Source organism: Numenius arquata, chromosome 1 (assembly GCF_964106895.1).
Source record: "Numenius arquata chromosome 1, bNumArq3.hap1.1, whole genome shotgun sequence".
NCBI classification, from domain to species: Eukaryota; Metazoa; Chordata; class Aves; order Charadriiformes; family Scolopacidae; genus Numenius; species Numenius arquata.
The window spans coordinates 20,322,484-20,610,841 of NC_133576.1; the positions used below are offsets into that span (position 1 = coordinate 20,322,484).

The 288,358-nt window shown below is 43.0% G+C and overlaps 2 protein-coding genes across 2 annotated transcripts in view; one reads left to right on the forward strand and one right to left on the reverse strand.

Annotated features, from left to right (window-relative positions):
* Positions 1–93,423: 93,423 nt before the first annotated feature.
* BBX (BBX high mobility group box domain containing) lies at positions 93,424–235,421 on the forward strand. Its single transcript, XM_074159944.1, has 16 exons — positions 93,424–93,544; positions 96,962–97,034; positions 178,943–179,113; positions 180,658–180,900; positions 186,950–187,148; positions 191,735–191,802; positions 197,420–197,500; positions 199,722–199,802; positions 205,031–205,111; positions 208,358–208,438; positions 210,667–211,585; positions 212,383–212,521; positions 215,783–215,931; positions 231,095–231,292; positions 231,955–232,147; positions 234,948–235,421. Exons 3-16 carry the CDS (start codon positions 178,952–178,954, stop codon positions 235,033–235,035), a joined length of 2,682 nt encoding a protein of 893 aa, XP_074016045.1. The 5' UTR covers positions 93,424–93,544; positions 96,962–97,034; positions 178,943–178,951; the 3' UTR covers positions 235,036–235,421.
* A 50,018-nt stretch (positions 235,422–285,439) lies between these two features.
* CD47 (CD47 molecule) overlaps positions 285,440–288,358 on the reverse strand; it is a 21,756-nt gene continuing 18,837 nt past the window's right edge. The window contains exon 10 of the mRNA XM_074165624.1: positions 285,440–285,498. Within this exon, the coding sequence (XP_074021725.1) occupies positions 285,440–285,498 (59 nt within the window). The remainder of the gene's footprint in view (positions 285,499–288,358) is intronic.

Consider the following 288,358-nt stretch of genomic DNA (forward strand, 5'->3'; position numbering starts at 1 on the left):
ATTGATATTTGCTACTACCATTTCTATTCTGGTCCTTACGGGGGTCATTAATCCTCTTTCTTGGCGCGAGTGACAGAGGAGGCCAGGAACGCGTAGCTTGTCCCTGTAGTATAACATTGACCACCTGGTGGGTTGAGTTATGCGGGAATAGCTGCCGTGTCCTCAGGAGCACACTGCAGGGCCCGCTGCAGGTGATGTGTGCTGGGCTCGATGCACCACCAGGCTGTTCTACACAGGCAGCTGCAGTGTCTCTCTGAAAGGCAGCGCGCCCTGCACCCGTGCTCTGCCATTCGATGTCCCTTCCTTCTCGCCCCCAGGAACAGCTTCACAGCCTGTCACAAGGGTGACCAAGGGAAAACCAGATGAACCACTAGAAAGGCCTCCGACTTCTTGAAAAAGAAGTGGGTTTTAAAAATACAGAGCCGTTAAGCAGAAGCACCCTGGACATTCAAAGCAGAGTTCAACCATTAACGGTTCAAGATGCCCCTGGGAGGCAAACGCACAGCTATTTCCTCCAGGCTTCACAAGTGCGGAAACTGCAGCGTGAGTGACAAAGCTGAAGTTTCAAGCTAGGTGAATATCAGAGAAGGAATTAGCATTTATGCTCTTTAACTACCAAAACTGGTGTTTGCTCTTCAAGGCAACAACGCCTCCAAGGTCTTGAGTTGCAGATTGAACGAAACTAATGCAACTTTAATAATGTGTGTGCATATTTTATGCCTCCACCATAAGGACATGGATTCCTTAGGCTATATGATTTTGACATATAGTTAAGAGCAGTGCAGATGTAATGCAAGGAGATGGTCGTGTCATAAAAGCTGTAACAGAAGAGATTTTTCCTCACTGTGTGTCCGATTCCTTTCTTAGTATGAAGTCTCTGGTTGCAGTGGGCATGTCAGGTTTTCTAGTTTACCTGGATCCAAGTTCCTCAAGCTAAAAAAATACTGATTTTACTGCCGTGCTGGCGTGATCCCATTTTTACATCAGAGGTGCTCACTCCTGAGCAGATTACTTTTTTTGTCTGAAACATGCCAGTCCTTCCTGCTCTCTAGCTGTAAGTAAATGTGTTTACAATGGGCTGCTTTTTTCCCGCCCTGATTGGGGCACAAAGAGGAACTTAATATCTTATTTTTATCTTCACAGATTAATGTAACTGGAGATATTTTTTTGAGGGGGGAGGGGAGTAGTTGGGTTACGAGGTTTTACCACTAGGAATTAGATTGCTATTTTTCAAGGATGCTTTTTTTTTTTTATTTTATTTTTTTTATTTAAAAGTTCCTGGAAATAATAACTGGTTTTGTGTTGCTCAGACACTTCTATCGAGACAATTGTTTCTTGCAGATAAGGCATCAATTACTCGATGACTTCCGTCCCTTTTAAATCAGCAACTGATAAACACTATTAGATGCTGAATCAGGGGGAGCCTTAAAGATATATCTAGATCCTATGCACCTGTGCCTGACCCAAACCGGGAAAATCAAAAATAATCCCAAGAAAAGAATATACACTGTTAGAAATAAGATCAGGATTTTACTCTGTTTCATGTCTCTGTAATCTTGACTAGTACTCGGTTTGAAGGACTAGATCTACAGTGTTATCTCTTCTTGGGTTTTCTATACTTTTTTCCTGTGCTCCATCTGAGAAGGATGCAGTGGAAATGCAGGGCTGGGCCTGCATTTCATGTAAATTAGTATAGCTCTGCTGAAATCAAAAGAGCTGCAATGCTCTAAAACTGCTAAGGATCTTTTCCTACATCTTATTTATTTATTTGTAGAATGGACGTAGCGTCTTCGTTCAAATTAAAGTGCAGAGTTCATCACAGCAGTAATCTCTAAGACACAGGCCTGCCTATCTTTTATGATAAAGGAATTACATTTCTTCTAGTTGTGACGATAAATATCTACTATTCTGGGAAGATGACTTTCTGGAACCTGGATAAATTGAGCATACCCTACTATTTGCGAGGGGTTGAAGAGATGTGATTGCTGATCTAACCAGTGAAAGAGGTCTCTGATGTTAATGCAGTTAAGCTAGCAAGACTGTGTTGGTGTCACACAGGGGTGAACAATGCTGAGGTTTTTATGTGCTGATAAAAAAAAATACAAGTTTGTTACTGTTATTGTGGCCATGCAAAATGCATGGATCCAGTATGGGGTACCAATAAATTTCCACAGTACCTATTGTAAAAAATGTAATCATTTGCAGCAGGCAGAGTTCAGTCCTGTCACAAGATTTAATCCACTCCACTGCTTGCTCCTTGTTTTTCCTGAAGCCTGTGAAATGTGGAGAGGGAGCAAATAATGTTCACAGCTCAGAGGTTTGGTATCTCTCAGCTGGCCTCCCGCTGGCCTCTTTCTTAGGTACCTCACACTGTCTGACTGCAAAAAGAGAACGCATATATGTTAAGTGACCAAAACAGAGGTGTCCCCTTGTTCATGGAGTTGTCTGTGGAGGTGTGTCAAGTTGTTCGATGACACACTATATGACATGCCTCTCAAGTGTTGGGAAACCACGGGATCAGGAACACAAGACAGAAATTTCTGCTCATTTGGTGGAGGAGGCAGATGATATGGTGTGTTGTTGTCAAAAGGTTGGACAACGTTGGTGCAAAAGCAATGGTCGTTCTCAGGCACTGGCTTGCAGGCAGCATCGTACCCTAAAACCGAGGCTAAGAGCAAAGTATAAATTACCTGCAGCACATCACCTACTCAGCAGCTTTGGCTATAGCTCAGCCAAGTCACGGGTCTCTGGCTTAACTGGTAAATATTCAGCCTCTTTTGAAGAGACTGTGAACATAATTTATTCAATTATCAATTTTCAAATAAATATTTATTTTTAAACTCCTGAGTGCACTTTCTCTTTTTATTGATGTTACTTCACACTACTAAATGCCTGAAATATTTCCAGCTGTAATTACGCAGCGGAACATTTCTTTGTTGTTTCTGTTTGAGTTTTACGGCCTGGATAACGTTTAGTCACAGTGAACGCCTGCCATTCCTATTCATTATTTACTGTTTGTATTACAACAGGAGGGTACAAGAACCGGAGAGCTAATAATACGTCAGATGACTTTGCCAAAAGTGTGAGTAGAAAGCCTTGCGCCAGGTGGTTGTTGAGGACTTCTCCAGCTCGGTGCTGCCAGGGAAAAAGTCAGGATCCCTGTGTGCCGGGAGCATGCCCTGCCATGGATAGAGCTGCACCGTCGAGCAGGGAGGCGAAAGCCCCGGCATCAGGGTGGCCATGCGGCGTGATCCAGCGGGAACAAGCTCACCTGTACGATCACAAGGGAGAGGAAGAGCGGGTCCAAAACAATTTTGGACTTTTTTTGCTGAACTGTACTTTGAGAAACACAGGAGTCAGAAACGTTGCTTTGCCCTGCAGGGCAATGCTGAGGGACAGCCATGGAGAAGAGGCCTGGAGAAGGCAGCACAGGTAAAATGGTTTGCTTGGCATGAACCTTTCAGTGCCGTTAAAACGGGAAATAAAACGTAGCTCCCCATGTTCCCAGCTCAGCACTGTGACTGCTCACCAACGCTCTGTCCTATTGTCCCTTGCTGAGCAAGCTGTCCCTTGCTCAGCTTTCCAAAATGGCTGTGCTCACCCCACCATTCTCCACCCCCCAATGAAGTAGCAAGCCACCTACGATCTTTTTTTCTGCCCTAGTTTCTTTTTAAAAGAAAATCACAACACCGCCAACCACTTTTGCACGGCAGTCTCGGTCATCTTTCACTACGCTGGTCCACCCAGCTTGTTATTTAAGTTCTCCCTGAAAAAAATACCCACCATTTTCTTCGACAGTGCCCACACAAAGTGAGTCAATGTTCTTTTCCATTCATCTCAGAGAGACCAGGATTGCGTCCAACATGTTTTCTTAAAAAAAGAAAAAAAAGAGAAAAAAAGGAAGAAGCGTGGGTAAAACCACTAGGACATCCATACAAATCAGCCGGATAGTTGCACAACTGTGTTTCTACAACCCTTAATCTTGCTCATTCACACCCTCCCTACTACCAAACGTGCCATGTGGGCCTAGCTAGTTAACTTTTAACTTACTTTGTGCATAACAGAATATTAAAACAAAAAACACATAGTAGCAACTTTTTTTTTTTTCTTGACGTGATCATGCTTTTCTTCCTGAGATGGGTTACCCAGTTAGATACTTTCAGTAAGAAGGTTTCCTTCTCCACTCCTACAGAAATCTAAGCCCTGGGTGGTGTTTCCATCTCTGCGCAGTTGTCAGAGTATGGGCTTCGCGGACTTGGAAAGCAACAAAAATGCTCAATTTCTGTGACACCGATCTTGCTTGTTTCTGTGTTGTGCTTAGATTCAAAGAGCAGGTTGGAGACTCCTTCCCTTGCGACGCAGGCCTGTTACTAGAAGGCAGAGGACTACAAGAAGTAAGTCAAATTATCGGCACTGTAAGGCTAAGGAAATGTCCAGGGGAGTCAGAAATAAGGGAGAGATATTAATCTGCTTAAATAGGATTTGGTCAGAAAAAATCTACAGATTTCCAATGCGAAACTACAGATACCCAATGCAAAAGTTTCCTCTGTCTCAACACACGAGCGCGAGAGCCAGAAATCCACCAAAGGCAGAGACAGAGATCAAATACTTTCAAAAGCAAATTTCTCACAGCAAATACTATGTACTAGGTATGCTGAATTTGTAGCAGAGAGCTCCACAGGCTCTTAGGTCATCCAGAGAAAAAGGAGAAGGAAATATCTGGACAGTATGCTCCGAGTGAATCTGGAGCATGTCTGAAGGCAGCAGGATCTCCAAGTTAGCTGCAGAAGCCCTCCACCAAACAGCACATAAAGAAAATTGTGGCATTTAACCACTACAAGAACACACAGAGGGCAACGCAAGGCAGACAGGGGTGATGGATCCATGCTTGTGTCATGGAGGTGGAGGAAGGACACTGATTCAGCCTGAGAAAATTATAATCAGAGAGCAGAATGACATTCGTGGTAATTCCAAACTCCTGCAACATCTCCCTTTTGCCACCTCTATGGGTGTTCAAGCACAGCACAACAGAGATGCCAGGGCTGCTTGTAAAAAAAACTGTTACATAAGATGAAGACTGGAACATTTGGTGTTTTCCTCTTTTATTCTCTTCTTATCAAATTTTCTGTGCATTCACCTCAGTCTTGTTTGAAGTTCTGCTGTGAAGTCACTTCTCCGTGGGCTTTCCCCCCCTCACCACTCCTACTCTCAGGAGTACTGCCAATAATTAGCATTATTAGCACTGCCAATATCAATCATAGGTTAAAATCTCTAAGCAAATTTTAAATACTAAGCATAGGCTAAAACCTATGTCCAAGCACAGGTGTAATGTCATTCGCTACTACACTTGATCTATGGTAAAGGAGACAACCAGGGGCAGAACTATGAGGGAACAGAACTTCTTGTCCGTGAAAGCAGTCAGAATTTCAAGAAGTATTGATGACAAACAAGAATGAACTCAAAAGATCTTGAGAATTTCTGCAAAAACAGAATTTCCCAGGGAGGGAATATTACTGAGTGAAAGGGAGGGTGTCATTCAAAATTCCATAACAATTGCTCCATTCTTGGTATTTTTTTAAACAAAAGGTTTTTCACAACAAAACATTAAGAGACAGGATATTGTTTCAGTGAAAGTCTGTTTTTTTCCAAAAAAAAAAAAAAAAAAAAAATCATGTCTGTGCTAAAAGCGTTTTACGAGAAAAATATTCAAACAGGTCTAGCCCGGAGAATTTTTTATAACTGCGAAAAAAGCTTGAAAGAATTCAAATTTTGCCAACAGTCACTACATAGTTTATATCTTACTTAAGCCATCTAAATAGTATTTAGCTGGAGATAAGGGAAGTAGAAAGAAGTTTTTCTTTCACCCCGTGTTCATTAGATTAATGTATTACATAGCTTCTCTTACTCAGTATAACAAAATGTAGGCTTGCGGGGGGAGTATACACTCAGAGATACAGAAAACTTAGAAGCGTGTTTAACCCAAGGGACAATGCTGGCACAGAAACAGATGGTCCAAACCTAGCTATGAATAAGTTGATGCCAGACAGTTTCTGCCTCCTGCATCAGAGAGGCTCCGGAGCCACCTTCCAGGAGGAACGTGATGGAAGGAAATCTGTCCAGTAAAGTGATACATTCATAAAGGAGATGGGACGACCTGTTTGCCCGTGACGGAAGAGAGCTGGACGCAAGGATTTTTACACAGAGCAGGGTGTGCTGAACACATCAGTGAAACCCGAATGATGGCTTTTGTTTATTACAGCCTTCAGAGTACTTGCCCATTGTCTATCGCTGCTTCCAGCAAGTCTTTGTAAACAAAAATTAGCTCAGACATATTAAATGTGAGAGGAGAGGAAAAGATGGCATAGGCAGGAAACATGTGCTCGCCCTCTGACTGAATGCTGAACGCTTAGCTCCAAACCACCTGCAGAAAAAAAAAAAAAAAAAAGAAAAAAAAAAAAAGAAAAAAATCGACCTGTTAAAGTGGCAGTACAACCCATGGGACAGGGTGCTGGCCTGGCTCCAAGGAGAGCGGGGTGCAGCTCTGGTTGTGGCATGCCAGACGGCCTTCACCGAACCCCTTTAACTCCTGAGGTTCCCCATCAGCAGCGATCATCAATGTGAATGATCACAAGCCCTTTCCTCAAGGGCTTTGAGATCCACACGTTTAAATTACTGTATGAAATAGATACCGTTACTTTGCCACAGATTTAGTGACAGGAGATTTCATTGTGAAGTTTATCCAGGATGGTGCTGTATACTCTTACATCTACATGGACAATAGAAGGCTTGGGGTATGTTTTTAAAAAGCGTTTAAGAAGTAAACACTTAAAATGGCTTTTTAAATATCAGTCTTAGCAATTTAAAAAAAAAAAAAAAAGAATGAAAGAAAAGGAAATTGTAATCTAAATTAGAGCAAAATTGCTCAGGAATTCTGAAGTTTAGTTTCAACTTCTGGCCCTCGCTTTCAGAAAAGAGAAGGTGCATATGGTGGAAAATGTGCCAGAGGACTTCAGTTGACATGAAAGTGCTACCTCATTTTGAGCTGCGGACATGCGACTTCATTCGAAAAATGCATGAGTAATTATGTGGCATAACGACATGGTCCATCCAGGTAGTTGCATGTGAAATTGAGTGTGGTGGCATGTGCTAATGAGGTTTATAGCTACACTTAAATTTTCGTGTGTGTGATTGCATTGATAAAGATATTTCAAATCTGCTCATAATAATAAGGGTTATTCAATTGTCTGGTATAAACTACTCCCAGCAGGGTGAAAGCCTGCCATTGCAGAAGTTTAGCACAAGGCCTTTTCATCACTGATCTTTTCCAAGCAGAAATTAAATGCTCTTTCTCCTCCCACTGTTGGCCCAGTTGCACTGTAAAAAGCTGCCTAGCAATGATCCACTTCTCTTGTGCCAATGGAAATCAGGAATAAACAGGAGAAATCAGGAAAATCGCTGAGGTCTTGCTGCCACTGTCATGTGTCAATAGGCTGTGTACAGAATGGTAGGTAAAGCATGTCATGTTCAAGCTGGGCATTTGGTGCTGACATATCAGAGTGGTATACGGATGGTTATCCTATTGCCTCAGGGAGGGAGCAGGAGGAAGGCCTGGTAGACCTGCCTGGGTACGGTTTTGCTCCTCAAGGTGATGGAGGGTACGTCCAGTACCTCTCAGAAAGCTGCTGCCCGTGTTATTTCAGTACTTTGTGGAGCCCCCAAGGGTCGGTTTGAGGCTAGGTACTCTGCAAAAATCCCGCAGAAGCCACTGCCCCAAAGAACCTGCAGCATACCCTGCCTCCTGGGAGTAGGACCCACTTGCAATAAGCACCAGGTCTCAGGGGCCTTCCCCCCTACAGCGGACCCCAGCCGTGAGCTGCACCACCGCCCATTCCCAACAGCAGTCCTCCTCCTTCCCCCCTGTCTTCTGTACACTCTGCTACCAAGTACTGGGAAGCAGGGGCGGTTCCACAGCAATGGCGATGGCTGGCCAAGCGACCCTTCTGCCCCCGGTATTACCCCGTCGATCCCATCATCATCACCGTCTGTGGATATGGTAAGGCTGGATAGTCCAGGAAAGTAGACGGAGGGAGGTGTGCCTGACCAAGGAAATTAAAGGCCTATTAAATGCCGTCTTTTCCTCTCCTCTCCTCTCCTCTCCTCTCCTCTCCTCTCCTCTCCTCTCCTCTCCTCTCCTCTCCTCTCCTCTCCTCTCCTCTCCTCTCACATTTAACATGTCTGAGCTAATTTTTGTTTACAAGGACTTGCTGGAAGCAGCGATAGACAATGGGCAAGTACTCTGAAGGCTGTAATAAACAAAAGCCATCATTCGGGTTTCACTGATGTGTTCAGCACACCCTGCTCTGTGTAAAAATCCTTGCGTCCAGCTCTCTTCCGTCACGGGCAAACAGGTCGTCCCATCTCCTTTATGAATGTATCACTTTACTGGACAGATTTCCTTCCATCACGTTCCTCCTGGAAGGTTGCTCCGGAGCCTCTCTGATTGCAGGAGGCAGAAACTGTCTGGCACCAACTTATTCATAGCTAGGTTTGGACCATCTGTTTCTGTGCCAGCATTGTCCCTTGGGTTAAACACGCTTCTAAGTTTTCTGTATCTCTGAGTGTATACTCCCCCCGCAAGCCTACATTTTGTTATACTGAGTAAGAGAAGCTATGTAATACATTAATCTAATGAACATGGCGTAAAAAGAAAAAACTTCTTGCTATCTCAGGCTCTGCCTGGATTTCACACCATAACATGGCCACCTTTTCGCATGCTTTGCTTTACGCTGCCTCAAATGCTGCTTTGGTGGCTGCTTCACACGCGCTCCTGCAATGCCTTTATGCTTGCCCCAGAATTCGCTGATGAAAGGAAAGGCTCAGTGGCTGGGCATGTAGCATTTGTTGCTACAAATCTTCATTTAGAAAATGGTTTGGGGGCAAAGTCTTCAGTCTGTTCCCCACAGCTGTGGGTCCCCCAACTTAACATGCTGGTGTGCTGTCTCCAAAGAGCTTTCTCAGCTCTGCTCTAACATGGTGAAATGAGGGAGAGCAGGAGAGGGAGAAGAAAAGCTAAGCATCAGGTTTCCTTCCTTGTTTTGTTTCTGATTTTCCTGACCCCATATCTTTCATTTGAGTAAGGACTAGTTCTCATCAAAAAAGTCTGAATCCTTGAAAATACCCTGGAATTTAAAGCAGAATGAATGAATAAATAAATACATTAAAACTGCAAAGATGCAAAGGCAGTTTCAGAAATTTTGGGGAGAAAATGAAGGGGATTAAGGGGGTAAAGGACTAAGGAAGCACTTCCCCCAAAAGCACTTTCCCATCCTGCTTACTCCACTGGTTGCCGTTTGGGGGAATGAGAATCGCGCATGGCTTAAAATGGTCGTGATCCTTCCATAATGCCAGACTTTTTGGTTGAAAACTAAAGCTATAATTCAGTCTGGGGATTAATACCTCCACAACTGATAAACTAATAAATGACACATTCAAAAGAAAGCTGCTCTACCCAGCTTCAAAGCAATCCTGATCAGATTGGGGGCAGTTATGCAGTACCAAAAGCCAGGATAATTTCCTTGAAATTTTCTTTTAGCTCTGTGTACGACAGTGCGGGGCATTTGAATCAGCGAAAGCGCTCTCTTTCGGGCTCACTAGGCAGGAGCCGAGCCCATATGTAAGATAATGTTACCATCTACTGGACTCCGGGAGGAATGCAGCGGAGCCGGGCGAATCCCGCCGGCTTTGCCGCTACCGAGCAGCGAGGCTCCCGCCAGCACCCCGGGCTGTCGCGGCGCCGCGACGGGCGACTCGGTCCCCTGCCGTCACCCTGCAATGGCCACGCACTGGGGACACAGATCCCAGCCCCAGTGTCGGGTGCTCTTTCGGATGCTAGGATTGAGAGCTGGCCTTGAAGGCCAGGAAGCATTTGCTGGAGGCTTACTCCGGAGCACCGACCTGCTGGGCGCATCCCTGCTAGGGAAAAGAGCCAAGTCCACGTTCCCCACACTCCCGTTTGGTCCTTACCCCCACAGGGACTGTCTGTCACCATCTCCCCTGCCCAGCTACACCCTGTTTCATGAGCAAAGGAAATCCTGTACCACCACCTCAATTAAAATCAAACAGCAAAACTAATTTGGTCACTGCTTCATCCATCCCATAGACCTTGGCTCCGTCTCTGGCAATCTGTACAAGGGGTCATGGATGGCTGGGGACAGTAAGAGTGCACAGCCCACCTGCCCCAGCCATGCCTCACAAGCTGCCACCACACTCTGCAGAGATGTGCCTGAGAGGTGGCTGGTGGCACAGGGGGGGTTTCCAAACCACCTTGCAGCACACCAAGCCCACCCAGGGACAGGGTGCTGGCTTAGAGAAGCATGTGGTAAAAGGGAGGAGGACTTCAGCGCGTGCTTAAAGCTTAGCAAGTGCCCAAGTGCTCTGTCTGGCCAGCACAAATGGGCACACCAGCATCCTGGTGCTTAAAAACACGGTACTGCTCCCTGGACTGTCCAGAGCAGGAGCTGGGTTTTTGCTTGGGAATCTTCTACGCTTAGGAAAAATTGAGATGAACATTTAACACATTTTCTGCTTCCAGTCAAAATTAAAAACAATGACAGAGAGTAACTGCTACCTGGAACAAATGGCAATTTTGTAGTCTCTCCCAGTTGTCGCAGGAGGAACAGCAACACAACGGTGCTCAACACTTTTACTGCTGGAAGAAAAATTAAGAAGTTACTTTAAGCTGATAGGTAGAGTACCGTGCATGGCAAGTCGTTACATTTCCGTTACCTGGTTTATACCCCTGTGCACCAAAATTGCTCTGACAAACAATGCTTCTTGGCAACTGACTGCGGTATATCTCACCTCATCACAATCACTTGCACATCCATTCGTACTTCTCAGAAGAAGTATCAAAGCTCGAGGACTGTATATTATGTTAAGCAGCTTAATATTGTATATAAAACAGTGGCGCTGATGCTGAGGAAAAAACTGCAGCCTATTTAAAGAGTAATACCAGCTGAGGGAGGTCACGGGCAGTTGAGGAGTGGGGGAGAATTTAGTATTTAACTTTCTCTCCCGTCTGCAATAGTTAATCACTTGATATAATATAGAAGTCCTTGATCTTTGATATTTGGAGTACCACGGGAATTGTCTGATTTTCTGAAGCATCCTTTTCCATCCAAAGGAACACCAGGTAGAAAGGATCAGTCATTAATTCTCTGGCTGAGTGAATTGCTGGAGAAAAAAATCAAATTAAATAATGTAACTGCACTACACAGTATAGCTGCTGTTTAATTTTCAGACTCCAGGCACTTACATGTGCTTATACCCCTACTGATAGTGCATTCGTGGTGAATCTGTGGAGTAAAGCCATGATGTTCAAAATCAGCATCTTCTGTGCGTTTACTATGAATGGTAAAATCCATAGTGATCTTTGGTGCCGCTATCAAACTAAGCCCTGCAAGACTTGTGTTTTCATCAATTTGTTGAGTTAACAAGGAATGTGTTTTCATAGCAGATGCAGATTTGTTTAGAGGAAATGGCCATCTGAATTGCCAGGCTATTTATACACCGTGCTCTTTTCCAAGTGCTATTCAGGTTTGGTGTTTTGTTTTTTTTTTTGTTTTTTTTTTTCCCAGGGCATGCCTTGCATTAAGCAAGCCTCTCTAGTCCTCACTTCCACCTAGGGTTGGGATACAGATAGATCACAAACACTCATCCTCAGCAGTCAGATGCATCTGTGAACCAAAGAGACTTAAAAACACATGAGGGTGTTTGGAAGACTCGTGTCCTGTTCTCCAGCCTGTGCTAGGACATACCTGCAGAGAGGAACAAGTGACGCTAACGAAAAACTAGGCTGGATGACACGAGCCTGGTTCTCTCATTCTGCGATATAACCCAGCCAAGGCAAGGAGTGCAGGGCTGCCAGTGCTGTCCATCTCGAGACAGGGAGCTGTCTGCCCCTGGGGAGGAGGTTATGGGTACTCCCTGAGGTCTGGAAAAGGAGAGCTACTTCTCATTGGAGCAAAAGTCTAAGAGGATGAGATAAATGGTGAAAAGGAGACTTTTACATCCCAGTTCCCAGTCGGGATCAGCAGAGTTACAGCCAAGCAGCACACACGTTGCGGGGGAGAGTCGCTCTGGTTGGAGTTACAGAGAACAAATGATCACAGCGTCCCCAGTTTAAAAGCTCTCTGAGCGTAGTGCAGGCCAGAGAGCCAAAAATGCCATTAAGCATCAGCAGGAAAGGCGGAAGGACAAGTAGACCTCAGCTCAGGCCATCCTCCTGCCCAGAAATAAGTGTCTGATTAATCCTGTTCCAATTGTTTTAGGCATGAAAGAACTCCCAAATCCTTACCACTTTTCTGACATTTTCTTTCCTGTAGACTTTTAGGTTCTCTTTTGGTACTCTGTTGCGTCAGTAACTTCTTTAAACTCACTCTTTATAGATAGCTTTGCCACAGTCACTGATCAGACTCACTGCTTGAGGACTGGCATTAGCAGAGGACATACAAAAATTACCGCCTATCTTCTGGACCTTTCTGATAGAGGGTTGACCCTGCCCAAGGGTAGGAAAATGAACTGTGTGCTTTCTGGGTTTGTAGTACTCTTGTGTCGCACATGCCTTTGCGGCATGGTCACACAAACACTTTTCTTTCAGATGAAAAGCACTAAGCCGTTCCCTGCAGAAATGTGTAAGACAAACTTCAGCTTGAAGGGATGCTGGGTGCCTGGTCAAAGAGTTGCAGAACCAGAGCCCGTCGTGTTTCAGAGGAAGCAGAATTCCTTAAAACCAATCGGGGAATTGCAAGAAATCCTTCACCCAGCACCCCACACTTTCTCAGTCTTTTCACCAAAGGCTTGATTTGCTCCAGCTTAGTCATGCGTGGGGTATGTACATCTGAACACCTTTTCCAGGAAGAGAATGAAACGTGCAAACTCATAACTACCATAATAAGAATGCCTACCTCAGCCATTGTGTAGATGAGAAAACAGGCAACAGTGAAAGTGCATTTCATTCCGATAATTAGATCCTGCCGACATTTTTCTGTGGGAGTAAGTTGAGGAGAGCCAGTGATTCTAAGCTGTTGTTCAGATACCAAGGAAGAATATGAAGTAATTGCATCACACGATAAATAAAGCTGCCATGGAGCAATTCTTACTTGAGTCATGACTTTATTTTTGGACAGAGTGTGAAGATTAACTTTATCACTGGGAAAAATCACTCTTCCTTAAGTTAACCTAATGATTTTTTGGGGCCATGTTGTTGCACTAGCTAATCAAGCCACGTGATATACACCAGGGCCAGGTTGTAACAAAATTCAGTAAGCTAGAGGGGAACGGGGAGCCCTGGTGGGCCATCTCAGTGGTTATGAGGGGCAGGTTGGGCTGGCTGGAAGAGTGGCTCCCAGGGAAGTGCCGGGTCATGTTAGCCAGCTGGCCAAGTCTTCACGAGACATGGGTTCCCCCTGCAAACTTTGCAGACCTGTCCGCAACAGGAGTTTTGCTACAGCTTTCAATCGGTGCAGCCAACAGCGAGGTATCTCCAGGGGAAACATGCCGCTAGGAAAGTTGCTCTGAGAGTATTTGTTTTCCATACGATCAGCGTATTGTCCGGTGGTTACTGCATACAACTGATTGCCAGGGCTGCTGGACCCCAGGCTCATCCTTGGCTCACTAGCTTGCCACGCGGCCTTCTCAATTCTCTGCTTCCTTTCTATAAGGAGAAGTTCTACAAAAAGTTGTGAAGCTGATATTCGTAAGATACTCGAGATCCATTGCAAAGGCTTTCCACGTAGGCGGGGGTTTTGTTGTTCAAAACCTTAAACATATTGTGCAGGATTTATTTTTTTTTATGAAGCCATCAAAATATACATTGTATACACTAAACTGTTCCTCCTAACACCTTAATCAGATGGTGTAAAGACGGTTCACATTAAACGCGTTTGGAATAGGAGCTTTCAGCAGAAGGAATCTGCTGGAGTCTTTGCAAATCTGTATAAGTACAACGCACAGATTGTAACTGGTAAATTAGAACATACTTTTTTTAATGTACATGCTAACAAAAGTGTGCCCTGTCTCTCCCAGGGGCAACAACATTCGTCTCTGTAACTGTATTCCAGTTGCACAGTTGTGGCACAAATCTTTTTTCTGTCTACAGATCAGAGAGCTGGCAAGAAACACAGGTGTTGACACTGTGCTACAGCTTCACACAAAGAAGCAGGAAACTTGTGGCAGGAGAGAGGAAGATGCCACTGGCAAGGGTACTCTTGGACTTTTCCATGTCAGAGCAACAGAGGTGCTACTGGCCCATCTCAAGCCCAACCACTGCTGGGCTCAGTGGCCTCCTGAGCTAAGGAACAGACCCTGGTCTGGTGACCAGTTTCTCTGCTGAGAAAACTGAGGCAGAAATACAATTTTGTGCTTTATTGTTCTTATCTTTTCTATATTTCGTTCATTGCGCTGCTAAGTAAAGAGGAACGGTGATTTAAGAAACTCCATCCCTTCCCAATGAGAATAGACTACAAGTTATCCAGCATAATTTGAGAACAAGTGTAAAACGTGCCTAATCCCTTTTTATGTCTCAAGTCCCAGGTACTGAGTTCGACACACTTCCCAGCTGTCTTAAATGAAGCACATGCAAATGGAAGAATCTCTTGAAAACTTTAACGGAGTATTCTTGCTGTTTAATTCTTAGGAGAGATCACTTCATTATAGCGCTGGTTCTTTTATATGAAAACACTGTGCTCCTGCAAGAACTTTAACTGCTTTTATTTGTAATGTTACATCACTGAAGGGAAAGTTATATACAGAAAGAAAAATCTGTGTACACAGCATTCTAAGGCATGTCTGCAACAGACAACCTCCGCTTTTATATCAGGTCCAGCTGCCTGTAGTTTTTTTAAGGAGGAGTATGCCTCTTAGGCCTCTGAAAACCTGCACATTTCAATATTGTACTTTCACAGATGCAAAAAATTGTCTCTAGAAGATTCACCATCACCCACACATTAACTCGTCACCTTGAATAATAAAGTTCACAAACAGAATTTCATCTTTTCCATGCTAAGTCACCTGAATACATCACATACCTCTGATTTGTAGCTTCTATACTTTTTAAACAGCTTTGCCACAAACAGTCTGACAATATTAAGGTAACGGGACATTCTTTTCAAAGTCCCCATGCTTACAATCCTCATTATTATTTACCCATATCAGCTCTGAAATATTGCAATTAGTGGTATGTAGTCTGGAGGAATGCATCCAGAGGAACAATCAAGGCTGATTGTCTCGGAAGATGCAGAAGCTATTAGTGATCCCGTGTAGTATTAGGAATGTTGATCCTGCTTTGCTAAACAGCTTGACGTTTCCAGCTCTTGCTTTTTACTGACAAGGCTATCAGAAATGGCACATTCGTCACATACAATTGAAAAACGTCTATCTGTCGTCTCAGGACCTCCTTTCTTGTAGGTTTGCTGTGAGATACGCGAAGCATACTTATGCCTGGCACATTGGAATGTTAAATTCGATTTTCTAATGTCTGCCACTGGCTTGGGGGAAAATAACACACAGGTTCTTTCATGTACCCTGGGGACCATCAAGGAAAAACACCAGACCCGGAAAACACTTGTGCTGCTGTGTTTTCAGAGCTCTGAGGTTAAGAAGAATCTGTACCAAAGAAACCCAATTACAAATACACTTTGAGTCAGTCAGCTCCTGTAAATACTTTAAAAGACAGTTGCATGAATTTTCAAAGGTAGATGTGTGCAGACATTTTACATGCCCATCCTGTACTTACCTCAGGTGTGAGTCACGGCCAGCTGTTTGGATAAACTAGCTTCTGATGTGCTGCATCAGATCAGTACATGCAAATACAGGCATCCATAAGGGATGTTAAAATTGTGAGACTCTGAGTCCCTGTAATCAGCATGGCCCCAGACCCCCATCCCGAGTTGGCATAAGACACTTGCAGGAAGGACCAGTTTTATTTCCATCACTCACGACTTCACCCTACCACATCAGTGGGACTGGTTGCAAATTCAGGACAAAAAGAAAAGAGGACCGGAGACCCATGGAAATAACTGCATTTTTGATCCAAGTGCCAAGCTGATTCATCAGCTTGAACGGATGCTCCATTTGTGGGTTTTTTACAACATGCTCTTGAAGGTAACTTTGACTTGCTTGTGACAGAGCCCTGTGGCACCGAGCCACAGATCCCAGGCATTGCTCTTCATCTTCCCTTCAGAAGGGCTTTCACATCTTAGAGAGGAGCTTTCTGCCTCCAGGCGCAACATCTTCCCTAAACAATCCGGCAGAGGAGTCAGCATCCGTTGTTGTGCTTGAGAGATGGTGATTCAGCCCAGGGGGAAGCCAGGAGATGTTGCCAGTTCAGCATTGCAAGCTTGTCGCAGGACATGGGAAGGAAGGAGGGAAAAACTGGGATGAGAACGGGTTAAATAAAACAACTTTCCTGTGTATGCAGATGAAATCATCCCCTCTGCCCCTATCTACCGCCACCATATCTACCCAACCAAGACTCAGCGCCATCCTTTCCACCACAGTAATGTGAGGCAGGACATGAAGAGACCAAAGCAGTTTCAGCAGGGCAGCGGCGACCAGGGTTGGTGAGGAGGCAGCTGGATGTGTCCTTGTGCTCTGAGGGGCCTTGGGGAAATATGGATGCCCTTGCCTTTGATCCTCACCCCCTTGTCTCTCCCTTCCCAGCCCATGCCTTGGCGGTGGTTAGCAGCTAGGAAATAGCACTGGAGGGCGGCAGAAGCTGGTCGCTGTGACAGACCCCTTCAAATGAGCATATCGAGAGGAAAACATTCTGCTGCTTTTTGGAAACTTTTTTCCAGCTCCCAGGACAATTTGGCAACGCAGCCGGCAGTCTTTGAGGATGAGAAATTTCAGAAATCAGCTGCTTCTTACCGGTGTAAATGACAGCAAAACTCTAACGATGTAAAGAGCACACTGGTTAGCCTCACTAGTCAGGCAAAGTCATACTAGGCTTTTGAGAGACGTGGTTTTTTTGAGCCTTTCTGCTTTAATGAATTACAAGCCATGACACCATCTCAGATACATCTGTCTCCCTTTCTCCTACTTTTACCTCATTTCTTGCTGCACACATTCAAAATCATTCATGTACATAAATCCAAAGAAACCCACAGGAGCTACGCAACCGGCCCATTAGGCACTCAGGTGGTCTGAAACACTGACCCAGCTGTGGAACGGCCTCTACGGAGCCTTGAAGGATGTGTCTTCAAGGCCAAAACCATTATCTGCAAGTAGTACCACAAAGATAGCCATAACGCTGGCCCTTACAGAGGGAGCTAGACAGTACTGTGAACATACAGACAATATGATTGTGGGGCAGAAAGTTGTAAAGCCTCTCAAATGCAACATGCATCTAGCCCTCGGCTTTTCCACTGCAGCCTTTTTTTCCCATAATGCATGGTACATACTGCAGCAGAACCAATCAAGGTATGAAAAAACGTAGCTAAGTGGAGTACCGATCCGATGATCTGCATCATCAGATGCTGAGATACCTTTTTCAAAGAAAAAAAAAATCCCGCTTTTAAGGTTCTTTACAACTCACAGTAGTCTTTCTTGGGTTATTATGCTGATGTAAAAATGATGCGAAATAGCTTGTTGCTTCACTGTGATGTTGAATAGGATCCTGTCGGTACCCCAGAGCATCCTTAGTGAAGACAGAAAAAAGCAGCACAAAAGGAAACGTGACTTTCCAACCTAGCAGTTAGGGTATTCAAATCAGCAGGGAGAGGACTGGTTGCTTGGTTTTGCTCCCAAAACAGGCTCTGTAGTTTACACAAGCATTGAATAAACACAAAAGCCATTTCTGGAGCCTGGGTCACACAACTGTCAAGAGCATGGAACATCACAGTCCCTCCTGGGCTTCCTCCCATCAAGCTTGGACTATTCCTATACAGCTGGACCTGTGTATACTCTTCCACCACTGCCTTCATAACCACCACGCGAAAGGGAGCAAGTGGGTGTCCCGTGTCATCCCAGCTGCCTGTGACCTGGCAGCCCCGAACTCGTATGCTGACCTTTTAAACAGACTTGCTTATTTTTCTTTAGCAGCCTGATTTATCAAGAAAGAGTCTCAAGGGGAGGGCCTGGTCAATCAACTTGATTGGGAAATGAGCTAACCCTGCAGTCACGCCACCCAATCAAGGCAGAAGCCAAACGGGGTTGCCCCAGGTAACAGCAATAAAAGAGAAGTTAGTATAAAAGGAGTGACGAAAATCAGGGGTGCTTCCTAGGATGTGGTAAAATGTAGCTAAAGACATAGTAAATATAGCTGAAAAGAATTTAAGTTTCTGCTTGCTTTTGAGTACTTTCAGGTAGTTAGTGTGTTTGAGGGAACTAGAGATTGTGCAATAGGTTAGTGTTTAGGGAATATAACTTGAGAGCAGAAGTAACAGTGGGGGCAGGGATCCTTAAACAGAGAAGGGGTTTGAGATTGTAAGTAAACAACACAGCGACATGCAGGGCTAGCTGAGGGGTGGGAAGAAGCTGTCTGTAGTCACCGTCCTGCGCTTGAGGCCATCTCTGCTGCTTCAAAAATGGGCCACGTGGGAGCACTATCTCTGGGTTCCCAGGCCTAGGGATTTCCCCTCTTCCTTTAGTTTAAGTGGCCTCTACCTGTGAAACTGAAATCTCCAGCCCATCCAACTCAGAGCACACCACCATCTCCTTTCAGTGAAACATAAAACTGCTTACAGATGGTACTTTTGGTTTAAAAAGCGATTAAGACACTCTTTTTTTTTTTTTAGCTTACACGTCACTAACAACTGGGCTAGTCTAATTCTACTATAATGTTACCATCTGATGGTCTTCTACATCCTTAAAAATATATGCTTGGTCCCTTCTGAATACGCACAATGGCATCTTAAAGAAGAAGGAAAGATCTTGTGGTTTTTTTCCCCTGTGATCACAAGTCCTGTTTATAGGTTTATCTTCCGTACTCCTGCGAGCCCCTCTTCAAATTCAGCAATGAAGCAGAATCTGTGTGTGCTTCCCTTCCTTCAGCACCCACATCTGCTTGCCATGCCTAACACTAAACGAGAGATGGGAGATGTATCTTCCCTCACGAGATCCAGCCTCCCGTTTATTGAACCAGAGCTCTCCCTTTTGCAGGAAAGGAGGGCAAAAGTGTCATTTCAAATAACATGGGAGGATAACATAGCCTTAGCAGCCACAGCAACCTTCAGTAATTGTATCAGCCACCTGACACTGACTTCTCACACTAGTATGAGAAAGCTGTTGCAGGATATAAAGGAAATTACTTGCCTGTACCAATGGCTTTTGCTGTATCAAGATAACCCACTGGGCCTCTGCAAACCTTGATGCCATCACAAAAGTCTTGTCTGTGTGCAGAACTGACTTAATGGCTTCAGCTGGTTTAATGACCCCTCAGAAAAGGAGGGGCTTTAGCTAATAAAGGTAGGACAAAAGACTTCGAAGGTATTGAAGAGGAAGGAAGTAGCAGGGGTTGCTTGCTTTTTAGTGGTCCCATCTCCAGTGAGAGAAATACACCCTTTATCAAAAAGACTCGGTGACGGATCTCTTCCAGAAATTATGAGAACACACAAGTCTCTACTTGACATTTTACACCCGGAAACGTAAATATTTGCATGAAAGTACATGTAACATGTGAGCTAGCCCAATAAAAGCAAAAGTATTGTTCAGCTTAATGCAAAGAGTATAAAATAAAATATTAATAAAATAATAAATAAATGAATAAAACCAATAATAAAATAAGTAAATAATAAAACAAAATAAAATAATACTAATGAAATAAACAACTGCTCCCTCGCGGTTCCCTGCCCTGGAGAGGTCACGGCTGCAGACTGTTTCCCTGCTGTCTACTGCATATTTTAAAAGGGGTGATTTGCAACCTAGAAACAGATATTCTGAGTGAAGAGACAAGATACACTTAAAAGCTGAGGCTGGGCTTCCATTTCTTTGGCCGCAAGGCTTGTGAAATGGCTCTTTCTGCTTTGCGCCGTCAGGTGAGAAGTTGAAGAGCTTTGTGCCAAGCTATGGAAGAGGAAAAGGTTTCCTACTAAAAAGTAAGAAAGAATATAAGGTAACTTGTATGAATCATACAAATGAACTATGTTGTATGAATCAGTAGTACCGCTTTCAAACCAAGGCCACAAAGGTAGCAAGTGTTATGGCTATTTACCTGTGGCACAGCTGAGGTGGAAACTGCTTTCCAAATACAAGAGCGCTCCTCCGTCCCTCTCCTAAGTTTCTTCTTCCCCTCTCTCCTCTCAAAAGACATAGCACCATGAACTAGTGGGTGTGTCATCTGAGGCAAGAGTGTTTTCTGGAGAGGAACAGCAAGTTTACAAGATGTTGGTCTCATTTTTCCCTTTTCTTTGTGTTAATTTTTTATTTATTTCTTTTAAAACTACCTACCTACCTTGCCTACTGATAAACACGGGTCAATCTGTGGGGATAGAGAACTTCCGAACCTGCAGATGTACCCATAGAAAGGGCCCTTACACCCACCTCATGAACAAGCAGTGCGTCATGGCAATCTGGCGTCTCACCACCACGACACTGGACCTCCTAGGGAAGGACAAGCTCAAATCTCCACTGGACTTTTTGCCCAGTACGGGAAGTGCTCACACACTGGTGTGTGATCCACAGAGCCCACCCCTACTTACCAGGTCCTTCACACATTCATTTCATGGCCTGTTTAACCTAACGCTCGGGACCAGGCTCAAAGGTTTGAGTCCCTCCAGTGAGAGCTCCCGAGTTCATGCACCTTATGGATGCAGCTTTCAGGCCACACCTGAAACGCAGCGGCACTTGCGCTGATGTATACAAATTCTAGCTCTGTCGCAAGAAACATTTTCTTCTTTCTCCTCAAGGAAATAATGCCATTAGGAAATGAACAAGGCTTCCTTCAGGAGACATGTAGCAGCTCCTAGAAAGCACGGTGGCATCTCTCAGCAGTTATTCCATCTCCCAAATGGTCGCTCTTCGTAAGGTATCGGGCAGTGCAGACACAAGTCCTTCCTTTTAACCAGATATTCACTGACAGGCCTGAATGACTGGTATTCTGGTTAACTCATGTCTGCCAAGACCTCATTCAGTAATCACGAGAAGAATCTCCCAGTATTTGGGGGGAGGAGTATTTTTGTTTGTTTGTTTAGGGGACAAGGATGTTGGAAGAAAAACTAGTTCTTTATATGACAGATTATGCACACAAGACTATCAATCTTCTTAAAAAGCTTTTTAGTTTTGGGCTGAGGTTTTCCCATTCACTTATTTCGTTCTGTCTTAACTTACAGTGGTTTGATGTGGTCCGTCGCTGTCATCTTTCTGGACAGGCTGACACAGCTTCCTCAGCGGAAATCAGCAATTCCAGGAAGGAGGGAAGGAAGCCCATTTACTCTGTCTTCGTCTGTGAATCTGAAGATGCAGAACAGACTCTGCAATTATTTGCTGATGCCAGTTTCTGGTGCTGTGGCACATTTTTCAGATGGACTGTCCTGGTTTGAAGTAAAACCGAACCAATTTTCTGTTCTGTAACTTTACATCCTAGCTAGGCCTCCTCTAACTCTCTGAAATTAACAGCATATTGTGGAGAAAACTGCTGATTCTCAGAATGATAAGACCAATGCTTGTGCTCCGTGCCAAGGAATGGTATGCAGGGAGGCCCTTCCTTATCCTTACTGCTATAACAACCAAGGTCAGCCCATTTCGTTATTTGCCCCCTTAGAGGGTCGGAAATGGAAAAACATAGAGGGGTCACATCGGTGGGGAGGGGTGGACAGGACAGGTGACCCAAACCTGACCAACTGGGGTATTCCATCCCATCTGCCCCATGCTCAGTATAAAAGTTGAGCGATCAAAGGGTCAGCCCCCTTCCTGCGATGGCCAACGTCCAGAGAGGACTCTGTCTGCTCATCTGCCTTTGATCCCGATCTGTGTGTTCCTGACTCCAGAGCTGGAATCCAGTTCCCATTCGTCGTGGAGTCCGGTCTGGGACTTCCCCAGTGCCTGCCGGTGATGTGACTGTCATCCTGGGAGCTTGATACGGTTTTGTATATATTGTATCTATTTCATTATTTTCTTTTTTTTGTTTTATTTTAATATTAAGTCTTCATTAAAGTAGTTTAGTTAGTCCTAAACTTCTAAATCTCCTTATCTTTCCCTCCTCTCTCCTCTTTTGGGGGGGGGGGAAGAGGGAGGGGAGGGGCCATCTGTCACTCTGGTTTTGGTAAATTCAGCCGAAACCACGGCATGGGACTAACTATAAATTCTGGAGCCAGGTTCCATTTCTTAGCAGTAGAAGTAACATCCTCTCACCATTAATCTCTTAGGGTTTACTCTCACCTCTAGCTAGTGTTGACCACCACCAGGAACAGGATGCAAGATGAAAAGAATGGTCATTTAAATCCAGAAGAATATTTGTTCTGGAAGGAAGGAAAAGCAAATCAGGAACAACTAGTGACTACACCTCGACAACATTGTTTTCCCATGCAGAGCTTTCCTTTATCCAGGGATATTTGCAAATACCAAAGAGAGATTTGAATTTCACTTTTCAACCCATGCAACTATCGCTCCCCGCACCAGTGGTTTCCAGTGCACGTTTACTGCTGAGCCTGTGCGGAGACCTGCAGAGGTCAGCAGATTTTTCCTTTACTCTCCCTGATTTTCACGGTCGTTTTCTTACTCTTTTTTTTTTTTTTTTTTTTTTTTGACAGACGAGATGAGACGAGCCCAATTGTTCTGTTTAGAAGGTATTTACGAAGTGCAACGTCTTCCTCTCAGAAATACGTCACAATGCTGATGCCAAACACCTGTCCCTGGCAGGGCGTTCCACCGGGAAACCCGTTTTTGTAAAACCGGGTAGATTTCTGCCATCGAGACGTCACAGGGCGTTTTGTAAAAGGCTAGGCGCCTCACGCAGCAGCCAGCGGAGCCTGCCGCTCCCTGTCCGTCCGTGCTATTCGTAAAGGTCTAGGCCGGGACACACTCGGGGACTTGCAACAGCGGGCGCTTTCGCGGCTTTTGTCGGCGAGGCGTTCCGGGGATCGGCTCCGCGGGCTGGGCGCAGGGCTCGGCGCTCGACAGCGGGGGGCGAGAGCGCACCAAAAATCCTCCCGCGGCGCCGGGAGAATTGGCAGCGGCTGGCGCTGGGCGGGGATCGGGAAGGGGCTGAGGCGCTGTCCCGGCCGCCGAAACCTCTCGGCGAGGCGAGGCGAGGCTGAGCTGGAGCGTTCTGCTCTCTCTGCTTTCGTCCCAGGTTTCGTGACTATGCTTTCGATAGGAAAGTATCATCTGATGCATCTGAGCGGCTGCCTTCGCTCATCCGTTTCTCTCCGGTAGCTTCAGCATCATTCAGGTTCCTGGGTCCACATTTCCAATTCATCTGAGTTTCCAGATGTCCCGGCCGCTAAAACCTCTCGGCGAGGGCAAGGCCTCCCTAGCCCACCCCGACCCGGCCGCCAAAAAGATCTACCCAAGTGCGGCGAGAGGCCCCGCCCCCCCAGCCGCCGAAAGGTCTCGCGATACGAGACACCACGCCCCCCCGGCCGCTGAAACAGGTGCGCCTCTGCTGTTCGCTGCGGGCGAGTGGCGGGGAGGGGAAGGTCCGGTTCGGTGGCAGGGAGGATTTGGGGCAGGGGCGGGGTGGTCGCGGGGAGGGATCCCTCTCTTTTATTCGGTACCCGTTTCCTTTTGTGTACTTCGCCTCGCCGCCTTAGCCTCCTCTCCGTTACCGTTTCCTCGTTCGGGCTTTTGGGAGCTGCGCTCCGAAAGCGGCAGTCGCTGTCGGCGACACCTCTCCCGGCGGGCGCCGCCTCCGCGTGAGCCTCCGCAGCCCGCGGGGGAGCCCTGCCGCACGTGCGTCGCTTTAAGACGGTAGGTGGCCCCGTTGCCTTCCGCGAGCGGAGAAATCGGCCCCTCGCGGAAGTGCCCGCGCTCGGGTTGTTCGCTGCTGGAATCAGCTGGGCGGTAGGAATCGCGGTAATGCTGTTCCTTACGTTCATCCGTTCACCAGAAAGCTGATCTTTCTAAAATTACTGCACCGCTCCTGCCGTGGCAGCCCTGCTCGTCTCTCCGTTACCGGGACTTTATTTCTATTCTGTAAATTGCCGGAACGTTGCCTTCTCCTGTCGCGAGTTACCCGTTTGCGGTGTAGGTTGAAAAGGCTCTAACGTTAGTTTTTTCCCAGCGAGACTTCTTGACGACTGATTACCTTCCAGCGGTTTTTTCCTTTATAACTTCTCTTTCGTAGAGGAAAGTTGGCGTGAGAAACAGAACAAAAATCTTATTCGGCGAGGCATGGTCTCGCTTCGTTTGGGTTTGTCCACTGCCCTTGTCGCAGACGTCCCATTGTCTTACGTGTCTTCCTTTAGGAAATAAGCGTGCAGGGAATTTGGGAAAAGGTTTAGGGAAACGAGGGTGAGAAGGGAGGGCGCTGTCCTGTCCCTTTCTGGAACGGCATCGATGGAGAGAGAATAATTCCCCATTTTTTAAACACTTGCACGTCGTTTACTTCGAGGACGGGCAAATTCGTATTCATTTTATATGTTACACGTTAGCGTTCTTACTTCCTGACTGGATAACTGAAAAAGGAAATTTTTCAGCTGCGCGGCATGCCACGTGTTGTACGTGGCACAGAAAATGAACAAACTTCACAGAGGGGACCCTAAGCCGCTGTGGGCCTGCTTAAAGGGAAGCGTTCCCGGCAGACGTTTTGCTTTAGCTGTGATAGTAGAAGTCTGAGGGAAAAAAAAGGCAACGTCGGTAAGGAGAGGTAATACGCTTCATTAGATTTTCTCTTACAACTGCACAATTTTTTGGGCTCACGGGTACTTTGACTCCCTACAGAGTGTCTCTAAGCGTACGTTTCTTTTACTTTTTCCGTGGGAGGCGTCACGTGCGGACCGCATCTTTTGAAAAGGTGTTTGTTTTCTGCGCTGTTAGCGCTGCGACGTCGCAGCTGCCGTCGGTGTGACTCGCACGGAGTCCCCCTGCGGTGGAAAGCGGGAGCTCCCAGGTTACTCCGGCTTACCGGAGATGTTTCTGCAGCTGGGCTTAGCCAGCTGCACGCTTTCCCCGCCTCGGCCTGGACACATGCCCTTCCTGATGCTGTCAGCCAGACCCCAGACTCTTCCCCTTCAACCGGTATCGCTAATAGCAAGGTCTGAAGGCAACGCCCGCATCCAGCTTGGGTTCTCCCCCTGGATCAAGAGCTGCAGTTACGCCTTCCCGGTTTGGAGTTTTTATAAATATTCTCAGTTAGATTTTTACAGCTACGGCATTGCCATCAATTTGGATTTACGTTACCGGGAAGCTGGTTTTGCGTTGTGCGCGCCGGTGCGCAAACCTGTTTTTGGCAGATTGATTAAACTGACCGAGGAGAGAAAAGGGAGGGAAGGCACTTCAACGTCATCCGGTACTCAAAGAAGACAACCGGATGTTTTTAGTCCGGGAATTTGTATGGTTCTTCTTTTACGGTCCCTGTTGAGTAATATTCGAAGCCAGCAGCGTTCTTTGAATCGACTCTGTGGCCGTAGAGGCTTTTAAAAAGAAACTCCACGTGTTAGCGTAGTCCAGTTTAGGGACTCCTCTTTTCCAGGCTAACGTGCCGGATGTTATCTCCCCTTTACGTTGATGAAGGCGTACGGGAAGAGGGGAAAGCAAGCCTCCCTGTTTCGCGCTCGGAGTTGTGACATTCGGAGGGTGCACGTGCAAACGGCTGGCTCCTCTGGGAAGCCTGCCGCTAGCTTCTCCTAGCTGTGGGAAAAAATCGGAGGCCGTCAGTCGATTCTACTTTTGTCCAAACAGCCTGCGGAAAGCAAAATAGAGTTTCCCGTGAGAAGACGCTGCTTCCGAAGCCGCCGGAGCCTGCCGGTGACTACGGCGCGGTTCCGGTCTCCCTCAGTAGCGGCATGCGGGCGGTCATCAGGCAAGGGCGACAAAGGTGGGCGACGGCACTCACGGACGAGCCGGCATTTTTCTTGTGAGACTTTGCATGGGTGAATAGCGATGTCGTTCCTCCGGGACCTGTTTCTTGCACGAGCCGGTAAGGACAGCTCACGGGGGCAAGGCTGACGTTTATAGCTCGGTGTGTCAGCAGAAGGCAATGGGGGAGAAGGTTGTGGTTATGGCACCGATGCCTGTTGCTGCACGCTTGCCGCTCAGCAGTCGGCAAGCGTTCCCTGAGGAAAATTGTTCTGATTTGTCTCATTAAAATGCTTCCCCCTAAAATGGCCACAGGGTGTTGCCAGGGTGTTTTTGTAGCCTCGTTATAGTCCCGGAATCACCCACAGCGATCAGGCACTTTCAGACCGAGACACAACAGCTGAAACAACCCGTCGTTTTGAGTTACCGATTGCCCTCGCTCAGAACGTGCATAGGAGCAAGACCCAGGAACTGCAGTCTGACCGAGAGGCTGGACGTTTGTCCAGCTATCCCGTGAGAGGTGATGCGAACCGATGAGCTGGCCGTGCTTTGGGATGTCCTTGCTTGACATCATCTTTCACTTTCCTTGACCGTTTTCCCATTCCTCTCAATGCAGATTCCCAGGAATGCCAGATAATTGTCTTTCTTCTGTCCTGGCACCTTCGGGTAAGACCTCAGCAGCACGTGGACAAATGAGAATGGTCTCATAAGGGAAGTACACGCAGGGCTTCAAGCTAGCACTTCTCTCGCCGTGAGCTTGCCTCTCCGTGTTACGAGACTGACCGTACCTCAGAAAGTCAGTTTTTTTGTAGGGGCTCAGAAGTCTGCGTCATTTTTTCGATCCTCAGCTTTTTCAGTTGTAGGTGCTGTAACGTTTTGACAGACCACGGAGAATTGGTGGCAAAGGGCTCAAGATACGCAGCAGCCCCTTGCGGTTACAGGCGACAAATGCTGCAATGCCCTTCGCCGAGTATCACGTTATATCTTCGCGGTAGCTGGCAGAGAAGAGCAAAGAAAGTTAGGTATCTTCCAGCTTCTGGTCTAGGCGTAGCTATGGATCGCAGGTATCTTCTCGTCCTCGTGCCAGCGTTGCTCTTCAGCTTAAGCGTCTCTTCTCCTTTTTCCTTCCTCTGTGTTACGGACAGCGGTCGTGCTCTCCGCTTCCTCTTTGCCAAAGTAACCAAATCCTTGCGTCCCCCTTCACACCTGTAAAACAAATATCACGGCTCTTCCCCGAGGCAGCGGCCGCGAATGATATTTTGGGTCCGTCTTTCCTAAGGTTCTGGGGGCTAGAGCCAGAAGGTCTTATAAAAGGTACACCTGCAGCTGACTCGAGTCCTGACCGGAGACAGCTAATCGTCAGCAGTATCCAGATGGTCTGTGACTGGGCCTGGCGATGATGCACACACTTGGGGAATTTCCAGGTTTTGTCCGTGATTCGTTCAGCTTTGACTTCCCTGGCTGAAGAGGGACGATCTCACAAAACACGGTAATAGTTTGCGTTATAGAGCACTTCACGCACCGCTTGGCACCGATTGAACTGGAGATGTTGAGATGACTCCTTCATGGGGATGTTGTGGCATTGCGTCATGAGGTCGGAACCGTATCGGTTTTCCTCCCCTGTTGGTTACGAGTACAGGCGCACAGGAACCCTTCGTAAGATTTGTTTTATCTGTCTCCAAGGCCATTTACTGCTGCAACGGGAGAGGACTTAGCTTCCCTCCCAGCCTGCCGTTCTGCTTGTGTCCCTGCTTTAATAATGACAGTAATGCAAACTGTCGCTCTCCTTTTATTTCAAAGGCAGCTGACTTTTTATAAACTGACACCAGCCTTGCATCTTAGAATACAGCTGCAGTCATTCAAATGAGCGGTAAGAAAGGCAGCAGAGCACCGTTTTGGCACTGGGAACATACGCATCTACTCTAGGCACCTCAGTGATAGTGAGATGCACCTTACCGGTGCGTTACGTGAGCATCTGCAACATCCTTAAGACGTCGGTCCCACTTCAGTCAACCTGCCAGGCTACGCTGTAATCGGAGAACACGGTGGCTTTTCGAGGTCAAATCATGCATGTTGCTCGCAGTCACTGTGCTTGATGTATTCTGAAGAGGTTTGATGTAACAGATCGGGTTTTGTTCCCCTTACGGAGCAGAAGCCTGCAGAAACGTACAGGGTGTCGCTTATCGTGAACGTGCTCGCCTGTGTGAACGTTGCAGCGGCGCAAGCAGCCACGCATAGTTAGCACGGGCTGGTGCCCCCCTATGCTTTTTTCTCCTGGTGCCGTCACCACACTCCCGATTCCCTGCCTGGCACCGTGGGCTGACGGCTGCTTTAAACCCCCACAAGCTCCCGCCCCTCAGGGCACGCTCCGCTTCCACCTCTGGGCTGCCGGGGAAAGAGGACACAGTCACTGGTGAGCCCGGAGCGGTGAGTCCCTCCTGGCACACCTGCAAGCATCCCAGCTGCAGGCTGCAGCCTCCGCTCTCCAGACGCAACTGCAAGCGTGCTCGGCTCCCAGGACCCAGCTCCTCAGGGATGTCAGGGAGGCTCCCGGGGAGCTGTAGCACAGCCTGTGTTCTTCCCAACAGTAGTACGCCGTTGCACGGGCTTTCTGGGGATAGCCCCGTAACCGGTGAATGTTATTCCTCATCATTTAGTCTCTGCTGCGGCACTCGGCAGCGTCCTTGAGACACCTCAGCTGCCATCGCTTCCTCTGCCCCCCCGCATCCTTCACTCCTCCGACCCCCCCGCTCACCCCCATCTGGCAGTCTCTATGGCTTGCCCCGTGCTGTCACAGACAAAGGGGAGACCCGTTTCTCCACTGTGCTGTTCCCTTCCCTTTCCCAATGACTCATCCTTGCTGCGATTCGTTCGAGAAGCAAGTTAATACCATCAATTAAAAAAAAAAGAGCAAAAAAAAACAACACACACACCCCCCCCCAAAAAAAACGAAACAAAAAACCCCCCAAAAAACAGAACCAGAGAAGAAAACGAAACAGTCGGTCCTTCCAGCTTCTCGGCCGCTTCCTTTCTATTTTGGTCTGCAGGCTCTCCAAGGCATCTCATTTTGCATGCTGAACCGCATCGAGCGCTGATGCCGCTTTTCCAACGACAGAAGCTACTGGCCAGCACTGCCTGTGTGTACGGGAACATAAAATACTCTGCAGGACGCTTTATCTGCGTCCCTAGAGGCTCCAGGGAAGAAGACTCAGGGTGGCGGCGCTGAAATGTTACCGCTCGTCCCCGCGCCGTGGCCCAGGCAGAAGCCCACCTCTTGGCTCCTCAGTGCTCCCCGACTCAACAGCAGAGACGGGAAACAAGGAGGGCAGAGGAGCTGCCGCACCGCGGGGGACCGGTGCAGCCCATCGGTATTTTTAGTAGAGTGGGTTTCAGCTGTCGTTTGAGCTGTTTCTTCATTTATGCCTCTTCCTCTCTTCTCTGGGGAAAAAAATCAGAAGGCAAAAAAGTGGAGGGAGCCTAGGCCGGAAATGCTCTTGCTTTTCCAGAAGAATGGTAATTGTTCCACCGCGCGCTGTTCTTGTATCATAGCCTTCCCAAGGATACAACCGGAGCGGACAGTTTGCAGTTTGGAAGCGCCCCCTCTCCCAGCTCAGCGCACGCTCGGGCCTCAGAGGTGCAAGCTGGCAGACATCCTCCAGAACCAGCACTTGCCAAGGTCCGGGTCAGGCAGCGACAGGGCCTGTGGCTTGTGTGGCTTTGCTCCACGCACCGCCCAAGGTGCCTCAGCTACGCTTTTTGCGTGCTCTCAAGTAGTGGCCTGCCGAATGTCTAAGGCGGGCCATTTTCATCTTCAGCCCAATGATCTAATCCAGTACTTTTCGTCTTGAAAATGAAATGGGTTAGCGTTGATAATTTTTGGCCGCGTGCGGTTTGTAGAACACGGGAAATAATAGCAAACGTCTAACTACCGTGCCTGGTTTATTCTGTATCCTTCTGACTACAGCAGAGAAATGTATCTTCCCATTACCACATTCATTTGATTTTCACTAGACTTGTGTAAACTCTCACTTCTGGGATACACAATTCAATTTCTTTTGGGTTTCAGAGGCAGTGACGAAAGGAAGAAGGAAGAACATCCCTCGCTTTATTACTGTTCCTGGTATCCCATTCCCCCCTCCTCATTCGGGCTGTCAGATGAAACCGATAGCTCTCCTTTAGGCTTCCCTATTCAGAAAACAGAGGTTGTACGGCACCGAAAGGGCCTCCTGGAGGAGAAGCCTGATGATTTGAGTTCTATTCTGTGGGCCTGTGCAGACCAATGATGTTTCACTGGGTCAGCTTCTTATCGTTCCCAACTGCCTAAAGGCAGCATTGGCAGCAAAAGAAGCGAGCCCGTGTTTTCACAGTGTCCGGACATATGATGGGACACGATATTTAAACAAATCCAACATACCGAGTGACAGGCTCGCATAGTACAGATGGCCAGTTACGTTGCTGCCAGTTTCACCCTGGATTTTGCATGGTTTCTCAGTGGTGCATCTGTACTGGACCTCCACCCTCAGCAGTTCTCCTGGTCTGAAGAACAGCTGGCCTAGTGTTACCACCTAAATTCAGTGTTTCCATTGCCTCTCTTGTGATAGGCTCACACAAAAGCTGCAAAGCCACATCTGCAGTATTTGCATGGTGCCAAATTACCATCTCCCGTAAATCGTTCACATGCTACTCCTTCCCTCTCCTTCCTTGCCTCCCCTCCCCTCACTTTCCTGTTGTTGGCTTCTGTCCTGAAATAACTTTCTATCACAGAATGTCTTTAAATCTGTGGTGGTCACTATTTTTCACCTTTCCCTTTCTAGAGCTGGCCTGCCTTCATTGCCGCCCTTCATAACTTGGAATGGCAGAAAATTCATATTTAATATAAGTGATTATTAAATGCCAAATACTTAAAAGAAACCTTTGTTGTAAATTGAAAGATCCACTTTTAACTCTAGTATTAGAGCTAAAAGCACTGCTTCTCCTTGGAAGAGAAATAAAACTTGAGAACTGGTTCTGCTCTTGCTGCAGAGGATTTGATTCTCCCCAAGCCTATATGTGATAGAGTTACCTATCCCTGTGTAGCCCCAAAAGAAAACGGGTGGTATGCAATGCTTATGAATGGCATAGTATCACGATGGTACAATATAAAGGAAGACCAGCTTTATTTCTGTGTGGTATTAGTCTTTAACATAAACAATTGGGAATTATTGTATTGCCTTTTTCTTTACGCCAAGTTTATGCTTTTATATTAGAATTACATCTGAACAAACAGCTGTAAGATCAAACTTAGATGTTGGGTTTTCACTTAGAAAAGCAAAAGTGCTGACTCTGAAAAGAGCAGTTCCTCACCTAAACGTAGCCCTTAACGTTAAGTCAGCACAAATCCCACCAAGATCTCTTGGGACTGAACTCAGCTGGGGCAAGGAAATGTGTCAGGGAGGGTGCACACAGTAGTGTGTGCATGAGCATACGGATGCGGCAGGAGCAACCAGGCATGGTGCTGTGGAATTGCTGTGTGGCTGTGAGTATATCCGTGCAGGCCCTGATCCTCAGGGAAGCGGCGAGCACCAAAGCGCAGCCCCGCAAGATCCACCAGCGGCTGCTCCTAGCCCTGTTCCAGCATCCCTGCGTGTCCCAGCATGCCCCATCTCTGGCAACATTCAAGGTCAGGTTGGACGGGGCTCTGAGTAACCTGATCTAGTTGAAGATATCCCTGCTCATTGCAGGAGGGTTGGACTAGATGACCTTTAAAGGTCCCTTCCAACCCAAGCTTTTCTATGGTTCTGTGATCCCCACGGGGTGCAGGGCCAAGGGCAGTGCCTAGTCGTGCTCGTGGACCTGGCCAGGGCAGGCCCCACCACTGGGTATAGGAGGGTATGATTCCCATTGATCGATTCCTAAGGCAGTAAGGTACCGACATAAATACAGCGATAATCACCTCCATCCTCATGGAGGTGAGGCAAGGATTGGTGTTATGAAGGCTCTCAGACACTGGTAAAAGACGGTTGCTGCATGCAACCAGATAAGGACTGTATGTAGATTGTATCTTTGTATGTATCTATTTTTGTGTGTGTATACCTTTTTTTAGACTAACTAATGCAAATGGCTTAAAAGCTGGCAAGCAGTCAGGAATGCAAGCACGCCTTCCTTCTCCATAGGCCCGCAAACTTGCTCTTGCTTATGATTTTAGACCAACCCTGCTGCAATCCTACCACCGATCTATACAGAAATTAATTTGTATCAATGTGGTATTCTGCGGATGACTACAACTTAAATTTCAAAGAATGTATGGCAGTAAGGATAGAGTTGTGGTTTAAGCAATCTAGAGATGCGGGTTTATTTCTTTACAGCATCCTGAGTATGGCAGGGCGTGCTGCCAAGTAATGCAGCTTTCCGGCTCCTAAGATAAAGATGCTCTTTCACAGATATGATGTTGGGATATTGTGGTGATTTGACACTTTGTGAATTTTTAAAATGTGTCCCTTGGATTTAATTCTCTGTATTGATATAAAACCGCAGACCTAGGTAAGAAAGAGACTTGAAGTAAGAAAAACAAGGTAGAGTGTATCAGAAGTTGAGACAGTTCACGCAAGCCTTAGAGGGAGAAGGTAAAAATATCGATCCCAAATTTCCTGCAATTTTGTGACGAATCTGTGAAGGTTTTTAAGCCATAATGGACTCGCTGTCAAACTTCTGACACTTTGGAACTTTCTTTGCACTAAATGGCAAGCTTTTTGTACACTCTACTGACAGTGTAACGGTGAGGACACATTCACGTAGAGGGAAGTAGAACAGTTGGTACTTTGGCTCAGGAGTCTTTCTCAAGTTCCCAGGGATTCAAAGAAAGCAGACAATCAAGCAGTTCCCTCGTCTGTAGTAGCCTTGGCCACCTGGAATATATCCCATAACAATGTGACATTGCTCCGGCTTATTTCAGTAATCCAATAAATGTGAATTCAACCCTGGGGAAACAGAACTGTGCAAAAATGTAATTATAAGCTTATAAAAATTGTACTTCCCTAGCATTCCATTGCTTTCCCAAGAGAAATATATCACCCTGGAGACTGAAACGGGTGTGTATTTGCTACATCCATCGTTACAATACATGTAATCTACTGCCACTTCTACCTACAAGATGCTAGCCTCTGAGGTGCCCTCGCTGTAGCAACTCCAGTGAAATCAGAGTATGTATGTCAAACGAAACACTCATGGGTTTAGATGAGAATCAGAGCCACTAGAACAATTTTATTATTATTCCTGCTCTTTACCTCACACATAGGTCCACACTTGATCTTTTCATAGAGATGTGTGTGGATGCAGTGGACCTACACCAATTTACACTAGCCAAGGACTGGAATATGTGTATTTATAACTGCCAAAATCTCCAGAGGTCCCCTCCAACCCCATATCATTCTGTGATTCTGTAAATGTGAATCAAAATCATTCAATCACCCTGAAGAGCCTGAACAAAACAACTGCTGTCCTCCCTGTTGCTTCTAGACAGACCTTGAGATGGACAAAGCCCTCTTGTTTCATGATGGCTCTCACCTGCCCTACCCTTCATCAGCAGAGGTAGATCAGCAGCCTTCCCCTCTGGGAATTGCTATGAGCATTCCTCCAAAAACATACTTGCTTGGAAAATCAACTATGATTTTTCAACAAAGCTGTTTTTCCTTGGAAAATGTTGGTATTTTAGCATGAGTGACCCACAGTCAAAAAAAAGAAAACTGCTCCTGTCTCCACCACCTTTTTCCGCCCCAACGACCCAATCTTAGGGAGTTCACAGGTTAAGACTCTTGTTGAGAATTAAGACACTAAGGTGAACATCTCCGCTCTCTGACAGGAACCAACCTGCTCATGGCCTTTTGGGCATGAGTGAATCTCACTTTCTGATTTCTTGTGTACAAAAACATTACAGTCTATTTCTTCCTGACAGGAAGTGGAAAATGGTTGAAACCTCCTGTCTTGGGTGTGCATAGCAAGCTGTTGGCAGCAGGGAGCTGGAGGGGTGGCCTCTGGGAGGAGAGATCAGGGCTGCCCCTGGTACCAGCTGGCTCTGACTGACACACTGCAGGGCACAGCTGAGCCCCTCAGCCAAGACGGTGCCACCTCCGAACTGACCAGTCTGTGGCACTTCTGCGAAAACATATTGAATAAAGCTGAGAGAGGGGAAACAAGAAGGCCAGAGGAGTAGGAGGCACTACGTGGCAGAGCTGGTAACAACCCTCCAAAGGAACTGTGGCACATGGATAACCCATGCCAGAGCAGGTACTCTCCCAAAGAGACTGCAGCCCGTGGAGGACACGTCGGAGGACAGAAAAAGCATGGGAAGGAAGGAAGGAGCAGCGCAAGAAAAGAGCGAGAAACAAGAAGCGTCAGAAAAAAAAATGCTGCGCCCTGACCCCAAGCCCCTGTACTACCCATCGCCTCACCAAAGGGAGTGAGTGCAACCTGCCACCATAACAGGGGGAGTGGAGACCAGGAAGGGGGGAGGAGAGCTGAGTGAAGCTGAGCCCGGGAAAGGCAGAAGAGTGTTTTCCCTAAGTATTTACGTATTTGGCTTCTTTGTTTCCCAATACCTGAATCAGGAGTTAGACGTTTGTGCTAAACGGCAACACATTAATTCCCCAAGTCCAGTCTGGTTTGCCCGCAACAGTAATTGTGAGCAATGGCAGGTGATCTACCTGTCTTTACCTCAACCCATATGTTTTCTCGCTCTTGTTCTTCCTTTTCTCTCCCCTTCCTGCTGGGGAGGATGAGGGAGTGTGCATTTGTCTGCTGGCCGGGGCCAACCCACCACATCCCTGAAACATCCGTGGCACAAGAAAATAGTCTCCTGTCCTCTTTTTCTGGTGAAGTAGCTGTGGGGATCATGAAGCGTTTGAAGAGGTTGCCTGAAACAGCCATGAAGTCTCACCATCGGGGTTTTTAAGGATCCATGAGTGAATTATCTGCCAGTGCCAGGAATGGCACTGTAACCTGGGTGAGGTAGGAGAACAAATGAAGCAATCCTATTTCCTATGATCGTATGGCTTAGGCTCCTGTGTTTCTAGCGCTCCAGCTAGTACAGATCTGATCATTCAAAAATGACAAATGAAAGGGATCTACGTTCATGTTTATGAACACCCACAAAGGATAGTTTTGTTTTTATCGTGAACAAATGCCTTCAAAATTTGTTTTTCAAATAATGTCATTTATTTCACTATACCTTGTATAAGCTTGTATATATACTTCGTTGTATAAGAAGAATTCAAGGGTGCTTTTTCACAGTATTGGATATCACTGGAACAAAGCAATCAGGAATATTGGTGCGTATCTTATCCCACCGCTTTGTCAGCAGCAGCACAGAAACCATGTAGCTAAGTGCTTCCTGGAGTGCCAGCAGGAGTTAACCAGACCAGGATGATTCAGGCAGAAGTCCAAGGATGATACTGAGGAAAGGAAAGCTCCAACTTTGTTGGGTTTTTTTGGTTGCTTGCCTGCTTGCTTTGTTTTGCTTATTCCTAAAGGTGTACATTGGCCGTCCAAGAGAAAAAGAATGGTAGTTGTTGTTCTTCCCATGTTGGCCAGCCAGAATATTCTGGACTTTTCCTCCGAGCTGGTGGACAAGGCAGCTTAGCTTCTAAAAAGCTGTTACCATATGTGGCCTCCTGGTAGAGTCGGTTGCTCTTTGTAGCTTAGCCCACCCTGTTGGAGTTAGGTCACTGCAGACCTAATGTGCTGTGGTCCTGATGTGTAAGTGTAACTCTGTGATGCTAAAAATGGCTAATAATGATCTTGAAAGAAGAATAACCTGTTGCCTTTTCCCAGATAAGCAGAGAAAAAAAATCAATGCAAAATGAAAAAAAAAACCAAACAACCTTACATTTGAAATATTCCTGTCAGTAACAAGTCTTAAAAATAGCCACTGGAGGAGGTAGGAGGATAGTAATTCTTCAGTCATTTTTTTGGTCTACCATATTTTTATCACAATAATTCACATGAGTCTGTCAATGGTGCATCTGCCCTGAGAGCATCAACCAGTCATTGGTAATTGATGCCGCTCCTCAGAGTTCTAAACATGTGGTGACTTGCAGCTGAGGAACTGAGCACAACTGTCACAGACGAACCTGTCAACTTACTATCGAGAGCGTTTCTCCGTACTGTATAAGTTCTTAAGCCACTTAGGGTGCGGGGGAGAGGGGGGTTTGTTGGGTTTCTTTTCCCCACAAAAATCATTGTCTTAAAATGTTCCTGCCTCATTTAACAGCAATTACTGCTAATATATTTCCATGGCGTAATATTGTAATGTAAATTTAGCTTGTCTGCATGAAGATGCAGGGATTTGCAAGTATTGCTGAAATTGTTGCCGTGGGAGTCCACATTAAGCTGTGAAAGTAAGATCCTACGCTTTGTCTGTAATAAAGCAAAAGGGCTCCAGCCATGTCCAGCCTCATAAAAGCTGGGTAAACCACAGCATGTAACTGAATTGGTCAAAAATTCCTGCTGGCAAGCAGCGGCAGGACCACTGGAGACAGCACCTACATTTTTGACAAAAAGATCCCATGTATGAAGTAGAGAGAAAGTACTGAAGTCCAGCAAGTGCCGTGCTGATGTCCCATTGATTTAGGATATTTACAGACTAACAAAACCCAGTACAGCTCTGAAAAAAAAAAAAAATGTATCTTTGGTGCTATTTCAGCTCGCGACTCAACATTTTCTTTCTCCCACCCTTGGCCTCCCCACACCCTGTTCTGGGGCTGCAAGGGCCCTGAGGGATGCAGCATGCAAACAAGCACACTCCGGCCAGATCTGTCACACTGCAGTGTGGTATGTGACCGCTATCTACGCAGGCTGGTGACAGGCACAAGTACAAGGGATGGCCGAGCCCCACAGCCCGACAGAGGTGGCAGGCTGGCACCATGTGCCTCTGTCCTGTGCGGGGATAGGGCTGTCCAAGCTCAACGTGCTCCAAGCAGAGGGATACCCTGGCTTTGTCACTGGCTTCAGAGACACCAGCAGGGAGGAAAACACCCTATGTTTTCTTTTTCAAAGAAGAATTGCTGCAAAAAAGCATGACCCAAGAGATGAAGGCAGAGGGAGAGAGGGGAGTGTGTTGTATCCCTCTTGATTTCACCCATGAGATTAAGGAACTGCTCTTTTGCTTTTTTGCTCCATAAAGAACATTTTGCCGTTGCCCAGATGCACTCCAAGGAAAGGAGCCGAAGCAGCAGCAAGCCAAAGCAGACAGACTGCTAGACAGACTGCAAGCTGTGGTAAACCTGATTTAAGTGAAGGGAGGCTTCTTGCCCATATCGTTGAGATCTATAATGCCCAGACATTAGGTCACCCTGACCTCTCTTCCTTAAGGGAGCATGCCTTCAAGGAAAGCCCATTGTCTTGGCTGTCAGTTCCCGATTTAGCCACTATTCAGTATTTTCTATTTGAATTTGGCTGCACTAGCCAAACCCTGCTTGGATGATTGGCATTTTTATAAGAGACTAGCAAATAGCAGATGACAAATGATTTACGTCTCCTGCAGATTTATGAAGCTTGGGATTTATAAACATTTTCATTACTATGCCACAGCTATCTAAAAGTTTCCAAACAAAGAGAAACAGAAGCTCAAGAGGGGTCAAAACCTCAGTATTCGTTGGTTATTCCAGAAACTGGAGCTTTGTTATGGAGCCAGCTCCAACACTTCTACCCTTTGCTCCATTTCTTTCACTTCCATTGCCCACTTCTCATTGATTATCCTCTTGCTTGCCCACATACGTTCACCCTAATGAGTTTTAATTCAAGTGTGCAGAGATTTTTCATGTTACGTTGATTTCTAAGACATTAAGAGAGCTTAAGGATGCTGTTTTTGAAAAGCCTTGAATATGAAAGCAACCTATGCATTTACAGGCTGTGACTTTCAGTGAAATGCAAGTACTTCACTTTCCATGGAACAACCTGTTGTACCCATTCTCTCCTCTTGGTGCTTTACTGATAAACAGATGCTTATACGGCAACAAAAACGAAATACATCTATTTATTTAGGCACTGAGCTGCACCAGCATGACAGTATTGCTCAGTATTGACAGTGCAGAAAACACCTTCCCACAGCCACTGCTTGAACACTGTCAGGCTTCGCAAAGCCGCCACCCCCAGACAAGCCTCCCCACCACACGGCTCAGTATTCCTTTTGACAGCTCCGTTGCATGTCCACTATAAAACGTCCTTGCCAGTTAAGTTTTGAACAAACGTGTAGGCTCGTATGGTGGCACAAAAGGTGCCAGCTGAGGTTGACTCCCCTGAATGTAAAGCCTTAAACATGGTGCTGCAGCAGTAGTCTTGACCTATTTCCATTTAAACGCCAGCCTCCCATAACCGTCCTTTTGGAAGTTCCTCATTTAATTACTTAACTGTAAGCCTCTCTTTTCGTATTACCCTGTCCCTCTGCTAATCTAATTCACTGCAACCTCCTCAAAGCAAGGTGGTTGGCTTCATCTTTGAAATTCATGAGTGCACTTTTAATCTCATTTCGTGGTCAAAACGGGAGGGCAGAGGTGCCAGTGTGGAAAGTCTCAAGTCCCGGTATAATACTCTTGCAGCTCATTGCTCGGTTGTAAAAAGCATCAGGCTATTTTATGAGATGTCCCTAGGGCATACCAGCCTTTTCTGTCCCAGGATTATGCCCTCACTGATCTCCCAAAGTTCTGGTCTAGCCAAGGCCGTACTCCTAGTACAGGTGCTAGGACGGAGTCTTTTCACTGGCTTTACTGTGGGACCTTATGCTTATAGTCACCAAAACCTGAGTAAAAACTCAGATTATCTAACACCTGGTGGGAGCCTCCTGCACCATGCTGACTTCTTGGAAATACACTTCCAACCAAGGCAAACAAATACCCAGATAGCTGCAAGGGTCTGTGCGAATGCCCTGCTTGGAAGCGTGCTGTGGGATGAAGAAGAGGTTGAAATCATTGGCCATCATTTTGTTCTAGTTGCACGGTTCTGTAAAGCTGCCTCTCTTGCTGCCCTGGCTGCCACTGAGAACCACCTTCTCACTCAGACATGTGAGCCAAAGCCTGAAGAGGGCTGCTGCAAGAAAGGTAAAGTGTTCATCCCAGTCCATGTGAAAGAAATCACCAGGAACCTTGCTTCTGGAGCCTGATCTGCCCACTGCTGTCAGTTCCTCTGCAGCAACGCTGCTGGATCCTAATAACCTTAACTGACCTTAGGTGTCTCTGTGCTCCAGCTCTGTATCTCCTCTTAGCTCATTCTGCAAGAGCTACTTAACCTAATTACAGAGGAGAAGACACCTCGAGACTACGGTAGGCGAGGAAGCGGGGGAGGGTGGACAACGCATGCTTTCATCCTGTGTCCTCGTGCATGCTTTGTACAGGATGAAAACAATTCCCTCTTCCCTTATGAAAAAAAAAAAAAAAAACCCAAGGGTAAGCTCCACCTATGTGAGCCCGGGAGAGAGGAGCTGGGAAAACCACGTACCGCCATGCAGCTGGGCTGCGCTTCCCGGCAGGCTGTGCTCCCGCATCGCCCAGGGCTCTGGCACTGCCGCATCCTACGCTGGGGACAAATTACGTGGCACATGTAGCTCTGCCTCCGCAAGCACTGCACCATCCCCTGCTCTTCCTATGGGCGGGTGGAGTCCAAAGGCAAGCCGTGAAAACGAGTAGAGGACAGTTATGAATTTCCTGCGTGGAGATCTTGGTGGCGATGGGACGGTTGAGCTGGAGGCAACGTGACAGCTGTGGAAAACGGTAAATGACTACGAGGAGAGGCAGCAGTATTGTATTTAATTCTTGTAACAGAAAAACAAGAGGGTATCTGTGAAATGAGCCTGGCAAAGTTTTCTTTCCTGATTTTCCTTGAGTCACCCGTGGAACATCGTGAGAGCTGCAGATGGGATGACATAAAGTTTCAGTAGTGCTTTAGAGAAGAGTGCTTTTTCTTTTAGAAAAGGGCTTTTAAGAAAAGAAAAAAAAATACATAAAAAGAGATAAATCCCTCCTTAGGTTATACACATGCCTGTAACTTTCCGTACCTGAAAATAATCTTCTTCGAATGGCAACTTAAGCAAAAGGAAAAATTCTCCACAGTAGATTTTTTTTATACCTTTTTCTGAAGTGCTTATTTTAGTAATTTGGAGGAAAATATAAATAGAGGGTCAGTAAGAGTCAGTATGATAATAGCGCTGTTGCAGACATTTCTGAAAGCAGGTCGTGGATGAACAGTACGAAACACGATCACTGAGGTTTAAGCCAAGCTGCCGGGCTGTTTTCTGACAAGATGTGTACCTGTAATTTGCATTCCTGCCTTTTGCACGGGAAGTGTGGAGAGCTACTGCAGGCATTGCTGGCCGCAGTTTCAAGGGTTACGGGAAAGGAGAAGGATGTTTTTTCTCAAATTGGAAGATGAAGGGGATCCTCCCGCAGGCCTCTTCCCTGTTCTTGTGTAAGAAGAGCTGCAGATGATAGTTTTTCACGGCCACACGGCAGCAGCAGCAGCAATCGTGCCGCTTTGCTGGACAGAGAGGAGCCATGCTGTGCTCCATGGGGATAACAGTGCTGCTCTCCCACCCTTTTGTCGTGCCGCCTCAGGTCAGTAGCGTGGCAGGGAAGGCAGGCTCGCCCTCTCCCTGCACTGCACCTGGTGTAACAGGCTGCGGAGAGCGATGGGGACAGAATAAGGATGAGACAGCTCTCCAGATTTGCTCGCGTTTTCGCCTGGAGATGAACCAAGCCCCCCAAGTGTTTGTTTGTCAAGTGAACATTTTTCGGTACGGTTATTTTCACACCGAACACCTCTGCTTTGCAGCCGAACTGCTGGGTGCCACCTCACACCCCCTTCTCTTGTGCCAGGCGGTCCTGGCCACGGAGCCCTGCACGTGGTGCGCCCCTTCCCACGGAAACCTGGATGACACCGCTACGTTCTGCACTGACGAAAGACTTTGGCTTCAGTAAACCTGCAAACAGTGACGTGTTTGCATTTCATCAAAAAAGTCAGAGCAAGCTGTAACCCTGAAGTGAGGTGTGACCTTCAGGCGCAGTACAGCAGAAACAATAAGGACAGCATGTCTGATGACGATACAACTGAGGATGGGAAGGACAGGTAGAGCGTGTGAGTTAGTAACATGAGTCCTGACCACACCGGAGAATGCCTAACGAGATTTGACTGCATTCCTGAAAAATTGCAAAGCAATGCCTATAGAAAGCTTTGTAGTGAGTCCCCTGGGATAGCATCTCTTCCACAACATCTGCTTTTCCGATCTGGCTCCTTCCTGACCTCTGGACGAAGTGTGGAAATCACCAAATATGCAGACCAGGATTTTTGAAGCAAGCGGTAAGCAATGGATTTGGGCCGGGGCGAATTTAATTCCAGCCTAACTCTTCCGAGCTGATTTCATCTGCAAAAGCCTATGGCTGTGAAAGCCAGATCTGTGAAGGCCCCGAGGTCTTGGCACAGCACATTTGTCACCCATCCTGCCTGCCATCAGCAGCCCCAAGGATGCAGGGACATCTCTGTGGGGGCGAGAGGTCAGGAAGAGAAGTGGACTCTGAAACGTTGTATAAGCAGGAGAAAGAAATAAAGGGAAAGGTCTGTTTCCTCCTTAGTTTCTCCGTGTAAACGGTACAGAATCACTCCAACCAGAGGCACCATTGAGGGAAATAGCATCAATCACCTGAGATTTGCTACTGGTTCTACCATCCATAAGCCTTCAGACTTTCTCCGTCAGAGAGGCAGAAAACGTAGAGATCCGTTCATACAGCCCAGATTTCAAAACCTGACTTCTGTGGCTACAGAGGTGCCCCAGCAGGTAACCCACTCAGTCCCACACTGTGCTTTTTGTCCAAGAGTTTTACTAAAATTCCATTAAATATTGCCTGTCGTTTAGCCATGTCTGCTTCGGAGCGCCATTTGAGAAAGCCCGGATCGCATTTATGATTTGGAGCTTGACATAGTTCACAGAAGGAGTTTTCTGGCTGGGTGTGTGGAAAAGCATCACCCTGCCAAAACCGCCACCACCCCGTTCCGTGTCCTCCCCCCACCCCCCCCGCCTCCATAGTCACACACGTTGCAGATGCTCTGGCCTCTGGTGGCAGCAGTGGGGAATTACAGAGGTTTTTCTGCTGATCGGTGTGAAAAGAGCAGGAACAGAAAAACATCAATACCTGTATGAGCGTGCCCATGTGAGTGTAGGTATAAAAAAAACCTTCAAAGTAATCGAGTGAATGTAAATCTGCCTGATTTTTTTTTTTTTTTTTTTTTTCGATATCAAAGCAGAAAAAGAAGTGCTTTGGTACCCTTTTGGCTTCAAAACAGATTGAGATAATGTAAACTAAAAAACCAACAACAACACAGTTTTCCATTTTTTGGAACCCATTTTCAGTTATTTTTTATGGGTATTTATTTGAAAGGATAAATTTAGCTTTTTCTAGTTTGGTTGAGGAGCTACGCTCTGACCTTGACTAGAAACGTCCTAAATGATTCTGTTGCGTATACCTTCAAAAATTCACTTTTGTCCAAAATCTTTCTCCAGCTTTCAGAAACAGTCCAGAAAACACGCTTTAAATAACTAAGTGTCGGTTAGGCAGGCAGAGTCTCATAGGGCAGTTTATTAATGTTGTTCTATAGGAAAAAGCAGCATCCCCAGAGGAAGTAAGCTCTGCCTGGCCATCACGCTCCCTCTCGGATTGCACTCAATATTACATTTGGGGTGAAATTACCAAGCATGATAGACTGGAGAGTAACTAAATCAAGTAAAAAAAAAAAAAAAGCTTGAAATTTCCTGAGAAACGGCTCCTTCGGGAGCACGGCACCGGAAAGGGAAAGGACCTCTGTGGGGAGAAGCATACTTGTCCTCCCCAAAGGAAAAGAGCTTTTTCCATGACCCAGAGAAACACGTACCAAATGCTTTTGAAATATCCTGAGCTCTGGACTCAACAACACCCACGTGCCAGGCTGATCTACATGTTGCTGACGTTAATATATACGCAGATTCCTGAGTGAGCTGTCTCTTAATTTGATGGAGCAGACCCACCTCGTTGCACTGAAACAGATATGCAGAGCAGACTGATGAGAAATTTCAATATTGGGTCTATAGGTCCTAAATGTAGGTTTCCGTGAGACTTTCCAGAGAATTGCAAGCAACTAAATTATTAACCAACACTTTCTGCTTATCATCAAAACCGCAAGATAAAAATGTTTCGGACGCTGTCTCAATTTTAGAATCAATCTAACAGGATAAGGAATTTTGTGGCACTGTTATAAAATACTGAAAAAGTCAAATGCAATGACTTCTTTCTTTGTAAAAGTCCTGCAGTTGTAAAGTGGGGCCGTTTTTCACTGGAAAGCATCAATTGTCTCTGAATAAATAGAAGACACGCCCCCCCCACCCTTCTCCATATCATTTGGCAGCATACCCGCCTTTGTCGTATACTTTTTTGTTCAGCTAAACTAAAAATCTCTACAAGTTTCTAAGTATTGGGATGTTATTTATGTAAATGTAAGTAACAAAGACCTTTGCTGAAATGGTTGGGACAGCTGGGAGCAAAGGCCTCTCAGCTCCTGGCTGACTTGTGGAAGTGTCCTCCAGCTTCTCTGAACCGCCCGAAATTCTGGCAAGCCTGGCCCCGGCCAAATGACTGCAGAAATGGCTAATAAATAAACAAATTCCCCTGCATTTTGTCAGATTTGGGACTGCAGGAATACACCCTTGGCTTTTGAGGAGTCTGTCCGACCACGGTCGGCTCTGCAAAGGAAACTGAGCAAGTAGTCTATCTATTATAGGCAGTTGCCTTTAATTCTTCGTGAAGTACTATGTTTCTTCAGAAGGAGGAACAAAAACTGGGTAAGAGGCAAGTGGAGGTGATTCCTTGATAATCAAGCCCTCCTTTTGTCCTTTCCAGCAGAGTTTTATTTGCAAATGCCCATTCTGCAGAAGCTTTAAAAGGCCTCAGCTTCTGACAATGCCGTGTCCTCATTGAGGCTGACCTGGAGCGGACCTCTATTTACCAAATATAAAGATGCTAATTATTTCCTGTATAGGCCGTAACGTGATTACAGAGAGCATGTACACTGGTTGTTGTTGTAGCAATCTGAATTAAATTATGCTTGTGCCAGCATAAATGGGATCCCCTCGTGAGTTTATTGGGCTGGCATTTTCACGTGGCATCTCAGCAGCTTGGTAAAAATGACAACAATTTCACTGTTGTGCCAGCTAAAGCAGGCAGGGTGAGAGACTGAAAAACAAAAAAAAAAGAAATTTCTTGAGCAAACCCTGAGGAGAGAGATCTGGGCTTTATATGAAGCCCAGAGATGGCTTTCCTGCCCCTCTGAGCATTACAATAAATGCGCTTTTAAAAAAAAAAAAAGAAAAAGGAACTGGAGTTATGAAAACTAAACTTCGGCCAGGCTTTCCTGGTTAAAGGAATGCCTTTGCGCCATGGAAACAGTCGTAGCGTTCAAGCCCTGCAACACAAATGAGGTAACGAAGTGCATGCACGTCGGGGGGCAGGGGCTGCCCAGGGCCCAGGGTGGGGCAGCGAGGCAGGCAGTGGGTGGCAGGGAATTTCGGAGAGCCGGCTGGAAAGAGGGATGCGGCGGGGGCGGGGGGGGAAGGGGTGTCAGATTGGTGCCTTTGGCCAGCCTTGGTCCCTGCCATGGCCAGAGGGGCCTCAGGCCCTTGGCGGGAGGCAGGACATCCCTCAGCAAGGCTCCGAGTGGCCGTGCCGCTGTCCCTTAGCATCCCTCCTGGGAAGCCATGCTGCACCAGCTGCAGGTTTATTACGCAACTTTGGGAACAGCTGAAGGTGAAAGAGTGTCTTCTGCCTCCTTTCTGCCGTTTCGGGGGACACGGTCAAAAGCTCCCCGAGGGCCAGGGCAGTTGGTGTTTCCAAGGGCGAAGCTGCGCCTGCCTGCTGGCTCTGCTCCCAGTGAGTCGTCCCCACGGACGAGAGCAAGGAGGGCATCCCAGGGGTATCCCTGCCGCGGAGCGAGCCTGCACGAGCCCTGCACCCATCCGCTGCTCACCGGTGGGGAGACCCAGTCCTAGAGCCCCCACCCCCCTGCCCCAAGGAGTGGCGGCAAGGGAGGGACGGACAGAGCTATAATAAACAACATGTGCCTGTCCGAATTGCAAACAGCATCACTGTGGTCAGGAGGGAAACGGTGTTAGCTTCTCACAGGAACTCCAGCATGGGTAACTCTGACTAAAAAAGATGTTAGTCCGTCAGAGGTGTGTCTCCTGGTGGCAAGCAGCGATGCAAGTCACGCGTTGAAAGCCTGTGTGGTCAGTACTACAGGGATCTCACCGCAGCAGAAAATCACTGCATCAGATACTTGGTGGAACGTTTCACCTCCAGAAACCCGTTAAAAAATGAGCTGAAATCTAGGCAGGTGTATTGCAGCCGATGGGATGACACACACATTTTGAATTGTGCAGGTGCTTAAGGAATTTGTGAGATCAGGGATTGTAGTTTGCTTTCATTTCCAGCACTTTTTTGTGTATATTGTTACGTCAGAAACAAGCAATAACATCAAGTCTACCATACAGACAAGAATCGCACATCTACCACATACTTTCCAGGAACTCGCTCAGAAAGTTTCCGAATATATATGACCTTGTTAGCCAGGGCTTGTGTGCTCTGGGATCATGGTGAGCCATGAATGTGAAAGAGGCCGGGAAGGAACCGGTTCCCAGGGGAATTCCTACAGAGCAGAGCTCACCAATCTAAATGGTCCAAGACACTATCTTTGTGAAAGGTTGCGATAACAGCAGAGCAGCAAATGCAGCTTCACTGGTTCTTGCTGTAGTCCACCCCCCTCATAAATAGGAAAATGAACAAGGAAAAAATCCCCTAAAGACTGGTACTTTCAAGCATATATTTACATCATACAATTGCCATATAATCACAAGCGTTTATTGCCCTAAGAATCAAATACTGTGGAAGGAAAACTTTGCAATCAATAAGTAATATTTGCAGTTAGGCTCGTTGCGGGGGTGGGGGGGGGGTTAGGTAGGCTTGAGCAAGTCTTGTTGTAACTGATCTGTCCATCCTCCTGCCCAGGAGCAGGGGGGAAGAAGGGTGATGGAGGTGGAGGGATGCACATTGTGGGGCTGGTTTGACGCTGGCAGTAAAGCCACGGCTGCCCCTTTTTAAGGCAACAGCCTCAGCTTGTGGCCAAAGCCAGCCCTGAACTCCTGAACTCCAGCAGGACCCAGCCTTGAAAGCTGATGAAGCATCTTAATGATCACAGCAACTGGAGGGGAAAGAGTGACTATTCACGCAAATAAATTTTGGTAGATTTTTTTTTTTCCATGTGACGCCTGAAACAGGAGCATCTTCCTTCCCTGCCTCCCATTTCTCCTGTATGGCCACACTCAAGGCAATGCAGTTGGGTCGCAGATTCACCTGCAATGAGCGTCTCGGCACAGCAGCGCACAGGGGATCTTCTTGCTGTCAGCAGTCACGGTGGCTGCATTTTATCTAGATTCCATCCATGGATCTTAATATAGATCTTTGTTATGTGAGATTGAGTACTGTTCCTGTGAAAGCACTGCCTTTTGGAACAACAATGAGTTTATTATAAGACCACTCATCAAATTGCAAGGGGGGGGTGGGAGGGGAGGGCAGGGGGTGGCAAGCTATTTTAGGAATTGGAAATGAACTCATGGTATTTAGCATAGAGCAGTCTTTTAGGCACCTTCAGACTTAAAAAAAAAAAAAAAAAAAAAGAAGAAGAAGAAAAGAAAGAAAAGTAAGGAATCAGGCTTCAATAAAAACAAATACAAATCTTTATGTGATGTGTGTCAGTTCCCTGTGGCCCATAAAGATAACTCAGCATAAACTTGACAATATGAACTTATGAGACAGATATAGGAATAAGCTAAGCTGATGTTATAGGCTATGGACTAAGTGCAATTTAATAGTTTACCGCAGTAACGTGACACAGAAGGTATCAAGAGGATGCACATACTAGTCTGGCTTCATTTTCACATGGGCAGGGCACTTTGAAGCGAAGGAACAAAACCAGTTCATTATTTCTGCAGAGGTCTCCAGATAATAGTGCAGTCTGAATGCCATTAATGTTAGTACCGCTGGATGTTTTACACCAACTTGACTTTTGCTGTTCCTTCCTGAATTTGAGAAGAATTATTTACCTTTAAGTCTTGTGCTGCTGGCACACGCAGAGGGCTGCACTGGGAAGGCAGCAGGCCAGAGACGAGAAATGGGAGCTTTCCTCAGCTATTAATTTCTTTCCCCACTAGATGGCCCATATCTCTACCCATGAGCCGGGGAAAAGAAGATTTCTTCCTTGCACGTATTTCTGCTCCACAGAGCAATCCCACGCCGGCAGGCAGGCTCTGCAGGCTCACAGCCCGGTGTGGGGGAACCTATTCCCTGCTGCCCTAAACCTGGCATCGCCAAGGGCTCTGTTTTGGAAATCCCATCCTCTGTATCTAGGAAGAGAGACGCAGCTCCCAAACCCTACACTACGTGCCATTTCACATTCAACTATCCACTGGAGAACCAGTGCCAATTCTGATGGTGTTTTTCCAGAAAACTGTATTTGGAAACTCATATCCTGGATTTAAAGGTGACTTCCCTGCTTTTACAGCATGCGAATATTTCACCGGCACGTCGCTATTCGTTTTGCCGCTCCATGGAGACATTTACACAGCTTTAAGCAGGTCTGACATTGCCCAACAGAAAGCAAGGTACATCCTCTTTTATATCTATGTGCACACCAAGGTGCCTAACTCCCTCCCCACATTGAAGAGGAAAAAACTACTCCCCTCCCCCCTCAAAAAAAAATATCTCCAGTTACATTAACCTGTGAAGATAAAAATAAGATATTTAAGTTCCTCTTTGTGCCCCAATCAGGGCAGGAAAAAAGCAGCCCATTGTAAACACATTTACTTGCAGCTAGAGAGCAGGAAGGACTGGCTTGTTTCAGACAAAAAAAGTAATCTGCTCAGGAGTGAGCACCTCTGATGTAAAAATGGGATCACGCCAGCACGGCAGTAAAATCAGTATTTTTTTAGCTTGAGGAACTTGGATCCAGGTAAACTAGAAAACCTGACATGCCCACTGCAACCAGAGACTTCATGCTAAGAAAGGAATCGGACACACAGCGAGGAAAAATCTCTTCTGTTACAGCTTTTATGACACGACCATCTCCTTGCATTACATCTGCACTGCTCTTAACTATATGTCAAAATCACATAGCCTAAGGAATCCATGTCCTTATGGTAGAGGCATAAAATATGCACACACATTATTAAAGTTGCATTAGTTTCGTTCAATCTGCAACTCAAGACCTTGGAGGCATTGTTGCCTTGAAGAGCAAACACCAGTTTTGGTAGTTAAGGAGCATAAATGCTGATTCCTTCTCTGATACTCACCTAGCTTGAAACTTCAGCTTTGTCACTTACGCTGCAGTTTCCGCACTTGTGAAGCCTGGAGGAAATAGCTGTGCGTTTGCCTCCCAGGGGCATCTTGAACCGTTAATGGTTGAACTCTGCTTTGAATGTCCAGGGTGCTTCTGCTTAACGGCTCTGTATTTTTAAAACCCACTTCTTTTTCAAGAAGTCGGAGGCCTTTCTAGTGGTTCATCTGGTTTTCCCTTGGTCACCCTTGTGACAGGCTGTGAAGCTGTTCCTGGGGGCGAGAAGGAAGGGACATCGAATGGCAGAGCACGGGTGCAGGGCGCGCTGCCTTTCAGAGAGACACTGCAGCTGCCTGTGTAGAACAGCCTGGTGGTGCATCGAGCCCAGCACACATCACCTGCAGCGGGCCCTGCAGTGTGCTCCTGAGGACACGGCAGCTATTCCCACATAACTCAACCCACCAGGTGGTCAATGTTATACTACAGGGACAAGCTACGCGTTCCTGACCTCCTCTGTCACTCGCGCCAAGAAAGAGGATTAATGACCCCCGTAAGGACCAGAATAGAAATGGTACTAGCAAATATCAATCTTCTTCCTTTCTGTGCTATCCAGATCTATACCTTAGCACAGACCAAGCTTGCTTCTGAAAATTCCCAGAAGTCCTAGCCAAAAGCACCAAAATCCTCGTGCCAGGCTACACTGTCAGTGTAATGTGCTCCTCTCTCCCCTCAGTGCTCTGTTTACCCCGCTTCTTGGGGTGGTTAATACGCAAACGCCTTGCCTACCTCACATATCCTGACAGACAGACGCATGCGCTTCATGATCCCCAAGGAAGAAGTATGACCATCTCCGGCCACCACATGTCCATAGCGATTTACCCTGGCCATTGCCATACGATCTCTGTCTCTCAAGCTACTGAAGACATGAACATCTCAGGCCCATCCAAGACAGGTAACCAGAGGTTGATGTGACAAGTCGTGGCTGTTCTGTGGAAAGGTCTTGGGCCTTAGGAATTAAGGATTGTACTAATTTCATAGGCAACAAAACACAGCGTTTAACAGGTGAGCAGTCTGCCATTAACTAGAGCACAGGGAGCCTAAACCAAAGATAACTGATGTTTCGTATAACCTCAGTGGGGCTGGTGTAGGACTGCAGCCTTTCTCCCTCACCAACATACGTGGCAGAGTTCTCTTTTCTTCTTCAGTAATTAGAAGTGAGGCCTCAGAATAGAAAGCAACCAGTAAAATACAGCTGCAGCACTGATGTCAGATGTGCGTAACCCAGAGCATGGAGAAAGAAAGCAAGAGCACATTGCATATGAATAATTCTCTCCATGAAGTCATATGGCCAGTCAGTTGGTGGAATAACAATTTTAGTAGCGCTTTTTTTTTTCCCCTGGGAGAGAGACCCTCAGAAATGGAGTTCTTAGTATCAAATAATACTAAGTATGGTGTTCCTCAGGGGTCTGTATTGAGACTGGTGCTGTTCAACATCTTTGTGCGCAACATGGACGATGGGATTGAGTACACCCTCAGCAAGTTTGCTGACAACACTAAGTTGCGTGGAGCGGTTGACACACTAGAGAGAAGAGATGCCATCCAGAGGGACCTAGACAGGCTTGATAGGTGAGCCTGGGAGAACCTCATGAAGTTCAACAAGCCTGAGTACAAGGTCCTGCATGTGTATGAGGGCAATCCCAAGCACAGATGCAGGACTGAGAACAGCCCTGAGGAGAGGGACTTGGGGGTGTTGCTTGATGAGAAGCTCAACATGAGCCAGCAATGTGAGCTTGCAGCCCAGAAAGCCAACCGCATCCTGGGCTGCATCAAAAGAAGCGTGGCCAACAGGTCAAGGGAAGTGATTCTTCCCCTCTACTCTGCTCTCATGAGACCCCACCTGGAGTGCTGCGTCCAGCTCTGGGGCCTCCAACATAAGAAGGACAGGGACCAGTTGGAGAGAGTCCAGCAGAGGGCCATGAGGATGATCAGAGGGATGGAGCACCTCTCCTGTGAGGACAGACTGAGAGAGTTGTGGTGGTTCAGCCAGGAGAAGAGAAGGCTCCAGAGAGACCTTATAGTGACCTTCCAGTACCTAAAGAAGGTGTAGAGGAAAGATGGGGAGGGACTCTTTTATCAGGGAGTGTAACGATAGGATGAGAGGCAATGATTTTAAACTGAATCTACCAGATTTTTAAACTGGTAGATTTAGATTAGCTATTAGGAAGAAATTCTCTACTGTGAGGGTGGTGAGACACTGGAACAAGTTGCCCAGAGAAGTGCTGGATGGCCCATCCCAGGAACTGTTCAAGGCCAGATTGGATGGGGCTTTGAGCAACCTGCTCTAGTGGAAGGTGTCCCTGCCCATGGCAGGGAGGCTGGACCTAGATGATCTTTAAGGTCTCGATCATGATGTCTCCTACACAGCAATCAATCCTTTGAGCCACTGATCCTTTGGTCACTGGAGAAATGCAGCTTAAGATAATACAGTCTAAGATAATATGACTAATATCCAAGTTTGAGATAATGCAAATGTATGCATTAGGGTGAATGACTGACACAACTGATTTCCACATTCTCATGATACTAAACTGTTGAAATTTGGTATAATCATACAATAGGAATGGAGCTGCATACAAGCAGTTGGAGGAGAAGCAGATTTCATTTTTGATGTTTCGTTCTGAGATCACCAGGTGGTCAGCTTTTTGTTGAGTCTGGTCTCAAGCACTGATGCTCCCTTTAAACTGAGATTTTCAAATTCATTCTAGTCCTCTGATTATGGAAAAAACAACCTTAAAATTTAGTATTTCTGTCACAAAGAGTTCATCACTAATATTTTATCATTCTATTTCATTTTCCGTCTGTGGGACATGTAAGATATGAAACTTCTAATTTGCAGAAATTAAAGCTCCTTTGAGGTCACTAGTTCAGTTTTTTTGAGCTTTAGGCAAGACACATCTCAAAGGGAAGCAAGCACATTGTAGACATCGACGCTGATTGTCACTGTGAGCTAACAGGTCAGCTGCGGTCAGTTGATAAAGCGTTGAGGTCCGTACAAAGAGGATCCTCATTTTGGATGAATCTGAGCACACATATGCAGGAGATTCCACAGTAAATAACAGTTTGACAGTTATGTTACTGTTTCATATTATGTTCCTCCTTAATAACACTAACTGAGCAACATGTTGGGATCCAGAACCTGAAAACTCTTTAGCTGTCTAATGAAGAGTAAAATCATTGGAAGAAAAGTGTCTTAAAGCACTGTGGAAGGTGCTTTAGGTGTCACATTTTCATAGAAATTTCAACTTGCTGAGTATCACATTATTGACATCTCCTTCTCTCTGAAAAACACATCACGATCTTTTCCAGTCCTTCTTCTAAGAATCATAGAATCATAGAATGGTTAGAGTTGGAAGGGACCTTAAAGATCATTGAGTTCCAACCCCCTTGCCATGGGCAGGGACACCTCCACTAGACCAGGTTGCTCAAAGCCCCATCCAGCCTGGCCTTAAACACTTCCAGGGATGGGGCATCCACAACTTCCCTGGGCAACCTGTTCCAGTGCTTCACTACCCTTACAGTAAAGAATTTCCTCCTAATATCTAATCTAAATTTCCCCTCTTCCAATTTAAAACCATTACCCCTTGTCCTGTTGCTACATTTCCTGACAAAGAGTCCCTCTCCGGCTCTCCTGTAGGCTCCCTTCAGATATTGGAAGGCTGCTATGAAGTCTCCCTGGAGCCTTCTCTTCTCCAGGCTGATCAACCCCAGCTCTCCCAGCCTGTCTTCATAGGGGAGGTGCTCCATCCCTCTGATCATCTTCGTGGCCCTCCGCTGGACCCATTCCAATAGGTCCATGTCCTTCCTGTGTTGAGGACTCCAAAGCTATTCCAGTATTCCAGGTGGGGTCTCACGAGCACAGAGTAGAGGGGTAGAATCACCTCCCGAGACCTGCTGGCCACACTTCTCTTGATGCAGCCCAGGATGCGGTTGGCTTTCTGGGCTGCCAGTGCGCACTGCTGGCTCATGTTGAGCTTCTCATCCAACAACACCCCCAAGTCCTTCTCCTCAGGGCTGCTCTCCAGCCATTCTCCACCCAGCCTGTATTTGTGCCTGGGATTGCCACGTCCCAGATGCAGGACCCTGCACTTGGCCTGGTTGAACTTCATGCAATTTGCACGTCTCTCTCAAGCCTGTCTAGGTCCCTCTGAATGGCATCCCTTCCCTCCAGCATGTTGACTGCGCCACTGAGCTTGGTGTCATCGGCAAACTTGCTGAGGGTGCACTCTATCCCACTGTCCATGTCTCTGACAAAGATGTTGAACAGCACTGGTCCCAGTACCAACCCCTGAAGAACTCCACTTGTCACTGGCCACCAATTGGACATTGAACCATTGACCACAACCCTTTGAGTGCGGCCATTCAGCCAGTTCCTGATCCACCGAGTGGTCCATCCATCGAACCCATGTCTTTCCAATTTTGAGATGAGGATGTCATGCGGGACAGTGTCAAATGCTTTGCATAAGTCCAGGTAGATGATGTTTGTTGCTCTGCCCTTGTCCACCAAGCCTATGGCAGTATTGTAAAAGGCCACCAAATTTGTCAGGTACGATTTGCCCTTGGTGAAGCCAAGATTTCCCATGTTCAGAAGCAAGAATCCCATGGAGTTTGTGAGGAATTTTGCTATTGCTAATAACTTTCCACGGCAGGTGCTCTGAGCCTATGGCAGGCAGTTATGAATCTGCACTTAGGCACAAGTACTTAAGTCTCTACTGTAGTTAAAATCTCATCCTAAGTAAACCTGTTATATGTCAATCAGAAGACAAGTCAGAGCTGATGAAACGTCTCTGTAATGCTGAGGAACAGCACAGTGATTGTGAAGGCAGTTTAGGTCAATGATTAGGGAATTCTGCACCCAAAAGGACATACAGATAATCTATATAAATCTTTAAAGCCTCACAGGATTAAATTTAAAATGATCTAATATCAGGCTAATGCTTTCCTCTCAAAGAAGAGAACACACTGCTTCTGAGCAGGAGCTGTAGGCAAGCCTCAAATCATCTCTTTCCAGCCAGTTACAACGGAATGGGTCACTAATCAAAGCTTTTCTTCCCCTTGCTCAAGTGTCCACCTAACAAAAGGTTACTTCCTTGACACACAAACTGAAAGACCAGAGGAATGTAAGTGTGCAACAGCTGCCATGTTCTGCAAGTTCTTGGGCATAATAAAGAAGTTACAGATGTGTCTAAAGCCCTCTAAGAAACCAGTACATTATTCAAAAGCTTGACACAAAAGTTTGAAATGTAACTCAGGTGAAATATCCCCAGCACGTCTTGACAGAAAGTTGTCACTTCCCTTTTACCTACTACACTAATTCTGAGCAGGAGCTGTATTGACATAGGTTGGAAAAGCAACAGGTGTTGATGAAAAAGCTGGGAGGCCAAATCCTCTTCATCAGAAGCAATGAAATACTTTTCTAATCCTAGTGGATATTCTCTGTAGGCTTCCTAAAATATTTTCCCCCAAAAGATTAAAATACTATTCATTTGCTCTTGCAGCAACTACTCCACAAAGGACACCATATTGCCTGGCTTTCCTCTAAATTCTCTGTACATGCCTGCCCTTTGACTGGAAGCTTCTCTGATCAGAGAGCACTTGGCAGATATCTAGTGTGTACTTGTGATTAATTAATTGTAATCAAAGAGAGGCCTGTAGGTACAGACAGATTGCTAACCTCCCTGGAGAAAGCATTGCCTTTCTCCTGTCTAATATCTGCAAATGAAACAAGAACCCCAAACACCACCCTTTGTCATCAGCCTGTTGGAAAGTTTACATTCAGGGACTAAACAACGGGAAAGGCAGCAACATGTCCCACCCAAGAGCTCTAAGTAAACTCCCATCCCCTTCTCTGTTTCCAGCCATGAGTGAGGCCATTCAGATGTGGAGAAGACATCCATCTCTGAGCTACTGGAGATGAATCCTGGTGAGTTCCCTGCCATCTGTGGGCAGCACAAACCTTGTGCTCCCCAGGAATAACCTAGAGCCCTATGACAGCAATTTCTGCCTCGTGAGCAACTTTCTGCAATCAGAACACTCCCTTCTCTAAAAACCTCTCAACGTATAAAGCAAAAAAGCCTCAAACTCTAGAAGAAAGGAACAAAAGTAAGGAGGCTGAGGGGATGAATCTAGAGGTGACTTCTCCACACGCCTGTTTCCATACTTATGTTAGCACACCCTGCATCACAGGAGAAACTTCCTCTGGGAATGAAACTCACCAAATACTGCTTCTCCTGGAAGGTTTTTGGTGCAAAGGTCCAATCTGACCAAATGCTTCGGTTCCTCAGAAGCTGCCTGGTTCTGAGGCAAATCAACACACAAAAAAGAGCCATCCTCCAGCCTGTTGCTGCAAAGATTTTGGCATAACAGCAGGTATAAGTAGCTACTCCCAGGAAAATGGTAACAACTGATCTGTGACCAAAACCAGCCTGCATGACTTGCCCATACAGGACAGTGAAGCATGTTAATACGACACATTCAGATGTGTGCCTTTTCTGCCCTTTGTGATTGCTGAGTGTAACAGAGGATATTTTCAACAAAAAAATCCAGATTCTTCCAGAAGAAGCAGTATTAGCATGCAGAAAGGGTGATGACTAATGCTGGACAAATTAATTTCGTTGCAACATTTGTTTTATGAAAAGCCTCAAATGAACCTGTTTAGTTTATTTCCAGAAAGCAGTGCTCTTTACTGATGCCTGACTTTTACTGGTGGCATTCTTAGAAACCCCCAAATGATCAGTTTGGGAGTTGTCAATGTGGTTATTTGCAGGTGATGAAGAAAGGAAGTAAATAAAAATATGATTTGACATTTCATTAGTAATGCTAGAGATGGCTGTGCACAGAGCAGAGGCAATGAATATTGCACCTGCTGGAGTGCAAGCAATAAAGGCAAATGCATAGCCTGCTCTGACCTCTAGCCTTCATTACTCAGAACAATATGCTGTTCCCTGTATCTGAAATCATACTATGCTTGTGATAGCAGCAACCAGTGGCTGGATTTACATTCACCCAGCCAGACTTAAATTGCTATGATTCAGCTACCTCCTTCCTTTCTCTCTTGAACATAACCTGTCTTCTAGCTAGACTGCTGCCTTTCCAGTTGGGAATAAGCCACTGTTTTAAAGAAAAAGAACTGTGTGGGTGGAATGAAATGCTTGGAGGATATATGCTCTGCCATTTAGATATTTTTTTCCCTAATAAAGAAAGGGTGCAAAACAGATGTTGGAATCCAAAGCACAAACCCAAGTGTGCAACTGCACCTTTGAGCTTCTCTCTTGATCATTTAGATAACCAGATAAAAAAGGCAGAATACAAGGTTCCAATTTCCAGACTAACTCCAAGCAATTAGTGGTGAATAGTACAAATATTTTAATGGTAGCAAAGATTAATGTTAAAGTGATATTCCTCTATAAAGAATGTAGTGATTCACGTAGTATACAGTGGTATAAATAAGATCAGAGTTTGACCCTGTGTGAACATATAATCAATCAGTGAGCTACCCTGTGAAGAAAAAGCCATTTCCTTGTACTTGATACTTGAAGAGATTATGAGAAAATGATAGGCTTTGTATAAAACATAGTGCTCAGGCTTGTGCCACTGTAGCTTGAAGAAAAGGTTACATTCACAAACCATTATTAATAAGAACCTTATTTTTCTCCTGGCCATCTAGCTTCTTAACTTAAAAACAAGAGCATCTAGAAAACACTGTGTTGGTTTTCCATCTGGTGTGGGTGATAAAAGTGGTTTCCCAGCTCCAGTCTTGCACAAGATGCACACACTTGGCTCTAACAGTGGTTGGTCTCAGTGAGAAGTGCACTAGAGAAAGCTGACAATGTAAAACTCGGCAAAAAACCACAATTTCCCTGCCCCTCTCAAACTGTCGGTCCAGTCCACACACCACCACAGTTGGATGCATCATGATGGAAAGTCTAAAGGTGTTCACGATATGGCTGAGTCTGTGTAATGGATCTCAGCTTATCTTGACTAAGGAAATTAACTTTATTATGTGTAAATCTATATATAGACATACATAGTAAAAGATAGATATTTATCTAGGCATAAATACATAAGGATAGATATAGATATAAAGATATTAAATACATAGAAATAGAATATATCCTGCTTTACAGATGGGCTACAGAAAATTTCTTGTGTCCAGCAATTCCCGTCCTGGCCAGTCTCTGCCAGCCTCTGCCACCCTCTGCTGGGTTAATCCTCTCCCTCTTTTGGCCACCTTCCTCCAAAGAACAATTAACTTATACTGGTTTATGCCTGAATTAATTAATTAATTTTGTATTCCAATGTGGATGAAAATCAATTCTCTTGCTGACTAGGCTGCTCACATGCACACACACCTTTCCAGGATGCAACTCAACAGCACCCAGGAAACTCAGACTAAGACATGACCTGATGGTGACAGTGAGAAAACTAAACAATTCCTCATTGGAAGCTAGCGAGGGGTAACCGTGCTGGTGGAAAGACCACCTAGCTGCTGCACAAATGGCAGAGCCCTTCCTAGAGACTCTGGATATATACAAAGCATTGGACACTTTTCTATCTGGCCATGAATTCAGATCCAAAATTATTCTATCAGAGCTCTGCTTTCAGCTTAACCTTGCTCTCTAGTTCAGAGGAGTACTGCAGGCAGCGAGGAACAGAGCTAGCAATAGTTATTGACAAGGCTGCATCTTCAGGTGTCCGGTAGCATCACATTTATGGCATTCATCAAATGGGTGGAAGACACAAGGAAATTTGCTCAGGTACAAGACGAATTGAACCAAACAGAAACTGAGCTGTGGCCACAGAGCTCAAAGATGTAGCAGTAACTGTCCCACCTCTGCATGGCAAAGGGTCAGTGAGAGATGTTCAGTCATTATAAACAATGTTTTTGCCAGTAAATAAAACCTACCTGTGGAAAAAAATTGCTCAGCTGTACTCCCGCATCACTTAGCCATTTATGAAAATACTGACCTAACCCAGCAGAAGCCCTCACCAGGTTCCAATATGAAACAGAAAAAAAAAAAAGTAAATAAAGAAAATGAAACTTTTCCAATAGAATAAAGATTTATTGTTTACTTTTAGAGTGCAAAGGGCAGGTGGGGCATCTGGCTCTTGTTGATATTCAGTGGAAGTCAGCATTTCCGTGCCTTTTGAAAATTTCCCTCATAATCTAACAAAGGGCCTAGAAAGTGAGAAAGGAGGAAGTGTCCCAATCATCTGGATAAGTAGGTAAACTAAGCAGTCCATCTTAGTCTGGCATCTCCACAGAAATTAGTCTGAGAAAGCTGGTTTCTGATCCCCTGTGAATCACACCTTCTCTCTACAAGGCAGCAATTGAGACAGTACCTAGTCTTATATATCATTCACAATCCATAACATTCGAAGTATAAGACTAATCCTTTGAATGAACTACTGAAATATGGAGTTAGGGGTTCGCAATCTGTTCTCAGAAGAAGAAAAGGGAAGTAGTAGCTATGTTCTTGTTTTGTCCGGTTAAAATCAAGACTTTCTGTTACACTGAATAAGCAACGAACCATAGGTTCAGGCTGTGATGTTGATAAAAATACAGTCAAGATGGCAAGCACGGAGTCTGGGGACTGCACATAAGCACATGTTTAAAACCAAGAATGCACCCTTTGCTGCAACATTCACCAAAGGCGAATGTCCAGCACCTTTGAAGCGCTTCTTTGAACCATGGTCTCTGGATCTGGGCCAAGAGAGAAACAAATTCCCGGCTCCAGTGAGCTTTGCAACCTGCCCTCAGGTATATAAATCTCAAGGCACCTCATCTAATTACAGTTTCAAGAGTAAAATATTGGAGGAAGTAGTTTTAAAAAAACGTTGCCCTCACTTCTGCCACATAGATATTTATGATCTCATCTCTGTCTGCAGGGTCAATACTTCCACCTAGAGGTGGTTTTCCATAAGAATGTCAAATTTATGTTGACGCTTTTGTAGAGTCGTTCTCCAGAAATGAATGGGCTGGAGACTGGAAAGCTCATGTCTGCAGCCAATTATTCCTGTTTGGCAGGAATAATTCCTTCTGTTTTTAAGTTGTGGCCTATCATTTCCCTGTGATTCACTTACACTTCAGTGTTAAAACAATGTACAGACCCAGTGCAAAGCTTAGACACAGTCAGAAGGCTCCAGTGGGTTACACAGTGAAGCCAGTTGGCGATTCAGAGGAGCTAAAACTCTGACCTGTTTACTTTTAAAATCAACCTTGTCTTCCTGGCTTGCTGGAGAGCTAGAGACAATGTAAAGGGAGCTTTCTCACCTTTCCATTGGTGATCTCTCCTGAAGTTTGTTTGGAGGAGATGAAATCCTCCCTCCAGCTCAGTAGAAGACATCTGCAAAACTTCATCTTTAAAACACACTTTAGAAGTGTTGCATAGGGCCCCCTAGACAGAGGTGAATTTTAAAGCGCAGTGGCATATCGATTCCTTTAGCACACACATGCCGTCTCTGAAAATCCAGTGTCTGCTCTCCTTACTTCAGAAATGAAAAATTGGCATAACATTTTTGCATTCAGCGGCTGGGATTCTGTTTTCATGTGCGTATCTTGTACCCTGGTATGACTTTAAACATACTCAGATACAGCTGCTCTAATTGCTGACAGCAGAAGACCTAGAACGATTCACACTGATTTCGTAATTGTGACTTAATACAAAGGCAAGCGGTGAGTGTATTTGTTTTAACAATGTCAGATTTTTTTCAGCTTAAAACTTTCTGTTTGATTTTGGAATGCAATTGACATTATACTATTCTGAATTTTGAAAACCTCAACAATTACACTGTTCTTGGAATACCAGGAAAGTTAAGTCTGTCAAAACCAAGGATGCTGCCTTACAGACTATGAATGAAATCCTGATCGCACTGAAATCAGTTCTACAATTTAATTTGACTTCAGGGAAGCAAAAAATTTATTACCAACTGTAATTACTCATAAACTGGTTGTGCTACCTTCACAGGGGCTTTCTACAAAAAGTTACGTGTCTGGGTTTGCTGAATTTAGCTGAATGTAAGGTTTCTGAAAAAATCTCAGTGGGAAACATCCTGCTTCGATATTTCCATGTTTAAATGCTATTCTTTTTTATCTGAATGTATTTTATAAAACAAATTGGGCTCCTAAAATTCTGTTTGTGCTCTTAAATAGCTTGTTGGTTTTGAGGATTGGGGTTGTTGGGGTTTTTTTTCAGAAATGGTGATCAGCCAACAGCTTTGTGCTGCAGGGATAGGATTGCTGCGGCATGCAAAGCTGTGCCCTGCGAGCTACTCGGTTGTGCCCAGCGCAGCACAGCTGCCTTCCCCCGGTCCGGACCTGAAGGAGCCCAGTGCAAGATCTCTCCCGGTGCAGTGCTCCTTGCAGGTGGCCGTCTCTCTGGGCACCGCCAATGCCAAGCTGTGGGACCAGCCAGCATCCCTCTGCCGACCGAGGAGCATCTCCTCTGGGCCTCGCAGAAGCTCCTTCTCAGTCTTCCCGTGCCGGGCAAGTAGAGTGCAAGTCTTGCTTTTTCTTCTTGATTTTCTGAAGGAACAGGCACAAAGAACACAGCCGCTTAGCATCCTGATGCCTTAGCTGTGAAATGGGAATAACGCACTGCTTCTGCCTTACAGAAACCCCATAGGATGCACTGGGGCTGTTGAAGTCCAGCTGATGTCTGAAATTCACCAACATGCAGCATCCAGAAATGCCTTGTTTGTTCCCCTTCTGTGCATCTCCTGACAAGTGAAGAAGGCGGCATGCAGGACCATGGGTCTCTCACATTTTTTGATAGGCTTCACCTAGAAAAAAAAGTCCATTCCTTCTTATTACTATTATTTTATAGTTCAGGAAAAGAGACTTCAGGGGAGACGTGAAACCTTTTTCTGTATCATTTGCTCAGTTATGCTATCTCAATGACTGTTGTGATTAAAGTAAAGCAGCTCCATAAAGTATGGACCTTTAACTTGGCTTAATGGCATTTAAAGCTGGTTCCTTAGAGGAAAAGGAAAGAACTATATCAATGAAACCTTGTCTTTACTGTCACACCTTGTCAGTTACCAGTACAACCTCACCAAAATCTACATTTTAAGGCAGTACTTGGACCTCAGACATATATCAGTACAAAACCATGGTGAATCTGTGCATGGAGAATTCTTCTTCACATATAAAGATACTAATCAAACTTATCGTTTAAAATGCTGGACAAGTAATGTCCAACTTTTTACCTCAGCAAGCAATGGGGCTTTTCCAGCGGCAGCAGAAGTCCTTCTGCTCAACCCTTGTTACTGTACTGCTGCAAGATGCTGCCAGCAGTGAAGCTGTCCCCATACCCAAAGCCAACATGATGTACGCTCAAGCCTCTTCTATGAGGAGGCTGAAGGCCTGATGTGTTCGGGCAGCCTCTTGGCTGGTTGACAGGCCATTGACTGAGCATCCCAGCATCGGACAGAATCTAAAGCACTGTTCCTCGCACTGAACACTGAGGGGTACCATGGCCAACTGGTACCCCTCTTGGGTACCTTACAGATAATGAGGGTGAATCTAAACACAACACAGAAACAAGCAAGATCGATGACACAGAAATTGAGCATTTATGTTGCTTTCCAAGTCCATGAAGCCCATACTCTGACAATCGTGCAGAGATGGAAACACCACCCAGGGCTTAGATTTCTGTAGGAGTGGAGGAGGAAACCTTCTTACTGAAAGTATCTAACTGGGTAACCCATCTCAGGAAGAAAAGCATGATCACATCAAGAAAAAAAGTTGCTACTATGTGTTTTTTTAATATTCTGTTATGCACAAAGTAAGTTAAAAGTTAACTAGCTAGGCCCACATGGCACGTTTGGTAGTAGGGAGGGTGTGAATGAGCAAGATTAAGGGTTGTAGAAACACAGTCGTGCAACTATCCGGCTGATTTGTGTGAATGTCCTAGTGGTTTTACCCATGCTTCTTCCCTTTTTTCTCTTTTTTTCTTTTTTTAAGAAAACATGTTGGACGCAATCCTGGTCTCTCTGAGATGAATGGAAAAGAACATTGACTCACTTTGTGTGGGCACTGTAGAAGTGGTGGGTATTTTTTTCAGGGAGAACTTAAATAACAAGCTGGGTGGACCAGCGTAGTGAAAGACGACCGAGACTGCCGTGCAAAAGTGGTTGGCGGTGTTGTGATTTTCTTTTAAAAAGAAACTAGGGCAGAAAAAAAGATCGTAGGTGGCTTGCTACTTCATTGGGGGGTGGAGAATGGTGGGGTGAGCACAGCCATTTTGGAAAGCTGAGCAAGGGACAGCTTGCTCAGCAAGGGACAATAGGACAGAGCGTTGGTGAGCAGTCACAGTGCTGAGCTGGGAACATGGGGAGCTACGTTTTATTTCCCGTTTTAACGGCACTGAAAGGTTCATGCCAAGCAAACCATTTTACCTGTGCTGCCTTCTCCAGGCCTCTTCTCCATGGCTGTCCCTCAGCATTGCCCTGCAGGGCAAAGCAACATTTCTGACTCCTGTGTTTCTCAAAGTACGGTTCAGCAAAAAAAGTCCAAAATTGTTTCGGACCCGCTCTTCCTCTCCCTTGTGATCGTACAGGTGAGCTTGTTCCCGCTGGATCACGCCGCATGGCCACCCTGATGCCGGGGCTTTCGCCTCCCTGCTCGACGGTGCAGCTCTATCCATGGCAGGGCATACTCCCGGCACACAGGGATCCTGACTTTTTCCCTGGCAGCACCGAGCTGGAGAAGTCCTCAACAACCACCTGGCGCAAGGCTTTCTACTCACACTTTTGGCAAAGTCATCTGACGTATTATTAGCTCTCCGGTTCTTGTACCCTCCTGTTGTAATACAAACAGTAAATAATGAATAGGAATGGCAGGCGTTCACTGTGACTAAACGTTATCCAGGCCGTAAAACTCAAACAGAAACAACAAAGAAATGTTCCGCTGCGTAATTACAGCTGGAAATATTTCAGGCATTTAGTAGTGTGAAGTAACATCAATAAAAAGAGAAAGTGCACTCAGGAGTTTAAAAATAAATATTTATTTGAAAATTGATAATTGAATAAATTATGTTCACAGTCTCTTCAAAAGAGGCTGAATATTTACCAGTTAAGCCAGAGACCCGTGACTTGGCTGAGCTATAGCCAAAGCTGCTGAGTAGGTGATGTGCTGCAGGTAATTTATACTTTGCTCTTAGCCTCGGTTTTAGGGTACGATGCTGCCTGCAAGCCAGTGCCTGAGAACGACCATTGCTTTTGCACCAACGTTGTCCAACCTTTTGACAACAACACACCATATCATCTGCCTCCTCCACCAAATGAGCAGAAATTTCTGTCTTGTGTTCCTGATCCCGTGCTTTCCCAACACTTGAGAGGCATGTCATATAGTGTGTCATCGAACAACTTGACACACCTCCACAGTCAACTCCATGAACAAGGGGACACCTCTGTTTTGGTCACTTAACATATATGCGTCCTCTTTTTGCAGTCAGACAGTGTGAGGTACCTAAGAAAGAGGCCAGCAGGAGGCCAGCTGAGAGATACCAAACCTCTGAGCTGTGGACATTATTTGCTCCCTCTCCACATTTCACAGGCTTCAGGAAAAACAAGGAGCAAGCAGCGGAGTGGATTAAATCTTGTGACAGGACCGAACTCTGCCTGCTGCAAATGATTACATTTTTTACAATAGGTACTGTGGAAATTTATTGGTACCCCATACAGGATCCATGCATTTTGCATGGCCACAATAACAGTAACAAACTTGTATTTTTTTTTATCAGCACATAAAAACCTCAGCATTGTTCACCCCTGTGTGACAACAACACAGTCTTGCTAGCTTAACTGCATTAACATCAGAGACCTCTTTCACTGGTTAGATCAGCAATCACATCTCTTCAACCCCTCGCAAATAGTAGGGTATGCTCAATTTATCCAGGTTCCAGAAAGTCATCTTCCCAGAATAGTAGATATTTATCGTCACAACTAGAAGAAATGTAATTCCTTTATCATAAAAGATAGGCAGGCCTGTGTCTTAGAGATTACTGCTGTGATGAACTCTGCACTTTAATTTGAATGAAGACGCTACGTCCATTCTACAAATAAATAAATAAGATGTAGGAAAAGATCCTTAGCAGTTTTAGAGCATTGCAGCTCTTTTGATTTCAGCAGAGCTATACTAATTTACATGAAATGCAGGCCCAGCCCTGCATTTCCACTGCATCCTTCTCAGATGGAGCACAGGAAAAACGTATAGAAAACCCAAGAAGAGATAACACTGTAGATCTAGTCCTTCAAACCGAGTACTAGTCAAGATTACAGAGACATGAAACAGAGTAAAATCCTGATCTTATTTCTAACAGTGTATATTCTTTTCTTGGGATTATTTTTGATTTTCCCGGTTTGGGTCAGGCACAGGTGCATAGGATCTAGATATATCTTTAACGCTCCCTCTGATTCAGCATCTAATAGTGTTTATCAGTTGCTGATTTAAAGGGGACGGAAGTCATCGAGTAATTGATGCCTTATCTGCAAGAAACAATTGTCTCGATAGAAGTGTCTGAGCAACGCAAAACCAGTTATTATTTCCAGGGACTTTTAATTAAAAAAAAAAACATCCTTTGAAAAATAGCGATCTAATTCCTAGTGGTAAAACCTCATAACTCAACGGTTTCATTCACTTTTAATAATTTAAAGCCTTTCCCCTGGAGAAGGCTGTGTGAGGTGATCAGAGTGGTCATCAAATGAGATAAGGTGAACTTTCTGATACACTTAATTAATTGTCCTGTGCCTGTTGGTGTGTGCCTAATAAGAGCTTGCATTGGCTTCATAAACTAGGGCACTGAAAAATATAAAACACATCACTGGTACCTACAGCTAATAAACCTAGTCTGTTTTCTAAAGCTATTCTCCCTCCTTCCCTGAAGAGTCAGACCCTATTTTCTGGCTTCCAGCTGGAGATTTGAGGCTGAGAAACAGAAAACGGAGAACCACTGTGGACACCAAACCCCATTCTCTGCAATCACAGGCAGCCACCTGGTTATCGTCACTGCCTGCCTATCCCATGTCCTCCGTAAGCTCGGCTTTTCCATCTTACTCAATGGAAATCTTTGATTCATAAATGTTCTATAAGATGCCCAAAGTTTGACAGCATTCGACTCTAGTTCGGTGATGAATCAGAGAAAGGACCAGTAAGAAATAATTTTTGATTAAAGGATACAGCATCTTTTTTTGTAAGAAGCTTTGGGAAAAGGACATGGAGGGTGGCTGCCCTTGCCCATCTTCCCTGACTCCTCAATGGTTACAGCTGCAAATCAGATAAAGCAATGCAAATGAGGTGGTGCTACCATTTTTCCTCTTTCCTTGAGAGCAAGGAAGGCCAGGTCTGACTTGCTTTTCCTCTAGAGGTGAATGGGCTGATTTCATGTGTAAATGAGGAAACCTTGGCAGTTTAAATGAAAGTTATAGCAGTTAATGTTTGAGAAAATCAACCAAATGGACTAGTCTAACTGTCAATAAAAATAAATGATCTAAAACTAAATCATGAAGAAAAGAGTACTCTGAGCAAATGGGTCTCAACAAAAAAAGCTGTCCAGGAAATATGAAATTCCTCAAGTGGTTTTGTAGAAAAGAACGTATAATAAACACAGCCATCAGTCCGAACAGAAATACAAGTTAAGACCGAGTTAGTAATTTTCTGAAAGAAAATCTGTTATGAGTACATTTACTTCTTGGGGAAAAACACGTTAAGTCTCTTAAGATAAATTCAAGATCCCCTATATTTGTATGCTATATGACATCTGTGCAGATTGTCTGAAGGCATTTAAAAAGCAATTCAGTAGTTTACGTTAATATTTTCAAAATCCTGCTAAGGTTATTTTCTGTGAGACAGTAAATTGCAGGATGGTTCCCTAATAAACAGCTCATTTCGTTTTGCAGACTCTGAGTCAAATTCAGTGGTGAATTCTATGATCGTATAACACACACATCAACAGTTTCACTCTGGTCTCCCTTATGAAGGTAGCTCTCTGCTGTCACCACCCTCAGAGAAGCAGAACCACTTCTGGAGAATAAATGACAAGAGAACCAAAGACCAGGCAAAAACTGACTGTGGGGCATTTACATAGGGCAAAAACTGTACCTCCACTGACATCAGGACACTTTACATCCATCTAGATCTGGAGTGGTTTAACTGGCATTGGATCAGCTGAAAACACTGTGTGGATTCAGAGGAGCTGCAAAAATTTGATCCAAAAGATCAAGCTCGGACTTGAGTTAATTTTTGCCAAAACCACTAAAAGCAAGCTTAAAGTATGGCTTCAGGTATGAAGGAATGCACAGACATGGATTAAATCAGGGAGATGCCTGCTTTGTCATCTTTTGCTAAGACTGTTCTTCTGTCCCTTTAGTACATCCATTACATTCATTTTGTACTGTCAGATGGCACAAGCTCTAATGTCTGGCAATTTATGTATTTTTTTCCTGACTAATTTCTGATCAACCTGTGAACGTCTTCAGTTATCTGTCCTAATATCTCTCTTGCCTATACCTGATTGCTTTTCTTGCCCCTAGATTTTCTCTCTGAAACTCCTTGTATAAGAACAGAGTGTCAGTGTGAACTGACATCAATTTCGTGTATCTTCAGAAGGTATATCTACCTACATCTAGGCTAGTTTTTCTTTACAGTCAGTGGAGGAAATCAGGCACTTGTAGGACATGATTCATATGACCTATTTTAGACATACTTTAGATGGAATGAATCACAGCGTGCCTATTTTTCCTTCCGTGGAGTCAAAGGAAGCCTGGAATGACTTGCTCAGCTGTGGATATCTGCAGTTGCAATGCCTACAACATATATATCTATATAATGTCAGATGGATCCTACCTTTGATTGATAGCCTCATTGTAACAGCAGCTTGGCTTTCCAGAAACATAACACTTACTGTTTGGTGAAGACATTCATTCTGTTGAATTTGGCTTTCTTGATATTCATCCCCAAATATTCTTCATTGTTAAAAAGAAAGTGACTGTATCTTTTGATGTGTTGCTTTGGTTTTTTGTGAAATTACTTCTTACATGTGCTTTTCCTTTTTTCCTTCTTCATTCTTCCTCTTAGCAATGCTGCTGATGATAAACACTGAATTGAAAAGAAAGAGCAAAAGCAAATTTTCATCTTCTACCAAGCATCTGATGGGTTAGTCAGAGAGCTGCTGGCTTGGATTTGTATATTAGGTGTGAGGAATTTATGCTGGAGTGTTGGTTTTCTATTCTAAAACACAGTTGTTGTTTAATAATTTCTAGCCTTCTGAGAACACGAGGGAATGGCTATGCATGTTCTCTTGTGGTTCACCATTTTCTGAATCTTGAACTTCTCATCAGGATGAGGCACATCCTAATGTAGAAAAATTTTCTCTCTGTAGCCTCATAAAAGTTTGTTGGAGAAGAGTTTATATAGTCATATAGTCACAGATATTCACAGTCTATAGTTCAATACTTGTGTTTTACAGTAGTTAAACTGTACTGATGGTGGAGCCCAAAGAGTCTATAAAGAAGATGGGAGGAATCATCAGCAACATGATGAGGTGAAGAGCCAGTTGTTTCAAAGAGCAGGTTGGAGACTCCTTCCCTTGCAACTCAGGCCTGTCATTAGAAGGCAGAGGATTACAAGAAGTAAGTCAAATTATCGGCACTGTAAGGCCAAGGAAACGTCCAGGGAAGTCAGAAATAAGGGAGAGATATTAATCTGCTTAAATAGGATTTGGTCAGAAAAAATCTACAGATTTCCAATGCAAAACTACAGATACCCAATGCAAAAGTTTCCTCTGTCTCAACACACGAGCACGAGAGCCAGAAATCCACCAAAGGCAGAGACAGAGATCAAATACTTTCAAAAGCAAATTTCTCACAGCAAATACTATGTACTAGGTATGCTGAATTTGTAGCAGAGAGCTCCACAGGCTCTTAGGTCATCCAGAGAAAAAGGAGAAGGAAATATCTGGACAGTATGCTCCGAGTGAATCTGGAGCATGTCTGAAGGCAGCAGGATCTCCAAGTTAGCTGCAGAAGCCCTCCACCAAACAGCACATAAAGAGGATTGTGGCATTTAACCACTACAAGAACACACAGAGGGCAACGCAAGGCAGACAAGGGTGATGGATCCATGCTTGTGTCATGGAGGTGGAGGAAGGACACTGATTCAGCCTGAGAAAATTATAATCAGAGAGCAGAATGACATTCGTGGTAATTCCAAACTCCTGCAACATCTCCCTTTTGCCACCTCTATGGGTGTTCAAGCACAGCACAACAGAGATGCCAGGGCTGCTTGTAAAAAACTGTTACATAAGATGAAGACTGGAAGGTCCTACATTTGGTGTTTTCCTCTTTTATTCTCTTCTTATCAAATTTTCTGTGCATTCACCTCAGTCTTGTTTGAAGTTCTGCTGTGAAGTCGCTTCTCCATGGGCTTTTCCCCCCCTCACCACTCCTACTCTCAGGAGTACTGCCAATAATTAGCGTTGTTAACACTGCCAATATCAATCATAGGTTAAAATTTCAAATAGTAAGCATAGGCTAAAACCTATGTCCAAGCACATGTGTAATGTCATTCGCTACCATAGATCTACACTTGATCTATGGTAAAGGAGACAGCCAGGGGCAGAACTATGAGGGAACAGAATTTCTTGTCCGTGAAAGCAGTCAGAATTTCAAGAAGTATTGATGACAAACAAGAATGAACTCAAAAGATCTTGACAATTTCTGCAAAAACAGAATTTCCCAGGGAGGGAATATTACTGAGTGAAAGGGAGGGTGTCATTCAAAATTCCATAACAATTGCTCCATTCCTGGTATTTTTTAAACAAAAGGTTTTTCACAACAAAACATTAAAAGACAGGATATTGTTTCAATGAAAGTCTGTTTTAAAAAAAAAAAAAAAAAATCATGTCTGTGATAAAAGCGTTTTACAAGAAAAATATTCAAACAGGTCTAGCCCGGAGAATTTTTTATAACTGCGAAAAAAGCTTGAAAGAATTCAAATTTTGCCAACAGTCACTACATAGTTTATATCTTACTTAAGCCATCTAAATAGTATTTAGCTGGAGATAAGGGAAGTAGAAAGAAGTTCTTCTTTCACCCCGTGTTCATTAGATTAATGTATTACATAGCTTCTCTTACTCAGTATAACAAAATGTAGGCTTGCGGGGGGAGTATACACTCAGAGATACAGAAAACTTAGAGGCGTGTTTAACCTAAGGGACAATGCTGGCACAGAAACAGATGGTCCAAACCTAGCTATGAATAAGTTGATGCCAGACAGTTTCTGCCTCCTGCATCAGAGAGGCTCCGGAGCAACCTTCCAGGAGGAACGTGATGGAAGGAAATCTGTCCAGTAAAGTGATACATTCATAAAGGAGATGGGACGACCTGTTTGCCCGTGACGGAAGAGAGCTGGACGCAAGGATTTTTACACAGAGCAGGGTGTGCTGAACACATCAGTGAAACCCGAATGATGGCTTTTGTTTATTACAGCCTTCAGAGTACTTGCCCATTGTCTATCGCTGCTTCCAGCAAGTCCTTGTAAACAAAAATTAGCTCAGACATATTAAATGTGAGAGGAGAGGAAAAGATGGCATAGGCAGGAAACATGTGCTCGCCCTCTGACTGAATGCTGAACGCTTAGCTCCAAACCACCTGCAGAAAAAAAAAAAAAAAAAAGAAAAAAAAAAAAAAGAAAAAAAAAAAAAGAAAAAAATCGACCTGTTAAAGTGGCAGTACAACCCATGGGACAGGGTGCTGGCCTGGCTCCAAGGAGAGCGGGGTGCAGCTCTGGTTGTGGCATGCCAGACGGCCTTCACCGAACCCCTTTAACTCCTGAGGTTCCCCATCAGCAGCGATCATCAATGTGGATGATTACAAGCCCTTTCCTCAAGGGCTTTGAGATCCACACGTTTAAATTACTGTATGAAATAGATACCGTTACTTTGCCACAGATTTAGTGACAGGAGATTTCATTGTGAAGTTTATCCAGGATGGTGCTGTATACTCTTACATCTACATGGACAATAGAAGGCTTGGGGTATGTTTTTAAAAAGCGTTTAAGAAGTAAACACTTAAAATGGCTTTTTAAATATCAGTCTTAGCAATTAAAAAAAAAAAAAAAGAAGAAAGAAAGAAAGAAAGAAAGAAAGAAAGAGAAAGAAAGAAAGAAAGAAAGAAAGAACGAAAGAAAGAAAGAAAGAAAGAAAGAAAGAAAGAAAGAAAGAAAGAAAGAGAAAGAAAGAAAGAAAGAAAGAAAGAAAGAAAGAAAGAAAGAAAGAAAAGGAAATTGTAATCTAAATTAGAGCAAAATTGCTCAGGAATTCTGAAGTTTAGGTGCAAATAGATGTTCACAGAAAAAATGGCAAAATTTTTTGTCTCAGATTTTTAGGTCACTGCAAACTTGCTACAAATAGTTTTGACAATGTGCTGGCCAGCACTGGGGGTAAGACCCCCAAGTGCCCTGTGAGCAAAGGAAGCTCTATTTTCAGTTGACTCTGCTCTGATTTAGCACCCAAGAGAAAACTCATGACAGTAGTTCACCTTACTTCATTTTTCTTTAACGGGCTACCAAGAGCACATAGCTCAGAAAACATGAGGATTTCTAGACCGACATTAAGCGTCACGCTATATAGACAACATACTACAGTTTCTATCTCCGGGCATTCCCTTTGTACATTTTCTCTCTTAATCTTGTCCAAATAGACTGAGAGGAAGGAGTAGCTACCTGCCAGAGTTAGAAGAGACACAGAGAATGATGGGACTACTCGGGCTTCCCAGGGAAAGCGGACCCATTACGACTGCCTGATTTTGTAAAGGCCGTCTTGGTGATTGGGATTATTGCTCTTTATGTGGCTCACCTTACCATTTAGCGTACCTTTTTTCCATCCATTTAGGATTGAGATTGTACTCACTGCAACAGGCCTTGTTTTGTAGGAACACATGGGCTACGTTGCTTACTAAAAATAAAGATGACCTGGCACTACGGGTAAGCATATTAATCACCAAAATACGTTTTGGCACAAACCTTGCTTTTGGGACAAGGAAAACATGGCATGAGTTTGACTTTGTTTCAGTGCATTGCTGAATGACTGCATTTCTTTTTGGTAAGTTTTATTTCAACCAAATTCTTTTCTCCAAACTGCTTTTGTTTTAAAGCGGCTTTTCTTTTTGTTGAAGAAACAATAAAATTATTAAAAGAAACTCTCAAACCCAGGCTAAGATGTTTTGAGTGAGGCCATATGAAATATATTTTTAATATAGTTCCATTTGAATTGGTTTTTTTCATTTTTTGAATGACATATCCAGCAGCGGTCAGTCGTAAGACTCTCCTCCCACTCTCTGCATGGTACTGCAGACCAATGCAATCAGACCTGTGGCATTTTATACCCGCTTCTGTTTGAACAAACACAATTAAAGGGCAAAGTCAGATACAAGGCAATGGCATATCAGGCCTTTTTTCTTTAAGGGTGGTATCTGTGCGCTGCCTATACAATTTAGGCAGGAGTCCAGCAGCCAGAGTTGACACAGCTGGCCTCTAGAGGTAGTCTTGCTTTTCCGTAGTGTAAACTACGATAAGGTCTATATGGCTAAACCTATGCGGAAGCTGAAACAGATTATCACAGAGTTTTTGGAAATTATAACCGACATGAGTGTAATTCCTGCTATTTGCTGCACTGAGTAGATTTAGATACAGCCAAGAGCACGGCCTGGCATTATTTCCTGCCTGGGAATTTCCTATTTGTTTGTCTCTTTTGTGCCCTGAGAGATAGTCTAGAGCCTATTAAGAGGTTTAATAGATACCACCATTAACAGGTTACACTTAAAATAGTCTGCACGTTCTAAACAAGCTTCTGCCAATAAATTCCATCAATTGGTCCTAATGTCCTAAAGCAAAATTCACTGCCTAAAACACAACGTTTAATTTTTTCTTGTGCTCTGAGGGGACTCGTCTCAACTTCCGGCCCTTGCTTTTTTTGCCTAAAGCAAAATTCACTGCCTAAAACATAATGTTTAATTTTTCCTTGTGCTCTTAGTGGACTTGTTTCAACTTCTGGCCCTCGCTTTCAGAAAAGAGAAGGTGCATATGGTGGAAAATGTGCCAGAGGACTTCAGTTGACATGAAAGTGCTACATCATCTTGAGCTGCGGACATGCGACTTCATTTGAAAAATGCATGAGTAATTATGTGGCATAACGACATGGTCCATCCAGGTAGTTGCATGTGAAATTGAGTGTGGTGGCATGTGCTAATGAGGTTTATAGCTACACTTAAATTTTCGTGTGTGTGATTGCATTGATAAAGATATTTCAAATCTGCTCATAATAATAAGGGTTATTCAATTGTCTGGTATAAACTACTCCCAGCAGGGTGAAAGCCTGCCATTGCAGAAGTTTAGCACAAGGCCTTTTCATCACTGATCTTTTCCAAGCAGAAATTAAATGCTCTTTCTCCTCCCACTGTTGGCCCAGTTGCACTGTAAAAAGCTGCCTAGCAATGATCCGCTTCTCTTGTGCCAATGGAAATCAGGAATAAACAAGAGAAATCAGGAAAATCGCTGAGGTCTTGCTGCCACTGTCATGTGTCAATAGGCTGTGTACAGAATGGTAGGTAAAGCATGTCATGTTCAAGCTGGGCGTTTAGTGCTGACATATCAGAGTGGTATACGGATGGTTATCCTATTGCCTCAGGGAGGGAGCAGGAGGAAGGCCTGGTAGACCTGCCTGGGTACGGTTTTGCACCTCAAGGTGATGGAGGGTACGTCCAGTACCTCTCAGAAAGCTGCTGCCCGTGTTATTTCAGTACTTTGTGGAGCCCCCAAGGGTCGGTTTGAGGCTAGGTACTCTGCAAAAATCCCGCAGAAGCCACTGCCCCAAAGAACCTGCAGCATACCCTGCCTCCTGGGAGTAGGACCCACTTGCAATAAGCACCAGGTCTCAGGGGCCTTCCCCCCTACAGCGGACCCCAGCCGTGAGCTGCACCACCGCCCATTCCCAACAGCAGTCCTCCTCCTTCCCCCCTGTCTTCTGTACACTCTGCTACCAAGTACTGGGAAGCAGGGGCGGTTCCACAGCAATGGCGATGGCTGGCCAAGCGACCCTTCTGCCCCCGGTATTACCCCGTCGATCCCATCATCATCACCGTCTGTGGATATGGTAAGGCTGGATAGTCCAGGAAAGTAGACGGAGGGAGGTGTGCCTGAGCAAGGAAATTAAAGGCCTATTAAATGCTCATTTACAAAGGGAGGTGAGATCATACCGGAACACAGCACCTGTCCTTTCTTGCAAGTTTATAATACCGACACCTGCTAGCATTAAAAAAATACCCCATTAGGAAAAAGATTTCACCCACACTGTCTCGCAGTTGTCTTTCCTTTCACTGAAAAGGCTATATTAGCACCAAAATCTTCTGCTGCTGTTTTCCCACTGGCTACAGTAATACTGGAATCAAGCCTAAATGTGAACATAATTGAGAACTTTTGAATAAAATTATCTCATTCAGACATACTGGTTCTAGGAAGTCAGGCTAATGCAATCATTACAGTAGGAGTCTAGAAGTCCAGGGCTGCTTACTTCTACCCCTGATTTGCCTACTAACTTGTTTTATGACTTTAGAAACAACTTAACTTTTCTGTGATTCATCTCCTTCAGCTGGAAGATGGATATGATAATGTTTGTTTATTTCAATTAAGTCTTGAGTGGTTTAAAAGGGATTAATTAACCTCCATCAGACAACTTTGAAAGGTACTAATGCATAATGTTAATAATACTATAATAACCCTAAAAATGAAGTGCGGGAGGACATTTTAGAAGAAGGTGCAACCTTCAAGGTGGTCTAAATAAGAAAGACAGACAGTATTTTTATGAGTGGGAATACAGAAACTACTGAGCCGTCTAGTCCATGCTTGAGGAAGACAAGTTAGATTTTGTGTGTTTATTTACCAGTGAACATGTGTCTTCTAATTCCTCCTTGGCTGCTAATTCATTCCAGTTAGCTGGGGAATGTTTACATCTGTTATCATAAAATCCCATTCCTACCTTTCACTATTTCAAATTAATTACCCTGGCTCAAACTTCAGTATATTTTCCAGACTTTTCAAGAATACCTTATACTGTTAATACATCCAATACACAGTGCTTGGGATCATACCACCTTGCTCAAAAAGCGCATTAGATTTTCAGCCTACTCCCAGTCAGCACGGTTTTTCTTCCAGCACAAGTGTGCATTTTTGGGGCTGAAAACCTGAGCTGATAGTCTAAGTGGCCTGAAGTAAATTCTGAAATTTCTTTGAAGACAATTGAAATACATCAATCCACAATAGCTGAGACTCTAGCCCTGCCATAATAATTAAGAGCTGTATCAATGTAGAAAAAGGTACAGTCTGAATCTACACTTATTTGTGTATTTTTAAGCAAGGAATTGAGCACTAAACTCAGTCCTCATGTACTACATGTACTACATGTACTACAAATAGGTAGCTGAAGGCAGAGTTGATTCTTGCTGTCATCTGTCTTTCTCTGTAGCTCCCAGTGGAAAGCATAAATCTGAGGACCTTTAGGCTACAAGATCCATCTCTTTCCATGAGTAGGTTGGGAGTAGATGGTTCTCCAAAGGTAGAGTTTGTGAGTGCTTGTGTGTGTTGCCAAGTTATCATTTAAGTTCGTTAGTATTTTCTGAGGACATTAAGGCTATTATGTCATTGCATTTACAGGTTATATCAATAATTAATAGAGCCTAGAATTAGTCCTGTTTGGAACAGTTGCAAATACACAGATGAACTAAAAATGATCATCATTCTCTATGCAGCTGACCACTTTCGCCCCATGTCATCAATAAGTTAAATAATACTAGAACCAAAGTATTCCTGAGAGACAGCTCACTTATCAGTCTTCTTCCATGGAAAGATTGTTTGCCTCTGTCATACTGTTGAACACCTTCTATATAATAGCTCCTTCCTCTTTAGAGGAGCTACTCCTCTCCAAATATTAGTTGATTTTAATTAGGCTCTATAGGTCCCCCAGTACACCACTTGGTCTCTCATATGTATGCAGCTTCCACAGTTTTCCTTGGTAAATTTATTACAAACACAGGATTAGTGGTATTTTAGTCTTTGCAGTAAGTGGCTGTTTCTAAGTATTGCTCCTAGGGAACTTGTGGTAACGTTTTCAAAATCACCTAAGAGCCCAAGTTCCACTTTCAATGGTGAGTGAGGTGCCCACGTCTCCAGCCAAAGGAGCGCACAGGCAGCCCGACAGCCATTTCGGTGTAGGCCATGCAGCAGCTGCGCCCCAGCAATATGGAGGTCCAGAAATCTCCCTTCTTTTGGTCACAGTGGGCTGCTGAAGAGAAACTCGTGCTCATAGAGTCTTCTGGATATTTCCTACCTCATCTGCATTCATTCAGTATCCCTATGGCAACTACAGCAATTGCTCACTTGGAGTAGTCATCTTAGGATAGTATTATATCATTTCTTGTTCTAAGTGATTTAGCAATGGAAAATAAAAGAAAATGTTAAAACAGCATCAATGACCCAATAGCTCTATGAAGACAATGTACAACTACTTAACAGGACCAGGAGATGTCCAAAGACTTGATCAGAACAACTGGACTCAGCAAAAAGCAGCAGCCTTCCTCTTGGGCGGCTCAGCACTTTTCCTTGGCACTAATTAGAATGGGGAGAGGGGGAAATAGCCCTTAAATCAGAAAGAAACCTCAAAAGTTATATTCAGGGAAAGAGTAGCTTTTATCTAGGTCACTGCTTCTGAGGTCTCTAATTTCTAGCATCACTCTCTTGAAAGGGTTTTGCATCTGTGAACTGAAATTCTTTATCACGGGTTCTAAATGGCGATGAAAATTATACAGCGAAAGGCTCAGCCAGTATTGGGATACATTTCTTTTCTCCATCTGATTATCATTTAGAATCCATATCAATGTGGTGGGTTTGGTTTCATCCAACTACTGCAGAAGCATTATATTAACTGTACATTAGTAAAGCTTTGATTGGTATCAGGGTGTTTTTCTTGTTTCCCTCTGCAGCCATTTCATGGAAAATGTCTGTTGAAATTCTCAGGTCTTCATGGTTTGCAAAGGTTTATTGTGTTTTGCTTTGAAGATCCATAGCTCAGTCCCCAGTGTCAGCAAAGGTGAAGTCAATCACACCATTTCAAGGCCTCTACACCACTTTAACTCCAATTTAATCATGTCGAGAGATTTTAGTGATGTACAACACTTGTATTGGGCCTTCTTTTGTTCTTTGAGAGCAGATATAAAAAAATACTTACATTTTGATTTCCCTTCCAACCTGGATTATTCAATGATTTTGACTTTGTTCAGATACAATTTTCCAAATTGGTCTTACTCGGACTGGTACGTTTGGATTGCACACACCTGAAGCCTGCTCAGCTTTCAAGCTGAATATTGCAATATGTGAACATGCAACAAGCCACCAAATTGTAAGCTTAGCTTAAAGGTTGGGAGATTTTCAAATAGTAATATACTTATACTTGAGAAATTGTGGCTTTATGCAACAGACTGATTTTTGTAATAGTTACTGTGAAATTTGGTCCTAGGTTTGTAAAATACTGACTGCTATAGAACGAAGAAATTAATTACAGTTTGCATGTTTAGTTCTTATCAAAGGTTTACGTGAAAACATAACATCACACACAAGTGAGGCAGTGGTCCTGACAACACAGTCAGAGACAAGCTGATAAAACTCCTCTTTCTTTCATGAAGTCTTTTCCATCTAGATGACAGCAAAAATGAGAAAATTTCATTACAAGTTACTTCTGTATTTAAAAAAAGAAACAAATACCTTCGAGCACTTTCACTTTGAGCGTATCATGTTTTCCTCCATATTAAAACATGAGTAGAGGAACCTCTGTGTGTCTATCTGTGTGTGTTTTTCTTTACATCTAGTCACATAAATATTTTAAAATGTTACTGAAATCAAACATTTGAGGATGAAATATATCCCTTTTGAAGCCAATGGCTAATGACCGACCTCAGTGTGTCCATCCTCACCTGTAATTATGTCTTGAGATTGAAACCCTAACTTCAGTGGACTACCTCGAAAAGCTGCATTTGTTGTCAGTGGAACAAGTCTCTCCCCTCCTAGTTTATTATGGATTGTTCTTCCCATGAAATTAAGAGCAAGAGGAATTTTAAAAGGCAGGAATAGAAATCAGATTTTCTGTTGATATATGGGAAATCTGACTGGCAACAACATTCAGATATACTGAGATGAAAACCTGAATACACAAACTTGGACTGAGATTATTGGAAATATAAAGTTTGCTTAATTCAGAACTGAGAAATATTTACAATTTTAACTATTTTACATATTAACTTTCATTACTTCCTTAGTTATATGTAAACATCAAAAGTTGAAAATTGAAATAATGCTTTTGCAAGTTTATTCTCCAAAATGTGTTACGTTTAATCAATTTCCTTTTTCATATATTTTTAAATATTAGATTTCCATGAGTCACAAAAATAAATCAGAAAAGAGAAAAGAAACATATATAGATATATACATACTTTTAAAATCAACATATGTTCAATTAAATTGTATTTTGCAATGAGGTCAGCCTCCTGCTTCAGAAGCTTTCCTGAAAAATATATTTGTGTAGATGAATCATTTTAAGATTCAACAGTCAGTGGAAGTTGACAGAGGCTTTTCATATGAAATATTACCCCACCTTATGAACATCAAAATTATATGGCAGGAACTGTTCTGTTGAGCACTACAGTCACTTTCCCAGGATCAGATCAATACATTTTCTGTCAAAGAACAAAATCTGCTAAAACAACCAGAAAATTTTTGAAGAAAATGTTATTTTTAATACAGCTAACAGTGTAATTCTAGAGCAATACAGATAGGCTTTTTAAAACACTTTCTTATTGAAGTAAACAGAGGAGGTAATACACAGATTTCCCTCTACATTTTCACAAACTTGAACTCATCTTGCAAAAGCTTATGGACATGCTTAACTTTTCACAGAGGTGTATTTATTTCAATAGGATAGGTCTCTGCCTGCAAAGTAAAGACATACATTAAATCTTTTCAAATTCAGGGTCTTTGGTTCTGATCATACAGGCAACTGCATAAGCTCATCCCTGTAACCGGGATAAATCCCATTTACAACATGTGCAAAGATTGTCTTCACAAACAGCTCTCAAGATGTAGTTAAACTCTGGAAACACTCTGCATGTGCATAGCTTTTCAGGGAAGGTATAATTAAGAACTACCTTATTTGATCCCAGTGGATCTAGCCACAGTTGCAGAATTGTTTCTAAAGACTTTTTATGTGTCGGTTGCAGCTCTTTATGCACGTCACATCTAAGCTTCTAAGTTGCTTTCAAGGAGTGTCAAGACCTCTTTCTGTATGATACGAGACTCAAAGACAAAAGGAGGAGTTGATATTTCTTTGCTTTTTAAGAAATTAGAGTTATCATTTGCAGGACCAGTCATCATTCAGTGTCTTTGGTTTGATAGACCTCTATTCCCATTCTCTAGCAGTCAATATCCCACTGGAGGTAAAGAGTTAATCAGTAAAAATAATTGGTTTCCCGTGTTGGATTAAAAATAATGGCATCATATTGATGGTTGCAATGATTGTAACAGGGTGAGGAAATAAAACAGTTGTTGAACTGAGTCTTTTGTTCTGGTGGAAGAATGTGTTTGAACAGTACAAACTTGATTATTTGAGGCAGGGAACCCTGGATGCTTAATTTAAATCCAGTGGAGAGGAAATTAGCATTTTTTAGGTTCTCTGTTCTTCTTAATCTTCATACAGGAAAGCTAAGTGGAATTGTGACACCACCTAGCTTCAGGCACCTAAGCAGTTCTGCCAAAAGACAATCTCCTCAGATTCTGTTTATAGACAGTGAGGGGAGCTGAGCAACCACCAAAAGAAACCCAGAGTGAGTCTAGGTCCAAGGGGAGCCTGTATGTCCCTTCACCAATTACAGGAGGAGACTAAGGAGATCTAGCCTAAACTGAATTCCCACCTACTTTGACTTATTCTAGCCTCGTAATCTATTGCTTACATATTCAAAGGACCCGATCACTTAACAAAGAGACAGCTACAATAGAACTTAATCTTCCCATTCACAAACCCTTTGCTTATGAGTCTGTGCACAGGCCCAGTTAGTCATTCATAGATTCTCCTTGAAAAATGTGCCCAAAGTTTTGCTTTTGTCTCACTGGGTAACAATGGCTTTGTTTGTCCTTCACCTCTTGCAAGAGGCTTAAAATGCCTCAAGGCTGTCTCTTCTAACAGATACTCGGGGAAAGAAATGGAGTGAGGGCTGCAGGACACCTTGTGAAGCAATCACAGAAGAGGGCAGTAGCTGCAGTGCCTGTTGTCCCAAGGGAGAGTCTCACACACAGCTAAGGCCTGAGCTTCCAATGCCCACCTCCACCTTAGTGGTGCTTAGATGAAGAATGAGGTTCTGAGAAGGTGCCCTCCTGTTTCCCAATGAGTTGTCATCAACCGTATCACTTTCTGTCACGTAAACCCAATATGAGTATCTGCTGTTGTCAGTATCTGAATACCAGCTTGCTCCTCTGGCTAGGAAGAGTAAATTTCTCTGACGGGAAGGACTACGTGTCTGGACCCAAGGCTGTTTTTTTGAACTTCTGCTAGTGCCAGAAATGTCTTCAATTTCTGACTACCATGTAGATTCCCTGGAGGTTGGGAAAGGTGCATTCCCTTTTCTTCTCAGAGGTCGTAGTGGTACGTTCCTTCAGTAATGTCAAGGTCATTTACAAAACCCATTTTAGCACTTGGGTGATGCAAGCCATGGTGTGAGAGACCCAGTCTTCCGCTGGCTCACACTTCTCCTCCTTGGATTATTGCAAGAGAGAGAGAAGAAAAGAAACCATGCCCTGGGCTTTGCGTCCTCCAGGGACATCAGGAAAGCCATGGTTCACCTCAAGCATCCTTGGACAAGTTGCACCCATCAGTCTGCAGTACCATTTAGTTTCAGCCCACCTACAACTCAGCACTGGCTCTGGTAAAGACAAGTATCCCTACCCTGAGTATTTAAGTGGTCCTGTGTTTGGTCCTGGAGTGCCAGTAACAGTGACTGTTTGTGCTAAATTTTAATTCATATTCTCTTCAGCCATTTCTTTTTGCAGAACTGTGAGGCATCAAGTTTTCATTGTCTCCAGCCAAGAGAGAATGTAAAATGGCCCCAACAGGTGCAGCAAAGAAGCACTTTAGAATCCACTCATAAGCCAACAGACACAAAGTAAATGTATTCAATAAATATTTTATTTTGACAGATAGTACATATTTGTACTTTAAGAAAGTACTATAGCCAAAGGGATGCTTGCAAAGAGATTGACACAAAAGAAATAGCAAAGCATAAAATTATCATTTTCCCGAACAGAGAGATTTTTGTACTTAGATGAAATTTTATATTATTCATTGAGTACCATTCATGTGCTCTGTACTGCTGAGAATGTATAGCCAGCCCTGGGATAAATATTTTCAGAGTCATCAAGTGATTTGGCGACTAAGACCCACTGACTGTCAGTAGTTATTAGGTGCTTCTGATGGTGTTACCTGTCTTATGCAGTCCACAGGGCTCACTATCTAAACCCTTGAGGTCATTAAGAGACTTTCCATTTACTTCAAAGGCTCTGTGTCAGGCCTGCAAGGTGCTGTAAGCTCTCTATGAGGAGATGGGAACCTTTCTGGTACAACAGATTGCTTTGGACTAAGAGAGATCGTTTACTGAGGATAATACAAAGTATTTTCAAGTAGGTGACACTCACTGCTAAAACACAAACAGCTGAAAGAGTGGCACTAGGGTAATACTGCACATGCATTTTGTGCTTTCCAGTGAATTAAGAAGAAAACCTATGAAAACAACACCCCAGTTTGATTCAAACTGCTGCAGTCTTCACTCACACCTTAGCCAGGGAAAACTCAAGTAATCTTTGGCAAACCTGCAGCATCCCATCAAGACTAGCAAGGAAAAAAAAATGACTCACCTTGCTCTCTTCTGTCTACTCAAATTTAAAAGAATCAGGGCTCCCTTTTGTTATGAAACCCAACCTTGTGTGGATTCCAAGCTGATGAGCACAAGTGCCTGAAAATATCAGAAAACTGTGGTTTAGCAAGAGAAATGGGGAGTGAGTGGAGGAGCCCTCCTGTTGATTTTGGAAGGAGTGGCAAAAGTTCCACTGACTTCAGCTGGGCACAAGCCAGGCCCACTGGGCATAAAACTCCACTTGGCATCTCTTCCATCTTCCACACACAATACTGACAGGGGTCCTACAGACAAAATTTAATTGATTGTGGCACTCAAACATCACCCAGAAATCTTTTATTTGTGGTAGACTTTACCCGTGTGTAAAGAGTCAGCACAAATAGGACTATGAGGGACTTGGATGGTACATAAACCTTGTTTTGTTCCTTTGCATAATTGAATTCCACCCTTGGAGAATAAGCAAGGAAGTCTGCTTCTTAATGGTTAGTTTTCTGTTACAACACATGATGGATGACTGTTTTTAAAATATTTGTAAAGGCATGTATGCATTATACTAAAGAAAGGTGTTAGTTTGACAGTACTGGGGAGCGAAACCTTGGATTTAGTTAGAGATAAGAAATAACCCTTTAATATTTTCATAAAATCTCTGGTTGAAACAAAGATATAGCCGCATCCTATGGCTTCATCAGTCCCCAGCACCACAAATGTTTTCTAACAGCCTTTCACAGAGCTTAATACGCAGGACAAAGATCAACCAGATGCTATTATCGAGCACCATGTGCTGGGAAAGGGTAAATGCTGAAACAGTCTGTACTAGCATCCTTGTTGTATTATCTCTGCATCCAAGGATAGCGAGAAAATGAGGGCTTCTAGAAGTTAATTCACCTGAAGAATTTGAACTTCATCTTATTATTATAAAATATTACTTCACCATACATAAAGGAGTTCCAAAGTGGACTAGGACAAATGCCATACTGAAACCTTTGAATTTTTGTAGGATATTATTCCCCTCTTCATTTCACTCATTCACATACACATACGTCTGTTCAGAGTGAAAAGCAACTAGCTAGCAATCCAGAAAATTTCTCCAAAATCACAGAAGTTTTGCAGTATAAAGCAATTAGTTCCAGTAATTGCTACAATGTTCCAATTGTTCCAATTAGTTCCAATAATTCCACAATGTATGTGCTAGTTACTGCCATGAGAAGCAGGCCACCCCTACAGACTTCAGTGTGGGAATGACAACCTGTCAAAATCACACGCTGGACTTACTTCAGTGTCACTGGAAAACCTCTGAACAAAGCTGGAGAATAAGAGAGATCAAAACAATATTTTAAATAATGGTTGGTATTCTAACAAAAACAGCACCAAGATTTCACCAACTGGGTCTTTTCTTGGGAAGATGCTGAATGGAAAGGTAGCAACCACACAATTTTCTTGGTGTCACAGATTAGCAAAAATTAAATAAAATACCCTGGGAGAAAGTGCATTAGTCACGGTAGCAAGAAAATGCCCTGAAGTATTTGGGCCCTTTCATTAAACCACTATAGTTGATTACACAAAAACTACTTTTGGGGAAGGATTCTGTATCTATCACTGGCCCCAAGCCGTAAAGGAGTATAGATGTGAACAAACTCATTTTTCCTTGATTAAAAGTGCTACTGAAGTTGTCTTCAGCATAAGGAGAGATTCTGAAATAAGAAAAGCAATAAAACAATCTAGTGGGAAAAACAACATGGGTGATACCCATCCGAGTGCAAGCAGAGTTAAAAACCAACACAGAGAAAAGATAGGAAGAGAAACAAAGGTGGTGGAGAAAATGCATTAAAGAAAGTGTGCCCCATAGTCCTACTTGAATGCCCCTTGGAGGACAAGGGGTGTTCCAGCCTTTCCTGCAGTGATGGAACAACTCAGCAGAAAACACAACATAGAAACAGTCAGCAGGAGTTTTTCCCTCGGGGGGCAATGTTTATGATCAGAAATCAAACCAAGTTAATATAGAGGCAACAATGACAAAAGAACTACAAAAGATCCCTAGTGTAGAACCACCTACTTCAAAAACAGAGTTTCTGTTTTTGTCATCCTCGAGTTCTCATTTTTCTAGAAGATACCTTCCTATAGGACTACAGACAGATTAGACCTAACCAGACCGTTGAACGTTTTTCTGCTGGTAAAAGCATGCAAGTTCATAGCCTCCCAGACACACGCTGTGTCTAACTGTTGAATGATTTAGAGGCACTGATGTTCAAAGCAGTTCTGCCAGTCACCTATGAAACTAGGCTTTTCTGTCTAGCACCATTTTGAGGCCATTGCTGCTAGTTCATTTGGATTGGCAATACTCAGAGAATTCATTTCTGCAAAACATCTCGAATTCCTGAACTAGCAGACAAAGTGATCCTTGTCCTAGCTCCCAGTAATTTTTTTTTTCCAATCACAATTGATAACCAATAGTTCCAGTTCACATTTCATGTTTGCGTACACCATATCTTAACAGTGTCTTTAATTTGTTTTCCCTGCCCCATTTCAGAAATAGGATAAAACATTCTAGGCATGGGCTCGCCAACTAAATGTGCAAATCCATAAGGGATATATGTTGTATTACCCATGCTGTTTCCTATGCTGAAAGGCACCAGTTTCAGAAAAACTGCTATATTTTGGGCATGTTCATCCCTGTGTGCACGGGATGAACCTCACAAACGTACTGGGCGAATGTACATTTTGTCTAAATGAATTTATCCCTGGCAATAACTTATATTCAGACTTGCATGCTTACCCCATCTCCATGTATTCAGCTGTTTCTGCTTATAAACTTGTGTGTATAATGAAGCTCAGTCCAGCATTCACTCTCTAAGTACATTAACAGGCAGGTGGAGCTGTGGAGATCTTATTCATGTTGGTGGGCATTTACTTAGGTCATTGTACCTGCTGAGAAAGTGCTTGCCAACATGTAGTACAGCTCCACAATCTAGCCTCACATAATCAGGTTCTGCCTGTATGTGGTTAGAGGCCTCCACAATGAAGCATTTCCATTCCCTGAAAGGGAGAGCTGCATGTGGAATCAAGCAAGCTGGTATTTTCACCCATACAATTTTTCTCTTGCCAGGAAGTTGGTTGAGTTTTATTTGGTTTTTGTTTGCTTGCTTGTTTTTATGAGAATGTCCATGGGGAAATGTCATTTCCACTTAAACTTTTTGTTTGTTTGTTTGTTTTATTTTGGTAGCAAATGCAAACAACTCAATGAAGATAAATGTTTTGTTTGGTGTATGTTGCACAATAAATATGAAAAATTTCTAAAAATGTATCCATTTGAAATTGGAAGGTAAAGGGTTTCCTGTCAACTATAATGTGAAAGACTAGCAGGATTTGTCCTTAAGGAAGTAACACTTCCCACATCAGTTAACACTCTACGTAGTAAGGAAAGGAAACGAAGAGAGTGCATGGTCACAGCTTCTCCTCCACTCATCCAGGCATGCCTGTTACACCTGCATGTGTGGATGCAAAGATGCCAAGCTCTAAGTTACACCAACCCGATCAGAACAGCAGAGCTTTGAGAACCACCCCATGCTCACTGACACAAATGAGATCCTTTCCAATAACTTTGACAGGGTTTTGCACAGGACTCTTTTTAGAATGGGTTCACACAGCATCACTAACTTTGTATATCGGTTTGTGAGGACAGCCAGGGAGAGATTTCACTTTTCTGGATAAGTCAACATCTTCTTTCATGATTATTATGAAAAAAATGCATGCACAATGCACCTTAAAAGTACATGTAAAAAAATTGTTTTCAACTGCTTCCAGTTGACTGAGGAGCTGCACTGGCGCAGGATCGAGCCATGAGTGCGAACGTACAGGACTGAATGCCAGTTTGAGCACAGATTCAGGTATATGACAATGGTAAGAATAGGGAAGAAAACTGAAAGCCATGTGAACATTAACAACAACAGTTGTGATGACTGTCTTTGGGGGATACCTGAACTGGTTCACAGGGTGCCCATAGACATAGGGATGGTCCTGGGTGTATGTCTATAACTTCAGGGTGGAGAAAACTCGGTTTAATCTCCTGTTGGACCACCATCTTCCACTGTAGCTTGGAAAGTGCCATTGTTACTCATTGTGTCTCAGTTTTCTATCTGTAAAACAGATATAATAATACTTACTTTCTTACCATTTGGAAATGAGGTGAACATACAATGCCTACAGTTCAGAGGCAGTAATCTACATGTAAGCGCAATAGGTAAAAGAATGGATACGGGACTGGGCTCTGGTCCTGAACCTCAGTTGCTACTGAACCAGAATGCGGCTTAGGTAAAGCCTCACACTCCTCTTTGTCTTTTCACAGTGACTCAAGCCTGCAAGGGCTTGTTGAGACCTTTAGGTTTCCTCACAGCCCACTAAAGTTAATACTGAATCCCTTTGCAAGGTTGGTACGAGACTCTCTGTCAGCAAACTTTTGTAGAAAGCCCAGTATATATATACGTGCACACTGTTACTGTTAGCATGCAGAGATATTACTATTACCTGTCACTTCAGCTGCTTGAGATATTTAACCAATCCCCTGTTCCACCATGGCATCTGCCAGATTTTCCCCAAAATCCTGAGGGCCATATTCTGCTGTCTTCATACACTTGGAGGGTGAGGGCCCAGGTTAATGTGTCTGCTTCCTCATCTGTTTTCACAACCTGTATCTAATGCAACGGGCCTCTCGTGCAGCAGCAGGCAGAGAGTAGGAGCTGAGTGAGCAAGGTGGCTTTCCCTCCTCTAGAACTGATGCGCCGATGTGGTAACCTCCGCATGCCACCCTGCTTGGCAGCCAGTGCCATTACCTGGCCCTGTAAGGAGTTTTCTGTCAGCACTGGTGTGATGGCTTTGTCCCTAGGAAAGCATTAGCTCTTCCCCCATTAGCAAACATCCCACACAGCATATCATCCTCAGATAAAAATGGCTTTGTACCCCAAAAGTATGAATACCAGGAGTATTTTCTTGTTACTGAAGTATGTGGAGACCGGCTTTGACACAGAAGAGCCAGAGAGGGGCAATTTTTGTTTGGCTTTCTGTACTTCACATACCCACACAGAAGCACAATGAAAAAATAAACGAGTAATTGTAAACTTAAAAGCTATACCAGCAAATGTGGTTATACCAACCAATTCCCTCAGTTCTTTCCAGTAACAAAAATTTGGGTTGCAGCACTGGTTGACTGAGAAATCTCAGACCAGGTCTTCAGTCTAGTTGTTGCCATCCGTATTGCAATACAAGAGATCCTGACAAGTACTTCTAAGCTGACAACAGCAGGACAATATCCCACTGTGGTCAACAAGAGCTCCATCAATGCCTTTCATGCTGTCAGGATTTCACTTTACTGTCTGTAAAGTTTCGGAGCAAGAAATGCATCCCAACACAAAGCTTCAGCTTCACAAGGAAGACTGAAGCAACAGACCTTTGAAGCCATTGACACTTGTTTCTAGGCAGGTCATCTTGGAAGAACCAAGATCATGCACAGGCTTAACCTTATGTGCACAAACAGCTCCCTCAAAGTCAATAGATGAGTTTATAAACCTCCCTTTGACTGAGACCTAAGTTTGGATGTAAGGTGCCCTATTACTTTTTAAAATAAGGTTTTTATACAGGCAGGAAAAGTGGAGTGGAAGCAACAGGTCAGCCTGGAAATTTAAGAATGAAGGGGAAATAATTATTAACTTAATCTGCGTGCTGCTGAGCATGCACAACTTGAGTTCTTCTCAGTAGGACTTCAACAGTCACACATTTAAGGTTTCTTTATGAACACCCAGTTCATCACAGACCGTAAATCCCACCGTAGATCTCTGCATGCCTTCCACAACCTCCAATTGAAAAAAATCCAGACAGGGCTACGCAAACCACCGATTTTTCAAATTGCTGGAAGTTCCAAAAAAAAAAAAAGGGACAACAGATCACTTGTGTTAACCTGGACTCACTGATTATTTTTCAAAAACTTATGTTGAAGCAAATTGACATTGAAGGCTTGGAAATTGCACTAAAAATGTTATGTTTCAGGTCTGATCATTTTTAAGGATTTAATTGAAACATGAAAATGTTTAACTTAGAAAGCATTTGAAATTTAGACTTTTGCATGCATATTCAGGTACTTATACCTGCCCTTCCCTCCACGTACATAATTACCCAAAACAACAATTCACAAACTCCATCATTTGAAAAAAAAATGGCTCAATATTATCAAACTGATGTTTTGCTGATAAAATAAAAACTTAAAATACGGATCAGCTCCACCTTCTATAAAATTATAAGGAGAGACAAAGCATTACAGCCAGAAAGGACTGTAACTTCTAGTGATGCAGAGTTCTCAACACAAATAAATGTTTCAACTAGAGCTGCAGTCAGTCAGAAAAAGGGAAATACACACCCACCATGGGTGTTTGAGGGCTAAACCAAGCAGGGTTGGCAGACAGACTCCAGTATGGAATTTGCCTACTTTATAGGGTAAAACATCTTCCTTTCTACAGCACTGGCACTGGAGAAAGCTAGCAGAACTTCAGGGAAAAGCCACATTAAGAGGGCATGCAGGAAGGCACACTGTATATTTTTTAAAAGGCTGGTTCTTACAGGCTGGCCTGCCAACGATTCTCATGTTGGAGCAGGGAGAAGCAGGAGAAAGTGCCCTTCTTAAGTTTCACCTTCTTCTCCATTTTAACCCAGTGGGACAGAAACAATGCAGTGTTCTGAGTTCTGACATAATTTCCTCTCATGAGGCCTTTCACCTGGATGCACTGAAGCAGTGCACAGCTTTGCTCCTGCAGGAATATTTATAGTGGGTTGCACTATTCCAAGACATGAATTGTTTCCTTCTTTTTTTTTTTTTTTCCCCTTCTGGAAGGTCTCAAGATCCATACAGTTTTGTTCCTCACCCTACATCATTCTTCAAAGCAGATAATTTTAATTCTAAAAGCAATTCCTCAAAAAGGGAAAGCTAGATGCCGGCCCCTGTCTCTGGGCTCCACTGGATTGGATGATGCCTCTCTTTTTGCCAGGCGCTGAGCCAGGACTCCTTCACTGTGCCCCCACATGACCACCACCTGAAGGAATAAAATTCTGACCTCTGCCTCTTTGAAGCCTCTCCCTTGCAGAGGTGAACAAGACCACTAACATTAAATATGCAGTGCTCTGTATTTCCCTAGATGTAACAAGTTAGAGAGTCAAATACCATGTCTTTGAGTAGTTCAGTGACTAATGCATGTGCTTCTTATTTATGGTCAAATGGCCACTTGCTTTGTTTACTTTACAAATGGTAGCAGCACTGTGCAGCCAAAGAAGTGTGCTGCGGTCTCAAAATGGACATAACTACAGGCATGGCAGTAGGGCAATAAGACACGCATCTGGGAAGCTCACCAAGCTGTAAGAATTCATGCTCAGACCTAATGGGTGCTGCTCTTTCACTTGAGTCACGCTGCAGATGCTTGCCACTTGTCAAGCACAGACTCGATGACATCCTCTTCAGTTAAGCAGCAGACTTAGCAGGCTAAAAACTTCTTGCCCCTTGACTGTTCTTGTTCTTCTAGACAGAAATAAATATATATTTGTGGGGTAGCTCTGAAGTCTCAGGTGGTATATTGGAGGTTGGAGGAGGACATGAGAACGGAGTTGTAGTTTCTTTAAAGCACCACGAACATTTATAGAAAAGGAAGAACAAGCAAATAAACAAATAAATGCTTGAACAACACCAGAAACAGAGATAGGAAAAAGAGGCCCTTGGGTGGGAGGGAGAAAGCTACTTGATAGCACTGAACTGTAATAAGGGGCAAACAATCTAAAATTGAAAAATGAGTTCCAATTACATTTTATGCTTAAAGCAGTTAAATATTATTGCAGTTTACATGAGAGTTAAAGCAGCAACTGTAAAAATCTAAAGAGTGAGGTTGCGGAAAAGCTGCTCTCCTTTGGCCCAGCTTTTAATGGGGATTTTGTCAGCAAGTCTGAAGGAATCCCAAGTTACTGGATGTGAACGGTAGACCCGTGGCTCTTGTGTGTCGCTGGCTATGGAAGCTGATTTGCTTGCACTGTACTAACTCAATGGGCTAAAAACCTCAGGAGAGCAGGTCAGACCCAATTTTCATATTTTTCATAATGCAGTATACTTGTATAAGGACAAGGAAAATCTACTGAGTTTAGAGCTTAGCAGGCAATTGCTTCATTATGACAGACGTATATTTTACATACACTAATATGTTAAGTAGTTAATATGTATTAGTTTAACATATACCTAAATGTCTTGCAGAGTCAGAAGCAGTTTTTACAGAGGTGATAGTCTCAAATGGATATGGATGCTCTGGGTAACCTATTACGCAATTCTTCTGAAACAGGAAAAAATGGTAAACAGCTCCTCAAGGTGTAGTAATATTTCTCTGAAAAAGGGAGGCACTATGAAAGAGAAATCTCAGAGCGACAGAAATGTATGGAGCAACACACTGCAAGTTAGAAGCCCAGATTTGATTCTTGACTTTGCTGCTTCCATACTGACTGGCAAGTCAATTCACCTGTCTGTTCCCCTTCCTATTCTCTTGTCTAATTTGCCAAATGAAACTGCTAGCAGCTTAAGCCAGAGGTTGCTTGTAGGATCTAACGCCCTTAGTGGCTGGCTCTGTCAGAGGGTGGGACTTGTTAATGCTCCACTAATGAAAAGAGGCATAAAAAGTAAGAAGAACAGTTAATAGGAGACAGTGGAAATTAGATCCATGGGTATAGAAAGAGAATGTTCAGAAGCAGCACCTCAAAATTATGAAGGAGAAATTACCCTGACTATTTTAATGTTGTGAAATAATAGGAGTAAGGAACAGGAGCAAAGAAATAGCCAGAGGTTAACCGTGCCCTCCCACAGAGAAACCAATTGAGCAAGTTGGCCCTTTCTTTGACTTCTACAAACTTCTGTTGAGTTCTCAAGAAACTGAAAGCGTTCCTAAAAGGGGCTGAGGTGGGAACAATAACTTCCTAAAAGTGTGGTTCTTGAAGAATGGCTGTCCTGCACTGATCCTGTAGTTCTGTTCCCACTCTAAAGTGGATATTCTGCAGCTTTAGTTCAGATAACATGCCTCCTCCCTTCAGTGCTTGCACATAAATTGCTATTAATGTTACCATGTTATACAAGTGCATTGGGGAGGAAAATAGGCCCACTAATGCATTGTCCTGCTCCAGTGTTTTTTAACCTGGAGGATGCCACGCTATTCCATGGACTGTGGGTGGGCACAAGCCACAGGGAAAAAAGCAACAGAGGTGGGACAGCCTCCATAAGGCTGCATCTGCCTCACCCTTTCTCCCCCACGCTTCTCCCCAGGCTGTGTGCAAAGCTTAACGCAGATAAAGCATATGCTCCCAGAGTTGCCTTATGGCCTTCCTCCCCTGCTCACATGACAACCGTCACTTGTAGTCAGCCATGGTAGCAGCTCAAAGGGATCCAGGGCCTGCAGGCTCAGGCTGCAGCTGGCTAGTCCAAGCTTCCTTTTTATTATCTGAATACATTTTAAATGGCCATGGAAGCACACATCTATCTCAGCCCGGAAGAGCTACCAGTGGTCAGCAGCAGGTAGCTTCTGCTGTGGGCATGAGGAGGAGAGAAAATGGTAATCAAGGACCAAACTCAGGGGCCCCCCAATGTACTGAGCTTCACGGCAGGCCCGAAAGGAAGGGAACAGAACAAATCCCAATTACTATAATTTATGTCAACGCTATCATTTTTCCTGTTATTATTAAATAAGAACAAAGCGAAGGGAAATATTTTTTCCCTTTTGACAGAGCATAGACACATGACTACTTACGCCTTTTCTGTTGTGCCATGGGTTAATTAAGAGGGGACATGCAGTTGGGCAGGAGATACTCCACCATCAGTTGAATGCAAAACAGGCAAACTCCGATGAACTCAAACAAATGACAAACACGCAACTTCGAAGCCCCAAATTCTGCTGCACCTGCATCGGAGCAAACTGCTTTATGTGGACTGAACTGCATCAACTCCAGTGGAGTGCTGGCTGTATGCAGGAGTACCTGTGAGCAGTCCACAAGGTAGGGCTGGGGCATCATTCTTTTAAAAACTAATACCAGTTACACAAAAGTGACAGAAAAGTGCCATCTGACAATACAAGTTTCTGCAACAAAATCTGGAAATGCAACTTCTGCGGAGTTTTAAAACAACTAACAATCAGCAAGCAATTTTAAAAATTTCAGCACTCTCTGTCCCTCAAAAAATTCCTCACAGACTCTGGCTAGCACCTTATAACTCTCGATAACAGTGACTGACTAAAGCCAGAAATATCTCCAAGTGAGCATGCAAAGAGATTAATTTGCTTAAAATCATATATAGAGAAATGGAAATGGAGAAATATTTACTATCCTCTCCTTCTCATGACCTCAGTGTTTGCAGAGGGTCCTGGATTGAGAGCCCAAGAAAATACAGTCCTCTCTTTCACTATGGGCACAATAAATCAAAGGCAGCAGAAACTCAAGCATTTTATTTTCTGACCATACCAGCATACCTTAGCTTACTCCTCTCTCTTACAGGGTGACAAAATACTTCTGCCTCTGCAGGTCTAATAGGTGCCTGCCTTGCAACTCATGAAATCATTTGTAACTGTACAAAGTGGACACAAAACACTATTGTTCTAATTAGTAGCACTGTATATCCATTTTATATAGCTGTAAACAACCACATTGCATGCAAGGTGTCCCTATCTTGACCTCTTTTCTGAAATGGCCAGTAAAGGCATCAAGTGTAATAGAGAGTCCTGTTAACAACAAAACAAAGCATCCTTTGAAATGAACTTCATGTATACTAGCAAGCATCTACATCACTTATATTGCTTAGTAATTACCTATGTTGGCAGGATTTTAGCAATGAAGAGGTATGAAAGGCTCCATGATGTACTATCATGGGTATGGGTAAAAGAATCCAAGAAACAAGGCACTAACACTGAGAAGTAAGAAAGAAACTATATCATATAAGTTTTAACTCACTGGCTTAGGCCTCTTACTGGCAACTGCTTATGCATACTGAAAAGATGGTGCTTACCTACAGTTGCAAAACACTTGACAATCTACAAACAAAAGGAGGAAGCTTTGCCTAAAAATTAGGCCAACCTTTTCAAATGCGACTAATGAAATTTGTGTGCCTTCACTTGCCAGTGTCCTGACCTGTGACACCTGAGGTGCACCTGACTTCCAGTGGATGGATGGTCAGCTCTGCTTTCTTAGCACTGAAAACAAAAAAAAATAAGGTAGAACACATTAATTACTGAAAATGTTTAGCCTGACATTTTTATATTATTCAGGCACTGACTAACCCAGCCCTGCTTACAAGCAGCAAGATGACGGGGCATTCAGAACACTTTTCTCACATCTCACATCTCACATCTCAACAAAAAATGTGAAGGCAAATTTAAAATGACTTCTCAGAAACACGGATACAATTTAGTTTTCTAAAATCAGCTTGTACTTTACCCCACCATTTTATTCAAACATAAGAAATATTATTTCACAGTTATTTAACATAATTCTGCTGTAAAGAAAAAGGGGGGGGGGAATGAAAGAAGAGTAGGCAGGCTATGGGAAGATGCTGAAATCAACCACACCACAATGGGGAAAAGCTCAGGACAGAGAACGTAGAGAATAAAGTCTGCAACATCCTTGGAGTGTTGGATATGTAAAGCCATTGTGAAGCACAAACATTGCTCTTATTGCAAAAACCAAGTGCACTTCAGTTTCCGTTGTTATTATTACTAATATTATTTCTGATCTTTTTTATTTTAATATGCCAATTGCTGACTGGAAGTTGCAGTCCCACCTGGAGACAGTGGTGCACAAAAATTAATGCTTCCTAACTGTAAGAATAAATACCATGTGTTTTATCCTTAAAAAACGTAAAGGTCTCACATTGTTTATGTTCCAATCCTTGCAAACATTAATACACTGGGTCAGTGTACACAGTATGCTTCCATGTTGTGTTTAATTTCCGCAGGAGAAAGAAGCTTTTCCAAAAAAAGTTAGACTACATCTCTGCGGGGCTTTTCTGACACCCGTCAGCACAATCGCCACGCAGTCACCCAAAAGCTGCTGGCCTCATGCTGTCGCTTTGTCCCCATCAGCCTGCGAGTCACACAAATTCCCACATAAACTTCACATCCCTGTGGCTGGTAACCTATGTGAGGTGCGGGGCAGAGAACCGGGCAGGTCACCGGAGCCTGGCACGGACGCCAGCGTTACACTTTGCTACTTGTGCCAAGCGAGTGTGCCCGCACTCCCTGTGGAAAGCCGATGTGAAGACGGCCGCGCTGTCGATGCTGGGCCGCCCAGGGCCTCTCGGCCACGTTTAGGCGAGGATTACCAGGGCGGCGGGCACCACCGCGGCTCAGCCGCATCCCCCTGCGGCGCCGCTGCCCTAAACCCTCTGGGCCAGGGTCAGGGGGCGACCGCCGGCCTCGGCCCGTCAGCCTGGCTCCCCCCCCAACCTCGCCCCGGGGCTTGGCTTCCCGTGTTTACTCCCCGACCCAGGGCTGTGCGGATGCGCTGCTGCCTCCCTCAACTTCTCCGCTCGCCGCGTTTCGGCCTCTGAATGAAACCCGCCCAACTCAGCAGAGTAAGTTAGCGGGGAGCAGCGCGGGGGGTCGGCCGGGGCCGAGCGGGGCCGGGCCGGGCCGGGCCCGCCACCCGCACCCCGCCGCCGCCGTTACCCCGCGGCGCTGCCCGGGGCAGGCGTAGTTTACTCTCGCAGCCCTGCCCGGGCGGCCAATGGACAGCGGCTGCCGGTACTGTGGCCAGCACGGCTCCGCGGCTCCCCTCGGCGCCGGCAGCCCCCCGCTACCTGCCCCGCTCCGCCGGCCCCTCCAACCCTGCGAGGAGCAGCGCGACGATCTTTGTGTGAGTGTGTGCGGGGAGTGTGTACGCCAGAGGCTCCCTGGCGGGCCGCGGGTGTAACGACGCCGCTGAGTGGCTGGCGAGCCCGTCCCTCAGCGTGCCGGCCAATGGCGGGCCGCCTTATATCGCGGGGAGTGTTGTGGCGCTGCCCGGGGTTGCATGGCTCTGTGTGGAGCCGCGTTCCGCGGGCGCCGAGGCGGAGGGGCTCCGCGCCGCGCCGCGCCTCGCTCCGGCCCAGCGGCGCGCTGCCCGCCCGCCTGCCGGCCCCGCCGAGGTGAGTGCGCGCCGCCCGCTGCCCCTCAGCGGGCGGCAGGGAGTCGGGCGGAGACGGGCAGCGGCGGGCAGGGGAGAGGGGGTGCCCTCGCCCCACACTTTCCCCTCAGCAGCGGGGCAGCTCCCTCCGGGCCCCGTCGGCGGCGGCGGCCGGGAAGGGAGACGCGGAGCTTCCCCTGCCCTGCGCGGCGGTTGCCGCGGCTCCTCGTCACTTTTCCTCCCTCTCGGCAGCCCTGCCTTCATTTGAAAGTTTGGGCAGGGGAGAGCTGGGTGGGTTGGTGCCGCTAGCCCGCTGCCCGGCCGGGAGGGCAGGGGTGACCGGGTGTGTTTTACTGGAGGGAGGGTGGAGGTGAATCGCAATACAGCGCAGTGCATTTAAAAAAATAATAATAATAAAAAAAAAAAAAAACGAAGAAGAAGGCGGCGGGGGTAGGCCAGCCAGTGCCAGGCTGCGTTTGAAACCAGGCACCTCTCGCCGCCACAGAGAGAGAGAGGCAAGAGCAGCGGCGGCCGCGGCGGAGGGAGGAAGGGGAAGGAGGGCGAGGAGGAGGAGGGATAGCCATCGGCCACCGCTCGGTGTGTGCCTCCGGGGGGGCGACTTGACAGGGAAATCGCGGCAGGCAGAAACGAAACTTCATCCCGAGGGGCGGCGAGGCGAGGCGCGGGGGGAAGAGTGCGCGGATCGGTATGGGCTGCCGCCGGCCTGGGGGGGCTCCGCGCCGCCGCCGGGAGAAGGGAGGTGTATATAAAACCATGGAGGGCGAGGGGCCCGATCCGGCGGCTGCACCGGGCGGGGGAAGCGGGAGGAAAAACCCCGGCGGCGACCCCGACAACAACAGCGGCCGGGCTCGGCCGGAGAGTTGGGCTGTGCGTTTTCCGGTAGTCATCGGCGATGCACCCGGGGCGGCGGCGGCCCCGGTGGGCAGCCGCGGGGGGGGGGGGGGAGGCGCGGGGGCGGGCGGCCCTGCCAGGGTTTTTCGCGTGGATGTGGGATTATGTTGTGTCAATAAGTTTAAGGTGGAGAGGGAGAAAGGGAGGGAGGGAGGCGGGCGGGGGCCGGGGTGAGGGGGGGGGGGGGAGAGGCGGCGGCAGGCCTCGGCCGCGCGAAGTCCTATTTCTGAAGGTAAGTTGTGACATTGGGTGGTCGCGATGACAGAAAACTTGGCGGGGGCCGCCCCGGGGAGGGGGCGGCCGCCTCGGGGGGGTCTCTCTCCGCCGCTGGGAGCCGGATGGGTGCTCGGCTGTTATTTGCTGCTGCGAGATCGGGTCGCTGGTAAATTACAGAAAGCAGCCCTCCTCCTCCTCTCCCTCCCCCCGCCAGTCGCTTCGCTCTTCCTCCTCTCGGGTTTATTTGCAATGTATGAAACTTGCATGGCTGTGAGGAGAGCCGATCCAGTGTAGGTTTGCGAGGAGGAGGAGGAGGATGGGGAAGGAAGGCAGGGGAAGGGAGGCAATCGCGTTAATCCCGGGGCGCCGCACGGCAGCAGGTTTGCGTTAGAAATACCGGTGGCAGCCCGCCGCCGCCGCCGCCGCTGAATGAGGAAGGTAAAACGAAGCGATGCGAGAGCCGCCGAGGCGACATGTACGGCGGCGGGGCGAGAGGCACCGGCAGGCGGCTGCCCGCCCCCTCCCTGCCTGCCTGCCTCCTCCCTCTCTCCCCGCCGGGGCGGGGAAGGACCGTGCCCGGGTCTCCCCCGCTCGCCGCCAGCCGAGCCGGGGGGCCGCGGGGCTTTAACCGTGTGCGGGGCGGATTCGCCACTTTTTTTTTTTTTTTTTTTTTTTTCCCGGGGGAGGCCCGCGGTTAAAAGTTTCTTTTTTTTTTTTCTTGTTTTCCTGGAGGTGAGTGTGGTGCGGGGAGGCCGGGGCGCCGCCAGGCTGGCGGTCGGTGGTCACTCAGGCCTGGGGCGCCGAAACCATTGCCCGTCCTGCCGGTGACACGTCCAAGTCCCGCAGCCCGGCGGGGCGGCGGAGGGGCCCCAGCCCGGCCGCCGGGGCAGGGACGGGGTGCCGGTCTCCATGTGGTTCTCCCGGCCGCGGCACCTCCTCCCCGGTGGCAGCGGCGGCGGCAGCAGCGGGATCATCGCCCGGGCCCGCGGGGAGGAGGAGGGGAGCAGCAGGGAGGTGTTTGCTGCCAGCCTGCCTCGCCAGATCCCGCCGGGGAGGGCAGCTGGGAGGGCCGGGGAGCCCCCCGCACCCCCTCCCCGCCCCGCCGCCCCTTCCCTGCTCGCCCGCCCGCCCCCAAAGGTGTTGTGCAGACTTTTCCCCCGGGAGGGTGAGATTTATGCGCTGCATTATTGCTCCTCTCCTCCCCCCTCAAAGCAAGATGGACTCTCTCTTCTCTCTCTCTCTCTCTCACACACACACACACACACACTCACTTATACTCTCTCTCTCTTTCTCCCCCCCCCTTTCCCTGTGTCTTGTCAGCCTTCAAGATCGACATTTTGTAACTAAGATGCAAACTTGATGGTGACCGGGGGGCGGGGGGGGGGGGGGGGGCGCGGGGGAGACGGGAAAACCCTGGGTCACGGCGGTCTTTCTCCATATTTAATACCTTTTCTTTCCACCCCACCCCGGAGCCCGGATTCCGGTGGCCCTACACTTTGCACGGGCGGGGGTGGGCGGCAGGCGGCGGCTGCGAACGCCGTTTCTCCCTCCCCCCCCTCCGCCCCTTCCCCATCCGCCGCGGCGGCGGCCGGGGGTCTCGCCGCTCTCCCCGCGGGCTGCGGTGGCGGAAGGGCCGGCTGGGCGGTCGCAGGACTCCGGGCTGGGCTCTGCCGGGGAGGGGGGAACGAACGGGCATTACCTGAAACTGTGTTACAGCGTTGCAGCCTTCCGTCCCTCTGTCTGTCTGTCTGTCTCCCCGGGTGGATCTCGTACCTGCAGCCTGGCGGCTTATTGCTTGTTGTTAATTTTGCGTTGTTTGGCTTATCCACGCGCGGGGATTGATCGCTCACTTGTGTAAGTTCCCGGGGGTTATTGTTATGTATATTGCAGATGGTGGTCAACTTTCTGCTTTTAATTTTGATAAGGTGTGCGGGTTTCTCGGTGTGTGCATGTAAATAATTATGTGATGGATCCCTGTGTGTACGTGTATGTGTCTGTGTGCGCGCATAAACATGCATCCCTGTGTACGAGAGACACAGAGGAAAAATAACCCACCCAGCCGATGCACACTGAAATGATTTGCTCCATTTGCCCAGTCCTAATGCCCTTTAAATACACGGTGCATCTTTTGTTTGCTCCTTACGGTTTCCTGCGACTGTCATCATGTTTTAGTGACAACTTATCTGGGGTGGGGGTGAGGAGGAAGCAAGTTTCAAGTTTTGGGATCTCTCCTCTTGTTGGCGTTGTGGTGAGTTGCAATATTGTAAAATCATGGTGTGCTGATGATGTGACTTTATTTGATACTTTATAGGTCACTATCACATGACAAAGGCTTTGAGACAGCTTCATCTTCGTCTGTCTGTAATTTCCATTTGCCTTCCTGGGTAAGTATGTAAACTGTACACACAGAAAAAGAACCCAGTTCTTGTTGATAAGACAGAGGTCCTTGTGCTGCCACTTTTTACATGGAAGATGCTTGTTCAGGTTTTAGCGCCTCAGAAAACATGTCTTCTCTGGGTGCTCATAGCAGCTGCTAGATTACAAAGTTTGTACGTAGGGGTGGGTCTGAATAACCTGAGAATTTAAAGGCTGTGCATATTCATATCTCTCTTAACTTTTCTTTTTTCTTGGTGTTTTTTTTTTTTTTTTAAACCTTGTTTTGTAAATATAGTTTGCTGGTTGACTTAGGGCAAAAGTTTTAAAACAAAGTAACATTAGAATATGCCAAGTGCAACACACAGGTCAAAACCAATGAAAATGTAAAGTCCTTTTAAAATTCAGTGGTAGGAAAAATATGAAAATATAAACAGAATAGATAATTAGAAATCTCTGGAGGTCAAGAATCAGAAGTTTAGCAGAACTGTGATGCTACTGCAACAGGAGTTGGTTCAGTTTTAACACAAACTGAGAGCTATTTAGAATTCCATCCATGCTCTTTCTGTGTTACTGTTTTTTCTTTTGGCTTTGATTAATGCAGGTACCTATCAATTTGAAAGATGAATCTTAGTAACTAATTTACTGGTATTCCTGAGCTTTTATGTATACAACCTTTTTTCTTTTTTTGTTTTAATCTATACGCTGGGAAAAGTTTTGACACCTTTGGGGTAGTTTGATGTCTTTTAAGCTGAAGTAGAAGTGGTAGTTTAGAGAAGAGGTTCTAAATTTGGGGGGGGGGGGTGGTGTCACATTCATAGATGGCATAAAATGAGTGGCACTGGGGAGTGTTTCTCATACAATCACCCATAGTGGAACTGAACCGCATTTGGCCCAAAATGGGGAAGTGGGAGGTAATTTTTTTTTTTTATGGTACCATTTTGTACATAATTAAAAACAAGACAAGACATGTATTTGAAATAGACTTAGTACTCATAAATGCGAATGATTAATAACATACTCTTGACCTTTTCCAGGCAGTGTGTAGCAGACATCGAATAAATGGTGGTCCCAAACATGCTGGCTTGAAGGGGGCTGTTGGGAGCCGCTGTCCCGGTGTGGTGATATGACCACAAAACTAGTCTTAAGACTGGGATAACCACAGTGGGGAGATGGTTCAAAGGGAGGATTCTGCCTGTTCTCCTATAGAATTACACCCAAATTTCAGTTTTTTGGATTTTTTGGACAGTGAGGTTGGTATGTGTAGATCTGAGAGCATAAACACCAAATGAAATCACTGAAATTCTTTATGACAGACTAGTTGCGTAAAGAACATTGCTTTCAGTTTTATAGCATTACTGACAAGGATCGTATTCTTTGTAGAATAATTAGTACAATGATTTTTACAAAGTAAAAATTGGGAGATTCAAAAACTGACAGGCTTCAAATTGTTGTTCAGAGCTGAATACAAATGCATTGATTTTTGAACTTATTTTCTGTGTTTTCAGGTAAGAGTCAGATTAGAGTGCTGTTAAGTGCCAAGGACTTTTTCTTTATTTGGGGTAATAGGAAAGGGTACTGAACAAGAATAGCTTGTGGACTTCACTTCAGGTAGTATCTTCAGTTACCTGGTCTTAGTTTTATGTGAGGAAGTCTTTTGAATGCATGGAAGTTTGGTCCTAGAAATGATGTGGTGTTCATAATCTTCCCCACAACTCTTTAAGAGGAGTGGACCTCGATTTTATGCATAGTGCTAAATGTAGGTCTTACCTCATGTTGAGCTGTGGTGAACAAATTGCGAAGAAAAGAAGGGTAGAGTATCTTTTTGAAGAAAAGGGCGTAACAGAAGCTTTAGAGGAAGCAGAGAAATACATTTCCTCGTAGCCTAAAAAAAAGGATAATAAAAATAATGTGCCTAGTTAAGGGCAGAATAAAGACTTCTTTAGATTTGTCCATGACTAGAAACTTCCATTACTTCAGGGAGCTTTTATTTTGGTAAAAGTGAAGATTTCTTTTATTATACAGTTCTCAGCAAAGTAACCATTTGTGAATGGAGTTTAGTAATTCAATCTTGACGTACAGGAGAGACACCTGGGTTGTGGTCCTGGTTAACAACTGCTGAGTGCAGTGGCAAGTACATCACAAGCTAAGAGGGGGTGAGCCGCTTAGCAAGGGGCCTTGTGAATGCTTTAAAAATTGGCCCATGGTCTCAAAAGTGTTTTTGCATACTACTGTCCCTCTTGGCACAGCAAGCTGAGAAACCATTTCAAGCAGACACCTAGTTTAGCCGAAACGTAACTGGTTTCTGTGTTGAGATAAACTCAAAATATTTAAGAAGCTTGCCCTTGATGCCTTTGAGGTTTTTTGGGGGCTGCTTGCTGTAAACCTGTCACCTGCAAAACTTCCAGTGGTTTCAACAGGAGGCTTATTTAGGAAAGGAGTATAGGAGTGATGGTGAGAGGAATTTGTCCACATTTATTTTCCCGTTCAAGGAAGGAAACCTTTCTCTTTCATAGCTGTCATGTGAATAATTAAAGATATTAAATGTCAGTTTTCCACATAAAATATCAGAGATAATCGTTGCAGTTATTTTATAGCTAACATTTTTCCTTTTCATGCAGAATGATCTTAATACACTTTGTTCGTAAATTAGTGGTTCTGTAGCTTGCGATCCTGTAAGCATGTGAATATCTTTAAGCAGATGACAAGTCTTGTTAAATTCACTGATATGATTGCTCCCGTTCAGAGCTTAAAGTTATTCCAGGTTGCTGCCGCTCATGGTCTGTGGGCTGAGGATGTGCAACATCTCTGAAGCTCAGTCACTGTGGCATTAGGCATGGCAGTCTTCTGGCGTAGAGCTGGTAGCCGAATGGTACGAAGAAAGGAAATTTTGACCAAGCGAGCTGGGGAGAGTTACTCTTTCACTGTGTGCAGCAGTGGGGAAGGTGCAGGGGAGGTAAACGAGACCCGTGGTGTGCAAGGCTCTGCTGTCCTGTGAAGGCTGTAAAGGCACCTGTAGTGAAATCGCAGGTACCTGGGAGGTGAAACACTGCCTCTCTTCTGATGGTACATGGCACGTGTAGTGTTCAGGCCTCCCTCTTTGTCTGAAGGTGGCTCCTTGGTGGAGGAAGGTACTATAAATTAAAGTTGGAACTGAACTGAAACTCTGGTTTTAATTTCTGAGCATGTCTCAGGCTGTCTGTGTGAGTTCTGGCAAGTGATGTAGTCAAAACCAGAGGCCGCTTTCCAAATTTTGGACCCAGGTTGGACTGCCTGTGCCCTGCCACAGGGGTGGCCAGCTGCAGTTGCTGGTGGAGTCAGCGGCACTGCCGTGGGCCACTGGTGGACTACTCTTGGAAGCACAGCCACGTGTCCCTTTGCCACCTGCAAATGGAGACTAACGACACTTCCCTGTATTGTTAAATCATATGGAACCCATATATTGGAACGGTTTTCCTGAGTGAATTAAGTTTGTTTAAAGCAGTATGGATGCTGTTTTACCTTACTGTAGCCTTAATAATTTATTTTTTTTTTATAACTTAGGAGTCTGTAAAGCTGGATTGAAATAATAGTTGTATGTATTTCAAAATATTCTTAAGAAGAAAAAGTCCATTTTCTGACTTCTGACTCTTAATTTTCTTTCTGTTCTTTCTACCATGTTTCCCCTCTTTCCTGGGATAGCATTGTCAGAAGCTTTTTTGTCAGAAGTTTTATGTCATATTAGGATTTACTTCCTTTTTATTACTTTATTTATTTATTCTTTTTAAGATCAGTAATGATACAGTGTTTCTGTCTGACAGCCACCTGGTGAGCCTGGTACTAGTGGTCATGTGAATTTCGTAAAAGACTCCTACAGCTCTTACCCTTCTTTACAGTTTCAGAAGGGGTAAGACCTGAACCAGCGTAAGGATTACTCTAGCTTTAAGAAGGGCTTGATGAGCTGCTGTTAGATTGCATTGCTTGGAAAGAAGAAAAAAAACCTCACCAAACCTGACAAGTTATTATCTCAATGATATTATTAATAATTGGCAGTTGTAGGCATTGCTTTATTCATGTGCTTATGTCCTGTCTGGTGAAGTACACAAGCTGTACTGTAATCACACACCTTAAAACAAGGAATAATCATTTTTATGCCTATGGTTTTGGGCATCTGAGATACAAAGCAGTGAAGGAGTAAGTATAGCCTTGCCTGCAGTCACTGAGCTGGTTAGCATTAGCAGGGAATGGAATAAAATCCACATCTGACTCCTTAGTTTTGTGTCCTTTCCCTTGGTGTATGCTACTGCTCTGAAGCCTTCCTGGTAAATGCCTTTCTTGACATGTGAGTAGTCTCACTGAATTCTGTGCCAGTTGGGCATCTTTTGCTAATACTCAACTTTCATTCATAATGCTACTTTAAAAAGAAAACCCCTTCAGAATAGTGTGAAGTTACTGACTTTCAGTTCAACATATTTATTGACAGGAGTGTCTAAAGTAGGAGGAGAGCTTACTTAAGAGTTTTTGCCACTAAACATGGTATTTAAGATGCTGTGTAATTTATTTAATATTAACTTCTTTGTATTAACTTTATGAAGTAAGATATGGGTTTTCATAACAAAGTTTTTTTAAAATATGCATTCATGTGATATATTCCTTTACAGTTAAATTATTTTTCATATTCATGGTCTAATGTGAAATCACAATTTTCTTATGAAACATGGATTTGTCAGAGGCAGCTACTTTAGCACTCTGGCAGTATTGTGATAAATACAGTAACTTACTAATTTGAACTTTTACTTCTAAACCCATTAAACATACTTCATCCTGTAAGGTTCTCAGATTTGCTGATTGCTAATGTTCTGTTACTGAGAATAAGTTGGCTTTGATTTTAAAATCGGAGTTGTATTTGAGGAGTAAATAATGCCTGAGCGAACACCTGATTGTGGTATTCTCACAATGATAGCATTTCATTATTTTTAATATTTATAATTGATTATATAAAAGATGAATCAACAAAGAGGAAAAGCATGGTTTTGACACTTTCCAGTATTTGTGCCTTTTTCTTTATAGCACACAAATGCATAATGTAATAGCAAGTCCTTATGAGCATGGACAATTCAGCATGTGAAAATAAACTAGCTTCAGGCATATCCGAGTACAAAGAAAGCTAGTACAACAAAATTTCATTTTTTAGTGAGGGGAAGGAAAGTTAACAGGATTTTGTGAGACTACACTAAGAAAATCAGTTGTTTAGGAAGCATGGAATTTTTATTGTCAGAAATCTTCCATGTGCATGTTTCAATATAAGAGATTTCTAAGATGTAGCCATCACTGAAAATAAGAAACAGCATTTTACTGACCCTTATTGTCACAGAGAGCCTCATTCAGCAAAGATAAAAATAATTCAGTGGACTTGTACAACATGGGATTTATGGAACTTAATTCAAGTGGTAGCACTCTTGACAAGAAGTTTAAGTCCTGTCTTGTGTCCTGTCTACACCTTCCCTTGCCAAGGGGAAGTAGGAAGGTATGTCTTCCCTCTGCCTGTTTGGTGGTTTTTTTTTTTTTTTTTTTTTTGTGGGTTTTTTTTTCAATTTTTTTATTATTTTTTCTTTCTGAGAGGCAGTACATATGTAGCAAATTGTTGTGGAGTCTGCTTTGAGTCATTGTGAATCCACACTAACTCTGTGCCCGACTGTGGGGTTACTCTTTTCTTACGCAGGTGTAGCAAGGAAGATTTTGGCCATCCACGCTCTCAGGAGGGGCTTCGTCCTGCTCTTCTGAAATCCAGTGTTCTCCATGGCAGGGCCAAGCGCCCATGTTAAAGTCCTGCTCCTTGGTACTGTTGATGAGAGCTGTACTGGCCTGTGGCAGGATTCAAGTGAGGAAAGCTTAAACCTGGTCCGGGGCCTCTGGTTGTGTAGTTGGTGACTACACCATACTGCTGAGTGTGCTATGCAATACTTAACTACTGTTGGGTTGATGGCTTTCAATGTATACCTTCCAGTTTTTTCCCCAGTATTTTTTTTATTACCAGCTATGTAAAAATTTTTAAACATGTGCCTTGTCAGGAGTTCTGTCTTTTTCTTTTTGGTTTGGTTTTTTTTTTAAATAATTTTATTTGTATCCATGTCCTCCACAATCAAGTGTTATCCAGCAATGGCAGTGGGTAAGGCATGTCACACAATAATAGTTAGGATTAGATCTCTTGCGGTAGAATAGTAAGTGTTCGCTTTTTGGTCTGTGTGTTCTTTTATGAAGCAAATGATCCAAAGGTTTTGTTTGTATATGTGAGAGAATGTGTTATTTTGTGGTTGTCAAAGCAATATTTAAGAGAGAGACATCAGGAGAGATTTGGAGATGAAGCTGGATAAAGAAAACCTGGGGAGAGAATGGAAGGAGTGAGGGAGAACTTGATTTCTTATCTTATTTCAGCCTCTTCACTGTGAAGTAACTCCATGAAAGTCAGTGGATTTGAAACGTTGTGTTGTTCTGCATTAAAATCTGTGAAAGTTGGGAGGGAGTTGCTCTGTTCTTGCCAGGTTGATGAAAAAGGCATTTTTGTGGCTGGCCATATTTTGATTTGCTTTCCACAAGTGGTCTTTCAGCCACATCATGCCTACAGTGACCTAGAGTTAGCAATGTCATGCTGTTTTTTTTTTTTAAATTTTTTTTCCTTACGGGGTGAAGGACATGAACATCAATGTATCTTGTCCTAACTACGGAAGAGCTCAATCCTGCAGCTACAAGCGTGCAATTGGATTCCTGAACAAAAAGCCAGAACCAGAGCTGCATCAGCAATGAGCACTCCTTCGCAGATCTGTTGCCTGAAGTTGCTGGTGGCCTGTAATTCCTCGGAAAGCTGCAGATTTCACATTATTCTTAATTATTGATGCACAGATAGTCCTGTCAGGGTCATGCTCAGTTGTACTCAGTGATAAGTGTGCAAGCTTATAGGCAGTCCTTGACCTGATGATGAGCAGTGCAGGAAGGGCTGGGAATAGGGAAACATCACTGAAATATGTGGAGTTCCCATAAATGAGAAGAAGGTGGAAGAGCAAGTGTGAGAATGCCATTTGGTAGATGATACCTTTTTTGGGGTGTGTGTCATTTTGTTCAAGTATGTTTGCTTCCCAAGTTGGTTATATGGCTAGCCAAAGACAGCATTCTGATGGGCTGTGAATCGGTGCTTGGAGATAATAGATTTGGAAAGAAGTGGCATTGTCACCTCCACTTCATTGGTGAGTCTGGCTTCAGATGTTCTTTCTTCTTGCAAAAGGTTTCTTTGTACCCAGATTTCACATTGAATAGTGCGGACTTTCTACCTAGCTCAGTTCTGATCAGTGAGTGCTCTGTGCCACAAACTTGAGTTTCAGGGTTTATCGCTTGTTTGAATATGTCTGTAATTTTTTTTTATTTAAGTAAAGTGCCTTTATTTGTATTTCTTCCCTTTAATTTGTTTGAGATACTCTTTCATACATTGTGTTAAACATCAGTCATCAAGTGCTCATAATATATTTGAAACAAGTATGCAAAATTGCAGCACGATCCAGCACTGATTAGAGCTATGGCATACAAATTAATAAGAAAATAAAAATAGCATCATTAATTTCCAGCAGCTTTTGGAGAAACAGAGGTGTTCATAGGGGGAAATTCGGTGTCTGCGAAATGAAGAGTGACAAAACTACTAGCAAATATATTAATGCAAGTGATTAGTCACAATTTACTTCCTCTGTTCTATTGATTAAAAATGGGTTCCAGTGCCGAAAGAATAGGCAGAAGTTTCAGTGCCATTCTTTTAAAACTGTTGGACTAAATAAAGAGCACAAGTGTCAGAACTAGAGCAAGGGGAGGAAGTTTTTAACTTTATTTCTTAATATGGAAAACCTTAAATAAGGGAAGTAAATTATGGATAGCTAAGTGTGATGATTGGTTGAATGTGTCCATTTCCCATTAATATGAGAGAGAATTTCCTGTGCGTATGTGAGGGGAAAATTATCTTTGAAGTGTTTCTCTTGCAAGGAGAATACTTAATTGTGCTCGTCTGTCTCACCTCAGCATTGTGCACCAAGGCAGCAGAAGATAAATAAAGTCCATGGTTAAAAGTGACCCAGGCAAAAAACTTACATCGTGAGGGCCTTCACCACAATTCGGACCGTCAGTTTCCTTTGGAGGAAGCTGTTGAAGGGATGTGGATGCTCAGTTGCAGGTTTTGAAATCTCCGTTCAGTTTGCTGTTACTCAGGGCTGGCCTGTTGTTCAGGTGGTAGCTCCAAATAAAGCTTTGAGCCTGCGTGCCTCAAAGTCTTCCTGGTTTTTAATTGGCAAAGGAAGATCCTGCCCTTCTGAGAGACATGTCTAGAGGAAATGGATTATTTATTTATATAGTGAAGTGGACTCTCGAGGTTGTCCCTGTCGAGCTTTCTGTTTTCACTGTGGTGATGGGGCCAAAGTGAGCAAAAGGATGCTGGAGTGCAGGGAGGGAAGCACCTGATAAAACTGTCCAGATGCTGTCTTTTGTCGAAGAATTGTCCTGCTGGTTTCTGTGCCTTGGGTGATCTAGTTTCTGCGTGCAGTCTTGCTTTCCTGGATGGACCCACAGGGCTGCATTTGAAGTTTACTGTTATTCTTCACTGATGGAGACGGGAGATGAGGCAGTCATCACAGACATCCCCATGCAATCGGTTGCAGGAGAGAAGGGCACAGCTCAGGTCTTCCAGTGAGGACAGTATGTGTTGCCTTATTCAAGGATCCTGGAGAAAAAAAAAAAAAGAAATCTTTGAGTGGGGGATGGTGTTTTGTGGAGTGCTAACAGGCTTTGCAGAGATGGAGCAAGGCTGAAAGAGAGTGGGGGCAGGCACAGTGAAAGCAGGGTTTTTACACCTCATATTCCTGGCCCTGTGAGCCCCTCTGTACATAGGCTTACATGTCTGCTGCCTTGACGTTCCAGCTACACCTATGGAACTGATTTAAATAATGATTTTTTTGTCAATAAACACTTGGTTTAAATTGGTGCTTTTAATCTCATTTTGCTTTGGTATTTTTGTATTTGTTTTCTCAGAAGCAATCTCTATTGGTAGACGACCGTTAAAATATGTTGCTAAATATAGCCTTTACGCTAAACTTGGTGCTACTTTTTCTGTTAATTCAGAGGGTGCACTGTATGCCTGCACACTTTCTAAGTGATTATATGGCTTACTTGCGTTTATTTAGATTGCAACTGTTAAGAAAGTTTTGATTTAGGACATGAAAAATTACGTTTTTTAATTGTGGCCTTTAAAAATGTCCTATTGAATAAAGCCACACTCATGCACGAACACACATGTACACACAAGTTAATGCAAATAGAGTTTGCACTTAAAATACAAGTACATTGTTATCCCTACTGAGGTAACCGATTCTGCTGTATCTGAACACAACTAGTAGAACTCAAGCTGCTTTGCTTTCTCAGATGAGGAGGAAAACAACTGATTTTGCTTTTTCAGTTCCCGGTTAATTTCTCAGCTTTACACCAAACTCTATTAAGTGACTTACGGAGCAAAGACCTTTTCTCTGCAAATGCAGTGGAAGGTGCTACTTTGAGGTTCTAAATACTTGTTCTTGGTCCTTTGAAAACTCACCTGTCCAGTATTTGAACTTTGTTTACAGTTTAGACATCAATCATTTACCATCTATTTTAATTTAATATAAATTGTTATATGATACTACAGTAGAATTTAGTATTGGTTTGTCATAATTTAAAGGTAAACTACAACTGGGTATTTTTTTATTAAAATACATTTAGTATCAATAGCATTTGATTGGAATTTGGATCTGATTTCTGTGTTCAGAAAGGATTCATTTGTAATTGTATCTGTTTCTGTTAAGCTGAATATATTTTCTCAGATTACTTCAGTATCCATTATCCAGAGTTTCTGTTTGTAATAACAGATGCCTTGGGCAATATCTTCCTCTGTTAAGGAACGTAGAGGAGATCACTAGGTGACACTGTGGCCCTATTAACCTTTTTTGGGGGGGAGCTAGACCCCTCTGTAGCTTCTAGCAGACACAGATGAACAGATACCTGTCTGTTTGCACATGTTAAGTACTTAACATTAAAAAACATTGAAGGGATTCTTTTAAAATTGCTGTTGCAAGCTTTCTTCTGAACTGTGTGATGTGATTGTGACTGTAGTGGTTGAGGGGGGAACTTCCTAACTTCAGGAATGAATCTAGCACCACTGGTGTCCAGAAACAAAGTGGGTTACTGGATGCTGAATGTATTACTAATGTATTAGATGAAGAAAGAATGAGGAGGGGTGGGGGGGAAAGGTAAATGTGTCATAGCAACTCAGTGGGCTAACATAGGTAAAGAATTCTAACCCCCACCCTACCGAAATATTAATAGCATCTGGGCAGAGCCAAAGAGCTTGATAACACGTATTGACTCTGCAGCTCCACGCAGTTTTTCTGCAGCAGGAGAACTCTGTGGTAGTATCTGTGACCATTAAGGAATGCAGAGTTAGACCTCTGGTAGTAGAAGGGTTGTGCTCAGAAATGTAGAGCGTGCCTGAGGCCTGGTGCCACAGTTATACAAACTACTCATATACTGCAATTTTGCCCCTGCCCCCTGAAGGAGGAGTTACACACTTCAAGAAGTGTTTTTATGGCCGCCTCTCCCTAGCATAAACATAGGTTTTGCGACCCTCTTTTTCCTGTTTTTCGGTATTCTTTCGTATCAATGTAAAGGGTACTCAAAGTTTCAACAGTTATTGTGGTCTTGTATAACTAAATATAAAAAGATAAGATTAGAAAGCTAAGTAGAAATTGGAAGAAAATCGAAGCAAAGGTCAAAATGCCGTTGTAGGTCACAAATGTTTAAAAGTCATTTTTTAAAAAAAAAAAAAAAGAAAACTTTCCTTGAAAATTGAAATGGGAAAATTACTGAGTATTACCTACTCCTTTTCTTAAGAGAACAAGCCAAAGGTGAATCACTCATCCTGAAAGGGTCATCATTTTCATTTTCACATATATTTGGTACAAGATCAGTAAGAAAATAAAGTAGTTGCATATTTAGGCAAGTTTTCTGATGGAAGCTGTTTATTGCTGAAGCATTCATGTTTTATGAACCTGCCCAAAAACAATTAGCTCTTGTTTAGCATAAGTGTTTAAACAGAATGCCTTACTAATGCGGCTGATTTTGTAGCTATTTCATTTTTGTAGGATTGACCTATTCTTGCTCTAACTTGCTTTTTTTTTTTTTCACAACACCCCCCCCCCCCCCCCCCCACCTTAGACATGTGAAATGTTGAGCCTTTCTTCCTTTCCAGAAAATAAGTATTTGAGCCAAGATTTTCTCAGGAGAATTGGTGTCTTTGAGAGTGTTCTGTCTGAGATGTCTCAGAGAAGCATGTTACTCAGCATGTGCTTAGCGGTGTTTTCCTGCTAGGTTACATTGAAATAGGCTACTGGTCAGGCTAAAAAATCTGGATATAAAATTCACTTTGGTCTGAATTCAGAGTTGGTGTGAGTTTGTGCAATTCCACTGAGGCTGCTGAACAGAATTTGGCTGCGTTAGTCATGGTGATTGTGGCAAAACCAGCTAGGAACATTGTGTGTTTAAAATATTGCTGTAACTACATCAATAACATTTGGTTAGAAGAATGAGACACCCTCACTCCTTTTTGCCTTTTTTTTTTTTTTTTTTTTTTTTTTTTTTTTAAGTTTTGGGGAGGGTGTTTGGTCCCATCACTGCAGTTAAAGCTCACTTTTTTTCCCTTTGCTTTGGAGAGTTAGTCAGATGGATCAATTTGGTGAAATAATCCCACCGACAGTCCATATTTAGGTGACAGGCCAGTCTTTTTCTTGAAACGATTTTATACTTGGGAACTTCCAGAAAATTGTATCTTCACAAGCGCAAGTGTTTCTGCTGGTGCTGCACCAAACTACTGTTATGGCCAAGCAGTCTGCTTTCAGGGCAGCTCTAGCCAAGCATAGAGGGAGTGGGAAGGCAGGTGCACTATCTTAGCACGAGCACTCCAAGTTTGGTATAAGGTGAGCTGCAGGGAAATACCCTTTGCAAAGTATCAGACGTATTATTCACTGTCTGCAAAATAGATTCTGTCACTTGCCCAGGTACTTCTCCTGCCACACCTCCAAAAGTGACAGGGGCAAATGACCATATGTGCGATTCCCCCACCTCCCATCCAGAAAGGAGCTACGCTGTTACCTGTGAGACCCCATTAGGTCTAATCACTGTCACACTGAGTTCAGCGAGAACTTTGCTATTGATTTCAGTGCAAATAAATTCAGACTTTTAAGAAAACCTTCAAGAATCTTATTGAGGATTATTTAAGGATCATCTATACTTTACGGGTATAATGATCCTAGTGATTGGTGCGAGTTTTACTGTTGTACAAATGTGGGTGAAAGTATGAGCATGGGTGCAGTAACCTTAGAATAAAGCTACAGTATGACAGTAGCACTTTCAGCTACGGAGACCAAAAAAAGCTGTAGAACCCCTTTCACAAGGGTGTGCTTACATTTCTCTAAGTCTGCTTTTTTGCCCTTTGAAGTGTGCTGGTATAATAACTGGTGTAGAAGTGAAGTGTGTGCACACAAAAAATCACTTGCTAGGTATAGACTAGTATCCTGGTGCCATAGTACTTGTTCTGATTATGTTCTGACATAGCTGAAACAAGGCTCTTTTCTAAGGTAGACAATTTCATAGAATTATACTCTGATCGAGCTAGGAGTGATCTTGAAGTGAGTTTCTAGTAAAATGTGTCCCAGACACTGAATTAAATTGTTGAAATATGACCTGGGGCATATGCAGTGCTGTAGCTTGTACAATTCACTATTTGAGCTCAAATACAATCAGAGGGATAGGTGAAAATACATTCCAACTCTGCACTTAGATGCAAAGGAATGGTTAGCACTTCCTTCTAGGATTCTGGCAAAGGGTGAAAACTGTGCTGGATGGAACCGGAAAAAAAAGCACTGGCTAGTGCTGCAATTTTTACCATTAGCTTGCTTCGTGATCTCAGGCAGATTGCTTCCTCTTTCTTTCTCTGTTTCTCCATTTACAATCCTGGGATGGTGATGGCTTCTTTCTTCGTAAATTGTTATGCATGCTCTGGAAGAAAAACTTCATACTGAATAGCAGGGCAGAAAGTTGAGAAGAGCTGTCCAGACTTTAAAAAATTTTTTTTTTTTTTTTTTACCGTATGTTGGCTTTATCATCGGTAAAATAGCAGGTGCATTAATTGTGATGGTGTTACAATACTTGGGACAAATTTTCCTCTGAGGCTCAGTTTTGTTTAATTTTTGTGAAGATCTAGAAAAGATGCCTGCTTTTTACTCTAGAACGATGGACTTCAGGTTGACTTTCAGCATTTCATTCCAATGGAGAGTTAAAACAGTTAATTTTCTAAACAGATGTATAAACAAAGTCTGTAAGAGTGTATAGTGTAGAACACCAGTGGTGGTGTCATTTATGTGTTACGTAGTTTGTTAGACAGCACGTTATTAGGCTGTAATAACACTTTACTCTCCTATTGTGTACTCTTACAGGCATCAACTAACTACATTTTACAAACATTTCAGAACCAGTGTTACCACCCCTGTTTTGCAGATTGCAGAGTAGACCCAGGGATGTTCAGGTAAGACCAGGTGGCTGGTGGGAGAACCAAGTACAGAACTCCTGAACTTCCAGGAAGTTTCTGTGTCACTGTTAAATTTATTACTCCAGCTATCTCTTTGTTCCTAAAACATCTGCCCTATGTATGTGCACATACTGCTTTTCCGTATTGGTAGATGAAAAAAAAATGATAGTGAACTGTCATCTATCAATTTCAGGCTTACTGGTTAAGTATTTGTGAACTTACCGAATCTCTTAGCATCCAAGTTCAATTCGCAATTCTTCTTCTACATTTAAGAGCTTGTGCTGCATGACAGAAACATAACCTTGTAGGTCAGTGCTTTTGGACCTGGTATTTTGTTCTTCCAACCCAGAGTCTCTTCTTAACTCAGTGCTGTGTCAATATTGCCCTCCATTCTCCCTACTTCTCTGAAAGTGACTTCTGCAAGGATGCGTGAGCATGTTCTGTCCGAGACATGTGAAGGTGATAGCACTTATGCTGGTTCCAGGCACGAGCTAAAATGTACCACTGCTCAAAAGGGCTTCTTAGGCCAGGCTTAGTCTGTACTTACATATTTCAGAATGTACAGTTCAGCTCTCTAGGCTGAGCTTCTTGCTCTAAGGATTGGCACAAGTCATCTGGAAGGAAGTCAGCATCGTGGCAGTGTGGGGTTTTGTGGGGCACTTTGTAGTTCAGCTCCCAAGTTTAAACTTCCAGTTTCATAGTAGGTCAGTAACGAGGAAGCCTAATGACTGTCTTTTAAAGCAGATTACACTGAGAGTTCATGGATCTTGTACTCTCTTTTCTTAGGCTAGAACTGTTCAGAGCTGCAGACTTTAGTGCCAGCCTAGGGTTTTAAGCACATTCGACTTTCTCAACTGGTACACGGTCTTGAGCATATCAGAACTCGATTTCACAGAAAATTCTTAATATCTGTTCACCTTCTGATTTCAAATCCAGCCATCTGTGTGCTATACTGTGAAAGAAAATGATAGAAAGCTAAGATAATTGGTAAAAATCTGTAGATCCCAAGGGAGTTATCCCCAATCCTTGCTCTACAGTTCCAGACAGCACTATAAGGTTTTTTAACTGCTGACCTTTTTTTAAATGCTGCCAAACTTGCATCTTTTGGACTGAGTTTTTTCTCATCTTTTTGGGTTTATCTTAAAGACAAGAGCCATGTGGAGAGATGGGAATGAATTACTAGAATAAAAATATTTATCTTCAAGGGAAAAAAACAACTGAAAAACAACTTCTAAAAAAACCAACAAAACAAAAAATGGGGAAATAGCCTATAGATCTTAAGGAACTTGGCCTGAAGAATGCTGGTCTTGCTTGCCATCCAAAGAACTGATTTTTATTTCACAAACACAGGGGTTTTTTGTTTGGTTGATTTAATTTTATTTTTTTAAGAATTGTTCTTCAGTTGTGGAGAGGACAAAGGTCTTTATATACTTGATTATTTTAGGGCCCAGTCCTGCAATGCCTCTGTCATAGCAGTCTCCCTGAGCTATTGCAGTTGCGGGATTGAAGCCCTACATTGCAGCTAATCGTACAGGGACCTGATCCTGCTCGGAGACGTTTTGGCACACATCCTTGGGCACATGCACAGTTCTGGGTAAGCTGTTGTGGCTTGGCATCAATGAAACAATTGGTGAAGATGGATCTGATTGTGGATTCCGGTTTATGAAGCAGTGAGGTTCCTCTTGAAAATCTGATAAGACTTGTTACATACAGAATTTTGTAAATTCTGTAACCTGACTGATTTTTAGAGATGTTTCTCAAGAAATAGAGACAATTGCATTCAGAACTTTCCTTTTTTTTCTTCTTAAAATGTAAGGCTAAACAGTTGACAATGAAAGGAGATCAATAAGGGTATAGATAACATAAAAACAGAAGGGGTAAGTGGCCCAATAGTGGTTTCTTGTTTGTTTTTTTTTAATATTTCTTCCTCCAGTTAATACATGAATAAAATAATTAATTTATGTAACTGCTTGGAAAGTTCCCTCAGCAAAACCCTGCAAAAGTCAAATAATGCGTTTTTGCAGAAAAATAAATACTCTGAGAAAAAGTAAAACAAATCTTACCCTGACAGCTAAGGAGTAGTGTTTCAGATGGGAACCAGGCTGAAGTGATGCTGTGATGCTTCCTTGGCCTGAACCAGATGCTTCTGGCTCCTTACAGAACTCGGAACTTTAAGCAAAGTTAATGCCAGTCATTTTTGGCTGCTGGTGTTCAGAATGCTGTGGGCAACAGTGAGAACTGAAAATCATCAGGTACTTTTCAGTCTGGTGCTGCTCAGGAGTGCTGTTATTATGACATTGAACTAAGTTAAACTGACTACGAGTCAGTTTGAGAAGTGTGTCTATGCCACCACTGTTTTCCAACAATCCTGAAGAATAAGGTAGTAGTTCAGCTCCCTGGTACTGCAGCTGTACTGCTACGGGTGTGTAGACAAGCAGAAAGTTAGCTCAGAGATCCTCCCTCTGCGTTGGAAATACTGCAGAATATAGGAATGGTAGAGAAATAAAATGGAAATAAGAGGATGTGGCAGGATATAGTTCACTTTGATGAAAGTGGAATTTCTTGTAGGATCCTAGTTATTGTCCTCTCATGGTTTCTGATGTTATTGAGACCTGCAGTGAGTGTTGGATCTGATCCATTCTGGTGCTAGACCATGCTGTTTCTTTTTCTCGGTAGCCAAGGACTGAAGGTGGCTCTTAGATACATGTCTGCAGTTACAGTGGGACTGACTTAACATCATGGTGCTCCAGAGCAGGGAAAAGGCTGAACCAAATAGCTCCTGACAAGGAGATGTCTGTATTCCTAATACCCAGAGTGAGGTAAGAGTGTAGTGGTACCTGGGTTGTCCTTGTAAGGTGCTGGCTGTATCTGGAATGGGAAATGCCCTGCAGTTCTGATTCCCTGGTCATCCAGACTGAGGGCTCTCTTCTAGAGCTCCCTGCCTGTTTGTCTGTCTGGGTTTCCTGTAGTGGAGATTGGGATGGGTAAGGACAACTGTGAGGAACATTGCGGTGTCTTCCAGACAGTCAGGACAGACACAGCTTGGTCTGGGAGGGGTTCTCGGTATTGGAGTTGAGGTGTGGTCAGAGGTTGTCATGGACACCTCTGAACTCCGGCTTTTAAGTTAATTGTATGACTATGAGAACTTTAAGAGTATATTGGAAGAGATAAGGGGAGGGGAGAATATGATGGCTATCAGAAACAACCCCACTTGCGAAGTTACCGGGGAAGCTTGTGAGATCATGAAACTTATTGAACAAAAAGAACTCAAAATTTCTGTCCCTTGTATACTGTGCCAACTTGGTTCATTGCCTGACATTTTGTCATTGTTACACTCTTTTTAGCAAAAACGCATTCTGCTTATGGATGAAGGAGGACATTCCTTCTGCATTTCCTTTGGCTGTGGATCTGCAATTATTGTTCTTGAGTTTATTTATAAGCTACTAAGGCTCTTACTAGAGATGATTTGCTTGTGACGTCAGGAAGAGCTGTTCTTGTTTTGAGTCTGTTACAAGTTTTTCCTCTATCAGAAGAAAGCTGCAAGGAGTTAAGTTCACTACAGTTGGCATCAAGTATATAGCACAGTAGATCTCCACCAGGTTCAGTGATGCAGTTGTGGGATAGTGAGGGGAAAGAAGTGCTCCCTAACTGTTACTGCATTTCTGTGCATCTGTAACAAATCACTTAGCTCTGAGAATAGAAAGGAGCAGGTTCAATGAGGCTGTTAATTGGCTTAATGAAGTCATATCATCTGCACTCCTCTGTACTACTTCATTTTTGAGATCTGGAGCAGCAGAGGTTTTGCTTAAATAAAGAGAACCTCATCTCTTCGCTGTTGTTTGCAGCTGCTGTTGTCTTTTGCACCTCCGCAAAATAGATGTGACAAGTTACCTCTCTGAGGAGCAGTAGACAACGGGTAAGACATGAGATCTGTGGATCTTCACCTGCTTGTTACTGTGTTGAAAAAGTTCTTCCATTCCAATTGCCTCATTCTTCTTTGAAGGACTTTGCTCATTCATTAGGTTGGCCATGTATGATAGGCGTAGAGGGGGATGAGGAGAGGAAAAACATAAAATAGAAAGTCAAATTGCAGTTAAAAAGTAATCACATGGAATCAGATCTTTTGGGAGAACTGGACGTGTGTTATCACCATATTAAAAGTTAAGTATGTACATAATTTCTTACAAGACTGAGATATTATTGGGTTTCAAAATTGCACCTGACCGCAAGGATTTTCAGCCTAAATTGGTATTGTTTTTATGTGGAATCTATTTCAAATATGTGAAATTTACTACTGGTAACAAGTATTTGATCATAGTGTTATTTTAAACTTAGATGCCTCATCTTCCAAAACTTAGGATCCTTGACAGATATTTAAATATTTAAAACACCTTCCATAAGATTACTAAATCCAGCAGTTCAACTATATAAACAATGCTAAGAATAATGAACCAGAAAATATTCAAAATGGCGTACCCTCTCCTTATTTTAACGTTCACCATGGTGAAACACAAGGGAAGTAATTCCTGAATGTTTGTTTTAACTGACTAGCTTGCTGCTGAAACAAGCTTTCAGGGAAATCCATAGAGTCCCACAAGGTGGCAGGAGCTAACTGTTATATGCTAGAGCCATGGTCTGAAGGAAAGCAAAGGTAATAAACTGATTTTGCTAGTTGCATTCATTCAAATAATGAGCAAGTTAGACCAAAATTTCAAAATCCCACCTTGTGTAGGTGTTTCTTGAACTTCTGAATAATTTGGGCAAAACCAAGATTCTATCCTCAGGAGTCTTAGTTCAAAAGAGAAAGTTCAAGCATTCTTACACTGTCAACAGAAAGGATCTCTGTTTTCACCCAGTGGTGGTAATTTGCTTGTAACGTGCGTGATCACTCTGAATGGAGAGCAGGGATGAAGCCATTCAGGAACTTGCTGGCATATGATATTCATGGTTAAACAAATTGGCAGTGAGCATACCTAACTTGCAAACTCACCTTGACGTTGTGGGAATGCTGGTCATGAGGTGGGACACAGCAGCCAGGGCTGAGGGACTGTAAAAGTAAAAGAATTTTCTGCTGCTTCAATGAGGCTGTAGAGGTGTTTCCCTTTGGAAACTCTGAAAAATCAAAATTACATTAAAAGTACCCAACTTTGAGATTTATTGGAAGTAATCAAAATAGCTCATCCTAACTAGTGAGACTGTGTTGGCTAGTATATAGAGCATAAGGCTGAAATTTATTCCTTTCTCTTCCCAGCGCCCCAATCTTTCTTTAGGCTGATGGAGTTCTTGTTTCACTCTTTCTAGCTTTTGTTTCCAGTTACCTGCTGATGGTCAGCACTCTTCTGAAACACTCTGTGATCAGGATGTAAAGCACTGCAAAAGAACAAGGGGATTAATCAAGTATGTCTCATCAGAGTTATGATTCGAGACCTCTGGTTATATGTTCATGCTTGCTTAACCTTGCACTGTGAGTTCTAAGTCTCATTTTTGTAAAATCTCTCTGGCCTGCCTTAGAAATCTGTGGACTTTAGGGTTTTGGTTGGCAGAAGTTAACACTGAACCAAGCAGTAGTAAGATGAAGTGATTGGCACTGATTCAGCAGACCACAAAGTGTTGGATTACAGACTTGTGAATCTTTTGATTTGTATTAAGAGATCTTATTTTAAATCAGTAAATGTTTGTTTTTAGTTTTTGAATGAGAGGACAGATCTGTATATTAGCCAGGTATCTTTAGGAATTTAGACAGCCCAGTTTGTGTGGACAGACAATGCAATTCAGAAGGACTAAGGTGAAACTGAGAATACGTAGCTTTCTTAACCAGTAGACAGATATTAGGAGTAAAACTAATTTAACTCTTGTATGAAATCTTGGTTTCTCCCATCCCACTTAGTGTGACTTGCTTGTCAATATGCTGTAGAAAAAGAATCTAAGCATTTGCGATGGGGATATCTGGACTCTATATGAATGCCTGTATATGAAATAAGGTTGTTTCTTTTTCTAACAATGATAGAAGCAGCTGAAGTTAAGCATATTTAAGATCAACTCTGTAGTGACTTACAGACCTGTTGTACCAGCATACGTTGTCCACTGAAATACCTACAACTTGTTTTACAGACGGGTGACAGGACAAGATGTAGAGATGAGCATTTTCAGCAGCTGCCATAAAGGAGTAGCATAAACCACTGTCTTAACAAAATATGTTAAGACAGACAAAACAAAAAGAGCTGCAGAAGCATTTCTTTTTATACCCCTATTTTAGGAATGTGTGAAACTTCATATAATCTTTGTTGTTAGGGCTGAGCTGAATAATTTTAGTGGGTGCGGTCAGATGATACTTATAATTTCCAAGTGAAAATTTTGTGATTTCTAATGATTACACCTTTCACTTGCCTCTAATTTGAAAAGAATTTTAGTTCTTAAAAATAATGACTAGGAAAGTAAATAATTAAGCAAATATTCAGCATCTGATGAGAAGGCTACTGAAATCTCTTCTAGGCAGTTGAAAAGGCACATGATTTGCACAGTTATGTACCAATAGGATTGGACTGACTATCAGTAAATTAAATGACTATCAGCTGTGAATTAAGCAGTTGTTGTTTATTGAAACAAACTTAGGTATATCTGCAATTACTTTTGTTTAAAATTTTTAATCACACAAGTGAGATAAATGCCTCATTCCCATTGCAACTCAGAAGCAACAAGTCACTTATGTTGACTTGAAATACACAAAAAAAACCGCACATACCTGTATGCAAATATGATGAGAGAAGTCAATTTTAAACTTTAAGATGAGAGATCATGTATTACCAAAGTGTCTGTGTTCAGCAGTGTTCTTTACAGTGTAGTCCTGTATGCTATAAAGCTGTGGACCATAACGTGACTTGCAGAGTTTGCTATGGCTGCATGTTCAGCATAGTATGGCAAGGTGAAGTTTGATTCTTAAGTCTCTCTATGCACAAAAGATGAGTGATCATGATAATACCAGGGGTAGAAAGAGTAGTGCAAGCAACTTGTGTTAATTCAGCCACAGAGTCAATACAGAAAAAGGCTCCAGAGCTTATAGTGGCATATGTCTTACTGGGCAGAGTGGTAGCTTTCCAGAGAATAGTAGTCGCTGGGTGGTGATTCTCAGCAGTGATAAATAAATGATCATGAGAGATTTCTGCTTTGTGGTTTACTTAAAATTATTACAGTGAACTGGGAGACCTAGTAAAGATTACTGAATAGTTTGGCAATTGATGGCAATTGCTGTATAACTCCAAATTAATCACAATATTACTAGAGGAAATAGAGGTGAGAGGTGAAGAGGACTATACACGATGTGTGCCTCTCCAGTAAGTTATCTTCTTCCAGGAAACCCAGGGTCTTCCCTCCTTGTCTGCCAAACCCTGCCTTAAATGTCTCAACTATTCTGTTGATTTTAGTTAATTCAGGGACAATTGCAGTCATCCCATCCACCAGATCCCCTACTGAGGTGCTGAGTGCTTTCTCTTCTCCATGACCTCCATGGGAATGCAGGGCATCACTGGCCTCTGGTAAATGCCCAACTCAACTAAAGAATCCAGCCAGCCAAAAAGGCAGGTACATACTGCCTGTCTAGTAGCAAAGCTAAGAGTTTTCTGCATCCCTCCCAAGTTCGATTTGCAGTTGGATTTGAGGGATTTTGAGATCTAGAGAGTTGGCTGTGCAGCATGCAGGGTGTTTTAAGGAAAAAATAAAAAAAAATCTTTACTTCCAACTTTTTAGAAGTACCTTGTTAAAATGTAGCATTTTAAAGTCTAACCTGTGGATAAAACCTGGCATAATCTCAAACATTAAGGGTATGTCTACATTGTGGACCACTGTGTTTTGTAGTTGCCTTAAGTATGTTTTCAATGAGGTAGAATAAGTATCAGAAGTGGTTTGGCAGTGATAGGATGGAGCTTTGTGCACACTAATTTAACTTGCATTGAGTAAGGGTAAATTAGCTCATGCAGAGCTGGGCTGGGCTGCTGTGGTTAGAGTTCCTTGTGCTCCATTAGTTGGTTTAAATAAGGTTTCTGTGTCTAGTAGCATAGGGCTGCTGAAGTCATCTGGAATCTTTGGGACCAGTCACTGAGAGTTGGTGCCGTATGCAAGGAGGGCACGTCTTGGACATTCTTTCAAGGTGCAAAGTCTGGTTAGGCTGCAGCAGCAACAGCTTCTCCTACACTAGCAAGTTGCAAATCCTGTTCGTGGATTTCTTTTATAGCGCTGGATGTTGAAAACAGTAGTTTCTCTTGGGAAATTATTATTCAATTAGGTTGGTATTTATTTTGATATTGTTTTGTTGTTGAAAGTGAAAACTAGTTGGGGATAAGATCTGCTTATTAGAGGGCTTGTTCTTGGGTTTTATAGGAGTGGAGGAGACAGGGGAGGATGAGCATATTGCCTTCAGTGCTCAGAGTAGAATTTTTGCCCTGCTCTCCTGCCTTTCCTTAAAGAAGCTGTAATTGAAAACTCAGTGACTCAACACTGAGGCCGAGTTACCTGTGCTTATCTGAAGTATCTAGTTTGTGCTAGTCAGTTTAGTGTCTGTTTAGTACCTATTGCTTAAATAGATCAAACTGATCTTTTAGTGACTTCAAGGAAGTCAGCTATGTCCACATTAAAAGAAACTGTAGTGTGATGACTGACTAGTTAGTGCTGCAATTATTGGGCCAAACCTTGTGCTCTTATACCAGCATAATCCTTCAAGGCTGTGTTTAACATTCTCCCCTGTCCTTCCTCCACTCTCTTATAGGGAAAGTAAAAAAAAAAAAAAAAGGTAATAATACAGCATTTAATTAAACCATCAGCACGTTAGGTGTCCGTTGTCAGGGAATTATTGTCTGCGTGGTTCGTATACTGCATTGGTCTACAAGTGATGCAGTTAAGCTCATAACCCACATCTACACCCAAGTCAGAAGTTAAATTACAATAGTGGAATTGCTTTGACAAAAATCTGAACGTTGGAGAAGATATTTAACTTTTCCAGGTTGCTTCTTACAGTAACCTTCTGCTCCTAGAAGAGTGCTCTTTCCCTTACTCTGGTCTTCGGCACCAAAGTCAGCTTATTGCTCTCCTTCCTTCTCCTGAGCAGTACCACACGGAGTCCCAAAAAGCAGCAGTGGTGGTTGGCTAGGTGAGAGACACAGGGATGCAACTGATTACTTTTCTGAAGTTTAACAGCAGCAGCTGGAAGTTTTACTGGCCATAGGCCATTGTACCTTTCTGTGGCAGTTTAAAATGCATTGGTAGCAAAAGTAGCAGTGGGTCAAATGTGCAGCCACTGCGTTTCACAGCGTGAGGTTTTAATGTGGATAGCTGTTATTGTTCACCTGTGTTTAACTTAAGGAATGCAGGACAGATGCAGGAATAGGAGAATTTGTGGTCATGGCAAGCCAGTGTTGTACCCTAACAACTAGAGTGTTTGTTACTCTTCTGTATAGACCAAGGACATAACCTCGATGGATCTATAAAGCATTGCGTCCTTTGCTAACAAGTGACCTATCTTAAACCTTTCCTTCTTGTCAGTTAAAACCAAAAAACCTACTTGTATATTACAGAAGGGTCAATTTAATGCTGTTATTGTTGTTTATTTTCACATAGGCAGGTAGCTAACATGTAGATTGGCATCTGTGTTCCTTGCATTCATACTGGAGTGGCAGGAAGAGACCCACCCTCTTCTATGGTGTCCCACAGATGTGTTTTAGTCTTGAATGCAAGAAACCTGTATGATTTTCTCTGATGAAGAGGTTTGCTGCATTTATATGTGCATCAATCAGTACTTTACATAGTGCTTTGAATTTTGGTGGCTGAACCTAGAATATAAAAAAAATAAAACAAAAAAAAAACCAAAATAAAACCAAAAAAAAACCAGTCTGGGTTTGGGGTTTTTCTTTTGGGGAGGTGTTACATATTTGAAGTGAAATGTGAATTTTTGAATATTGGTAATCTGTTTTGTGTTCTTTTATAGTAAAGTGAAATGTTGCACAATAGAAACTTTTTTTAGCTTTAGAGTCCCACACAAACGCTGGGGAGAAAACCACAGAACAGAAAAGAAAAAGCATCTTTTTTTTTTTTATGATTGAACGAGAGAAATGACTCATTTATTTTTAGATAGTATGCTGACAAAACATAGAGAAACTCTGTAGTTAGAGAAGACCATGTGATAGCCACTGATTCACACGTCTGGCTTTGGTGTCAGGTTTTTGGATAAGAGTGGACATCATCACGAGAGATGTTGCAGCAAATGTTTTGCTCTGGTGTATGAAACTCTAAGAGACACTTATTACTGGAGATGAAATGATATGGGTGTTTTTTTAAAGTGAGTTTGCAATTAGCCAAGGCTAATTAATGGTTTTGCAGAAGCACCTTGAGTTCATTTTGTTTGCAGTCATTCAGAGGAATTAGTTGTTGGTAAAACAAAAGAACAGGTAAAGATTGGGTGACATCTCATCAATCCACAGAGATGGTTGAAAATTTTGCTCTATTTGCTGGATTTGCATGCTGGGCGCTGTATTTACACGGCACTTTCTTGCTGGCATAACACCCCCCCAACTTGCGTTCCAGGGAGGAGTCCTCTGTCCTTGCTCACAGCTGCGATGGCCTTGGCTGGGGCCAGCCATCCTCCTAGCAGCTCTGCTTCCCAGGGGTGGCTGTGCCAGCCCTGGCGGTTGGCAAAGCGGTGGTGTGTGCTGGTGTACCCCTGCAGCGGGGTGGGCACCCCAGGACAGGGTGTGGTGCCTGGGCACCCTCTGCCAGAGGGTGAGGGTGGAAGGGGAGGCTGCAGAGGTGGGAGAGCCGCCGTAGGTTAAAACAGTGTAAGAACAGTTAAAGGTCAAGCTGCGTTTGTGCTTAGTAAAACTGAACAAAAATAATATCCCTGCTGCTTTTGCTGCCCTGCTCACTTTTCCAGAACGCATGTTTATGGAGGAAAATATAACCTGGATATGCCAAGAACGGGGTGGCAGCCCACCTGCAGGGACCTGACCTCTCCTCTGTGCTCGCTCCCTTTCTCGCTTGATGCTGCCACAGAGACTGATCTCATCTCCTGCTGCGGCTGGCACAGCCACCAGCTGTCCACAGATGTGGACAAAACGCATTTCTTTAGGTCACTTGCGTTGTTTTCTAAATCTTGCCCACTTTGTTCCCCAACTTCTTCCGGTGCCTACAGAAGTCTGTCAGATTTTTGGCCCTTAAATCTAAAAGGAACGTATTGTAGATTACAACCCAAAACAAAGCTAAACTTCAGGATTTTGGCAAATGTGGTACCAGTGGGACTGAGATCCAAAAATCTGATCTCTGGTTCTGGGGCTTAAGTCTTTTATTGCACTTGATCACTATTTTAACAATTAAGTGCCAAACTTGGGCTTTCTAATGTGCAAGCTAATACTGTAACCTGAAGAAAATCACAAGTGTATCCTGAATGCAGACCTCAGGCTGCCATAGTTGTTTTCCAGCATTTCATTAAAATAAAATAAATTTGAAAGATTTGCTTTTATATGTATCAAGATTTGAATTCAGTGAAGTACTTGGTGAATGAGATGTGAAGCTGGAGGAAGTTTTTTTTCTGAAGAAAAGGTGACAATATTTGGCCCAAACGCTAAAGGATTCTGTAAAAACAATTACGCATACTCTAAAGGAAATCATTCAAATAAATAGTTGTGTGTAGTGGCTGTTTCTAATTGGACTTGATGTTTTATCACAGTTAGTTTTCTGTTCAGGAGGGAGGATGGGAACCATAAAATTCGACGCAAATTAGTGGAGTGAAATAGCTTTCTTTGCAACTGCTCTTCGAACGTTTGCATCTCTTTTAAGAATATGCTTACAGAATATTGCAGCAGTACATCTAGGAAGAAAAGTGAGGTTTTTTTAAAGAAACAGACGTATATGTCTTTCTAATAAATTGTTTCTGATAGAACTAGAAAACAGACAAGATCATACTAATGCAGTTTTCTTTTTAAAAGTCTGTTTTTCATTTAATCTCATGGAGAACAGCTCATACTATTCTTGAAGCAAAAACTAGGCAAAACTCTCCTAATTTTAAGAAAGTTTGATATTGGAAATGTGGTGGGGGCTTTGTGCTACAGGTAGTGAGTGATCTTACGTTGTGAGAAGTAAACTCCTGCATCTCTAAACTTGCCAGTCTCTTGTTCTGATAAAAAAGCTAAAAAGGGGGGCACCGGTGTTAGGATTTTTATTCTGCCACATTGTATGTAGTATCTGAGAGCCTTCCACCTACAGCAGAGAAGAGCTGGGATTTAACTTCTCAGGCTAACAGTGTGGGGGAGGGCTAAGAAGGGAGAGCATGCTGCTGCTTGTGGTAGGATTTTTGGCTCGGGTATTTTACGCATTATTTAGGTATGACATTTGTACCTGAAGTTGTTCTGACACTTGTGATGTGTGGGTGTGTGTAGTAGGTAACGGGACATGGCTTTCTGGTGATGGAAATCTACTGTTGCATGTATGCTGTTAATGTACTACATAGCTCAGAAAGCTTTTCTGTGTGCATGTGCATATATTAAAATGTTTGATACTGCGTCTAAGAAGTGCTGAGATCAGGAATGATTAAAATGGTGATTCTGATATTTCTGAAAACAGATTGATGTTTTTTTCTGGAATGTTTGATGAATTAATTTATCTGTTTAGTGTTATATTAACTGTGTGGTATTGCAGAGTTATATAAGCATTGGATTGGGAGATTGTATCCATTTTGAGCTGAGTAGTGACTTTGTTTAGATTTAGTGATTAATATTGTATTTCTTCCTGGGGTTGGAATAAAATATGGAGCTTCAGTGGAGACAATTGATATTGCTGCAAACTCTATGTACATGTGAGCACAATTCTTTTGTGAATTTTATAGGAGGGAAGATTACAATAGTAGACTGATATTGCAAATTTGATTGATTAGGGAATTGTTTGGATGTCTTCACTGACAGTCACTTCCAGGTCAAGTTTTGGAGTGTTTTAAATATGCTCTGAAAATGTTTGTTTGTTTTCTTGATTGTTTGCTGTTACATTTCCTTGCTGGTTAGCCGGAGAAAGCTTTCAGCCGTGCAAGATTCATCAGTGTTACTTTTTCCCTTTGTATCTTCTTTCACCAGGTCTTCCCCATCTTGGGCACTTTCTCAGTAATTTTAATGCTCGTAAAGTACCAGAGTAACAAGCCAGGAGAAGTCATCCTGTCATGTCAGTTCAGGAGAAGATAGATGTACTGATGCAGTGAGTAAATTTGTGATCAAACTGTCTCTGGGTTGGCTTGTTTTAAATAAATACAGAGATAATTTGGTGCTTAATCTCCACCTGCCGTTCATGTAGGGAATGAGAGGTCAGAAATTGGCACATATAAATTAATTTTGACAACTGTAGTTTATGCAATACAAAAATTTCAAGTTAATGTTAAAAATGTACAGAATAACTATTTGATTGGAAGTACTTGGACTTCTAAGTGTATGTGAATGAGTTTAAAGAACAGGAGTGCGTACACTTGTAGGTGTTTGTTACTTCCTACTTCATACCTTCTTTCTGAGGTAGGTTTTTGTCTTGTTTAGTAGCTAAAGGATGATTATATGTTAGATGATCCCTTTTCGTGACCATTTTCAAGCTTTCAAAAAACTTGTATTCTCCCTGCAAGAAAAAAGCTGACATAATTTAACGCAGTAGGTTTTCAACCTTTTTTATTATTATTACTTTAAAACCACTAAAAGTGTCCTGTAGATGATATGGATGCCTGAAAAATGAATGTAAACCTACCAACAACGGAGTAATCTTCTTAGTTACTTTTGCAGACCTGTAGGAAATAACGACTGCAGTGTAAAAACTGCTGATCTAATGCTGTATCTATACTGAAGTCAGAGACCTCTGGACAGGGTAATAACACTAGCCAGGAAAGATAATGACAGAAGTGTAGCTGCTTGGTAGTGTTAAGCACAAACTGTTTCACTTTGAGAACAGTTGCCTAATAATGACTTTCACGGTCCTGCCCCTGAAATCCTACAAATGGTAAACTTTGATTTTTTTTTTTTTTTTTTTTTTTTTTAAATGTACTTGTTATTTTGATGACCTCAGTCAAGGAAACTTGGGAGGGGCAAAGAAGCAGAGAATAATTATTTGAAGTACAAGCAGATGCTACTCTAACTTCTCAAGGAAGTTTCTTGCGTAGAAGGGCAGGGTTAAAGAAATGGAGCTTTTTGTACTGAAAACAATGCAATACCTTAGCTAGTGTCTCTCCAACTTTCTCTTTGTATGACCTATCGCCTTAAGGATGAGGTGCTTTCAATAGTAAAAGACTGAAGTGGGTCGTTAGAAGAAGGTCTTTCAGAATACTTGTAAAAAAATCATTGTTTGCAAAATAAATAATGGCAAGTTACTTAAAAAGATGTATGAGAGTGTTTTAGTTTGTTGCTAAGTCAAGATAAACTGAAGTTAAAGATGTGCCTTAAGTGATTTGTTAGTCAACCTCGTAAATTTGTTATGATTTTTATTTACTAACTAAGAATACTTTTTTTTTTAAAGTGCTTCTGGTGTTTTGTGGGTTACTGGAATAAATTGTCTTTGGCTGTCATGTCAAGAGTGCCAGAAATTGCTCTTTTGTATCTAATGAAATACTCTCAGTGGTGTATATGTGTACCTGAACCGAAGAAGTAGAGAGAAGGAAGGAGGCTAGTACACTGTAGCAGCAGCATACCTGGCCAGTATTTGTGAGAACCGAGAAGTGCTCTTTCAAAACCGAGTATCAATTTGGATAGCAGGGGACAACCAGTACTCGGTGCTGTAGAATCTCTCTTCTATAAAGCAGGTAGGAAACAGCTTCTCTGAAATACACAGAATAATCCTGGGATTGGAGGTGGGTTTGTGAGCTCGTTTGTCTCTGATGTGGTGGACTCCCAGAGCTGTGAGTGTGTGATTCTGTACAGGTGTTGTGTTTGATTTGAAGAGAGGCCCAGGCATTTATGTAACAGTAATTATATCAGAAAAGGTTTGGGAGTATCTTTGCTGTTTCTTTTAAGTTGAGCTCTCACCAGTATTTTAACCATGCTTGCTGTTAGTCCACGCACCACTGCCAGCACAACATCCCATGCAGTTATTGTGGATTCTTGGTTTTAACATTCACTAAATCTGTTCTGTATAAGTTACATTCCCAGTTCCGATATAGTTCTGGCTTTTAACTATGTGTTTTCTTAGTAAGGAAGCAGCTGTATGTCACTTCAGTGCTAATGGTTTCCTTGAAAAGAATGAGTAAGTTCTCCTGAGAGTGAAACTAGAGTGTCCCAGCATCTCAATGAAGAGGGATAAGTCTGCCAAACTACACGAACACTAGTGCAGAAATGACATGGAGATTAAGGTGGATAGAACGTGGGGTGTTGTTGCTCGTATATTGGCGGCCTAGCCTGCGTGCTGGGACTTAGGTTGTCTTTAGTCTCCTTGTGGCTCCGCTGATGTTGCTGCAGCACCTGAAGCTACTGCCGCAACGAGGCTTTGCATCCATTCTGTCAGAGCTGGGTACTCCATCAGAGTAGCTGTAGATAGGGAAGTATGTCTGCCTCAGTGACCTTCAGTTTACAGCCTGAGGGGTTAATGTAACTGCAGTCACTGGAGGTAGGCTGTGAACTGGGAAGGCTGAAGACAAAGACATGGGTCCTGTTTGTTCACTCTTGGAAGTGAAGGCCATCAGGCACTCCAGAGACAGGGAGAGAGGTGTGGTTAGGTCTCCAGCTGAGTCTGGGTTTGGCTGCAGACTGACTATGGGACATACTTTGAAACAGTGTCAAAAAGTGAACAAGGCAAAGTGAATTTCAAAGGAGTCATTAAATGCTTTGTTAAAAGTTGCTGGGTTTCTTAAGCTTCTGGAATGGGATCTTCCAAATGTGAGTTAAAGACATACTGCAGGTTCCTGTATTGAGCAGACAAGAAAATATATGAAAGAAGTGTAAAGATCAAATTGGTTGACCACCTTGCTTTTGTTTTCGCTTCTCCTGTCAGTACTAGCGTAGAGGACATCAGACAGGATGATTTAAAAGAGTGTAAGAACTTGACTTCAACTGATGTACTGTTCTGTTTTGGTCCCGTATCCCCTCTGCACCCCCCAGTGCAAAATACCTGGAAATCTTGCCATGGAAAGCTAATGAGGCAAAACATTCAGGCCTGACAGAGAGCAAGACAGGTGTCTAAGTAAGAATACTCTCCGTGGTCTTATTTGGAAAGACTGTAAACGAATAGGGATTGTCTGCTTTTAGCTGAGAGGAATAGGTCAGATCCTGGCTGTGTGAGCCTTAGGAAGATCCATGGACATGCTGCTTTCCATTACGGGTTTTAATTCTTCTTTTGAAACAATGACTGATGGCTCCCATGGTAGTCAGCCCACCTTGCCTGGTATCTTTTTGGGTTTACCTTGACACTTTGTTTTTCACTTTTACTTAGAATGTTATGTATCGCTCGGTTGTTATGTGGGGTTTTGTAATGCTGTCCTAATGATATGCACAAACCTCACCTCTGAGGTGCTGACTGACACCTGCCGAGGGCATGTGGGGGTGCCCCTTCCCCTCCCCCGCTCTTGGGGACACATAGCTCCTGGGGGCAGCCAGCTCCTGGACCTGCTGTCCCCTGGGAAGGGGGCTAGCATATGCCTTTGGGAGAGAAGGTTGATGCAGGGCAGGAGATGCTCTTACTGAGTTAGCCCTGGCTTGCTGTCAGTTTGAATTTTAGCCTGAAAAGCCTTGCGGTTCTTGAAGCTGTTTTCCTGAAGAATCCCCCTCGTCCTCCCCTTTTCCCCCTCTGCGCCCCCCACCTCTTTTTATATGGCTTCGTCAAAAGAACTTAGGCACAAAGCATGGCAGTTCCATCTTTTAGAAGGGCCCATCACCTGTCATTTTTAATGCGCAGCAAGCCTTGCTTCCAGCTGCAAGAGCAGGAGGGTCGCCTGGGTCCCGCGGGACGTGGCTTTTCACAGCGGCTCACGCCTGGGAGCCTCCGCCGGCAGTCCTGGCCCGGGCCGGGGCGAGCGGGGAAGCGTCCGAGGCCACTCGGGGGAGGGAGGGCGGGCTGCGCAGGGCCGGCTACCTGGGGGGGAGGGGGCTAGGAGGGGTGTCCGTGTGCGTGTATGGGGGTGTTGTTGGCGTCCGCGTTAGCCGTGGGGCCGGTCTGTGGGTAAGGCGGGGGTGCGCGGCCGCAGGGCCGAAGCCCAGCTGTGAGCTGCGAGTCCCCGCTCGGCTTTCGCTCGCCCCGCTCCGCCCCGCCCCGTCCGTGCGCCCCGCGCTGCTGAGATCAGCTTCCTGCTTCCAGCTTTCCTCCCAACCCCGTCGCTCCTCCCCTGGAAAGAGTTATTTTCATCGGTCTGGAGTTAATTTTTATGGGTGGCTGCAGGCTCGGCGACTTGTCGGGCTAACCCGGCGAGCTGGAGAAGCGGTATCATGGTGATTTTGTTCTGTTGCGGCGAGGCAGAGCTGTGGGCAGAATGGTAGACTGCTGCACCGAAAACATTTCTGTGCCAGAGCTCTGTGACCGTGGAAGGCGAAGGAGGTGAGTGCCGGTTTTACGTCGCATAGGTCCAGCCAGGTGTGAGACGCGGAACCAAGAGTCGCAACCTGTCCCTACTCAATAACAAGAAATGAGCAATTAGGTTGTTAATGCTGTCTTGATTAGATGCTTTTGCTCCTACTAAAACTGTAATGGAGTATACTCAGGAAATGATGGATTTCGCTGTAGCGAAGAGCTGTGGTCAATTAAAGTTTATAGCGTGTAAATCTGTTTTCCTTTCATTGAAAAGTGTAAATAGATATCGCACAAATATAGCCATAAAGGACAGGTGATAAAGGTAATGTTCACTCCAAACAACTTACGGTAGGAAAAACACTCAGGTAGATTCAGAACTTTTAGATGGATTGAATAGTGTCAGAAATAGACTTTACAGTGATTTAGTAATAACTGTGGGTGTAGAATAATGTCATATATATGAGGGAATGACATGATCTTATAATGTGTGGAAATAAAATTGTACACAGGAAAAACAAAAAGGAAAAACCAGAATTCTTAGAGGTGCTGAGCATTCTTTGGAAGAATATCTCAGTTGCAACAAATGGGTAACTTAGATAGAAACATGTCTTCTTACACTGTTGCAATTTTTTTAAATTTAATTTTTTAAAGATTAATTCTGCAGTACGTAAAGAAAAATAAATATTGCAGGTTCATTAACCAACTTTTGGCTTTTTAAACAGGTGAGCATCGTTTTCTATATACCTTCTAATGGAGATCTAAAATCATTAATCCATAACTGGTGGCAGGTTGCTACTTACTTTGTGTTGTAGTATCCTTCTGCTGCTGCCTTCTCATTACTGCTTGTTAACAGTCACATTAATAGGATAAGTTTGTTCATTTTGACTGTGGTGCCCTGAGTGATTTTGCAGAGGAGTCTTCATAAGAAGCCACTCAAAAAGCGTAGCTGTGGTGGGCCAGCGGGGTGTTGGATGCTGCTGTTGCAGCTACAGGGCACTGCTAAGGGTCTGAGCTGCTCCCCAGATGACAAGGGACAGTAGGAAGAAATCAAGGATCTTGTTCAGAATCATGGGAGATGTGATGTGTCCCAGGCTCTGAGGCCTGACCAGAGTTGTGCGTGCTTTTGATCCAGACCAGAGTGCACACTTTGAGTAGCTGTTTTCTGTGATGCTGAGTTGAATTTATTGGTTCTGCTATAAATGAAACAAATTTAGTCTTTGATCAGTTGTGGGAGTGGTGGATACCTCTCCTACAGTGAAGTTCCTCAGTAGCTGTGCTGAAAGTGGTTCCAGGGAAACTTTGATTTCAAAGTTTGATGCATTTTGATGGAAAATGAGAGAGGTTTGGTAAATTAGAAACTGGGGTTTGATTTTTGGTAACATTTTTGGGCATGACTGACTTCCCTTTTTTCCCTTGGTGGAAATTAGCACTGCTTCTTTCAGTTGTGGGGCAAGTAGGAGCATTTTTTCTTAAGAGTCTGTTGTGTTACTGGGCCATGCTTACCACTTGTAATTTAACAGCTTTGTAGATAAATGTGTAAGGTTAAAGGAAAAACAACAAACCACTTTTATTGCCCAGTCTGTGGCCTGTCTGGGGTAGTGGTGGAAGAGCATTGTATAGGAAGTAATAATAAAACTTCCAGTCATGTATGGCTCTGTATGTTTTGTATTTGGTTTCAGGCGCTGGGTCTGCCACACTGCATAGTTTTGCCTCTGCAATCTGTAAATTCATTGCAGCTAAATCTACTTCTTGCTATAGAAATTGCTCAAGAAATTAACCCTGTGTTATGTCATTGCTCTGAGGGATAGAACTGTGGTTAAAGACGTTTTATGTGCTATTCACGTCTATGTTAGAAAGATGATGCATGCCCATTTGCCTCAGTGTCTTGATTCTAAAGATAATTTTAAATGCTAATGTTTCCACAAGAAACGTGTGAGAAACGTGCTTATCCTATAAGTGCAGATTTATTTCCCATGTGGGCCCAGGTACTCAACTCTTACTTGCCAAAGTTGTTACCTTTTTATTCACGTTCTGCCAGTAGAGAAACTCTTCAGTGCTGAGAACACAGACATGTTGTTAGGTATCAAGCCTAACAGCTGCTGGACTTCCCCTGTTTTACTCATTTTGTAGGTATTTTCAAAATTTTCATTCTGATTGGTAGGAGGCTGCTGTAAAAAATCCAGCTTGTATCACTAGCGTCCAAGGATCCTATCAATGACTCTAAATTTTGTGCTTATAACTGATTTGCCAGCAGTGCTGACAGCTAGGGTCAAAGAATTTGCTACTTCTGTGTCACAATTTGGCAACCTGGTCTTCTGTTAACTTGTAGAAATTTGTTAATTTATGTTGGAGTGCACTGAAGGGGGACGGGGAGTTCTGTCTGCAAGTTGGATCCTTCCTTGCTGGAGGGATTGCAAGTATATTAATAAATGCTCTCTATTTGTAGGCATGAAGAGAAGAGTGAAGGGTATGGCACACTCAGTCTTTTTTCACCTTCAGTTCACTACATGGTAATGCTGGCCCCATCTTCAACACAGATAGAAGATACAATACATTATTTAAACGACAGCTTCCTGACAAAGAAGTGAATAAGACCTATTTGACAGAGGTAATAGTGAAACACCATGTTTACATGACAGTACTGTCACTGAAAGAAACAGTCCCAGCCTTGGACACTTGCATCCTACCTAATGGGGCCGTGCTAGTGTTTTGCAGTTGTGTAATGAACTTGACTGGAGAACTGATCATAGCTAAAATTAATGTTGTTTTTATTAGCGTAACTTTTTCTGTCCACTAAAGATAGAGCTGACCACTGTTGGGTGGATCACGTATTGTGTATCAGAATAGAGAACTGAACAGCTCTGTTGCCCCAAAAAAGGGGTGTCCAGGAGTGTGGGGAACAGAAGCAGGACAAGGGGACAGGACCACTTTTGGCTTCAGAGCTGGCTTATGCTATCTTGCTGCTTGTCAAAGTAGAGCCTGAAGGGTAGGGTAAGTAAAATGCAAGAGAAGGAGGGTGTATCTCCAGAAATAGAACACTGTAGTCAATATTACCTCTACTGGGGACATATACGCGTCTTTTAAATGTGATTTTGCAGTCTGGATAGTTTCCAGTCCAGATAGCATCAGTTACTGATGCTGAAGATAATGTCTTAATTGTGATGTTGCTTTTGTCTTTCTCCTGTGATCCTTTCTGAAGTAGGTGCTGCCTTGCATAGCTTCCCTTTGTGTGACCCAGCGTAGCATGCTACATGTTGGGCTGTTCTTAAAAGTTGCATGGGACTTTCAGTGAGTGTGTTTGATAAGTGATTTTTAGCAAGGTAGCTCCGCCTGGATGCAGAATACCAGTTTACTACAGATTCAAGGTGCTGGTTAAATACAAGTCCAGTGTTGGTGCTGTAAATTGTTCGTATGATCAGGTACTCTGAGATTTTGACTCGTGGCAGAATACCTCTAAAAGAGAAGGTAGTTTCTCCTCCAGTGGCCTCTAAGAAGAGTATGTATCTGTGGCCAGTACTATAATATTTTTTGTTTGTTTTTTAAGAAGCAGCGTGATGATTGTTGCTTATGTGTAATTTGTGGAGTTCAGGAAGTTTTTGTTAGTGGTTTTCAAGCTTTTGTTATGTGTGTTTGGTGCTGGCAAAAAGCAGCAATATATATTGCTACATGAATTCCCTGGGGCTGTGCTTTGGCTAGGGTGGTCAAATGTTACATCTCAAGATAAAGATCCAATTTTGAGATTTGCTAGTGTAGACCCGTGCATTTGTTCAGGGCCTTGTTACCCTCTGTGAAACTCTGTGCAAGTACAGAAATCCGTGCTAGTGGATTTTGACAAGGGATTAAAGGATCGATGTTTGCTTTGCTTGGAAGTTGTTCAGCTAGTAGAGTTAAGAATTGAAAATAGCATTTCTACTCCTTCCCTTGCCCTACCAAAGTAAACTGAAAACCCATAGCAAAATGTGGCACATTAACTCAAAAATCTGAGGAGTCATACTTTAGAGAATGTTAAGCTACAAAAAGATGCTGTCCAATTAAAAGTTTATGCAAAAAAAAAAAATTTGTGGGAGAGGAACAAAAGGAACGATAGTTTCAGGATGAGAAAGAAGACTTATTTAAATGTTCCTATCAAGCTTGCACAGCATGAAATTCATTTGGCTTTTATAAAAACTACCTACAATCCCAAGCATAAAAAAAAGAAAAAAAATAATAAATTTGCAGTTTGGTTTGATTGTATCTTTCTTTTGGAGGGAAAAATAAGTCTCTCTCCTCTTTCTGTAAGTGGAGAAATGAGAGCAGTTAATGAGAGTAAATCACAACAATAATGTTTTCTTTGTTAGGCAAATTACAAGGGACCTAGCACCTTGAGAGTTGATGCAGCTGTGCCATGACCATGGTTCTGTAAGTACACAGCTTCTGCTGGTGAGGACAAGGAGTTACTGCCCCTCTTGCAGCACTTTCTAAGGGCATTGATGGACATGGTGTAATGGCAGCGGCATTCTCCATGGACTTCTGTCTGGGATGAGACTGGGAGAGCCTCACTGGGAGGCACTGTCACAGCTGTGGAGCGATGGTGCGGGGAGCTGCTGTGGTATGCTGCCTCGGGAGGTAGTCTTCCCTGATGGCTAGGTAACCTGAGTTGAAACCGTGGCAGCATCTGAGATTTTTCAGATGTGAATCTTAAGTATGATGGGGCATGTTTTTTTTAATGAAGGCTAATGCTTCACAGGGGACCCTTTTGTTGTTTTTTTCCCCAGCCCCCCCCAAAGCAGTCCCAAAACATGCTACTAGGAAAAACTTGTGAATTTCAGCTAAGGACAAGCAGGATCCGCTGCAGAGTAAAACTACTCAAAATGGATCCCTCCCCTCTCAACTATTAGATCACTATTGTAAGGTGAAGGAGTCTTTATGATACCAGGTTGTTAAAGTATTTTCAAATGGAAAGGATATCTTTATGCAGATGTTCAAGCAAAACAATTGTTTCCCAAACTAATTCAAAAGTGAAACTGTCTGTAAGAGAAGTGAAAATAATGTAATTGAATTGTCCTGTTCCCAGCTGGCTACAAGAATGTATGTTTTTTAAGTTTAAAATGATAGTCATGTAGCTATAAGTGTTCCATACATGGCTAAATTACTTTCTTCTTGTGATTGGTGGTGCCCCTTGAAGCTTGTTAGTGTATGGAGTAACTCAGAAATAGCAATTGGGTGTGTAAACACTTGGAAGTTTCGGCCTATGTGCATTGACAAAATCTCAGTCAGTAGTAATACCTCCTGTGTTGGTGGAACTCACTCAAGAAGCAGGTTCTTATTAGTCAGGACCAGTGAAGAGTTACTAGATTTAAGCTATTTTCTCCCCCTTCAAGGCTGCAAGAAGGCAGCCAACTGGCCAGGCCCCATTTGAAAAAGGCTATGGCATATTGTAACAACAACTGAGGCCTTTCCATCTATGTTGTTGTTTACGGGTCATTCACAATGATCCTAGGACTAAGACTGTAGTAGACACTTTTGAAGTTAGATGCTGTGCTTACACTGAATATCTGATACTGAGTCTCTGGTAGGTTCTGTAAAGCTCTGTGAATTCTGAATCTCCACATGGAAGTGTTCACTGTAAGTATGGACATCTGCTTTCTGGTGGACCTGTAGTGAGACGTGGAATCCAAATTGCTGCATTGGTGAAGCGGTGGTTAGGCAGAGGAAAAAGAGGTACTTTCCAACTGAGCTTTCAGAATAAATGAATATATTCTAAATATCAGCAATTTAAACTGTTGCTTCTGATTAAATTTTCTGCAGTATGTGTTCACGAATGTACATAAAACAGATAAATCCTTTGCTCCTGGTAGTTCTGAGAGGTATTTCAGCTTGTCCTGCAGGTCAGCAAACAGAGGAATGATAGGAGGGCAGGGTCCTTAGAGAAAAGCATCTTCAGTTGACTGATACTGTTCAGCTGATTTTTGCTGAGTAATTAAGGAGTAAAGAGAGGCTGTCTTGAGATGCTTAGGCTTCAGTCAGTAACAAGTTTGTTTCAAGATGGTCAGCCTCCTTGAATTATACATGGAAATAATTCTTTAAAATTGTGCAATCTCTGGAAGATGAGTATAATATGCTCCCTTTGTGAAACATCGCAGGGGAGTGCACAGCCAAAGTTCTCAGGTAGTCTGCGGTAAGACCTTTAGGAAAGATGAATTATGGCTGTCTTCTGGGGTCATAAAAGCCTGATCAATTTAATAAACCTTTTATCAAAAGGAAGTGTGTCAACCCAGGTATTTGCAGCCTTAACAAAGTACAGCCATGCTTTGGCTGATCTGCATATTAAGAAGTAGCAGAAGCTCCAGAAAGAGCTTCACATATTCATTTCAATGCACAAAGGTAGGTAGATACTTGAAGAGTGGCTGTGATATTTTGCAATTTCTTGTCTTTTTATTCCAGTCGGCCAGTGTTTATCTTCTGCATTGCTACTTTGCAAACTAGCCTGCTGTGTGGTGTTTGCTTTTATCTTGCCTCTACCTGCAAAAATCTATGTGTAGGTACATACACACATAAACGCCTATGTCTCTGTGTATGTATATGTATGAGTTAAAAAGCCCATGCATCTTTCTTGTAATAGTGGGACAAGTGGGCTTGAGTGACTGTTACTGCTTCTCATTCACTCTTTGCAGTTCACTGAAAGCATGGTGTGAGCCAGGGCAATGTGACTTGGCCTAGCGCACTGTAAATCAGTAGGTCTCTACCACTACTACTCATTTCATCAGTGAAACTTTTTGGCATGCCATTTTAGACCAGCAGTGAACCTGCTCTTTCATTGCGCTTTCCAAAGAGGATCTTGCATGTAAAATATATAAATAAAATCAAGAAATAAAATTAGCATGGGTTAAATTTTTGTGAAAGTCTAAAGAAAAGAGTGGCCTTACCCTTCCTGTGATGTTGTCCAGTTAAGACTGCAGAATGTTAATATTTTTTGTTGACAATACAAGTTATGCCTCTTCGAAAACTAGAAAAATAGATCTAGGGTGTGCTTGTGCAAGCCTCGGAGTGCTGCAGAACTGTTCTCTAACTTCCAGACACCTCTGTGCCTGGGCTCCTGAGCAGTGAGTGGCAAGAAACAGTCTTGGTGGTTCACTGACCTAAAAGCGTCCTCCACCTTACAGAAATAAATGTGCTTTAAAGCCAGTCTTTCTCCAGGTCCTCCATGTGAGGCAGATCTGACCAACACTTAATTTGCTAGACCTGTGAACAAGCAAGGCGGAGGTGTTGCCTGCTGAGATCAGAAGGCGGCTGAGCTGAGTACTACCTTTAAGCAACACTTAGTTGCTGCTCATGGCACACCATTTTGAAGGAACCTTCTCTATTTGACGTTAAGGCTTGCAAGGCTCACTTTTCATTCTTTCACCTGTTGGTATCATTGTGGTACCACTGTTTTCCACCACCAACTGCAGCTTGAAGTAAGTCAGAGCTCCTTAGCAATACCATAATGATAATTTGCACTTTTATAGCACTTTTCACTCGAACTACCCAAGTGATTTATAGGATTGATGAAGAAAGCCAGGTGACACCTTTCTGACTGAGGTGATTGAGGCAGACAGAGGCTCTGAGTCACGGGGAGGTTGAGTATGAATTTAAGGAAGTCTTTCGGCTCATTCATGAGAGGTCTGAAGAACCTATAGTTCCTGATTTCAGGGTGAGAGGTGGCTACTGCTGCCAGGACTAAGTTACAAGATGTTAAATTGCACAGGTAGTGTGTGTGTGTTAGGAAGTTGGGGGGGGTGTGGGGTGTGTATTTAACACCTGATGCTCACTGCATTAGCTCACCTCTGAGCAACAGTACAAGCATTTAAAAAGAAAAGCTGTAAATAACAATCTCTACTGTGTGAAGGAAGAGTAGCAACACTTTCTTCCAGAGCCTGGCATTAGTGTTGCAGCAAAGTGATTTCCAGAAACAAGAAATTTAAGACAATCTTGCTCTTTGGTCAGGTGCCTGCGGTTCAGTCACTCAACAGGTGACACCAATTAACACAGAGTAACAAAAATGGATCAGAATCCAAGTTTGTTTCAAACTAAGGTGTTTATGTAAAAAAATCAGTACTGATTTCTCACTTTTTTTATTTCTGATGTAGCTGAAATGACTGTTCATCTGAGGGATGAATATTTTCAGGTTTTAAAATAAAATTATACTGCCTTAAATTTCTGGAGCTTACCTGACTGGAGGTGTTGAACAGAGAACTGATAAAGCATTACAAATTTTTATGAAGACTAATAAGATTTTGTAGATATTAATACTGTTTATCAAAGTGTTATTTTAAATCATACTTTGAATACCTGCTTAACATATCATGGTTCTTACTGAATTTTGCGTAATGTTTTTTTCCATGGCAGATGGTTCTTCCATGACTGAGATACCTTGCCTAAATACTTAGGTGCTTTGTCCAAAGCTATGCAGCGAGTCTGTTGTGGAGGAGGAATGGGAAGTGAGTAAGATCAGTTAGCTTGCTGTGCTGCTGCTTTGCTCTTTAATTGGTGGGCAAGACTGTCACTTGAACTGGTGCTTTGCATGTGTAAACGACGTCTTATCTCTTTACCCGCCCCTGAAGAGGAACAGGGAGCTACGTAGGGTTAGAAACAACACAGCCGTGTGTCTACTCCCAAGCATGTTTAAGATGGATAGAACTTGAATTCAGCCTTGACGTGGGCCAGAAGTGGGAAACGAATGCTTATGATGTGGTAGGGAATACAAACACAGCACATCATGAACATGGTCGGTAGGACCGTATCACGATTCCGATACTGGACCTTCAGCTGGAGCCCCTGCCAGCGGACTGTTGTCAGTGCTGCGAGTGCTTTAAGGGTTTAAAAGACTTATGTCTTACCCTGACAGCCGGACTGCAGAAGCTGGTGAGGCTGCAGGAATTATCTGTGACCGCTAGATGACTCCTTCAGCCTGCTAGTATGTAAACTTGGAGCTGAAAAAAACTGGAGGTACAGGAAGGAGAGGGCTGTTCTTGGTCTCTTCTGATTGAGATGCACCAAAATTAATGGGTTATGTATCTCGCAACTGAAGGAAGTGTTAACGTGTTTTTTAGTTTGAATTGAAGTAGCTACAGGATAATATATACCTCTGGAAATCATTAATTTGTGAGGTTTGTTGATATGTACTTTGAAAGAATTTGCAAAACAAAGGTTCAGACCTGCTTAAGGTCAGGGTGGATTTCTTGAGGCAATGAACATGTGAAGAAGCTAATTTTACAAGTTTTACTACTTCTTGACTAGACTAAAAGTGATACCTGGTTTTGTGTCAAGCTCTATTGTTAAAACTCTTATTTTGCAAGCTTTCAAAAAAAGAAAACCCACAAAAACCTCCACCCAAACCAGCAGCAACATAATGCTATCTTTGCCTCTTGCATCGTGTAGATGGATGCTTGAATCCTGTTAGCTGGAAAAAATTTGAAAAGACTGTATTGAATTTAAGGCACAGGCAGAATTTCCATGAACTCCCTACAGACTTCACTGCATACTCAGAAGGTCCGCTCACCCTACAGTGCTCAGGATCAAATAATTTTCCTGTCATTTAGAGGCAGCATAAACAATGCTTCAGTTTCATAAACATGTATTTGCCAATGTCTGTTCTAAGCATATAGTCACTTTATCAAGGTAATTAGATGATGAAGTGGTACTGCTGTTTCCCCATGTATTTCTCTGATGTGTTTTTATTTCTAAGTTGTAATAATGAATCATTAGTTGCTATTAAATAATGACCAGTTCCTGCTGCAAAGTATGTGCTGGATAAAGCAGTAGTGCACATGGCTGATGATATTTATTTTTTTTCCAATGTTGTTTTTGTCAGCCAAGAATCTCATAGAGATGAGACTTGGCCCTGAACTATGGCTTGATCTGTGAAGACTTTGTTATTCTTTGCAGTTTTGAGTGCTTCAGTGTTCATTGTAAACATAGTGGTAACCCTGTTTTTAAACTTAATACACATTAAGATTATGTATCTATTTTTAAGTAAGGGACAGGTGCATACCACCCTTTCCACTTCTATCATGGTTGGAAGTTTTCATCAGCTAGTTTTCCCTTTTCTCTTTTAAATACATAAGATCTGTTGATAAGTCCAAAACCCCTTCTGAATTAGCTTCCAAAAATGCAATTCTGGATTGAGTCTTTGCAAACCAGGACTAAAATTTTCTTCACCCAAAGCTCTGTCCCTTTTGAGGGTTATGCTTACAGCAGCATGTTGGGGTTTAGTTCTTTGGATGTATCACAAAGACGTAATACAAAAGCAGCTGTTACATAGGATTTTCAGTTACGTTCTATTTATGCATGTAGGATGTGTATGTAATACATACAGTTCTTCATATATATGCAAACATCCCCTATGTCTCACTTGCACATTTTCAATGTCTCACACTCATTTTCAAAATATGCATACCTTGACACACATGCATAGGCATCCTTCCCTTCTTCCCTACCTTCTTTTCTGCCCCGAGACCGCACACTTTGGGATTTGTAAATTTAGAAGCCATGTTATAGCAATTTCATACTGTTCTAAAGGGAAACTGCATGACCCATAATTTAAAACTAGACTAATGATTTGTAAATGAAGTATGATAAAACTGATGAAGTATTGAAATAAGGAAACTGGTTTTTGGCATTTGCTTAAATCATTTCCATCCTTCTTGCTGCTGCTTCATTATTTGGTGTTATACTGCGTGTTCTGTTTAACTTACTTTCTGAGATTTCCATGTTTTTATCTATTTACTTAAAAGCTGTAGTTCTAAGGAGATTCCTTGCCTTGCTTAGTTGAAAATTCAAGGAGGAAAGTGCAGGTTTGGGTGAATACTATACTTTAATCTCTTACATACAGCAAGAGAAATAAAATTATTAGTAATAATTGTGCTGCAGTATGTTAATATCAGACTAAAAGTTAAAAATTAAAGTAAAATTTAAAAAAAGTAAAAATGCCAACATAATCCTGTAGCTCCCATTAACTTCTCACTCTCTTAAAAGTGTTCGATTGTTGGTTTTAAGCTGGTTTTCCTGCTGCTGTCAGTGTTGGTTGTAGATACGAATAGGAGGCAGCATGTAACATGGATCAAAGTGAGGTGAATGAGCTGAATTGGAAATTACCATGCCTGAGCTAATCTGGCAGTGAAAATGACATGAGAGACTTAATTTTATTTAAACTGTGCAAAAGGAGAGGCATGTGTGAGTGCTGGTCCTATTTCCCCTGGCCTCTGCCAGGTCCCTCTTCTAGTTCTCCTGGGCCCAAAGTGATGCGCTGGGATGCATACAGGTTATTGACTTTGAGGGGATCTGGTGTTTCAAGAATTATGTGGGCTGCTTCAGCCGTTGGGAGCACAAGTGATGGTGGTATGTTTTATGTTCAACTTCCCCGCTCACGTGGCTGCATTGGATCAAGCAAAGCAGCAGTACTGACAGCAGCAGGGAAAAGGCTGAGTAAGGTGCCATCATCCCTCTGCAGACCTCTAGCTTGCACGAGGCGCTGTGCTTGCCACCTTTCTGCTTCTTCCTTGTTCATCAGCTGCCATGTGGTGACTGAATAGCCTTTCCCATTGATACCGCTTTGTTCCAACCCTTCGTATCGTAAATTTTCAGAATGGTCAATTGGCATCCTTTGTAATGTTATGACTTGTGCAAAGTCCCAGGGAAGGGAGTACTGAGAATGGTCAGGCTGAGACAGATAATGAGTGTTGCATTGTGTTTATTTAGCAAAAAAAACACCCCACAAAACAAACTCCTTCAGAGTCTGAGAAATTTTTTTGAATGAAGAGGAGAATTTTGTTTCAGATAAGGTTGTACAGCAGTTTTACTTACACAAGTTACTGGATTTAGGATTAAGAAGTAAAGCTTCAGGTATTTCTTACCCATTTCCAACAGTTTGCCCCTCAAATACAAGCATTCAATTATGAAGCAATATTTAATTATAAACTTGAAATCCTGTTGAGGATTTCTGTTTGCAGATGTCTTCAAAGAAGTGTGCCTTTTTCATCTATGTATCGGATTAGATAGCTGTAAACTGAACGTGTCTTAAAACAAGAGCTCCTAAAACTTTTAATTGGTCATGCAAAACCCCCGGGTATTTTCATGCCTTAACCTTGTGCCTTGCAAAGGTCTGAACCTGTGTTACTAGCAGCTGAAGCGCAGGTAACATTGCACTAGTGCTTTCATGAAGTTTCTGACAACTGGAGTCTTTCCCAGTGTCAGTTTTAGAATTCAGGTTTTGTTTCCTATTGCCAATATTGACACAGCTCTGAGAGGGGTGTATTTAGTCTTCGTTCTGAAGAGGGTGTGTTCTTTGATGTGCATCCAGAAAATTGTTTTGGTGTGAGTGGGATTTCTATTGTACATGGGCACAGGGGTTCCCTCTAGGATTAGATTTCCTCATCCTCCCAAAGCTGCTTTAAGATGAATGCTTTTTGTACTGCTGAGAATTGGATTTGGCATAAAAAGCCTGTTCCGGTGCATTGTGTAGCAACTGCCTAGGCCACCCTACGGTGCACGAAAAGTCCTCCCCAACTAGGGTGACCAAACTCCTACCATCATCTTTACCCTTGCAGGCCTTCAGAACAGGAAACCTATGGGAAAAGAGTGCTGGAATGCTAACACAGTTGTTAGTATTAATACCTCATTTTAGGATGATACTGGTGCTAATTCCACTGGTTTATTGAGAATTCTTTGAAGTCGGTCATAATCTCAGTCTGTCTACTTTCCAGTGTAGTATTTCCAAGTAATTTGCAACTAAACAATCTATTCATGAGTTGTTGCCAATGCGTTATGTTGGACAAGATGACATATTTGCTTTTTGCATGTGCAGTAAGGAGGATAAAGAATCTGTATTTATTTAATAAAGCTTTGATCCCTAACTGAGGTTGCAGCAGAAAGTCTGCATAAGGTGGTGATAGGCACCTCAAAGTAACACCTCACGTTGGCCAAGCTGGCAGCCAGGAGTCTTTCTCAAGCAGTTGAAAGTCGGTTGAGTTTCCAAAGAGATGAACTGTTTGTAGCGGAGCTTTTACAGCCTGAGATGGGCTGCAGCAGATCCTGTGTGGAAGTGGAATCCTGATGGTAACTAGTTGATACGTATTCTGAAATTCTACATTGTTTCTGTTATTCCCTCTTAAATGTAGAGGAGCAGCAAAACAGCCTTCAAATACAGTGCTTGATATTTATTTGAATATAATAGCCATTACATCTGTGTGATTGACAGATTGAGGTTACGTCATTTTATTTCTGCGTCAAGCACTTTCCTTAAAGTTGGCACAGGTCTGTAACACCGCAGTTTGTGATAGAATACAGAGCAAATTCCATCAATGGGATTGCACAAACCTGTGAAGTGTTACTTTAAAAAAAAAAAAAACCCAAAAAACCCCACAAACAAAACCCCAAAAAACCGAACAAACCAAAAACCAACCAACCAAAAAAACCAATAAACCTCCCCAAACAACAAAAAAACCCAACACTGGATTTAATATGCATAATTTTGTGTATACAACAGTTCTGCTGTCATCCTTGGCGTTCTGCTGTTGACTATCTGTACTGCTAGAAAGGGTAATAAATACTTAATAGTGTTCTTCACGCTATATTGTTGTTGTATTTATTTTTTGACAACAGCTGAATCTTAGCACAAATGGTTTATGTATATGTTAACAGTACATTCATTATCATGGAAGAAACAACTACCTTGCATTTACATTATGTTGGAGACTCAAAAGTGTGCTTTTTTTGTGTGTGTGTAATAGATGTAGATATATAGATCAGGCATAGTAAGGAAATCCAGCTGGAAGCTTGAAGAATTGTCTTGATGCTGCTTTTTCCTACACTAGTATTGGCACAAGATCTGGAACTGGAGTTTTGAGGGGGTTTGTCCAGAAAGCATGAAAATTAGCAGTCCCATTTTCATTTATTTTTGGTTCGTAACAAAGTTTTATTTAAAAAATGGCATTTTTTTAATTAAAAAAAAGTTTAAGTAGTAACTAGATAATCTGTGGCCTTGCCTTCAACCCCCGCAAAAACTGTTTTAGTTGACCACTCTAAGGTCTATAACTGCACGATTACATAGCGTTGGCGAATGAAGGAACATACCATGCTGTTCAGCAAATACAGTCTACAAATACAGGTTAATGGTTAACTACATTTAAGTCTGGAGATGATCGTATAGTAATTACAGTTAATTATGAGACAAGTGTATTGCCATGCGACGTCCTCAGAACACACTGTAACTTCAAAATGTGCATTAGGAAAAGGATTTGGGTATTACAGCGTTGTCTTAAGACAGAAATACCATTCTTCAGTATAAAATCACCCAAGAGCCTTTATGGCTAAGTCTGGTGTTAACACACAGGCTCAGCTCCTTCAGTGAAAGTTTTGTATGTGTACCTCTAAAAAAGAATTAATTGGTTCCCATTTTAACTGCAGCGATAGCAACCTGTCCAGCTGTGCAGTTTGTGCCTGTGCTTGGCCCTGGCGCAGTGCGTAGAGCAAAAGTAGCTTCTTCTGATGCATTTTTGGAACTACTTTGGAGCTCGTCCCTGTTAGTTGCCTTCAGGCAACTCCTAGCATGCTATGTTGTGGCTTCTGCGTATCTCTTGGCTACACACCAAGGTGTGATATTTGAGAATGTGCTGTGCTCCCCTATGACTCCTCCCTTCTGGGGCAGCCTCTGTGAAACCAGGGTTCTTATAGCCCGTTTCCCCTGCTTTTCTGCCTTCAAATAAGAGGCTGTGGCAGAAAAGGATTGGCTCTCAGGACTTTTTTTTTTTTTTTTTTTTCTCTCCAAGACAAAAGGAATCCATTCCTCATCCCGTGGTCTTTATCCCATTTTATAATGCTACTGATAATTTTTATTATTATTGGTTTGCACCTTCTGCTGAGAGTCAGATTCTGCAAAAAAAATTTTACATTGTATGGCAGGGGCTTCTGTGTGCAGGCCTATCTCGCCGAAGTTTCACAAGGTCAAAAGGAGTTCTGTAAAGGGTGAGGGCTCAGAGGCCACAGCTCTCAAGTGTTGATCTTGAGAATATTTACACTTAGCCGTAACTTGTCCACCAAAGCTCCCTTCTGTTGACTCCAGGGGTGACTTTTACATTTGAAATGGAGCCCAAATTTAAGTGCTTGCAAGTCGGTGACCACAGGAAGGGGAGGCAGGCTGTAAATGCACTGCTGTGAAGGGTGGCATTCATTTTCCTGCCCCCAGGATATCGAGTGGCCATCCAGGTGTTCTGCTCAGCCTCCAGCTGCTGCTCCAGAACAGTGGGCATCTTCTGGGGGTCCACTGGCATATCTGCCAGCCCCTGGGGTGGTCTCGGGTACTCCAGCACTTCTCACGTGCCCATAGGCACTGAAGGCCTCTTTTAGGCAACAGCATCCCATCCTAAGTAGCTTGACTCTGTTCCAGAGTAGTGAAATCTTTACTGAACAGGCAAAAATGAGATAAAGGTACTGCCTCATAGACTTTAAAAAGTAGCTTTTCTAAGACTCTTAATAAAAATACAATAATTGCTCAGATCGTTGTCAGGGTCATGATCAGCCGCTGCAACAATCTCCCAAGGCAGTCATGATTTTCCTGTGTGGTTTTCCTTAATACACTGGGGATGCTCACAGTGTTGGAAGACATGCTAAGGAAGAGATGCAGGATGATGGATGGTAGTCGTTGAGTTGGTCTGTGTGTGGTATTGATGGAGGGAGGGAAAAACACTGTCCTTAAGCTGGTTCGGGTTGCTCTGTTAGCCTTCCAGTTAATAATGTTGTTTAAGAAACAGCTCTGTGGTATCTGTAAAATGCCTTTTATGAGGAGGGGAGAAAGTACTTATATAGATGCTTTCTGTAATTACATATTAAAATAAATACTTGTGTGTCTGATTGCACAAAGCAATTAAGGACCTATGGCATCAGCATTTCTTAATTTCTTCCTTTCTAAGTTTGATTTGTTCTTTACAGTGATTTGTAACTGACCACTCACTGTTATGGTGAAACTGATTTTAGGTAACTAACCATCATTGAATTTGTTATGTCATAAAAGGCTACTCCTGCAGTGAATTTAAAACCGCTTTCTATTGTATAGTATGGAAACCAATATGTGATTTGGCAATGGAGAATAATAATCCCTAGCTGACACCTAATGCTCCTTATTACTGCATTACTGGCACTGTTCACATCGGAGTTTTTCTAGGAAGCTGGAATAGGACGAATGTCCTGGGGTGCCAGCTCTACAGTTACTGGAGTAGAGCCCTCTCAACACCTCTAGCGCTGGGTCAGTCTCAAATGGCCTCTCAATTTTTGTAGGAAAAGCCAATTATGACCTGCAGAACTAAACATAACTTTCTCAAATTCAAATGCAGAATTTGGGGAAGACTGTGGAGTGGTGCCTACTGAGAGAGTATGCTTCCTTGGGGATTCCTGTGTAGGAAGCTTTTGCTCATACAGCTGGGCCCTCAAAGGGGTGGGCACTGTCACTGACCAGCATCCGAACAGATCCATTTTCATGGATCTACATAGGAAAAGCTTTTGGGAAAGATACACGATAGCTTATGTAGGCCTATGGTCTACTTGGCTGCTTGCCAGCAAAGCTCCGCTTGATTAACAGTAAGATAATGTTCCCATCCAAGCACACCCTCCTTTTTATTGCACCCAAATATGAGGCTTGCCTTGAAAGTTGAGCTATTACCTCTTCTGTGTAACTTCAGTGGACCTGAAGAGGAAGGAAAGGACTGAAAATTAAATTGAAGGCACATTTGGATTAAAATTATCAAAGATAGCAGAGTATTGCGAATCTATACATTTATAGCAAATTTATGTAATCTGTGTGTAAAACTTGGTATCGTGGTATAATTTTAATGTTGTATTACTAAGATGAAACAGGAAAAGCAATTAAGATTATTTTTTACCTTTAAAAAACCACAGCTTTTTGTAAGTCTGTTTTTAAATACATCTCTGTAGACTTCTGATCATACTTAGAATAATATCTTTCTTTCCTTAATTTAAATGCAGTGCCTCCCATTTTGAAACAAAATCAGACTGGAGAAGGGTTGGTAAGAAGGCAAGTTCACTGTGAGAGTCCCTACTTTCCTTCAAATTAGTTTGGATCAGAAATCTTACTCGGGTGTTGTGCTTTAGTGAAGCCATTGTCAGAGCTGGTATACTAGAAATGTATATGGATACAAACACACTAGATATGTTTGGAAAAGGATCATTTTATTTTTCTGCCATTTACCTTGATTGTACCATTTTTGTATGTGGGTTAATCCTGCTGCTTTGTGTGTATAGATACTGGCTTTAATAGATTGTGTGCATACCCTGTATCAGGCTTTCTTCTAAATATATACAGCAATGTGGGTAAATGTAGAGCTTGTGAAAAACAAGTCTTGTCTAAACTAATTAGGAAAAATGTTTTTTCTGCAATTACATGGTACATGTTTCTGTACTTTCCTACATTCTCAGAGTGCCTAGCATCTAAGTTTTTCACTTTTTTTTTTTTTTCCACGTCGGAGCTTCTGTGGGAAGTCTGTCCAATGAAACTTGAAGATAACTGTTAGGGCAGCACTTCTGAGATTTTATTTAATTTTTGTACACTAGGAAATAAAAGACTGCAAAGCTGTTGGCTGATATTGGAACATCATGTTGGGGGCAAAATAATTTTTTACTGTTAAATTGCCGGGGTGTGTGTATGTTTTTAATATCTGAGCCCAGTATTTAGACCATCTTTTATAATCTGATTGATGACAAGGGATGAAAATAGAAGTAACCACTGTAGTTGATTTTTGAAACTGACAGCTGCAACATAGGAAAAGGTATTTTAGTGTCGAGGAGTATTTTGCAGCACTATGGTTGATGGGGTGGGGTAGGGGTTTTCTGGTTTGGTGTTTTTGGATTTTTTGGTGGTTTTCTTTGCTTCAAGATTTTGTTGAGTTAGAGAATTTAACAAAATTTTTTTGATACTTCCTTTTTTTCCCTCATGTATCATCATTCAGTATTTAATAGTGTTCTGTAGGATTAAGAAGAATTAATAGTCATAATTTTTCTCTTCACTGTACTGTTTTCCAGTCTCATGTAAAAGAGCTCTAATTTTTTTTATGCTAAAGTCTGTCAGATGATTTAAAAACAAAACAATGGAGAAGATTTAATCATTAATTCTATTTCTTTCTTTCTGTTATGAGGGCATGTTCATACTTTTTCCAATTTATTTTCAGCATTAAAAGAGAATTGAATAACGATAAGAATCCTGTTGAGCAGAACATAGCATAAATGAACCTTGAAAGATAAATGGCACTCCCAAGCACTAACCACCCAAAGTCACAGTTACTTTAGCTTATTAAATGGCATGGCTACAGTTCCCGATGTAGGAGGAGTGCTGTAGTGATTTTGCACACCTGTCTGTCTGTCTGTCCATTCCACCGAAATGCTTCTGCAAAACTAGAAATATGGCTTGAAGATGGCTGGTGTCTGGACTACCTGTGGAAGCTTGGCAATGGGAGATGGAAGAGAGTGCTTAGGAATTCCCGGTAAATTCATTGTTACCGTATGAAAAAGGCTTGTCAGGCTGCAGGCCAGTTGTAGGGATTCTGTGACAAATCTGCTGAATGCAGAAGCTGGAAGAATGGTAGGAATGTGCATTGTTTGTCCTGCTCAACGCAGCTTGGGGTAGTGGAGTTAATTGGGTTCGTCCTGGGGTTTTACTGTGCTTGATAAAGTTAATTTTAGGCCTGATTCTGCCTTGTCTGGCAGCTCTGCCACCCTGTTGGGCTGAGTGTGGGAGAAAGGGAAACGGGTCACAGGCGCAGAAACTGGTCTTGCAAACAAAACCTGGCGGGTAGCTTTGGTGACGCAGAGCTGAGGCTGCGATCTGTTTATCTGCTGCCTGTGCTGTTGTCTCGGCAGCAGTAATGGGACTAAGAACTAATAAAACTCTTTCTGTCATTAAAGTGAGCGCTGACAGGGAGATCATCTGCTGAGTCAGAGAATGTCAGTTTTGCATCGCTACTTTTAGGAGTGTGTACTTAGGGAAAGGGTATTTGCTGCTGATGCAGGTTTGTGCACATATACTTTCTCCATTTTGTATGGTAAATAGCAGTTTGGTAGTGCAAAGTTTTTAATTTGAGACAATCCAGGTAAAGTGTATGTACTTGAAGTCTAGATGAGATTTTGAAATGAACATTGTTTGAAATAATAAAGGGCGTACATGTGCATCTGTGCTGGAGCTGAAATGTCCATCATTACTATTGTTTACAGAATTAATGAGACATCAGTGTATTGATTTTATTTATTTATTTATTTTTTAAATAACTTGTAGGTTGCTGTTGTGCATAGGAGGCAATATAACTGGACAATTTAACCAAAAAAAAAGTGTCTTGTGGAGTGTAAAGTAGCAGTATAACAAAGTTCACAGTTTAAATTTCCTCCTTTTGCAGTCTCTTGCCTGTACAGTTTATGTGTGTGTGTATAAATATAAAAAATAAACACACATAAAGTTATTTGCTCTATCCCTATTTTGTGTATTGTATACTAAATAGGAGGCTTGAAATTTCCCCCTCCCCCCCCAAGGTACTGAGGTTACAGAAGTGAAATCTGAGCCCTTCCCAGTGTTTTTCTCTAACTATCTTCGTAGTTCCATCAAATTCTGGCTGGGGAGTTTGCTTCATGCCTGACACTCTACTGTTGCAGGAGGCCAGGAGTTTCCAGGTCATCCTTTAATATGCGCTGGTCCTTCCTCAGCAGATGAGGAGGGCAGTTTCAACTGCCTACATAATTTTATTATAAATGGGTTGGGGTACAATAATTTGGCTTGTAAGCTGTATTACAGCTTCATCCTAGACTCTGAATGTCATAGTGATACAGCGAGCAGTTGAGCTTTCTTGTTCTAGCGCAGTTCCATCCCTTGGGGAAAAAAAAAAAAAAAAAAAAAAAAACAACAAAAAACCAATGAACAAAACCCAACACAAAAAACAGGCATCCAAGAACAATGGTTGCTTACCGACGTTGTATTCCTCTTTAATGAAGTCGGACAAGGGTGCTTTTTCAACTTTGTGGTTTTTAATTCCCATGCATGCAACTTATGTTTTTAAACATTCCTCTGCAGCTATGAGCTTTGTCATCTTTTCCTCTGAAGGAAAGCAGAAACCACTGGATTTCAAGAATTTGCGACGTGCTAATAGAATAATCATACCACCTAACTTTCCATATCTGTGTGCCTGAGTTGAACACACAATATGATTCGGAGGTATGAAAGGCTACTTCTCCAAGTACCACACAGCGAGCTATAAAGCTGTCTACTCTGACACCACAGGTGGAGGTGTTTCTTTTTCCAAAGTCTTCTTGGAAGACTTTTCAGCCTTCCAAGTGTATTCCATTGCATGAAGAGGATCTTTAAGAGGATCAGGGTTCAGGAACCATTTCCTCAGTAATCACCTGCAGGACAGCTGAAGAAATGACTCATCCAATAGTGCCCTAACATTCTTGGCCTTAACCTGCAACTTAGGGATGCCAAATGTTTGGTTTTGCACACAGTTACAGTTTGTGAAGATGTAATTTCCCCTCAAATCAAACTCAAATCAAATGTTTATTCCCTCTGAAAGCCCAGTTCCTGTGATCTCCTTTTCTGGTGTTTGAATTTGTGTTTCCTTTCTGATGCTAAAAAAGAGCAAATACCACTTGCAGGTCGGTGGGGTTTATTTGTGGATTTTGTGTGTGTGTATGTTTGGAGTTTTTTGTTTGGTTTTTTATTTGTTTTATTGTCCCTGTCTCACCTAGAGCAGTTTGCATGTCTTTGGCATTCCATGCAGCCCAAGACCTTCCTGTAAGATTTGGGTTTTTTGTTTTTGTCTTACCCTAGCAAACCATGTGGCTTCCATGGTGCCAATGAAAACCAAATCAGACTGGTTTAATTTTGTTCTTGATGAGAATAAGTTTAATAAAGATAAGTTGACTGTGGAGTTTATAGTGTGAATTCAACCTTCTTACGTGCTTTTTTTTTTTTGTCCCACCTTGTCTTACAAGCAGGAAGCATCAGGATTCAAGCATTTTAATGCTCAAAGTTGGGGGGAAGGTACTGCTTTAATATCACTCAATTTGCATATTTTAGTCACTAGAGGGCAGACTTGTACTTCTCTGAATAAATCAGTAACTGCAAACAATTAATTAGATCCAAAGAAGTAAAAATAGTTGCCTAATGAAAATAAATATTTTTGATGCATTGGTTTTTTGAATACAGCAAATAGAAAAATCACCCTTTACGTTTTAGTTAAAGATTCTTGATTAAGGATTTCATTGTTGCTGTGTTTTCTGAATTGCTTCAGAGCTCTGAAATTTGCTTGCTCTGATTTACTTGAAATAACATTGACGGGATTGGTGGGCAAGTTCAATTCTCTTGTGTCTCCCTCTTTGTATGTACATTACCTCATAGAAACTGTGTATATGCATCTGTTCTGTGCTCAAAGTCTGCTGATTCCACTACATTTTCCTTTTCATGAGCTGAAAAAAGAATATTGCAAATAGAAATTGGCCTGATACTTGAGGCCGAAATCACCATTATTGAACTATATCTCTGTAATTCTTTTCCCAGTATGCCATTTTGAAGACTGTTCTACCATGCAGGTGGGAAGCAATTTGCACTGGTGTAAGAGATGACGTGCACCAACAAAGAGTAAAGCCAAACTTTGTCTTTTTGAGGTATAACACAGAAAATACCTTACAATTAATGGCTTTAGTAATTTTCTTTTAAATGACATGGAGATTAATAAAAAGCAGCCCTCTCCTAATCTTAGAATTTCATGCCCACGTACTTGTCTTTGCTGCACTTTCCCTTTTTTATCCCCCAATAGCGGATATGTTAATAAAACACAGTAACAATTGATTTGCTCGACACTGTCTTGTGGATCATAAACATAACTCATTTTTATTGCTGTTATCTCAGATTTCAAAAACAGTGAGAGAACATCTGGGATGTGCCTGTATTGTATTAAAAGGTTTATTTAGCAGTGGTGTTAGAAGTTTGATTAGTTGATAGAGACATTAAGTGTGCTGATACCTGGCATAAGAATGCCAGTGGGGAGGGGTTTATCAGCTATTTGCGATAAAATTCCTTTTCATACACAAGAATTTATAAAAATAGTCTTCAGAGAGATGTCGCTATTAATGGCTTCTCCTTTCATGGGATTTATGCTATGTAATGACTGTTTTAAAAGTTCAGCTCTTAAAATTATGTTCATTTAAATTTTTGACTTTACTTAAAGTAACCCCTCTGATTCTATTTTATTTTTTTTTTTAAAAAGTAAAAAAAAAAGTCTTGCAACTACAAGTACTTGAAGCTTCAGACACCAAACTGCAGACTTCATAATGACTTTTATTTGAAATTGTCCGATTGTTGACTCAGTCCCATTTACCTGGAATCTCCTCTGGTCTTCAGATGTTCCCTCCATAAGATTTTATCTTCTACTTACTGTGTTAATAGTACAAGCGTCTTGATAGGTGACAGCAACACCACCAAAAGGGCCTGTTCTTATCTTTCTTTTTCCCTGAGCTCGCTCTTTATTGGTGCATTATCACTTTCAGTTGTTCCAGTGTGAAGACTGGTAAATATCCCCCTGCGCAGGCCCTGAGAAAAGAGCAGTGACCTCAGTTTATGCACAAACACACCTCTCCCCTTGGCAAAGACCTGTTGTGGGTTGCAATGTTCAACAGAGCTGAAGCAAAGGACATGCTCATTGTTCACACATAAGACTTAAAATGCAGTAGGATTTCTTCCTTTTAGTACAAAGAACTCTTTTCAACATCCTCTGTTTTCTGCCTTTGTTCCTTAGCTGAGTAATTCCTGCAGCTTGGGTGAATGGACACTAAATTTGTGTGGCTCATTGATAAGGGCTAAAATGTGAGATGAGTAGCAGTTAAGAATATATGCAAATAGAAGATATTTTCCCACCTCCTCTCACTTATAAGCATGTTACCAGTTGCCTGTAATAATAGCCGGTACAGCATAGTCAGATGGAAATTATGATACTTGAAGGTGATACTAGACTGCAGCATTGTGCTTGGCTGATAAGAGGTGCCACGGCAGCCTTCAGAAGGTGTTTGCTGAAGTGGTTGACTGTTGCAAGACATATCATGAAGACACCCTCATTTGAATAAACACTTGAGAAGTCACAAAGGCTTTTGAAGACTAATTGACACTTGTATTTCGGCTTGTCTTTTCTGGCTCTCCTTGTCTCACTTTCTACCTCTGCCTGCCACTTTCCTTTTTATCTCTGCCTTTGTGGGTCCCTGGACTGTGCAGCTCTTGCTTTTCAGATGGTCTCATTCACTTGCCTAGCTCTGACTGCCTTCTCTGTAGCTACAAGAAGCTGGATGTATGCTTCTCTCCTCCTTAGGGAAAACTTAGCTTTAATGTTTTGCTTAATTTCTTTGTCTAGTTTTCCTGAATATTTCTAAGGAATGATGAAACTTGGGTGAATCAGGACTGAAAAGAAAAGAACGGTTTCTTTTCTTACCTATTTAATGCATTTTTAAGAGATGGTGCTCAGGGAAACAAGCAGTGTTACATTCGAGTATTCTGGTATCATCAAACGATTAACCTTTGCTTGCACTAAACATTTCATGTTCTAGGTAGACATTTTTTCAGTGCAAAATATGGTCATGATGATGATCTACAGCTGCTTGCGATAGATGGCTTTTTGGGAACACTTGTAGAATTAAGAGAATTGATTAAACGGAATGAAAATTTTCCTTATTCTGGTTGACAATTCTCTGTTTATAGTTCCCCAAAGCTTTTCATTGAACAACAATATACTGTATATGTGGTACTAAATAAATATCAGGTACTGCACCAAGATTATAGAGATATTTTAGACTGGGGAGGACACTAAAATGAACATATTAGCTGTATTGGAATTAGACTGACACATTTTCAGGACCTCTCTTCCCATGCTTCAAGTGTCTATGCACAGGCATCTTCCCGGTCTCTGTAGCTTCATTGCCACTGTACCACTTGTTTCATGGTTAATGTGTTCCCATGTACGTAACTGGAAGCTCTTGCTGTTCTCTCTTAGAAGCTGTAAACAGCAATAGCAGTATGTATAGCAATTCTATGGCTCTGCCGTGCCCAATTTACAGGCAGATGTGCACTGTCAACCCCCTTTCCTCTGTGGAACAGACCTGCATCTCTGTGAGCAGTCCCACATGGTGGCTTTGGAAAGATTGGCAAGGCAGAGAGGCTGGTCCTTGATAGTTCAGAATGGTCTGAAAGAGCCCAGGAGCACACATAAGGAAATCACTTTTTTTTTCAACTATCTTTTCACAGCCATGTTTGCAAACTTGTCCAAGCTATATAAACATTCAAGTGAAAGTAACTTCTGCTCATATGGATATAGTTAGGAATCATTATGCTTTATACTAAGCTTTGTCTTAATTAGAAATTCTGTTGTATGACTTTATTTGGGGGCATAAGCTGAATTAACCTATGAATGTTGTTTTTTCCTTCTGAAATTGGTTATCAATCCAGCCCTTTTATCACTCGCCCTGTCCTGGCTAGGCCCGCCCCCCTCCCCTTCCAAAGGGAAAGTTGTGGAGAAAGAAAGAGGAAAATTTATTTTGAAACTCAGGATAAACCCATTATCTTCTCAGCCCTACCACCCCCTCTCTCTTCATCTAGCGTAAAGCAGGTGGCAACGACCTGTCCTAATTCTGGTGGGTGGCATGGGCATGTCAGTAGGTGTTCGTATGAGGTGTCTTTTTTTTTTTTTTTTTTTTTTCCCTTTTCCCCCGCTCCCCAGCCTCTTAGAACTAAAGTCTCTTAGGAGTTACCAGGCAAGACTTGGGATCTATTGGGAGGTGATGGTGAAGAGCACTTTCTGTGCTTGTATCATCCTCTGTTTGGTTTTCAGACAAAGTCTATGTGAATAAGCCCCTGGCAAGATGGGAGGGATTGCGTCTTCTGGTTTGTGCAATTCTGAGCTATACCTGGGATCGTAAATTATTACATGATTAGCAGGGATAGTTTTCAGATACCTAGCTGCTTTGTGAGCCTTTTCCAATTCAAAGATTAGTTATTGTTTTGTATAACTACCTTTATCAGATACTGTTTAAGCTGTGAGGTCCTTAGGCCAAGTGTTATGTTGCTCAGGTGTTTGGAGAAGACGGTATGTGAAACACAGAAAGCTTTGGTGTCGTACAACTCTCTCCTGAAAAAGCTTTTTTTACTAGGGGATGGTGTTTGCTGCATCAGTGGCTCTTAGTGAGCTGGTAAATGAAACTGAACTGCTGCTGTGAAGCCAGCCGTTGTGAGCTGTAGGAATACACCTGCAGGTTTGCTTGCAGTTCCCACTTAGCTTGATGGCATTTCTCAATCCTGATCCCTTCAAAAGGAGAGGGTATTTGAAGCATTAGCAGGTGTCTATCGCTTCCATGCAAAGCTCCTGATGAGCCTTGGGATCGGGCCACTCAGTTCTGTTACTTGTGTCTCTGTGACTCTGCGTTTCCCGTAGAGACGGTGGTGTCCTGGTGGGCTCCTGAGCCCATGTCCTCAGCCTTGGGCAGGCATCTCTGGCCTGCAACGCTTCCAGACTGTAACGTCTTCACCAGGAATAGTCTCTTCGCTAGAGATTAGGTCAATACTTCAAAATCTTGAAATATTTTTTCTGCATAGCTAGCATTGGTTTTAGCAGCAATAAACAGCAGTTGCTGTTCATCCAGGAGTCCAGTTGGGAAGAAGGTGGGTAAATCTTACTCCTGTCAAGCTAGAAGTAATGGTTTGTAGAGCTCAGGGGGTGCAAGTTGTTCATCGATACCATGGGGCAGATCCTCTAGGTACTGTGAATCGGTGTGGTCAGCTGAAGAACGTGGCCTTGCCGAGCTTGTGACCTGTGACTTAAAAAAGGTAAAAAGATCCAAGAGTGTGGTGGCTAGTTGTGGTATCTAATACTGTCTCATGTTCAGGAAGATGCCTGCTTCCCCATTTTCCCTCAACTCAAGCTAATATTTATATCTTTAATATTGTCTTAGATTAAGCCTTAGCGAATCCAGTATTGTGCTCTTTCCTTCATGCAGAAATTGAGGAGTGCGGGGCACGTGTTGAGCTCCAGACAATCCTTGTTTGCTTTTGACTCTGGGCAGCAGCTTTGTTGGGTTAGATAACTGAGTTGGATAACCAGTATCTGGCCAGCAACTGATTCTTTGTCTGAGCCTTTTAACAGCGTGTTCAGTTGTGAACAAATGAGTTGGGTGATGTCGTTGATCTGCAAACCTGTATCTTAAACTTCGGCTGCAGTAAGGTAGCTTTCCGTTACTATAGTGGTGGCCAGCCTACTGCAGTCACTTGCCAGCTGTTGCTGTGTCCCCCTTTGCATTGTCAGAGATGCACTAGGAGTTGGCTGTTACGTGTTGGGTACGTGTCCAGGCATGTGGTAGGACACACCATGCATGTTGTTTTCACACATGGAGACTTCTGTATGATCACGGTGTCCTCCGGACTGTGGACACCTGGTGGGTGTTGTGGTGTGAACACCAGTTTGGTGCTGTGGTGGAATGGATGTTGCAGCAGACCACTGATTGCGGATGTGTGTCAGCAGAACATTTTGATAATTGAGTTTTGATAATTGATCTGCAGCTTCCGCTGGGAATACTCTTGTGGTGAGGTAAAGTAGGTGGATTCCACAAATCTCCTTTCATTGAATTTTCTCCATTCAAATCTCCTATCATTTGGCTTTCATAAGCCAAAAATGTGCTTGACCTGGCTTTTGCTTTAGGCTAAAGTGTGTATGTATGGTCAGCTATGCAGCTCAGCTACTAAAATTGCAGTAGCTTAGTTCTTTTTCTAAGCTCATAAATAACCTAAATCAAAGTAGTGAACTCTGTAAATTGTCTTGTGAGGCTTCAACTTTCTGGCTTCTTTTGTCAGAAATCAGTCCGGTTTTTGTGACACACTGTCAGTCACATACGTCATGGATGTAAATTCCAGCATTTGGTACAGCTTTTTTCCTCTGGCATGGTCTGAGCTTCGTCGTGTTGAGAACCAGTCCAAGCTAGCTGACAAATGGTTCTTAGACTGAAATAAGAATTGGAAGCATCTGAGTTGGTTTTAATTCAGTAGTGTGAGTTCCTGTGTAAATAAAGGCTTATCCTTGTATGTGTAATGTAACTTCCACAGCCTAAACAAGTATGAAATTTTAGAAGTCTGTTTGCTGATTTGAATTTCCGTGATGGCCTATGAGAAGTTATGTGACACAGGTAATTTGGAGAAAGCAAAATGTCAAATATTAAACACTCACTGGGTGATACAACTGGCTTCTAATTTGATGTGGAGCTTGCATACAATGCATCCTGTCACTGAGCTCTAGCAGCTGCAGCATAAATGGTCTTCTGAGATGCATCTTGCTAGGCATTAATGTCATAAAGCAATTCATAATGCAGAACTCTCTCTCTCTCTCTCTCTCTCTCTCTCTTTTTCTTTCTCCCCCTCTCTCTGAGGGTAAAAATACCCTTTCCAAGTTCTTGTAAATATGTGTATACAGTAAAATAAGCAAGTTTGATAGAGCCACAAAATCCAGGAATTGCACGTTAGACTATATCTCAACTATTTAAATTTAGACATTATTTCACTATATGTGTAATACAACAAAATAAAAAAGTCTGATTTCTGGCAAATTACTTATTGTTTACTTTCTCCAGTGGGAGACCATTTTTAAAGACTTTCGGCATTCCCATATGCTTTTAGTGTGCAAAGCAATAAAAACTGCATTAGAACTTTATTGTGTAGGAGTTAAAAAAACCAGCAGAAGTCAGTTTTTCTTCACCCATTCAAGGCAATAACAATGCATACAGGATGCTCAGTTATATTGTAGAATCTACAAAATATGAAATTACAAACCTGAGTGTATTTATTGTATTTATTCTATCTTATTTATCTTTGGCTTTGCTGGGGACTCTACATGGTGAAGAGATTCTCCAGAATAACATCATAGAGCAGTTCAGGAGAGTTCAGGAGAGGTCTTTAAGCATCATATAAGCTGTCCATTTGTTTTCACTCCTTCTGGATCTTTCAGTTAGATTTGATTTCAGTAGCCTGGTAGAGGCATTGTAGGTCATTATCACAGAATCACAGAATCACAGAGGTTGGAAGGGACCTTTTAAGATCATCTAGTCAAACCAATGAAAAAAAAAAAAAAAAAAAACACAACACAAAAAAAACAAAAACAAAACCACCACACACGCAACCCACACACACACCACCACACCACCCAACACTAATCCATATTCCCAAGCACTATGTCAACTCCTCTCTTGAATACCTCCAGGGATGGTGCCTCAACCACCTCCCTGGGCAGCCCATTCCAATGCCTGACAACCCTTTCAGTAAAGAAATATTTCCTAATATCTAACCTGAACTTCCCCTGGCGTAACTTGAGGCCATTGCCTCTTGTCCTATCATCTGTAACTTGGGAGAAGAGACCGACCCCCGCCTCTCTACAGCCTCCTTTCAGGTACTTGTAGAGAGAATTCAGAGAGAATCTGAATTGTAAAAGCTGCTTTTCCATGCAACAGGGAAGGCCCAATCTCAAATTGTCTGAGGATGAATAAGAAAACCCTTTGAATACAAGGGTGTCAGTAGTTCAGTAGTGGTCGGTCTGTATTCCCACATCTCAGTGCTTACTAATTTAAATTACTTTTGAGTCTAAGCTCAGTGTAACCTCATATGTTTTTATGGGGTTTCTCTGATAACACAATAGAGACTTCAGGTCTTAGCAAAACAAGACCAGGGAAACCTGGCATTTTTTTCTGTTTCGATCCCTTATCTCTTCTCTGGAGAAATGTCTTTGCAGGCTTGGGTTTTTTGTATGCGGTGGCTATTGCAGACACAGCTTGTTTATAATTTTGTGTGTGAGGATACTGTTCTCTGTTAATGAATGTCAAGGAAAAAAATTAATTACTTAAGTGCGCAGTCTTTTTAATAAGAAGAAATGTTTTCTCAGGCATTACACTGCTTTCTAAAGATGTTCTTGAAGCTGAACAGAGTAAACTCAAGCCTACAATTCTCTCTAAGACAAAGACCTGGCATCGTCTTGGGGCTTCAGGAGACATCCTCTGGAGTTTTGCCTGGAGTCATCCTGAGTACTAGCAGATACTTAGTGTACTTGGTGTGCTGTTACTTCAATAACAATAAGCGATGGCAGCTTTTATTACAAAAAAGTGATCTCCAAGGTGTGCTAATGTATCTGTTGTCCCATCCCCCCTCTTTAAACTCCCCCCTACCACCACGACTGCACACCCCCACCCATTTTAAAAACCTTAGAGGAAACACGAAAAAAATAACAACTGGAAAACACTAGTCTTTATAGGGCCTTTTTGTTTGCTTATTCATTGTGATGTCCCTTCTCTCCTCGTGAATTTAAGCTAGTTTGTAGTCAGTTCACCACTGTGGCAGATGTGAGTCTTGCAGACAAGAAAGCATTCAGAAGTCCTAACTTTAAGCCCTTGGAGAGGAGGCTGGTCATGGACCAGCAACGGGCTTTGTGGAGTAGATGAGGCCATGTGCGGCCCCATGCGCTTGGCGCTGCTCTGAGGCAGCTGGGGCTGTTTCAAGTGAAATCCCTGCTGACTTTGGTGACATAAGATGATCATTGAGGTATGTAGTGAGGAAGTGAATCTGCAGTGTAAAAAACCACGATGCATAGAGGTTAATCCTGTAGCTGGAAGCGCTCGTCAGCCCCAGCCACACGCTATGAGATGATGACTGCTGCATTGACCTTGGTGTTCTCAATGTGAACTGTGTTCACAGGACACAGCAGGAGTAAGGAAGACTTGGCGGTTGTTGTTTGGGTGCGGTGTGGGGTGTTCAGTATTTTTCCTCGTCGGCACTGCATAGTCAGTGGGTCCCATCCTCTCGACTTCTGCTCCCCTCTGATCCAGAGGGTGGTTGAGTGTTCTGGGCACGGCAACATCTGGGGGAGGGTTGATGGGCAAATAGTTTTCCTTCTGCGGCAAGTGAGTTCACTGCAGGAGGGTGAGAAGGTGAAGGGTGGCTGTTACTGTTCTGCTCTGTAGTTTACCTACCTTGGTTCCTGATGCAAACAGAAGAGGGAGTTTGACTTTGGAGAAAAATGAAAGGCAGATTTACCACAGTTGAGTAAACCAAAATTACAGCAAATAGGAAATATTCCATGATCTGTGACTTCGTTGGGTCATTTACAATTACTTGGACATGATCAATTAGTTAATTGATAACTGACTGTGCAGCAAATTGTTATTAAAAGGGCAAACCTTGATGTTATGGCTATGCCACTCAACAGAGAAAACAAGAAACTCTCCTCCACTTGAAGAGATCCAGTCCTTCACTGTAGAGGAAGGGGCTTCATCAGCAATTGTTCTCTTTACAGGAATAGTATTTGTATTGATAGTTTCATTTCAATAAACTATATTTTGACTTACCTGTGGGCACAGTTGCATTTTCTGCTTGGCCAGCGGCAGAGTAGCTAGATGCAAAACCTATGACATAACATGTATACATAGGTAGATGTAGATACATCTTATCTAAACGCATATCTGTTTCTCCATCTAGGAATATCTACATAGGTATAATAATACATTCTACAAAGCTCATAAAAACTTTGGAGGCATTCACAAAAACTCAATTTTACATGTGTTAAACAACAAGCAAAGATCCCCAGTAGTGATCAAAAGAACTGGGAAAAACAGTATTCCTATCTTTATTTCTCTGTGGTCATAAAGATATGAAGATAAAAACCATATTGCTTACCTGTAATCTTCACTAGCCAATCTTGTTTGAGGTGTGGCTTACTTGTGAAGTGGCTTTTTTTATGTTGGCTGGAGGTTTATTGTTTTGGTTTTTTTTTCGCTAGAGAACTACAGAAGCAGTTTTCACCACCCAGTTGGAGCCAGGCTTGGGAGTTTTTTTCATGAAGCCACTTCTTTGACTGTCAGTTAAGAAATGTGAGTTTTAAACAGGTGATAAAGAGAACCCAAAGTTTAAATAATCTATCTCAGTAAGAGGACGACTTCTTTCAGTTTTTATGGACCTCTGGTGCTTTCCTAATGGTTCTCCAGGAAACCTTGCCAAAAGTAGATATAATAGAACAGTGCAGACTGAGATCCTCTACTTGTGGCAACATAATTTTTGACTTCAGCTCTTCCAGTTTTACAGTTTTTACTCCATATTTTTGACATGTACAAGGCTTATTAAAAAAGAATAGCTGACAACAACAAAACCCCAAATGAAAATACAGCTATTTTCCACACTTTTGTATTCATAATGAGCACAAAGAGCTGAATCCCAGGCCATGGGACTTGGCAGCAGAGGGAACCTGTGTTTTATGTGTTAGCATTCTCTTTCCAGACTTTGGTGTTAGGAGTGCCTACGTCAAATGTTTTCCTACAGGTTTGGGGTTTTTTTTCCCCCTTTACTTTTCTCTTTAAATCAGCTTTCTGGTTGGTTATGTTGTTACTGGAAGTTGCTAACATGGTCGTCTTGAGGCATCCTTCCTTTGAAGAAAATATTCAGTGTGTAAATGTTTTACTGAGTACTTTGCCTTTACATTTTGGCAATCTTTTTGTGCTGTCTCTCTCTGTTGTTTTTTTCTCCAGTGGTGGGCCTGTACAATGGAAGTGTGAATTAAAGATACTAAAGACTTTGGAAGTGGCATGCTTTTTCCTCTGAGCTGATCTTGCCCTTGTACAGAGAATATTTACAATGATGAGAACTCATTTGTTCTTCCTAAGCTTTAGCCAAATGTTTGACTTGTCGTAATTTAACTGTGATATAAGGCAAACTGAGGTATTTAATGCTAATGTCAGAAAATGTTACCAAGAGCCAGTTTTCACAAATCCGGTTTTAGTCTTTAAGACTGGGATGAGTCATTTAATATGACACAATGAAAACAGAGAAGCAGGAAAGATGTTGAAGCACAGAGGTGTCAGTTCATTTTCCACTCTTCACATTCCAGAGAAGATCTTTCCAATCAGGAGGAAATTTTCAAGCTGTCTGCAGTGTAGCTTCATGAAGGTGCTGTGGTGTTTCCCAAAGAGCAGGAATTCAGGACTCTGTCACTATTGATGGGGGGAAAAAAATTGTCCTTAGAGTCCATTGAACTGAAGGAGTCCCCCTACTGAGTTCATATAGTAGCATGAAGAAGGTAGGATTGATCAAATAACCTGGCACATCCACAGGTACGTCCGCTTCTTTCCCTTACTATAATGTGCAGTTTAAATCAGCAGAGGAACTCGGGTCATAGATAATGAATATAGCATAGGTAGTAGGATGTACTCTCTATAGGAGAAAAGGAACAGTAGGTGGCATAATGAGTATTTTCTTGTCCACAGTAGCCTGCCATTATTGATACCCAAAATTTTCAGGAGAAACCCATCTGTCTCCTAGGGTTTTGAAAACATTGGATATACATGGGGATCATTTTTTGTATGATGAAAGCCTAAATGAGTTGTGGATTGTTGGCTGGTCTTTTAAGACATTTTTTTAAAAAAACCTTAGTTTAAAGATGTTTGTTTATTAAATGGTAAAAAGCATCCAGTTTTGTGAGTTGTATTGCATTTTGAATGGGCATCAGCAGATAAAGACAAAGGACAACGGAGTGTTTCAAAGACGGAGATTTCAGAGTTACTGCTTAATGAATGGGATGTGTTTGCGTTCACATACGCATGAAATCTACCCATTCTGAGAGGGCTTCATTAAGAGCCCAGTGTTTAATTAAGCAAGTATCCACAGCCAGGTTTGAGAGGTTTATTGTGTTCCAAAGTACCTGTTCACTTAAAGTCTTCTAAAAAGAAAAGAAAAACCCTTTCCTGCTTCCTGAGGAAGTTCCAGTGCAAACCTGCACTACTCACAGAAGGAACTGCCTCAGTTAATTTCAAGTGGGCTGACCAGTCTCTTGCAGAGAGATCCTTTGTGTCACCAACTAAGGTTTATGAAAGACCCATGTATCACAGAGATTGCAGCCAAATTAATGCATCCTATCGCAATTCTAGAGTATTTAAGAGACCTTCGGCCTGTTTTCTCCCCAACTCCAAACCGTGGTGAACAGTGCAAGTTAAAGTTATTTTTGAAACTTGAATTGGAAAGTCCTGTCTAAGGTTATTGAGGTCCTTGGGCATCTTCACTGTTTATAGTAAGCTTTTGATCAGCAAATCATGTGTGATTGTCTGTCCAGTTACTTACCAGCTCATCTGGGACCTAGAATTCCAGGGAAGACTTGTGTTTAGGCCCTTGAGCATAGAACAACAGACTTCTGAGCTCGCCTGTCCACAGAAGATCTCTGAGAATGTTAAATGATTTTAGAATTTGTTCATTAGATGCCAGGTGCTCATATGTTATTCTTAAATTACACACCTTACTTGACCAGGATGTTCACTTGTTTGCTCTTGCTCTCTTTCCATGGTTTTTTTAGGGCTTTCCTCAGCATCACAGTAACTTCATGCTCTTCCCCTTGCTGAAAAACAAACTTTCTTAAAAGTCAAAACATGAAGGAAAGTTTGGGCTGAATGGGACTCACGTTTCCAGACACAACAAAAATATCATCCTATGTTCAGATCTCATGGATTTTATATTTTGTTTCAAGTGTGGGAGCGGTGTTTTCAAATTTGGATTTGTGATATTGGGAACCTATCTGAAAAAATACAGAAAGGGTTGAGCCAAACAAGCTGTGCTACCTGTTCTCCAGCTACTGGTATTTCCAGCTCTTCTGCATTTATAATTGCTGGCAAATATGCTAATATGATTCTAATCTCAGGCTACTACAGATCAAATGAAATAGTGTCATCATTCTCGTGGATCATGCAAGAGGAAGAAATCACACCCTGAGGTATTTAATTGTGCTGTGGGGCACAAAGAGACATCTGGGAGACAACAGACTGGCTGACCTCGGCTCAGTCCCTGGGAGGATTGTGGCACTGGTCCTTATGGAAGCCGTTTCCAGGAACATGATGGACACAAAGGTGTCTGGGAACAGCCAAGCATGGATTTACCATAGGCAAATTATGCTTGATTAGTGTGATGAAGTGATGGAAACAAGCTGCTGTGGGCAAAAGGAGAGCAGGCACCCTTGTTTATTTTGATGGTACCAAGGTTTTTTGACGCCTCTGTTAATATCCCCAGAGCCAAAATGGATACAAACCGGATGGATTACACAGTTCATGAAAAATTGGCTCAACCAGTGGTTCAGCACTGAACTGCAGAGTTATTGCTGGTATTCCTGTAGGGCTTATACTGGTGCTAATGTTGTATTTTCATTAATGATACAAATGATGTGATGCGGTGCACCCTCAGCAACTGAAAGGTGACACCAAATTGATGGAAGTAGTGGATATGTAGGAGGGAGGAGCTGCCATGCAGCAGACCTTCAGAAAATGTGAGCTGACAGAACCCTGAAGTTCAACAAAAAGAAAAGCAGAAAACAGTTTTGCAGAGAAGACCTGGGGATCCCAATGGGCAGTGTATTGAATAGGACTCAGCAGCATGACCTTGAAGCCACAAAACAGACTGCAGTCTGGGCTATTTGAGCAAAAACGTAGCCAACAGGTTGAGAAGGGAATTTCCTACCCTGCTTTGTGCTTCTGTGGATCCCTGTACAAGAGAGACTGAAGAACTGGAGGGACCATAGCTGAGGACCACTGAGGTGGTTGGGTCTGGAGCACGACTTACCACGAGAAGCTGTAAGAGCTGGTTGTGCTTGGATTGAGGGAGGCTGCAACTGAGCCCAACTATCTACAGGGCGATTATGAAGAAGATGGACCTAGACTCCTCTTAGAGATGCACAGTGAAAGGACAGGCAAGAGGCAGTAGTCACAAGTTAAGGCAGTGGAAATTCTGATTGAGCATAAGGGAAAATATTTTCTATTGTGAGAGTGGTGAACAGGTGGAAGAAAGGTGGTGGATTCTCCATTCTTGGGTAGGTGTGAGCAGCATAATGCAGCTTTGAGGCCTGGCCTGCCTTGAGCAGGACCAGACACCTCCAGGTGCTATGAATGTAGTCTTTAATACTTCTCTTTTCTTGAAACAATGGGGTTTTAGTGCATGGAAACTAGTAATTATATCATCTAATTTTAAGGAAAAAGATGCAAAAATATGTTGCCTTAAATCCTTTACATGCAGCTTGTGTGAAATTCCTAGCTTTGGATCTTTTGAAGTGGACATTGCTGAATCATGTGATTGTGTTTCCATGAATTAAAAATAAGCCAAGTCTCTTCCTCCTTAAAAGAGGCTGTTATATTCAGCAGAACTCGAGGTGGTGATGCATTTTTGCAATGTTAGTGAGCATGCTTAAGGCTTAAGAATGGGAGCATTGTTTACAGCACTGCTTACTTCTGATGGTTTAGTTTGAAGCTTATTTGAGACAGATTTTTAGGGAAAAACTAGGAAAACTATGGCTTACTGCATAAACTACCCCTTTGGCAAAGAACAGACTTTCTTGGTAGCTTGCTTGCTTCCAGGAGTTTGAAGTCGTTCATGCCCAATGCCTGTCAAGCTTCAGGAGAAAGTAGCTGTAAGACTACAGTAAAATGCCAACCATTAGATACGGGTGCATTCACTTAACGCGCTTCTCGTATTTGTGAATGTAGTTTGCCATTCTACAGGCTTACCTAATTCATACTCTTAATCATGTAACTCTCAAATAAAGCACTTTTAAAATTATTCTATGAAAGAACTTAAGCTATGTAGGTTTGATCTTTAGTCTTATTCCATCAAATGAAGTAGCTTAAGACCACACGCAGAATTTTAGCTTTTCACCTGAAAAAAGGCAGTAGACTTGGGCTCAATGTTGTGTGGCATCCTGGGGGAAGTTCTTTGTGAGCTTGGCTCAGATCGTTTTGATGCGTGGGCTCTGAGTGGGCACACACCTGAGAGAATACACAAAATACTCGTATCCTAAAAAGAGCTAGCAGCCATGTAGAACAAAACTTCCATGCCTTCCAAATTGAATGCACGTTTTTGTTTAATGGATCAACTGAACGGCAAAGTGCAACAATATAGGCAGGGAAATATGGAGCTATGGGACTTTAAAATATTTTGATTTTGTGCTTTAGGTGTTGAAAGGAGAGTTTAATGTGCTGAGTAGCTGAGGGTGCCTTTCTGGGGCTAGACCTGCAATGAGATAATACACTTCCTTCTGAGGATTTTTTTTAAATAATGTTGTTTATTCCTTCTTTTTTTTTTATTATTTTTAAAATTTTTTTAATCTGTGCGTTATGAAATTTTACTACTCTTTATGGCATTGTGTATGTCCTGTTCTTGTGTATTCAGTGGCAGCTTTGTGATTTCCTGCACCTCCAGATCTTAGCATTGCTTTTTATCTAATTGCCCACAGATACTGCACTATCCTATAAATTTTCCAGGACCTGTACAATGGATTATTATGCTGAGGATGTTGGATAAGACCCAAATCAGAGAGACGCATTCCGCAGTGTGTTTAAGGGCTTCTGTGCCTTACGCATGGGAAATGGTGCTCAGGTCTAAAGAGAGACGCTTACAGGTTTGTCCATGGAGTGTGTTGCTGGCACAAGCAATTTGGGTTGCCCAGCAAACTCCTTTGCTGGTCTCGTGATGGGGTGATGGTGATGCGCCTGGTGTGCTCAGGCTCCACCACATGTGAACTGATCCACCTGCATGGGGTGGTGGGTTGGCACTGCCCGTTCAGTGCGTGGGCAGGGGTGTTCGCCTGCAAAGCGGTATGTGCGTGTGCGCTTCATCGTCTGAATTCTGCAGCTCTGTGGAGGCCCGCCTGGAGGTGGATCTGAAGCGTGTCTCGCTGGGGTTGTTTAATGTCTCTGTAATTGCCCATGTAACAAGCACACAAAAAAGATTGCTGAATGCGAAGGTTTTCTTTTCAGTTTCTTCATCTTACATCTTCTGAAGGGGGAGATGGCAGAAGGGAGCAGGGGCTGGGATCAGAGTTGCAAGTTGTCCTCCCAGTTTGACCATGAGCTTGTTTCTGACCTTTTTTTGAGACATTTCATCTCTCACAGACTCTGTTTCCTGACTGGAAAAATGAGGAAGATATCAATGTTCCCACCTTTTATTTGACATCTGGATTCAAGACAGAATGAGTACGAGCTAAGGTTTCTTTGTTGTGGTTTTTTTTTTTTTTTGGGGGGGGGGGTGTTGCCCCCCCAGTGGATTTGGCCACAGCAAGGTAGCTAACGAGTCTTTCAGTAGAAAAATAATAGATGATGGTGTTTGGTAATGGTACGTTTTTAACTTTGGCTCTGTCTCAGACTCTATGTTCTAATACTTTCTCTGTAGAGATAAACACAAATTTATGTGTCTGTTACTGTAGCTCTATCAAAGTATGTTACAGAAGTAGAACAACATCTTCCTTTAGGATCTCAGAGGTCCATTGTAAAGAAGCCAAGATATTTTCATTGGTTGCGTGGCTACCTAGCACTGACTTCCATATTTGTGCCAGGAGATTTCCAGATGGAGGTACAAGCACATAACATTTCTTTGCATACACATTGAATTCAGGATTTGATATACTCTGCCTGTTTTTCTGCAGGTTGTCTGCACAGCGTACACTGTAGGTTTGATGCCTTCCTGGGCACACTGTACTGTATGCTCATGTTTAGCCATTTTTTTGCAATACCTAGTGTCAGCCCAGCTCCTTATCCTTGGAGAATAAGAGGATATTTGAGGTGGGAGACTGAAGACCTGAAGTAATTGTTCTCATTATGAGACTTAATATGAGAAGTCACCAAACTTAGCTGAATATCAAAGTTTTGGGCCTTTGTAAGATCACAGGTTGGGCTGAGTGTAGAACAGAAACCTCTTGATATGACACTGTGGATTTTTGGCTTTATATGGTGTGAAAAATGCTTAGAACATGCTTTATTCTTCAGCATTTTATCACACGTTCAGTTGAGTCCCTAATTACATGTGGACTTTTAACAGAATCTGCTCATGACAAAAAGTCATTAAGTTATACTGAAAAAGCTCTAAAAATGAACTGACATTTGTGCCTTGTTTTGTTTCTGTGGATAAGATTTTTTTTTTTTCCCTTTTAATTTCTTAGTCCTAAAATCAGCTGTCTCCTGGCCCAAATTCAGTCCATCAGAATGCTTAAACTTAAGCTTAATTTAAGCTTCTGCTTATCATTGCAGGACCAAGAGTTGCATAATAAAATAATAGTGAGGGATAGAAGTAATAAACTTTTTTAAAAATTCCAGAAGTGGAGAAAGTTATTTTTAAATACCAAATTGAAATAAAAATGAAAATAACCACTAGATGGCACTTGAAAATTGTGTGTTGAGATAGTACACTTGCTTTCCAAATCGTTACAAATTTTGATAGACCCAAAATGATTTTATGTATATCTGCATAGTTGTGAAAGATGGTGGTGTTTCCAAAACCAGTCAAAGCTCCTATAGCTGTATCTCCTTATTCTGTGATCAAAGTAAACCACTCACTAAGGAATCTAGTTTTCATTAAAAGCTCATTCCTGATGCTTACAATGCTGCCTTTAGAAAGAAGACAAATACCTGTATAACTGATAAATGTGTGCAAATTTGTTTTCCACTTATTTTTATTTATGTCCAGCTTTTTAACAAAATTCTGCTCTGCCCTGGCATTCATTCTGTTTACCATCTTGGGTTATTCTTAACTTGAGATACAAAGTATTTTGATAAAGTGTTGCTGCTTTAATATTTCTTTTAATATTAATTTAGGTCTGTAGCTTGGAAATTAACCCATAGTCTGGTAAGGGCAAGTTCAGGCAGGGAACAGGCTCCAAGGGTTCACTTTTCACTAATTTTTTCACTTTACTCACTTTATCTCTTGGTAGGGGGAGAGGATGGAAGGAGATTGTCACAATTTGATACTGTGGAAAATATGATGGTAGCTAGGAATTTATTATTAAGTTAATCTTGTGGTATTTCTGTCAGTGATCATTGCACAAGCCTGTTTTATTTGACATTTTCATGTAGCCTCTATTGTTGTTTCTGAGATGCGTAAGAGTTACATTACCATGATCTATGAACTAATAATATTGAAGATGAGCAAAGCTGAATAAATACTGTCCGTAGCCATTAACTTGTTTCTGCTTCCGCAGGAGCTGTTTTGAGGGGTTGTTTGGACAACTGTCTTAGCCTATTGTACTTCTGTTGAAGAGAGCAAAAGTAGACAAACTATAATACTGGGTTGTGCAAGCGTATTTTATGGCCTATTAGATATGTATTAAGGGACTAATTCTTTCATTTGCTCATACAGCTGTATATGGTTCCCCTGACACTGGTAGTAATTATGACTGAATTTTATTATGAAAGCTTCGTTACGCACATGGTAGACCTTAAAATGGATTACAGTAGCGATGGACACAGCCGCATTGTCCCTGTTTTGCAGAAGACGCGAGGGCACAATCAACAAGAGGTGAAAAGGAGAGTCAAACAATTTTCCCATTCAGCCATGCTCGCCCTGCGATGTCTGCTGCAGGAACGTCTCCTCTTTTGTGCTGCTCCGTGCTGCGCAAAAGCACTTGGCTGTGTTTCTGCTGCGACTGAACCCTACAGCAATTTGTAAGCCTACTAATCCAAGATAAAAATGAGGCTTTGGGAGTGGCAAGTCAAAAAAGATTTCCTTTTTTTTTTTTTTTTTTTTCCTTTTTTTTTGACATTCAGATCTCATCCTCTGAAGGCTGAGGGCAGAACTCAAGGCCATCCCTCTTACAGACATAAAATTTCAATTTGACTTTGAGTTCTTACCCACTAGGCCCTTCAGTGAGGATGCTGTTGCTGAACTACAGATGCCCCTGTGGGAATGAGCTGGTGGGAGTACCCATGCACTGAAATTCATTAAGTATTTCCTGTGACCATCTTACCAGTGATCTCGCTGGCTCTAAAGCTCTTTACGTGGAGGTTAACTGTTTAGTGACTTGCAAAAGCTGGAGGGAACCCCTGGTGATCCAGTTAACAAATGACAAAGAATTCTATTTTTAGGATGATACTAAAATAACAGCAAAACACAGGAATGACACCTGTCTTTCTAGAAAAGCTGGTCTTCGTGCAGGCTTAGGTAGTCCTGATCACACATGAGCACAAAGCAGATATTTCAGGGTGTGTGTGTGAGTGCTCTCTCAGTTCTGGACCCTTGTTTTCATTGCTGTCAGGCAACTATTCTCTCTGTCAAAATTCCTCCCCTGCTTTAATGTGCTAAAAGTCAGTGTTTTTTGGATAGTGCTGTTGCTATGGTCTATGATGCTCTGCAGACGAGCCCTCGTCTCCTGTCTGAGAGGTGGTTGCATTTCACAGTCTCTCTCTGTCCCTGGAGGAAAAATACGCTATTGATGAATTGCTCTGGCGTCAGCAGAGGGCTTTTGTGGCGCACGTTGTCATTATCCCCCCCTCCGTGGGAGGAAGCATTGCAAAGTGGGTTGGGCTCTGCCTCCTCTGTGTTTTGAATTTCAGGCATTTATTCTGCTTGCCTTCCCGGGTTTGTTGGCGCTCTCTCCTGTTGTGGCAGCAGATGTAGGAGCAAAAAGAAATGTTGCTTTGGAGCAAAAGGATGCCAGAGCTTTCTGGCTGGGTGGGCCATGTCTCCTTCATTTAGGAGCAGGGCCAGGTTTAGTAGTGCAGGTGTCCCAGTGTATCCATCCCCTGGGTGACCGACCTGACCTGGCTCCTTTGCGTTTACACTGCACAGAGCGTGCAGCGAGGGAAACCCCTGCCAGCTCTCCAGGAGCTGCAGGCAAGGGCAGCCGCTGGGCTAATCCAGGTGGATTTTCCCAGGGGATGTGCATAGCTGTAGGCAGACCTGCTGTGGCCATCGTTTGGCACGTGGGGTGGTTAGTGCCCGGTGTCCCAAAAGGCAGCTCTCACCCTAACAAACACTTGTCTCCTGCACTTTATGAACTATAAATTTTGACTAGCAGAGTGTGTCACTGGAGTCTCGTTAACATTTCAGTGAACATTTCAGAGACTTCAGTGAACTAAGCGTAGCTGTGGCCTGTGAAGAGCTCAGGTTCTTGCTTTGTTATTTCTGCCTCTGTAGCTGCTGAAGGCTGAAATCATTCCTGCAATAGCAGGTGTGTCCTGCTGTAACTTAAGTTCAAGGCAAAAAAAGGCCTGTTTTGGTTAAGACCTGAGTCGTCTTTTTTGAGTGACTCTGGAAGAAAGCCACACAATTTGAAAAATAATGTTAATACAAAATGGTTATGGCCAGTTACTTCAAACTGTTTAAATTGCTTCCTTCTGTGGAGGCTCCTGTTTGGAGACATTAATGTGTTTGAGCAAAGACGTTGGTGATTTACACTCCCAAACCTATTTCTGCAAGGCAAACTCTTCCATCGAAGATGTGCGCTGTGTGGCACAGGGCAGATGAGCAGCTTTACCCTCGACTGCCACCTGCATGCACATTGTTTTGGGTGTGTTGGCTGCTGTTTTATTTCCAGGGTGTGTGCTGTTTGTTGTTGGATTGTTGTTTTTATTTTATTTTATTTTATTTTAAGCTTACTTTCAAAAGGTGCGAGCTTCCCTTCCCACCCCCCACCCCCCCTTTCCCAGCCCCAGGATGCCAGTTTAGAACCCCCAGGGCTGGGGCCAGTTTGGAAGCAACCAACCTCCAACTCCTTCACCTGCTGCCCGGTCTCAGCTTCTGCTTGGTGTCCTCCCTCTCCTACAGCACCGAGCTCGGAAGTGGGAAGCCTGCTCCGGGAAAGACTCGAGCACCTCGTTGGCTTTCCCCTGGTCCCACAGAGGTCTCCTGTGAGGGCATCGCTCAGCAGAGCTGCCAAGTGTGGCTTCTCCTTTTCCTCGCAGCCGGTATTTACTGCCCTTTCCCTCTTCCCAAAACACTGGGTGGTGGCTTGATATGACTGGAGAGTTGGCTTGTGGGTGCAGGAGCCCTAAAACATCTGACGTGCCTGGCCCCTCGCCCGTGGGAGTGGTACCTGGCTGGCCAGTGGGACCTGCACCAGCTGCTGGCCACACACTCGTACCCCTTTTCTGTGCCCCAGTAGCCCTGCTGGCCTGGGAGGTTGCCCTGCCCCACAGCCCCTGTCTGCCCGCAGCTTCGTGGCTGCCTGGCCATGGCACAGCTGCTGGGTCCAGCACCCCGGCGGCTGCTTTTCAGCTCCCCCCCCCCCCCCCCCCTTTATCCTGTGGGGGTACCAGTGCCATGATGCAGTTACCGGCCGTTTGGTGACAGCACGGGTCACCGTTGGCACTGGGTAGCCGCAGCATTTCTGATACCTTCTCCTCATCTACCGTGAGCAGTCCTCCACGGTGTGCCGATCCCTCCTGCTCCTGAATTGCTGTGCCATTTGGGCAGGCGTGTTTCCCAAACCCCCTCCTTCGTCTGGATTTAATGCTCACCTACTGGACAGGTGTTGGGTTAGTGGATGTGTATTGTCTTTGAGTGGTGTGAGTGTTTTGTTTTGGTGTGGAAGCAGTGTGTTTCTGCCAAACAGCAACTGTGTGGCCCCAACAGAGCAAGCATTTCCTGTGGGGTCGGTAGTTTGCCATTTCATCCACCAGTTTCATTAAAAACTTGGTAAAAAAAAAAAAAAAAAAGCAGAACCTGTTGTGCCTCAGCAAGTCCGTTTGAAAAGTGCTTGTCAAGCACATGACCAGTTTACTATTTTTTAAAAATTAATATTAATGTTTGAAGCCCTGACTTCTTTTCAGAGCCTAGGTTATATTTATGAGGAAGCATAGTAGAAAATAAAACCTTGTCCATTTCCTAAACCATTTCTCGCTTTTATAAAGGTTATTTTTGTAGATCCGTGAGCTGATTCCCACAAGCCTGCTGGTTGGTACCTTCTGGGTACCACTGATAAGTTTAAGATAAATGTGCTAATTTGGTTTTACTTAATAAGTGGCTGTTACCTGGCGCTCAGACTGGGGAAAAGAACATGTAAATGGAGTCAAAAAAAACACCAAACAACAACATAATGAAAGATTTTAGAGAACTGCGGGGGCGGTTGTTTTTATAAAGATTGTCTAAACTTCTATTTGACCATCCTACTTGCATTCAGTGCGTTTTGAGTACACTTTCTAAATACTTTTTTAGTTACATATTTGAAATATCACGCACCACTTAGTTTTCATAATTAGATTTTTTTTTTTTTTTTTTTTTTTTTACATTTACCATATGGGGCAAGGGGAAAGACACACAATGACTTGGGCAGTTTGTTCAGCAGTGCCGTTGCCCTGTGTGCCACAGCCCTGGGGGTCCCGGGGCACTGGGTGTTGTGTCCCCCCTACCGGCAGACATTTTCCTTCTGCCGCTCCTGTACCACTGCCTGCGAGGGAGCGCTCTCCAGGCCTTCGCCTCCCTTTTCCTTCCTGTCAGCAGAGGCCACCCACTTGGGCTCTGCATTATGGATGTGGAAAATAGATTATTTGCTGATGTCTTTTATGTATTCAAAGCCTGTTATTTTGTCTTTGTCAAGCTAAATGATGCTAGTTTTCACAGAGCTTTTCCTTTATTTTTCTTTGCTCTTTTTCATCATTCCTTTTTCTTTTCTTTGCCCTTTTTTCTTCCCCCATCTTTCCCTGTCTTTTACTGTTTGCTCACTTTCCCTTAATTTTTAATTTTTTTTAAATTTTTTTTTTTAGCGTATTTTCTAGACTACAGCTACCAAGTTATATTTTAACAAGAAGTTTCCCTGCTGACAAAAACCAGTTGCTGGCAGCCTAACCGTGATAGTCTTAACTTTTTTTTTTTTTTTTTTTACAGTTCTCCAGCACTGTAGCTAACGTAGCACTCCACGTTTGAGTTACATACTGAATTTCAGGCCAAATGTTCGCTTACCAGAGTAAGGTCCAATCACCTGTGTTTGTTCTCTGGCAGGGGCATAAGGAAAGCCTGATAGTTGAGCTCTGTGCTACGTTTTGTCTTTTTAATTTCCTAATCAGTTTACTCATACACTGTAGTTATAGGATCCAGTACCTAAGTGTCCCTTTTGAGGGCAATTTTGTAGCAGGCAGTGTTTGCCAGTCTTTCACTTATTTTAATGAGGACATTCTTAAAGGCTGAAGAACTCCCTACACAGTAAAATACTATTTTATTGTATTTCTTCATGTTGTCTTCTATGAATGAAGAGGAAAAAAGAGAACTAGAAAGAAAAAACAAGAAATGGCTATTTAAAATCAGCCATCATTAAAAGACTTTGCAGTAGATTGCATATCTCCTCCTAACTTTTCAAGCTTTATTTCTTATATTGTGCTTAAGTCTTATGGAAGGATTCGTGTTCATTTAGTATCTTTTAAAACACTGTTGCCTGAAATGGTGACACAACCATATCTGGGCAGAGTATTCCTTGCGCAGAATAGGCAAGTTTTTTCTGTTTGAGTGCACAAAGTTTTCTTGTTCAGTGTGAGGTTTTCTTCTGTGTGGTTTCCATTTTAAAAGCAGATTTGGAGAAATGCCCTTACAACCATTCTGACCGATAGCACTGAAGAACTAGCTATGACAGTATTAACCAAATGCAAAAATAAATTATACGCACATAAAAAAGGCCAGTGAACAGTAGTAACAAATTTATACCACCACCCCTTCTTTTTTTAATTTGAAGCATCCTGATATCATGCTAATGGTGAGTACAGTTGTACAACATAGTGCTTTTCAAACTAGACAAAACATGGTTGATTTCTTTGCATTAGAAAAAACAAAAAACATCTTATTTTTTGTGCATGTGTGAATGAGCTGAAAAAGAGTAGAGCTGAAGTTTAAAATCTGCTGACATAAAATAAATGTTGTTTTTATTCCTCTTTGGTAGGTATGAAAGATTCACTTAACCCCCAAAATTCAAAAAAGTGCTGTTGACGTTCTTTTGATGATCTTGGGGTTTAATTTTATGTATTATGGAACAAAGAAAGCAAACAACTCAGACCTGGGTTTAAGAGAATAAGGAGTAGTTTAAAATCATGAAGATGGAAGAGTGTGTCATTAAAAATTAAGTAAGACTTGTTGCTGTGTTGCTAAGCGTTTTGTGTGGTGACAGTCTATCCCAAACCTCTGCTAGCAAACAGGACTCCACTGAGTCTCAGCATGTCCCCCATTAAAGCATCACATCTCTGAAAGTTAGAAAGCTCATTAATGGCTTTCCACTGTGAAACAATAAAGAATACATTCACTGACTGGTCAGTAATTAGTGCCAACTAGTTTTTGTCCTTTATGACAGAAGTATTGATTCAGTTATTCTGGTCCTAAAAGAAAATTATTTTTTTAAAAAAGCCTTTTGTATTCGTGTAGGGGTATTTTACTGACGGCAATCTCCTTTTGCTTTTATTTGAAAATTCAAATACCTCTTCAGCCCACTAGACCTGTGAGAACATGAGCTCATTTCCCAGTTTCCTGCTTCTTTGTTAAAACAGTGCAGTTCACTGATGTGGTAGCCCCCAAAACACCAGGCCATTAGTGTCATAGTTCAGTCCTCTTTTCTCTTTTTGGTATTTGTTGTTATAAAGTAGTAGAGAATTTAGATAGTGTAAAATAGAGCAGAAAGTGTGGAAGATTCACTTGAATTTTTCCCTTTGCTCCTTTGTACCAGTAATCTGCATGGAGACAGCTGAGGGCCCAGCTGGACTCCAGGAAGTGTGCTTTTTAAGGTAACAGGAAAATAGAAATTCATTTCTGCTGTCCTTATGGAAATGAGTGTTGCTGAAGTTCAGACATTGTTCCACGGAGAACCTTCCAACAGGGACTGCACCGTACTCATGATTCTCATCTCTTGGGTTTTGCTTTTGCAGGTCTTGGATTTCTTCCTAGCCTGTATTACAACACGTGCCTTACAGCGCTTGTTTACTTTTAAAGACCTTTATAAGGATTTTGGTGTTTGTGGACATAGTTTGAGGAATGCCTGGTGAGTGCTGCCTGTTCAGCACAAGCACTAGCAGTATTCTCAGTGACAGATCAACCACGGGGTGAGATTGTCCCAAAATTAGGACTGTAGAAGTTGGTTACCTGTCTGTGTCAGGCTTTGTAAACAACAGAGTGCCATAAAAAGCTAAACAATCATTCTTCTCCCCGGCTTCCCTCACCCCAATCCCCTATGCGACTCTGTTCTTAAGGAGTCTTAATTATTTTTTTTCTCCGAAGCCCTATTAGGTATACGTATTTATTACATATTTATACATCCAGGAAAACTGTGATTCTTTGATTAATGTTTCCAGAACCAGAAAGGAAATAATACAGCCAGCACACACACAGAAAATTTTTTTTACCAGTGTGATATCTCTGTAACGTTTAATCTGTATCTGCAGTAAAGGCAGGTGTAGAACATAACCGTGAAGCTATCTCTTGCTGTCAATGGCTTATGAACGTCAGCCATGACAGGTATCCTCTGGTGACGTTATAAGGTGTATGTGGCTTATTTTAAGCAAAGCGGTCCATACTTTTGTCTTGTCTTGTTGGAGTGTTGTTACTTTGTCCCTAGTGTCTGTCACTTTTTTGGTCATCCTTAAGCTGAGAAATATCTTGTAAAATCTTGTTAGCTCATTTTAATTGTTTTTCTTGGTAACTTCTAAAAGCCATTACATCTGCCTTAAAAGATACATGGTATTTTTACTGATACTGTAGAAGAAATTACATTTTTTGTGATATGGTTCAGAAATCCCAGTTATTACAAACCTTGCACTTTGGGTGCCGTGTATCTTCTATACTTTTAAGCCCCAAATCCTGCAAAAAACTGCCCGTGACTTGTTCTGTGACTTTCTATGGAACTGTTTAATTGCCAAGCTTAAACACATGCTTCAGTTCTTGTAGGGTCCAAGTCCAGCTCTCTTTTCAGAAGCTTGCTGATAGGGATGCTTGCCAGCACTCTGGGATCCCTGAGAGGGAGAGAAGGAGCTGGTATTTTTGCTTGCTTCTGGCTGCCAGCTTCCTGTCTCCCGTAGAAAATGAGCAACTAACATGCTATTGATGATGTGTCAAGAGGGGAAAAAAATCAGGTAAATAAACAGAATCTGAAGAGTCCACTAAATGGGTCCTATTGATGTTTTGCCATTCAACGAGTAAATAATGCCAGTTAAACGTGCGCTGTCATTTAATCATATATGTATTCACCTGACCATGCAGTGTCTTGTCTAAGTAGTTACGCTATATCTTGTCAAAGTATTGCAGATAAAACAAATGAAAGTGTCTGTGTTAGCTATGTTTTGCATTTGACTGGATTATTTTTTTTTTATGGGACAGCTTCTCTGATGATTATATAATTGTATGTGTATATATCAACAATTATGACAGAAATGTCCATGAAGTGTGAGGACAGTAGTATGGAAGATGAAGCAACCCAAAAAAACCCAAGTTCATCACACTGTGTCAGCATCCTGTTTTTTTAAAAGGAAAAGTCCCCTGCAATGTAGTAGAGAATGAGAATTTTTTTCATGTTGCCAATCCTACATTTGACTGAGAGGCATCAGCGAAAAGTAAGCACCAAAAAAAGTCTCTGAAATGTAGGTCAAAACCCATGAGAACTTGAATAAGCAAAAATTAGGGAAAAGGGATTTGGAAACACAGAAGTATTAAAAAATAGGGGCTAAAATAGTTCATTTTTTCCTGTTATGAATGACCTCCTATTTTATAGGAAAGAAGAGAGGGCATAGAGTATATACTTATACATACTTAAAGGGCAAGGGGCTTCAAGGCCATGCTGTAAAAGTAAAGTTTGAGTTCAGTCTGTGGCCTCAGTCCTCCCATCAGTGGGATTAAATCAGGAAGATTTTTGTTGTTGACCATTGCAGAGATTCACTCCGAAGTGGAAGCGAAGAGCAACTGTGTGTCTTTCTGTAGTACATGGTGCCTGTGTAACAGCCAGGATTTGACTTACTCTGCGACTTGAGTCTCCTAAATGCTTGTTCAGCTGATAGGGTAATGACCCATCTTGCTAAAAAGCCTCTTTATAGTAGAACTGCTGCTTCAAGGTGACGACTAGGGTAAAATGGTTCACTATTTAAGAAAGCCACCTAATGAGCATCACTTGAATTCCTGGAGCTGAGCATACCTTTCTATTTCAGCAGTAATGTGCAGTGAGCTTTGGTTAATTTATCTTGGGGTAACTGGATGTTCAATACCTAGCCTTCATGCGTGGAAAACAGAAATTATTTGTGAGCTGAGTGGTAGTAAAGAGAGATAATGTACTGAGAGCCCCTTTGAGACTTGCAAGGTGCCTGCTGACTCGGGTCTGTGCTGCCTTGCCAAGCTCAGCTTGGAGCACAGGCAGGGTCTCGGGGGTGATGGAGAACACGTGTAAAGTACACTGTGGGATCACTTAAGTCCTGTGAAGTTTTCTCTTGCTCACCTTTCGAAGGGTAGCAGGGCAGAGAGGTGCCAGCTGAAGGCAATGCTGTTGTTGAAATAGCACTGAGACTTCAGCTGAGCTTTGTAAAAGAGGATCACGGCGCACTCTTCAAACATTTAGTTTCCCACTACCATGGTAGAAGGCTACCAGTAATGCTCATCTTAGTTAGGACTGACTAGGCAGAAACTGTATGATTAGCTTGCCTAGGTAAGTCGGTGGTAAGGGCTGGAGTAGCTGACTCCCTGCTATACTTGTAGCACATTTATCCTGCTCAGAAATAGGCCACATACTACAGTAATAGGCAGATCTCTATCATTTAACAAATTCTGAGACTGGGCAGATCTCTGCTACCCACAGGAGCTGAAGTTCCTGCTCGAACAGTAACTCAGCTACTTTGTCCATTTGTGTTGGAAAATACCCCAAACAAAAGCAAATGGTGTTTCAACACTTTTGTAAGAGAGACAGGTGGGGAGCACGGTGCCATGTGGTACATAGTGGAGGTGATGGTGGGACAGAAGCAATGTCAAACTTGCATTTCACGATACTGGATTGTGGCTTGAGTTTCTACATTTTAATGTTCTTTTAAAACCAAAGTTGTTTGTTTCTGTGTATTTGGAGCCACTTTGCAAGTCATGGACAAAGATTTAGGTGAAATGGTGCATGATTATGTGCCATTTAATACTTGCTGAAAAGACAGTTTATTGAAAATGATAAGAGGAGCAGGTGCTGTAAAATCAAAGTTTAAATATGCTCCAAGTAGAAGTAGCATGACGGGGACAGCAAAGCGTGGAGCTTAACGGCAAGCTGCTGTGAAGTTACAAGGGATCTGGTAGGGGCCAGGTACTGCAGATGAGTGGGGAGGAACTAACAAATTCTAATACACATGCAGGAAAATGCCATTTTTAAATGTAGGTTAAAATTTCTGAACCTGCTTCCTTCAGAGTTCAGTTGTTTTCTCCAGCAAGTAGCGTCTGGAGGTCCTTCAGCTTTCTGTGCTGTTGAGATCTATCGGAGAAGCAGCTGCTTATGCACATTTCTGGTGCAAACAAGGGCGTACTGCCAGAATGCCAGAAAGTTAACCAGCAAGAAACACACATGGAAGAGATCAGCAAAAAAAAAAAAATTAGTGATTGCTAAATCTGTGGCATATGTAGGAGCATAGCTGGAGCTGTATGGGCTGTAGCTGCTGAACACCGCTGTATGAGATGGTTCTGGGGAGGCATTTGCCCTGATGGTGGCACCAGGGATAAAGCAACTGGTGTTAAGTGCAGTTGTCACAGCTTTCCCTTCTGGTGCTGTAGGCTGAAACATTAGTGCTCTAGCAGGCATCTTCCAGAAAGCAGCATCCTAAAATGCAATGTGGCCTTGCCGTTACAAGGCTTGACCTCTTTTCATGCCCTTCTCCCAAGAGTGAACAACTGAGCTTCTGGCTTTGCCTGTGGGACCAGGACTTAGCCCAACTGCTTTGTCCTGCTGGTGAGAAGTCCCTGTGAGACTTCATTAATTTTTGTTGGCTTTATAAAGACCTAGCTGGCTAACCACTCTCTGGTTTCAGTTTGTTTTGATGTTTGCATTGATTTTTTGGAAAGCCAGCCATGCTCCTGTCAGGATTATCCATTGACATTACACAGTGTAAACAGAAGGCTACAAGGGACCAGACTGTGCTGGCAGTGCTTGCTTCCTTGTGGGCTTTGGTACTCAGATGTGGTGTGCTGATTTTATTTATTTATGTTATTTATTGATGTTATTTATGCGCCCCTTACTCGTGTAGCAGATCTTTAAGCCACTCCTTAAATTGGTAGTTAACATCTGTTAAGCATATATTTTTACTGAGCAGTAGTTCTGAGGTATTTTTTAGATGAGAACGCACACACAGAAGATAGGCGTGTTAGTATATATTATTTACCTTCTGTGTGCATTTGGCTCAGGGGATGGTTTGTTTTGTTTGCTCTGCGGGGGCTTTGGTTGATGAGTACTTTGGAAGTGTCAGGGTAACTACTTCTGGTTGTTTGCTTCAAATTCATATATTAAAATTCGCTTCTCTTAGGCAGGGAGACAAATTTCCCTATTGCACCTCTTAATGGCACTTGGGAAATCCTAGCTCATGGTGTCATGGGGTTCTGCATCAACATTGCTATATGTAAGTGCATGATTAATAGATGAGTGGCTGGTGATATGTTCCACTGTTAAAGAGGGCAAAATATGAAAAACTGCAGTAGACACAGGTGTGGGAGAGCTTTGGAAGTCTCTCACTCACTTGACTAGTGTGAGGGCTTTTCTGCTATCTTTCAGGCAGGAGCACATTCAAGAGCTGGACTGGCTAGTGTCCTTGCTTCGCGCTCTTAAATTGTGTGTTGTTGGTTAATCTGGCATTAGGTAGAAATGTTAAGATTGGAAAAGATATGTATATGCTGTTGTTGATAAAACAAATCTCTATCTAATATCTTGCCAGAAACTTCTGAAAGTCTTGCATTAGTGCCCCATATATCTGTCACTGGTTTGTTTAAATATGATGGTCATTTCTTTCTAAGGGTTTGTTGTGAACTTAATGACTGTTTTTGCATGACAGGTCACAGTAATGAAAGGCAGTAGTAGGAATAAGGATCATTCGACAGAAGGAGAAGGAACTGGGAAGCGACCAAAAAGAAAGTGTCTTCAGTGGCATCCCCTGCTTGCCAAGAAAATCCTTGACTTCTCTGAAGAGGAGGAGGAAGAAGAAGAAGAGGAAGATATTGATAAGGTAGACTTCATTGGATGCTTTGACCATAGAAGGTTAATGGTGGGTCGGATTCTCGCTAGGTATGTTTTTGTTTTGTTTGCTTCTAGATATTCTTTTTTGTGAACAAACACAGCCAATTAAAAGAAGTGATGCTGTGCCCATAAGGCTGTAAAGGCAAGTAGCAAAGAACACAAAAAAAGTGAATTGTCAATCATGCTTTTAAAATCTTGGACAAAACTATCTTCTTTTAGAATTAGACTGGAAAAAATGTAACTGGCTTGTTTTAATAACGAATTGTACATCTTGATCTTGATTGCTCAAGGTGGGTTTTTGACATGGCTTTTTTTCTTGTTTGTTTTGGACATAAAGTTAGCCTGTGCTTGTTATCTGCTGCTAGTGGCTCTGAGATCATATCGAGCTAATAGTTGTTTTTCTATATTAAAGATTAAAAAAATACAAAGATTAAAAAGGAAAAAAGAAGGAAAAAGCTGCCAATGATTTTTATTGTCTTTGCACGTGAAATTCAACTGGAATAATCTGTCTCTGGTTTGATGCTTGGTATTTTAGTATTGTTCAGTGATGCTGGCCTGTACCCATTTTTTCATAAGGACCCCACAATGTGGCACCTCGCAAATGTACAGTTAGACTCATCCTCTGTAACAAGAAGTAGTAATCTCCATCACGTATGGAGATGTGATGTTTCCATCATGTGGATAATGTTCGTATCTGCATCTCCGTGGTGCCTTCCTAAGTCAGGAAGGGAGAGGTCACTGCTGAGAAGACTGCCTTGAGCCACATACTGATAAGGAAGAGTGACCCTGACAAGGATGAGAAGCAGCAAGGAGGAGCCTGGTACTCTAGACAGTGCTTTCTGTTGACCTTACAGGTCACTTCCACAATGTGGTATAAAGTAGTGGTGTTCCGGTTAGGTAGGAGATTGTTTTCTGTCTCATACAGTAATTCCTTTCATTTAGTCAGAACTGGTCTTCTGTGGCATGTCCCCTTGTAGGAATGATACGCTGGCCTATAGGCGGAGAGAGTATATTTTGGCAGTGTGTTCTGTTGAGATTTGCCCTCTGTCTTTGCCTGAGCAGCTGTGCAATGACTGCACTGCAGCACGGCTCACAGGCTGAGTAACAAACAGTAGGAGATGGGGAAACAGCTGTTACCTATGCACTTTCCTTCCTATGCTCTCTGTAGTTGCAAACACGTGGATTGAGGTCCAAGGTAGCTCTGCTCACCTCATCCCACTGAGGTGATTGCTAGTTTGTAGGAGGCAGGTAGGAAGGATCTCCTCCCTCCTAGAGAGGGAGAATGCTCCTCAGATCTGCTCCACTTGCAAGTCAGAGTTTGTCTTGCAGAGAGCATGAATGAACCGTGGACTTGTCAGGTTAGGAGGTTTGATGTAGAACTCCTGGTCTTCTGGATGGAATGGATAGCATTTGGAGGCAGCTGTGTGTAGCCGTGTGCGTCTCCCTTGTTCACACACAGCATACACAGACTCTCAGTCTCTGTGAGAAGTGTGGGTAACTGAGTTTACAGCCCTTCCCTTTCGGTTCTGCTAGGTGCCGCTCCTTGGTGCTGATGGTTTAGAGCAGGATGCTGATGAAACCGAAGACGATGAGTCCTCAGAGCAACGAGCTCGCCGACCAATGAATGCATTTCTCTTGTTCTGCAAACGCCATCGCTCTCTCGTGCGAAAAGAACACCCTCGCCTTGATAACCGTGGCGCAACCAAGATCTTGGCAGATTGGTGGGCTGTTCTAGATCCAAAAGAAAAGCAGAAATACACTGACATGGCCAAGGAAGTACGTACTGTCTGAATAGTATGTATGGGATGTAGAGGGATTTCATTACATGTTTGTCTGTCTTCTGTTTCTCAGTGTATTCAGTGTTTTCTGTGGGGTCTTTCTCTTCCCTGAGCTCCTCAGCTTCCCTGTTGGGATTGTGGTGCCCAGAGCTGCTGCTGTTCTTGCATTGATTCACTTGGTCCTTTGGACCAGAATGAAAAGAAATTGGTCTGGGTACAGAAACTAATCTGGCTGTAGTAGTCATTGGAACAAATATATGCACTTCATGATAGGTATCGCTTGATAATTCCTGCAGTACAAGCATTAACACATGGATAGAGCGTGGCCATTGAAAACAGTAAATTATATGGTTCAGTATCAGTTGACTGTAGTGATACTTCCTTGAGCTGTGCGTTTGCCATCAATCATACAGGTTGCTGTTATAGTACAGGTGGACTGAACCAAAAGCATAGTCAACAAATGTAGTCCCTTTTTACCTTTGATGCTAAAGAATTTTGAATTTACTAGTGTTTCATGAAGTACTCTCCCTATGTAATGCTACAGGTTTCTGATATAGCAGCCTTTGATGAAACAGAGTCCAGTACCTGAATCAGAGAGCAAGACACAGAGTCCTTTAACTGAGAGCAAGGAAAAGAGATTTATCCCCATGTTTCACAAAATTGTACATTATTTTAAAATTTAAATGATGTTTCTTAGGAGATAGCTTTCATGGTCAACAGGCCCCAAGAAGGCTGTGGATATTGCTCATGGAGAGTGAAAGACAAAGCCAGTTACATAGGCTAACAGCATCACCCCAAACCAGATCACTGTAATTACCTGTGTGATGTAGATTGTGGGTAACCACTGAATTAAATCTTAGAAAAAATAATGGAGGGCCAGCAAGAAAGAAGAACATCTCTCTCATTCATCAAGTAATTCTAGTGTACTGCAAGTACAGATAGCTGTGAAACAGTTGGAGAAACGCTATCATCTGTACGTATCCTGTCACCTGAAGTTGTCTGCTGCTGTTAATGTGTGTATATAAGGTCTGGCTGTTCAGAAAAACAAAGTGTTCAGCCTGGTGGGTCCTTTTTGAAGCAGGGTCTGTAGTACCCCTGTAGTCTCCCATCTGTGACAGTGTTGAAATACTTGAGTCTTACCTTTGTCCAACTGTTTCTGATTGGTTCTGCATTCCCACTTAACAAATTAGCGATGCTTCTTGAAATGTGTGGGAAGAGTGCCATTAGGACATCCAGTACAGATACACAGAAAAGATGAAAATTAAGAAATAATTTTTGGTAGAAACAAACCTGATGGGACTGTTTTTCTTAGCCTTTTGTATTGCTGAAGGAAACTCATTCATTAAGAAGGAAAATAATTGCCAAACTTCTGTATGAAGTCAAAGATCTGAAACTATTATTCATATTATTACAGAAATCATTGTTCCTTAGTGATTTATTTGCTTTTGTGGGCATGAAGAACAAATTGCATCTTCAGTGTCAGAGAGAAACAATAAATCTTAAGTAGTTTAGATCATTACGACTAGTTCCAAGAATGTCTAAAGAGACTGAGCGTATAATTTTTATTCTTTAAACAGTTGCATGTTACAACAATAATTAGCAGCTATGATGTGTCATTGAATGTATTTGAGTCTTCACCACCAGGCCTATTCTCTGTGTGTGTGTATGGATCAGTTGTTTCTTTTAACATTCACTTTTATAGTTAGATTTACTGCTGAGACTGTCAAAAAGATGTTAATGTCAAGTCTGGTGCGAACCATTTATTGATGTTTTTCTTTTTCGTAAGGAGAGCTCATTTGAAAGTCAAGAAGGTAAATGCCATTGGAAGGACATAAAATTACCATTGTATTACTAAGAGGTTTAAAATACAGTGGATGGGCTTCCATTACTTAAATGTGGCTTTTCAGTGCCCTTTGACTTCCAGTTTTCACCGCATAGCCTCTAGCTACTGTCCTGGCAGGGCACACATCTCCCAAAGGACCCTGTGTCATATCTCCGATCCCCACATCATGTCTTGTGTACCCTGAGCATCTGAATCACTCTTTCAGGGATACAAACGGGTCTGGCAGAAGTGGTCCCTACTGTAGTGGCTACAACCCCTGTTATTTTACAGTCTTGAGAATGTTTTTACTACTTGAAGCCAGAGTTTACAAATCCAGTTAGCTCAGATCAAGCATCAGGCAAGCAGCTTTCAGTTTCTCACCTGCTTAGTACCAGCGGTTGATACTATCTCAGCAGTGTGGCATATTTACTTAACGCATACCTAGCTATATGGAAGATCCAGGATTTTGGAGAATAGTGAGGTGCCTGAACATTTTGCCAAGTGGAATTATGACAAGTTTTCTATTGGGTTGGACATCTATCTGTGATTCCCACTTAGAGGATAATCAGATGTATGATTCATTTAGGCACTTTTGGAAAATCCCATTATATATCTGTGTGTACCTTGGAGTGCCTTAATTTCCTAGGAAAAACTCGTCCCATGCTCCCTCTGTTTTCAGTCCTGTGGTTTATGGTCTCTTCTAGCAACACCTGCCTTGAAGACCTCATACTGTGCCTGCAGAGCTCAGTGTCAGCTTCTGCTGGTGTTCTCTTTAGGAGCAGGCTTTTTATTTGTATCCTACAGACTTTGTAGATCATCTTAACTTTGAAAGTTCATTACAGAGGATTTAAGCTGATAAATACTCCCAAGTGGAACCACAAGTGTTCCTGCCATTTGTTAGCATTTCCCTTCACTGAGGGAAAAATGAATTCTGGCCACTCATAAATACTCTTCAGCGTTTCAGTTACTACAGTAATAGGAGTAGTGTTCTCCTGTTAACTTTTACAGGGCTTACTGGGAATATTCAGCTGTCTTGGAAAATTTCCAGTGAGATTATTATTCTTGAAGCCTTGCTTCCCTTGCTAGAAAACACTTCATTTTTAAATACATCCTTGCATCGTCAGGATCCAGGCAACTGGGATTGTTTCCTGTAGGGAGCAGCCTGATGAATCCAGGCTGCTGCCATTCGGTGGGCAGAACCGAACACCTCCCCACGAGTGCTCGGCCGGTGGTCTCACAGGTAGCGATAGCCTTGCTATGCCGCTGTTTTGGCAGCTGCCTTGGAGTAGGAGGGAGCAAATGTTCTGGCTTCCTCACTGGAGTCTGGTAAGTTCACTGAGTGACGTACAGACCATAACATATAGCGCGAGCCCTGTGTCCTTCAGGAGTAAAAAATGAAGCATAGTATTTTCTGGGTTTTTTTGAGGGGCGGGTTTTTTGTTACATCTCAGGGATTCATGTGACGTTTAATAGCCAGTTGGTGGGATTTAAGCATCCGTTTGAAGTTAAGCACGTGCTAACTGTTACCCTGAGGTGTAGCTGGTATCCACTTGTGAGCTCCTGTTCCCACCACGCTGGAGAAAGTAAATCTTTTTTTATTTGGTGATGAAAGCAACTCAGGGAGTTGCACTTTTTTAACCTCAGCTCTAAAGTGACACTGGTCCCACTGCGTAACACATCTTTCCCCAGGCGTTCACAAAACAGAAATGATACGTCAGACCAACCCCACAAATGTACCCTGTGCTTTTTTATCTTACCTGGAACTTCTAGACGTGACCCTGCTGGTCTGTCCAAGCCACTTACATAGGAACCAAGGTGGTGTCTTTAAGCTGTTGTTAAGTTGGTTTACTGCACAGCTGGTCAAATGGAGCAAAACAGTAAGCTCCGCTGTTGCCTTTGGCATTTCTCATTCCTGTGTTTAAGTTATTTAAGTTATCTTCTCATGACTGGGCAAGCAGAATCTATCACTTCATCTTAGACCTTGGTTTAATAGTCCCAAAAATCGATACTGAAAGTCTTTCAGAGATTTGGATCAGGCCCCCGTATGCGTTTTATAAAACTACTTCTTGAGCGTGTTTAACTTCTTACATTTTCTTTTTCATTTATCTTGAGTGTTGAAGCTGTGAAAGGGGCCGATGAGCTGTCCTCCCTCAGTTTGCTCTCTCCCCTTCAGAGAGTGCAGTTAATGTTCGCTTCTTGGCTTTGAGAAGGAAAAAATCCATTAATACAGCAGCTCACTTGAATTGCTCTTGTTGGAAACTGATTAAAAGCTTATTGCTGCCTTGTCTCACAAATGGCATGCATTCTGGTTCTCGTTTGATAGGCAGCCTGTCAGCTTGTCAAATTACTCCATAGAATAATTCAATTACTCAGAGCAGCAACGCTGATACGAAGAGCTTATGTACCTCATTGCTACCAATTCTGTGCTTTTCACTCTGCAGGCTGGAAATACAATTTGTGAGTGGGCTGTGTCTTTAACAATGGAAGGCAAAGCTGCTTCTCTCTGTATTTCCTTTCCCCCCTCCCCTTCTCTTGCATCCACCAGGCTATTTTTGTGGTGTACTGAGCTCCCTAACCAAGCTAAGGGAAAGGTGAGAGGTGTCACAGTCCTTAGTTCACAGATTTAAAATGTAGACCCTATTCAGAAAATACAGCATGTATGTGGGTCAGCAGTCCCTGCAGATTTTTATTATTTATAGCCATTTCTATAAATACAGGACTTCACACAGCGGGTTCGCACGGTGCTGTGCTGCTTGTAAACTGAAACGTTTTTATCCTTGCTACAGTCCGGAGGTAGCAAGTGCCAGCTGACAGGTTACAATGGAAATGAAAGTAAGCGATACACATGTGATGGTGGTCCTGCCACAAGGCATGCCGTTTGTTGATCTGGGAAAACCCTGCAGTGACTCCATGAGAGGACAAGACTTTTTCAGTGTTATTTCTACATTTGATACCCAAGGGATTATTCTCTTTTTTTTTTTCCCCCCTCTGCATGCGTTTCTGTGCAGGCATGTGCATGAAACATAGATGCTTCTCTGCCATATCTGGGACTGATGACAGCTGGGGGTGTGGGAACACATGCAATCACAGAAACAACATCCTGCAGCTGCCCTGCCATATAATTCAGAATAAAACCGCTCTTTTGATTGATTGTTGTCACTGAGAGCTACCTAGTGCAGGAGGAGGTATTGGATCCCTTCTCCCTGCGATGAGCAGTGGTACTTACTGGGTAGGCTCCCACAGCAGCCAGTGCTGTACACTCCTATCAGTTGTTAGGCAAACATTTGCAGCTGGAATGCATGGCATGTTCCTCTGATTCGCCCAGTCTCCACTTTGCATAGCAACAATTTAAAATACTGAAATGTGTTCTTTTTATTGCTGTTAACGTTCAAAAATCTTGTTTTGATCCGGTCAGCAAGATATTTGGAAAATGTCACTGTTGCATTTTGTGAATAAAATAGGTCCCTCTCCTTCCCCCTGCCCCCCAGACTGTGTAGAATCCAGGCTTTTTCCCCTGCCCCCCATGTGTAGTCTGGTATGGTTTGTTTTTCTGCCTCATACTAAGAATATGGCAAACAACTGCGATGTGTGCTGCATGCTCAAGGCCAAAGAAAGTTTTAAAGGCTCACAGTTTATTTTATGCAGCCATACAGCATGGTACATTTTGGAAGGAACGCTGGGATGATGTATCAGAAGTTACTGAAAATGAGATTACACTGGTAGTGGTTTATTTTCAGTGCCTGGTTTGGGAAAGCATATACTCAAATATTCTAAAATAGGGAACTATTAGAGAAAAATGAGTGCAAGGTAAGGAGCATCATGCTGCGTTTATTGCTAAATGTATGTTTTCATCTCATTCAAGCTATAAAGTAAACACAGATTGTACCTGCAAAAGAACTCAAATAGCTGTCTGTCTTTCCTAGAGACTGAGCGTACAACCAGTGGGGAGCAGTTTGCAGGATCAGAATTTCAGCCTGTGCTGGGTGATAAACCCTGAGGAGAGGAAAGAGAAACCCCGCTTTTTTTAAATACAGCTCTACTTTTCTTAATATTTCTTCTTACTAAATTGTGTTGGTGGTCAGACTCTAAGCATGTGATTAAACTGTTAAAAAAATCAAGATATTTAAGGATTATTTACTGTATTAAATCCTCTTACACACAGTGCACTTTATCTCCCTGTGGATAGTATAATGTCATGACTGGTAATTTTCCTTTTCTTTTCTAGTACAAGGATGCATTTATGAAGGCAAATCCAGGGTACAAGTGGTGCCCCACAACAAACAAACCTGTTAAAACGCAAGCATCCACTGTTACAAACAGGAAAAAACTATGGGCCTTAGCATCAGACACTGCAAAAGATATACCAAGCCCAAGGAAAGTGACAAAAAGTGAAGAAATGCCACAGCTTAACTTCGGGATGGCAGGTGAGATTGAACTGCGATAATAGTTTCCTTTACTGTACATGGTACTGTAGTGCAAAGAACTTTATTTCAGTTAAATTAGTTAAACCTCTGCATAACAACTGTGTCAAAATTTTCCTTAGTTTTGCTTTCAAGACTCAGGTTCCAGATGTGTGACATCATAACCCATACCCCAATTGAGGTGTGGATTTGATTGATTTTTAATTCCGGTTTATCTGCTGTTAAAATACTTCATTTTCTAGTAAAAAAAGAAAATGCGATTATGTGCATTCTTTTTCTTAGAGCGCTGTACTATGATTAGTAATTTGCTGTTTACAAAAATAATTTATGTGTGTCTGAAGTTGGAGATGTCAACATTCTTGGTGATGAATGTACTGCTGGAGCTAACTTTTTGTATTTAAATCAAGAGAATGGTAATTTAGTTTCACTTAAAATATGCTCTTTTGCCCATTATACCTTGTAGGAGAGGATTCTAACCTTTTAAACACTTTAAAAAAAAAATAAAAAAAATCAATCTGTGAATAAGTGTAGGTGGAGTGCCTGAACTGGTGAAAGGCAGATAATCTCACTGCTCGCTCATCCACAAATAGCAGAACTGTTGCAATCATGACCTTGAAATACAGAGACATTAAATACTGGCATCTTAAGAACCTAACAGTCAAGGTGGAAAAGAATTCCCCCCCCACACCTTTTTTTTTCCTTTCTTTTTTTTTTTTTTTCAGTTTAAAGTTTCTAATTTTATAAATACTGATGTATTTGAAACTTTGTCCTATCCTACCTAGCTTGACAAGTGTGTGGCAGATAGGACTTTTCTGCCTAGAGACATCATGCACTGGAGAGTGGAAAATGGTTTTATGGAACAAGTATAAAAGGATAAAAAGACATGTATACCTTTTTGCCAATATAGTGGTATGAAAATTCCTGTAATGAAATTCCTCTGGCTATGAAGGAACTGTGAAATGTGATCAAAAGAAAGTTTTTTGTGCTACATAGGATATGTGGGAGACCAGTTCTAAAAATCGCAAGCCCCTTCATCCCTTTCTGCTTTTGCTATCAAGAGGAGTAACTTCTATGCTCCTTACAGATCTATTGACTTAACACAAGGAACAAGTAATAGGTCTTGGTCTACCTTTCTGCCATACCCCACTGCTCCTGCTGGACTATTCAAATGTGGAGTTTCTGAGTACAGAGAGATCTTCAATTTACACCTGTCAGAGTAGAGGACAGAGAACTTGAGATTTAATTAGAAATCTAATTTCTAATTCTAGACTTAATCTAGAAATCTAATCTAATCCATTGTTTAATCTACAGAGCGATTCATTTCTGAAGGAAGGCTCTTTTGTGCTACATGGGATTTAATTTTTTTAATTATAGTTTATTTTACTGCTGACTGAGTCAGTGAACATTATAATTCATAGGGGTCTCACTCCAGTCCTCATGCCAACGAAACCTGACTATTTCTTGAGTATAACAATAGCTCATAAAATAACAACAGCTTCTGACAGAGATGTTAGCGGCATCCAAATCGTGACAAGTCTGCCACGCCAAATGGATTACTGTTTTGTCAACTATGTACCAGTTCACACTAAATGTGTTTTGTTATGTTCTTCTCTTCTTGACTTCATGTGATAGTTCAGTTCAACTTTGTTCTGTCCAGCACAACCTCTTTTAAAATCCAGGCTTTATACTAGCCAATGAACTAAAGTGTAGGTGAACCACCTCAGAAACACTTTTACCTTTGAAATGCCACTGACTGTCTTGCATCTTCAAAGCAGATAGCTTCTTTAGGACAGGGGTTATATGATTCCGGAATCATCCCAGGAAATCTGTTTTACTTGTTGGTGGTAGTTAATCCTGTCTTGATTGCTTTTTACATACTATATTTCATTTTGGAAAATGTAATATATGGAGAGTAAGATCTCCCTTTCTTCCTTTAAGTCCCACACAATCCATATCTCTCCTTCATTTTTGGTGTTCCAGCAATAACCACCCCACTTATAAACCTGTGGTGTTGACCTGTCATTGTGTCAAGAGTCTGAGGTGGCACCAGCATTGGTCTTCTGACCTGCAGACCCACCTGCAGTGGTATTCTTGCTCATCCAGCCTGCAAGTTGTAAATTGAGCATGTTGTTCTCATGACATGGCTCACCTGTGATCTGTTGTAGTGCACAGGGCGCAGAGACAACTGCCGTTCACAGGTGAACGTGACCATTACAGCATCTACCCTCACAGCTAAAGAGCTAAGTGGGCAACAACTTTGCTATACCAATGGGCAGGATTCACAGTACTTTCACATTTCTGCGTCAGAAGAAAACTGTCTGAGCCAAAAAGCTTTTTAATGAAGCAAAGGGTGGAAAAAAGACAGTTCCTTGAGTAGGCATATCTTGATAGCAATGCAATTTTTGTTTTTTAGAAAGAAGCTTAATTCTGCACTCAGGTAAAAGTTAGTCAAAACTGGTACCTGCTGGCTGCCTTCCTGTGTAGTTCTTCCTCAGTTCGCTCTTTTCTCTGACTGAAAAAATGTGATGATGAACAAGCCAACCTTCCAAGTGTCTAACCAGACCAATACTAATGAAGTATGTCATTCCCAAATAGTGAGATGGTTTTAAGTTCCTTCAATATTAAAAGCTGTTGAGAAAGTCACAAATCGCCTCCCATTCTGCAAGTCAAATATCTGTGCTGTTTTCCCACTACTGTTGATTTAACTGTAAATTGCTTTAAAATAACACTTAAAAGCCTTAATTCTTTATACCAATAGGTTCTTAGTGCCATAAGAGAAACATTGTGCTGAGAAGGCACTATAAACATATGGCAGTGTTTGCATATGTACATTTTTGTCTTGCCTTGGATAAGTTATTTTGTAATTTGAAACCTTAGTGGAAGGATTTTTGTTTTTATGATGATCAGACATCTAAGCACCAGCCCTCTGCTACAGCTGCAGCATAAGTATTCAAGGTCTTCAAGCACCAAATTAAACTTCTGCTTTCCACTTAGCTCTCATTTTTTTTTCTTCCTCTTAATTTTTATATTTAAATAAACAGTCTAAGTATTTGCTTACTTAGGGAAAAGGCAGTCCTATCCTTGTCCTGTTATGTTTAAGCTACTTATTTGAAGGGCAGAAAGCTGAGACCGTCAAGAAGATACTTAGAATTCCGACTTTTAGAGCCAAAAGCTAGGTGTTTTCCAGTTGGCCAAAACTGAGGAGGGGGAAGAAGATCCACAGGTAACTCAAGTGAAGCACAAGAGAGCGGCGAGAAGCCATCAGCGTGCTGTGGGCCTAAAACAGTGCTTTACTGCAATGTGTCAGATACAGGTTTAGCCCATGTCAGCTAAAAAGCTCAACAAATTCCTCAGCCCTGCTCATGAGTGGGAATGGGCCAGGGGATTTCCCAGTGGGCATTTTGGATGTAGCTATTCTGCGTCCAAATTTTGCATAACAAAATGGGTAATTGTACCAGTTGACCTCCATTCCAGGGAATGGTCCTGGGCATGTGTAATTATTGTTGTAGAGAGAGATTGTGTATAGTTTAGTGAAAGGAAATTGGAAAATGCGAGTGCACGCTTAGTGAAACCTAGGGAAGGGTCTTTGGTGTCTCATCATTACTGAAGTTGGCATCTCAGAAATACAGCAAGGATAATGCTTCCCGTTCTCTCACGTTGTGGTTGTCATTTGAGAGATTTGGGCCACAGACTGTCTCCCTCTCTATCCATGACATTCTCTTAAATCAGGCCCCTGCGTTGCTTCTTAGGCACTCCCCCAAAGTCAGGCAATTAGACTTCATAATGATGAAGAGCAACCACTGTTCTGAGTGGAAAAGCCATTCCATGAGTAATGCAGTCCCAGTGTTTGTTGCTTTCACTACTTCTTGTGATTTTCTGAGTTCCTGAGGTGCGGGAAAGCTGGAGGCGAGAAGCTGTCAGCTTCAAATACTTGGAGAAAGAACATTTATATCTCTATCTTACTTTCCTCAATTATATATTTTATTGGCAGGGCAATAAGTAGGCAGGCAGCTTGCCTGGCCAGTGCCTGTGCTGTTCTGGCACAGAGGATTAAGCGCTTCATGCTTCAGAGCTGTCAGTCTGGTACTTTTCACCAGTAAATGCAGCTCTAAATTAAAGCTAAATGAAAATAGAGATTTTGCTTCAGAGCTTGATTATGTCATTTTGTTCCATCTTTTTACTTGTTCAGCGGCTAAGGAAGGGAACCACTCCCTCAGTAGGAGCATCCACTGAGTTATAAACTCATGTGATATTAGAGTATCTTTGTGTATATTTATGTATGAGATCATTACAGTTGCTGTTTTAAAGATACCCATCTCTGTAGTACATAAAACCTTTGGCAGTAAAATTGTAAATCCACGCAATGGGGTGTTAAGCACACAAATCCAATTAAATCCTTCAAACAGCTTTGAAAGCCTCTCCCAGAGGGTACAAAAATGGTTATTTGTGATTCTCTTGAACTGCCTTTTATGGCAGCTTGCTTAGAGTGTCTGTGACAAGTAGTCTTCTGGGGGTTTAACACTGCAAATGGTAGGTTCTTTAAACAAGCAAATGAATAAACTTAAGACTTGGATTTACTCTTTTAACAGATCCTACACAAATGGGAGGCCTGAGTATGCTGCTTCTAGCAGGGGAACATGCCCTGACTGCACAAGAGGTAAGGAACTCTCTTCTCTCCCTTACCATGTGTCCTCAGTTTAATGAGAGCTCTGAATTTGACCTGTGGGAAATGAAATTTAAGCTACATCTGGGGTAACCTCAGGTGGGACTGAAGTGTGAGTCCTGTGATAAGAGCCTTGTATCACAACTGTGAACGTAGAGGTTGGGCCCAGTTTTTATATCGGTTCAATATTAACTCTGCTGACTGAATATTTGATCAGACCAGGCAAGTCTGCCCCCTGAGAGGATATTGTCACAGGTAGAAGGGTTGAAATACAGTGACTGTGTTAACAAATGGGTGGATTGCAAGGTTTTTTGGGCAAGGATTTCATATGCTTGTGCAATGCTTCACACAACTGTGGCCTGGGCACTAATAAAAAAAGTGAGGAGGGTTTCTTTTCTCTTTTTTTTTTCGTTGTTATTGGGAGGCAAAGCAATAATTAGCTATCTATATGTGATACCCCAAATGCAAAATGTGTACTGCATTTGAGATGGATTGCTCCTGTACTGCCAAGACTGAGCCAAGATTCCTCAACGCTTTACACACCAGTTTGAGTGGTGAAAGTCTTTGTGCAGATGTGGGTACTGGCTTTCTGTGCTGCAGCATAAAAAATAAGAAACACTAGGGTAAGGTTGACAGAGAAGTGAAAAGAAGCTGGTTATTTTGTCCTAAAATGAGAATATCCTGTAGTTTTCAAACTTTTAATCTCTCAGCTTGGAGTTTAAAAATTGTTTTTACTATGGTTTCATGTTTAAATGAGAGGGGAAAGGTGTACTGTAGTCACAGATACTCAGTTCCATTAAGACGGGTTTTTGCTATGACCTAGTGAGTTGTGCCAGAAATTAGCCCATACTTACTAACGAGTTACCTATTTTAATTGCCATGCACTATCTGAGAAGCATGTAAGTGTCAGAGTACTTTCCCAGGGAACAAAACTACACATCTTCTCTCATTCTTTCAGAGGGTCCCCTTTGTAAAATACATCCTCCAGAATAATCTGGGTGCTTGGTGTTCTCAGAGTGACCCAGATGGATGAATTTCAGTCCTCCTAACTGCGCATAAGCAGGAACTAAGTCTCCAGCTGTGTTTCTGTGTACTGGGAAACTTCCTCAGTTTCTTTGCATGGCAGCCCTGGTGTGTCTTCCATTTTTATGGAGCAAATATTTCTTAGGCTTGTGTTTCCCCAAACGCAATAAAGATCCTAAGGTTATTTAGGCTTGGATAATTGAACAACATGTCTGGCTTCCCATTCTCGGGCATGTGGACAGAGGAGACATCAGATGTTCATCTTCGCATGCCTGTGAGACAACTGATGGTTGGATTTCCATGCTTATGTTTGAAAGCTGTTTCACACTTAAACCAGTGTTTGGGAGGTTAGCAGAACAGGCTAGGAGGTGGTTTGACAGGCTCAGTAAGAAGCTCCAGAAATCATTGTAGAATTGGTAAGCTGCTTTCATCTTCAGCGGAGGGGGCTTAGTTGTGTTGTGTTAGAGCTGGTATTGACGTGGGAGAGAATTTGGTGTACTAAGGTGACTGCTGAGGTATTTTCAGTGAAGAGGTTCAGAAGTTGCTTAACTATGGAAAATATAGGTGTTGTTTTCATATGCATGTAAGTATATAAATATATGTTGTATATCTAAAAGCCTGGCATTTCTTTTTTTTTTTTTTAAAGGGCAGATGCAGCGTCATTTTTAAAAGAATGTGGTCTTCATTATCATTAAAGTACATGTGTATAGATATAACATACACGCGCATATATATGTTTCTTAAACTGAGGGACTACCAAACATAAGATTACGTGTCAACATGCAGTTTGATTGCTTGTGCATACGTATGATTATGCAGACTTGCATGGCCTTGTAAGCATAGGTCTTGCATACTACTATAATCTGAAAAATTGTTAATACAAAGGAGGGCATCATTGGCATAGCTTGCTCAGAACTTGGGAGAAGATGAGGGAAATTATACTTAGAGGTCTGCTAATCCCACATAAATGTGTTCAACTTGATTTTCTGTCAAGTGTTTGTTAAATGGGTTTATAGGGACTTTTCAAGTTGAGCGTTTAACCTTCACATTGTCAGAAGCCCAGATGTCAGGTCACAAAGTAGACAGGTGCCAGCAGGAGGATGGGAAGAGCGATACTTACAAAGTTGCTCTGAGGATTCAGTCACCACCCCTGTATGTCACCAGTTATGTTCCTGTTGTGGTAGGTTTTTTTCTGTAGACTAGAGAATTTCTCCTCTGGTAACAGAATTCAGTGTCAGTACATGACTGATTTCCAAGCAGGAGCTGGAGTTACTAAGCAGACAGGCAAGAGAAGCTACAGACCTTACCAGCAGTAAAAAACCAACCTGGATATATGCAATGAGTTTCCACCTGGCTTTTGCATCCTTTCATCAGTTACACAAGTCTATGGTGTGTATATGAGCCTATATTGTTGAATACCCGAGCAGAAACGCCAGGCAGGTCTGCTCCAGCTAGTGTCGTCGTGCTAGGCAAAGCCCGGTCCTTGCAGCAGGTTTATTAGCAGAAAGGCTGAAGCTGGGTGAGGAGCGTTCCTTGCTTGCCTGCTCGCTTCCCTCCCTTGCTTGCCAGTCAGGCCCTTTCCTTGCCTTACAGCAGCACCTAGTGGCCTGTCTGTAGGTTACTGCCCAGAAATCCCGGAATTTGTAGTGTAGTCCAAAACCTGGCTCTCTTACCAGTTTCCCCCTTTGCGGCTGCCCAGCACATCAGGGAGGCATTAAAGCCTCACATCAGTCGGTGCAGAAGGTGAGGCAGGGGCTGCCCCTCACCTTTGTTCAGCGTGATCTGTTTTAGAGCCGGTTACAGTCACCTGCAGGAAAAGGGAGGCTACGGAGGCGTTATTCCTTCTCTTCGAGGACAAAAGATTACAGAAGTGAAAAATCACTTCTGAAAATTCACTTCCTTTCACAGAAGTGAAAAATCTCTCGTTGCCCCTAAGGGTAAGATGAGAGGAGGAAAGGAGAAATGAGGAGATGTTGTGGATGTTTTATTATGGCTGGAAATGAGACATATGCAATGGCACTATCTGTGCATCCATTTCTTCCAGTAATTATTTTTATGCTTTGATCAGATTCAGCCTGGCGGAGGTTAGAAGTCCTGGAGATAATAACTTTCCCACAAGTCAGGAGTATGTGGGGAGCACCAGAGTAGAAGAAACCAGCTCAAATTAGTGCTTCTGTCAAGCAAAGGCAGCAACATTAACTTTTTAAAGATAACAGAAACTTCTAGGAAGAGTGTAGTTGTTCTAACCACAAAACCGTCTCTTGAGTTACTGGGCACCAGCGAACTGTCTTTTACACACAAAGCTGCAGGAATCTGGGCTTCACACCTTCTATGGCTTATGTTTCCTGCACCACACAGTGAACAGGCTGTGCCTGGTCCCCAGCACGTGGCCTCGGAGGCAGCGAGATGGCTCGTCCTCCTCTCTGCCTGCCCGGGGAGCAAGTGCCTTGCAGCCCTTGTGTAGCCCCTTATAGCCCCCCGCAGGAGGGCTTTTCCCCTCCAGCATGGTGCTCCTGGGGTGGTGCAGGTCAATAGCTCCCAACTCAGAGCTGCTCTGTGCCGTGCCAGCTGTTGACACATTCATGTGGACATGTCCCTAGATAGGTAAAGGAAGCTGTGAAGCCACGGTCTCCGTTACAGTGAGTGGGCAGGGTTCAGCATGCGTGGCCCTGCAGCACCAGCCTCGGGCAGCTGAGAGGTTTCACACGGCTTCCTCGTTCGCATCACTTCTCCTAAGCAAAATAGTCCCCTTTGCTACAGCAGGTTGTATAGGCTCAGCTTGCAAACAGACTGCTTCAATAGACACCACAAACAAAGCTACATAAGTCAAACTGCAGAAGATTTGAGTTGTATGGGGAACCAAATTTGGTTATTCCTGGGAGAATCCCACAGGTGAAGTGGCCTGAAATAACCAAATGAGACATACAAGCAGCATCCTTATATATTGCACACCAGTGCAAAGACTAAGACCCTCAGAGACAGGTCACTCAGCAGGAGCAAGATGGCTCTGCATCCCTGGTGCAATCCACACCACTGCTGAGGCACAGACATCTTAAACAGATCGTACAGAAACATGAGGAAAGCAGTAATAAACATTACATCAGTGAAAACAGTAACACAAACCATTGAAAAAACAAGACAGGCATTAAAAATACATTCTTTGTAACCCTTAGGGTTGCTATACTCCCATAGTACACTGATGAAACATCCTGCTTGGTGTTTAATAAATACAATGAAAGCGTAGATCACAGGAGGCACTGTTACTGCTTGGTTTTATGGCAGCAAGAAATAAGTTTGACTGTGTACGTAAGCAAATTGTGTGGTGTAGTTCCCCTTGGCTGTGGGTTGCTGCACTTGGATTTAGCGTTTTCGGGGGAGTATGGGTAGCAGATTCCTGAAACGGAATGCCAGTGGTGCTGTTGCAGTGCTTAAGCATCTGGGACAAAGAGGAGCAGGAGCAGCAGTACAAACCGCATGTGCGGTAGACCTGCTTATGCTGTGGTGCTTTGTGCTCACCGGCAACAGATGCAGTTGCTAGCTAAATCTCACGTGTGCATTCACTAATAAATGCTGTTGACTTACTCGTTTTCATAATAAATAAGAGAAGAAACACATTTGCATCAAGATGTTTTAAATAAACTGAAATTTCATGGAAAAAAATTGAAACAGGAAAAAATTTCCATCCTGTTGCTTCCCTAAAATCCCACAAAGCCTCCTTCCTTTCTTCTGTTTCCTGTAAGCCATGTTACATACTTTATTTTATACTAACAGTACCTTATGCTTCTGGGAGTTACGCTTGTAAATCTTCTATGCTCAAATGTGACATTTAATGAATGTATCATATTTGATACAATTCCTTTACAGAATGGTGCTTGATTAACACATTTCTTGCTAATAAGAATAGTACAGCTAAGCTCTGTGTTAATTTGAATAAGTCTGTTGGTTTGGAACAGGCATTTCTTTGTATTTTTGATTTCAGAAATGATGACTCTTTCTTGCGCTGTTTCTCATAAGCACCCCTAAATGGATGTTTAGGTACATTATTTGAGCAATTTTAGGCTTGTGGTACCCTTAAGTACTTATTTGCATGCTGTCAGGTGATTGGGGATTATTTTTCTAATAAGTATTTCTGTCACTTAGCAACCTTCAGTGACTTGCAAATTTATTTTTTTCAGCTTCTAAGTAATCTTCCTGTTCAGAATGGTAGTACAAATTACAAATATAGCAGTGTTGATAACATCATCAGTACAAGGTAGTTGTGTGTGTAGCCCAGTATCACCAGTTTAGTATTCTGTTGTGTAAAACTCTTTTGCAAAGTTGGAATTACAAAAGAAAAAAAAAATTCTGGTATTTTTGCGGTCTTTCTTCTTAGGTGATTTTCAAAAGCATTAAAATGGGTGCTGAACTATGTTTTCACCTATAAATTTGATTTAACCTGCCGGGGCTGTGAAACATTAGATGTTGTGAAACATTCTTCTCTTAAACATTAGTTCTTGTTACTGCTGCCTGGTATTTTGTTTTGCTCCCTGTTGTTCTTAGCTTCAAAAAAGCACCTTTGAGGGCTTACTCTGCACACTCCTTGTTTCAGATTTCCTCGAGTACTTGCCAGTCTGATGCAACTAATTCTACGGAAACCTGTCAGAAGTCATCATTGTTTCAGTTTGCAGAGGTGAGTTTCTTTAAAAAGGGTTGTCTTCCCTAGCGTTTTCCTTTTAAGAAGCATCTGATGTTCAGCTCAAAGAGAAATCAGAAATCTTTGACTAAAGTTCACGCCTTCATTTGTTTCTTCTTTTTGGGTTTATGGTACTGGATTATTTAGCAGGTAGATAGGTCAGACTGGAAGTGCATGAGAGTGTGTTAGGAACATGGTGGAAACCCTACTGCAATAATGAAACTGTGGTTTAAGACGCAGTTTAGAGATGTTATTCCTGCATTTAAACTAGAGTCTTACTAACTAAAGTTTTAACATGTATATTTGGATGTTACATTATGTCCTTTATCTATTGTGGCTGCTTTAGTCGTTGACTCCATCAAAAATAACTGTAGTTCTGGAATTTCCAAAATTTTCTTCTGTTCTATAACCACCAAACATCTCTATGCAGCTATGCTTTAGTTTTGCACTGTACAACATTTCCATCAATGTATCTCCAGTTATTGCTAGAAGTGCAACTGTGGTGCTTTGCTGGTTTTTGTTTGTTTGTTTATTTTAAAGTATACACTGTTTCATCCATGTTTTAATGGATTTCATTGACATAACTAACATGAGAAGAATGAGGTTGCAAAGAGTCCTGGTCCTCTGCAAGCATCACTTGCTTGTTTATATCTTTCCAGCCTTTTTGAAATTATCATAATCAAGTGAGATGTAAGTATTTAGCTATATAAATATTAATTGTACAGGACTCCTAGTTTTTATTATGTGTTTTCACACCAACTGTGAATCTGACTTCCATGTCTGTAATACTCATTGCTGTGTGCACCTTCATACTCCTCCATAAATGTCATCACTTACAGAGCAGATACATTGCAATCCTAGCTCACAGAAAATGGGAAATTTTATGTTTTGGTTTTTTGTTTGTTTGTTTTAACATCAACCCACAAGACCTTGAGTTCCAACTTAAGATCTGAGGCTTTCAAAATGTGTTAGAAATAAAGCACTGATCCTTAATTTGTGATTAAAGGTAATGGCCACAGTGAAGTACATAACCTGTAATTAGGCTCTTAAACAACCTGCTGGCTTTTCTTGTTAGGAAGAGGAAATGCCTAGTGTGCCAGCAATACTTGAAAGCTTCTTAAAATTGGTTAATTCCAGTATCAGTTATGGTAGTTCTATGGTAATAATTTGTTTTCCATCTTGCAGTATTTCTAAGATGCTTTTGCGTACTTACACTGTCAGTTGAGCAGCATCATACTTTGTATAGTTCCTCTTGATAACAATCTGTTTCTTCAATTTCACTGTTAAGTCTTTCAAAGAGTAAGACAAATACCAGTTCACGTAATTGTTTCAGTTCCATTTTACAGTGCCTAAGCAGGAGAGTGCTAGAGCCATGTGGTAGTAGGCAGGAATTGTGTTGTGAGCTGCAAGATATGCTCTTGCCCTAAGGGCTTGTGGCCCCTGGCTTTTCCTTACCCCTCAAAGAAGAATTTCAGTGGGTGACAGGAAACAAGCTCATCTGCACCACTAAAACATGTGGGTTAGAAGTAGCTCACTGATGATCAGTATTTAGAAACGCATATTACCTAGTCTTACTTTTCAAGGATGTTAAACAGCCTGTAGTGAGGCTGCACCTAACCAGTGCATGGTAGGTATGTGTGTCAATGGCAAAATAATTCGTACTTGTACGAAGGTCTGACATTTATCAGAGGTGTCATTTGCAACAAAAAAAATTGACACAACAGTATAAAATGCAGTTACCTTAGCATCTGGGATAGATCTGGTATCTCAAAGTGCCTGCACACATTGTGTCCTGGTCCACGCTTACCTTCCTTGCTAAGTAGCAATTTGTACTCTATCAGCACCACCATTCTGCGGTCTCGGGTCTTTCACTGAACTGTGAAATACAATATAGCATTCAGTTTTTGTTGCTAATCCTTTTTTGACATATCAGTGGGCTAATAAAAGCCCTTCAAAAAAGTCTTAGCCTGTTCTTTCCTGCTTCCTAGGAAAGACTTTCCTTGTGAAAAATAATTCAAGATCACCATTTCGCAGATCACCCATTTATGTGTCTCCCGGCAAGCAGATATTGTTCTTTGTACGGGTGTGCTGGGACTCGTTTGCATGCTCTTAGGTACCAGGAGTCTTTCTGTATGATGGATCAGAAATTTAGCATGTTGAAGTTTTGATATTGAAACTGAAGAGTTAGATAACACAAACATAATTGTTTTCCTGACAGATCTCTTCAAGCACATCACAGCCTGGAGTCCCAGGAGCCGTAAAACAAACTGAGGAGTCTGCATTGTTTCAGTTTGCTGAGGTATAACAGCTGAAATATGGTGGGGGAGGATGGGAGGAAGCAAGGAACCAGTAAGGGCTGTCACTGAATGGCTAAGCACCCTGTCTTAGAAGGAATTCCCATCTGTAGATGTTTATCTTCATGACAGCATTGTGTTAAGGAAATTGGAGCGGGGAATAACCAGTGATTAGTCCAGATGTTGACCAGTTCTACCAGCTGTAGAATACACAAAAGATACTGGGCTTGTGAACATTACCTGGCCTTCCATACCAAAGGACCACTGCAGAAATATTTTCCAAATGGCCTTTTTATTTACATCTAGGAAAACAACAAATAGAGACATTCTGAAATGTCATGCACTGCCTATGGAAGAGGCTGGAGCAGTGCAAAATGGCAGCCCCCTAGAGGAAGGAATCCTTTGAGAAATAACCTTGCAGGTCAAAGGAAGCTTATCACAGTGCCAAGGATACGTCACAGCATTGTTAGGTGGTGACTTACAAAGCCTGTAAATTACCCATCAGTATGTAAGCTATCCTCCTTCCTCCACATATTGAAGATTTTGAGTTCTTAAAGATTGGTTTTAAGAATTTCTTCTCAAGTGTTTAACGTGCCTCTATGAGTCGGCTTTCCACACATATATTCTTCTTGCCCATTTGGGGGAGTCTGATACTACTTGCAGAATCACTTATGCTAGAGGTATATTCAGGGTGTGTCTGACAAGAGTGGGATTGGAGCTGGTGCTATTGTGGAGGAGCATAATGGGATGAAAAGATACCCTGTTTGTTAACCCCATATGCTTATAGAGGTTTGACTACATACAACATGCTGCTTTCTGTTAAATGTTAAGCTAATTGTGTACCATGTTTTTAGCTTGGCTAGGATGGGCCTTGATGTATTTCTTAGGAAGTCTAATTAAGAAAAAACAATTTACTGATTCAGGTGCCATAAAATACCAGGCTACAAACACCCCTATAAAAGATAACATAGAGTTAATATCTCTAATCACGAAGATGTTTTCATATGTGCCACCTTTTTTTAAAATTACGAGTTAATTTGGAAAGTTCTTTTGAGAAAATTAGTGGAATTGAGCAGGATGAAGCTATGTGCTGAAGCCAACCTTTAAAACCCAGTAAAAGATATAAGCTGGAAAACATGTCTTGCAAATTTTGTTGCAAAATATTGTACAAGTGAATCTGCTAACTTGCTTTCAAAAATCCTACCCATCTTACATTTTAATTAAACGACAATTTTAGATGTCTGCAGAGGTGAACAGGCTATGAGTTGCCTTCAGTACAGCACTTTCAAATTGTCATGTAAAACCATACTCTCAAAATTTCATAGAACCTAAAATCATTTCCTCTTCTAATTGAACAAATAACAAAATCATGAACTGAAAATCGTCATACGGATGTGACAGTGCATTGAGTTGCATAGCACTATGCTGAGCCAGCTCATTTGGCACATTGGAGTGCGTGTATGAATCATCAAATGTTAGATAGAAGAGGTGCTTAGAAAGTTAATCAGAAACTGCAGAGGACAGTTTTAAAGTTGGGGTTAATCTCTTGTAAAAAATATTACAGTGTGTGTGCAGTCTGGAGGGGGTCATATTTTTGGGGTTGTTTTTTCAGTGTCTGGAAATAAGGGACAGTAATCTGGAAAAGCAAAAAACAAACCCACGAAACAAACAACAACAACAAAAAAACCCACAACACACACACACCCTTCTTGGCCATGGTTATTCCTCCTGTGTTATACTGTTGTTGTGAAACCTTAATGGCAGTGACTAGCGTCATGTTTTGTCTATAGCAATAAAGAAATGGCATTTTTTTAAAGATTTTTATGATTCCATTTAGGTTTTTCCAGGGGAAAGTCTTGAGCATGCTACAGAACCTCTTTAAGCTTTCTCCCTCCATTATTAAAGCTGCTTGTGCTCTTTCGAATATAAGGGCTTTCATTTGCTCAGGATGTCTTTGTCAAGTTTGGCAAAAATCCCATTCCTTACTGTGCCATTTCTTGCTGGGTTCTGTCTATATGAACACATACTGCATTTAGTAAGCTAAATTTTGGTAAGCAATTTGCAGTAGGCTGCTGTCAGCAATGTACAGTGCTACAAAAGAAAAGAGAGGAGGAGAGAAAATAGTTATTTAGCCAGTAGCCAAGTAGACCTGTGAAGAAATGTGAAGTGTGCTGTGGTCTGATGTGCCTGGAGACTTTTGGCAGCCATCCCAGCTCAGTTTTGGTTCTGGCTGGGTGTTCCTCATATGTTCCCTTTCTCTTTGCTGCCTTTGCGGCAGGGTGAGTAAGAGTGCCTCTTTGTGAAGACAGCAATCCCATTGAGTAGACTTGTCATTTAAAATGGACACCTTTACCCTAGGAGTACAAGTCCCCTGTCACTCAGAAGCAGCTCATTATACATAGACGTAGCATGGGATTCTTTCTTCTTTACAGCCTGGTAAGCCTTTCATCTGTTTGTCTGTTCCAAGTGCTATAGTCTTCAATTAAAGTTGTTGAGGACATGGCTAATGAGGCCTGCCCAGTGACTTGCCACAACAGAGAATAAAAATCCCAGGAGTAGGACTTTGTTAGGTCCTGCAGCTCTGCAGGCAAGCACTGTGGAGATCATCAAAGATGATGTGACGTCCTCATAAGAGGTTTTTTTGAAATTTGGAGTGTTGCCAAATTACACTCTTGACTTTCTCATTCTGCTCTGATTTTGGAAATACTTGGCCCTACTTTTGTCCTTCTCATTTGTACCTGTAGGGAAAGCCATTATATAGGCCAGTGATTTCTGAGCAGTGGGCTGTGTTCCTCAGCGCGGTGGCTGTTTGCAAGCTGTCTGCTCACATGGGCTGGTTGCTGTCATCCTCCTTGCCATGTGAGGGAAGCAGAGCAGATGGGACCCCTTGCTCTCTTGGTCTTACTGGATGTGTGTTTGGCAAACGTGAACAGATGGTGATGACTGCTTCATAGAGGAGAAACACAAGCACCTCTTAGATTTACTTAGCTAAACTCTCCTCCGTTATTAAACAAAGAAAATGCTTCTTGAGAATGGAAGCTTATAAAATTGCTGGTTTACCCGTCTTAAAAACAAAATGAAGCCAAAACCCACAAACTCTTCACTTTCAGCTGCTTTTCTGAAGTTTTTCTCTAGGTAATTTACTCAAAAAAACAATCGCATGCAGCATGCAACAAGGTGAAGTGTTCCTTGCTAGTCCAGCAGGTTACTGTCAATTAAGATGAATGCATGCTTGAGGACGATTTTGTCCCTGCTGCATTTTCACATACTCACTTAGAGCAGGCTTGTGGGCAACCATTTCTGTTTTTCTGTGATGAACAGAAGGTTTGAATACAGAACTTTTGGTCAAAACACTTTAAAATTGGGAGTATGAGAGCTAGTCCATATCTTCTCTTCCAGCCTTCCCTTAGGTAAAGCTGTAACCTTCCCAGATAAAGCCATTACGTAAAATAGACATATATTTGCTTTTTGCCCATATACTGAAAGCGTGAAATATCTGTGTTGGAGTGAAATGCCTATTCTAGGAGGAGAAACGAAAAAGTGGTACCATGGCACGTGCTTCTTAACGTAAACTAGAATGTAATAGAGTAGCTAAAATGCTGACCTGCATTGTAATGAAAGATAACTTGATCCTAACGATGCCCAAGTTAAACCTCTACATAAGAAGGGGCTATTTGTGGTTGTAGTACTGCAGCTTCCGATTATTCTAATTAAAACTGGAAGATGATGTTAAGAGACAGAGAATGAGATCTGTAACCTGAGAGCTGTTTGATCAGCCATTCTCTTCTGATGTTTGGCCAGCATCTTTGGCAGAATGAGTTCAAGGTTTACGTCTCTTGCAGTTTTTTTTCTTGACTATGAAGAGAAATCTTTTTGCTGAAATGAGATGTTGGCTCCCTCTCTTTCTATTAGTACTACAAAGATCTCGCATTTTGTTAGGAGCGCCCATTCCATTGTCAAAATTAAATTCTTTATTCTTTCCTCTCATTATGCATCAGGAGGCAAGATATGCCTGCATGTTCTGAGGATATACTTTGGTGTGGGGGTGTTTTTCTGTCCCTTTTCTGCCATTCATACTGCACTGAAAAAAACATTAAAAGCTGAGAATTTATTAGAGTAAAAAGAAAAAAAGTCGAGACCCTCTTCCTACAAAGTGTAGTTTACAAGATCACTTACTCAGTGTGATCTTGAGCAGATTCCCTGAACTGTCTCAAAGCAAAACTAGGATTTTGAATTATTTTAGTTTAATATTGAAAATTATTGTTAATGTACATTCAAGTATTATTTCCCGTATTTTAAATAGCTTGCAGTAAAATAGATATTCTGGGATGGGGGGGGCAGCTGTAATGAATCTCCTTGACAATTGGAAAGTAAACTCTTCAGATAATCTAGTTCAAAAGAAAGACATTAAATACAAAGAAAAAGGCTAAGCTGATAATTTTTGCATCTGAAAGATCATGGTCCTAAGTGTTATTATTGTGATGAGGTAGATGCCGTGGAAACACCAGTGGTCTTGCCCCTAATCTTAGGGCTTTTCAAGGTTTCCAGGTCAAATACTAATCAATTAACGGCATGCCAGAAAAGGTCAAATATGAGAAATAATTATTAACTCTTGCGTTGGGGAGCTCATAATGCTGCACATCAGAAAAAATTTGGCTGCAAAAGCAATTCTGTAAAGTGTGCTGATAGTTATTTACTCAGCGCTGGTGCTGGCAGAACAACATCTATTTAGAAGGCTAGATTTGACCTCTAAACATAAGGTCTTACTCCTTTTTTCTACCTAAGGAAAATGAAACAAGAAATGCATATGAGGGCAAATCGTCCTCTTCTATATCTAACCAAATGGGAAATAATGCCCAGGCTTTCAGGGAGAATTTTATTTCGTTGACCACCACAGTTTGTGTTTTTAAGCAACACGTGTGTCTTGCTCACTTAGTCATGTAAAACACACAGCGTGATAGAATATTAGCTGTGGACAATACAAATGTAGAAAAGAATCCATGAGCCTAATCAAAGGAAGAAATTCTGTATTTGCTGCTATTCTGTTGACTTCTAAATGCCTGTTAAGTGTTCCTTGGATAGGATTGCCTATCTGAAGTAGGGCCTTCTGCCAAAGATCTAAAAGTAACTGATTTAACTAACTCCTTAATTTTTTTCATTCATTTTCTCCTTTCCTGTCTGTCTTTCCTGTGTGCCACTGAAATATTTTCTCCTCTGTTCATTTAAAACCTAGATCTCATCAAATACTTCCCAGTTGTCAAGTCCTGAGCCAGTAAAGCACTGTGGGAAGTCGGCACTCTTCCAGTTGGCAGAGGTAAAGTTATACCCATTAGCGTCACAATGGGAAGGTGTGTGTATCTTTTCCCCAAAGTATGAATTTTGCAAGGTTTACTCTAGTATCAAATTTAGTATTTCGAGAAGCATAAATTAGTAAGTAATGGAAAAGCAAGAGAATTAGGCAGTTGAAATAGCCCCAGGGACCTAGCTTTTCTTTATACGCTTGTTAATTTGCATAGTTTCTTGGAGATCACAAAGGAAAAGCTATGCTTCTTTTTAAAAAATGAGCCTTAGAACTATAATAAATGAGATGCTCAGGACAAAAGCAAAGACAAGAGACAAGAGCATTTTTCTAAATGAGAAACTGGATGCCAGGAGTCAAAACTTAAAGCTTCACTTATAAGGACTGGAAGGTGCATTGCTAAACCGGGGAGCAAGAATAAGAAGAGAAAAGTAGACTTTGAGATCATCAGGATCCTGTATGAAGAGTTGGAAGTTGAAGCAGTGTATTAAGTTCTGAAGTCGGCCTCTGTGAGCAGTAATCAAGAATACTAGGTCAGGTTTTCCTAGAAATTCTCTGTGAGTCTTAAATATAACCTTGGAGAGGTCTCCTCTTATGGGTATGGATGAATCACTCAAAAACCTTTGAGACTTGGTGTGCAGATATTTCTTGATGATTGAAAGATGAAGATACATGCTGTATTCTAGGTAAATAAGAGAGGATGCTAGCACCTCACTTGTACATGTTTTTATACACTTTTTTACTTTTATTTTTTTTTCTCCCTAAAATCACGTCGTATTTCAGTGAGGAAAATGGTTCTTTAGATCCCAGCTAGGAGCATCCAGCCTTATATTTTTGCTGGTCAGGTTAATCCCTCTCAGGAAAAAAAAACAAACAGAAATAGAAGTATTTCATGCCTTGTTCCATGGATAGTAATGCTATTATCTGACTTCACAGGAACTTATATGAGTGGAATAAAACCTGCCTTACCCTACAGGCAGTCCCTGGCAGTAGTAGAGTTTGTGGGTGTTTGCTACGTTGTCAGCAGGACCTGTGCAAGGGTGATTACACCTAACTGTCATCAGTGATCCATAAGGACATTTGACTGTTGCAGCCCTGGGACAGCAGAAAGGCTCTTAGTGTTTAGTCAGGAACACCAGAAGTTTTTGAGGTGTCCTCTTACAGGACAGCAGCAGGCTTTGAGTAGTGCTTTTCTGGAGTAAGGCTCGTGCTGAGCGGCTCCTGACTTTTGGAAGTCAGTGTTAAAAGTGGCGATGTGACTGTGAAGCTTGTGAAGCCCTACTTTGGGGGAAGGACAGGTGCTTCTCCACAGGAGTGCAGAGTTTGTACTGTAGTTGGCAGAAAAAGTAAAGCTAAGTCTGGCAGCATGATATTTGCATGTTGGACAGGTTTCCACGATGTCTCTCTCAGTGATTGCTCAAATGGCTTCCTACAAGCCTATTTTAATATACAAAATGAATGTTAAAGACTTCTTAAACTGAGAAAAGCCTGGCAGATGTGCTAAGCACATCCTCCTTGTCTCTAGCTCTTGTAGGATAGTGGTGCTGTTGATGCATACTTTTCTTCCCAGTTTTGGGAGACCTCTGTAACGTTGGACTATAATTGGATAAATAAAATGTGAGAGTTTCAGCTTAAGTTTCAGATAGCAGTTCAGGACCTGGTTTGGAGCATTCCAAATAAACTTTATTCATTATCACCTCGGGGGTGTCTTAGGTTTGCAAGTTCGTTTGGCAGATATCCGTGCCATGCCACTGTAACTCCAAATGGCAGATGCTGTGCACTGGAGGGGACTGCTCTGCTCCTCCTTTGACTCTCTGCTGTGTTGATTAACCATTTTTATCTTCTCCCATGCACACATACCACCTTCCTTTTTGATGTTTCACAGTATTTCACAGATGGTGATGAAATAAAATGCAGAAGTGGGTTAAATCATTTACTGAAAAATTCTGAGAGTTTCTAAGTTTCTAAAAACGGTTGGAGCAGCCACTCTGCAGTCTGAAGCCTGGGATGCTGTTTCTGGTTCGCTCTGCTGAGTCTCTTGCTGTGCCTAAATGCATGCTTTGTCTTTAGCCTTCGATGCGGAGGCATGAGAGTGAGGGGAAGCAGTGGTGGGGGTGTGCATCACCTCCACACAGCAAGCAGAGATCGCTTCTGCCACAGAGGGCTAACAGCACTAAAAACGCTTGGCTGTAAGCGGCATTTGGAGACTTGAGCTGTAATGGTCAGAGCTTGGGAGATGCTGTGAAGGGCTGCAGCTTCCAGGAGAGAAAGGGATATAGCATTGTTAACCTTTTTTGCTTATTTCCTTTACAGGAATGATGGGTTGGTTTCTGCAAAATCAACTTTGTGGGCCTCTGTTGGTTGAGAACAATGAAATCTGAGTTTGGGGGGGCAGGGGGAGCTAAAAGGTTGCAAACACTTCAGTTCCTTGGTCCCTAGAACTCCACCTCTTTCTAAGGAAGCAAGTATAAGAAACTTGCAAGCCTGATCAGAGATTATGGAATAAATCCTTAAAAATACAGTGTTTTCTTCTTCATAGTAATGGCCAATCCTCAGACTGATGCTTTTAATTTGTTTAGAAAAAGATCATTTCTTTGCACCTAGCTCAAAACTGATACCAAACACTCTAAAGTATTGAAGAGGGTCATGGCTTGATACAGGAAAAAGATTCTGGAGAATAAACAGCTGCCTGCTTGCCAGATAGCCTCCTGTACTCTTGAGGAGTAGTAAAGGTTACCAAAGGCTTAAGGGCTCCTACTTGACATAGGTTTCATAGCATCTTTTTTATGTGAATCCTGTGGGACACCAACAGGCAGTGCCATGGCCTGACAGGAGTAACCTTCTTAAGCTATGCAAATGAAATCATTTTGCAATCAAATGTCTAACTAAGCCTTCAGAAACACCACCAGCTGGCTTGCACGCTAGTGTAGATTGGTGCTGAGCCGCTGGAGTCTGTTTATGTGTGAGAGAGCATGTGCTTCAGTTCATCCTACTCTTCAAAGGGAGTCCTGACAAGAAGATCCCCAAATCTTGAGAAAGCTTTTAATGTCCAGTGGTATTATCCACCGGAGCAATGCTGGAGCAGGGTTTTGTTTATAACAGTGTACACAGGTCTGCACTTCTTTTTCAGTATATAATCTTATTAATGAATTTTTGGAAGAGGGAGGAAATAATCTGTTCAAAAGCTGCGTGGTAAACATAAAAGAATTGTGCTGGTAAAATAATGTTTTTCTTTTTCCTCCCCCTCTGTTTTTTCTTTAGATTTCTTCAAGTACATCCCGTTCAGGTCCTTCTGATTTAACAAAACAGTGTGGGACATCAGCATTGTTTCAGCTGGCAGAGGTAATATTAAAATACTGGTGACTAATTACCACAGGTGCAGTGGGGTGGAGAAGTTAATGATGTTGATTGCCAAAGTCTGGAAGGCAGAACAGTGCTACAGTTCTAATTACACCGTTGCTTATAGAAGCATAAATTATCGTGGCTTGGGTGCCACAAGTCAAGATTTCCCCAGACTAGCCATCAATGTAGAGGTTTCTAAGAGTCTGTGCTGCAGCTGAGAAGTACCAGACCCTGGTGGCAAAGGGACTTTCCAGTCGCCATTGAAATTGTTTCAATTCTTTGTTTTAGGGTTTGGGAGTTTGGCTGTTTGGTTTGGCCGGGGCAGGATGGGGCTCAGGTGCAAGGAAATGGAAGAGAGAGCTGGACCAGTCTGTTACTCAGATTAGGGCATTGCCATTACAAATACCTGTTAAAGGTCATTGGTTGGTTTCATTAATTTTTGCCTTTCATGCCTACTGTTTTTGAAGTGGGGAATAAACAGGTCAATAATTTCTGTAGAAACTCTGCTGTTATACTCTCTTCAGATCCTCCTTCTGGGAACATTTTAAAATCAATAGCCTCTTATTGAAATGTATTTCTTTTGTTTCTAAACTTTTTTTAAGCTTTCCCAGCCTTAAAGACTCTGAATTGCAAGTTTATTTAGAGCTCACAAAACAGAATTCACTTTTTTGTAGCCACATCCGTATCCCTCTGTACTGTTGGCTACTGCAGAAGCAGCAAAGGTATAGTGAAAAATAACAAGCCAAACATTAGCAAGGGGGGTGTGTATGTTTAATTGACAAAATATAATTACTGTCCAAAGAGTTGTATTTTAAAGATTGATCTTTAGTATTTGAAAATCCCAGGCTGTTTACGTTGTAGCGCAGTAAAGAAGTCACAGACGTACCTTGGTACCAAGAATCCACTTCAGCATAGTTGTGGGGTTCTCCTCTGCATACTTTAACCTGCTTCCTGATAGACACTGTGCTTCTCAAGCTCCAGTGTTTCCAGTGCTCGACCTAGCTTGACCCAACCCAGATCAGGAGTTTCTGTCCTGTGCAGCACGGATTTCGGAAACTTTGAAAGCATTCTCTCATTGGTGTTATGCTCATACATATATTGGTGTAAGGGATATTCTTAGATTGCAAGAAAAAAAATGCCTTGCCAATTTGGGAAATATAAAATTAATCTAAAGAGAACCCAATGATCTGGATAGTACATCCGTACTGACCACGTGGCCTGTGGGATGAGCTGTGGAGGAAGCTCCTGATGTCTGGTTCAAAGCAAGCCTCTTCCATCTGGTTTTGCTCCAGGTGGCTGTTTGGTTGACTTTTGGTTTAAAAACAAAATAGCACTGGAAATAAAGCTTGGAGGCTTTGAGAGGGAAAGTAAGAAGAAGAAATCATGTTCTCCCAAGGGCAACTGCTTGGTGCTGTGAAGGACTATCCCCTGCAGCAGTGTCAGTGTAGCTTACAGGTGATCCGAATCTGAGAGAATCTCCCAAGTCAGTGCTCCAGGAACATGGCAAATTAGGACTGTTTTACAGCTCTTTTTTTTTTCAGATGTTGCTGTTCTTCAGACAGTATAAGGATTTTGGTTTCCATTAATGTTATCTCCAGGAGGAGATAACCATGGCAACAACTGCTGCTTTGCAGTTCTTTACAAAATAAGTCTGTGATATGAGAAGAAAGATTCGGAAGGCTTTTTTATTACCTTCCAAATCATTTTGCATGTTCAAGTAAAAGAAAATAGTCTCAATTATTGAGATTCAATTAACTTTTTTCCCCTTCGTCTTCAGACCATTTGGAAAATGGAGGAAAGAATTGTATATAGGGGCATTTAGGAGTTGAAGGAGGTATGAGTGTGAGATTTCAAGTAACTTGTCTGTGTCAATAGTTAGAGATGCTCTATTGTTCCATTGCATTTAGGGTATTCTGAAAATCAATCTAGCAGTGGGTTTCTAGGTTACCTAAAAGGCACTTAAAGGATCATGGAAACACCACAGAGATCAGTTGGAGTCTCTATTAGAGCAGTAGAACCCACCAGCCTTATTCTAGCACTTAGCCATCATCACCTCGCATCAGTATCAGTAGGGCTTCAGCGTGTTTTTCAGTACTGTCCCGTAGCATAGTTTGCTTTCCTGAATTAAGATGCCAGAGGGATTCCCTGTGTAATGCTCCTGTTAATATAGGTAAGTAACGTTAATAGTTGATGTTTGTTTCATGGGACTGTTTTTAAACTCGTTTTAGATGTGCCTTGCTTCAGAAGGAGTAAAAGTGAAAGAACCTGGGAAAACAAAAGTGGAAACATCAGAAGATATGGGAAGGGAAGTTTCAGAAGAAATGGAACTAGAAGAACTGGAGAAAACAACAATAAAAGACTCCTGTAAAATGAAAGTAGAACAATCAGAAATAGAGAAAATGCAAAACTGGGATGAGACAAAAGCTGAGGAATTAGAAACTGCAAAATGCAGAGATTTTACTAGTCTTGCAATGGAGAGCAGCCCTTTTGAGAGACATGATAACACAAAGGATCACATGTGCTGTTCTCCAGAGCTTTCAGTGGCTGACATGAATATCCTCGGCCTAAAGCCAGAAAAGATAAAGAAGAAAAAGAAAAAAAATAAGTTGGACCGGCACACAAACGAAAAATCCACTCCCAAGAAACCTTGTAAAAAGAGGCAGTCCTCTGAGTCGGACATTGAAAGTGTAATGTATACAATTGAAGCTGTTGCAAAGGGGGACTGGGGTGCTGAGAGACTCGCAGAACCTCCCCACAAAAAACCCCGCCCTGTCTCAAATGTGAAGGGAAATGTGTTGGATACAAAATCACCAAAGAAAAAAGTGAAATCGAAAGAGAAGAAGGCATCAAAGGAGAAACCCCCGGAGACCACCAAAGAATCAAAGCCTCCCGATTTCCTTAGTATTGCAGCCAGCAAGGAAGTACCATGTGAAGCTTCTGATAACATTAAAGTGGAACCACTGACCCCAACAGAGGAGGTGGTACCCCAAAGCTTACCAGGACAGGTCAAAACTGAGGACAGTGACTGTGTTAAAAAGATAGAAACCTGTGGCTCCAGGAAATCGGAGAGATCTTGCAAAGGTGCTCTTTATAAAACTCTGGTGTCAGAGGGCATGCTCACGTCTCTGCGCGCTAATGTGGACAGAGGTGGGTGGCTTTGAGTGTTTAATTTACAGCATGAACCGCAAAAGCCTGCCTGGAGTTGAGAGGAAAAGCAAAAGTTCATGTTTAAGCTGGAATTTGAGCAGTGTGTGATTGGAATGCTGTGTCTTGTCACCTGAGATGCTGGAGGCAGGTGGAGGGGACAGACTCCATGGTCCAGGGCAGGTCTTCTCAAGTCCTGCTGTCTCTGTTAGTACGCACCCCACCACCTCTTAACCTCTGCCTTTTTGTCTTTCATGATCTGCGATTTAGCTTTTGGACTGAAGGCTTTGTCGGGTAATTTGTCAGCCTGCTGATAGATGTATGCAGGGCTTATGTTGTATGTAACCCAGAACAATTTGCTTGTTTCTGTATAAACAACTGTTGTGGTTGAGCGTAGTTCTCAGTCCTGCAAGAAGCAAGTGTGTTGTGCTTTTGCTTTGGTAGTTAGTTTGGCTGCAGGTGATGATCGAGAACCCTTCACCTTGTGGAAGGATAAACTTGAGATAATTTCTGGAAGCTTTCAGTGAGATGTCTTCGAATGTATTTTTATGATTAGTAGATTTCTATGTGTAATTAGAACAGTCAGAAAAAGGTGTTTGTAATTTAGGGAAGTTTATTACTGCAAATCATTCATCTCTTTCTCTTCCTTTATGCATTGAGAGATTCTGACTTTAGAGATATTATAAAAACTACTGCATCATAAGTTGCAGTAATGAATGGGTACACAAGTGCTTTCTGAGTCAACTTTGTTTTGGCCCATTTTTCTAAAGATGAGAAATTATTTTCTGCCTTCATCCCAGGAAAAAGAAGCTCAGGAAAAGGCAACTCCTCAGATCATGAAGGATGCTGGAATGAAGAAAACTGGGCTTTTTCCCAATGTGGCACAAGTGGGAACAAAAAACTGAAAAAGCCTAAGCCAAAGGACGAGTTTGTTTTTGGGTAAGTTTTGGCTTAACACTGTTCAAAGTTTTAGTTTGGTCAGCCTGGTAACCTAAGAGTGACTCTTCCTCCTTGCAGCTAGTGAACTGCATCCAACAACCAAATAATTACAATTAGAATTCCTGAAAATTACAAACCCCGCTGGGCTTAGTCATGCTCTAGATACTTGTTGTTTGCATACCAAAGTAATTCCTTTGAGATCTTTCCTGGTTTACGCTGCTGTAAACAGATTTGAATGACGTTATTTGCTGACTTCTGAAAAAAACCCACGCAATATTTACCTGCTCAAGAGGCAGTGAAGAGGGTTACTTATATTTTCAGAGCAGTTTGCAAGCAGTGTTGAAAGTGCTGTGTAGGTGTTCAATCATCATAAACAGAATTAGACTAGAAAGAATAGATCTCTTTGCCTGCTTGGAGAGATTGCTTACAAAGGAAACGTAAACAATGTTCTAATATTGGCAAATAATTATGATAAATATATCATTTTTCCATTGTAGAGACAAGATATTTAAACTGTTTATATACACCATGAAGAAATTAAATATATCAGAATAATAATTAATGATTATAAATGCGTTAAAATTTAGAAAAGCCACACAGAATTACTTTTCTAGTATACAAATAACAGTTCTTGTCAGAGCATGACAGATTTATTTAACTGCAGGCATAGTTGTTAAATCTGCTTAGCTATACATACTTACTTGCAAATTCTTGAAGACCTCCGATTATCTGAATTCAGAGGGTGAAAAGGAATTTAAAAGAAGTAGATTTTCCACACTTCATGGTTAAAATTGTAATGTGTTTCTTTTGTGTTTCTTTTTTATAACCTAGTCTATGTGAAATTTAGCTGCAGCTCACTTTGCTGTAAAGATATTAAATTGGTGAAAATATCCAAATCTTGACTGCTTGGAATAGTCAAGAAAAATTAAGGGATTACTTTTTGTGAGTTTAGGGCATTGTATATAAGTTTTGTAAATATTTTTTAAATTTAAATTGAAAGATTGAAAACTCTTCACTTAATGATGTGAAAACAGAATGCATCCCCTAGCCAAAAAAAAAATAAAAAAATTGTAGTTACAAATGATTTATTCAAAGTAGTTAGGAAAATTGTGTAAATAATTAACTCATTCAACAAGTACTGTTCTACTGTCATTAGCTGGCTGGATGGGGAAGATATGTATTTGCCAATACTACTTTTTGATTCAGTCGTGTCATTAATTAATATTACTCAGTGAACTCTGTAAAGGCAGAATCAGTAATTTGTGGAATGTAAGTTCTGGAGAAGGTATCCATTATCCCTGTTCATTGTACTTACCTGATCTTCTAGCTGAAGAGCTGGTTTTACCTCTACCTGCTCTTCCTAACTCTGCTCCCTTCACCATCATCTTTCAGCCTCATTTTGTGTGTGTGTGTGTGTGTGTAGGGAGGAGGGTCCTCACCTCTTTGGAATTACGTCTTTCTCCCCATATCTTCCTTCTCCATCAGTAGTTGCCCACGCTTCTCCCGTAGTCCCTGTCAGGTGTGCTTTGTCCATCTGCAGCCCACTCCTTTGCTGAGCAGTGCTCTGCTTGTGTGTGTCTCTTGTCAGGACCAGGCTGTCCGGCATGAAGACCCTCAGCTCAGCTACATGTGTTTAACCAGGCTTGTGAGATGCTCTGAAAATTCATGACAGTGTGAATGATTTTTTTTTTTTTTTTAAATAATTAATTGCTGATATAGTGATATTTTCTGCTGCCTCCACGTTGCACAAGCTATAAATTACTAGCCAGGATGGCAGCTCGTCTGCTTTCAGGGTAGGTCCTCCCTAATTAGGGCTGCAGCCCCTCGTATGCCACAGTGGCAGAGGAGCTGGGGCAGAGGATGTTATTGCATGACAGCTGTCAGAGCAGAAAATCAGCTTGTTTTGTGGTTGTCAGGGAACATCTGCATGGAAGAGAAAGGTAGCATCACCAAGCACCACTAATGTCAGATATCTTTGTGATTTAAAAACAAAACAAAACATGTACACACACACAACAACAACAAAAAAAACACCACCAAAAAAACCCCCCACACACTCCCCTATGCATGCACTCTGCCAAAAGCCAAGTCTGTATTTTAAGATGGAAGATGCTTACCAAAAGAAGTAATGCTTGTAATGATTACAGAGATAAAATGAAGTATCGTTCTCTGTACCAAAGCTGTTGGAATACAATTTTTTTTGAAGGGCTTCAGAGAGCAGAGAGAAACTTGGTGTTTCCTGTGATACTTCCAAGTGTCCAGTGCGTATGGGCCATCCCTCCAACAGTCAGGCCAATTTTTGTCAAGTTCAGGTTTTCCATAACAAACAATTAAAGATGAGGAGAAAATGTCGTCGTTCCCCCGTCATTGGTGGTGCTATTTATAACCTGCCTAGCTGTGTGCATTGCTTTTTATTAAAATACAGTTCCTTCTTATGCTCCTGCCTGGCTGCAAAAATTCACTGAACAGAGTGCTTAAACAAGACAGCATAGTCATTACAGCCAGAAATGCCGTGCCATACCATCCTGTTTGAGTGGTTTATTTTCATCTGGCTATTAGGAACAACAGTACCGTGTCTGTGGATTTCTTGGGCTGTAGGTAAAGCTAATTACAGTTATTCAAGTTGGGCTTATGTATGAGGGATGTTGGGTTTCATGAAAGTATGAGCTAGTTGCATTCTTCATCTTGCAACAAATAAAATGGGGGGGGGGGAAATATAATCACTCAGAACAAATACAAAGCTAATTCACGCCCCAAAGCATCAGGTTTTAGAACATCCCCAGAAGACTGAATATTTAGACATTTTTCTTCTGTTTTGAATTGTCCTGGTGTAAGGACTTTTATGTGAAGTTATTTTTATTGTTTTGGTTTTTTATTGGTTTTATTGTCTTTTTCTTTATTCCCTTCACAGAACAGATAAATCTCCTGTATGAACCCGTGCAGCAGAACTTAAATGTCACCGGTGTGACATTGATTTTTTTTTTTTTTTCTTTTTAATTTTATTTTTTTCTCCTTAATTTTAATATATGCAACTAATGAATTAATTTGTATTGAGTTACAAGGGCAGAAGCTGGAGTGTACATTCTCATCCCAAAGTTGGATTAACATATACTAGTGTGATGTTTACACTGTGTGTGTGCTTATCTCTTTGCCCTTCTATCTAGATACTTACGTATTTACGCACACGTGTTCCTAAACAATACATTTTTTTCTCCAGAAATGGAGTTACATTTAATTTGATTGGTTTTGTTTCCCCTTTAGCTTAGCAAAGTTGGAAGAAGAATTTGAAAAGAAATTCAACAGCCTCCCTCAATACAGTCCTATTACCTTTGACAGGAAAAATTCTGCTGTTCCAAGGAAAAAGAGAAAGGTTGGAAGTGGCTCATCTGAACAACCAAAATCCAACAAAGGTAAATTACCACATGCAATACATTCTTAAGCAACACAATGCTACGACAAGCTCAAGAATTTGTGCTTTGTTACTTTACTGTTATATGTGAAAAGTGTGAAGTCAAAGAAAATATTTTTCTAGCCCTGAAGTTAGTTGATTCTCACCTGGGTTAGTTTTCAGGCTGTACTCTTCACTCCTGATTTTCATGCTGAGTTAGAGCTGGTTAGAGTTTGTGCATTAAATATATTCCTTATAGCAAGCAAATTTATCAAAGCTATGAATATTTGTGAGCTAGGTGAATCGGACAAGTTTTCCCAGGAGAAAATGGGGAAAAAATGGCAGATGATCAAAAGGTTACAGTTTAACATTTTTCAAAACGTAGTTTTATGCTGGTTTGCATTTCACTGTAATTTTAGGCTCTATGAATTAAAACCTAAGATACCAGAGATGTCTGAATGAAACATAATTTTTTTTTTCAGGATTTTAACTCCTATCAGAAGTTTGGAGAAAAAATGTCCTGACATGGTTAAAAAAAAAAAAAAAAAAAGGTTAGAGATCAGTAAAACCAATTCCATACCCAACTCCCTTGCTGAGGCTCTTGGAGGGAGAAACTCATAACACGTTTGGCTGTTTTATATACAAACAACCTGTGAAACAGAGGTGGTAGAAAAGTGAGAATATGGTAGGGAAAACTGCTTTTAGACTGTGGCAGAAATACTGATGCTTTCGTGCAGTACAGAACCATCACATAATGAAGGAATGATGTACCAGTAACCCTACAAGATAAAAGGGTCAAAAGAATCCTCATTATGCACAGTTCACAATGTGAAGCTGGTTTCCTTTTCTGCTACTATGGTAGTTCACTGACTGACAGGTTTTCAGATCTAATATGGCTATTTTAGCCAGGTGACCCTGGATTAGATCTATGCCTTTTGAATGCTTCACAAATAATCACATCACAGTATGCAGGACTGAGCAGCTGTCCTACTCTAGTGCATGCCAATTTTGGTATTGATTTTTGTCTTCATATAATTAGATGTGGAACAGGCACTTTGCAAAATTAGACTTGTGCTAATACCAAATGAGTTCTGACTTCAATTGCCTTTTTTTTTTTTTATGGTATGTATTTGACAGACCGTCTTCAATGTCTTCAATGAGCGTGAATGAGTTGCTTTACAGTATGATAACACAGTGGTTAATTAAGTAACATCTGTTGGAAATAAGATCTCCTCATCTACTGTGATGTGGCAGTTAAAGTGGTAATAGCAGCCCCTTGGATTTCTCTCTACAGTATTTACCTGTTCAAGTGTCTGTTTGTCTAAAAACTTTGCGGGCCCTACGTTGTTTGGGAATGGCACACTAGAAGACTACCTCAAGTCAGGTAGCCCAGAACTGCATTCTGCTTTTGACTAGGTTCATACGCGAGATCTTGATTTTTTTTGTCCTTGTTTCCATCACTTAAAAAGCTTTGGAATATATTCAGCCACGTCTCGAGGGAAGGTTGGAACCATAACTGCAGGCAGGTTACAAGCCTGATACAAGCAGTTTTGGCATAGCCCTGCGGAGGAGGCCATGGAGCATTTGCCTCTAGCTGGCAATAAGGGCTCTTTAAACTAAGCCAGCTGACTTTGCACTGAAGCAGATGGTAAACAGTCACATGAACTTTTCCACCAACTGAGCTGTGGGGTTGCAACAAGCAGCCCCAGGGCAGGAATATCTGATCGTGACACTGCTGTTTCTGTAGTGAACATCTAACCGCAGCCCTGAACTAAATCCAGATGGAACTAGTGATATCTGCTCCTAATTTCAATGAATGTTGAATTCACTCAAGTTAGCTGGGCAAGCTGTCAGCTTGTGTCAGTCATTCCAGCTCCCTGGGGAGTGAAGTTCAGCTCTCAAAGAGGCAGCTGAAAAACTTTACAACAAACCTTTTTTTTCTTTTGGAATAGAAAGATTGCTAAAAAGTAAATATTCCATGGCAATGGGTTGATTTTAATTTGTTTTATTTTGTTAGGATGCTTAAAATTAGGATGCGAGTTGTGGATTTGAAATGACCTGAACCAAATTGCATACAAGCAAGCTTACTAGCTTAGTAGGGAGACTGTTCCAGCTGAGCCAAACGTTCATTAAGCTGAATCCTCAATATAATTTGTGGTGTACTGACAGGCCATTCAGCCTTGTCATGTTGTTGGCTTGCCTGTGGACTGTGACGAGAACAAACACGGTTGGAGAATACTGACCTCCAAAGGTGTTAAGCATACAGGTCTGCATACTAGGTTCTTGCAAGTATTGCAGGAAATGAAAATGGTATATTGTGCAAAATTACAGAGCTTCGTTTGGAATGGTTCTCTGTTTTTTGTATTACCGTGTTTTGGGTTTTTTTACACCATCAGAATTCAAATAAAGTAACATCTTATTCTTGCAATATGATGAGCATGAACTGTACTGACCCTCCACGGTCTTATGGGTGTGACTGTGTTGGGATGTAGGAGGCCTTAACTTTGCTCTGCTGTGTTCTGCATTACTGTCTCGTGTGGGGTTGTTGCTGCTGCTTTGCTCTGTCGGCAAGGTAATTAGAAGAGATGTTCAGCGCAAACAGTGCCAACTAGCGGTTGGGGTGTCTGGATGTTTCCAAACATCAAATTATAATTACTAGGGGTAGGTTTAGTAAACACTGTTCAAAATCATTCCCTGTTTCTTCTGAATGAGCATGTGCAGGATCATAAATTTCCCAGGCATTCCTAGTTCTCAGATAAGTGCTTAATTTTTGCAGTCTATATATCAGTACCTACTAAATTTTTAAATTTAATTTTAAATACTTTAAATTTGCAAAATAGGTCGGAGTGCTAAAACTTCTCCAGGATGTTAGGTGAATAAAAATGAATAAATGTTTTTGTTTGTTGGCTTTGGGTGGTTCCCTCTCTCCCCGTAACTACCGCTGTATGCCTTAATATGTTTTATTTTGGCGTAAATGGTGCCAGATAGATGATTTTTTTTTTTTTTTTTCCCTTTCAAATGTCATTAACCTGCAAGAGGCCTGATCTGCTACCTAACCCAGATAGCCAGGGTTGTCAAGATGTTTTTCTGCTCCTAAGTGGAAAATGAGCAGGTCAGTGCCCACTGACTCCTTCCATTGTGCTTGCCACGTCCAGTCCTTACTTACTTCAGTCAGTTCCTTTCATATAAAAACACCTGAAGAACTCTGTAACGTGAAAGCTGTTTCAAATCCACATGTATAAGGGAAAATTTGAACTTTCTTAAATGAGAGGCAGTTTTTTCCCCAGAGCTTTGCAAACTGTCCAAATCCTACTCCCACTGAAATTAATGGGGGTCTGTCTTCAGTGAGAGGACTGAGCAAGCCATAATGCTTTGGCAAATTCATTTTGAACAGGGAGTGTTCATATACAGTAATGTCACAAAATGGCTGAAAAATACAGCTATACTGAATCTGTGCAGATGGCCTACTCCGACATTTGCTGGAGCTGTGACTGATTTCTTTTTTTTTTTTCTTTTTTTTTCTTCTTTTCAATGGCATATGTGCCAAAACATCCCACCACACAGAAGTCAGCAGTCTGCAGTGAGTCACTAATCCGCTCGTATGCAAAAATGAGCAACAGGCATAGTCATTATTACTGCCTTGTGCTGAGAAGAAATGCTCACTTACACACCAAGTGCTTCACTAAAGCTTTCATTTCGGGAAGGCAAGGAGAGGAATGTATATCGTCCTTTTTTTTGGGAGAGGGATTGTCCACATTTTTTTTTTTTTTTTGTTGTGTGTCTGTGGGCTCTAGGACTAGAAATAAAGCATCAGCTTAAAACGGATGCTTCTTTGTGGCATTCCTCTCGATCTTAGTTTGGGGGGTCTTTTTTGGCTGGGTTCAAAGCATTCAAATGCCTGGAGATCGCATGCCGCAGTGTTCCAAAGATCACGACCTAAAAATACAGCATCTTCTTTCTGAGAGATGTAGAAATGCACAAATCTGTTTGTCCTGCTTTTCTTACAATCATGTTGAAGTGTTCTCTGTTTGATCAGTCCCTTTAAAATAGGGAACTTTGTGCGAGCAGAGGGGGCATATGCCCAGACGTGTGGAGGAAATGCAGTTATGGATCATTACATATGGTGGGTTCATTTCCTTGCCTGCTGCTTCTGCGAGCAGCTGCCGTTGGCTGTAGCCAGTATTCCCAGGAGGAAATCCCTACCGCCCTCAGTGAGCACAACGGACAAGCCAGGGATTAACAGGTGGTTAAATCCTGTGGCAACTGCTGAAGTGCTAGGGAAAGGAAGAGCCATGTGGAATATTTCCCATAGATGAGCAGGAGAAAAGGACTTCACACTTGTAAATGGCTATATAACAATAGAAAGTGAACTAACATTAAAAGTGGGGCTTTTTTCAGCTTTCTATAGGAAATTCCATCCAGTGTCCACTGCCTAACAGGCAAGCCTTTTAGGTTAGTTAGTTTTTTCATTCATGGATTTTCTCTGGATTGAATGTTGACAAGTGGCATTTGTTCGAAGGCTGGGAGTACTTGCCTGCTGTCCCCATGAAACAGGTGTAGCCCAGCCAGCCGTCCTGTAAACTCCTGCATGGGTGAGTGTGCCCGAACTATGTCCCTGTGGCACCCGCTGGTGAGAGCCTGAAAAGGGTTATTAACTTTATCCCAGCCAAAATCAGCATACACGATCTCAGGAAGGCTCCCTTGTTCAGCCTTTACTACATGCAAATGTCCTCCCCGCTCCAGACTATATTTTACCTTCTCCATATTGGTTTAGTTCAGTTAATTTCTATTAAAAGAAAAGCTCTGGTTTTCATACCTGAATACCATGTAAAGATCATGTACTTAGCAGTTCATTGGTTTAGGCCTTAATCTAAAAGCTGGGTGGGATGTGGCTGTTTTCAAAGAACTACTAGATAGTCCATTCGATATAATTGCTAGACAATTTGTATGTGTGTGACAATGACTGTAATTTGGCTTTTCACAGAGATGAGTGAGTGTATCCTCTAGTTCAGTCTAAGTAGTTCTGGCAAGGAGTGTGGGTGAAGTTTCTTATGGAATCAGAAGTTTGAGTATGACATGTTGACTATAGCTATCAGCCCATCTTTTTCACTGCATTCACGGCCAGAGGGTATTCAAGTGTCAATGGGCACTGTCTCACAGGAATAACAGCTAAAAGGGTAGGAAATTGGAAGTTTCCTTACGAAAAGGTAGCTTCTGGCAGCATCCCTCTGAAGCCCATGTCCTTGGATTTTCCATTTGGGAACAAAATTTTACGTGCAAGTGGCATGAGTACTCTACGTGTTGTAGATATGAGCTTCTGACAGAGGTGCCTTGGATGGTAGAAAAGAGATGAAAGACATGGGTTTCCTTCTTTATGCAATGCTTGTGATCTTTTTGAGAGTTTTTCATCTCAGTTACTCTGCTTACAGTTGCTGGCACGGGTGGGTGGTCTATGTTATTGATTGAAATGGTCTCTAGGGTGCAGGTTGAGCTGCAGAAATGGAGACTTCTGTGACACGATGTAACATGTTGCTTTTTCCAAGCACCTGCAAAAATCACTGATTTGCTAATTTAAAAAACAAAAATAATAAAAATTACATAAGACTCACCTAGTTAACATGCCTCTGTCTTCCGGTGTAACTGTTGTGGGAAGGCTTGTTACTGTTGATGTAGATGAAATGTTTGACCTTAGTCTTCAGAAAAGCTCAATTTTTTCACTTAGGCTTTCCCTCAACCTGCGTGAGCTTTTCCATTCCTTGTTTTGCATTTTTATTGCACTGATTCTAGACTGCTTATCCAGCTCTGTGATACTCAGGAAGCTATTGTAAAATTTGTAGAAGGACGCTTGAATCAGTTTGAGTGAATATGGCCTCTTCTATTGAACTTTGTGGTGTTTTCTACACAAGTTCTTGTGAAGCTGTTCAGATTCAAGCTGATGTTGCTTAAGATGATGTCTTACTTGGACTTTATTTGGTTTGTTGTATGACTTCTAGACTTTTGGGAAATTACTAATCTTTTCCAAAGTTTTGATTTCTTCAGTAGTAAAAAGCAGCAGTGAGACACAAAGCTGACATGTACAAAATCTCAGGATTTCTGTGGCTGTTTCTGGCTGGATTTTAGCTTTCAGTAGTATTACTCAAACAGCCTAGTGTCTATGAAATGGTTTTCCCCTCGTAAGACTAGATCCTTCCATGCGCTACGCACTTTTCTCCTCCTTTCCCTGGATATAGTCAGTCAGTGATGGCAAATTGCAGATGCATGATGTTGATTTACCTTGATCGCATGTTACTACATGGTTACAGTTGTGTCTCTAATTCCTTTTAAGGATGAGGAGTGGAGGAGACCAGTATTTGTGGTGGGTAGAATCTTGTCCTAAGTCAGCTGCAGATGGGAAGGACACCTTGTTAGGCTATAAGCTGCCTTGTCACCTGCAGTGCATCTCATTTTTGTTTGGGTTGGTCTGTTCTGAGCTAGCCTAAAGACTTGCTTGCCTGCTGTACCTTCAGAAATACGATTTTAAAGTGCAGTTTTTGAAAAGTTAACTCCATAAATTTTTTTGCTTTGCAGTGTAGAGACTATGCATCTGTTACACCTTTGGTCTGTTATGTCTATAGTGCTGTGGGATCACAGTTTACTCCTTTAGTGAGACAAAGGGTGGCTTCTTGATAACCTCTGGTAGGGGCATACTTTGTGGTCTGATGTCACATAAGATGTCTTCTGACTACTACTAGTAAAGATTCTGCTATCATAGCAGGAATGATATCATGAGCTGAGCATAACCTCACTTTCCTCTCCTGGGGACTTTTACTTCTGTATTTAGTATAAACTCATTTCTGGTCACCAAAAAGGCAAAGGTAACTCTTGCATCCTGTGGTGGGTTGGCCCTGGCTGGTAGATAAAGTTCCCCCTCTGTCGCTTGCTCACTCTATGCCACTGGGATGAGGGAGAGAATTGGAAGGGCAAAAGCAAGGAAGAAACGATATGGGTCAAGATAAAGACAGTTTCATGAGTGAAGGGGGCATGAGGGGAGGTGCAGAAACAAATGATGCAAAAGCCAGCACTCACCCTCAGCAAACTATGCCCAGTTAGTCCCTGAGCAATAATGACTACTTTGGAAAAAACTTCTTCCCCGAGTTTTAACACTGAGCATAACTTTATATGGTATGAAATATTTCTTGGTCAGTGTGGGTCAGCTGTCCCAACTATGTCCCCTTCCAACCTCTTGCGTACCCTCAGCCTACTTGCTGGGGTGGCAGAGTGAGAAAGAGAGATCTTGATGCTCTGTAAACGCTGTTCAGCAGTAAGTAAAACATTGGTGTGTTACCAGCACTTTTGGTCACTGGTCTGAAACACGGCACCATCCAGGCTGCTATGAGGAAAGTTTAGTCCATTCCAGCCAAACTCCATACGCATTCAAAAGACAGCATATATTTAAACAAGCAAGCAAACCCTTTGTTTTGTTGTAAGACTAAGCTTTCCTAAGGTCATCATTCTCCAAAATGCTTTGTATGCACTTAAGCATTTGGAGTTGATGGGTTGAAGTACAGCCTGCTGAAAGCCTCCACAGTCCATTCTGGCAAAAGGTCAGGTTTTGTGCTTCCCCGTGAAATGGCATCCTGTAATTAGTGGAAGGGGAGGTTGTATAGTACGTACTGTGACTGTTGTACTCTTTTTTTAAAACTGCTAATTAAAAGTATGTATTATTAATGTTGTCTGTAGGTTCATTCCAGTCTCAGAAAAAGAACTTATTCTACAAAATTGTCAGCAAATGTAAGCACAGAAAGGAGAAGCTTAATGTTCCGGACACAGGTACTGGTGCATCACATAGTTAAGGTTTTGGACTGCCTTCTCTCTCAATTCAGTCTCGGAGAAATGCTTCTAGACAGAGGCTACTCAGCTCTCTAGTCTTTGATTGCTTTTGTCCCTTACTTCCCTGTCTGCTTTGATTCCATTAGCTCCTGGCTCCAGTTGATCATATTACCTTATTCCAGTATGATGCTGTTTCGTTTTTAATTGGCATCTCCCTTAATTACAGTTTCCCTGTTCCAGACGCCATGCAGCAGAGCTGACAAAGCAAGGGCAATTCTGCAGTTGGCCCTGAACTCTTTATGTTCCACAGCTCAGAGCTCTTTTGTCCTTTAGTTGCTCTTATCTCCATCACTTCTGTATCAGAGACCACGTTATTTATCCCTTTGCTCGAGCATTTATCCATATCCCCATCTGCTCTCCCTGTGATTTTCTACTCTCTAGAACTTTGCAGACTGCAGCTTGTCAGGATGGAAGAGCTTGTTTCTGCACCAGATCTCGGAAATACTACCCTAAACTAACCCTTCTTCTGTAGAAATCTTAACCAGCTTTCTGTTTGCCTCAGATTGAAAATAACTTTGACAATGTTTTAAGTTCTGTCCTGGACTTGCTCTGCCTGCTATCCAGCTGGAAGCTCTCCAAAGTTTTTTTTCTTGTTACAGTATTGTGGTCCTGCATACCTACATACTCACAACTCTGAGGGGCGTTTTCAGGTGTATGGGAAGTACAGTGTTAAAGCTTATTCTGCTTCCCTGGGCCATCTTTTTTTTTTTTTTTTTTTCTTGCTGTAGTCATGTTGCCCACACTATCCAAATAATGCCCAGGCTGTTCCTTAGCCCTTCCACAGTGGAGTTCTCTCCCACATCATACTTGTGGTATGGAAGAGCCTCTCTGGTTCTGCTTACTTAGGTAGTTCTGTGAATTTCTTCCATTTTTTTTTCTCAGTCCATATCCATCTATAAAATTCTATATCCTCATCTCCAATTCCCCCAGCTAGATTTATGCTTTATATCTTTCCCTAGGGCTTGGCTATGCCATTTCCTCTCCTTCCCTGATGCTATGCTTTCTGTCCTCTTGGTGCACAGGCACTATTTTCCCACATAGGCTCTGCCAGCTCTGCTGCATTCAGTGGTGCACATATTTTGAAATTACTTGCTCTGTTTCATTGTATTTGTACAACAAACATGTTGTAGGAGTCACTTATGAGAAGTAACTATCTTGCTTCCATGCCGGTGTGAAAAAAGCATCATACATTAACACAGCTTTTATTGGGTGCCATTCAGATTTTTGTTCCTGAATTATTAATAGACCATGTAGACAAATTAGTAAGAAAAAAGTGTGTGTAAATTCTCCTGTGGGAAAAGAACCAGAAAACATATAATACATGATAGAGTAAAAAAATACAAATATCTTAAAATCTGCAGATATAAAATGTGGCTAAACAAAATGTCAAAACCTCCATTTGATTACAAGAAACCAGCCTGTTTTGATTTAAAGTGAAGTGTGCGCTATGATCAAAGATTCAAGCCTGGCAAGTGTTGAGTAGCCTGGCTTTGTTCCAGCACAACATAGAGGCATGTCCTTGGAAGTTAAGCATGTGAATAATGTCATCATGTCTAAACATTAAAGATGTGTCTGTGCATTTGCTGGAGAAGGGCCAGTTTGCTAAGTTCCTCCCAAGACTGAAGCAAAGACACGAGGAACTCGCCAGCCCTACATGGCCCACGTAGAAATCATCAAAGGAAAGACAGTGGATATATATGTTGGTGAGGAACTGCATTTTCTCTGAGTTAAAAAGGGGAAAAAATCTGGGGTCTCGCTGGCTCTTAAGTGTACTATGTAGGGACACTGAAAGCAAAGCATTGATCGACAAAGTGCAATGTGGATATGGCCTTGGCAGGTGGCGTAAAGCCTCACCATCATGTGCTGCCTATGTAACTTCATCCTTTCATGAATTCCTAGGTAGCAGGGCCCTAAACTCTTTGACTTCACTGTCCCATATTCTGCAGCATTCGAGCTGGGAATCCCAGCATCTTCATTTCCATTCAAATATACAAGGATTTAGAGAACCAAGCACTAAATGAAAATTTCAACTCCTTTTTGTAGTTAGTCTATGCTTGTGGTGAGTCACAACTCTGTAATGTGTGGGTTTGATTTTTATGGAGTTAATTTTGCTGGAGGAAGGAGCTTGACTATTCTTATGGCTGGAGGCACTCAGAAGGGTTGCCGTCGGCAGAGGTCATGCTGGATTCATGTTTTGTCATCTTGAAAAGTGAGTGTGCCTGTGTGCATCTGTGTTTTGAATGAAGAAAAGGAAGAAAAGTAAGTGCAGTAAAAACAAATTTTGACGTGTTTGAATCATGTTTTCTGTGTCTGTCTCTGGTTTGAGTATCTAAGTGAATTTTGACTCCACATGACCACATCCTACACAGCATCACCAGTGCAAATCACTGTCTTACGAGTTTCCAGGTGTTTAGAGATACAGCCTAGTAAAATATCCGTGGACATGCCACAACCCCTGCTCCCCCCAAGCACACAGTAATGCAACTGACTATGTTAAGAGATGTGTCACTTTCTTAGGAGGGCTGACAGAAGCACAGCTGGACCCATCCCTGTTTGGGGAGGTTGAACACCACTCTGCTGAGATATTTATTTTCTGCCACACTTTTTCTGCTACCACTTTCTGGTGGAAAGCAATACATTAAATAACAAGGAGTAAGTTGCAACTGTTGACTCCTTGCAGGTACATTTAGTGAGCTGTCCTGAGGGCTCTTGCATGGTTATTGTAACAACCAGATGAAATTCTGGCCTAAGCATTAGAAGAGGAGAAGAATGTATATACCAGTCTCAGTGCTGGCTGATGTGTGAAGGAGCCCTATCTCCTGTGGCTGGTAGAGCTAACTGCCTGCTACTGATCCTCCATCAGCTCTCCCACGTGCACATCAGTCCGTACAGCCTTAGCATGTGCATCTGAGAAAACAGAAGGTGCAGAAAATCAGCAGAAATGACCTTTTTTATTTTTTTTCTGCTGAGAAAGCCCTGTTGTGTGGCACCTGCAGCCCAGAGGGAGCCCACAGTTCTGTGCCACTGTGCCTTTGGCATCCATCCAGCCTAGAGGAGGACTGGGTCAGCATAGGCTCATGCAGCAGAGCTTCCATCCAGGCAGCTGTTCCATGCACCTGGCTTGACCATTTGCTGCTTTGTCAGCTGATGTCCCTCTGCTGGTTAGTCCCCAGCCCTTGCTGCAGCTCCGTGTGCCACCTGGCCCCATGAGCAGTATTGCAGCAGCATCCCGTTGTCAGAAGAGTTGGAATTTCCACCAGGGTATGGGTCTGAGTGTGCTTGGCATCAATTCCTTGGTGAAGTGGTTCCCCAGGCACTGGTGACTTGAGGCTTTTCTCTGCCTTTCTAGGCTTCCCCTTTTTAACTTCATGAAGACCATTAAAGCATTACAGCTCATCTTTCTTCTTGACACCACCATGCTTAGACCCACAGAACGTTCATTCTCCACTAAATGGGGTTAAACTTCCACAGCGCTCTCTTGTAACAGATAGACATGGCTGAAGAAATTCTTTTAAGTCTATCTGTGTCTTGTTGGGGTTCAGTCTGAAAAGCTTGTTCTTTTCTGTGGTGTGCTGAGTCTGTCCAATTGACTTCATTTTTCTTGTTCACAAAGATGGGGGTAAACAAGACTTACATGTACTCTGCATGTCTGCAGAATAGGGTAAACTGTCCGTGCTAACTTTTAACAAATCTAGCTCGGGAAACAATCCGGCACAGAGCCTTAGATGTTTTTCTCTCAGTCATTTTTCTCACTGTGGTGTAAACCTGCCAAAAGGCTCACATCTTCCTATCATGTGCTCAGCTCTGCTTTCAAAAATAGCCCTGTAGTTCTGCATGTGCTACTGTCATACAGAAAGCTAACCGTGCAAATACCTGTTCGCAAGACGACACAGTAGCTGCAGAACCTCATTTCATTTCTAGAGAGTGTTCTCCTGCAAATTACCTGTGCTCTGCATACGACAGCTCTCGAACACAGAATGTTCCACTGTGTGGAAACAGAAGGGGTGTGAAATGGCTTAAAGAAATTATTAAATAAAAACACAGGGAATTGAACTTCTTTAGCCCTGTCCTTTCTGCACAGCAAAATCAAGTCCTAGTTTGGAGCACCGTATGGATATACCTTTGTCAGGTATAGCAATGGTGAAGCAATGGGGCGCTGTTCCTCTTGAAGGAGGTGCAGCTAGCTTAGCTATACAGTCGTTGAAGCATGGACTCCTTTTATCTTTCTGGAGTTCGGTGCAAAGGATCTTGGGAGTGAAGCCTTTGTGTGATTTCCTCCAAGTTAGGTTTTATGTCTGCTGGAATAATAATCTGTAAATAATTCAATGAAATGATTTCTTAGCCCAATGTCCACTAAGACTGCTAGAGAAGAAGAAAGCTCTGCCCTTCAACACCCACTCTCCACCCACAAAAAAATAGTCACTCACTGTTCACCTTTAGTCCTTCCTTCTTCAAAACTGTATGGCAGCGATACTAGGATGAAGTGATAAAGAGCTTACTTTAGAGGTAAAGGAGGAAAAAAAAAAAAGAGGACTCTCAAGTCTCATTTCAAGGATTGAAAAACCTTAAAACAAAGAAGGAATATATTTGCTGCATCCTGAGTTTGTCAGCCATGTTCTGCTATTTCTTGGTCAAAACCACCAACATCATATATTCCTCCTTATGTGTTTAGTAAGTGTTGGCTCTTCTAATTTTACCTTCCAAGGTTTTGTCTTATCTTTAATTTCTTGAGCTTTTTGGCTCATATGAGAAAAAAAAACAAATGTGAAGGGGAACTGTCTACTGTGCTGACCAATCATGTTAATTTCTAATGACCTGACATGGCTTGTAATATACAACACATTTAATTAAAAATATATCAGATCAGGTTTCTGTCTATTGTATGTTGTTTATTGTTGGAAATCATGTCTTAATATTTTTATTAAATGTAAAAAAATTAATATGACTTGTATTACTAAGATTAAAGCCATTATAAACTCAAAGCAGAATTAAGCAGCACTGTCAAAGTACTATCTAATTAGAGCAAATCCCAAAATCAGAATTAACAAATAGTGTTGGACTACAACCAAACCATTACATTAATACATAATCAACGCTCATGAATTCCCAAATAAGAAATCTAGGGAGAAAGCTGCCCATTTAATTATACATTCCAATTAAGATTTTGGTCTCAGTCAGTGCAGTAAGCTTATCTGAACATCTCACTATTAGCCCTGTTGAGTTACTTGAAAGTTACATTTGCAGTCATTGACGCTACTACTTAATTGGACTGTTACAGGGCAGATCTTTTCTTGCGATTTCTCTTGCTCTCTTTACAAAAAATAAGTTATGCAGCATAACTCTGCTCTGGAAAGGTTAGCAACTATAGCTAAACACTGAAAAGCTATTTGAAGCTGCGGGCTTTTTTTCAAAATAAAGAGCATGCACAAGTTCAAAAACGTTTTACAAGAGAAGATACGAAGCTGAATTAAGAACATAAACAAATTAAGGTTTGGAACATTTCCAAATGTTTTTACACATATGTATTTGATCTAGTTGTATTCTTATGCCATAAAACATTAAAAGGTCCCTTCCCACTGAAAACGAAAGAGCAAAGGGCAACAGCTAATAAGATAAAATGTGTTACAGCTATTCTCTTCACACAGTTAACAGTTACAGAAGCTAGCAAAAGATAGAGGTTATATTAGCCATATCTTTGAATAGGAAGATCGTTAAACATATATAATATACATATAAAATACAAAACAAACAATAAACAAACAGTAAATGCACCCTAAAATGAAAAAGGGCAAAGTCCCTGCAGGCTGCTTGGCTGTTGTGCCCGGTTCATGCGGTTGGATGCTCCTGCGTGAGACGACCGGTCTCAGTGTAGGAGGTTGGTCTTGCTCAGTGCTGAGCCCTTCTGAAAGAGCAATTGTTTGCACTCCAGCTCGAGTTTTTGTGCATATAGTTTTTGCTGGTCCGACCACCCAGAAAGTTAACAAATGGGTCTTAAACGTATCTTTAAAACAGGAATAAAGATTGAAAGAAATCGTGGGGAAGAGAAAGCTAACTGTAGGCACAGTAGCAGCTGTGAATTATATAAAGGACTGTTGCAAAGAGATGTGGTGTGACCTGATGAGTAGTAAAGAAGATAAGGAGTTGAAAATTCATCAGGGGAGATGAGGTGCAGGCATTAGGGAAAAATATGCAATCATTCAGGATGGCAGTGCCCTGGGAAAAAATACCCCCAAGGACTTGGTGCAGGTGCCCATGAGTGCTCCCAGCTTCAAAGCAGATGAGACAAGCACCTGTAAAAAATGACTTGGGCGTTCCCTTTGCTGCCTGTAGTCTCTTTCTAACCCTAGCTTACAGTGATCGCAGGTGGTGTAAGCCTCATAATACTTCCATCACAGGAGGAAAAAAGATGTCGCAGATTGAATTTATGGACTAGTGATACCATATGGTATCAGCAGTATGGCTTATTAAATCAATGGAAATTACAAACGAATGATGACTACGCACTGATCTCATACTTCGGAAGCTAAAATACATTTGGTGATAGCTGTCTGACCAGTTTCTTCATGAACAAGATTAAAGTAACTTTAGTCAAGTGAAAGTTTGTGATCATATTTCGGTTCAGGGCAGAAGGCTACTTTGAAATGCCGACATTGGAACCGTTGAGAAAGATTCAAACTGTTCCTTTCTCACTCTCTGACTTCATGTAGGCATTATTTCCATCATGATATTTTATCCTGTGCTTGCTTTCTTTTTTTAGCATTCTTGTCTTCAACTGTGATCCAGCTCAGCTTTCACATTTGCTGCCTATTGGGTGTTTTATAAGGTTTGTTGTTTTGTAAAAGGCAGTATTTCCCTCTGCTTAGAGGAGATGATGTAGAGTGACTATAGAGGGAAGACTGGGACTTAGTCAGGCATTCCTGAATCCTGCTTGTGAATCCACCTGTGAGCTAATATAAACTTAAATGAGGGCCATTTTTGTTCCTTTAAATACATTTTATCTCTTAGCTACTTGATGGCATCTTCTGTTGCAGTGTTTTATACAGACTGTTTGATATCTTGCTCCCACTGAAGTGCTACTGCCCGTCTCACAGTTTTCTTTGCAAATACTAGAAGGTTGAACCTTCTGGAATATGTTTAAGAGCTGATGCTACTATTTCGCTGCAAACATCTGTAGCTTTTGGATTATATCTTGCCGTGGGTTATGCTCTGAGCAGCTATGAGGGAAGCCTTTATGCAGATAGATGCAAAATGGTAAACGAGCATAACTAGTAGCTGAATTATTCTACATGTAAAACTGCATTTTTATCCTCTTTCAGCCATATTCTCAGAAGACAGAAATTCCAGTGACTCTCCCTGGAAGAATAAATTTTCTATATCTGCCCTAAGCACTCCAGAGCCAGCAATGATGCACGAGCCTTTAGTTGGCAGCCAGAAAAGGAAAGCAAGGAAAACTAAGATCACTCATCTTGTCCGAACAGCAGATGGTCGAGTGTCACCAGCAGGAGGGACACTGGGTAAGGAAATAAGAGTTTAACTTTTGTTAAAACTAAATGGTTGGAGAAAGTTGTGGAGTACAAACAACTTATTCAGGAAGTATTTTTTCAGTTAGCTTGTTTTCATAGCTTAGAAAGGTCATTCTTTAAAATACAGGTATCAACCAACTGGAAAATCAGTGTGTCCATAATGGCCAACCTATTTTGTTTGAATGCTTAAATCTGTCTTCTCTCCCTGGATATTTCTCTTTTAAGAACTGAGAGCTGATGGAGAGACAAACAGAAAATGGTTACCTTTGATAATTTATTTCCAGTCCTGTAAAGAAATTACATTTTGCCTAGTTACAGGATGTATAAATTAATTCCGTAATATGACAGTCAATGCCACAGTCTTTGCAGGAGTCCTCTGCAGTTAAGATAATCTTCTGTATCTAAAATGTACACAACAGTCCTCTTGTTTGACCTAAAAGATAATGCAAAATTGGTAAATTGCTTCATAAAACTTAGTACTGTGCTTCTGCCAGTAGCTTGGGTCAGAAGAGATTGCAGCATGAATCAGATTACACTTACAAAATCAAAGTTCTAAAGGTAAAGATTCTGTTAACACCAGACTAACCAGTGTATCAATGGGCTGCTGTGAATTTAATTGCTAGATTTGCAAGCTTAACTTTCTTTTATTGCAGAGGAGAAGCCAAAAGAGATGCCGCAAAGTACTCTTCAAAAAACATCAAGTGCAGAAACAGATTGCAACAGTGAATGCTCCAGAAATGCAGAGACAGAAGAAAGTCATAGTATTACATCAGATATGCCAGCGGTGTCTGCATTTTTTAGCTTAGCTGCTCTGGCAGAAGTAGCAGCCATGGAAAATGTACACAGGTATGGTTTTCTTTTCCCTTTGTTGTCTCAGTGAATAGTATGTGTCTGGCAGCTTGTTTAGAAAGCATGTGAATTGCAGACTGTTCAATTTGGCCTGTGTTTCCTCTTCTACAGCTTTCTATGAACGTCTGTTTTACACCACTGGTTTAGTAGTGTTAAGTCTTCGCCTTAATGACAGTGTAATCCATTTTGTTAGTCAGTAAAACAATCCTCCCTGGCAAGCTTACGTGCCAATTTTTGTATATAAACAGGTTCATAAGCTTCTTGAGATCCTAATGATTGAGGGTTTCTAATTATCAGATGCCATTTGTCAGATAAGAGCAGATTTAAATAGCTATTGCATGCTGATTTGTATTTTTCACTGGCCTAAGACTGTCAAATTTCAGAAGACTTCAGCTGTATACTGAACGTGGCTCAAGGAAGCTAACTTGTTATTTTTACTCTTGTGCTTTGCTGTGTAGGAGGCAAAGCATCTGCAGAATGGCACGGGCAGAAGAACTCTGGGTGATGGAAAGCCACATTAGTTTGGGTGGTCCTCCCAGTTACTGAGTAGACCGTCCACACAGAGAAGGTGGAGAATGTGCAGGTTACCTAGGGCTGTTGGATCAGTTCAGCATGGTCAGATCCTGTGTGCTAGACCTGTGATGGGAGGAAACCAAGGACAGCATGTCTTCCTTGGCTCTTAATTATCCTCTGTTGTTCTCTGTCGCTGCAGCTTATTGGGGATGAAACCCATGTCCTTTCCTGCACTGGAAAATCAGTGAGGAAGTGCTGGGCCAGTTTGAAACCATCACAGCCTCTGCAAATGGCATTTGACAAATTGCTGGCTGCCTGAGAAACTCTATAAGGCAGTGGTTGATGAAACCATTTACAACCTCAGTTTACTGTTGATCTTGTAGCCCCCATCAGCCAATCCAGTCCTGTGTGTTCAGGCTGCCCATCAAACATTGAAAGGCTTTTTGGAATCTCAGGTGCCCTACAAGAAACAAAGTCAGCCAGCTCAGCCTATTAGCTCTTCTCTGCAGAAGCTGTTGTCTTGCTTAAGCAGAATTGTTTCCTCCCAGCATTGCAGAATAAGCGTCTGCTATCAAGACAGCAAAAGTCTGAATTTGTTTCTGTCATCTTCTGTGGTCAGAAGCCACGAAGTGAGGCTTGGGGAAGTGCTGCGCTAAGCTCTGGTCTCACTCACACCCTTGTGGTTTCATTGATTTCCATTAACACTGACCAGAATTGCACAAGAGCAATGGGATTCACTTTGCTATGGTTTTTCCTTCTTTATTCCTCTAAGAGTTCTTGTCCTCCTCTTGTCCCTGTTGAAGTGAGTTAATGTTTTACATAGCCTTCTGCTTGGGTCTCTCCTTCTTACTCCCACCTTTTGTCATCTCATCATGCAGCTAGAGCAATGCAGCACCTTCCATGAGGCCTGAAAACACCAAACTGGCAAATGTCCAGCAACTGTTGCAAATTCCATCTTGTAATCACTGCGGGGGGAAATGACAAGAAGGGAGGACTCTTTCCCAGTAGAAACTTTGCCATGTCTCTCACAGTCTTGGCAAACAGAAGTCAAAACAGAAACCTAAATCTGATGGGCTAGATGCTTATCTCTTTTCTACTCTTTTGACTGTTTGTTATCTTTTGCAACTCACTTCTTTATTTGCAAATAGCCAGAAATGATATGAACAGCATTAGAGGTTTGCTTGATGTGTTTCTTTAGTGTCTGAATTTAATTATGAAATAATTTCACAGAGCCTTGGGCCACGGAAGCCAAACGCCTTTTTAACTGTAATTACAGCTTGTCTGGAAGTGGCAGCCTGGCTTTGATTTGAAGGCTTCTGTTTAGCTTTATGTACCTTGTGCAAGCCCCGGTTAAGCACAGTGTGTACATGGGCTGCATTTTGTGCCAAGGTCACTTCATTGCACTCCGGTTCCACAAAGCACGTTGGTACCTCCGTTTCTGCTGGGGTCCTAGCTGTGCCAGAGTGAGGTAGTGGCCCTTGTGTAAATAAGAAGTGGGCCCCAGATTTTCATTGCTGCAAATGACGCATACGGTAGCAAAAATAGAACCTGACTGGTGAGATTAGATAACAGGCGGTGACGTGCTATGTGTATGTATTTTAAAAGGCAAGCTGCAAAGGAGCTCTCCCAAGTCCATCTGCTACTATGATTGATGTTGATTTCTAGCACATAATTCTGGCGCAGTTTATTTTTATGATCCCTTGTGCCAGGGGATCATTTGTAAATTAACACAGCTGTAGTAATGAAAGAGATGTTGTGCTGAGCTGATGAAGTGTTAAGTCATGAAACTTGGAGTAATCCCAGTGTGCAAGTCTGCTGATGAATGTATTTCCATATTGCTTAAAAGCTGACTACGGACTTGCGTTAACATGATATATGCCTCTGTGCGTTTGCCTTCTTTTGCCACACAAGAGCTCTGCTCTCTGCTCCTGAGGGCTGAAGCCGCCCCCTTAGAGAATGAGTAACGGCACCTGTGCACTCGCAGCTTACTCTTCGGGCATGCGTTTTGGTTTGTGTAGTCCAATACCATCACGTCTTGGTTTTGCCTGACTTGGCATCGTGTTGCGGGTTGTCCTCAGGATATTATCGTGTTACTGTTGCAGGAATACCTCTAAAAAGAGTGTGTGCCAGCAGTATGCGGGCGTTTGTAGCAGCAGGGAGTTTTGGTGCTGTAATACCGGATGTTAAACCGTATCGCGTGCCGCTTTCCAGCCTTTCTGGTCTGGTAAAAGCACCTCCCGCGCTCCAAATAATGATGGGTGGCTTTTCTTTTCTTCTTTTGCAGAAGTCAGAGGGCCACACCTCTCCCACATGATGGACAGCCAAATGAAATGTCTCAGGCTCCAGTGCTTATTTCCTGCGCTGACCAGTGAAGCTCCACTTTATTGTAAAACATTGTGCTTTACCTAATATCCTAGCCTTGTCTTTACCAAGGGAAGCTAGTCAGTCCATATGATGGAAACTATAGACTGCAAGCGTTTATTGCTCTGAGTGGCCCAGAATTCACTGGAAGCCAGACGTTAGCAACTTGGGCCAGGTCCTCAAATCGGATCCCAGTATGTAGGAGGGTGATATTAATTGTCTATTAATGAACAGAAATGGAGTGATCCCAGAGCTTGCTTTCTATTGAAGGCTTTTAAACAGTAAATAGGTGGTTGGTGTGAAAAAGGCTGCCTTTACTGTTAGCTCACACAGCATCTCTTTTACCAACCAGAGAGTACGGCAACTAGTTTCATATAATACCTAGTTATTCTAAATTAAAATGAAAAAAAAAAAAAAACCAACAACAAAAACACTGACGCACTGCACTAGTTATTATTAGATATTCTTAGTCATTTTTGTACATGAAGATTTAAGTTCTAAGATGGTTTATATTAATAGGTTATGCCTACGTTTATATTGTAGAATGAATTTAAAACCTGTTCCAGAGAACTCACGGCAGCCTGGACAGATGTACCATTGTTAGCGGTGTTTGGGCAGCCATGTGGTCCAGATGTTCTGCACTTTTATATTTGCCACCAGAGTGGTAGAGTTTACTGGCGAAAATTCTGACAGGCTATGTTTGGGTTTGTTTCTTTTTAATTTAGCTTTGAATAACCAGGATGATGTGCATTAGAAAAAGGAGTGGTGTATGGAAAAGAAAATACTGCAGATAATTGATGTCTTTCATGCCTTGGAGGGTTCCTTTATTTTTGCATAGGTATCTGAGCGACTTGGTGAAACTTTCCTGTAAACAAAAAGTACTGCAAATGTGTTTTTCAAAAGTGACCTTAGTATTATTTCACCGTTCTGAAAAATCTAAAACCGTGACTTTTCGATATACATGTACACCGATACACATAACTTTTACATTTTACAGACACTGGCATTGTTGTGGTTACTGTGCACAGTCCAAATCGGCTTCAGAGTTTGCGTAAAGGGCCAATTACAGTTTGTGTTGGTAAAGTGGCAAGCTGTATACAGATAAACTACAACTGAAGAGTAATGTTTGACTGCATTCAGACTACCAAACAGATCCATCTGCCAGTTTCTGTCTTTGCTTATGTTGAATTTTTGTGGTTTGCTCTCATAAATACATCCCAAAAGCAGGCCAAGTGTATCACTTGGCCTGTTATCTTCACTATCGTGACTTACACTATTGTATAACCAAGCATTGATTCCTACCAACAGATGCAAAATGATCACTAGTAATTGATCTAAAGCTACAAATTCAACAGGGTACTTCTTCTATAGCACAAGATGTTTCCCTACTTTTTGCATTGTAGCACAACAATTTACCAAATTGGACTCCAGCAATAATTTTCTATTAGTCTTCGTCATACCGGCTGAACTTTTGATAGTATTAGATTGAGTTTGAAGTTCTTTGAATTAAGTCTTTAAATGATGCGAGTTTACATCATTCTATCAGGCATTCTTATTTATACTTGACTGAATTGATAATGTGTTTTGGGGTTATTTTGTAACTAATTTGATGTAATAGCCATATGGACAGTAATTCTATTAATGCTTGCTAGGTTTAGCCTTTCATTGTTGTAGTAAAGTGAAAGTCCTTGGTTCAGTGTCGGGAAACAATATACAACGTACCACACGGGTTGTAACAAAGGATTAAAGGTCTGACAAAAGGCAGGTAGCTGGGGAAACTGTCACTGAAGCAGCACCATCGAGGATGCATGTGTTGGAAGAAGGGAACAACAGCAAAAGAACAACATTTACAAGCCAATGAGTCAGTGAAAAGGCTTTTTAAAAATTCAGGTGAATATATGACTAAGAGCCCCTAGAATGCCATTGCAGCCTATGGCAGTATTTTTAATAAGATTTTATTAAAGTTTTATAAGTTATTTTAACAAGACAGGAAAAACTTAAAAACTGTTGGGTCACATCAAGGTGGCTGTTGGAGTTTTGGACCACTTTATAATTAGCTGAAATCCAAATATGTTACAGTGCAGGCCATTCACGTTGACAATGGTACTAACTTATTTCTCTAGAAACCTTTAGAGTAGATATATTTTTGTCAAAGCACCCCATCCTTCCTCGATTTAAATTTCAATATTGTTCCTGAAGATATTTCTGTATATTAATGGTACCTTTTTTAAAAGAAACAGAAAATTACTTTTTTCTATATGAATTAATATCTTACTTGATCTGCTTTTCCTTGACTTTCCCTTAGAGAGGGGGTAGGGTTGGGTCAGTTTACTGGATTTGACTGTTTTCAGATACTTATAAACCTTTTTGTAGATATGCTTAATTTTTAAGCGATTAGGCACTGAGAGTAGCAGAAATCCTGCAAAGCTTTATAGTTCACTAGGCATTTGCCTTTGTTGGTTCTCTGAGTGATGTCTTGATTTCAGTAGCTAGAATTTTCCCTGAATCTACTAGAAGGGGTAGCAGTATTTTCAGGTAACAAAATCTGTTAGCACAACAAAAATTTCAGACCAATATCTTACTGTATTGGGGTTGGGTTTTTTCCTTGTTTGTTTTGTTTTAAATTTTATTAATTTCAGCTGCTTTCATTTTGGAAGATCTTATTGCTATTGTGTGTACTTCAGTATACCAGCAAACACTGTTACCCGTTAACACATTGTCCACAAATGCCTCTAGAGAAGAAATTGTTGCACCTTATGTATATCTCAAGCAAACCAAAATATGATGCTTTTCTGCTTTGTTTATTCTGAATATGTTGTATCATACTTTACTGAACCCATTTTAACTTAGCTAAAGCTATCGATATTTATGCATTTCACATTATTTTCTGGATCTGAACCTGTGTATAAATCTTTCTTTAAAAAAAAGAAAAGCATTTACCGTAGTCGTCCTCTGTGAGTTATCCATGGGAGGGGGGAATCTTGTCTCAAGTGTAAAATGCAGTACTGTCCCAGTTTTCCTTGGCTTTTATTTATTTAGTGATCTTTGATATTTCATACGTAGTTTTGAGGTATACTAAATACATTGTTGTAGCCGAAGCTACAGATCTAAGCAGCTGGGAGAAAATTACTGTAATGTCTTCTTACTTGTTCTAGTACTGTATACAAATATGGGAAAAATGTTCTGCAGAACATTTGAGATGCAGATTCTTATCCCCACAGTAGGTTATTTTCCAGATATTAGACCAAATCAATCAAAACTCGATGATCTTAAAGGATCCTGTGATTCTAAAAACATCTATGGAGATTACTTTAATACTCTGCTTATGGCAGTAACTACCCCTCGAATGTGCTGTGATTTCAGAAATAGAATATATTTATTTAAGATGACTGAATGCTCTTTTATACTAATACGGTATCCCAAAGTCATGAGCAAGAGACTTCTTGGTAGTTTGGGTGTCTTATTTTATAGCATTGGTGCATGACTTTTGAAATTAAAGTGATAAGTGTTGTTGGAAAGGAGCACAGGAACAAGGGAGTGGTAGAAGCGTGTGAACTTGTGGTGTTTAAATTCCAGCTTTGGTCTTTATTATTTGGGTGAAATCTGCCTTTTGTAGCACAAGGCTGAAGAGCATTCTGCAGTTTGTATCAAGTAGAAACCCAAGAGAGTCGTAACTCGCATCAGAACGAGGGAATGCCTTGCAGTTTGGATGCTTTCTCTTGGAACAGGATATTAAGTTGAAGCTGTTTTAATTTCCACTGCCTGTTCAGCTACTATACGTATGCTGAGCAGACTGAAGGCAACAGTTGATAGTTGTGGGACAGCTAAGAGAGGATGAAAAGAAAGCTGGCCTTTGTTCTCAGTATGGCAAAGTTATAGCAACAAAGGGGAATTATGAAAAAAGATAGATGTATATATATGTGTGTGTGTGTGTGCATGTGTGCGTGTGTGCCTGGGTGTGTACATTCTGCAAAAAAAAATGTAGGAAAAAACAAAAACATGATGGGTCTGCAAGAGACTATAATGTATGTTGACCCTTTGAGTGCACTCCCTTTTTTTGAATGCTGAGTCTAATATGGCTACCTCTCCTAAAAGACTACTTTCGTTAACTTCCATTTGCATTCAAGCTTGATCGTGTAATCTTTTCAGCCATTGATACCATTTATATATCACTGTGTGCTTTACTTTGCAAGAGCAACATTTATATTGTGCAGACAACGTAAAGGCTGAATATACAGTGGTAGCCAAACTTATGTTGCTGGAGCATTTTTGTTGAACCTCTGCCAGAGTCATATGGGTTGCAGGACATGGGCCCGCTAGCTCTAGTCAGTTCAGTGAAATTGGTTTTTATAACAGCAGAAAATGCAGTGCTTGTGGGGTGGTGGACTTCAGATATTGCCAGAGGTGACGCAGTAAGCCAAATGCTGCTCTTGAAACTTATTCTGGAGTTTACGTTTGCAATCCTGATTTCGCAAGGAAACGTAACTGTGCAACTTGTGTGTTGTATCCCATACGTTATCCATGAGATGCCGTTTGTTTGCCGTGCTTGTTTGGTAGATTGTAGAGCTCCTAGGTGTCTTTGCCATGTTTTGTAATACTTGTGGCATTCTCCTTACCCTGTACATACTGTGGAACTTTAACCTACAGCTGCCAGGATGCGGAGGTGCTTCAGGACACTGAGCGCCATGAAAGAGTGTGTTTAGTCTGTGAAAGAGTTACTTGCCTCCTCCCCTGAATTCCCCAATAAAAAGGCACAGTGAGGTTTATGCTCTCACCTGAGTACTATTATAGTCGTTTATATACTCAGTATTTTCTACTGAATTGACAACTTTGAAGAAGCTTATGAGATGGATGTATACTGTATGTTCCCCCACTAATTCTGCTAAGGCAGAAATCTAGGAAGACTTGACATGAGATCTCCACTTGGCAACACACCTAAGCTTACGCTGAAAACCATCCTTGCTTATGGGGCAGCATTATTTGCACTGTGACAGTGCAGGAGCCCCAGTTATGGACCACTATGCTCTTGGAGTTAAGCTTGGGCTTGCGTGATGTTCCTGGGGGAGGCACGTCATTGTGACCTAGGGCCTTCATTGACATAGAATTCTAAAAATGACTGCAAATAGTGTAACACTTATTGAGTTCTTCCAAATAATTGTATTTTAGTTTCTGGATCTTAACTGTTACCATATACCAGCAGACCCACACTGTACTCTACTGGAAAAAACCACGCCTGTACAGGCTAACTAACTAGGCTTCCAAAATGTAATGGTCTAGTCTACTCCTTCCACCCCTGCAACTGAAACCTTATTTTCTCTCACACGCTGCTACACATTAATCAGTGGTTGGGGCTTTGAAGGTGACAAAAGCAAGAGAGTCATGTATGTACATGTGTCTGCGTGTATGTATACATACACATACACACACACACACATACACAGAGGACCGCAGTGACTTGCAACGTGTTCTTTGTACAAAAGTGTTCCCATCTTAGGTCAATAAAACAACATGAGATTTCTCAGATGATAGTTTTCCAACTTTCTTTCTAGATTTCAGTCTCTTTCCTTCACATTACACCATAAGGTGTGATCTTCGAAAATCACACCTGAAAAAAAACCACAGCTCCCGCTGACCTGGATGCTACAAAAACCTTCTTTCTCAGCAGTGCTTGCTTTTAATAACCAGTATCTGTTGACAGTTTTAACACAACGGATATGCTATGATCTTTCTTCTTAGGGCCCAATCCTTCCTTTTATTCTCACACATAATTCCACTGAATTTTGACCCAGTATTTGGCTTTATTCTCTCCAAAGCTTCGTGTAAACATGCCTTACAGTAGTTCATCTCCATCAATCGTATAACAGAGCTACTGCCTTCTTAGCTGTGTGTAGTTGAAAGTCAATAAGCACATTTCTAGAATGTCATGCTCTTCAAAATCTTCTAATTTGATATTTTTAAGTGCACATGTTAAGTCATGTGTATAACATGCTAAAGTACATTAAACTGTGATAATGAAACTGAAATATTTAATAAAATATTTGAAATATTTGAAAAGGACCTTCAAATAGATTTCTTTATGTTCATTCTATTTTGGTTATCTAGTGTGTGCCTGTAAACAGTTTCCCATTTAAACCTAATGATTGCAAATAAATACTATTCAAGCGGAGCTTCTTTGATACTTCACCTGCTTTACTATCAAATAATTGTTTACGTTACCATATGGCTGAGTTAATAGTATTTGCAGAATTTGTTTCTAGCTACAGTATGAATTTGTTGGCTTTTTTAATACTTAAAAAGAAACAAGCTCGTTTTCCACCTGAAAACGGAAGATGCCAAAACCCAGAGATGGATCCTCAGGGCTGTAAGCTGTAGTTTCCTGTCAGATCATCCATTCAGCTTCTACACAATGACTGCAAAAATGTTGCATGTTTTCCAAAGAGTTTCTGCCCATTTATTCTTGCTTACACGTCTGTAATGGGAGCTTCCATTTTATTTTTGAAAGCTTCTGGGTCTGGTTCAGCACTGTTGACATTGTTGGAAAGATCCACAGACCCATGCAAGTGCACCAGAACACAATGGATTTATATCGGCATAAAGCTGGAGATTGTGGGACAGGGAGAGCCAGGACTTGGTGCCATTGGACTGTAGGAGAAAAGTTTGCCTTTTCTCCTGAGCTTTCCATGTATCCACTTCATGTTTCTGGATTTTGTTGTTTTTGCACAATTGGGAAGCTCATTTATAGTCCACACAAACATATGAGAAGTCATCTCAGATGAAGAAGCCCTTGCTGTGTTTTCGGTCTTTGGACACTATAAAGGAACTTACCCAGAAACGGATTCTCTTTCCAGAATAAGTAGCAAGTGTCACCAATGTTTGAACTTACAGGTCCCCACTACTTTGGAAACTTACTTAAACCAGGACTGTTTTCTGCCCATGTATTTTACCCTCTTGAGGTTTGAAAATTAGACTGTTGGGGATCTTGTCTTTTCCTGCCCTTGGATGCCTGAAGCCTCCTTGATTGCAATGTATTTTTCTGATCACAGAAGACCTCAGTACAGACTTGGTAGTGGAAGTCAGTAGACACCGGTTTTTCACATGGGAGCAGAACTCCCGTCTCTGAGTCAAACGTAGCAGAAGGGAAGCCTTTGGGGTTTTGGGGTTTTTTTTTAACTATGTGCCATTTACTCAGGGAAGAAGAAACGTACGCAATCTTGCACTGCATTTACTGGGTATGTATCAGTATGTTTGCAAAGAAACACCAGGAATGGAAGAGCTTCAGCATTGAAGGCCACGTAAAGGTCGTATGTGGGGATAGGGGAGAAAAGCTCTGATTAAGTGAGCAAAAAAAGCTAGAAGAAATCTTGTACGAAATATATATTCTCTCATTATAGTATGCCCAGTCAGGGACAATGAAGTCACTATTCTGGTTTTTTGATTACAGAATTACCTTAAAACAGACATCTTCATTCCTTGAACTCCCATCTTTTTTCATCTGCTCTCATTTAGTTCTTCCAACAAAATACCTGCTGAATCCAGCTAACTCTGGGTGCATCTAGATCTGGTTTGTTACCCAGCTCTCACTCACATTGCTTCTTGCAGCCGCATTGCATTACACTGACACTCTCATAACTGTCAGGTAAGAAATTTCCACTAATAGTTTTGGAAAAACACAGGATGGAAAGGCATCGTCCTGCTAAAGCACTGCACGTCTGCCAGGTGCTCCAAAATTCTCCCCTTGATACCATTTGTTGGGTTCTTTCATCCCGGGGCTTTTTAACATGCAGCTAACCTTGCTTTCAAACACTTTTTTTTTTTTTTCCCCTACAGTGTGTGACAACATTGAGCGAGATACAAAGTCTACTTGAGCATACCATAATCACGTTATAGCTCATGAAGCTGTCGATTCTTCAGTAGGACACTAGCACCTTGTAACAAAATGAGAGATGCATTCCTATATCTGCTGCAAAGTTCTATTTTGTTTTGTTTTCAGAAATAAAACCTGTAAGATACAACGCCTACCATCTATCCAGTGTCAGCTTCTTTTTGTGGACTGTTTTTGGCACAGAAACAGTAAGAAATTGAGCTCTAATATAGTTGTATTTAAAATTTACTCTGAATTTCAACTAGGCTTCATTAGTTATTTTCTGATAGGAGAACATAACATTAGATCTCCAGCAGAAGTAAGCTAGCACAAGATGTAGCTGTCTCGCCCCTAGCTGAAACTCCAGTTGAAAATCCAGCATATTAAAGTGATACGAAAAGTGCATTCCACGTAGAGCAGCACTTCAACCTATTTGTCAGCCCATGAAACAAGAGGAACTAGTTCAAATAGATCCAAAAATCAAAACAGTTAAGAGTGTCAGGGTTAGCACCAAAGTGTAATTTTCGAGTGCAAACAACTAACACTTTAACCCATTCTGCAGCATTTTGTTTATTACTTTTGTTGCTTTAGAGCTTGGATATGGAGAAGTAACATTGAGAGTGTCAGGCGCATTTATTACAGTTTGCACACTAAGAGAAAGCCGGGGGTACCATCAAACAACATCAAGTTTAAGAAAAAAAAAAGGAAAGAAAAAAATTAAGCACTCAGGAGATGTCCTTCTGATCCAAAAGAAGTATCTGGAGTACATCTTAAAGTTAGATATATGGCCCACCAAAGGCTTCCCAGTCATGGCAGACCATCAGGCTCCAGTCACATCAATCTGAGCATCAGTTCCCTTCCTTCCAATGTTTGGGTGGGCTCCCTTAATACACGGTCAACACCTAGAGTTATGATTTCTTTTTAGGCTTTCCTAGTGTGAAAAATCTTGATTCCTGGGTGTTTTCTTGAGTGAGATTCTTAAAATGGTATTGCTGCTGGAGGACTTAAAACTCAGCAGCATGTTCCCAAAAGTTTCAATGTCTGGTATTTCAGATACCAACCTCAGAAAGTTTAACGTAATGGGATTTCTGTTCTAATTGAGGCCCTCTAAATGCTGCTGTGGTATCGCTATGGTTTATTGAAACATCTTACCATCTTTCAGGATTTAAGGAGAATTTGGAAGTCATATAGTCCCAATCTGTCAGTAGTTTAAGATTTATTTTTGGTGGTGGTGTCCAGTAATGCTGGCTGAGATGCTCCATCTGGTTTGGTCCTTGCTGGCTCGGTCAAACACCCATTGTTGTCCATGGGTGAACATTACCAGGACTCCCAGCTGTGGCATTTGTCATGAAGCAGGGCTCTGGCAGGGGGAGGCTCTTTCCCCACAAGCCTCCCAAACCTCTTCCCTTCAGGAGAGCAAAGTGTTTCTACATCACAACAACTTAGTCCATGCAGCTGAGATCTCTTGCCCACAGCTGCTGAGATACATTGGGTTTTTTTTAAAAACACAACAAAACACACCTAGCTGGCAACTTGATGGTAGGGTCAGATCTTCATGAATTTCTAGGTTTCGGTAGGCAATAGTTTGAGAGTGAGGGGTCTAATGCGTCTTCAGTCAGAGCAGCTATGTAAATTGTGTGCAGAGATTGACAGGTTACTGCAGCAAAGCTGGGTTTCCTTTTGTTTTGGAGAGCAGTGTTTTATAATGGAAGTAAGGTGGCAGGGAAATTACCATCGCAGCAGATGGACTATTTCCTTGTCTTCAAAAGATTCCAATTTCAAGAGCGAGGTTTGCCAACTGGTCTAAAAAAAGAGGCGAAATTGCAGTTCTGGTCTGTGGCTTGAAATGGATGCTGTGTTTTACTTCAGTGACTGTGGTGGTAACTTTGCAGTCGGCAATATTACGTGAGCTGCTTGAGGTTTTAAACCATCCCATTCACTTATAGATGACGGGTCTATTCAGCACATGGCAAAGATACTGCTAACGAGTGCTTCCCTGCATGTACATCATAAATAATAGCAATTGTTTATCATCATTTTAATCGGTGCTTAAGAAAATTCTTCATGCTGTATTTCAAAAAAATAGATTGTGCTTGGCTGGCACAAGGCATAGTTTTACCCCAGAAAGTAATGCAGGGAAGCATTTGCTCTGTGACTGTTTAATCTCGGTACATCATTTTTTTCAAAACATCTTTACTAGTGACTATCTGTAGTGTACCATATTTAGGATATAGTTTATTCAGGTCTGCGATCTTTTAAAATGAAGGCAACTACTTAATTCTCAAGCAGGAATCCACACCAGCAAGGGAATCTCTTAGGCATGAAGGGTTGCTAAAGGATACCGGATGCAAATGCTAAGATCTCCTAAGACGTGTGACATTCAAGAGGTATGATTGCAGACCCTAGGAGCCAGGCTGTTGGCAAGGATCAGCACAGGTTCACAGTGGGATTGTGCTGACTTGCACGAGGGGGAAACAAAAGAGCCTATGGTTTAAACATCAGGACAGCTGTATTTTAAACCCACTTGATTCTCTGAGTCCAACGTGTTGTCGTCGGCACCGTGTGCTCCTGCCGGAGGGAGGTTGGGGGTTGCTGGGGCAGGAGGCTCCCTTGCTGTGCTGCTTCTCCTCAGCATTTGCTGCTCGTTGGTTTTCTGCGACTCCGCGTATATAACTTAAAACTGGATATGAAGATGGTCACTGGTTCCTGGGTCAGTCGTAGTGATACTTGGTACAATCGTGTTGTCGGCTGTCGGGTGCAGCAGCCCCACTGTAGATTTAAGGCAGTGAAGTGGTAACCAGTGGTTCCCGAGCACTTCTGGGGTCACCTCCTTGGGGTGGCCGAGGGCAGTTAGTGCCTGCTTCAGACAGGCTGTGGGTTTTATGGCAGCAGCACTGGCAAGCCTGATCTGGGATCAGGCTCTGTGAACTGCAGAAACAGAGGATGTTCCTAAAAAGTCGTTATAAAAGTGAAGCAGATTTTTACTCAGTCACGTCTATACACACGTAACAACAGGATACATTTGGTCTTTTATGGCTTTTATACAAAAACTGCCTGGAATACATGGTGTTTGCTGCCACAAGCTCTGACAGCATTGTACACTGTGCACCTGGTTATTTATTAACAAGTGAGGGGAAAGAATATTTATTTTTTACAGATTCCTCTGTCTACCAGATGGCAAAATGTACCTGACATACCTTGGTCACTGGGTGGTTAGAAGAACGATAATCTACATGTTACCTATAGGGCTGGGTCCTTATTTTAGCCTTTTCAAACAGAAGCATTTTTAAAATAACTAATCTGTGAGTTTTATACAGGATGTTTCATGTGTGAGAACCAATTAAAACACCGTAATACATGAGTCAATATAAAAGCAGTAATTTCGTGTTCACAGATTGTTAATCTGCAGCTCATTTAAAAAACCTTTAAAAAACATTTAAAAATAAATGTGTTCTTCCACCTTGGCAAAGTGATTCTGTAATTGACAGTCAAGGGTTACCAGCAGGGATTTAAAAGCATCTTTAATAATGAAATAAAAAATTCTGGGCTTTTAGGCCATTTGGAAAATACTGCAAGTGCTTTGCAGGATGAGTAATTTTTTTACTAGTTTTGATTAATAAAACCATGAATACAATTAGTTTGACAATCCTTAAATAAATAGAAAATGGTGGATGTAATTTTTTAGATGCCACGCGTTGCCTCAGACCTAGATGGGAGCCCCTTGGCAGCACTGGCCCGTCGCATTTGGCAGTGCTTGCGAGAAGAGATGGTGGCATGTCTGGAATGTGCAGCTGCTTTCGGCATCAAACCACCGTCCCATAAATCTCAGCCACTGGAAATACATTGCCATCAAGATAGAAGGGGCATAAACAGCATAAAAGCTGTTTAAAAATAAGAACTGGTTGGGTTTTGTCACTTTTGTCAAACCTACTGTCCAACTGAAAGTGCTTTTTATTTGATAGAGACAAATGTCTTCGCTATATGATTTTGTTCAAGTTGCTGGAAGTTGGGAATGTCAAACATTGCTTACAAATTTCTCACCTTCCTTTTCAGTCATCTTGCCTTTCCTCTCCTCTCTTTGCTCGAGTGGTTAAAAACTTGACGGACATCAGTAGCATAAACGTCCCACTGATTTTCAGTAGGATGGGCAGTGTCCCACACCCTTCCGAGCTACTGCACAATCCGAAAAACCCACAGAAAATAATTTTTTAATTAGTGGTATTTTAAAAAATATTTTCCCCAGTTCTGGCTGCGCATCAAATGCAGCTTCTGCAAAAAGATAGGCACAAGGAGATAGGATCCTCCAGTGAAGTAGGGGGAGCAGCAAAGCTGGGCTCCACAGGCCCTTCTTGCTCCCCAGCTTTTTGTAGGAAAGCCCAGGCAGCGCCAGTGTCAGGAACACAGCAAGCTTTTGAAATACAGTAAATTATTTCCTTCTCCTAACAGTTTATTGTTGGGAATAGATTCACAGTTTATGAGGTTTTGGCCTGGTTCATTTTTTAGTGCATGGCTTGTTATAGCAACTAATGTTCCTTGAAGTCAAATGCATTTTTTAATAAAACAAACCAAACCCCCCTTCAGCGCTGCATCTTAGACCTGCAGCATTTGCAGTAACTCAGGCTAAGCCTTAACTTGTGAAGTAAAACTCTTGCCACATTTCTAAATTTCTTTATTAGAGGGGAAAAAAAGAGTCCCCAGATAATTAAATTTTCTTTTCCCGTAATTACCGAAGAAACCTTCAGATGAATAAATGCAATTATTGGCTTTTCTGGTTACCTTGCCCACGTGGCCTCACCTAAGCCAAGCGCTAATAGTGGGGGAAGCCTGCAGGATCAGGTCCACGTTGACGTGAAGCATCCTTGCTTTCCCGCCGGAGCAGGCGCCGTGCCCGTGGGGAAGCGTGGTGCAGCAGCCCCACTGCATCTGAAGGGGTGGGATGGGGATGCCCACCTGAAGGGTGCGGACAGACCCCCTCAGCACCTGCGGCAGAAAGCTGCAGCAAGAGTTGCACCTGCAGGATGCACGTATCGAAGGGAGGGCTGTTGCTCTGCATGTCCGGTCGGTCAGTGAAACGTCGCTTTTGATTTCTGTATCTTTCGCCTGCTCCTGTTGGAGAGCTGTTCTAGGCACTGCTGCGTGACACAGCTTTTGTGGGGTGAGCAGTTCTCTGTGGTTTTGGGTTGGTACGGTTGAAGATTTGGTGCTGGCTGTGGCAGCTCTGGATACTTGCCGTTGTATTCTCCGGCCGTCTCCTTGAAATACTGTGGGGGTGGTTGTCTCAAGTCCCTCTGCGCATGGAGTTTTTGCTGATGCAAAGACATTATCCTTATATTATCGTTATTGGGCATTGATTTCATCAAGAAATATGAATCCAGGAAGGATACCACAGACTTTCATTAATTGAATTAAATGTCTCTCTAGATGGTCTTTTTTCATCCGTACCTTTTATATTTGAAATTTATAAATGGAGAAGGGGGGGGAATAATTCAGGGTGCAGACAAGCCTATAGGAAAGGCCAGCACCTCCATAAATCAAATTCTGTGTTTTCTGCTTGCGTTTCTGTGGTGAGGGCAGGTCAGTGAGCTGCTGAAGTAACTGTTCACTGCAGAACTGGTAAACAGACCGATTCATTCCCGTGGCCATCCGTAGGTGAGCGTGGCAGACCGGTGCTGCCGCTGCTGCCGTTTATTCGCTTCCTTTCAATCCTTGTAGGTTGATTGCTCTTAATGTCATTCTACTAATTGCGCAGTGTAAGCCAGCTGAGAGGAGCTCGGTGCGTGAGGTCGGCTTCAGGCAATCGTATTACATGGAACGCAGCGTCGCAATTCATCGTCGCAGTAATGTTGGTATTTCCTAATGGTGTTTCATCTCGACGTTTCTGAGTGCCTGTTTAAAATGTCCCAGGCTCCTAGTTTGACTTTTTTTCCTTTTTTTTTTTTTTTTTTCTTTTTTTGAGGCAGCGTCATGTTTCATGTCAACCAAGTAATCCTTTGGGCTACTTGCAGCAGATTTTAAAAACCAACTGCTCTTTGAACCTGTGCAAGCTATTGGCAGGAACCAGACGTAGTGATTCTTGTCAGCGTGGGTTTTTCTTGCTCCTTACCAACTTGCCAACAGTTCGGTCAACATTTTTCAAGACGACAGAAGGCTGAAGGAAAGCTTTCTGTGGCAGCTTTTGAAATGTTATTGTGAACATCTCTCTGCATTCTTCTTGGTTTGCTGCTCCCCAGCTTTTTTTCAAGGGGATTGTAAAAGTAGACAGGCTTCTGGTGGTTTGTGAGGAAGATGTTAGCTGACTCTTAATGGGATGTCTGAAGAGCTTGTGTGTGTTCCTGGACAAACAGCAAGCCAAGGCAGAAAACCGAGCAACCAGGCAGGATATTAAACACATCCCAGGTCACAGCAGGATGAGATCTAGGCAGTATTTACTTGGCACAGAGTCACAGGGCCAAAAGGGACTTGGAGATGTCAGCTGGAGAGTTTCTCTGCCCTAAGACAGGTTAAGCTATACTTAGCACATACCTGATGGGTGGGTGTTGAACCTGTCCTTAAAAGCCTTTAATAGTGGAGACTCAACTATTTCCCCATGCGTTTTTTGCCAATGCTTGACTATCTTTACATTTTGAGGGTGGTTTATTCCTCCAGTGCCTAAGTACAAAATTTTAGGGCATAAGAGAAAAAGATTATGTCCTCAAAAGATGTTAGACAGAGAAGCATTTTAGCTGTTATTACAAATGCAACCTTAGAAATAATGATCAGATAAAATCTGAGACAAGATTTTCAAGAAGCACCAGCCCAATTTTATTGCTAGCCACAGGACTCCTCCATGCCTTTGAAAATCTCTTCCTTCAGATCGTGTGTCAGGTTGACAGTTAATAGCCATACCAGAGAGGTTCAAAGAGACCTTTCTCCTCGTGCTGTGTTTTCTATCTAGCAGTTGCCTTTTTTTTTTTTTTTTTTACAGAGTTCTGACAGTAAAAAAACAGAAAACAAAACCAAAAAAAACCCCAAACAAACCCAAAACAACCCAGCTTGCCAGCTTTTTCCTTGGTACCCTTTTCAGACACTACGAGTCAGTCCATCATTAAAGCCATATGGCAAGGAGGAAACCAAAGGAGAACAAGCATCCATTTTGTTAGACAGCGCTTGTGCCAGCCATGCCCAGAGGCTGTTGAGCTGGCAGGCGCCAGAGCCTGCCCTCACTCTGCAGCCATCCTCTCTTCAGCTGCCGCTGGGCTTGGAAATGGGCGTTTTCCTGGCTGTGCTCCGGAGAGATGCTGCTGGTGAGGCACCCCCTGCACTCACAACCAGGTGCCTGCCTGGTGTCTTCCCTGGGAGATGTGGGAAAAGCTGCCCGCAGTGGTGTTGGCAGCGCAGGGACCAGAACACCCCTGGGTCTCTGCTTTGGGATGGGGACCCATGACTGCAGCTGTGATACGGTCACCAGCTCCAAAACCAGGACTAGCGGAACAGTTTTGAAGCAGCTAGGAGACTAATGGAGCAAGTTCAGTGTGTTAGCAAGAGCACGGCGTGCTCCCTTGCTTACAGTGCCCTGATTTAGCTGGGGAGATGCCGAGGAGTCGTGGGGGGTGACAGACCGTGCTTTTCTACCTGCAAAATACCCAATACCAGGAATGGATGTTCAACAGGGATGCAAAGGAAAGAGCACATTCCTCAAGCAAGGGGTGCGATTGCCTTCACTTTCTGCCCGTGCGGGGCTGTCGGGAGGCTCCCTGCCCGCACTCCCGGTCTTTGTGCCTGGCACCAGCACAGTGGTTTGCTGTGCTTGGCAGAAGTTGTAGGCTTACAGGAATGGGTCAGCAAAGCCTCTTCCATACTAATGGTCCAGGCACCAGGAGAAGGTCATCCTGGCTGTGCCGGTGTGCTGCTGGGACCTGGCCCCAGGTCCCACCAGCCCTGTTTTACTTCTGCCTGGCGCCATGCAGCTAGGAGGCAGTGGGGCGCAATGGTAGAGTCCCCCGGCTCAGGTGGCAAGCAGTGTTACCACCTTCTCCAATGTGTGGCAGCCCCTTGCCAGCCCCACACTGCCCTGGCAGGGGCTGGTGGCACCACCGAGGGCTGCACAGGGTGCTAGGATGCTGCCCAGCACCAGTCATGCATGTCCTTGGCTTTGCAACCCCAACAAGAAACAGCAGCAAGCGGTGGCAGAGGTGGCCCTGCAGACGCTGCCGGAGGTGTGCCAAGCCCATCAGTTGCTGTTGTGGCCCCAAAGCCCCCTTTAAGCCACTCCATGTGGTGGTACAGACCCAAGCACTGACACGCAGGGAGGTGCGACAAAGAAAAGCAGGGACTGGGTGCTGTATCAAAGAGCTAAAATTAGTGAAACCACAAGCAGGACACAAAGCAGAGGCTCTAGTAACACTGGCCTCCTATACAGGTGTTTGCTCCAGGTGACACCTGGCCCAGTTATGGGCATGGGTATGGCAAGAAGCAGATGAGTGAGGGACCTGGCTCTGTTCAGTTCCAATAAGAGCCTTTGATGAAAGCCAGTGCAACTGCGTACCGACCAGAGGCTGACGTTTTAAGGGCAGTATCTCCACAGACAACCTGCTGCAGTAGTTGGCAGTCTCAGAGCGTTGAGAGAAAAAACATTTTATGGCTAAAAACGAAACGGGTGCAGTGGAGCAGTTCAGAAAATGCGATTTCCTCAACAACCTTGTGAGCGGGAGAAGTGGCACTTTTATTAAAGGGGAAACGAGGTGTGTGGAAGGGATGAACTGATTTTCCCTAAGCCCAGTAATCAACCTGGCAAAGATGGTGGTAGGAATTTTTGGCTCCTAGTTTCACACACAAACTATGAAATACGGTGGATGCCTATCAAACTGCACTTCAGTTGCAAAGTAACCAATACGTTCAGCAGTCCCTTGCTTTCACCATTGATAAAATCTTCAGAGATGCCTGGAGAAGGAAAAGTGTTTTCCTCTATGTTTCACAGTTTCTCTCCTGCTCCAACAGACTCTTAATCCCTTGTGGTCCCCTCGATTTCCTCACTGCTGCTCAGCCCTAGCAACCCTACCCAGGATAAGCAAAAATAGGTTGTGGCAAAAAAAGCGGCAAAAAAAGGCTACGCTTTGCAACGGATCAACCTGAGCCTGACTTCCAAATTGCACCCTTTTCCTCAGTAGTCAAAAAACCACAAGAGCAGCCATTAAAGGTGAATCTTTAGTTGATTTTGTATGCAATGTAAGTGCTTCTCTTGAAATTTCCCTTTTTTTTTTTTTCATTCCCAGCGTAGCAGGGTGCTGCTCGTATTTTCCCTGCTGTTGAGTATCAGCATGTGCTTTGAATCCTGTAGAGCTGAAGAGGACTTGCTAACAGAACTGAGAAACAACACTAATCCTGTAACCCTTGCAGGCACAAAATTCTTACCAAAATACAAAAAAATAGGAGCATTTCCCTTCTGCTGTGCTTGCACGTCCATCTGTGTAACACTAAGGGTAAAGCAAGGTTCAGACCTGTAAGTAAGATGAAGTAATACTCTGTGGAGATGCAGGGACTGAGGTGACTGAGTTTTAAACAGTGTCCGTACACAGTGGCTTTCCCAATATAGGTGGAAGAATTTACATCACACACCGTACAGGTCAGCTTCTAGTTTTTGTGTGTGTGTCTCTTCTTACGGTACTTACCTGCATGCTTGGTGTGGGTACCTGGATGAGACAGAGGAGGATACCTGTTGCTTGGATAGCTGAGATTGCTTCTGAGGTCACTATGAAGTATCAATCAGGAATTTTCTAGCTTTACTGTTTTGTAAGCAAAGAGGCGGAGAGTAATGCTGGATTCAGCAAGGATGCGTTTGCCTGGCAAAGTGCTAATGGCAAGTATGCTTTTAAATACAGTCCACCCTTCATTCTCTAATACTGCAAATACATCCTGTTCCATCAGGGCATCCTTCTTTAAAATACCCATTTTTAAGCTCCCCTGTCAAAACATCAGAATTATTATGGGAAATCGTTTATTTATCGCCACACGTTTCTTGATGCATGTTTTGTGCTATACTCAAAGGACGACTTCTGTTCGGGGTGTGTTGTATGATTTTGGTCAGATGTCAGTGCTTGTACTGGGGGTCGTTTCTGCCCACTGGCCTGTGCTGGGCTAGGGGTCCCAGGGGAGCAGAGCCCTCTCTCCTGCTGGTGGGACTGTGCTGAGTCACACGGGCCAGATCCCAGCTTGGCAGGTCTCAAGGAAACGTTGCAGGCTATGGGGGATACGTGGGCGTGTGTGAAAACAGAGCCGAAGCCAGAAACATCCCTCCTGCCCCCCCAGCCATCTCACTGACAGGGTTTTCTGCCCAAGTGGGAGACCCCCGTGCTTGTGCTGCTGTTTTTCAGGTCTTTCCTGGGTCGGAGCCACTTAGGAGCCATCCTTAATGCAACCCTGGCTCCTCACCACCAGGGTGGTACCCGAAGTAGAATAGCTGCATGTCAGGGTGTCATCACTGGTTTGGGAAGAGGCTTCTAGAAACCCTTACAGCAAGGAACATGTTAAGTGACATCTGCATTGTGAACAAAAGTGATGTAGGACTTCAGGATCAGCAAAGCCCAGGGAGTGTTGGGCTGAGAGCAAAATGGTACCTCTTATGAAAGGGGCCTTGTCCCTCGATCCCTGTTTTTAATAGAAAATCCCATTGGAAGAGTTGCCGCCCATCTGCACGTGCATGCTTCCACTTTGCCTTTGCGAGTGGACCCCAAGATACAAGCAGCGAGCAGGCTAGAAACGGGTGGCCATAAAAGGCATCCCTTGGTCTCGCCGGCTCCTAATAGTGTCCCCAGCAAACATCTCTCCCTTCCCCGTCCCCTGGCCGAAATAGCCCAGCTGGAGATCTGGCCCAAAATGCGGTAAAAGCATTTCCTCAAATAGTCAGTTTAATTTTATTAAGTCATATTTAGTAGCCCTCAGGACACTGGCTGTGGGAGAGGGAAGGGTTATGCCCTAAAAGTAAAATAGGATGGGTGAATGGATGAATGGATGGATGGATGGATGGATGGATGGATGCTGCGTGAAGGACTGCTGAGAGTTTGGTGTGAGGTGAGAGGCATCACATCTTCCTTAGAGAGAGGAGCCCTTGCGATGTGATTTGAGCAATGTGGGAGGGTTGGCAGGGGAAGCACTTTGACTGAGAAATGTTCTTTTAGATTAAAAAACAAAACTCTGCATGCACATACAGACTAGATCCTCATAACGCGGCCAGGCTTTGACAGTGTACTGCAGTATTATTGCTATTTATAATCAACAATTACTAGCACTATAATCCAGTAAACTTAGTGGTAGCAATTACAGCAACATAAATAGCAATCCAGATGACTAAAGGCATTGCTGTCAATGTGGATGGCAGCTATAGCATTAGAAAAAAAAATCTGGAGGGAAGATATTGGAAGTTGATGTGCGAGCTTGGGTCTGCTAGTCTTTTATATACCATTTTTAATATACTTCCTGAAATGAAGCTTCAGAAAGGTACACTGCCTCTTTAAAATTAGTCTAGGAACTACAGGTAGTTCACATTATTTTTAAAATAATAAATCTCTATATATATCTATATTAAAATATATATGTATACATAAGTTGGCTAGCCTACCTTGTGGAAAGGCTGCAGCTAAACTAAGTCTGAGCTAATATTGTATTACCATGGTCTTCTGGTTTGTAGATAGCCCTTCCTTATTAGATGAGGTTCTGTTCTTGCTCCACAGAAGGTGCCTGTGTATATAACTCCTTTGTATTGCTTTCTGCAGAGTCCCTTATATATTTCTTACTACTAATGCTGTGTAGAAAAGGAAATCCAGAGATTTTACTACTGATAATTAACCATATAATGGCCATTAGCAAAATAAAGATTTAGTTGTTTGGGAAACAGATTATTTATATTGTGTATGGTTTATTGCCTGATAACTTGTTTGGTGACTGGATATTCTTTTCCTTCTCCTGGTCCTTTTCTGCTTTTTCCAGCTATGGTGTTTACTCCTCACTTTGATTATCTAGCAGGCAATAAAGTATATTGTATGTTTTGAAGCCAAGTGGTGTGCTTCTTAATTGTCCATTAAGGGGGAGTCAGTGTTGACAGAAGCCGGACGTGGAGCTGTGTCTGCTCCCTGGCAAGAGGACGGCTCTCCAGCCGCAGCGGGCACCTCTCCCATGGCAGCTTTTGGACAAGGCAGGGCCAAGGAAACCTCCCAAGACAAAAAAACTGGCGTTTCCTACTGAAAAGGAAGGCGCTGCAACCAGGAGCACTCATAGCCCCGCTTCTTAGCCATCCCTAAGGTCATGAGGAGAGCGCGTGGACACAGATGAATTGCTGTCTATCTTCTAATTTCACACAGCCCTTTTTACTTCTCCGGCGCAGACAGCGGTGGCAGTGGCAGGTACCGCCACTGTCACTGGCAGCTTCTGGCCCTCTCAGCAGCCTGGTACCCTGGCTGTGCTGCGTGTTTACCCGGAGGTATGGAGATAGGCAGAGCTGGGCACACATGCCGGGCTCGGGTCCGCAGCCTGGCAAGGAACCTCAGGGGCATTCCAGGCTTTCCCGCACATGAGGCAATCCATCATCCGTCCTCAGCAGCTACACACACACCCCCAGGCAGCGTGTGCCAAAACATGGCTCCTGGGAACACACTCATACAAATGACGAATGGCCTGACCTTACCTGGTCCACTTCTCTGGGGTTTTATTGCTTCATTTTGGTTTTGTTTTTAATGGGGAGCCAAGTCCTGCCTGGCAATTCCTCTCCCTCCTGACATCTGTGGCCTTTTTTTCTGCATTTCAAAAATGTCACTCCCAGAAGGGACAGTGGGGAGCGTGCCAGGTGCTGCTTTTGCAGGAGGAGCACATCCTTCTCTACCTCCGCTTCCCTTCCTCTTCCTCAGCCATCGATGCTCGGAGGTCGCTTGTCACCTCCCAGGAGGGACTCACACACACACACACAGAGCATCACCTTGTCCTCCTCTCAGAAGAAGGTGCCATTAGGTCGCTCACCGGATGAAGCCGGTCCCTCTCCCAGAGCTGGGAGGTGGGCACATGGGCCCCACTCCCATGCAGCGGTTTGGGGGGGGACAGGGTAGAAGAGGGCGAAGAGGCTTCCTGCCAAATCTCGTAAGAAATTAACAGCTTTGGCACCTGGGGAGATGAAACTGCTAAAAAAAATTCAGCCTTCGTCAGTCAATACAACTTTTTGGTGTTTATTTTTCTCCATTCCACCCTGAAGCAAAGGTTGAAATGGTGGTGCTGCCTGTGCAGCAAAGCTTCCCAAAAAGGAGTAAAAAAACTGCCCTCATTTTTAAGTCGAACAGAATTTTTTTGCTTCAGCACTGACGTTCACCTATTTTGCTAGTTTTTGTGTGGGCGAATGTGTGTGTGTATTGCATGCACGTACGCAAGGAGGGACAGCTGGAAAGCCTTAGTCCGTGTGCCTGAGCACCGCTCTGGTCCCTGCACCGCAAGGTGGGGGGATTTTTCTGGGAGGGGACAGACACAGGCTGCTGCACACCCCCAGCCCCGGTGCCCGGCCAGGCAGCTGCTAAGAGACCTACGTGCACGCCATGGGGCAAGGAGCTACTGTGCTCCAAGGAGGGATGTAGTGTCCAGGGGGTGCCAAAAAGGGCCCCAACGGTGCCCTTGCCATCACACCAGAGTGTGATGTGGGGTTCAGTGGGGAGCCAACCCCATGGCAAGGGGTCCCCCACCACTGCTGGCAGGGGGACAGAGGGGCTCCTCACCAGTACGTGTTTGAGGCGGGGATGCCAGGGCAAGGAGTGCACCTCTTCATTTTATGCAGTCACAATAAAAGGGCTCAGCATGTCAAAAAATTGTTTTCTGCTCATTTTCAAGCTGTCCTTTCCTCATTTAGGAGTGGGAACACAACACGACCCCTTGAACAGCACCTGCAGTGTGGTCCTCTACCATTGGTGCACCTCCTGCTGGGAAAAAAGTGCTTTTTCATGTTAATAAAATCATACAAAGGCTTATTCGATTTGTCTCGATGTCAACAGAGAAGACAAACAAGAGACTCACATTCGGGAAATGCCTGGCTGTGCTTGCTGTGCTTGCTGCATTGTGGGGGGAAAACAGGAATAAAAGCTGGTTCCACTTTCTAGGCAGCGGTGCTTCTCCCTTGGACCTAAACCATGGCTCTTATGTCCTCAGGTGCCTGTGCCAGGACTTGGCCTTACCAGCACATCCCACCTGGAGACACTAGTTGGTAATGTAGGCAGCAGCAAAGGTGGCTGCTCCGAGTGGGTACAACAGCCCACAACATCTATATTCAGCAACTAGTGAGTGCTGGAGTAAAAGCACAGCTATGAAACATACCTTATATGCATGTGTCTATATATTTTTTTTTCCTTTTTAAAATTGCTTATTATGGCATATTTATGACTGATGGTATTTATTTTTTTTTCCATAGCACAAATTGGATCCAACGCAGGCTTTTTTGCCAGCACAAGCTAGGTGTAAGAAGAGAAGGGTTGCTGCAGGTACTTGGGGAAGTTAATGCCTTCCTCTCTGGATTAGTCCATCTGGCAGTCACAGGGAGCGTTCGTACAGATAAAATGAATCTTATGTTCATGCTGGGCCTCGTGTCCTGAAAGGGAACCCCGGGCAGCAGATGCTCCCAGGTTTGTGGAGGGAAGGCTTGGGTGCACTCCAGGCTCCTACAGGAGCTGTGGTTTGGCAAACCCCACGTCTGCAGCCACGGACTGATGCATTTCAGTAGTTTGTTTCACCATTTGTTGAACACTTTGAAGCAGCTCACCAAAATGAAGGACTTCCCCCCCCATGCCACCCCCCGCCCCTGACAGACTAAGGAGCCCTGTCAAGCTGATTGGAAGTCTGACAAAAGTCTCTGTGGATATGCTTGGTTTGGGTGAAAGCAGAGTGGGTCAGTGGTACGCTGGTCCTTTGGCTGCACCAACCCAGTGGGTTTGGGTAGCAGCTTTGGTTATGGGCTCAGTAGTCTCAGGACGTGTCTGTCAGGATCAGGGGAAGTTATCTTTAATTGAACCAGCCCTAATTTTCCCTCCTGTTTTTAGGGGGAAAAAAAAGGACACTGCTTCAGCCTGCAAGCCCTGGGCTCAGCTGTGTGAGCGTCAGTGCAGCTCATGGCCTCCCACCCGGCTGCACAGGGGCCAGGTGGGACAAGACCCTCAAGCCGGGTTCCTGCAGCCAGGACCCCTTTCCAAGCTGTGGCTGCGCTGGCCGGCTCCCCTTTGAGCAGTGAAAACCTTTGGGGGTGGTTGGTGGTGAAACGCTTGCACTGACCACGTTTCTCCTCCCTGGCAGAAGGTCGCTATCAGCACCAGGAGCTTGTTTTCTGTTGCTTTAATGTTTATGGAAATGGCTGCTGCTGGGATGGGAACACCAGCACCCAGATTCCCAAAGCAAATCTCTCAAACCCCATTCCTCCCAGTGGGCAATGCCGGAGGCTGTGAGGGTGTGCTTCCCCCCAGGTGCAAACCTGATCTTTATCTCCCGTAACCCCGCCCCAAGTGACAACCACCCACAGTGGTCACAATGGCTGCTTCCAGTTGTGATGGTGGCATCCAGGGCTCAACATGGTTTTGGGGAGACAGATGACAATGAGATAGCCAAGGGCTATCTTGAGCAATACTGGTACTGTGGTCAATATGTAAATATGACTATAGGTCAACCGTCATGCCCCTATAAATAGTGAACAACTCAAGAGCACTTTGAGCTCCCCTGCACAGCAGCAGGCTGGAGGCCAGCATCTCACCTTGAGTAGGGACACTGCTCAAGGTGACTTCTTGAGATTCAGAGGTTCCTTGCCACAACAGATGCTCAGTAAGATCCCCGTTAAATCCCTGTTTTATATCAATAAATATATTGCTGCTTCTCTCTATGAGTGAAGTGCATCCCTCCATCCGTGACAGAGGTGCACACTCTGGAATGCAGCCAGCCTCCGTATGCCACCCTGGCACTGCTGGGACATTTTGGGGGGCTGGCTGCCAGAACAGGGCAGGGCAGGGCAGCAGCCCACGCGCCCACTGCGTGAGTTATACCTTGAGTTGGATTTGTCCTGCAAAAAGCGAATGGCTTCCTTTTCGTCTGATAACCAAAGGGAAGCTTTGGTTGTGGGTCAAAGAGCAGCAGTGATTGATAACCTCTGATTTAAAAATTAAATAAAAAAGTAAAGCTAGGCACTGCAAGCCATTTGGAGCAGAAATTTTCCTCCTCCGCCTTACTGCATCTCATCAGTTTCCTATTGTTTGTTTAGATAAATCTGAGGGCAGCTTGGGCTGCCACTTAATTGCTTGTCTTAAGGACCTGAGTCTTTAATTAAAAGTTTGGTATTACAAGGCATGGAGAGGAATCCTAAGGGGCAGCACAGCTCATGGATGTAAAATCTTAACAAAAGTGCTCCACCTTTCCTGCTTTTAATTTCTCCCTAACTAAATAAAAATGGATCTTTTTCCACAGATCTTTCTCACTCCTTAAACATTCTTGAGCTTTCTATGCTATAAATGGTTGATATATTGTCTGCCTTTCTCCTGATGGCACACCATGAAATGTAAAATGCCATGGACACTTGGGAAAGGAAATTTACCAGGAAACTTTCAGAAACTCTTTTTTATTCAGATAGAATTGGGGAAGGGGAAACCAAACACAAATATTCTCAGTGCCAGCCATCCCTTTGGAAGGGAAAGCTGTAATTGTGCCAGCCTGGGAAGAGGAGTTTTCTCCCAGCAGTTACGAGCAGCAGGAGAGGTGGGGGCTCTGCAAACATGGGGTGCTTTTGCTGATTTTAGTTGCTAAGCGAGATTTAACTGTGCCCACCTCCCAGGCCATGTAGTGAAGAGGCACCTGGCACAAACACGGGGTGCAGAGCACAAGGAAGCAAACCTGGCACTCAGGCCTCTGATTATAGCCTTTCTTCTCCCCCGTGTTGCAGAGGGAAACAAGAAAGAGGTAAATCTGTGTAAGCTGGGTCGCTATTTGAAGCTGTGTGAAAATCTGTTTCTGAGCCATTCGTGATGACAAACACTTAATTCCTTCTCTGCAAAGTGGAGGTCAGGAAGAGCTGCCACTGAAGACCTCAAAGGCTGCTTTTCCCCAAAAGCCAGCACAGGCAGGCTGCTGTGGCACAGGCGGATCACTCTAGGGCTGTGTGCTCCAAGGGGCAGTGAGGAGCTCAGAGAGAGGGCTGTTACCAGGGATGGAGGAAAAGGGAGGTGTCGGAGTGCCTTGGGAGTGGGCTCTTCTAAAATAAGCTTTCAGAAAGGGCTGCGGTCTTGGAAACGATGCAAGAAGTCCACAGTAACCCACGAAAGCCTCGTTCAGATAAGAGTAATAAAGCATCAGCTGTCAGCGGCTGGCACGGAGTGGTCGTTTCTTTAGGATGCTGTGAAAGCACTTTCAGCTGTCCAGAGCAGAGTCTAAATTACCCCCGTGCTCAGCAACGGTTCTTCTCCAGGGCTTGGTGTGTGCAGAGGTTTGATCTTTGTGTTTGCATTTTCTGTGGTAAGGAGCTACAAGCCAGCGCTCTGCCCACGCGGCACATGCATGTGCACCACAGGTGCACACACTTGTGCACACACACATAGAGCCTGGTACCCCTGCCCCAGCTCCTGGCAGCGATCCTGTCCACCGCCGTAGCTGCCTTGTGGCCTGGCGCTTAAGATGTGCTCCCTCCTTTCCTAGCCTCCTCATCCGGAGCCCCAAGCCATCTCACACCTTCCCTCGGTAGTGGTGGGTCTCTGTCTCAGGAGATTCACAGAATCACAGAATGATAGGGGTTGCAAGAGACCTTAGGGACCTTCAGAGATCATCTAGTCCAACTCCCCTGCCAAAGCAGGGTCACCCAGAGCAGGTTGGACAGGAAAGCATCCAGGCAGGTTTTGAATATCTTCCAGAGGAGGAAACTCCACAACCTTTCCGGGCAGCCTGTTCCAGTGCTCTGGCACCCTCAAAGTAAAGATTTTCCTCATGTTGAGACAGAATTTCCTGTGCTCCAGTTTGTGCCTGTTCCCTCTTGTCCTGTTGTTGGGCACCACCGGAAAGAGTCTTGACAAAGCCCCATCCTCTTGACACCCATCCTTTAAATATTGATAAGCATTGATGAGATCCCCTCTCAATCTTCTCTTCTCCAGGCTAAAAAGACCCATGTCTCTCAGCCTTTCCTCATAAGAGAGATGATCTATTCCCTTATCACCTTTGTAGCCCTCCGCTGGACTCTCTCCAGTAGTTTCCTGTCTTTCTTGAACTGGGGAGCCCAGAACTGGACACAGTACTCCAGATGTGGCCTCACCAGAGCAGAGAGAGGGGGAGGATGACTTCCGTCGACCTGCTGGCCACGGTCTTTTTTATGCACCCCAGGATACCATTGGTCTTCTTGGCCACACGGGCACATTGCTGGCTCATGGTCAGCTAGTACTCCACTCAGGAGGCTTCCTGCCTCCATCTCTCCTGAAAAGCCCACAAGCTGCTGGTAGACATTGCCCATGGGGCTGTGCCATGCAGTCGGGTGGGCTGGGTTTCGCTGAGGCTGCCGCTGCTCCAGATGGGATCTTGGAGCACGTGGTGCCCTTCCCAGGAGGTGATGGGTTGGGGATGGGGAAATGTCCAACATGGGCTCTTCCTCCAGAGGACACAAGCCCTATTCCTTCCTACAGCTCACCTCCTTGGCATTAATTATGTATAGCACTAAAATGAAGAGGCAAAGGTGAGTAACTATACCACAGTGCCATTGCTTTTGGGGGTTAGTTTTGGGAGAGCTGCAAGGAGAACCTCACCTGTGAGACACAGGGTTCGAAGTAAAGTGAAAAGCCTTATCACCTGTCCTCACAACTTGTGTGTCTCTGTTTTGGTGGTAGCACACTGTCAAGTGCCACAGCAGGCGGTGCGTGGGCTGGTGCCACACTGAAGAAAGTCTTCAGGTGCTCATGGAGAGGGGTTTTGATGACATCTGTCTGGTCAGGAACGCTGAACCCACGTGCCTGCAACACTGATATTATCCTTTAAAGCACATTCCTGGCCTGCTGGTGTGGACAGCTAGCACCCACTGTAGCAGCACAGATGGGGGCTTAGGGGTGAACAAGGCTGTGCTGCTGGGCAGGTGGTGGTCCCTGACTGCGGAGTGGAAAGTGTCCCTCCTGTGGGCGGCCACACCAAGAAGGGGTTGAAGAAGTGCAAATGGGACTGTGCTTGGGTGGACCGTGGTGTCCTCTCTAGCCAGCTCCAGTGGAAGGATCAGGTTTTTCTCTACTAGCTCTATTTATGGAGCATTTTTACCAGATGTCTTGTAACATAGAAATGCTGTCTCTTTCAGCTCCTTCCCATGACTTGTTTGATTTGGCAAGCCACCAAGCCTCGGTAGCTTCTCCATTTGTCCTTCCTAACCTGGAGTTGTCTGGGCATTTTAGCAAACAAGCATTCCCCTCCATCACTTACTTTCCATCTGTACCCAATATGAGGAACTGCTGCACCCTACGTTGGTGTCTTGGTAGCTCTGGTAAAAACAGTGTCATGGCACAGCGGCAATAGCACTGCTTGTCTCTCTGTTCAGCTTTTCTGGCTTCTGTGTTGCTCACAAGCCAGTTTTGGACCACACCATATTTGCCATCATCCACGCCAGAGATGGTTGCCTTTGAGCTGCTATTCACACAGGGCGGGCCGAGCCACTTTCGATCTGGAGGCCATAAATCACTTTCCTGGAGGGTCTGGAGCCCCCTGTGTGAAAGCAGAGCCGTAGAACCCCAGACCTCTGTCAATGCCCCCTATTTATCACCTGCACGTTTCATTGCCCAACGATGCATTGCTGGTCTCTTCATTAGCCGTCGGGTCTTTACAACAGGCACTGATAAGGGTGAGAGCGGGTTTGATGTAGAAGCTACAGGCAGGAGGGCAGCACGCCAGGGAGCCGGCAGAGGGGACTTAGGTTCCCCCCAGCGTTTCTTTTGTTGCTGGGAGGGATGCTTTTGCTGCCGTGCCCTAGATGCGCTTGCAGTCAGTGGAGGTTCCGCCACGTGGGAAATTGGCCTGGCCTGGCCCCCGGTTTCGATTTCTAAGTCTCCAGCTTATTTGTATAAATGAATGACATCCAGTAAAGATCTTTTTAAAACCAGGTCCTTTAAAGGCTAATGGAAAATATTCATATCTATTTATGTGTAAATTAATTATTGCCTTGTTCTGCATGACACTGAAAAAAGTGGTGTATTCCTAACACATTGACTTTTAAGGCAAATTTTAGTTGCTAGAAAGGCCTGGATTATCAGTATACTTGATTCATCCTTTGGGGGCTGGAGCATGGTTGATTCATCACTACAGCATCAGCCAGGTGTTTAATGTCCTTTTTCTTTTCTTTTTCCCCCAGCTGGCTGGATGTCTAGTTCCTGTTGATTTTAATAGGAATTAAACATGCTTAGCCCTCTGACATTTAAAAAAAAAATCTCAACATCAATATTTTCTGTAAGTAAGCATGCAGGGCACAGGCACACAAAGACTCGCAGTCAGCGGCTGCCACTGCCCCTCAGGGCACAGAGCCACTACTGCCACCCATTTCCAATGTGCTTTGCTTTCTTCTTCTTCCGAAAGCACCAGGGCTGGGCACAGCAGCTCTGGAAAAGCACCATTGATGAAGATGATCTAAAGATTAAATTTGGAGGGAGGGGGAGACCCCTGCAGCACAGCTGGGGATGTCTGCACTGTAGCGCCATGGGGGAGGAGGCGGGGAATGGAGGGGAAGGAACAGGAAGGGGAAAGGGGAAAATCCCTGGTGGGAGTTGAGTAGTCCTGACTGAATGTTTATGCCTTCAAAGGCTGGGACTGCAGAGCTGCAATGGGTGTGAATTCCCACCCCTGTGGTGTGCCATCACCTCTCCTGCCAGCCCCCGCTCCAGCCCCTATTTCCATTTTGTGGGTGTTGGTGTTGGCAAGGGTTGTCATCATGTAGAGCAGGACAAATGTCCTGGTTGAGCCACTTAATAGAAGGATATGAAAGACAATGCTTCTTGCTTTTCCCTGCTCCCTAGCCAATGCACTTGGCCCCACAATTTTCTCCTAGGCCTGGTCAAAAAAGTTCTGTGAGTACTTTGAAGGAAAGCTCTTCTTCTTCGCTGTGCTACACAGGTTTAATGCCATTTACGTGGCATGAAGAACTACATCAGCTATGTGGAGCAATGAGTATATTCATCATCTAACAAAGCCTTGCCAGTTTAATTGAAATAAAACCCAACAGGTTCTATTACTGAAATTCTTAACCCATACAGCTACTTTTTTGTTACTTTACCCTTTTCATGTGTTGGTATGGCATGTGCTCTATGTCTGCTTTTCTTTGCCAGGAAAAGGACATCAATGGCTGGGTTTCTTCCTCCTTGGTCAAGAGCCCATTTGAGGCTATTTTTTTACACATTTTAAGCAATCTGGTTGAGCAGTCTTTCCTTTTTTTTTTTTTTTTTTTTAATTGTCTGCAGCTGCCATCCACTTGTGGGTTTATCTTATTGCAGAGGTTTACCCTGGGCCCTGGCTCTGTCCCTGCAGTCAGCTCTCCCCAAAATGTTCAACTTCAAGAGTGCCTCTGATGGCTCCTCTTTGCCAAGCAAAGTGTTTCCCAAAAGATACCTGAGGCAGCTTTTCCTTTTGTTTTTCCTTTTTATAACCAGACATCGAAGGTAAATTCCCTCCCATTACCAGGAGCTGGGGGGAGGGAGGCGTGGGAAAGCATCTCTCCTGCCTGACTCAGCAAACTTTAATCAAATAGAGTCAGTTTAAATCACTGCAAGCTTGGAGTCTGAGATGCTAGACATTTTTCAGGTCTCACTGGTGTTGTTCCAGCTCTTGGGAGCTGTTAAACTGGCACCACTCATTTTCATGTAAGCCACTTTCTTTCATTCACTCTCATCTCTGTTCCCCAGATTTGCTTCAGCCAGTGACGTGATCCAAGCTGAACCACTGCCCGAACATGAAAAGACTTTGGCTGGCTGGTAAAGGCATAGTTCAGGTACAGCGTTTGATGGGGAGGCAAATAATTACCAGCAGCCCTACGGAGGGAGCTGTGGCACAAGTCAAGCCTCTCCCAAGTAAAGTGCTCAAGGTGTAAGCATGGCATAAAAAGGACAAGCTCTTAGGCTCAGCTGTAGTTTCATCATTTTTTGACACTACAGTCAAGATCTAGGGGTCGTGCTTCTGAGAGCAGCATCAAACATCAGGTGTGATACTCCTGAAAGTACCCCTGAGTTGCTGGGAGAGGCGACTGCTATTGCAAGAAGACGGAAATCAGTGAAGAATCATTTAAAATAATGCAACCCAATCCGTAGCTTTCTGTTAGTTTTTGTTACTTAGCAAACTCAATGACTCTCAAACTCTCCAAAGGCCCAGTGTGCCCCTAGGTTACTGGTCTCCTGCAGACCCAGGCAAGCACTGAGGCTTTTCAAGTAGTATGTACTTGGCTGATTACATTCATGTCATGGTTTCAGAGCTGCTTATATCCATACAGTTTACACTGATTAGTTGCTGTTTCAGCTGAGCCACAACAAGGCACTGTTAAATCTCTTCAATACAAAATGAAAACATAAACAAGGCCTGGCCTGATGTACACAGGGACAACTTTCAGGTTATCGTAGGCAAGGACAGTGGAACTGGCCCCAAACACGCAGTGAGGCTGGGTTAATCCCACCCAAACCCAAGGGACCGCATGCAACCACCAAGTCATACCAGATTTGCTGTTGAACTGGTGTACTCGATAGTGTTTTGTCTCCATTCATCTCTTTCTGTCTGTGTTGGTCTGGAGGAGCTGCGTGATGTTGGATCAGCTGGTGTGGTGACCCCCCCTCTGCTGCACGGGGAGGGGGCCAGTGGTTCATGTACATTGATTTTCTTCTGGCGTTTAGTAAGCTGGCAGCTCTGGGTCAGGTGTGCCCCAAATACAAGCAAGCCCCGAGGGAGACATACGGGATCCTCCTGTGGACAGTTTCGAGCCATGCGTGTGCTGGGGACCTGCAGTGCATGTGCGTGGGGACAGACGGACAGACAGACTACACCCGGTTGTATGTAAAACCCCTGAAATGAAATTTCAATGCAGAGTCAGTGACTCAGCTGGTTTGTTCTAGTTCACTGCAGAAAATTACTTGTTAATGAGTCATTTGAAAAATTACTTACCAACGGCTGACCTCCTTGTGCTGCTTTGCCTTGCTGGCTAGTGGGGAGGGACAGGGACCATGGGGAGAACCTGCCTTGTCTCAGCTGCCTGGGCAGTGTCACCTGCCCCTGGGTGCAAAGGAGAGCAAGTGCAGATGAAAGTCCAAACTTCACACACCTCAGCAGGGTGGGCATCTCACAGGTTTTCAGTGCAGGCTGTGCTGCAGAAAGGGGAAGGCAAACCCCTCTCCGTGCAGAGCTGGCTTTGAGCTGCACTGAAACCGAGAGCAAATGACACAAAAAAAAAAAAAAAAATCAGTGTTTACTCTGACCCCTTCCCAGGAGTCTCATGCCGCCACGTGCCGGGGTCCGGTGGCTGGTGTGCAAGTGGGGAACAAGTCACTGATGGCTGGGGCTTGCTTGTGTGCCTTGGGTAGCACAGGCTGAGCAAGCGCAGCAGTGGTGGCATCTCCGATAGGACCACATCGCTGCCGGGTCTTCAGCTGCAAGTTTGGGCTCTTTTCCTTCTGCATCCATGTGGCGTTAACACATGTGGGGTCTCAAGCACTGCTCAGACAGTAAATGCAGAAGTCTCCAAAACAACTGCTTTTCCTGCAGCCAGTCTATTGCTAATGTTATTTCTAATTAACTGCTTTATGGTTTTCTTAATGCTGTTTCTGTGGAAAGTTTTTATCAGATCAAATATTTTTATCGAGTCAAATATTTGCAATTCTGGTGTTGTGTGAGAGTGGCAGGGCTGGTGGTGGAGACACAATGTGTAACGCCACCACTAACCAGCACTGGTGGATTATTTTTTAAAAAAAAAACGCTTCCTATTAAACAATGTCCCAAGGCTGTAAAGGCTTGTAAGTGGGCTGGCCACCATGGCGTGCCACATCCCGAGGCTCAGGGGCTGCTTGTCTCACATACACGGTGGGTATGGTCACAGCTTTGGATGACAAGACATGGCCAACAGAAACCCCATGTGCCACAGCTTCCTCACCAGCCTCAGCCAAAACCGCTGCCGGGAGCCTGGGCATTGCCCGACACTGCGGCAAGTTTGGGGCCAGGAGCACAGCTGGGCTGAAGCCAACCACCCTGCACAGCCACGTGTGGAGGGACACCAGGAAAGTGGCCAGGCCAGTGGTGCCAGTCTTGCCTGCAGCGTGGTATGGGAGAGAATGCTGCCAAGTCTGGTGCTGCCAATCGCGAGGGGAAGCCACCATGACATGTGTGTTGTGGAGGCTGTTTCACTTGGGGTTTGATGGACAGGCAGTAAGGAGAAAGGGAAGAAAATGCCACTGATAGCAGGAACCGAGGGAAGGAGGGGAGGAACTTGCTGTACTGAGGAAACATTGGTTGTGAACCTTGAATGATGTCCAAGTGCTGCAGGAAGCAGATACGTGTCAACGTCTTGGTGAACCCCCACCTCCACCACCTCCTGAGCGATCTGCAGGGAACTGAAGAGAAGTTGTTCGCAATGCCTAGGAAGCAAAAAATGTTTCTCTTTAAACTTTAATCCACAGCTCTAACCCTTCTTGGAAATCTGTTCACAGATCATTTTAATATTTGGTGGTGCTGAAGTTGGGTGAGGGGCCTAGTTTAATACCAGCAGGTGCTCATGGAGGGAGGATGAGCAAACCAGTGAGAGGCCACCTCGCTTTTTATTTCATGTAATTGAACCTTAAATGGGAGAATAAAGAAATTGTCTAACTATAAAAGAGAGATCATTCACTAAAATATTTGTCTAAAACAGATGGCTCTGGTGACTCAGATAAAATACTCCCCCTGCTACAAGCGAGCTGAAAAGCAATCATGGTTTGCCATTTAGAAAAAAATGACACACTCTGGTGATGAGCCTATCTAGGAAAAATGGAGGAGAAAAAGAAAAAAAGCACTCATAGGTCTCATTTAAAAGATTAAAAAGGTTTATCTGGACTACTTCTCTGGTCTAGCACCAGCTTGGTAGTGCATGTGTGCAAGGATGGGGTGTGGGACACATCAGGAACTGAAAAACTGATTGTTTTTCAGGATAGAGTTATGTCACTTACAAATGCACAGGGCACAGGGATTTCCATAAATACCTTCAGCTTTTTGGTTTCAGTCCCTTTGTGGCATCATCAGTTTTTCCTTTATTTGGGGAAAATTGTAGTATATGGCTATTTTTGTCAAAGCTTGTATGCCTTAGTTCCCCTTTTATACCTTTGCAAATTCACCAAATTCTTTCCTTTTGGTTTTTTTTTTTTTTGGCTACTGGCCAGCCCCAAACCTGTGCTTCTTCCTTTCTGCTGGCTACCTTTACAAATCCCTGCTGCTCTGCCCTCTCCTTCTAGGACTTGATGCTTTCACTCCTCCTAGAAAAGCATGTGTTATTAGCCAGCATTTGTATTCTGCTGGAAACCTTCAGAATATCTGGTGTACCAAACACAGCGTAGCTGTTGCAATATTAGGTAGGCTTTGACTCAAACAAAATAAAACTTATATCTGCAGGTAGATACACTTTTAATTTACCAGTTTTGACTAATTGCTTGTTCCTTGTAGTGTAATTTTTATGGCTAACAGGGAGTGGCTACAGCTGGGGTGGTGGCACAGATGCTTTTACTTTGCCCAGGCTTTTGCTGCCAAGCAAGCTGGCACCGCATGACTGCTGTGCACATCCCACATGGACATCCCTCCTCGGGCTCACGCCAGAGGTCAGGGAAGTCCAGACCACGTCTGCCACTGGTGGGGTGATGCCAGCCTATGCCTCCCCCCCTGCAAACCCCTGGCCCTGGCAGCGAGGAGCCTGCCCAATGCTCTGGACCCTGCTGGAGGAGTTCTTTCCAACTCTCCATGATGGCCAAGGAAAGCTCTGTGTTACAGGCTTGTTGTAGGTAGAAGGTCTCCTGGTAAGGAAAACATGGTTTTGGCCCTTAAAATACCTGGTTGGGCTGTTGAGGTTGCTTTCTCAATTTCTGCTGAAGGTTTCCCTTGAGACCATGTGTTATGGGCTTTTCAGCCTTTAGCTGAGTGGACGGAAGGATTAAGCTTTTAATAAAGTCTATTAATAAAGCCTGCAAGCTATTGGAGTTAAGCAAATGTACAGTGAAAAATACAAGCTCTAATCAACCATCTCTTTCCTTGTTTTCCAAGCTGATGTACCATCACCGGTTGCAAAATAAAGCCACCCTTGCCTGTATTCACAGAGTATGGTGCACTCACTGTATGGTATAGTGTATGTACCACACACATGTATGTATTTATGTATATATGTATGTGATACATCTAAAAACTTACCTTCTATACCATGGTACAATGGTAAAAGTTCCTCTGTCTCCTTACTGGGGTAACTAGTGGTTGCCATACAGAAAATTAAGAACGTGTACTGGACTCCTTGTGTCTGCGTAAGTACTGCTGCAATGGGGGCCACACCGCCACCAACGCATTGCTAAAGAAAACCAAAACAGAAGAGCAACTTCAAATCCTTGCAGCTCGAGTCCCGTGCAGCTGAGATGGGAGAGGGCAGGCATGGGGTGCCCTCGGCTGCATTGCCCACAAGCAAGGGAGGAGCACACCAGCCCATGGTGAGAAGTGCCAACACCTGGCACGGTCAGTGCCAGTAGCCCTGTTTCCTACCGTGTTTCACTGCTCCAAGTGTCACGAATAAGTGAAAAGTACAGCAGGGGGAGAGGGCTCAAGACAGTTAACAAGTACCTTAAGGCCGTCTTGTTGTACCCTAATAGCGGCACTGCATAAGAGATGGCACTGCATTTCAGCTCTCAAGTGAGTGAACAGGACTGATTTTGGTGTGTTACACGGCTGGGTCTGGGAAAAATGATCTTTTAGTAATAGTAATTATTTTTTAATTTGTACAGTAGCACACAGTAGCAGGCAAAATGCCGCCAGCATCCCCTGCCCTTGGGGAACGAAGATTAAGGTTTTCCTAGACCATGGCCCCTTGTAGGCTGGGAAAGCCAGGCATGGTGCCAAAGGCTGTTGTGGTGCTTGGTCTTATCTGGTTAGGCTGAAGCAGCACCTATAACCCTTGAACATTGTTTTTCTCTTGTGCAAAACCCCAAAAATACACTTCAAGAAAGGCAGATATTTCCTTCTGCTAACCTCCCCATCCCACCCCCTTCCTCAAGGGTACATTTGGCAACATAACAAGGTTTCAAAGCAGTTTAAGGACCTTCATATTTATTGAAACAGCCTGTCTAAAAGCTGACTTTGCTTTAATAAGTTGAGAGGCTAAAATACACCAGATTTTTTAAGCAGGTATTTTTAAACTGCTTATTTGAATCAGCTGAATTTAAATTCCGGCTCTATTTTTCTGCTTCCCTAAAGAAAAGTTGGTATTTCAAAAGCTCAGGGCTTCAGTTCAAGTGATTCACCCTGCTGCAGATACCATCTGAATCAAAACAAAGCACAGATCCAACAACCACACTCACTAAGGCAGAATTAAGCCACTGAAAACATTTTTTTAATTGGCCCTTATGAATAATCATGACATATTTCCCCAATTGCTCTCTTTTAGCTTTATTTTAGCAGATATAATCCCCTGCATAACAGAACCCCTGCCAGTTTGAAGAGCATTATCCTCAAAGACAAACAGCCTCTGGAGGCAAGATGGGCCCCGCTCTCTGAAATGCATGGATCGGTCATTAAGTTGTAATGCTGGCCATCCTCCTCCTCACAGAATGATGGCTGTGTACCTTTTTGGCATGGGACATACACATGTTTTCAGAGATATTTCCAGGGAAAAACAGTGTTCTGCATCTCTTTTTGCGAGTCCTGCAGGCTGTTCCCCAAAACAAGGAGCTGCTACAAACCGAAGCAATAGTTGGGTGCAGATACACCTCATGGAAATGATTTTCACTGCTCCCACTGTCTTCATGATCTCTAATGATCCAGAACCCTATTTGGCCTCATGCATGAGTCATCAAGTCCCCAGTGTTCTTCCAGTCAAATGCACACCTTGCCCATCCCAGGAATCACAAGGGATTTTTTTTTCCCTTTCCTTGTAACTTAGTTTCAGACTCTCCACTGTGTCCTTTCTCACACTTTTCCCTGAGATGTAGTCATGTCTGCCCCGTCTTGACAGGAGGTTTCACCTGCAGGTCTAGCCCTCAAAATTGCAACATCCACCCTCACAATCTGATTACCATTTTAACAGATCTCTCTGATGTCCTACAGGCCTAGATAAAGCAATGGGGCTATAGTGTGGCTTTGAAAAATCTAGAAGTCAATCAGTGCAGCTCCAAGTCCTACATCACTGGAGAAGTACACATGTAGGGGACCATTCTGCTCCATCAACGCATTGTTCGAGGAGCTCAGTCCATCCAAAACTTCTGCTTTAATCTTACACCTTCTCACCATACCAACCCTTGAAATGAGAACCTCAGAAATTACATGCTGGATCAGCCAAAATTCATTAGGTATCTTTAAAAATAAGTCCACTGGGATACTGCCTAGCTGGTGTGCGTGCACATGTGCACATATATATGTTTGCAATAAGCGGAAGGTTGACATTTTCAAGGATTCAATGGCCAGGAGGGTTGGCTTTTCTTTCAATGAAAGCATATGCCATCAACAACAGTTAGAAACTGAGCACGGTTAAAATTTAGGAAGAGGTTAAACAGTTGCACTACACTCAGTCTTGATAACCAGTTTTCCTTCTGCAAGGAAGAACAGTAAGTAATACAGAGGAAATACAAAGTGCACACAATTCCCATTATCACAAGCCTTGAGTTTTGAAAAACATCTGAGACTGGAATTTTAAAAAGAGAGAAAAAAGGGTGCAGGTTATTTTAGTTTGTAGATTTTGCAGCATTCGATCTTACCAGCTGTGGCCATGGGGACTGCAGATCTACAGCTGTTACTGCTGCTCTAGGAGGTAAGACTGGGATTCCCATGTCTACTGGTTTTGGGTGGGATGGTGTTGATTTTCTTCAGAGCAACTTGTATGGGCCTATGTTTTGGATTTCTGACCAAACCACTGCTGATAACAGAGGGATGTTTTAGTAATTGCTGAGCTGTGCTTACACAGTGTCAAGGCCTTTTCTGCTTCTCACCTTGCCCCACCAGCGAGCAGGCTGGGGGTGCACAAGAAGTTGGGAAGGGACACAGCCGACACAGCTGACCCCAACTGACCAAAGGGATGTTCCAGACCATGTGATGTCATGCTCAGCATAGAAAGACAGGGAAGAAGAAGGAAGAGGGGGATGTTCAGAGTCACAGTGTTTGTCTTCCCAAGATAACTGTTACGAGTGATGGAGCCCTGCTTCCTGGAGATGGCTGAACACCTGCCTGACAATGGAAAGCAGTGAATGAATTCCTTGTTTTGCTATTCTTGCATTCCCAGGTTTTGCTTTACTTATTAAACTGCCTTTATCTCAACCCACAAGTTTTTGCACTTTCACCCTTCTGATTCTCTCTCCCATGCCCACCAGGGGCAGGAGAGCAAGCGGCTGTGTAGAGCTGAGCTGCCCTGGGACAAAAGGGCAGTAGGGACCTGAGGTCTCTGCAGGCCATCACTCTCACCATGTGCTGGTGCCATGTCCAGCTCAGCAAGCCCATGGACCCTGTCGGTGTGTGCCCCTGGCACTGCATGTGGCAGCAGCTCCCTGCTGGGGTGGCTGGGAAGGAACCGCCATGGTGAACAATTCTTTCCTCGATTGCTCTTTCTGAGCTGTTAAAACATCAACGTTAGCACTGGAGAAAGGTAGCTTTAAAATCGTCTGGTCTGTCCCTCCATCCCAGTGCAGAGGCAGCTATTTGTCCTCTCTGTCACAGGTCTGGGGAAGTGATTAGTGCCCCTTTCATCCCTTTTGTTGTCATACCTTGCCATGGAACTTTTTTATTTTTTTATTTTTTTTAAATTAAACAACCTGTTAGCTCCAATCCTTCCTCTAAGGCTGTGTTTTTCTAGACTTAGGGTCATGTTTTTCCTCTGGGCTCCCCCGTATCCCCTCCAACAGAGCCACAGCTGAACTACAGCTCCCGAAATCCAGCAGGGATCCCAATGCCTCTGAGCAGAAGGGAAGAGTGACAAGCCTCTTTTAGGCCATCCTCTTCTTCCTCCAGCCCGATGCAATGCATTTCTCAACAACAGCATGAGCTGACTCAGCCAGCTTGGATCCAATCAAATGATTCAAATGCTAGAGAAACACCTCTCTGTTTGCACCATCTAGATTTTGATGTGTGTCTGCCTACTGTGGCACATCCCTTTTTTTCCCCTTCCCTCTGTGTCCTCTGCTATAGCTGTAGATGATCATTTCCAGTTGGCAGCACTTCCTGAAGCTAGCTGTGTGTTATCCATCTCCTCCTGATCGGGAATACACAGAAAATACTTATGTGGTTGCATATGTGCATGAACACATACATACATACTTGTGTACACATAGGTGTTGGCTCAGGTTAAATAATTTAACAGCTTCCAAGTTATTTATTTTAGAATCATAGAATCATTCAGGTTGGAAAAGACCCTTGGGATCATCGAGTCTACCCATCAACCCTACTCTACAAAGTTCTCCCCTACACCATATCCCCTAACACCACATCTAAACAACTCTTAAACTCAACCAATGATGGTGACTCAACCACCTCCCTGGGCAGCCTATTCCAGTGTCTGAGCACTCTTTCTGTGAAGAATTTTTTCCTAATATCTGGTCTAAACTTACCCTGTTGCAGCTTGAAGCCATTCCCTCTTGTTCTATCGCTAACTACCTGTGAGAAGAGACCAGCACCAACCTCGCTACAATGTCCTTTCAAGTAGTTGTAGAGAGTGATGAGGTCTCCCCTCAGCCTCCTCTTTCTCAAACTAAACAGTCCCAGCTACTTCAATCGCTCTTCATAAGATTTATTCTCCATTTATTTCAATGTTGTGTCATGTTGCTCAAAGAGCAGCTTTTGACTTAGTCTGCTTTCTTCATTCATTTCTTGCATCTTCTTTCTCTCTCACCTATGGACTATGCAATTCCTTTAAGGCTCAAGAGCACTGATAAGTGCAATGGGGATAAGTTTGGGACTATAGCACTGGAAGGGGACTACAGGTTCCCAGGAAGACAATTTACATTTCTTACCATAGCCCTCAAACATCTGGCAAGCTCAAGCTTAAAATCAGCTATGTTTGGGTGCTTCTTTTCTTTATTTGCCTTTACACCAAAGTGAGAGTGACCTTTTGCTTTTACTGCCACAGGCAATTTCTTCATGGGCAGTTTCAGTTTACTCATGCAGTGCCAACAGAGGAAAGCCTGCTATTAAATCAAAAGCAAATGAGACCTGGTACTGATGCCGTGTTGTAGGAGGCTGGGAAGCTTTAACCAGCGTTTCAGAGGCTGCACCTCACAGGGTCTGGCCAGCTTGGCTCAGTTACAGGGAGCAGCTCTGTACTGGCAGCCTTTGCCCCGTGGGAAGCCTACGGGGACCTGAGGGCTCCAGCAGCAGCTGCTCTGGGTGAGGGTTAAAAGCGAGGGGACAAAATCTACCACAAGAGCCTGATCCAGCAGCCACCCTTTGGAGGCTCACCAGCACATGCACGGGAAGTGGGGGAGCATCCCCATTCAGCTATTTTAGGCTAGAATACAGGGAAATCTACAAAAGAGTATAGTAACAAGATGAGGGATTGCCTCTTTTAGCCAGGAGTGTTTTGCACGACGCAGCTCTTGCAGCACTCTGTGAGTCTGGGTTTCCAGGCTGAGAACCCTGGGAACGAGCGCTGATCCCTTACCATCTGCATGATACGGTGGCGGTACCTTCAAAGAACCTTCTTCCCCCACCTCTCCCACTGCTCTTGTTTATGTATTTTTATAGAATCATAGAATCATCTAGGTTGAAAGGGGCTTTTAAGATCATCGAGTCCAACCATTAACCTAACAGTGCCAAACCCACCACTAAACCATGTCCCTAAGCACATACACGTCTTTTAAATACCTCCAGGGATGTTGATTCAACCACTTCCCTGGGCAGCCTGTTGCAATGTTTGATAACCCTTTTGGTGAAGATATTTTTCCTAATATCCATCCTAAACCTCCCCTGGCACAATTTGAGGCCATTTCCTCTTGTCCTATCATTTTGGGTGACCTGATTACACACTAGAGTTAAAAGAAGATCACTTTGGTACAATCAGACCATGGGAAGCATGATCCAGTACTGTAAAAGAGGTAGGCTATTAATGCTGTGGTAAAAAAGCCTGCTTTGTACTACATTGTGTAGGCCACCATTTTACCTAAGATCACTGTTATGGCAGGTGCGAAGAGATCGCGTAATCGCTACGAATAAGGTGGTGGAAGTGGAGTTCTGCTCACTGTTCCCTCAACCCTTCTCATGCCACTTTGGTGAGAGCACTTGGCCTTGCTCTTGTCTTTATTCCTGCACTTGCAAAATTGTTTTTTGCTTCCTTTGGGGTCATCAGAACACCTTCAGGAACTTGGCTGGTAAGGGGTCATCTCAGAGGTGATGATGTTCTCTCCAGACATCCAGACGCAGACCTCAAGGGCTTTCAAATGTCATCAGTTCTTCTTTGGCACTGAGGGAACTTCGGCACCTAGGGATGCTCAGACTCCAGGGAGGTATGACTTGTCGCCCACTCATACGGCTTTTAAGATCTTTCCATTGGCAAGGCTCTTTTGCTGGGTTCCTTTTCAGATCTGCAGGAGCACCACATTCAGGAATGGTATGCTAAAATACATGCTTACAACTACATGCACATACTTTCACTTTATTAAAAAATAAAACTTAGCCACAGATTGACTGGCCTGGTAAAGTTACCTAAAAATCCAGAAAATAGCTCCCTTTCTGGTTGGTTGTTTTTTTTTTTTTTTTAGGGGGTATAGTTTTAGTTTTGTTTTGGTTGTTGGTTTTTTGGGTTTTGGTTTTTTTTTTTGGTGTGGATCATTCGAATCCATTCCAAAGCAGGATGCATACCAGGTCCTGGTAGAAACCATACCTATTGAGATCAGGAAATATTTCAGCAAAAGGTTCCCAAGTCTTCAAATTGTTATGTACAGCCGTCTAGGGCGATGCTTTTAAAGCTTGTAGGTTTGACATTCCCCTTTTGTCCTCTAGGCTTAACGTTTCTCCAGCACTGTGGGATTTGAGCGAAGTGCAAGCCTCACGATGGGCTGCATCTCACTTGCAGCAGCACTCCCTGGGGAGGAGGCTAGGGCCAGGGGCACACTTTTCAAATGAAGAAATGGATATTGATGTGCAACTCCGAGATGCTGGGGTGCTTTGGAGCGAAACAACTGGTCTCATTCCTCTTCTTCAGGAAGGCTGCAACCAACCTGAGCGGAACTGGTGATGGAAAACAACAGGGGTCAGTATCAAAGTAAGATGGAGGCTTCTGTCACCTGCCAAAGGGGCTCAAGTGTCCTGGTGGAGCACGGCTAGGGAAGTTAAAGGTGTCAGAGCAGCACTCTGCTAAAGGTAAGGGAAGGCCTAACCCATACTTTGGTAAACTGCACCACCAATTAGAGCTGCTTCATGCTGACGTGACCCACTTCTCAACCAGCTTGACATGCAAAAGATGCAGTTGAAGTCTCCTTCACCTCCTCCCTTTGGCCAGTGTCTGCTCTTCTCTTCAAGCCTTGTGAGCTCCCAGCACTTTCTCTTTGCTGCTCACTTGGGGCCAGATTTTGGCCTGGTACATCCTGCTATGTACTAAGGAGGTCATCTTGTTCAGGTTTCCCAGCCCGAGGCTGCGATCTGGATTACGAGCAGGTTCAGGCATGGAGCAGTCCCTCACCAAGTGCATGTGGTGAAGAGGGTGGTTTTGTACCATCGGTAAATAAATGAGTAGTGTCCTGTAAGTTTTGGCACAGGACTTTTCTCTTGTGCTGCTTGTTTTGCTGTAGCATCTTTTCCCTCCTGTTTTTTTTCCATGCATCATGCTATGAATTCACCTGCGGAGCCTGTCAGGAGCTCAGGCTGTCTCCAACGAAGCGTTTGTAGCTCATTTAGAGAGCCCTGGGACAGGACAGGATCCACCTTCTCCGCCATTGCCTTCACCGTGACTGGCACAGTCGTGACATACCCTATCGTACGTCAATCATGCTTCCTTACTGATGCTGCAACCGGCTTCTTTTCACACTCGTTGTGACATTTGAAGCTGTTCATGCTGTGGTGCTCTGGTGTACTTACATTGCAAACCCCAAAACTAGCCTCATGCTCCAGAACTACTTGGTGATTTTCTTTTTCTCTTCCCCGATTGCCCATGACCATTTGGTTTCTATCATTCACTGGAGAACTGGTGTGAGGAAAAAAGGGTAGCATAAAGGGCAACCTAAGAAGGCTATGGTAGTATCAAGGCATCACCTTTACTAAACGCAGCTGTAAGGGCGGTAGGGTGGTGCATCTACCAGGCAAATGCTGCACCCGGCTCTACTGCACATGCATTCCTACTCATCCTCATCCTCTTCCTCAAAGCTAGGCTGGGGCTCCCTTCCCCGCCTCTTGAAGGCAGGCAGGAAGGAGATGATGAGCTGCACGTCCACCTGTCCCCCACAGCCTGAGAGCCACTGTGGGAGCAGTGGAAGAGGCACCAGGGGCATCAAACCACGACAGGGAAGTCCGGGTCAGGGTCGGGGCGTGGGGGGAGCAGAGCGGGGTGCGGGGCGGTGGGGGTGGTGCGGGGGGTCGGGGCGGGGGAGGCGGTGGCGGGGGGGGGGGGCGCGGGGCACTGTGCGGGCTGTAGGGGGCGCTGTGCGCGCCGAACGCGGGTGGGTTCCCCGTAGCCGAGAGGGCTGGCCGCTTGACAGGGGTCCAGGGGAGAATCGGGTTCGAGTCCCACCGCCGCCTTTTCCACCCCGACCCGACCACAACCTCCCTCCGCACGCTCCCTTCTTTTTCACACACACCGCCACCACACCCCTCCCTTCAGCAGCGGGCCCGCCATTTCCCTAGGCTTCCTTTTGCTGCTCAGGTACTTGAAGAAGCCCTTCTTACTCTCCTTGACATCCCTTACGTTCATAGACTCATAGATCGGTCCAGGCCGGAAGGGACCTCCAAAGGTCATCTAGGCCGACCTTCCCGCGGTCAGCTGGGACACCCCCAACTAGACCAGGTTGCCCAGGGACTCGTCGAGCTTCACCTTGAATATCTCAAGGGAAGGAGCCTCAACCACCTCCCTGGGCAACCTCTGACGATGTTCCACCACCCTCGTTGTAAAGAACTTTTTCCTAATATCCAATCTAAATCTCCCCTTCTCCGGCTTAAAACCATTGCCCCTCGTCCTGTCCCTGCAGGCCTTTGGAAACAGACCCTCCCCAGCCTTCCTGTAGGCCCCCCTCAGCTACTGGAAGGCCGCTGCTAAGAGGAGCCTCCTCTTTTCCAGGCTGAACAACCCCAGCTCCCTCAGCCTGTCCTCGTAGCAGAGGTGCTCCAACCCCCTGATCATCTTAGTGGCCCTCCTCTGGACCCGCTCCATCAGGTCCATGTCCTTTCTACATCGAGGGCTCCAGACCTGCACACAGTGCTCCAGGTGAGGTCTCAGCAGAGCAGAGGAAAGTGGCAGAATCACCTCGCTGGATCTGCCGGCAACACTTCTTTTGATGCAGCCCAGGATGCGATTGGCCTTCTGGGCTGCAAGTGCACACTGCCTGCTCATGTCCAGCTTCTCGTCCACCAGCACCCCCAAGTCCCTTTCCTCAGGGCTGCTTTCTAATACCTCATCCCCCAGCCTGTATTTATACCGAGGATTGTTTCGGCCCAGGTGCAGAACCCTGCACTTGCTTTTGTTGAACCTCGTGAGGTTCATCTGGGCCCACCTCTCCAGCCTGTCCAGGTCCCTTTGAATGACATCCCGTCCCTCTGGTGTATCCACACCGCCACACAGCTCGGTGTCATCTGCAATCTTGCTGATGGTGCTCTCAATCCCTATGTCGTTGTCGTTGATAAAACTGTTAAACAGTCCCGGTCCCAGCACGGACCCTTGAGGGACACCACTTGTCACTGCTCTCCATCTGGACTTCAAGCCATTGAGTACCACCCTCTGGGTGCGACCATCCAGCCAATTCCTTATCCACTGAACAGTCCACCCATCAAATCCGCATCCCTCCAATTTGGCAAGCAGGAGGTTGTGAGGGACCATGTCAAAGGCCTTACTGAAGTCCAGGTAGATCACGTCCCACCGCCGCCTTTTCCACCCCGACCCGATCCGACCACAACCTCCCTCCACACGCTCCCTTCTTTTTCACACACACCACCACCACACTGCCCTTCTCGCCCACAACCACGCACTGCTCGCTCACCCTCAACTTCTGCTCCAGGACACCACCGCTCCCACCTCTCTCTCTACGCCCCTGCTCTCCACCGCCTCACACCCCAACCTGCACTGGGGCGGGGGCTTAGGCCTCCCTGCGGGCACCTCCCTGCCCTGGCCCTTGGGGAACTGCACCAGCTTCCTCTCCGAACAACTCTCCAGCCTCTCCAGCTCTCGCTCCACGGCAGCACAGCCACCTGCTGCGTCACACACCCCTCCCGGCTCTGTGCCATCAGCAAACTTGCGGAGGGGACGCTTTCTCCCCTCATCCACGTCACTCATGAAGCTCTTGTGGAAGACTGGGCCCAGGACTGACCCCTGGGGAACATCGCTAGCTACAGTCCTGCAGCTGGACTCTGCACCGCTGATCCCAACCCTCTGAGCTCGGCCATCCCACCACTTCTCCCCCACTTCACTGTCCACTCCTCTAATCCACAATTCCTTGGCTGACCCAGGAGGATGTTAGGGGAGACAGTGCCAAAGCCTCGCTCAAGTCCAGGGAGACAATGGCCACTGCTCTCCCCTCATCCACCCAGGCCACCACAGAAGGCACTTCCAGCAACTGTTGCCTTTCCAGCAACTATCAGCGTGGGTGAAGTCCCTCAGGAGAATCAGGGCCTGAGAATGTCAGGCTATTTCTAGCTTTCTGTAGAGGGCCTCATTGACTTCCTCTTCCTGATCCATTGGTCTGTAGCAAACACCCACAACAGTGTCACCCATATTAGCCTGCCCCGTTATTCTTACCCATAAGCTCTAAACATGTTCTTCATCCACCACCCCCGGCATGGCTCCATTCGTTCCAGCTGCTCTTTTGCATAGAGAACAACCCTACTACCTCATCCCCATTGGCCTCTCTTTCCAAAAAAGTACATGGCCATCCATGACAGCATTCCAGTCATGCAAGCTATCCCACTATGTCTCTGTAATTGCAACGAGATCACGGTCCTGCGACTGCACACGCTACAGGTTTGGGGAAGAATGGATGGAAAGCTGCCTGGTGGGAAAGGACCTGGGGGTCTTGGTCAACAGCCGGTTGAATACAAGCCAGCAGCATGCCTGGGTGGCCAAGGAGGCCAAGAGCATCCTGGTTTGTAACACTAATAGTGTGACCAGCAGGACTAGGGAAGTGATCATTCTCCTGTGCTTGGCACTGGTGAGGTGAGGTCCTTTAATTGTAATTGATATAATTTTATTCTAATCCTTAAATTCTCAGTGTTTCTTGAATCAAAGCTTTCAAATTCTACCTAGCCTGATGCCCAGTGCCTACAGGGGTCTGTACACCACACAGCAACTTTACTTCTACTTCATGTTTAATATGATGAATTTTCTCTTTTCCACGGAGCTCATCTTCTAAGAGGTGTCAGAGAATCCTAAATCACCTTTTGCTTCAGTGAAACTCTATCCTGACTGGTTATGCTCAAATGTAAATGAAATTAATTGTAATGGATAGACCTTAAAGACCCCTATTCTCCCTACTGTTATCTTTGAACTTTTCATTGTGCTTGGCTGAACCTTCTGGTCAAGAACAGAGTGAATTCTGCTGGGTTTTCTGCATATACGTAATTTATTAAAGAATACTGCTTTCTTACACAGAAAAAAAAACCCCAACACACCAAAACCCCAAACTACAAACAAATGCTCTTGCTCTGAAAGCAATTCTTGCTGCATTTATGGAAGAAAAAAAAAGAAAGTTAAATGAATGCAACCAAATAAAACTACCATCAAGCTGACCTTAAGGTGAAAGTTCTGAAAAATGTTGTCATATCTCATTTTTCCACAGGTCTGGTAATCATTCTATGTCTAACCTGCACCTGCACCTATTGTGCAATTTTAAATGAAAGGGGAAAAAAAAAAAGGCTGACCAGCTAGAGCAGTCACTTTCAAAAATCTTTCATTACCTACAAGTACATAAATTGTGAATGACAGGTAAAACTCAGTACTTTAAACAGTTTCTAATTCAAGTTGAAGGCATGCTAAACCTTAATCTGCACCAGTTAGTTACTATGCCCAAGGGACATCACTGAGGTGTGGAAGTGACTTCACGTGTGTGCTGACTTCATGTGACTGTATGTCCCCAAGTACCTCTACTTGGTTGGTCACAAACAGAAGCTGGCACTATATAAAGTCTTAGAACTCCTGAAGGGTCCAAAAGTACCGCTGTTAGTCAGGCTGCAGAAACTGTTCACACTCTTCTGGCAAATCCGCAGTTCCTAAGCTCTTTTAAATACTTCTTCCCCCAAATGTGTATTCATGACAGTCTTTCTTCCCTTCATTGCACCCACTCTCCAGTCCAGTAATTTCAAAAGCCTCCTGTCTGTAGTTATTAAAAACAAGCAAGCAAGCAAAAGAACAGAAGGAAACCAAAACTTGTTTCAACACTGCAGTTTTCCTCCCCCAAAGCAGATGATCCTTGTCTCCGTGCTATTTACATTTGCGTATTAAAGTTTCTTGCCAACTCATCAATCCACTGAAATATAGCCTGCCTCTGCCCTTTTCTCATACTTTATGACTCCTCCTTCCCTGCCGGGCTGCGGCAGAAAAGGTGGCCTGTGAAAGCCAATCCTCAGCGCTGACACCTTGGGCAGGGTTTGGAGCCTACCTACCAGCTCACCCCGTACCCTCGCCGGATTTCAGGAGCATGCACAGTAGGCAACAAGGCAACTGTGAGCACTTAGGAAGAGAGAGAGTCCAGCTCATACGCTATTTTCATCACGTAAGTTTTGAAGCAAGATGTATTTAACCCCAAGATTGTACTAGCTGTCTCTACAGCAAAGGTGAAGAACACTAAGCACAAAATAATTATTTACTGGAGAAAATAAATAAAGAACACACTTGTGTTACATGGAAGGAACTAGAGGATGCCCACTTTTGCTACTAGGCAGGTAACCAGAGTAGGAAACGTCCAATTACGGAGCTCTGCTAAACACTGAAGCTCTTTCAGGCTGTTTGTGGACTGGGCAGTTCAGGTTTGGGTTGGTTTTCCCACCTTACCTGATTGGAACAGTCTGAAGTACCAGTATTAGATGTGAATGCATCGAGATATTCTCCAATCACTTCCGTTTAGATTAGCCCCATTTTTCTCACCCCAAGGTTCATGCACGCAGTTTGCTGTGCTTTAGGCCAAGGGTCACTCAGAGTTCACAGTTTACCTTGCAATTAGGTCCCTGCACAGAAAAATACTGCAACTTTTAAATTTCATAGCTCAAACTATGGTGCATTGCTCCTTTAGAGAGGAAAACATGCATAGGGAAATCACGAAAGACTTCAGAAGAGATCTTGAAGTAACAGCCATGGCTCAAATCACCCTGAACAAGCAGGCAATTGCTAACAACGGTAACTGTTCCCATCAGCTCTGCTCCACTGAAGAGGACTGTGCAAGCAGAAACACTTCCAAACAGGACTTACAGCCTTCTCTCATTTCTCCACTCTCAAACAAATGTCAAACACAACTTCAGAAGATCTGGAACCTAGGCAGAAGTGCTTTAGCAGTAACACAAGAAAATCCCTTCTCACAGAAACGCCATTTCAGCATTGTGAAGACTGACTAGAAGTATGCACTGCTCTGCTGTGTTTTTAAAGTTACAGTAGGAGCTCGTTACTCCTCAGCTCATATTTCCTCCCACAGCATACATGGGTGACAACATTCAATGGGTGAAGTTGGTCAGCCCAACTGAAGCTATCCAAGGGCAATCTACATACTTTTTTCCCCAACTGGACGACCTTTTTAAGGAGAAACACCAAGACCTCCCAACCAAAACTGTCTGCAGCAGCCTAAGTAACACTTGGAACATTCCAGTATATCCAAGAAGTACTGTGGAGGGAGAGAGGGTGTAAAGGCAGGGAGAGGAGCTACAACTATGAAGTTATGGAAGCAGTTACAGAAGTTCAATGTCATAGCAACAAGAAAATCTCTCACAAAAACAACTTAAAATGACTTTATTTTTTAAGTATATTAGCACAGTATTTACAAAATTATTTCATAAATAAAAACATTTTCTTAGGTAAAGACTATAGATGTATAGATATTTAAAATGTCTATGTATTTATATATACACACGTACATACACACACAAATGGAACCATACAGTTATGAACAACTTTGGTTTGAAATTACTGGTGGGAAAGGGCTGGGTGTAACAATGACTTTTTAAACTCTCGCTTTTAAATTTGTACCTACAAGAACTCCAGAGCAAAGCCCTTTAATGCAACAACACGATGGTGGGTTTCTCCCATTTCTGGGGCAATTGACCTCGCAGCCTGTACGTGGCCACTGAGCTCCTTGTGTTTTGGCAGTGCTTAATAACAGCTTGGCCTCACCCCACAGTGACACAAATGCAGTTTGCTTTACAGAAGTTAACATAAAGCTATTATACATAATGGTTTTTGTAAGGCAAAATACCTCAACAGAATTCCAGTTGGTTTGTTCTTATTCCTCAGCTTCCTAACTTTCAGCTCGCCAGAGGGAATCACTAGTTATAAACAGGGAGCTCTGCACAGCACTTAATCAGTTAAATTTTTACGCTGAATTGTTAATGGGGAGTAATCTCCCATCTTTAGGTAGAGATTGCTGTGATTATGGAAAAACCTGTATCAAAAGATTTATATACAGGAGCTCAAATCTTATTATGAATACTACTACTGACAAACTCGAAGGTATGAAAAGTAAGTGTAAACCATATGTGCTTCCTAAATGTATTATCATATGAAGAACTTGTGGCCAGCTCCACTGATTTTAGTGAGGGCTGGACCATGGGTTCCTCTAAGCAGTTCAGTCCTGCAGCTCTAGCAAGGGGGCAGTTTGTGAGAGTAAATATTGTAAAATCAGATACCTCAATTTTATTTTGTTGAATTCTTTATGCAAGGTGTCTGCATCGAGACTTGGAGCTCAACATACAGAGACTTGAATCTCTGCAACATGGATATGAACCTTAGTGTGTGACATCCAACTCTGAGATGTGCCTAATTACTCAGAATCTTTAAAACCATGGATTTTATTACATTACTGTTTGGCAAGAGCTTTCCAAACAAAATGGTTAGGAGAACATAATGTGTGCCTTTGAAATATATTACCTTAGTACTAACAGGGGGCAGTGTGAAGATTTCTACAAAGTATACATAAAGTCCAAGAGAAGCCAACTACATTGGAACAATTTTCAAAACAGTTGTAAAATGTGGTAAAATCTCATGGAATGTGCAAGTCCTAGAAAATTGATTTTTACCCGTACCACTTACATATATACAGAAACTGAGCCTCCTCACTTCTCATCAGCTCCTCCTACTTATCTTCTATTTCATGTATTTGTGTTGTAATGGCAGCACCACAAACTTGGGTCAGAAATGAAATGGCTCCTTTTTCCATTCAAGAAAACAGATTTTAAAACTCTCAAAAATACACTACATAGGACAGCTCCTATTTTTATGAAGCATCACCGAGTTTTACAAATTCACTGAGTTAAGAAAATCTGAAATTGCTTCCAGTACCAAACACTGCACGACATGAACACACACAAGAACCCTATTCAGCATGAAAATTACTAGCTGCTGTGCTCTATAACTCCAGTGCTGAATTAGGCTCAAACAGCTGAGCAGTTTCTCATCAAAGAATACGGAAGAGGCACAGAGAGCTCTCTCACTGGACTAAAATATTGGCCACCAGAGCATACATGACTACTGCCCATGGAGAGGGCTACTACTGTTTTGTGGAATTAGGAGAACCCGGTTGACAAGTCGAGAACTGGGAGTAAACTGTGTACTTACGCAACTTTGTGTATAAGCATTTTATTTATTTTTTTTATAACAGTTTTGTTGAATCTTAGAAAAGATGTATTTGTAAAATCTCTACTTCCTGCTTGTATCATAGACACATGACCATACCTTGCCCATGCACACAAACAAAGAAAACAATAGTCTAAATGGTATTGCAATCTTTGGGCTGAGCATGCCCATTATCAAAGCAGTGACTAATGATAGTTTTTGAAAATAATACCACTAAGGATTACTGCAGGGAGACCCTGTAGTGGGAAAACAGTGCTTTTTATATTCTCACCCTCAACCATATCATTTATACCATAACAAGAAAATAAAGATCACATGTGGGCAAACACACACGTTCCTCGCTACAGCTGCTGTGACTATAAAATTACATCATTTATATCAAAAGCACTTTTGCCACACATGCAAAACAACTAGTTTCCTGAATTTCTTCTCTTTGAGTAGTGCATCTTCAAGGCCACGGTGTATCAACAACGGTGTACTTTTCACGTATCACATAGCTCTTCAGTTCTGGGAATTAAAAAAAAAAACAAACAACAAAAAGATTGTTTGGGATGAGAGGCAACATTTTGTGCTGCCTACTCAAGTTACAGCTTAAAAAAACATGACAACTTTGAAAGCATGCTTAGCACTCAAGTAATGGAAAAGAGTGGAACTAACAGCAAGCAATGTTTCAGTCTCGCCGTAACAGCAAAGTGACACTGTCTTGGAGCTCCAGCTCATGAACTGGAATAAGCTGTAGTGGCTCCCAGCCTTAGTTATCTGACCTGTCCTGTCCTTAGTCCTAATGCTGATTTACTTTCACATGCCATTTTGGAAGCTAGTGTGCTTCAGCATCTGACTCACCCCTTTGGGGTGTGCATGTGAGCTTTCAGGGGAAGGTTAAGGTAGAAAGCAGGTAGAGCTTGAAAGGTTCCAGCCTGCATGTCAGAGCCCTTGCCTTCAATCTGTAAAACCTCCTGTTATTTTTTGACCCCACAAGTCGAAAAGAAGTGGATAATTAGCAATTTCTGTGCTTTTGGAAGCTCTACATCAGCACTAAAAGAGAAGGCAGGTTTTTGTAAGCCTAAATGAGACCCAAGAAGAGTCAATTTATTTAAAATTGGATCTCCAAGCAAAACTCTACCTTGTCCTCCAAGAATAAGCCACAGAATGTGGTAACAGTACCAATCCCATCCTTATCTCCCTTCTGGTCAGTTTTGAATGCACTTGACTGGCAAATACCTATTTGTTTCCTGACCTCAAACTGCTGCTATGAAGAACAAGCAATAGTCACTTCTGAAGAAGGACCTACCTTCCGCTCCTCCTACTTCAGATTGCACTAACAGGTATACATTCTATCACTGCATTTGTAAGACACCAATGCAGTTGTCCTTCGTACTGCAGCAAAAGTGCTTGTATTCCTATCGGTTTAGAAAATAATCCTATGGCATGCCTGGATGAATCAGGTAGTAGTCATAAATAACAAACCTAGCAGCTCATGGTGTTTGTAAGGAAGCCTGTTTTTAAGATCAATCGACATACCTTTTTCCAATTAGGGCTATCTAGTACGTCATTTACTGCCACATTGTCAATTCATGTCTTCTAGAAGTGGCACGATATAAAAATATTTCAAGTAAATTAACAGATTTAGAGTGATGTTACTCCTTATCCTGACTATTAAAATGTTGCCATTGATACAGAAGTATCAGGTCAAGGGTCTAGTGATACTTCGTGACACGCTTGCTCAGTTTCCAGGAAGTAACAGCAGGACCAATAGCATCAACACGTGCTCTTTTATCCTATTCCCCTGAAAATTATGTACAGCTTCTCAGTAGAAAATAATTAATAAAAGATCTTCAATGACAGCTTAGATTTTAAGCTCTCTACAATCTGCCCATGCAAATTCTGTTACTCTCCTGATGGATATGAGCTGCAGGAACCAAGAATCTTCACAAACTCGGCTACCCACTTTAGGTACCAGTTTGGGAATTTGGGGCCAAGTTAATACAGTCTCTCTCATTTCATGGCTTATTATAAATTAAGAGGAGTTCATTTACATGTAGTCGGTGTTGCAATCTTACAGGCCATTATAAAATCGAGAAGAACTAATCCCAGCAGTGACATTTCAAATCGGAAGAAATCGTAAGTTAGGCCAGGACACTGCGACATAAATCTTTGTTTACCACATTTGGTAGACCTTTAAACATCAAGCATAACCAACAGGCAGAAGCCACAGTGCACCTTTAGATCTTGAAGTTCAAAATGCAGGTTTGTCAAAAGTAAGTTGAAGTTATATAAACAGTTCTTAAATCTAATGCAGACGTGTTTCAATTCTGTTTGTTTTTAAACACTACTATCTGATCCTGAAAAATAATAAATGGACTGGAATCTGATTGGAATACAAACAATCCAAAAAAACCCCTGAGAATTTAAGTAACATCTAAAGGGGCTTTGGGGGAGATAAAGTCTACTTTTAAACCACTTTCCTGTGAACTTCCAATTAAACACGTAAAGAATGCTCAGCAATATTAACAACAACAAAAAACGCAATCAAAAACCAAATACAACAACCCACCACAAGGAAACAGCCCATGCATCTTAAATACCATATAAGCATAAAAGAAGCATACAAACTATTTGACTTTCCACACTTGATCAGAAACATACTATTTAATAGTTCTCTCTGACTCATCCTCGTCACTGTTTAGGAACACACATTCTTTCCCTACGTATGATACAGAAAATATGCATGCTTTCTTTTCAGTGAAATATAATTTGAATAAGAACAGCACCTGCACTGAAACCTGTCCTCCAAGTTTCACCATATTAGCATGGGTAACCCTAAACATCAAAATCCCCAATTACGTGTTAATTAAAATAAATATCTGGAGATACATTTGGACTTACCATCATTCTAACATCACTCCTTTTGCATCTTTAAAAGCCAAGCAAATGGATTAGTAATGAGCCAAACAGCAAGAAATACTTCATAATTAATATTCAGATTAATTCTAAAATGTGGGTTACTTGCTACTACTCGGCATGCCAATTAGTGAACAGAATAGCAAAAATAAAAACTTCAGAGTCATCCCTTTCAAATTTCCCCCATCTTAAGCAGTATCAGAGTAGCCCAACACCATTGCAGAGTTTCTCCAACCCAAAGAAATACCAAAAGAACAGAGTGACAAGGATAGTTTTTGCTATAATCCTAAGTATTTCACCAAGACAAACGTCCACGAAGAAGAACTAACATCAACTTTCAAGACTTGCCCCTTCTTTTCGTCTTAAAAGTGGGACTTTTTGCAAAGCGGAGAGGGTGGATATAATATCCTCAGATATTAGATTTGTCCTAAAACAGTTAAATAATGCCACTGGCTAGCAAAGCGCA

Bases quoted from the DNA above. Each gene is read 5' to 3' on its own strand.
- BBX (XM_074159944.1), top strand. From the start codon at position 178,952: ATGAAAGGCAGTAGTAGGAATAAGGATCATTCGACAGAAGGAGAAGGA. The intron at 180,901-186,949 runs GTACGTACTGTC...TTTCTTTTCTAG, and splicing joins ACACTGACATGGCCAAGGAA to TACAAGGATGCATTTATGAA. The intron at 197,501-199,721 runs GTGAGTTTCTTT...TTTTCCTGACAG, and splicing joins CATTGTTTCAGTTTGCAGAG to ATCTCTTCAAGCACATCACA.